Source organism: Oryctolagus cuniculus, chromosome 9, assembly GCF_964237555.1.
Source record: "Oryctolagus cuniculus chromosome 9, mOryCun1.1, whole genome shotgun sequence".
Classification (NCBI taxonomy): Eukaryota; Metazoa; Chordata; class Mammalia; order Lagomorpha; family Leporidae; genus Oryctolagus; species Oryctolagus cuniculus.
The window spans coordinates 68,944,559-69,232,916 of NC_091440.1; the positions used below are offsets into that span (position 1 = coordinate 68,944,559).

Sequence of the window (288,358 nt, forward strand, 5' to 3'; positions counted from 1 at the left end):
ACCCTCCTCTCGCAAAGGCAGCAGCCTGCAAAGGCGCAAAGAGTTCCAGAAGACTGAAGATTGAATCCCGTGCTCGGCTCCTTGATGAAATTCTGCAATCACAGACTTGTTCCTTGGACTTCGGTTTTTAAAATGAAATATATCCTTGAAAAAGACAGAAGGGACAGTCACTCACACTTTAGTGCGAATGAATTCTCAAGCTTGTTTCAGGAGAGGTTTTCATAAGGCAGCCAGGCTAAAGTTGAAAGGAACTGGAAGAAGCACTGGTCATCCCCACGGCCACGATTTCTGGGCGCGAGAGAGCCAGCTTCTCCAGCCTCTTGGGAAGGAGGCTCCTGGTGGGAGCAGCAGAACCAACTGGCTGGCCCCGGAACACCCTTTTAAAAACTGCAGAGCAGGTAGAGGATTTCTAACCTGGCTTCTCCTTCCTCCTGGCCTCTGACTCAGCCAAGTCTCTCCATTGGAGTTGGGCCTCCCAGGAAACAGAGTAAGGCAGAAAAGCTTGGAGAATGGATCCGTGGCGGGGCGGGGAGTGGCGGAGAGTGGCAGAGCAGAAATCAGCAGCTGGACCTCCCTGTTCCAGTCCAACAGAGTGCGGATGGCCAAGGGGCAGCCGGCCAGAAGGCAGCTCAGCCTTCAATGGGAAAAGCCTCTCCTCTCAGTTGTGTCCTACACCCCCAGGGCCGCTCCTCCAAGCACAGATGGACCGCGTCATACAGGACTCAGGCAGAAGAACCCGAAATCACAAAATTCCAGGGACCACCCTAGCAGGGGAAGGAGTCCATCCTTTCCACCAGTACTCCACACTCTTCAAGCAAGTCATTCACAGATGTGTCCCTCACACCATTTCAATTCATTGGACTAATTTATTTTTCATTTTATTTGAAAGGCAGAGAGACAGAGACCATCAGCTGGCTAACTCCCCATATGCCCACAACATCCAGGGCTGGGCCAGGCCAAAGCCAGGAGCCAACAACTCAATGCTGGTCTCCCACATGGTTGGCAGAGGCCCTGGTATTTGAGGCATCACTGGCTGTCTCCCCCCCCCCCCCCAGGATGTGCATTAGCAGGGAGCTGGATCAGAAGCAGGGTAGACGAGACTCAAACCAAGCATTCTGATATGGGATGGGATGTCTCGTGTGCTGACTTAACCGCAGCACCACCCTTCTACTGTTTGAAAGAGGATCAAGTTGTCTTGGACCATTAGACACTCCCTAGGAAGCTAGAGCTCCTAGTGACAGGGACAGAGGCTTGGGGTTGTTTTGCTCTGAGGCAGCCTGGGTCACAAGGGTCTGACACACGCAGGGGTGACTTGCGGGGGCTGGGGAAGGGACTCGGGGAACTTTCAACAGCAGGTTCATCCTGGGGGCATTTTTCATTTTCCACATGACTGCAGGAGCTGGTTCTATACCTTACTCGAAAGTATGCACACTCACCCCCCAGGCTTTGGCTACAATACCCCAGTAAGCCCAGGCTAGATACAATGAACCCACCACTTACAGGGGTTCTTTAGGAGGAACAAAGCAAGAGAGAGCAGGAGCCAGGAGCCAGGAGCTTCCTCTGGGTCTCCTCTGCAGGTGCAGGGGCCCAATAATTTGTATCATCTTCCACTGCTTCCCCAGGCCATAGCAGAGCTGGATTGGGAAGTGGAGCAGCCAGGTCTCGAACCGGCACCTATATGGGATGCCGGCACTGCAGGTGGTGGCTTTAGCCACTAAGCCACCACGCCAGCCTTACTGCAGGCATTTGAAGAGTGAACCAGTGGATGGAATATCTCTGTCTCTCTACTTTTCAAATAAAAGTGAAAAAAAATTCAAAATTTAAGAATTATCTAGAAAAAGATAAGTTTATTTCGGTGCAAAAATTTTGAAATTCATAGTTTCTTCATAATATGCATTTTCCATGAACATTTTGAAGACTTTTCCTACATTTTGTACTATCTCCCGAAACCTCACCAGAGACAGTAAAAGGGTTTAAAAAAAAAAAAAAAAGCCACAACTCACAATGACAAAGAAAGCAGAAGTGAGAGCAGGAAAATGAGAGATGGAAAGTGACCTCACAGAGCAGAAAATCTGAGTCTGCTGGGGGTTGGGGTGCAGACGCATGTGTGTGCACATGTGCGTGTGTGTACAGATGCACGTGTGCACGCGTGCATGAATGTGTAGATGCATGTATGTACATGTGTGCATGTGTGTGCAGATGCATGTGTGAGTGCATGTGTGTGTGTGCATGTGCACATTCACAGCGCAGGTGCTGCTCAAGGGACTTACTCCCTGCCAGGCACTAGTCCAAGGTTGAAGACGCTTTAACTTGTGCAGCCCTGAGGAGCTTGTACCCTGATTTTGGAGATAGGGCACAGAGAGGTTCAACAATTTGTCCCAGATCACACATGAGAATCCGGACTCCTGCAGAGATATGACTCCGGCAGCCACGCTTCCTGCACAGCCCTTGGGCACCAAACCCCAGGAGATCTCATGACTTGAAATAACACGGAACCCCAAAGTAGGGCTAAAAAACAGAATTGGTGGAAAGTCTAAATCAAAAGAGACCCTCGGACACCTCCCCCCAAGGCACTCAGGCAGGCACCAGCCCTCTACCCGGCGTGGGGAGGGGAAACACTGATGGCTTCTTCCCTGGAGGATGCGGTGCGACAGCAGTGCCAACAGCCAGGGCGGTTTGAACTGACCGGCGCGGCTGGGAGCTGCTCTTGAGGAATCCTGACCGGCCTGAGAGAAGACTCCGACTCCGACAGTGGAGGTTCCCTGATGAAATGACTGCTCGCCCTCTGATGAGCCCTGGACATAAGAGCGTTTCAGTTCATGGAAAAATGTGCATTATAAAAACACTACGCATGGATTTCAAAAATATTTGCACCAAAATAAACATCTTTTTAAACTTAAAAAAAATTCTTATTTATCTGAGTGAGACACACCAGGGTAGCGGGGAGAGACAGTAAACTCCCACCTGCTGGCTCACGCCCCAAGTGCTCACAACAGCCAGGGCTGAGCTGAGGCCAAAGCCAGCAGCTAGGAACTCAGTCCAGGTCTCCCATGCAGGTTGCTGGGACGCAGTTGCCTGAGCCATCACTGCTACCTCACAGGGTCTACATTAGCAGGAAGCTGGAGTCAGGAGTCAGAGGCAGGCATCAAACCCACATACTCCTTGATACAGGACACAGGTGTCTTAACAGCCAGGCCAAATGCCCGCCCCTACCCATGTCTTTTAATTCTATTTCCCATGACCTTTTCAAGTCCCTCCTACATGACCTCTGTGATACTTTGCAAGAATCCATAACTCAGTCGAATCACGTGGAAGACAAATGAGAAGCCCCTTCACATGGAGGAGCATCCTACAAAAGCACTGACCAGTGTCCTTCAACTGTCAAGGTCACAAAAGACAAACAAGGACTGAGGAACTGTCCCAAAATTGAGTTCAAGACAACTCAACAACTAACTACAATGTGGGATCCTAGAAAGATAAAATGGAAACACTGGTGAGACCCAAAGTCTGTAGTTTAGTAGCTAGTAGTGCACCACAGTTAATCTTCCAGCTTTGATCATGCTCCTGTGGCTATGTGAGATGTTACCATGAGGAGGAAGCTGGGTGGGGGCTTTACAGAATTCTTGACTGCTTTTGCCACTTTTCTATAAGCCTAAAATTATTTCAAAGTAAAAAATAAAAAAAAATCTGAGGGAAAATAATTTCCAACCTAGAATTTTATAGCCAAACTATGAATCAACTGTGAAGATAGAAAAATGATACTTTTTCACATATGCAAGGGAGCATGCATCCTTTCTTGGGCAGAAGCTATTGGTAGGGGCTGGTGCTATGGCACAACAGGTGAGGCCGCCGCCTACAGTGCTGGCATCCCACATGGACGCTGGTTCGAGTCCCTGCTGCTCCACTTCCGATCCAGCTCTCTGTTATGGCCTGGGAAAGCAGTAGAAGATGGCCCACATCCTTGGGCCCCGGCACCCATGTGGGAGACCCAGAAGAAGCTCCTGGCTCCTGGCTTCAGATGGGTGCAGCTCCGGCTGTTGCAGCCAGTTGAGGAGTGAACCATGGGATGGAAGACCTCTCTCTCTCTCTCTCTGCCTCTCCTTCTCTCTCTGTGTAACTCTGACTTTCAAATAAATAAATTAATCTTTTTTTTTTTTTTAAAAAAAGAAGTTATTGGTAGTCATGCTCCCTTAAAAAATAAACCAGAGGGACATGTCATCCAGGCAACATGAAATTCAACTCTGTGGAGAAGCAAAGGAATTTCCAGAATAATGGCTATGTAGAAGCCTCCAGAGCAACCAGTACATACGGGAGCAAGAGACTGAATGGTTCCCGGAAGAAGGATGTCACAAGCCAACTAACCAACCAACTAACCAAAACCAGCCAGGGTGGTTTGCTTATCTATTTGCTATCAGTGACATTTTAGTTTAACAGAGTTTGGTATTGAATCTTTGATACGTATATGAAAAACCAAGCAACAATTTAAAAAGAAGGCAATTATCAGCTCCTGGGAAAACAAAAAGTTGCAATGAAAGGAGATGTATCATGGTATCCTTAAATAGCTCAGTTGTGAACAATATTTACATAGAATAATGTAACTTCTAAATACACATTCAACCAAAATATCTGCAATGGCAGGAGGGGAGGAGAAATATGCATGTGAGTGGAACATGGCAGATGAGAGTTAAATTCTCGTCTTCCAAGGTAAGAAAAGGAGACTGCAGTCCAAGGGGCTCTGAGCTATCAATCTGCTGGGTGTGGCAGACATGAGAACACAGGGGAACCCTCTCCCTGCTGCCCTCCGTGAGCCAGCGGGAATGGAAGGAAGCTGCCGGGGAGCTGGGCCCGCTGGGCCAGCTCGGGGTGAGATGAGCTCAGGTTCCATTCCAGCTGGGGTCAGTGACCACGCAGATGCCATCTGGGCTGGAGTGCGGCCGCTTGTCAGCTGACGGCTATCACAGGTGGCTGTGGCCTGGTTTGAGCCTTGTTTTCTAAGGTGGGTTCTGTGCAACACTAGTTCAGAGGGACGTGAGGAGCTGATGACTTGAAAAGAGGGTTCCATGGGCCAAGAGGCCTGGGAATGCAGAGCTCGACGGCACGAGACAGAAAGGTTTCTCCACTGCAGGACACCTCAGAGCCCTCAGTGCAACAGTGGGAAAAGCCAATCTCTGAAGCTTGGCAGGTGGGGATCTGGGACAGAGTGTTTGACCATGACCATGAGACCTGGTCTACACAGAACACAATACTGCACTTGCAAACTTCCCAGAGCCGGAGTATCAGTCGGGGGCTGGAACTAACTAGAAAAGGACCTGGTTCCTTGTGCCTTGACACCCCCATCACCATCACCCTGTGTGCTAGGTGTTTAGATCGCAGTGATTGAATGGGGAGGCTGAGCATCAGGGAACCCCCACAGCTTGGGCAGGAGTGGTTCTCACTCAGCCCTGCTCAGTGCCTGGCCCATCCTGCCCCTCTTGGGCAGCCAGGCCTCCAGTCCTCCACCTGTGCCCTGTGCCATTGGGCAGATGGCTCACCTCTCGTTGTAAGGTTTAGCCTCGATAGGAGGTAGATGATAATCCCTGTCCATGGGCTCACGGTGAGGATCAGACAATACAAGGAAAACAGACATCCTCACGGCATGCTACCCAGATGCTGTTCTTTTCCTGGATGCCCGAAAACTTGCCATCCAGAGTGGTCACTTCTCTAGCTCCTCTACACACTGACCAGGCAAAAGGATGGAAGAAGGCAGGTGCATAGTTATAAAAGGGGGCATCCCTGTACCAGGGGCTGGAAAATCCAAAATGGAGGTGGAGGACAAGACCCACAGACTTGGAGACTTTGAACTCAGGCCTCACTGTTGTCCCCACCCCCACCCAACCTTCCCCTAAAGGCCCCAGGCACTAAAAATACCAGAGCCATCTGCTGCCCAGGGAGGCAATAAATCACTGGCCTCCCAGCACCAGAGCCTGGGCCAGGCCTGGGCTAACACAGCTGGTGGTGGCAGACACGGATCCATCCAGTTCCTGTCTTCCCACCTAGGCAGCCGTCAACTGATCTGGGGCCGTGGGGCTGGGAGGAGAGCACCCTAAGGAGGCAGAAGCGATGAGGAAGGTCCTGGGGCCAGAGGCACTGATGGGGGTACAGGGCTCTCCTATAGCCACACCAGGTAGTGCCTAATATGCAGCATAAGGTCATCTTATCAAAACCCACACAGCAGCCACCCAACTGCTGTCCTATCACCCCGGGGCCACCAGATGTCACTGTTCCAGGGAGTATTTGCAGCCGGGTCTCAGGTCAGGGACTGAACTGACAAGAGAGACTGCAAACTGCAGGCCCTCAGGGGCACCCGAGAAAGCTGCTTCCTGCTCCCAGTTTGTGCTCATCAGACCCCACCCCGGCTCCCCTGAGCAACATCAGAGCCCCGCCCCAGATGCCACCGCGAGACGCCAAAGATCTGTTTACCTCCTGCCTCAACTTAACACCGCATCAGAAATGAGAGCCCAAAGCTCATTTTTATTAAAATGCACCATCAACAAACACGTTTGCAGGGAGCATGAAGCAGTGTGCTATGATGCAGTGCGGCTCCCATTTGAAAAGGTGGCGGGGGGCGGGGCGTTGTGGCGTCCTGCTGCTGCCAGCGATGCCAGCATCCCATACAGGCGCCAGTTTGTATTCCAGCTGCTTCACTTCCAATCCAGCTCCCTTCTCACGGCCTGGGAAAAGCAACAGAGGACGGCCCACGTGTTTGGGCCCCTGACACCCATGTGGGAGACCCAGATGAAGCTCCTGGCTTCAGCCTGGTAAACAGCCCTGGTGGTTGGGGCCATCTGGGAGTAAACCAGTGGAAAAACCAATCAATGATCGATCGCTCCTCCTAACTCTGACCTTTAGATAAATAAATAAATCTTTAAAAAATTGGGAACCCTGAGAGTGTGTGCTTTTGGTCACCTCTCCCCCGGGGAAAATGCAGGCATCACAAGCCACTCACTGCTGTCGCTTGATCACTTGGTCCAACCAGTGAGAAACACAAACAAGAACGCTCACAAACACAAACCACACAGAGCTGCTCAAGCATCAGCAACCTCCAGATGACCAGAAAGGTGCTTCGGTTAAGTTCTCAAAGAATAAAAAATAACCCATAAAATTCAGCAATTTTTTTTTACTTTTAAATATTTATTTACTTGAAAGGCAGAGTTAGAGAGAGAAAGAGCGACAAGAGCCTCCATTGCCAGTTCACTCCCCAGATGGCTGAAATGGCCAGGCCTGGGTCAGGCTGAGGCCAGGAGCCTGGAACTCCATCCAAGTCTCCCACGTGGGTGCCGGGGCCAAAGCACCTGGGCCGTCTTCTGCTGCCCTGCCAGGCACAATAGCAGGGAGCTGGGTCAGAAGTGGAGCAGCTGGGACTGCAGGTGGCAGCTTAACCCACTGTGCCACAACATCGACCCCGAGTAATTTTCCCAACTCATAGGCTCCTGGGACAGGTCAAATGCTGAGTTCAAGGTCGCTGCTAGGGTAAAAGGCGCAGTTCTAAGAGACCAGGGTCCTAACTACAGGTTAGGTCCTAACTACAGATCTAAGCTGTGCGCCTTGGAGTCCTTGCATGTAAACTGGCCCTCTCCAAGCCCCTTCAGAGAGTGTAGGATCCAAAGTTCAGCCTTGAGTAGCTCCTGTGCAGCTGGGAAGGTGAACAAAATGTACGACCGAATGTCACCCAGGGCCACTTCAGCGACAGACAAGGACTTCAAGAGTTCAGAGTCCCTCTCCTGACCCCCAGGGGGCCGAGGGAAGGCTCCTGGTGGCTTCAGCACCATCAGTGTGCCTGATCCTCCCTTTGAGAGTTGGTTGTCTGGGGCCAGAATTAGGCATAGCAGATTCGAGCCCTGGCTGCTCCACTCTGGATCCAGCTCCCTGCTAATGCACCTGGGAGAGCAGTGGAAGATGACCCAAGTGCTTGGGCCCCTGCACCCATGTGGGAGACCCAGAAGAAACTCCTGGCTCCTGGCCTCAGGCTAGCCCAATCCTGGCTCCTTCGGCCATTTTGGGAGTGAACTGATCTCTCTGTCTCCCGTTCTCTCTATAGCTCTGCCTTTCAAATAAATAAATAAAATTTAAAAATAAAAATATGGCTATCTATCCCTCTGCCTCTCTAGCAAATACATTGAAGTAAAAATTAAAAAAAAAAAAATTAGAGGGGCCAGCACAGTGGCATAGCCGGTAAAGCCGCTGCCTGCAGTGCCAGCATCCCATATGGACACCGGATCGAGTCCCGGCTGCTCCACTTCCCATCCAGCTCTCTGCTATGGCCTGGGAAAGCAGTAGAAGATGGCCCAATAGCCCCTGCACCCATGTGGGAGACCCAAAAGAAGCTCCTGGCTCCTGGCTTCAGATCAGCCCAGCTCTGCCGATGCGCCCATCTGGTGAGTGAACCAACGAATGGAAGACCTCTCTCTCTCTCTCTCTCTCTGCCTCTCCTTCTCTCTCTGTGTAACTCTTTCAAGTAAATAAATAAATCTTTAAAAAAATAGAAACAGGGCAGGCATTTGGTCTGGATATTAAAATGTCTGCATCCCATATGAGTGCTTGAATCCAATTCCAGTGTGGCTTCCAACTCCAACTTCCCAATGCCATGCCTTGGGGACAGGGGTGATGGCTCAGGTCATTGGGTTTCTGCCACCTACAGAAACCTGGATTGTGGTCCTGGCTCCTGGTTTGGGTCCCAGCCCAGACTCCTGCTAGTGTGGGAATTTGAGGAGTGAACCAGACAATGGGAGCTCTGGCTGTCCCTCTGTATCTCTGCCTCTTGAATAATTTTGTAAAAAAGATTTATTTACTTATTTACTTGAAAGACAGATATAGAGAGAGGAGGGAGGAGGGAGGAAGAGAGAGAAAGAGAGAGAGAGACATCAATTTTCCATCCACTGGTTCACTCCCCAAATGGCCGGAACAGTCAGGGCTGGGCCAGGCCAAAGCCAGGAGCTTCTTCCAGGTCTCCCACATGGGTATCAGGGGCCCAAGCACTTGGGCCATCTTCCACTGCTTTACCAGGCCATCGCAGGGAGCTGGATCAGAAGCGGAGCAGCCAGGACATGAACCAGCACCCATATGGGATGCAACCTACACCACAGCACTGGCCCTTAAATAATCTCTTTTAAAAAGGATTGGGGGCCCAGTGTTGAGGCACAGTGGGTTAAACTGCAGCCTGTGATGCCAGCATCCCACATGAGTGCCGGTTCCAGTCCCAGCAGCTCCACTTCCATTCCAGCTCCCTGCTAATGCACCTGGGAAAGCAGCAGCAGATGGCCCAAGTACCTGCACCCTTGCTACCCACATGGGAAACCTGGTGTTGCTCCCCCTCTTCGTGGAGGAACGACACTAAACCCTGTGCTGTTCTTTCATCTGCTCGGCCCTCCCCGGGTTTGCTGCTGGTTCTTCCCGGGTTGGCTACTGTCCCTTCCACCTCCATGGAAGGGCGGTTCCCCCTGCCACATTCCCCACTTCCGCGGGGGAGCGGCACACCGCCGGCCGGCTCTCTCGGGGGCTGCACAGGTGTTCCCTCAGATGTTCCCCTTAGATGTTCCTGGTGCATGCCGTCTCTCTCCTCCTTTATAGTCCTCCTCCGCCAATCCTAACTCAGCTGCCCACACGCCGAGTACGCTGCTCTCCTCCAATCAGGAGCAGGTCCTGCTGCCTATTGGTTGAACTGGAGGCAGCTGTGAAGAAGCCGTCTCTCCCTTCTCAGCGCCATATTGTGGGAGAGCAGATGCATAGAATAAGTCTTAATTCCAGTAACTCAGTCCAGTCCGGGTTGCTCCCCACACCTGGACAGAGTTCCAAGGTTCAGCCTGCAGCAGCGCCAGCCATTGTAGCCATTTGGGGAGTGAACAAGTGAATGGAAGACCTCTCTCTCTCTCTCTCTCTCTCTCTCCCCCCAACCCCATCTCTCTCTCTAACTATATGCCTTTAAAATGAATAAATAAATCTTTTTAAAAAATCTGCCTTCAAATGAATGAATAAATCTTTAACAAACATATAAAAATAAAAAAAGATTAGGAGGTAGCCAAATATTTTAAGATAATAACTTGATATGGATCAATGAAAGCATCTAAGGAAACTAATTTCCAAGAACAAATGATGAGCTGCCACCTACCAACCTCCGTAAGTGCATGATCCTCCGGAGAACGGAGGCACCTTGTGTGATGCCACCCAAGGCGGACTTTGTGTGCAGCCTCCTCCTAAGTTTAGGGAAAGAGGGGGGTGAGGGGGACAGAGAGAGAAAGAACGAATGTGAAAGCCTTTCTTCAGGAGTCCCCCCCAAATGTTAACGCAGGCACAGAACACAGCTTGAAAAATAGAGACAAACTTTGTGGCACTGGCCTCTCTCATGAGACTGCTGTCACTGCCTTTTCTTTTTGCTTCTCTGACTTCTCCATTTGCAGCAGTGAGCATGTATCAACTGTGCAATAAACCTTTAAGAGGCAAACACGTCCAGGAAGGTCATGGAGCAGACCGTGAAGGGGGGTGATGGATTTCCTACAGTGCGGGGGTGGTGGGGACTGGATTTCGTTAGGTTTGGGGTCTGCAGGGATATCAAAGTGGTGCTGGAGGCAGTGGAAAGGGGAGACAGTCATGGGCCTACAGAAGGCAAGTGGGTGACGGGGGTTCACTCCTGCCCCTAACTTAGACCTGCCAGGGATTCCCTACCACCTTGAGGGCACCTCATTAAGACTGAAGATTGGCCGGCTCCAGGCTCAATAGGCTAATCCTCTGCTTGCTGCACCGGCACACCGGGTTTTAGTCTCTGTCGGGGCGCCGGATTCTGTCCCAGTTGCCCCTCTTCCAGGCCAGCTCTCTGCTGTGGCCTGGGAGGGCAGTGGAGGATGGCCCAAGTGCTTGGGCCCTGTGCCCGCATGGGAGACCAGGAGAAGCACCTGGCTCCTGGCTTTGGATCGGCGCGGTGCGCTGGCCGCAGCACGCCGGCTGTAGCACGCTGGCCGTAGCAGCCACTGGGGGGGTGAACCAACAGAAAAAGGAAGACCTTTCTCTCTGTCTCTCTCTGTCCACTCTGCCTGTCAAAAAAAAAAAAAAAAAAAGGCTGAAGATCACACAAGTTAAACTGTCTCAAGTCTTTGCTCAATTATTCTCTATATAAATGATTTCTCATTAAAATCACACTTATGCCTTCATAATAAACCAAAAACAAAAAAAAAAGACATGGGTTTTAATAATTTGAAAACAAAGAAAAATTAAGGCTGTTTCTCTGAAGGTCTTGCATTTTGGTTCCCATGTGGCTTTTCTTTGACAATTTTCATATTGCAGTCTGTTTTTTTGCAGTTTTCTTGGATTCCAGTCCTAGTGCCTCCGGTGTGGTGGAGCTCCCCAATACAACACAAGGAAACTTCCTCATGTCCACTCTTTTTAGATAGGCTATGCTGATATGTACCCCAACACCAGCTGGCAGGGAAGGCTTTGCAAAGGGAAGTTGCAGTCTGAACACCCCCGGGGAGGAATGGGCTGCTGGCAGGAGCCTCACTGCCTGGAGCAAAGCCTTTCCTAGCTCACTCCAAGCATCTCTACATCCGGTACACAGGCCTTCCCAGGCAGCCCCAGGCCACAGAGTGCTGGGAAATGAATGCTCCCTAAAGTTCCAAGCTAAATTTAGACTTTCAAATGAGGCAAACTGTCTATCACATTCAAGAAGTTGGAGATACTGAGGCCTGCAGAGGGGAACATGCTGAAGGCAGCGCCTGACTCCAAGACGCCATCAAGCACAAGACAAACTGCATTTCCCAAGAACCACTACCAAGGAAATGTGACACACCAGTGCAAAATGCTTCCTAACTGGGGCCAGTGCTGTGCATAGCGGCAAAAGCCACTGCCTGCAGTGCTGGCATCCCACATGGGTGCCAGTTCGAGTCCCAGCCGCTCCACTTCCGATCCAGCTCTCTGCTATAGCCTGGGAAAGCAGCAGAAGATGGACCAAGTCCTTGGACCCCTGCACATGCACGAGAGACTGGGAGGAAGCTCTTGGCTCCTGGCTCCTGGCTTCAAATTGGTGCAGCTCCAGCTGTTGTGGCCATTTGGGGAGTGAACCAGGAGATGGAAGACCTCTGTGTCTCTCTCTCTGCCTCTCTGTAACTCTTTCAAATAAATAAATCTTAAAAAAAATGAATCATAACATTTTTTATAATACATATTATCCATGAGCTTTTTTTAAAAAAAGATTTATTTATTTGAAAGGCAGAGTTAGAGAGAGAGAGAGAGAGAGAGAGACAATCTTCCACCTGCTGGTTCACTGCTTTCCCAGGCCATAGCAGAGGGCTGGATCTGAAGTGGAGCAGCCAGGACTCAAACCGGCGCCCATATGGGATGCTGGCAGTATAGGCAGTGGCTTTACCCACTATATCACAGCGCTGGCCCACATCTTAACTTTTAAAATGCTAAAATGGGCTGGTGCTATGGCTCACTTGGCTAATCATCCACCTGCGGTGCCGGCACCCCGGATTCTAGTCCCGGTTGGGGCACCGGGTACTAGTCCTGGTTGTTCCTCTTCCAGTCCAGCTCTCTGCTGTGGCCCGGGAGGGCAGCGGAGGATGGCCCAAGTGCTTGGGTTCCTATACCCGCAAGAGAGACCGGGAGGAAGCACTCAGCTCCTGGCTTCGGATCAGCGCAGCGCCGGCCGTAGCGGCCATTAGGGGAGTGAACCAATGGAAGGAAGATATTTCTTTCTGTCTCTCTCTCACTGTCTATAACTCTGCCTGTCAAATAAAAAATAAAATAAAATAAAATGCTAACATGTGTGTGTCTGTGTATGTATGTGTATGCGCAGGGTGGCAATGCGGTAAGGTAAGCTGCTGCTTGATACAAGCATCCTATATTGGAATGCCGGTTCAAGTCCCAGCTGCTCTACTTCTGAGTCAACTTCCTGCTAACGTGCCTGGGAAGGAACCAGGAGATAGCCCAAGTACATGGCCCCTGCCGCTCACGTGGGAGACTAGCATGGAGTCCCTGCCTCCTGGCTTTGGCCTGGCCCACAGACCTAGCTGTTGTGGGCATTTGGGGAGTGAAACAGCAGATGGAAGATCAATCTCTCTCTCCTTCTGCCTTTCAAATAAATAAATAAATATTTTAAATGGGTGGGGAAAATCCATCTTACAATCAATAAAATACAGCATTACCCAGGTCAGCTTGATCCTAGCTCCCTGGTACAGGGCTTCTACTCACACCCTTAACAGCCATACTCTTCCCGAAATCAAATGATTATGAAAACATTTTGATCTGCCTTTACTTCACGGTAGTGAGTGTGTATCTGTACACCAAATTCCTGTCAGTCTCCCGTCCTCATTTCTCTCCCACTCAATCAACATTCAGCAAACACTCACTCACTCAGAGAAATCATGTTTCAGGGCTGCCTGCGGGATGTGCAGCCTGCCCAGTGCTCACCACTCTGTTTACCCTTGGATTGAGCCACAGCTGCAGAGTGCAAAGTCCTGGAAACACAGCGGGTGACCCATTAGAAACAGCCCGAGCTGTTCCGAATCTGATGTCAGGGACACAGCACTGTGGCTTCACATGGGTCCCAGGGAGACAATTTTCAGTTCTTCATCCCAGAATGTGTTTTTAAAATCAACTTTCAAAACTGAAGTATACATAAAAGTCACAACTCACGATGGTACAGCTGAAGGAACTAAGGCAAATGATAATCCACCCGAAGGAAAACCACTCGACAGTGCTGCGATCTCAGAGCCTCCTGCGGGACTTGTTCCCATCACTGCAACCCCCTCCTTCCCCAAAGACCACCCCTTTGTGAACTTCATACAAATACGATCATAGGGCGTGCATTCTGATTTGGCTTCCTTTGTGTATCAGTATGTCTGTGAAATTCACCCATGTTGTCATGAGTAGCAGAAGGTTACTTTCCACTGCTGTGTAGGAGTCCATTCTGTTTACAAAATCTCCATGGAAAGTGGCCTCAAAGGGGCCAGCGTTGTGGTACAGCAGTTAAAGCTGCTGCCTGTGACACCAGCATCCCATATGAGCGCTGGTTTGGGTCCAAGCTGCTCCACTTCCCTACAGCTCCCTGCTAATGTACCTGGAAAAGCATCAGAAGATGGTCCCTGTACTGGGGCCCCTGCACCCACGTCGACACCCGGATGGAGTTCCAGGCTCTTGGCTTCAACCTGGCCCAGTCCTGGCTGTCATGGCCATTTAGGGAGTGAAACAGCAGATGAAAGACCTCTCTCTGTAACTCTGCCTTTCAAATAAATACATCTTAAATATGTAATCCAAACAAGTTTGTTTTGGTGCAAAAAACTTGAAATCTTTGCATAGTTGTTCTGTAATACACATTTTCCAGGAAGTTTCTGAAGATCCTTCACACGTGCAACGTGTTCCCTTGGGTTGTTTGCACCTTGGGGTGCTTGTGAGCAATGCAGCCACGCTGCTGCACACACTGAGCCTTTCTGCAAGGTAAAACTTCAGAGTCAAACTGCTGGGTTACGGGTGCAGGTGCTCACCTAAGCTGCCAGATGGCTCTCCCGAGAGAGGTGCCACCCAGAGGTCCACCCCAGGGACCCTTCATTCCCGCTGCTTCAACCACAGCTGCCTCTCAGTACCCAAGAAGATGAACACTTGGGGTGCTAACGCCAAAGCCCTCACATTTCCTGATCTCATCGGCACAAAACTAGGATATAAAAAAAAAAAAAAAAAAAAGCCATGTTTGAAAATGGTCTCTGTGTTTCAGCCTCCCGATCTCTCAAGTAACTCTGAAAAGTGAAACCAACTCGGCATCCAGGCCCGACCTCTGCAGGGGTAAAATGGGACAGAGGCTGCACTGTCCAAGTCCCAGGATCCACCACCACGTCCCAAGTGCCCGGTGAACATGCCGGACGTGCTTCCGGGCAGGAACGCTTCTGTGAGTTGAGTCTCGCGAGAAAGGCAGGTGTGGGAAAGTTGGCGCGAGGACCTGCTCCCACAGGGTCAGCTGCACCTCCTGACATCTCCCGTCTCCCTCCTGCTACAGGGCCAGTGCCAGCTGTGCTCCACGTCTCCGCGTAGGATGTTAGGACATATGCTTTGTATACAGGCTGAGTAGCCCTTATGTGAAATGCTTGGGACCACAAGTGTCCCGAATATCAGATTTTTTTTTTTTAAATTTTGGAATATAAGATTCTTTATAAACTCATGGAGAACATAACCCAAAGAAAACGTGCATTTTCTATGAAGTAAAGACCCCCTATATTGTGGACACATAATCAGATCTTTTGAGGATGGAATCTACATCTAAATATGAAGTTCATTTATTTGCATTCATGCCTTACCCACTTAGCTGGAAGGCAATTGTATACACTACTTTTACGAATTTTATGCATAAAATAAAGTTTACGTCCATTGAAGCATCAGAGGCCAAGTGTGGAATGTCCCATTTGTGGTGTTAGGTGGTGCTCAAAAAATGCTGGGGTTTGGCTTTCAGCCAAGAGATGCTCAGCCTGAATTACCTCTGTGGTCACTGCTGTGTCTCACTCTTGCTTTCCCTGCACTCCTGCTGCCTGATCCCCTCTGTAAGCAATGCGCTCTGTTTCTGCAGGGTGTCTCAAGTCTTGTTCCCTGAAGAAAAATCAGTCATCTGTCTGGGTTGGGCCCCAAGGTTAACCTAGAAGGAGCTGCCCACTCACAAGTTCCTCCTACTACAGCTTTGTGTTGGTTTCACAAATCTGAAAAAGCAAAATAGGAAAACAGAGGCATTCTTTTTATTTCCGGTTTTACACAAATTGTCCAAAAGGACTCCTGAGTGCGTTAAAGGAGGAAGGAACAACATGTTATTTGGAATAAAAAAATTACTATAACACACTGTGCGGTATTCTAGGATAATAGGTTTCATTAATAGGGAACAATTAAAACCAGCCATAAAAATGTATATTTAAACATGTTATGAGTACAAATTAAAATTCACTCTCTTTTCCCTAGAGTGCAATTTGATTAAAAAGTGAAAACAGAAGCAAACAACAAAAATTTGCCACCTTATAAATAACCTGGAACAGGTCATTCAGGCATAAGAATATTAAAAAAATAAAAGAAAGAAAGTGAAGACTGGAATGTGTCGTGATGCTTCAGCCAAACCAAAAGGTCGGACCCACTCTGGCTCATACAGCAGTGCGACCAGGTTTACGACTGTGAAGTCACCGAACCTTTTTCCTTACGTTGGCTCCTCGGTGATGCATCCTCTTGAGCTCCACCCACGACTGCCACAGTAACAGGCCTGGGATGAGAACCCACACACCATTAAAGAACACCAGATAGACCCAAAAGTAGAGCCAGTGGCTGGTGTTGAGGTTGGGGCTCCCAAGCAGCCAGTCTGGGAAGAAGGTCATCCAGCCGCCGTACAGCTCACACACGCACAGGGCGATCTGCACGAAGTGCCTGCGAGGGAGAAAGACGCAACGTGTGAGAGGCAGGCGCGCCGCCCGAGCAGTCACGCATCCTCCGCAAAGGCCTCGCCGCAGAAAACCTCTCTGAAGCTGGAACTGGGGTAGCAGAAGTCAAGGAAAGCAAGACTAGGGGCCGGCACTGCGGCATAGTGAGAAGAGCCCCCGCCTGCAGTGCCAGCATCCCATGTGGGTGCCGGTTCGAGTCTCAGCTGCTCCACTTCCGATCCAGCTCTCTGCTATGGCCTGGAAAAGCAGTAGAAGATGGTCCAAGTGCTTGGGCCCCTGCACCCACGTGGGAGACCTGGAAGAAGCTCCTGGCTCCTGGCTTTGGATTGGCACAGCTACGGCTGTTGCGGCCAAATGGGGAGTGAACCATCTGATGGAAGACCTCTCTCTCTCCCTCTCTCTCTCTCTCTCTCTCTCTGCCTCTCCTCTCAGTGTGTAACTCTGACTTTGAAATAAATAAATAAATAAATCTTAAAAAAAAAAAAAAAAGTAATAACCTTTCCCTCAAGAGTCTTGTGAAGATTAAATTAGTTCTACAGATAACGGGCTGGACACTGAGCCCAGCACGCCGTGAGCACCCGATGCTGCCAACGCTGCAGATTTGTGAAACCACCAGAACAGGGGCACACAGAGTGAGTCTGCAGCCACACTCGGCGGTAGGGGTGGAGGATGCTGCCACAACCTGCTCTGGAAGCATGCCTTACTGATCTCACATGTCTAACTCAGTGATATAAGACAGTTGATTTTGTACAACGAGATAACAGGTGTTTCCAGAGTGATCTGGGGACGATGGATGGAAACAATACTCTTCCTGGCTTCCAAAATACTGGCGGCCACTCAGTCAACACAGGTGACACTGCTCCTGCCTCTACAGTGACCAGGGCAGGAAGAGTCACATTCATATATGTGTACATATAAAATTAGAGGAGAGGGAGAGAAAGCAAGGGAGAGAGGGAGAAAGCGCTCCTATCTACTGGTTCATTCCCAAATGCCCACAATAGCTAGGGCTGCGCCAGGCTGGAGCCAGCCGCCAGGAACTCAACCCAGGTCTCACACATGGGTGGCAGTAATAAATAAATAATAAGGATGAATAACAATACTCAAGTTATCACCTCGGAGTTCCAGGGTCTGCAATCTGCAGGCAGCTGGGATTCGGAGCTGGAAACGAATATCGAACCCAGGCACTCTGACACAGGACATGGGGATCTTTTTTTTTTTTTTTTTTTTTTTTTTACAGGCAGAGTTAGACAGTGAAAGAGAGAGAGAAAGGTCTTCCTTTTGTTGGTTCACCCCTCTAATGGTCACTGCGGCCGGCATGCCACACTGATCTGAAGCCAGGAGCCAGGTGCTTCCTCCTGGTCTCCCATGCAGGTGCAGGGCCCAAGGACTTGGGATATCCTCCACTTGCACTCCCAGGCCACAGGAGAGAGCTGGACTGGAAGAGGAGCAACCAGGACAGAACCAGCGCTCCAACCGGGACTAGAACCCGGGGTGCCCGCGCTCCAGGGGGAGGATTAGCCAAGTGAGCCATGCCGCCAGCCTAGACATGGGAATCTCAACTGGCAATTTTACTGCTAGACCAAATGTTTACTTTGTATTTTTCTTTGGTTTTGAGTGGTCCAAAATTACCCTGGTGGGTGGGCCAGCATTGTGGAGTGGCACATTTGCTCTGCTTCCAATCCAGCTCCCTGACAATGTGCCTGGAAAAGCAGTGGAAGATGACCCAAGTGTTTGGTCCCCTGCCACCCATGTGGGAGACCTGGATGGCGTTCCTGGCTCCTGGCTTCAGCCTGGCCCAGCCCTAGGCATTGCAGCCGTCTGGGGAGTGAACCAGCAGAAGGAAGAGCTCCTGTCTCTACCCCTCTCTAACTCTGCCTTTCAAAACACAACAACAAACAAAACAGCATTATCCTGGATGACCCTTCTTTAATATCAAACAATTTTAATTTCTCCTCTACTTCGTATCTAACAAATGGGGCACAACCTACTCCACATGTCACTTAGGCACCGGGCCAGCTCCTGTTTCCCCTCTCTTCGGCAGGATAGAGGGTACTTACCGATAATACTTCTCCCGGACTATGGCATAGATGAGGAGCAATGCCAGACCCCCATCCAGCACAACCGTCAGAATTTCCAAAGACACAATGGTTGGGTCAAAATAAAGCCATCTCTTATCAGCTTTGCCATATTCTTTCCCTACAGACGAGATAAATGTGTTACTCAAGGGCAATCGTTTTTAAGACAGTTAATGGAAATGATCTTTTCTCCTTTAAGGAGGAGACAGAATAATTGCCACTCTCTCTCCATTTTTCATCACCTTGGTGGAAGGTGACAGAGCCCTGGTAGACACACATTTCCCACCTGACACAAGTAAGAAGCAGTATCGGTACTATGGAATGTTTGCAAACTCATTCACAGTTTCCAAAGTCTTTCACACATGTGCCCCAGCCCTGCCCTTTTCAATAGCAGAATTCTAAGTGAATACAACACAGTCAGACTTGGCAAAGACAATCTAGAAACATCATCTTGATAACTATATCACAATTCCTCCAAATTTCAATAGGCAGTCTGTAAGTAAAGCTGTGATTTGGGGAAACTGTGATTAAGGAAATGTTTATTTAAAAACATGTTGATTAACAATTGAAGAGACAATCATTAAGACACCCACAGCCCATGTCCAGCACCTCTTTGTTCAATTTGACTCCAGTCTCTTGCTAATGCAGGCCCTGGGCGGTAGAGATACCGGCTCAAGTGTTCCTGGCACTCATGTGGGAGACCGGGATTGAGTTCTAGGTTCCTGGCTCTGGCCCTGGCCCTGGCCCAGCCCCAGCTGCTGTGGGCATTTGGGGAGTGAGCCAGCAGATCGGACTGCACTCCTTAGAGCTTGCTCTGAGTCTCAAATAAATAAATCAACAAAAAGATGTAAAAGAGTAGGTGAAGAGACAGTGAGAAGAGAGAGGGAGATAAAGCCTGGAGTTTAGAATGAACCTAACATGGACCGAGGGGGGCATTTCCACCTGCTGCAGGGACAGAGGGCTCAGCAACGGCCACCACACAAAGCCTCACTGGTGCTGAATGGGGAGCAAGCATGCCCCACACATTCTTTCCAGACCCATGATCAGAATGGCTCTTCTAGGGACCGGCGCTGTGGCATAGCGAGTAAAGCCACCGCCTGCAGTGCTGGCATCCCTTATGGACGTTGGTTCAAGACCCGACTGCTCTACTTCTGATCCAGCTCTCTGCTATGGCCTGGGAAAGCAGCAGAAGATGGCCCAAATCCTTGGGCCCCTGCACCTGTGTGGGAGACCTGGAAGAAGCTCCTGTCTCCTGGCTTTGGATTGGCCCAACTTTGGCCGTTGCGTCCAACTGGGAGTGAACCAGTGGATGGAAGAGCTCTCTCTCCTCTCTCTCCTGCCTTTCCTCCTCTCTCTGTGTGACTCTTTCAAATAAATAAAATAAATCTTAAAAAAAAAAAGGTTCTTCTAGAAAGTTCTATACATCAGAAAGTTGTTTTTAGAGATGGACAGGTGGTCTTGTACTGCAAAAGCCATTCTTTGATCTTCTGTACATAATGATCTTTTTAGCTTATGAAAGCGATACACACTGGCCCTAAGATCTCACGCTGAAAGTGGAAGTTGGGGTCGGGGGAGACCATCCTCAGGTGATTCTGAGGCAGTACTGGTCGGAAAGGAGCTCTGGTCAGAGCAGACAGAGTGTGGACAGCTCTGTCCTCCTAATGGCCAGAGAGAGGTACCCTCGGACCGGCAACAAGAATTCACTGCTCAGTGAGGTGACGTCCAGGCTGCAGGCAGGCAAGGTTCAGAGAGAGGTCAGACGCACATGGCTGGCCACTTGGGGCCATCCTGCCTGTCCTTAGCTGTCTGCCGCGCGCCCAAATCCCTGTACTAACTGCAAAACAGCGAAACACTGAGAGGAGTTTTCCCCACTTTTTTTTTTTTTTAAGATTTATTTATTTTACTTGAAAGAGTTAGAGAGAGGCAGAGGCAGAGAGGGAGAGAGGTCTTCCATCTGGAGCTGTGCCGATCTGAAGCTGGGAGCCAGGAGCTTCCTCTGGGTCTCCCACGTGGGTGCAGGGCTCAAGCACTTGGGCCATCTTCTACTGCTTTCCCAGGCCATAGCAGAGAGCTGGATTGGAAGTGGAGCAACTGGGACTTGAACTGATGCCCATATGGGATGCTGGCACTGCAGGCAGCGGCTTTACCTGCTACACCACAGAGCTGCACCCCTGCACACACACACACACACACACACATTTAATTAGACACACACCAGGTGCCAGCCACAGCACTAGCACTTAAGTAAAATGCCAGAGGGATTAGTGAGTGTTTAGACAGTTCTCAAAAATGCCACCATTCCTTCCTTCATTCATTAATTCAACAAATCCTTCTGCACCATACAGAAGGCTCTATGGCTCACACTCTGATGAGGTCAAATCCAGTAAGAGATGGCTGGAGAACATGGGGATATGGAGGAAGTTCCACTGGACTCCAACCAGGCAGATCAGGGAAGACTTCCTGGAGGAAGAGTTTTGGTTACTTCTACTTTACCCTGTTGGTGAGGGATGAATTCCAGCCTGGGGGTTACAGAGATGGTCAAATGCATACTTGACCCTGCACAGATGACATGCACAGCCAGGGGAGGAGGACCCTGTACCAGGCAGGGCCACACAGGGGTTGCACCTGGGGATGGAGGAACAACCAGGGGCCCTGGAGGCAAGTGTGGGAGTTAACAGCAAGAGAGGTGAGCCCTGTTCCTGCAAGAGGGGGGTACTGGCCTGTGTGATACCTCGGGCTACCAGCAAGCTGACACCCACTTCCCAGGGGTATGCAGGCACTACCGGGCCCCTGGGATCATCACAGGGGGCTGTGGCTCAGGGGCACTGTCCAATAAACAGAGTGGTCAGGGGGACTTGCACTTGGCGACTGGAGACCCCCCCCCCCCCAGATTGTACCAGATGTCAAGGCACAAAGCAATAGTGAATCTCAGTTTCAGGCCTCACACTCAGGAGGTGATTGTGAAGTGGGTGAAGGATCAGGGCGTTTGCAAAGGCCCGGGCTGCCGACTCAGTGCTTCTGACACTGCAGACGGCTCAGCCAAGCTACAGGACGGCACGGCAGCAGGGGCGCCAGGATGGTGCTGGCCAGAGAGGCGGGATGGCCGGGAAAGGCGCCTGCTCTCGGAGTCCCGGCAGCTCCTCCCCTCCACTGCTGAACCTTGGTCGTGTCTTCATTTGAACAGAGAGAGACAGAGAGAGACAGAGAGAGAGAGAGAGAGAGAACCTTCCACCCACAAGTTCACTCTCCAAATATCCCCAACAGCCAGGGTTGGGCCAGGCCAAAGCCAGGTGCCAGGAAGTCCAGGCAGGTCTCACGGGTGGGTGGCAAGAACCTTAGCACTTGGGCCATCACTCACAGCTTTCCCAGCTGCATCAGCAGGAAGCTGGATTAGAAGCGGAGCAGCCAGGACTCAGACTAACACTCCCATCTGGGATGTGGGCATCAGGCAGTGGCTTAACCCGCTGCACCATGAGGCCTGCCCCGCACCACGAGGCCTGCCCCGCCCCACGTCTTTGCTTGCTGAACATCTAGACAAGCAGGGGCTGGGTGGGAGGCTTACAAAGCTGGGTGCTGTGACGGTGTCCCTGGGTTTGTGCAGGTTGAGGTGGACAGGGAAACAATGCAAAACACGGGCCGGAGGAGCCCCTGCTGTGGAGAGTGCAGCCTGCGAGAGGATGAGGGTCTTCAGCTGGCTTCCAGCCGCCTTCCATCCCAGGGAAGCCAAGCGCAGGCCCTGCCCTGCCCTGCCCCGGGTCGTCGGGGTCTCCCAGGTGGTTTTGTGCACCCTGAGTCTGAGAAGCACTACTAACATGGCGGCAGTTACCAGACTGTTCCTGTCATGAAAACACAGTCAGCCCTGCCTATCATGGGGCCCACGTCCAGGGGCTGTGCGTCTGCAGATGAAACCAACAGCAGACGGAAAACACCTGGTGGAAAAACCCCACACCTCTACTGAACAGACTCTTCCTCCTGGTCATTATCCCCTAAACACTGTGCACTACAGCCTAAGGAGTATCTAGACAGAATTTGCATTGCACGGGGTATCATAAATAATCCAGAGATGATTCCACACCTCCGGGAGGCTGTGTGTAGGGTCTATGCAACACTGACATTTTTCACATTTTTCACTGGAGCTTCCTGGATCTGGGCAGCCACAGGGACTAGAACAATCCTGGTGGACACCCAGGCATGAAAAGGTGGTGAGTGTGAAGACGACGATAAAGACCTGTCCGACCTTCACGTTTCGGAGCCAGATCCAGGTTCTCCACTTGCTCTGAAGCCAGCCAGGGTGGGAGCAGGGGCACGGGTGCTGACAGGGGAGCAGCGGGACACTCAACGTGGGGCGTGAAGTCTCGGGCTGGGCGCTCCCTCCCCAGCCACACAGATGCTACCCTGCACGCTGCCTGCCTGAGCGCCACCCAGGCCCAGGCACTGACACAGCTGGCCACGGCAGCTCCGACCTTCCGAGGGACCACTGTCTGGGGCTCAGGTATCAAAGAGGACCCATGTTTTGCTTTGAGAAGCTCTTGCTGGGGCCAACTAAACTGTCCAGAAGCTTCCCAGTGCCAGTGATGAACAGAGTCCCCACACTGATGGCAGCGAGGGCACAGGATTTCAGGGTCACAGGAGAAATGAGATAAACCACGCAGAGGTCTGGATGCAAACCCTGAAAGCAGTTATGCTGAGCAAGGCGCTTTTCCTATGGCAGCAGGGCACGCTGCTCCCAGCTCATTTAGCACGCAGTTGGCAGTCCACCCCGACTGAGTGTTGACTGACAGCACGGAGACAGGGAGAGACTAGTTAATAGCTCTGCAGGGCAGTAACAGCTCCGGAAATTACCAAAAAGACTGCAGACAGATGAGCACAATGCGAGAAGGTTGATGAAGAAAACACCCTCTCTCCCTCCCCAGTTTAAATGCTTCATCTGCACTCAGTACAACCATTTTAAAAAACATTTTATTCATTCATTCATTCATTCATTCATTCATTCATTATTTGAAAGGCAGAGAGAGAGAGAGAGAGAGGAGGAGGAAGGGAGGGAGAGAGACACAGAGAGATATTCTATCTGCTGCTTCAGTCTCCAAGAATCCTTAATAGCCAGAGCTGGGCCAGGCCAAAACCAGGAGCCATGAACTCCATCTGGGCCTCCCATGTCAGCAGCAGGAACCCAAGTTCTTGGGCCATCACCTGCTACCTCCCAGGCGCATTATCACAGAAAGGTGGATCGGAAGTGGAGGTGTGGGACTCAATCCCAGGCACCCTGAGTAGGGGTGTGGGGGTCCCAAGTGGCAGCTTAACTCCCTGTGCCACTAGGCCTGTCCCTATTTTTTTTTTTTTTTTTACATTTTAAAAATATACCACTCTATTGAGATGTCATTTACACACCATGCAAACTCACCAGTTTGAAGGATGGGTTTCACTACATCCACAGGTCTGAATCAGCACAATCTAATTTTAGAACATTTCATTGCCCTCCCAACTTCAGAAGCCTGGACCCATCAGCAGCTGCTCCTCATTCCCCCCCCAACACTCCCACCCCAGCCCTAGGCAACCACTAATCTATTTACCTGTGTCTGCAGATTCACATAAATGCAACCCTCCAGTATGTGATACAGGCATTCTTCTTCTTCTTTTTTTTTTTGGTCAGGCATTCATTTAACTGACAGTCATACTTGCAATCAATCTCTTTCAACACTTCAAATGCAAACATTCTTCTTTACTTACATAAAGATGCAATCAAGCCATCAGAATCTGCAACATTTCCTACCAAAGAGAAGTAGACAAAAGGGCCTTCCTAGAGAGAAGAAGACATGCTCTGGGTTAGCATCACAACCACAGGATGGCACTGCAGACACGCAGACACTCCGCACGGCACGGCAGCACCCCAGGGCCTGCTCCCGGCAGGACCACCCCGCCCCACCCGCAGGGTGTGGTCCCCAGCCTGGCTACATGGACCTTGGAAATGGATATGCTCTAAGCCAGTGTACATAACCATCATATTTTCAATAATTGGCATCCTAAAATCAGAGATGTATTCTTTTTCTCCCTATTGTCGAAAGATACTTATCAGGCACCTAGCTGAGCCCAATACTGTGTGTTTTTAAATTACTCCTGACTGTACATATTTATGGGGTATATGTGATACATGGGTGGGGAACCCTTTTTCTGCCAAGGCCATCTGGATATTTACAACATCGTTTGTGGGCCTCACAATACTAGCAACTTAAAAATTAGCCTGCTGTCAACTTCGGAATTTAGAGTCCTTCCTGCGGTTGCCTTGGCGGGGACAAATGATTTTGCTGGCCCCATACAGCCTGCGGGCTGGCCATTCCCCACCCCTTCTGCGTACACAATGATCAATCAGGGCAGTCAGCATTTCTCCTCTCCTTAAACATGCAAAAGATGTTTTGCTTAATCTGTAATAATTCTACACATTTGAAAAATATTTATTTTAGGGGCCGGTGCTGCAGCGCAGTGGGTTAACGCCCTGGTCTGAAGTGCCGGCATCCCATATGGGTGCTGGTTCGAGACCCAGCTGCTCCACTTACCATCTGGCTCTCTGCTATGGGCTGGGAAAGCAGTAAAGATGGCCCAAGTCCTTGGTGCCCTGCATCCATGTGGGAGACCTGGAAGAAGCTCCTGGCTCCTGGCTTTGGATTGGCGCAACTCTGGCCAATGCGGCCAAATGGGGAGTGAACCATCAGATGGAAGACCTCTCTCTCTCTCTGCCTCTCCTCTCTCTGTGTAACTCTGACTTTCAAATAAAATAAATAAATCTTTTTTTTTTTTTAAAGGTAGAGTGACAGGGAGAGAAGAGGAGGCTGAGATCTTCCATCTGGTAGTATTCCCATTTGTGAGGTACAATGTGGTAATTCTTTTCTTGTTTGTTCATTTAATTTGTCATGCAGGAAAAGACAGAGACAAATAGACAGACATATATATAGAAAGAGCTCTCATCCACTATTCCCTCCTCAAATACCCACAACAGCCAGAGCTGGGCCAGGAAGAAGCCAGCAGCCAGAAACTCAGAAACTCAATCTGGGCCTCCTACATTGGTGGCAAGGGCTCAAGCTGAGACACCACCTGCTGCCTCCCAGGGGATACATGAGCAGGCAGCTGGAACAGGCAGTGGAGCTGGAACCCGGACCTGGATATGGGATGCAGGCACCTTGAGCACCAAGCCTAATGCCCACCCGCCTCTCCAGCTCTGGATCGCTGTTACCCTTCCGGCAGCACACTGCTCCCTTCACCAGGCTGCCTCTTGGTGCCCTCCCAAACTCAAAGTCTTCCTACTCTCATGCTTCTAAAGTTCCTGTTTTCATAGGAGGGCTGCTTAAGACTTAGTCATGCAGGTGCAGACAGAACACAGTGGAAAACTGCAAGGCACGCAACCTGGGCATGCGCACAGGGAAAACCCAACCTACAGACTCAAAAACACCAGCATGACTGGAGTCTGAAGGCAGGAGCCCCCTGAGAAGCCAGGGCTCCGCTGCCCAGGAGACCCGGTGCTGGAGCCCATCCTACTAAACCTGGCTCCGAAGGGGCTGCATCGAGCCCCTCCAATCAGAACCTGCCTCGCCGGCGTCCCACCTGCAAGCGTTTCCTGCCTAACACACACAACTTGCCCAGACACCTGACCCCACCTCCTGCCTCCCTTCCTGGTCAGCCACACAAAGCTTTCCTATCCCCAAAGAGCGATGTCCAAGATTGATCGTTGAGGACTGGGCCGAGAACCGCCTCATTCACTAAATCTTTGCTATACGTTCCTTAAATGTGTACCTGCAGGAAACTGAAAATCTCAGCGCACTCCCTCATCAGTGCTGTGCAGTGCGCAGACTTCTAGGGAACCAGGAGAGATGAGAGCCCCTCGGGCCCCCTCCCTCTCCTGTCCAGGTGCGGCTCTCAGCCTCTGTCCACTTAGCCCGTGGTTGAGATGGATCACACTTGCACGCTTGTTCTGTAAACACATCCGTCTTCCCCATTCTGTCTCTAAGTGGATTCTAAAGCTGACACACCAATCAACAGCACTGGCAACACTGATTATGGAAACACAGCTCACTGCCCAGGGCCACAATTCCCTTCTCTACGGAGCCAGTATTTCAACTCCTAACACTTAAGGGAGAAGGTTTCAAATAGAATATTATTTCTTCCATGAATTTCTCAAAACCAAGCTGTATTTTAGTTTGTTTCATATTTGAGCCATTTTTTTTATCAGAATTTTTGTTTATCCTAGAGTTTACAAATGTCTATTTTTTCCTGACAGAAGAGATCTGACTCACGAATATCTCTTAGTTTCTTTCCATTTTCTCTCTAAACAGAGTTTCAAGGGCCAGTGCTGTAACACATTGGGTAAAGCCGCTGCCTGAGATGTCAGCATCCCGTAGCAGCTCCGATTCATGTCTTTGCTGCTCCACTTCTGATCTAGCACCCCGCTAATGGCCGGGGAAAGCAGTGGAAGGTGGCCTAGGTGTTTGGGCCCCTGCTACCCAAGGGGGAGACCTGGATGAAGCTCCTGGCTCCTGGCTTTGGCTTAGCCTAATCTTGGTTGGCCATTGGGGAGTGAACCAGTGGATGGAAAATCTTTCTCTTTTTTCAAATAAATAAATAAATCTTAAAAAAAAAGTTTTCAAGCTGGATTTTTAAAAATTTTCGCTAGCGCCGCGGCTCAATAGCTAATCCTCTGCCTGTGGCACCGGCACCCTGGGTTCTAGTCCCAGTCGGGGCACCGGATTCTGTCCTGGTTGCTCCTCTTCCAGTCCAGCTCTCTGCTGTGGCCTGGGAGTGCAGTGGAGGAAGGCCCAGGTCCTTTGGCCCTGCACCCGCATGGGAAACCAGGAGAAGCACCTGGCTCCAGGCTTCGAATCAACGTGTTGCGCCGGCTGCAGTGGCCATTGCGGGGTGAACCAAAGGAAAAGGAAGACCTTTCTCTGTCTCTCTCTCACTGTCCATTCTGCCTGTCAAAAAAATTTTTTTTCTTGACATTCTTGGAAAATGTGGTTTATCTAAGCATATATAAAAATTATATCCCGAGGTTGGTGTTGTGGCGTAATGAGTTAAGTCACGCCTGCAATGCCAGCATCGCATAAGGGTCTTTAGGTCCCTATACCCACCTGGAAGACCTGGATGAAGCTCCTGGCTCCTGGCTTTGGACTGGCCCAGCCCCAACCATTGCGGCTATTTGGGGAGTGAACCAGCGGATGGAAGACCTCTCTTATCTCTCCCTTTCTCTCTGTAACTCTGCCTTTCAAATAAACAAAATAAAAAATATTTTAAAAACATTATATCCTTTAAGAGTTTTTAAAAAATTATGAGACAGATAGCTATGTTTTTACACAAATAGGAACTCCCAGTCCACTTACTGTGCAACACTTTAGTCTCACCAGCCAATTTTTTATTTTTAGCATATCCATAGTGGAAAATCTATACCACTTCCTTGGCTTGGTCTGGGAACTTTCTGGACAAAGCGCATCCACTGGGCTGCCAGTTAAGGCAATGGGACAGGGTTGAGTCTGATCCTTCCGAGGCCTCAGGACATCTGCGTACAGAAGAAAGAGTCCCTGAGATTAGATGGTAGATCTCATCCTAAAACTAGATCCAACTTCCGCTAGCAACCTCTCCAACATGACCAAATAGCAAAACATGTGTTGTGACATGGGGCTGAGGACTTTCCCTCAGAAGCAACTCCAAGGGTAAGAACAAGATGGGGACCTGGAAACTGGGGACACGCAGGGACCTACACGTCTGTTACAAAGTCGTCTCCTATCTCCACCTGCTGAAGCTCTGCTTAGTTCTCAAATCCCAGATCACATCTATCCTCCCTCCTTCTTTAAGATTTATTTTATGTGAAAGGGAGAGTGACAGAAAGGGAGGGAGAAGGGGATAAGAGAGGTAGGACACAGATTTTCCATCCACTGGTTCACTCCCCAGAGGGCTGTAATGGCCAGGGCTGGACTAGGCCAAGGCCAGGAGCCAGAACTCCACCCAGGTCTTCCACATGGGTGACAGGGGCCAAAGCCTTTGGACCATCTTCTGCTGCTTTCCCAGGTGCATCAGCAGAGGGTTGGATGAGACCAGCGCTCAGATACAGGATGCCAACATCGCTAAGCTGCTATGCTACAACACCAGCTCCAAATCCCCCTTCTTCCAAGGAAACTTCCCAGAGCTGGTAGTGAGGAACAATTTCTCACTCTCATGTAACTCCCACATTGTAAAGCTGTGTTTCTGCAATCACCGGTTGTCTGCTGGTGATGGTTTTCCAGCTCCCACTGGGGCGTGCGTCTCTGGGACCTGGAATATTGCCATCTCTACCTTGGGATCCTCTGAGTCTGTTGACCCTGAACTGACAACTGAACATAATGCATTGGTTTAAAAGACGGCTGCCCTGATGAAGTATTTAGAATGCACTATGAGTTTATTACATTAATGTCCTAAATGTAAAGGCAGAGTGTGTGTGTGTGTGCGCGCGCGCAGTGTAATGACTATATCTATGCCTTCAAACGCTGACAGATCAGATGACATCGCCTCCAAAAAGAATGATTTCACTTCCTCCTCCCTGCCCCCAACAGCCCATTCCCACAGGCACAGTCTGTCTTTTCTGTTTTCCAAATGGCTGATGACTACATGTTTACTAAAAGATTAAGAGATAAAAAACAGGAAACAAGAGGGGCATGTAAAATAAGAGAGTTAAGGGAAAAAAAAATCTCAGACCATCCAATTAGAAAATGGATAAGTGAAATGACAAGACATTTCATCAAACAGGATATACAGATGGCAAATAAACACACGAAAATATGCTCGATGCCATTAACCACCAGGGAAATGCAAACTGAAACCACAGTGAGATACTACCACGGGACTATCAAAGTAGCTAAAATAAAAAGTACTGGCAACACCAAATGCTGGCGAGGATTTGGAGAAACTGGACCACTCACGCTGCTGGTGGTCAAAGTGGCACGGCCACCCTGGAAACTAAAATTCAGCAGTTTCTTCTAAAGCTAACTCTGCAGGGACCATATGATTCAGAAACCGGCCACTGGAGTGCTTATATTTTGAAAACATCAAAACTCAGGTTCACATGAAAACATGTCCACAAATGACCATGGCAACTTGACTGGTCACAGCCAAACACTGGAATGTCCTTTGTGGAAACAAAAGTAAAGATGGCTGCACTTCGGCCAAGAGGGTTACAGCTGCTCTGAGCCTCAGAGGTCACATCTGACAGGGACTGCACCTGCCTCACAGATACAACTCCCTCAATCTGTAATGTCCGGATTGTAAATTAGACAGACTGCAAGTCCTAACCATGGGACTTCTGATGACCAGCTGCTCACCGACACCCCGTCCCACCCCACCCCCAGCAACCGGTCCTGTATGGCAGAGCGCACACCAACCCGAACTCAGAACAGCCCATGTCACTGAAAGGGCCAATCAAAAATGCCTCAGAACAAGATGCTTCATTTCACCCCACTGCCCCCCTCCTTTTTTTTGACAGGCAGAGTTAGTAAGAGAGAGAGAGAGAGACAGAGAGAAAGGTCTTCCTTTTTCCATTGGTTCACCCCTCAATGGCCGCTACGGCTGGTGCACTGCGGCTGGCACGCCGCACTGATCCAAAGCCAGGAGCCAGGTGCTTCTCCTGGTTCCCATGAGGGTGCAGAGCCCAAATACTTGGGCCATCCTTCACTGTCCTCCCGGGCCACAGCAGAGAGCTGGACTGGAAGAGGGGCAACTGGGACAGAATCCGGCACCCCAACTGGGACTAGAACCCTGTGTGCCAGCACCGCAGGTGGAAGATTAGCCAAGTGAGCCGGCAGCGCCAGTCCCCCTTTCTTCTTTAAAAACAAAAACCGGGCTGGCGCCGCGGCTCACTAGGCTAATCCTCCGCCTTGCGGCACTGGCACACCGGGTTCTAGTCCCGGTCAGGGTGCCGGATTCTGTCCCGGTTGCCCTTCTTCCAGGCCAGCTTTCTGCTGTGGCCAGGGAGTGCAGTGGAGGATGGCCCAAGTGCTTGGGTCCTGCACCCCATGGGAGACCAGGAGAAGTACCTGGCTCCTGCCATCGGATCAGTGTGGTGCACCGGCCACAGCGCGCCAGTCGCGGCGGCCTTTGGAGGGTGAACCAACGGCAAAAGGAAGACCTTTCTCTCTGTCTCTCTCTCTCACTGTCCACTCTGCCTGTCAAAAAAAAAAAAAAAAAAAAAAGAGAGAGAGAGAAAACAAAAACCAAGTCCTTCTTCCCTTCAACAGAACACTTGTTTGGTTTCTAACTGAATCTGTGTTTCTTGAGTGGCAAATTTATTTTGTATCTGAATAGAAACTGTTTTTAAATTTAATTTTGTTTATACTTTTTTCTTTAAAGGCAGAGTTAGAGAGAGGGAGAGAAAAGAGACCTTCCATCTACTGGTCTACTCCCCCAAATGGCCGCAATGGGCCAAGCTGAGCCCAGGCTGAAGCCAGGAGCTTCTCCAGGTCTCCCACATGCGTGCAGGGGCCCAAGAACTTGGCCATCTTCCACTGACTTCCCAGGTGCATTAGCAGGGAGCTGGATTGGAAGTGGAGCAGACGGGACTCCACTGGGATGTGGGCAACACATGTGGAGGCTGCAGCGCCATCCCCTTGGTTTACACCTTCAATGGGTGAATGAATGGTTAAAAAACAAGCCTATGTATACCCTGGACTACTCAGCCATGACAAAGAACCAGCTATGGATACACTGGACAACTCAGATGCATCTCCATGGAACTGAGCTGGGAGACAAAGCTAACCCCCAAGGAGACCGTGATACATATTGGCTTGAAATGATACATTTTAGAAACGAAGGACATATGCCAGGGTCAGTAGCAAGGAGTGTGTGTTGGGGGAGCCTGAGTGTAGTTAACAGAAGGAGAAGCACCAGGGATCCTTGTGGTACTTGAATGGTGTGGTATCCTTTTACAAACCTAAACAAAAGCTCACAGAAGGCACTTCTGCATTTGTGCAGGTGCACGTAGGCGTACACACAGGTAAAACCGGAAAGCCTGAATCCAGAGATCAGTGGCGGTCTCAGTGTCCACATTCCAGCTGTGCCTACTGCAGTGCTGTATAGTGCTCCTGAAACCACCTACAATAAAGACATCTGCTCCCCGACCCCGGAATCGTTGTCTTTGCTGTCTGTTGAAGGTCCCTGATACAACCAGATAGCCGTGGCTGCAGCCAGCTCTGTAACCCGAGCTGCACAGATAGATCAGTGGAACCCGGAAGTTCCCTGGGGTTCATGTTGGAGGTCCAGAGGCAATCCTAGAACATGCGCACTACGCAGAGGGGCAGGATCTGTTAACCGCGTGCTCTTGGGGATCTTTTCTGCCCCTTCCCTCCACACCCTCTTGTTCTGTCTCCTAGTTGCCTTCAAGGCACGCCAACTAACTGCAGTAAACTCCCAAACCCGCCCTCAATGGGGACGCTGATTCTGGTTTTGATGTTATTTGCCCCTTGTGATCAGAGTAAACATTTCCTTTTCAGCAGAGGAACTCTGCTTTTATTACAACAGCGGTGTGTGCGTGAGTGGGCCAGCCGTCGGGGAACCTGGGCAAAGCCTACAGGAAACTATTACTTCTGGGGCCGGCACCGTGGCTCACTAGGCTAATCCTCCACCTGTGGCGCCGGATTCTGTCCCGGTTGCCCCTCTTCCAGTCCAGCTCTCTGCTGTGGCCCGGGAAGGCAGTGGAGGATGGCCCATGTGCTTGGGCGCCTGCACCCGCATGGGAGACCAGGAGGAACTACCTGGCTTCTGGCTTTGGATCGGCGCAACTCCAAATGTAGCGGCCATTTGGGGGGTGAACCAATGGAAGGAAGACCTTTCTCTCTCTCTCTCTCAAAAAAAAAAAAAAAAAAAAAAAAAAAAGAAAAAAGAAACTGTATTACTTCTGACAACTGCATGCAAGCTTATTATTATCTCAAAACACAAAATTAAAAAACCAAAAACCAGGTAGAGAAAGACATGGGCGAAAGAACGAAAGAATAATAACATTACTAATTAAATGACACTTTCTTTTTTTAATAGCAATTTCCAGGACTTTTCTTCTTTGTTTAGAGTAGGCAGGCCTCTGGCCTCGGAAAGCTCATTATCTAGGTGGACAATTTCACAAAGGTTGGAGGAGGATGAGCGAGTTGGGGCAGTGAGGGGAGGCTTCCGAGGGAGGCAGGCGGTGAGCTGGGCCTCGGTGGGCAGTGGAGAGGGAGGACGGGCAGGGAGGCAGGGCGGTGGGCGACCTGGCAGTCGGGGCTCCGCGCTGCCCAGCACTGGCCGGGACTCAACAGCATTAAGCATCATGCAACCACCACCACGTCTACCTCGGGAAGCGCCCATCCTGCCAAACCAAAATCCTGTACCCACTAAACAGTAATTCCCCACCCCTCACCCGGCCCCTGGCAACCACTGTTTCACTTTCTCTGAATTTCACTACTCTAGTACCCCCCATAGCTGGAAGTCACACAGTGTCTTTCTGCCTCTAGCTTGTTTCACTTAGCACGGCGTCCTCAATGTCCACCCAAATGGGAACGTGTGTCAGAGCATCTCTCCTTTTTAAAGGCTAATATTCCACTGCATGCATATAAACGTATCCCTCTACATGCGTGGGCAACTGGTCCCAGGATCCTCCCATGGACCCTCCAGGACCCTCAAGTCTGCACAAAGCATTTGCATATAATCTATGCATATCGTCTCCTGTATTTTAATCATTTCTAGATTACTTATCATACTTAATACAATCTAAATTTTATGTAAATAGTTGCTGAGCTATATTTTTGTTTGAATGTTTTATTTATTTGAAATGCAGAGTTAGAGAGAGGGAGGGACGTATACAGAGGTATCTTCCATCCCCTGACTCACTCTCCAAAAGACTGCAACTGCTGGAGCTGGCCAGGCTGACGCCAGAAGCTTCATCTAGGTCTCCCACTTGGGTACCAAGGGCCCAAACATTTGGGTCACCTTCCACTGCTTTTCCCAGGCCATTAGCGGGGAGCTAGATTAGAAGTGGAGCAGCCGGGACATGAATCAGCGCCCATATGAGATGCTGGAGTCGCATGCAGTGGCTTTACCCACTATGCCACAACACCAACCCCAGCTAAGCTCTATTTTTTAAGGAATAACAAACAAACAAAAAAAGTCGGTACATGTTCAACAGATACAGGTTTTTTTATATATATACTTTCAACCCACGGTTGGCTGAATCCTCGGATTTGTAATTCACAGATATTTCATATTCACAGATGACAACTGTATCACATTTTGTTTATTCTTCTGTCAATGGACATTTTGGTTGTCCCCATCTTTTTTGTGACTAACACTGCCATGAATACTGGTGTGCAAGTATCTCAGGTTTCAATTCTTTTGTGTGTCCATGCAAAAGTAGGATTTCTGGCTCACAGGGTAATTCTATGATCAGTGTTCTGAGGACCAGCCATACGGTCTTTCACAGCAGCTGTCATCATTCTGCATTCCCACCAGCAATGCACCAGGGTTCCAATTTCCATATCCTCGTTCAGCACTTACTATTTTCCTTTGTTGTTGCTGTTTTTTATAATCGTCATCTTAGTGGTTGTGAATTGGATCTCATTATGGTTGTCATTTGCATTTCTCTAATGACTAGTGATGTTGAGCCTCTTTCATGTACTTATTAACCATCTGTTTATCTTTTTTTTTTTTTTTTTGGAGAAACATCTATTCAAATCTTCTGCTCATCTTTGAAGTTCTTGGTTATTTATTTTTTAGATTTACTTATTTATTTGAAAGGCAGTTTTAGACAGAGAGAGAGAGATATCTTTAGTTTGTTGGTTCACGCCCCAAATGGCTGCAACAGCCAGAGCTGGACCAAGCTGAAGCCAGGAGACTGGAGCTCCATCTGGGTCTCCCACATGGGTGCAGGGGCCCAAAGACTTGGGCCATCTTCTACTGCTTTCCCAGGTACAGCAACAGGGAGTTGGATAGGAAGTGGGGCAGCCAGGATTGACACTGGCACTCATATGGGATGCTGGCGTGGCAGGCACTCACTGCACCACAACTCCCATCTTTGTGGTTTTGTTGTTGTTAAAATGCAAACGTTTTTAAACAGGGCTCTCAGTCCTTGGTACTTGAAGGAGGCGGGCCAGACTGGCCCAAGGGCAAGATCAACTGCTCATTCTGGTGAAGTCCAAGCACTTACTGAAGCACAGCAGGGGTCACTGTCACAAGAACCCATGGACAGGATCTGTGACGCCATCACGGCAGACAGGGGTCTGCAGTGAATCTTCAACGCCTACTCTGTTGTCACTGGAAAACCTATTTGAACTTTAAAAGCCCAGGGAAGCCTTCCCTCTTGGCAGGGGTGGGAGGTGGAGGGTGCCTCTAAACCTGGACAGCAGACTCGCTCACCCACTGAGCAGACTGTGTGACAGCAGCCTCTCTCTGGCTACTTCTGACCAGCGGTACAGCTCCTTGCAGGCAGGTGCACATGCTGATCACACACAACGAACACCAGCTCCGTGGATGGCGAGCGCTCACAGGCAGCCCAGGCTGATTCTGGTGCCTTGCAAAGGCCCTTGTCTGCAGCATGCACCACATGGAACAAATGCCCTCCCGTGGCAGGAGCGACAGGGCTGTCGCAGACACGGGGCAGGTCTGCTGGGGCAGTGCACACCAGCATCACTGAGCAGCAGGCCATGGTTCTCTTGGGTGCTGCTGTGGCTCCTCCCCTTTCTAAATGGGAAAATGGATTTGGGTAGTTTTTCTTCCGTCTCCTCACAGGGCCTGATAATAAAGCTCTGCTTCTCAGAAGACCCTCAGGCTGGTCACTGTTTCTCTTCTGGTCACAGCAAGCAGGTGGGCCTGTTGCTTGACAACAAAACCAGGGTTCTAGGTGCCATCTCCAGGGCATTCTGGGATTCTGAGTCTGGCCTGTTCTACCTTAAAGGAACTCACCAGGAGAAATGTCAATCTACAGCCGACACAGGCCTACTACTACATGCCACACTGTCCACAGCTCCCAGGCAGTATCGGCTCAATGCAGGGCTCAACCAAGGCCGTGCAGGGTGCAGAGGCCCAGTCAGAATGAGGCCAACTACCAGCCTCCTGCAGCTGCTTTGGGCGCTTCTGAACCAAGTGTATTCCAACCACACAGAGACCTGGGCTCCAGACCACAGGAAATCCTGATCTGTTTGATCAGGAGAACTGGAGAGGATGGAGACAAACATAGCGTCCTCCATCAGCTCATTCTTCTAGTAAACGAACTGCAGAGTGCTTTTCTCTCTTGAAATTACTCTGGCTGTGGAGCATAATGCTTATATTAACTTGCAGAATCAACAGGGGAGTTACCAGTGCTACACGTCTTTAACCAATAATGCATGATGGTCAAGATGCAGCCATCTGTGACTAAAATTCAAGTCTGAGCTCAACAAGCACCCTGAGGTGCCAAGGATCAGATGAGTGGGGCTTGGTAGGCAGCAGAGGGTGGTAAGTAGGATGCTGCCATCACCGCAGAGCTTGAAGCGAGTTAGGCTCCAGGTGTGGTGCTGGACAGCAAAACAGCTCCCCTCGAGGTCATATCCCTGGAGTCAACCAACCTCAGACTGAAAATACCGTTAGGCCTACGAAGGTTGTGTCTGTGCTCAGCACATTCAGACTCTTCCCCCTTCTTATCAACAATAACAGCACGACAATTTACATAGCACTTACATTGTATTAGGTGCTACAAGGAAATCCAAGATGATTGAAAGTGCACAGAAGGACAGGAGGCTCTGTGCGAACATTTTGCCACTTTACATTGACTTGGGCATCATGGAGTTTGGTGTCAGCAGGGGCTGCCGGAACCAAGCCCCTGCGGATTCAGAGGGATGACTGCAACAGTGTTTTTTACAGTCATGGCCACTTTCACCTCTCTGGCACTTCGCTACCAAACAACCTGGTGTTTCAGTTGTCAGCACTGCTCTCTCTACCACCCGGTGACGTGAGCCTCAGTAAACCAGAGGGCAAACCTGCCCATCTTCTGTAGCCTCGCCTGCCAGGGAGAACATACTGGAATAGCAATGGTACCCAGCTTCCAGGGGCTGAGTGCCTGGCCCTAGACAGACAGACAGACAGACAGACAGACACTCTCTCTCTCTCTCTTTCTGCTATAAACCAGGGCTGGAGGATTTCAACCTGCTGGGAGGTGGCGACACCCTTCAATTGTCAAAGCATTTCCTGATGGGAGCCAACGGGAATTTTCATGTTGGAATCTGGCAGCTGAATACTGAGGGTGCAGATGCACAATTGCACACAAGGGGTGAACAGGAAGGAGAGCCAACGGTCATGACTGACAAAGAAAGAGCTCTCCTGAGTCATACTCCCTCTCCAGATTACATGTGCCCTTTCGGTAAATGACTGGGCACCAAAATACCAGCCCTGGCATCCTCCTGGGTCTGGGATTGTCATCTCCAGACAACAGACCATTTCTCCTCCCCTGGCCCAGATCTGTGGTCCCCACAACGCCCAGCACATTGGCATTCCAGCATGCTTTTTGTTACTCTCCTGCTATTCCTTCCAGTGTTAACTTTATCTCACTGTACAAAAAGGTACAACACTGGGGCTGGGGCTGTGGCATACCAGGTTAAGCTTCCGCTTGTGGTGCCAGCATCCCGTACGGGTGCCAGTTCAAGTCCTGGCTGTTCCACTTCCAATCCAGCTCCCTGATGATGCCCTGGAAAACAGTGGAAGATGGTCCAAGTGCTTGGGCCCCTGCAACCGTGTGGGAGACCTGGAAGAAGCTCCTGGCTTCAGATCGGCTCAGCTCTGGCTGTTGTGGCCATTTGGGGAGTGAACCAGCAGATGGAAGACCTCCCTCTCTCTCCCTCTCTCTCTCTCTCTAACTCTTCCTCTTAAATAAATAAATACTTTTTAAAAAAAAAAAAGTCAGAAAAAGAAAAGGTACAAAGTTAGGGATAAAAGCTCCTGACTCCCAACCTCACTCCCTAGAAACAATCATCATTCCGTTCCGTGGGAGACTAAGAAACTTCACGTCTGTGCTATTAGTTAGAGTTAAAATACTTGCTCTCTGCTGTTAGTCTTTCTACTGTTAACCCAGAGGGTGATGAAGAAAATTCCCTAATATTTATTTAGTTAAAAAATGTTGAAGTTGCATACCAGGAAATTTGATTTTAAAAATACAGGAATGTTCCTTTTAGATGCTCTAAGACATGACTGGACTAAACCCATATAATTGAGGCGCTAACAAAATCAGCTTAATAATGAAAATATCACGGTAAATTAACAAAAGCCAGTCTCATGTCCACTCTGGACACCCTGATATGGGTCACAGATGTCTTAACAGGGGGTCTTAACTGCTTGGCTGAACACCCACGCCAAGATGTGATTTCAACAACATACTTGATACACTGCAAGAAACCTACAAGTCAGAACTCAGATCAAAGAAACGTTCAAGCGTTCCAGATACTGCTATTCATAAGTAAATGACTGATTTATAAAGCACGATCCATTTACTCATGGCAATCCCAAAAACGTCGCAGAAAAAAGGCTTTACATATAAATAAAGAACAGGAGTTGAGGCTGAGTTTGTATCTGAGTGTGTTTGTGAGGTGTTTAGGTGTGTTTGAATGAAGACTCAGAGAAAACACGGCAACGTGCGTGACTGAGAGAAGGAAGCGGGGCAGGTCGTGCGTCCTGTGAATGCTGATTACCATTTTCAGCTCTGACTCACAATCTCAGCCTAATGAGGCCAGACTTTTCCACGTCATAGCAACAGCACACGTCATTGCTTCCGGAAAGATCCACAGCAGCAGCCTCCCACGGCCGTGGATGACGAGGCCTCAGAGACTTCAGAAATGTACACTGCCAGCCGCTGGTCCGTTCAGGAGATGACGACTGTCATGTGGCGGAACTTGTCCCAACAGATGGATGTCAGTAACTGTCACTGTGGACCGTGCTGGCTCCTTCAGAACTGCAGTCTGTCATTCCCACGACATGGCGGCTTAGAGACGAGTTTAGTAGTCGAAAACATCTCTCTCAGGGGCTGGCACTGTGACACACACGGTTAAGCTGCTGCCTGCAATGCTGGCATCCCATAGGTGCTGGTTTGTGTCCCAGCTGCTCCACTCCAGGTCCAGCTCCCTGGGAAAAGCAGCAGGAGATGGCCCAAGTGCTTGAGCCTCTGCCATCCACTTGGGAGACTGGAAGAAGCTCCTGGCTTCAGCCTGGCCCAGCTCTGGTCATTGTGGCCATCTGGGGAGTGAACCAGTGGATGGAAGGCCTCTCTCTCTGTAACTCTGGCTTTCAAATAAACAAATAAATCTTAAAAAAAAAGAAAGAAAGAAAGAAAGAAAGAAAGAAAGAAAGAAAGAAAGAAAGAAAGAAAGAAAGAAAGAAAAGCAAAACATCTCTCTCCTCTTAAGAATACATTCTTTGGGGGGCAGGTGTTCAGCATAGAGGTTAAACCACCAGTCAGGACACCCACATTGCAGTCCATAGGTTTAATTCCCAGTCCCAGCTCCTGATTCCAGCTTCCCATAATGTGATCTCTTGGAGGCCACAGGGATAAATAACGTAGGTAACGGGAGTCCTGCTACCCACTGGTTGAGTTCTCGGCTCCGGACTTCAACCTGGCCTAGCCCCACCATTGTGGGCATTTGGGGGAGTGAACCAGTGAATGGCAGGTCTTTCTCTCTCTTAAGAAAAAAAAAAGGAAAGAAAAGAAAAGAAAGAGAAAACAAAACAGAACAGGGCCAGTGTTGCGGGCCAAGTGAATGCATGAGATGCCGGCATCCCATACTGGAGCAGCAGTTCGAGTCCTGGCAGCTCCCCTTCTGATCCAGCTCCCTCTTAGTATAACTGGGAAGGCAGCAGAAGATGGTCCAAGTAACTGGACCCCTGCCACCCATGCAGGAGACCTGGATGGAGTTCACGCTTCCTAGCTTTGACCTGGCCCAGCCCCAGCCATTACAGCCATTTCAGGGAGTGAATCAGTGGATCAAAGTTCTCTCTCTCTCTCTCTCTCTCTCTCTCTCTGCATTTTCAACAAATCTTTGCTTTGTTTTCAGAAAGCATACCCCTTCTGCTGAGAGAGTTGTTGCTTTTCAGATCAAAGATTAGAAGGCAAAGTTCCAAGGATCATTTTAACTGGACGTGTGCATTATCACTTTAATAAACAAGGATATAATGAAAATGGAAAACTCATCCAGGGCAGGCATTCGGCCCAGAGGTTAAGTTCCCAGTTAGGACACTGCAGCCCATGTTGGAGTGCCTGGGGTTGAGTCCCTGCTCTGCCCTTGAGCACAGCGTCCTGTTGAGGAGCATCCCGGGGGGCAGCAGTGTTGGCTCAAGTACTTGGGCCCCTACCACCCACAGGGGAGACGCAGGAGTCCCAGCTCCTGGCTTCAGTCTGGCCCAGCCCTGGGTAAAAAACAGCATTTGGAGAGGGAGGCAGTGGATGAGGGTTCTCTGAAATAGGTAGAAATAAATATAGAGTATGGCGAGAAGGAGGCATGAAGGGGACAGAGGCAGAGGGAATCACGTTTACTGAACTCTGCCACATGCCTTCATCCTTGCCACTCAACACGGTCCACAAGCCTGGGCATCACCTAGGAGCTGGCTGTCGAGGCAGAACCTTGGCCAACCCATGGGTGATTCAGTTTAACTTTGAGGTGCACTGCCCTTAGTGTCAAAGCTTCATGTAGGGGTCGGCACTGTGATGTAGTGGGTAAAGACACCACCTGCAGTGCCGGCATCCCATACGGCCGCCAGAACAAGTCCTGACTGCTCCACTTCCAATCCAGCTCTGCTGTGGCCTGGGAAAGCAGTGGAAGATGGCCCAAGTGCTTGGGTCCCTGCCCCCATACGGGAGACCTGAAAGAAGCACCTGGCTCCTCATTTCAGATTGGCCCAGCTCTGGTTGTTGCAGCCATTTGGGGAGTGAACCGGCAGATGGAAGACTCTCTCTTGCCCTCTGCCTCTGCCTCTCTATAACTCTGCCTTTGAAATAAATACATCAATCCATAAATCAATCACTCAATCAAGCTGCAGGAATCCTGAAAACAGTGATAAGTTCAAAGTCAGTGATAATGTGCAAGGGGCGTGAGGAAATGTTTTAAAACATGATGCGGGGGGTGGCACTGTGGCATAGCAGGTAAAGCCACCACTTGCGGTGCTGGCACCACATATGGCCGCAGATCGAGTCCCGGCTGCTCCACTTCCCATCCAATTCTCTGCTGTGGCCTGGGAAAGCAGTGGAGGATGGACCAAGTGCTTGGGTTCCTGTCCCCTTGTGGGAGACCAGGAAGAAACTTCCGGCTCTTCATTTCAGATCGGCCCAGCTCTGGCTGTTGCAGCCACCTGGGAAGTAAAGCAGTGGATGGAAGACCTCTCTCTGCCTCTGCTTCTCTGTAACTCTGCCTTTCAAATAAATAAATAAATCTGAAAGAAAGGAAGGAAGAAAAAAAAAAAACAAAACCGGATGGGAAGGTTGTATGGCCAGACTGTGGTGGTTGCTGCACAACTAGGTATCATGCAAATTCACGCACCTGAACACAAAACGGGCGCATGCTAATGGACAGAGCTGTCAGCTCAACAACACTGGTGGAGGTGGGGAAGAGAATTTAGAAAGTGGTTGCTTTCCCTACAGATGCAGATCTACATCTCGTAGTTTTCACTTGTAATGATGATCTGTCCAAACACAAAGGAGAAATAGAGCAACCATAAAATGTTTAGAAAAAAACTCTGAGAGACTGTGTAACAAGCTTTACACAAACTGGGATCCACTCAGTTCTTACATGGGGGGACACCACATTAAAAGATATCATTTAACCTCAAACTCATCTAGAAATTTCAGAAAATCACAAATCAAAATACCGAGTATTATAACATGGTGAATTAAATCTAAAGTTCATCTGGAATGATATCAATACATTTTTGAAGTGTTTGTAAATGATGATGGGGAGAAATATACTTTATCAAACATTGAGACATTATAATGCTAAGGGGCCGGTGCTGTGGCACAGTGGGTTAAGCCTCCGCCTAAAGCACTGGCATCCCATATGGGTGCCGCTTCCAATCCAGCTCCCTGCTAATGCGCTTAGGACAGCACTGGAAGATGGCCCAAGTGTTCAGGCCCATGCAACCACGTGGGAGACTCAGAAGAAGCTCCTGGATCCTAGCTTTGGATCAGCTCAGCTGTGGCCATTACAGCCATTTAGAAATGAACCAGAGGATGGAAGACCTCTTTCTCTGTCTCTCCCTCTATCTGCAACTCTGCCTCTCAAATAAAATAAATCTTTAAAAAAAATGACAAAAATATAATGCTAAAATAACAAAAACAGTGTGCACAGAACCAGAACCAAAAGAATCATCAAAGAGAACTAAATTTAAAAATCCCTGAATATATCAATGCATATAAAACATTTAAGTACAAGGGTATTTCAAAAAATACATCAAAAATAGAATTAAAAGTTTATTTTGGTACAAAAATTTCTGAAACCCATGTATATTGGGGTCTTTCAAAAGTTCCTGGGAAATGCAGATTATGGAAAGAATTATGCGTTGATTTCAAAAATTGTCTGGCCCAAAAGAAACTTATCTTTTAATTCCATTTTCCACAAACTTTTGAATTATCCATGTATACGACAAAGGGAATTCCCAGCAAGTAGAATGAGAATGGATTAGTTAACAATTGGGATTGAGATAACATTTCCTCATCCCTTCCCCAGAAAAGCAGCAAAATTGTATCTACTAATATATGAACACTCCTTGCAGATCTAGGAGGAAAAGACAAACAGCCTCATAAAAACAGGCTACGGGAGGAGCACCCTGGGATCCAGCCCCAGCTTCCTCTCCCAACTCCTGACACAGGAACAGCGCAGCAGGCCTTAGCGAGGGTATCAGCCATCATCAGGAAGGAACGCAGGTCCCTCCCCCTGCTTCTGGGAAACACGTGAGCCTCCTGGGCTCCCAAGAGACCCTGGACGACGGAAGTGAATTTCCTAACAGGACAGCCGCTTGCCAACTCAGTGCATTTCAATTTAAGTAAAAGAAAGAAACGGGCGATTCCACATACAACTCATTTTGTGCTGTAAAACACCTGTCTCCTCGGATATGCTTTTTGACTCTGGATCTCAAAACTTATAAAGATAAATCTGCTCCATGGGCACTTATTCACGTTGTTGTTTGTAAATATCCTGGTACAGTGGTTTCAGTGATACCCACAACTTTTTTTTTAATATTTTATTTATTTAAAAGACAGAGATACAGAGAGGAGAGAGAGGGAGACATCTTCCATCCAAATGGCCGCAACAATTGGGGCTGGGCCAGGTCGAAGCCAGGAGCTTCTTTGGGGTCTCCCACGTGGATGCAGGGGCCATGGATTTGGGCCATCTTCTACTGCTTTCCCAAGCACATTAGCAGGGAACTGGATCGGAAGTGGAGCAGTAGCAGGGACTTGAACAGATACCCATATGGGATGCCGGCACTGTAGGCAGGGGCTTCACCTTCTATGCCACAGCTGGCTCCCGTAGAAAGCAGAGGCCATAAGCTCCCGTGTCCATGGGGATTGCTGTCCCAGGGAGGCAGGCGTGAGGGAAATGGGAAATGAGACCAGCAGGATGACAGGAACACAAGGCAGCACCTCTGAGCTGGGTAACATTGTAAGGCTGCTTGGTCACAAGCCAGCTAATGTCTCCTGAAGTTTTCAAGACCTTGCATCAACTACTGCATCCCCAGGGAGTCTACCTCGGGAGATGAAGAAGGAAGGCTTCTGTGCTCCCAAATTCCACCTGTCAAAGGTTCGCCCCGTGGGCCCGAGGGTCTCGAGACTCAACAGCCTCCGGGAGGCCTTGGAAAGGAGGTGAGAGCTGGTGCCATCTGGTTGGGTCCAAATGAAGTCAGAGTTAGTCTCTCACAGTGGCTGGACATGCCATCAAGAGCCATCCAGGCCAAGAAGACAGAAGGTGCACAAAGGACGCCCGTAGCACTACCATGAAAGAGAAAACACAGCCGACGGGGACTGAAGTGGGTCCCATTATTTAAAGTTTGGAAAGGGGACTTCAGGGGTGTACAGCACAGTGGCTATGCTGCTTGCACCTCACATCAGAGTGCATGATTTGAGCCTCAGGTACTCCCACTTCTGATCCAGCTTCCTGCTACTGTGCACCTTGGGAGGCAACAAGTGTTGGCCCAAGTAGTTGGGCTCTTGCCACCCATGTGGGAGACTGCGTGGAGTTCCAGGCTCCTGGCCCAGCCCTGGATGTTTGTGACATGTGAGGAGTGAACCACTTCTATGTTTGCCTTCATTTCTCTGCCTTTCAAATAAAATGAAGTAAATAAAAGTTAAACACACACACACACACACACATACACAATGGCTTTCTTTAGCCTCAGCAATTCTTGCCAGGAATCATCCTGAGCAAACCATGGAACAAGTGCATGGTAAGGCAGAGAGCCTTCTCTATACGTGGCCAACCACAGAAAGAAATCTGGGAAGTCCAACACACAGAGATTAGATACACAAGTTTTACAGGAACTGTAGTGGGATCTTCTGCAGTTACTTAAAGTTAGAGGGTTAGTCAAAGGACGGTGACAGGGAAGTCATAAAGCACACTTCAATGTAAAATAAAGAATGACAAGGCCAGTATTGTGGGTTAGCAGGTAAAGTTGCCGCCTGCAAAGCCAGCAACACACATGGCCACTGGTTTGAGTCCAGGCTGCTCCACTTCTGATCTGCCTCCCTACTAATGGCCTGGGGAAGCAGCAGAAGATGGTCCAATCATTTGGGTCACTTCCACCCATATAGGAGATCTGAATGAAACTCCTGACTCCCAGCTTCAGCCTGGCCCAGCCCTGGCCATTGAGGCCAACTGGGGAGTGAACCAGCAGATAGTATCTCTCTCTCTCTCTCCCTTTCTCTCCCCCCATCCCCATATCCTCCTTTCCTCCCATCCCCTCTATAACTCTGACTTTCAAATAAATAAATAAACAAACAAAAAAAAAAAGATTTACTTATTTATTTGAAAGTCTGAGTTACAGAGAGGGGCAGAGATACAGAGAGATCTTCCATCTCCTGGTTCACTCCCCAAACAGCAGCAGCAGCCAGGGCTGGGCCATGCCAAAGCAGGAGCTTCTTCTGGGTTTTCCACATGGGTGCAAGAGCCCAAGGACTCAGGTCATCCTCCACTGCTTTCCCAGGTGCATTAGCAGGGAGCTGGATGGGAAGTAGAGCAGCAGAGACTATAACTATAACTATAACTATAACTATAACTATAACTATAACTATAACTATAACTAACTATAACTAGTGTCCCTATAGGATGTTGGTGTTGCGGGCAGTGGCTTAACACACCATGCCACAACACACCAGCCCCATAAATATTTTTTTAAGGATGAACAGTATGACCTGGGTCTATAGTGCAGCAGGTTAAGTTACAGCCTGCAACACCAGCATCTCATACTGGAGTGCCTACTTGAGTTCTGGCTGCTCTACTTCAGATCCAGTTCCCTGCTGATGTGCTTGCAAAGGCAGCGGAAGGCAGTCTAAGTTCCTAGGGCCCCTGCCACATACATGGGAGACCTGGATGGAGCTTCTAGCTCTTGGCTTCAGCCTGGCCAGCCCCAGTTCTTGTGACCATCTGGAGAATAAACCAGCAGATGGAACATCTCTGTCACACTGTGTTTTAAATAAATAAAACAACTAAAACTTTTTTTTAAAAAAAGGAATGAATAGTGTTTTTTTAAAGATTTTTAAATTTATTTCTTTAAAAGATAGAGTTACAAAGAGAAAGGTCTTTTATCTGCTGGTTCATGCCCTAGATGGCTGCAATGACTGGAGCTAGGCTGATCTGAAGCCAGGAGCCAGGAGTTTCTTCTGGGTCTCCCATGCGGGTACAGGGGCCCAAGCACTTGGGCCATCTTCCACTGCTTTCCCAGGCTATAGCAGAGAGCTGGATCAGAAGAGGAGCAGCCAGGACACGAACTGGCGTCCACATGGGATGCCAGTACCACAGGCAGAAGCTTAGCCTACTATGCCCCAGGGCTGGCCTCACGAATAGTATAATTCTTTTCTGGGAAAAAGTGTCATGAAAAATATGTATCTAGGCATATATTTTTATATAAATTCCAGAATTGACCCTATTCCCCAAAATACTAACAATAATCTTCTCTGAGTAATTTTATCTTTTTCTTTCTTTTAGATATGTAAATATAATAAATTTTTAAAATAGTCAAGAAGAGAGACAATTTAAACTTTGTTTTTTTAAAGACTATGATTGTCTAACAAGGAAATGACATTTCAGCTATCTGAAAAATTCTAAGCTTAAATGTAAGCCACTAATAACTACTATAAACTAAAAGGACAGGATAAGCCTTTCATTTAGTATTAGTAATTATATAAACAGATCCTACCAACCAGCACCACGCCAAGTACTAGAGACAAGACAAATAAAATAGTTACAAATTGTGTTTAGAACTATGAAGAAAAAACAGGGGCTGAAATACTGTCCCTGGGAATCTTTTTCACTTAAAAAGAAAATATATTTTGGTGCTGGATATGGGCAAGATGGTCATTTTTCAATAATGTTTATAGCCGTTGTCTATATGCCCACTAAACTAGGGTTTTTTGGCTTTTTACTTGTTAAACTTCTTACTCAGTGAAGCATTAAGCCTTTTTACTGTAAATTTAAAATATGTTATTTCAAAAACTAAAAACAAAGAAAAGGAGAAGGAAGGAGGAGGAGGGGAAGGAAGTATCATTACGCTCTTAGGACTGTATTCACAAATCACATAAAATCTGTTAAAAACTAACTAAAAATTTAAATTTTTTAAGAAACTCTTTGCAGTATTTACACACTGTCTCATGCAGTAGAGTTTAGGTTGGGGCGGGCTTTGTGACACAGGGGGTTAAGCTGCTGCTTGGGGCACTCACGTTCCGTATTATGGTGTCAGTTCTAGTCCAAATTACTCTGCTTTTTTTTTTTTTTTTTTTTTTTTTTTTTACAGGCAGAGTGGACAGTGAGAGACAGAGAGAAAGGTCTTCCTTTTCCATTGATTCACCCCGCAATGGCCGTGCGCTGATCCGAAGCCAGGAGCCAGGTCTCCTGGTATCCCATGGGGTGCAGGGCCCAAGCACCTGGGCCATCCTCCACTGCACTTCCGGGCCACAGCAGAGAGCTGGCCTGGAAGAGGGGCAACCAGGACAGAATCCAGCGCCCCGACCGGGACTAGAACCCGGTGTGCCGGCGCTGCAGGCGGAGGATTAGCCTAGTGAGCCATGGCACTGGCCCTAAATTACTCTGCTTTCAATCCAGCTTCCTGCTAATGCACCTCGGAAAGCAGCACATGATGGCCCAAGTACTCGGGTCCCTGTCATTCATGTGGGAGACCCAGATGGAATTCCTGGCTCCTGGTTTCAGCCTGGCCCAGACCTGGCTGTTGTGGACATTTGGGTAGTGAACCAATGTCCATCTGTCTCTCTCTTTTCTTCTCCTCCTCCTTTGTCATTCTTTCAAATACATAAACATTTTTAAATGAAAATTTTAGGTCAATGACAACAAAAAACATTCAACAAAATGGCAGAACTTCAAAATACTAGTTATGAAAAAATATAATGAGTAAGAATCCAGACCAAGAGTCAATAACAGCATATGCAATGGTACTTCAAAAAGTTCATGGAGGGGCAGGCATTTGGCACAGCAGGGAAGATGCTACTTGGGATGTCTGAATCCAGTACCAGAATCCTGGGTTCAAGTCCCGGCTCCACGTCCAACTCCAGCTTCCTGCTAATGTGCACCTTCCGAGACAGCAGAAATACCTCAAGCAGTTGGATCCCTGCCACCCATGTGGCAGACTCGGATTAAGTCCCCGCTCCTGGCTTTGGCCTGGCCCGGCCCTGGCTGCTGGGGGTACTTGGTGGAGGTGTGTGAATCAGCAGATGAGAGATCTCTGTCTCTCTTGTTTTCTGCCATTCAAATAAGAAAAGTTCACAGAAGATGGAATTAAATAAATTTATTTTGATGCAAAAAATCTGAAACCCATGCATAGCTTCTTCATGATGCATATCTCCATGAACTTTTCAAAGACTCCTTATATGCAGATTTGATTCAACATTCAAAATAAACTGATCTCTTAATTCCACTTTCCATGAACTTTCTTTAGTATTCTCGCATATCCAGCCCACTTTTTGTTGTTCTTATACAGCTTCAATGTGGTTCTGAGCTTCCAAGTATCCAGAGTGAAAAAGGAGAAATACTTATATGGTTCCTGCTGTCAGAGAGAAATAAGCACACCAACGTGTTTTCCAAGCAACGAAGCTTCCCAGCCTGCATCTGCAAGAGTTGTCTCCTGTGGATTTCACACTGAGAGGGAAACTGTAACCACTGTTCTCCACAGGAAGGCACCAGAGAGAAACTGTTACCCGCTAAGCTGAGAGGAGCAGAGACATCATTTCTGTCTGCACCCAGCAGAGGACCTGGTACCCAAGCAGCCACTCAGGTATGTGTGGAAATGCGGAACTCTGACACTGGGCTCACAGGTAGCCATCACTACCGCGAGGTCACGCTGTCTTGCCCAGAACAATAGAAAACAGACTGAATTTTGGTCTGCACAAGAACAAGGGCTGCCCACCCTCCCCTCCTGGTGGCGGGTCACTGGGATCACTCTCTGCTGGGCTTTCAATTCAGCATTTCTAAGCTTTGCAACACCAACATGTGGCTACACCGACAGTGGCTCGCCAGCCTGCCAAACAGCATGGGCACTGGAGAGGGTCCTTCTCTTACAGCAAAACTGAGATGACAACACCAGAGAAGCAAGTGGGGAGCGAGGGCCAGTGCCTCACCCCTAAAGATAAAGCAGGTGTGGGGAGGAGGAATGGTAAGCCTCAGGGTCTCAGGCTGCAATTACAGGAGTGAGGGTGAGTGACAGCTAGTTGATGTTAACTGGAAAAGGGCAATGCCCAAAATACACACATTCACAGGCAGCTAATTTGTGTAGGAACCGTGGGCCTCAGGACTTCATAAGGAGCCCCCTAAACACGCACATGCATGCGCACTCGTTAAGGCAGAATGGATGCAGAGATGCTGGAAGCCCAGGTTTCAGTGACAGCTGTCAGTCACCCTGAAGGGCAAGCCTAAGCAGAGCCCCACAGTGACAGTAACACGCTATCAGAGGTCGATCAGGCCAGACTGTGGAGGACTAGGTCAGTTCCCACGGCCAGACCCACACGGGCAGCGCGGGCAGCCTCCCGCGTCTCCAGGTGACCTGCGAGCCCTGGTCTGAGTTTCCGGGGCCTCCATGCAACGATCCCAGCCTCCCCACTGAAGCTGCATCTCCTGCTGTCCAGAAGTTGCCCAAACTCCGAGTTTTATGGAAACCTCATGGCGGAGGCGTGGGCATCCGCGTGGACCATGAGCAGAGAGAAAGCGGGTGAGCCAATGCTGATGGATGGCAAGACCTGTGGGAGCCTTCCTGGCCCCTCTGTGCCACCCTCTCTCCCCAGAAATGGGCTCTGATCACTGACCCAGGCACGGCAGGTCAGAGAAGGGCAGGGGAGACTATATATATATAGCGTCTTTTTTGTTTCTATGACCTGTCTTGGAGAAGAGAAATGCTGGTTCCCAGGACCCGTTCTGGGAGCAAAAGGGAGGCAGGCAAGAAGATCAGAGACCCCCCCCTCCCGGGGACTATGGCGCCCAGCATTCCAGCACAAGACTGTGGCTTTCCCTGCTCAGAAACTGTCCTAATGCTGCTTCAGGGACCCAGGACAAAAGCCAAATGCTTTCACCTTCTTGTTCTAGTCATTTAGGAAATAACAAGGGCCATGGGAGCTGTAAGCAGGAAAATCCTTCAACGGCTTCCTACTGCAGAGTGAAGTTCAAATTCTCACCTGCCACGCAAGCTCCCTTGAAAGCCACTCCTCCTGTTACTGGGCGCTTATTAATAAATTTGGAATACTAATAAGCCTGTGGTTTCTTGCCTAATATTCAGAGAAGAATTCTGAATACAGGCACAAGTGGGAGAGGCAGCATGATGAGTTTTAAGCTTTTTATTCAGTGAGAGAGTGCAGGCCCTACCTAAGAGGGAGGAGATCTGGATTCAAACCGAGCATGGGAGCCAGCCATGTGGAGGAGTATGCAGGCCAGAAAGCCTGGGGCGGGTGGCCCGAAGGCCACGTGCCTCGGAGGCGCAGGGCAGCAAGGGTCTAATGGCAAAAGGGAAAAAGGGCCGGATCCACCAATTCCGGGCCTATAATCCACTTCCAAAGGGGAGTGGTTAATTAGCCTGATTGGCAGGTGGGCACACAGGTGTGGCCAGGTAGGGGCATGAGGTCACACAGGGGTGTGGTGAAGGCATGGTCTTCCAGCTCACAAACCTGATCAATTTTATCCTAAGTGCCTGCCTACAACACTCCCACTTCCTCCTAGTGTAAACCTTGAGCTGAGGTCAATCTGGATTTCAGGATGTTCCAACACACACACCCGTTTGTAGCCATGCCTACAAAGTTCTACTTGGATTGCAGAAGAGGGTAAAGTCACAAAGCCCGAGCGCCTGGCTGGAATCCTCCGCCTATGGCGCCGGCACCCTGGGTTCTAGTCCCAGTTGGGGAGCCGGATTCTGCCCCGGTTGCTCCTCTTCCAGTCCAGCTCTCTGCTGTGGCCCAGGAGTGCAGTGGAGGATGGCCCAAGTGCTTGGGCCCTGCACCCGCATGGGAGACCAGGAGAAGCACCTGGCTCCTGGGGTGAACCAATGGAAGGAAGACCTTTCTCTCTCTCTCTCTCTCTCTGTCTGTCTGTCTAACCAGCACCCAACATGCCTTCCCCCTACCTCCCTGCCATGACCTCTGACAACCTCAGCCAAACATTTGTCTATATTTCCATTCTCTAGGGCTCCTCCTGGACACGGTGGTGGTTGGTGGGGAGAGGGAGAGAGTCAGCCTGCCGTCCCCCCCGGCCATAACAGCCCCACCTGAAGGGGAGTGCCGGAGCCGCAGGTGAACACACTCTGGCTGGCCTGTGGGAGGCGGACTGCCTGCTGCGCTCGAACCCCCCTCCGACAGGGGAGCTCAGAATGCCAGGGCAGCCAGCTCTCCCCTCCATGTCCTCCCCAGGGGCAAGGAAAGGCAGCTCAGGTTCTGGTGAACAAGTGAGTTGAAGCTCCAGTCCTCCACAAGGCATGGCATCCCAGTCTCACTCATTCCACACTGCCAGTTCTTCTGGCAATAAACTGCCAACAAAGACAATATGGGCACTCAACTTCTCTCGCGGGTCTTAACTGCGTAAGTCAAGTACCCTTCCCACTGTGAGTATAAAGACGCTGGTGAAGCACTGCTTGTGAGAACAAAAATAAAATACGTCCATTGACAAGGGCTGCATAGATGATCAGATTTTTTTTTTTTTTTTTTTTGACAGGCAGAGTGGACAGTGCGAGAGAGAGACAGAGAGAAAGGTCTTCCTTTGCCGTTGGTTCACCCTCCAATGGCCGCCGCGGCCAGAGCGCTGCGGCCAGCGCACCGCGCTGATCCGATGGCAGGAGCCAGGAGCCAGGTGCTTTTCCTGGTCTCCCATGGGGTGCAGGGCCCAAGCACCTGGGCCATCCTCCACTGCACTCCCTGGCCACAGCAGAGGGCTGGCCTGGAAGAGGGGCAACCGGGACAGAATCCGGTGCCCCGACCGGGACTAGAACCCGGTGTGCCGGCGCTGCTAGGCGGAGGATTAGCCTAGTGAGCTGCGGCGCCGGCGAGATGATCAGATTTTAACACCAACTGCAAAACATACTCCATTTTCAGAGACATTCAAATAGCAATCAAACAGCCCACAGAGGCTGTGAAAAAGTGTGTCTTAAGCTGAGAGAATTAAGGGGTAGTAATCGCATAGAACACCCCGCAGCTCACAGGGGCAAATGACACGAGATGAGGCCAAATGGGGGAAGCAGTCCTTGAGAAGTGGAACACCTGGCACCTCAGGGTGCCACAATGCGTGCTGTGTCACCTGTAATGATCTGCGCTTGAAAAGGAGTTCACCTCCTGCTAGGCGGTGGACAGATGGGTATGCTCTCAAATATGCTATATAAATTTTTCTTGGGGCCAGCATGTGGCACAGAGGGTTAAGCCACCGCCCATGAAGCTGGCATCCTGTACAGGTGCAGATGTGAGTCCTGGTTGCTCCACTTGTGATCCAGCTCCCTGCTAATGTGCCTGGGAAAGCAGCAGAAGATGGCCCAAGTGCTTGGGCCCCTGCCACTCACGCAAGAGACCTAGAAGCAGCTCCGAGACCTGCCTGTTGCAGCCATTTGGAGAGTGAACCAGCAGATGAACGATCTTTCTCTCTCACTCAAATCAATCAATCAATATTTAAAAAAATCAATTCCATACATAAAGGAGTCGAGGGAAACATTCACTGTCTATGTGGTAGAAAAGACAGGAGCTCAGATGCCAGCAACATCTGCTATGGGCACATACACAGCTGATAAACATCTACCACCCACGGGATTGTCAGGAACACGGCTTTCCCTTTCTCAATACTATAAACTTTGGCATCCATCAGCCACAGGCTTGTCTAGACTGAAGCTAGGTCAAATTTACAAAAAAGATATTTTGTCATAGGTTTTACAAGTGTATGTGTGTTGGAGGTGGGAGAGGCGTTTCAACAGAATTCCTCTTTAAAAAGTCCTGCCGGCAACTTGGAAAATGGGCTTTTAAAAGCGCTTTTCTAAAGCCTGCAGTGATACAGAGCGCGCGGCTTGGAGTCAGACTAAAGGAACTCAGAATACACCAGCTGCGTGGCCCTGTTAGGTCAACTCACTCTGCAGGCGGCCTGTGTCCGCCTCGGTCAAGCGGGAGCCTTAACTAGTTTGAGCGGTGTTGTGAAGTCAGTACTGTGCCTGGTACCCAGCAGACACCTGATACATGATGCTCACTATTAAGACACGGGTCGGTGTGCGGGTCTTCGTGCGGGCCTTGAACCTCAGGCAACGGCCTTGCCACCCCGCGAGCTCCCCCTGGGATGTTCACAACTTCTCTCAGCATTTGCGTCCAGGTTACAAAGACCAGGTGGTGGCCTCGAGTAGTTTACAATCAAAGTAACCTGAGCCTCAGAGAAATCCCTCCCACAGCCTCCGGGGTGTCCGTTTTTAAGCACTAGAATGGCGGCGCTCTCCGTTCAGACTCAGGAATCCCAAATTGGAGGCCCAGGGAGCTTTCGGAGCGGCCGGGAGCCCGGTGGCCACAAGGTGCGTCCCGGGCCTCCTGCGCACTCGCGCCACAGGAGGCGGGCGGGCGCGCGTGCGCCGCACAAGGCCGCTGGGCTCCTCTCCCCGGCCGCGGTCAGGAAGCTCCCCGGGTCCCCGGGTGAGCCAGCAGGGTCCGGAGGCGATGGCACTTACCAGCACGAAGTGCACCAGGGCGTCGTAGCACAGCCAGGCCAGCGCCCCGCGGTCCGCCGGCCCCCTCCCGCGACCCAGGCGCAGGCCCAGCGTGCAGCCCGCCGCCAGCAGCGCGGCGCACAGCAGCAGCGAGTGGCTGGCCGCGGCTCCCAGCTCCCAGCCGGCGCCCATGCTTCCCGATCCTGATGCGGGCGCGGGGGCAAGCGCGAGCCCGGAGAGCCGGCCGGGGCGGGGACAAGCGGCCGGGGCGGGGCCAGGCGGCCGGGGCGGGGCCAAGCGGACGGGGCGGGGCCTCCCCTCCCGCCAGCCTCGGGGCCCATTTGCACAGTGCAAAGGCTTTGCACAGTCCCACGGATGGAGGGAGGTTCCTAGGGTCGCGATCTTGCTGACAAACCGCTGGGCCGCCTCCACCAGATACCATCTACGCCTTTTGATACAGTTCGATTTTTTTTTCTTTCAACAAGGTTCAATACTTGAGGCTACGAAGTCCAGGTGGTGGAAATTGTGTCAATAAACTGGGGAGAGATTTAGGGACAACAGGTTCAAATTTGAGCTTGTATGTCTTGCCAGAGGGATGCGAGCCAAGAGCATTTTTAGCCACCAGCAGACTTTTTAAAGCCTTGTGGTCGACTCTGACCATAGTTCCATTTTTCAAAAATCCAGTAGTGGGCAGGTAGCCCAGCAATGGACGCGGGAGCCCCAGATCACAGGGCCCGACCCGCTGGGGCTGCCATCCAGCTTCCAGCTAATGCACTCCTGAGCTGAGTCCCTGCCACCCACGTGGGAGACCCGGAAGCAGTGTTTGGCTCCTGCGGCCTGGCCCAGCCCTGGCTGTTGTGGTCACCTTGGGAGTGAATAAGCAGATGGAGGCTCTCTCTGTGAAACTTTCAAAATAAATTAAATTTATTATATTTTTTGAAAGGCAGAGTTAGAGAGAGGGAGAGAGAAAGAGAGGCCTTGTGGCTCCGCCACTCGCGGAGGAGCGACACCGGACGCTGTTTTCTTTCCTCCGCAGAGGAGCGGCACCAACGAGCTGAGCTCTCCGACCAACTCTCTCAGGGGGGGCCCCGCATGTTGTCTCTCTCCCTCTTTTATAGTCCTCTCCCACCAATCCGTGCTCCGCTGCCCACGTGCTGAGCACGCTGCTTTCCTCCAATCAGAGGTTGGATCGGGAATCAGCTAATTAAGGAAGCAGCTGTGTAAGATTTGTTTACTCCCTCTCAGCGCCATATGGTGGGAGATCAGGCGCATAGAGTTAGTCTTAGTCCACAGTCTCAGTACTTATTTGTCTCCCGGGCGCCCCGCCATGTTGCCGGAGACAGACCCTGCTCCCCACAGGCCTTCCATTCGCTGGTCACACCCCACAGGGCCACAACGACCAGGGACTGGGCCAGGCCAAAGCCAGGAGTCAGGTGCTTCTTCTGGGTCTCTCAGGTGGGTGGCAGGGACCCAAGCATCTGGGTCATTGCCAACTGCTTTTCAAGGCGCATTAGCAGGGAGCTAGATCAGAAGTAGAGCAGCCGAACTCCATCTGTCATGGGAAGTGGCTTAACCAGTTACGCCAAACCACCTCCCCAGTAAATAAATTTTTAAAAAAGAATGGTTAACAATGGTAAATTTTATGTGTATCTTACAATTGGGAAAAAAAATTGCTGGTACCTGTCCTTCCTCCTAGGCACTACCTGTACTATTCTTATATAGCCATTCGCAGCAATGAAATTGTCTACATATTTATTTAAGTCTTGCCACTAGCAAGTAAGCTCCACAAGCCAGGGGTTGACACTGGATGTCACTGGCTTGTTTCCTGCTGCATCCCTGGCACCTATTAGAGTGTGGTTTATACTAATTACCCCATTACATAACTGCATAATGGAGGAGTATGGCCAGTCCTGCCACCCGTGCTTTGTTCTCTCCCAGAGCTTGCAATTCTCTTGTCTTAGCGATACTTAACATAACTCATTTCTCAGCTGGGTGGTCCCCGTATCCTCCCTTAGCAACTACTCTGTTCTCCTGCCCTTCAGGGCAAAAAGCAACCTAATGAAAACAAACACAACTGATTAAATCCACTGTCTTCATATTCTGCCCCTGCTCCTTGAACCTTCCCAGCTTCTGTCTTCATTTTCACATGGGTTCAGTTCTCAGTATCTGTGACTTAGCCATCAGAAGCCCAGGGGTCATTTCCTGTCCTCTGACTGACCACTGGGTACTGAAACCTGCCTTCTGAGAACACACAGGGTTGGTTCTCTTCTACTTTCCTAGCCATCCCGTTTCCTTCGCAAGCTGCCGACTGAATGCTGGAGCTCCCTAAGTCTGGCGCCCAGCTCTCACTGCTTTGTGACCACCAAACATGCAGACCACCTAAGCTGCTATTCTGGTCCTCTCCTCCGCAATGCAAACCAGTATTCCCAACTGCCCCATTTGTGCTCTGGATGCCTCCAGGCAACCCCGCTGAGCTCAGTCCCTCCTACCCCACTCTGATTCTTGGCTTCCCTCTCTCAGTACTCCCACTCATGGCAGTCCAGAAAGGTGAAAATCATCCCACTTCCCTCCCCACCAAGCTGCGGTCTAAGGCTTCACCAGCTGCTATTTTAGTGGCTAAGCATCTCCTGCTCCCATGGGCTTTGTGGACCAGAGTCTGCCTGTGGGGATCACACCAAGGTGACTAGGGCCCTTTACTTGCTAAGCCTTCCTGTCCTTGCCTTCCCAGCTAGTGATCCTAACATTCTGCCATCTTTCTAGCTTAATGATGGTTTTCCTTTGGTCTTAAAACATCAGAATCCTTTATATGATCTACTCAGCCTCTCTGGCCCTCCTCTGCCCCTAGCTAATCGCCTGCATTGTATCTTCAATCTAGATATACTTGATTCCTTTCACTTCCTTGAAGGCCCATGGTGCTTCCACAGGGCCCTTGCACATAAATCTTCCTGCTACCAGATTTTGCAGTCTGTCTACTGAATTCCTGATTTTCACCAGTTGGCTGTGTGACTTCGGGGAAAACTTCCGCCTGATGACAGAACCTTCTACACGGAATTGTCAAGAGGATTGAGTTGACGCTCTCAAAAGTGCCTGGCACTTAGTGAGGGTTCACCATCAGCCTGATTGTTCCTTTCCTAACTAGGCCAATTCCATTCAATACTTGGTATGACTGTATACTTCATTTTTTAAAAAAATATTTATTTTGGAAGTCAAAATTACAGAGAGGGAGAGAGAGAAAGAGAGGAACAGACAGATCTTCCATCTGCTAGTTCACTCCCCAGATGACCAGTGCTGGGCTAGGTGGAAGCCAGAGTCAGGAGCTTCAGTGGGGTGTCCCACGTGGGTGGCAGGGGTCCAAACACTTGGGTCATCTTCTGCTGCTTTTCCCAGGCCATTAACAGAGAGCTGGATCATCAGTGGAACAGTTAGGACACAAACTCATGCCCACCTGGGATGCCAATGTTGCAGATGGTGGCTTTACCTGCTACACAACATTGGCCCCTACCTCTTGTTTTCTAACACTTGTTATTCCTGTGATCCTTTTGAAATATACTATCCCCTCACACAATACTCGGCATGGAATACAGTGCTCAGTAACTGAATGTTTCTCAAAACTGAGTCAAAGTTTTTATTTAGTAAGACTGAGACATAGAAAGGCTACAGACAACAGAGTCTAATCTTATTAAGAGGAAAACTGTTGAAACCAGTAACATGAGATCTCTTAAGAATTTGTATTTAGATTTGAAAAAGGGTAGATGCCTAAGCACTGGGTCAAAGAGGGCTGATGACAAAGTCAAGGCTGTAAGACCACAAATTTAATTATGATGAAGGTGGAAGTACTCACTCCCACATTAATAGAATTGTTTGGGGCCGGGCACCGTGGCGCTCTAGGTTAATCCTCCACCTGCAGTGCCGGCCTCCCATATGGGCGACGGTTCTAGTCCCGGTTGCTCCTCTTCCAGTCCAGCTCTCTGCTGTGGCCCGGGAGTGCAGTGGAGGATGGCCCAAGTGCTTGGGCCCTGTACCTGCATGGGAGACTAGGAGGAAGCACCTGGCTCCTGGTTTCAGATTGGAGTAGCTCTGGCCGTTGCGGCCATTTGGGGAGTGAACCAACGGAAGGAAGACCTTTCTCTGTCTCCCTCTCTCACTGTCTATAACTGATGTCAAATAAAAAAAAAAAAATTAAGTGTTCAGATAATGGGATGTTCCCATTCAATTGGACCTGGAAACTAGCCACATCACACTCAATTGCTGGGTTCCTCGGAATACATCAAGCCGACAGGGGCAACCAGGTCCAGCAACTTTGCAATCAAGATGGTTCTTCTGCCATATGGGATACTTTTTTTTTTTTAATATCTATTTATTTATTTGAAAGGCAGTTACAGAGGCAGAGGCAGAGAAAGAGAGATCTTCCATCAGCTGGTTCACTCCCCAAGTGGCCGCAATGGCCAGAGCTGGGCCAATCTGAAGACAGGAGCCAGGAGCTTCTTCCAGGTCTCCCACCTAGAGTGGGAGTGCAGGGGTGCAGGGGCCCAAGAGTTTGGGCCATCTTCCACTGCTTTCCCAGGCTACAGCAGAGCTGGATTGGAAGTGAAGCACCTGGGACTTGAACCGGTACCCAAATGGGATGCTGGAACTACAGGTGGCGGCTTTACGTGCTACACCACAGCACCGGTTCCCCTATCTGGGAACTTTTTCAACCAAAAATACTTAATTTATAATGATAGCCATTTAAGGGAGGGGACTTCTGTTCACACTGAGAACTCTGCAGCAACTGAAACCAGCTACAAAGTAGAGCTAACTCCCTTGCAGTGAGCACCTCATATGCTTAACTTTCTTTCCTATTCCATGACTGAAAAAAATCTGATTTTATCTTTAAAACATTTTGAAAGCATGCATTTACTCTGTAACCCTTAGGCTTATATTGTTATATTGGCATAAAGCTGTTTACTTACCACCTAGTACAACTGCTGCCGCATGAAGACGTTCACATACCCAAGGCCACGTGTGTCTCTGGATTCGACAGCTGACTCAAGGAGTTAGATGACAATGTTAGGGTGAGGAAGGGGGATGAGGAAGCAGAAATTCCCTGCGGGGAACACTTCCTTTATAGCATGTCTCAGCCATATTTCCTCTGCTTTGAATCACTTCGTAAACCTGTACATCTTCTGATGGGGCCAATCTCACAATGCTTCAAAAAGTGATTTTCAAACTATGCTATGATTCTCTAGTCCAGTGTTCCCCAGCAAATGTAACGATCTTCAATTAAAAGTGTTTAAAAAGCCCTGCTATGGACCACTCAACACATCTGGGCAATGTTTCAAACAACCCTGTTTTTGTGCCATAGAACAAATTTTAAAAAGTAACGAGCTACTCCTTATTTCCATTTCTATCAGAAGTCCTCTGCAACAGACGACGCTCAGTACTACCTAGAGTCCCCGTGACTGAGGCCATGAGCTTAGGTCTGCCTGTAATTTTTCCTAAGCTCAGAATGAAAAGAACGCACATTTTTGTCTCTCTTCATCTTATGCATCTGAGGAAATTCTAGGACTGTTCACACAACAACAAAAAGTCACGACTGGAGTGGGTACAGCAGGTGAAACTGTTGCTTGGAATCCTAGGTCCTGTATCTACTTGCCTTTGAGTCCTGGCTCCTCTGCTTCCAAACCAGCTTCCTGCTTATGTGCCTGGGAAGGCAGAGAATTATGGCCAAAGTACTTGAGTCCCTCATGGGAGACCCAGATGAAGTTCTGGCTCCTGGCTTCAGCCTGGCCCAGCCCCAGCTGTTGTGGCCATCTGGGGAGTGAACCAGCAGTTGGAAGCTCTGTCTGTCAATTCTGCCTTTGAAATACATAATTTTTGTTTTATTTTATTTTATTATTTTTTTTGACAGGCTGAGTGGAAAGTGTGTGTGTGTGAGAGAGAGAGAGAGAGAGAGAGAGAGAGAGAAAGTACTTCCTTTTCCGTTGGTTTACCCCCCAATGGCCGCTGTGGCCAGCGCACTGCGGCCGGTGCACTGCACTGATCTGAAGCCAGGAGCCAGGTGCTTCCTCCTAGTCTCCCATGTGGGTGCAGGGCCCAAGCACTTGGGCCATCCTCCACTCCCTGGCCACAGCAGAGAGCTGGCCTGGAAGAGGAGCAACCGGGACAGAATCCAGTGCCCTGACCAGGACTAGAACCCGGTGTGCCGGTGCCGCAAGGCGGAGGATTAGCCCTCTGAGCCGCAGCGCCGGCCTTTTTTTGTTCTTAAAGAGGATCAAATGACTCATTTGAGTGGCATTTTCTACAGGAATTGATTTAGGCTGGTAGTTCACAACAGGTGAAGTTTTGGGCCTACCAAACACTTGGCAATGCCTGGAGACATTTGACTGTCTTGACTGAGGGAGGGAGAGGTACTACTAACACCTAGGGAGTGCAGGCCCAGGGTGCTGCTAAATCTCCCGTCCTCAAAGGCATAGGACGAAACAAGAACTTTTATTTATCCTAAAATGTCAGTAATGCGGGGTTTGAGAAACCCTGATTTAGACCAAAGTTAGCTATCACGGGGATTTCATGGGCAAATGAACAGCAGGAATAGGTTTCCTTCCCACATCCCTCTTCCCAAACACCTTCTCTGGATATTCTATATATAGTATTTCTGGAGAATCATTCTACCATTGCTTTTCAGCTTTCTAATCAACTACACTCATATAAAAGTTCCTTTTAAACATCAAACAAATGTGGTGGGTTACACAGAACACTCGTTGGGTTATATGCCTTAGGATCATAGCTTAATATATATAAGTTAGACTCCTTTTCCACAAATAGATTTAATTAAAACTCCCCAGCTCAACTAGGGTTAAAAAAATTAACCATCAGAGTAAGGCAACTGATGTTCATGAGTGTCAGTTGTTTACCTACAATAATTAAGTAATTAATCTCTTTAAAAGGATGACCTTTTGGAAGAAAATGAAGGCAAGATTATGTGAGCACTATCACACAGATGTCTTTGACATGACATTACAAAAAAGTCAAAATATTTCTATACTGAAAAGTTTGTCTACTCCTGTTTTTCTAATTAATCTATTTCATTGACAGCCAAAATTTCTAACAGGTTAAAAATTTCAGTCTTATCACCATTGATAATTTCCATAGTTACATGTTTTCAAGGGTTTGGAAGATCTTAAATAAGGTTTGATTTTTTTTCTTTATTTCATGAAAAGTCACAATCATAACATCTTCTCAAACCAATGGCCTTTCCTAAGCTGCAGTGTTTAACTCTGACATAACCAGGGAGAATGACATGTGATGACGGAGGCAGAAATTCAGAGTGATGCTGCTGCAAGCCAAGGAATGCCAAGGACTGCCTGCACCCAACACACAGGGAAGGTCGGATCTGCTCCACAAAAGCCTTCTGAGGTAGAACCTGGCCTAGCCATCACCTTGACTGTGGACTTCTAGACTCTAGCACTGTATGACAATCAACTTCATTGAAGCCACAATGTCTGTGGTACTTTGTTGCAGCAGCTTAAGATATTAATGTAGATTTTCGTACTTATTTGTCACCAAATACTCTCACATCTAGCATCACAGTGGTCACCCCAGTTTGTTATAGCGGGAAAGAAATATTAAGATACAATGAAAGAGAAATTCATGATTCACTTCCACTATGGCTGATATTTGAAAAACAGTTCCAAATTTAAATATAACCATACAGAAAACAAAGCTAAACAATTAAGTTATTTTCAGAAATAAGTTTTTCACATTCAGTATTTTATCATATTTGATAGCAGCTTTTTTTTTTATTGGTTACAAAACCTAAGCCCATATACAAAATTAGGAACACATTTAGATGCCTCTTTTGAAAGAACATTTTAGTCTTTTTAACTGAGTTTAAAAAAAATAAAAACAATGCAATTTTTTAAACACTGTTTTGAAAACTTAAAAGTGCAGCAATATACTTAGTTTCCTTTATCTACGAAATGGTGCAATTCCAATTCAAAACTGGTAAGGTCACAACAAATTGAATCAAGCAAATGCATACTCACGTCTGCACTACTTGATGCTAATGTTCACTAATAAATGTTAGTTTGCACTTAAACACAAGAAGAATAGGAATTGTCGCAGTAGAGGCCCAATTTTAATCTCAGTGTGTGCAAAATTTAAAAGGTAACTGTCAGGTAAGTATGGAGAATCCAGAGGAAACTAAACTAGAAGGGGTACAATTCACAATATCAAGAAGATTTGGACTTTAAGGGTTTCACCGAAGTTTGTGACCTTAATTTGTGTTGACTTTGTTATTCCTACTTTTAGTGAACACCACGCAGTTTCAAAAATTTAGACGAGCGTGTCTGAACAGGATGCAGTTACCATATGAAGCTTTAACTCAAAATTTGGATAAAGAAAAAAAGGCACAATGAACTTCAACTCAATTTTATGTGCACAAGAGTTGAAAAATCTGAGCCACCTTAAAGAGAAATTGATTCTAAAATTTATAAAACCTATAAATAATCAGAGGCCAAACCACTATATTAAAACAGATTCTCTAGCAAGTAAAAATCTTGCAGTTTAAACATACGCTTGTATCGACTTTAGATACAAGACAAAACTCACTCTTTAAAGTGGCTCCACCTTGGCAGATACATATATTTGTAATGAATGCACACCCGCTATGTGTTGTTTATCAGTGAAAACACCCCAGCTGATTCACAAAGCTCTGATGGCATCTGTCTCATCTTCATCACAGTAAATACACCCCCATGGGATAACTGAATTAGGTTAGATTTTTCTATCCTTTCACATCAATGCAATGGGAAATTATACCCAGTAAACAAGAGCAACAAAACCATTTCTGTGACAGCACAAATTATTTAGTTAAAAAAATTTCAAATCCATAGTCTTTCATTAATAACTGGGTCAGACAATTCACCAAAAGCAATGACTTTACACAGTAATACCAGATTTTGCAGAATTACTTAAAGATCTCTGCAAATCAGGCTTGTGTTAAAGAACTGCAGATTATTCCTCTACTTAGATCCCCATCTGAATCTTTTAATATGTGTAGATGCTTTTACAGAAGGATCTGAATTCCAAATACTCAAAGAATGAAGTTTTAGGACACTTCTAAATAGTTGCTGGTTTGTTGCCAACCACATTATCAAAAGCACTGGTTACTAAGTAAAAAATATTTTAAGACTAAATTACAGTAAACATGAAAGCTCCACAGTTTAAACCCAATATAAATCAACCATATCCAATTATCAAATTAAAACAAAAATATTAACTCCTGAAAGCTGAAAGCAAGTTTTGTTAAGCATCACCAATGGGTATTTTAGAACTTTGCAGTTTTGTTTTTTGCTTTCTGTTTTCCTTTATAGTCAGGGACTCTTGCTTTCAACTTAAACAGAAGTTCAAGTCCGTAACAGGTTGCAGCTCAGGTAAAATACCATGCACAGCATTTGATTACTTCAAAACAGCAGGAACACACAGGCTGAAGTGAGTGGTCAAATAGGGTTTGCTGTTCTCAAAAATTAGGTATAATGGCGAAAGCATTATCATCCATATCTAGAGTTCTTCCTCCAACCCTGGCTTCTGAGGCAGATAATAAAGACATCAATTACTGGTAGATGAAGTACAGTTTTTTAAAACTTATCTGCTGTTTAATCAATAACCAAGTTTCTTGTTTTTAAGTTACTTTTTTTGTGTCAGTTCCACCAATGAAAATCATTTGGCTTGTACTTTAAAATCTATTCTTCCACATAAAGAATATGAAAATATGTTTGTGGAGGACAATGATGGAGGCTCAGAATGTACTGCACCTCTTTAGTCTTCCAACGTGTATTATGCATCATACCAAAGTGTCTTGATCCACAGCGCACCATTTTCCAAAGGAGTATCAGTGGGCAGCTGACATGCCACCACTATGGAATATTCTAAACTGGAGACTGCAGTTGTCAGCATGTGGCACCAGGGAACAAGGAAAAATAGGGTAGTTGAGATTGTTAAGGAGAATTCTAAAACAGTTTAGGAAATCATGCATATGCATTTACAGTCCATGTGAGAGTGACTTTTGGCAACTGCAAAGTGACTGAGACATGGCTTGCTTTAGAAGCATCAAAAGAAGAGGCATGTTGTGTTTTTGGAGCCTTTTGCTGCTGTTGTTCTTATCGTTTGGTAGCCATCTGGTGGTGCTTCGTATTGGATGTGGGAAAGATGCTGCACTCAAACGAACTTAAAAATTAAATTCTTTTGTTTGAAGGTTGGCTGTTGGGTCAAAATTGTAAGTACCTCCTTGTGTTGCTTCAGGAATGAGGCTAGGATCTTCATCAATCTATAAAAAGCAAGAACAAATGCCCTTATTATGTTATGATACCAAACCATTATTGTATAAACCGAACTGAGTTTTTACCCCCTAGGAATGAATTTTCTAAGAATGCTTTAACCACATGAACATACTTGGGTAAACCAGTAATAATTCTGTTAAGAAACATAACAACTCAAAAGTGAACACACATTTAAAAACTGCCTCTTTCTTCAGTTCTTGTATCTCTGTAGATTTATTTAACCAATTTATACATTATTTGTATAATCTCTATTTATTCCCAGTTAATAGACTCTAAATGCAACAAGAATTGCTTCTTTTTAAAATTTATTTATAAAGGGAACAGATTTCATATATGCGGCTTAAGAATGTAATGATACTTCCCACTCTCCTTCCTTTCTTATTTTCCTTTTAATTTTTGTGAGATATACTTTCAATTTACTTTATAATCACAAGCTTAATCCTCCACTAAATAAAGAATTCAAAAAGTAGTAAGTAGAAAAACCCCTGAAGAACTTTCTATAATTTTATCTTTTTTTTTTTGACAGGCAGAGTGGGCAGTGAGACAGAGAGAAAGGTCTTCCTTTACCGTTGGTTCACCCTCCAATGGCCGCTGCGGCTGGTGCACCGCACTGATCCGGAGCCAGGAGCCAGGTGCCAGGTGCTTCTCCTGGTCTCCCATGCAGGTGCAGGGCCCAAGGACTTGAGCCATCCTCCACTGCCCTCCCCAGCCACAGCAGAGAGCTGGACTGGAAGAGGGGCAGCCGAGACAGAATCCAGCGCCCCGACCGGGACTAGAACCTGGTGTGCCGGTGGCGCCAGCCTATAATTTTATCTTAAAATGAACTTTCAAAGTACTTAAAAGAAGTTACTGGTTGGAGTATTTAATAGTATATAGTATAAATGTAAGTCATAAGTATATATACATAGAATATAAATTTAAGAAAACTTACGTTTCCTTAAATAAAAAGAAAACTAAATTCACAGAGGTTCAAATTTATATGCAGACATATTTTAATATATACTTACATCATCACCAGAGAAATACTGATCTATGATTTCAAATGCTAATTTATAAATGTCTTCATTTTCATGTTGCTGCAAAACTTCAATTTTCTCCAAACCTTATAAAAATAATTAAAGAGACAATGATCAAAACTGTGCTCATTTTAATCATGGAAAATACTAAGGAATTCTGGACACCCCTATACCCCACAAAAGATGACAGTTTGTCATTAGAAAAACAAAACAGGTAAAAACCTGAGCTTCTCTGGTTGGGGACCAGTACGCCACTAATTCCTTCTTCCTTAGAAGCTCTTGAGTTACCCTGGTCCCTGAGGCAGGCAGTCTGAAAAACTCAAACCCTCCATTTGACAGATGAAAGTGTGGCACACAGATGTCAACAGACTTAGGTTATAGGGAAGATTAGTGACAGTAAGATCTGAAGTCTTTCCAGACTGCTATAATGTCATCATACTATGTCATAAAGTAATTTGGGTCTTCCTCTTTACTTTCTGAATGCTATTACTTAAAAAAAAAAAAATAAAAGCATTTTAGAAACTCAAAAACTGGTACAAAAAGAAGAAAAGAGTTTTAAATTTTAAAAACTTCTTTTTAAAAAAAGTAAATAGGGTTCTTATGACCTAGTTACAATAAAACTTGGGAAATAATTTTTAGACCAATAATGACAGAATGGTTTCATATATATTTCCAATACACTTAACTCCATGCATCAGAAGCTGAAGTTTATACATTTAAAACTTTAGCAGTATTCTTCCTTGAACTGTCTTTTTTACTAGGTTATAGCTGTATTTTCCCCATTTACATAGTATTATACAAACCAGAAAAAAGGGAAAATATTTGTCAAAGATAATGGATGTAAAGTATATCATAAAATCCTAAATAAATGTATCCTAATTATTATTCTCACAGAAAGAAGCAACATCATAAAACAGTAACAAACAGTGAATTAATATGTAAGAAGAAATGGATTTCAACTTTGCTTCTATTAACTATACATTTCTGTCACCTTGGACAAGACTTAACATTCTTGGAATAATTTCTTCCTGCTCTAAAGAGCACTATCTGTACTAAATATTCCAGGATGCAATTGTTTTCTGTTCAAAAATGGATAGAATATTCCTACAAAGCAGTCAGTAAAATGTAAAATACAGAACATGACATTATTGAATAGGTACCTTTAAGAATAGGATTTTTAAAAATGTTTTGTATTTCATCACCAGAGAATAATACAGTATTTCAAAATCACAGTTCTTTCTCATTAAAACTTCTTGCTAATCTTCTCTACATCGTTCCAATTTTAGTATATGTGCTGCCGAAGCGAGCACTCTCACTAAAATTTCAACATAATTTTTGTAGTACTAACTCAATCAGGCAGTTGTGGCAAACCTAAAAACCATTAAACTGAGAAGATGGAAACAAACTATCTAGATGACTCAGAAACCATTAACCTCTTCCAACAGTATGAAACCGTATTTCCCAAAGTGGGGCCTATTAAACTACATGATAGAACAAACAAAAAATTGTTTCATTATCAAAGAATTTGAGAAATGCTGGGTTAAACAAAGCTTTATCTACTGCAGTGGTTAGCAAAGCTTTTTTTTTTTTTTTTTAGAAATATTACTATCACATTTATTTTTGTTTTATTGTTTTCATTTTCTTTTTTTTTTTTTAAAGATTTATTTATTTGAAAGAGTTACACAGAGAGAGGAGAGGGAGAGGGAAAGGGAGAGGGAAAGGGAGGGGGAGAGAGAGAGAGAGAGAGGTCTTCTATCCTCTGGTTCTTTCCCCAAATGGCCACAATGGCTGGAACTGCGCCCATCCAAAGCCAGGAGCCTCTTCTGGGTCTCCCAAGCAGGTGCAGGGGCCCAAGGACTTGGGCCATCTTCTACTGCTTTCCCAGGCCATAGCACAGAGCTGGATTGGAAGTAGAACCGGCATCCATATGGGATGCCAACACTGCAGGCTGTGGCTTCACAGCTACGCCACAGCACTGCCCCCAGCAAACCTTTTAATTTGTTACCATACACTGACTTCAAAAGGAATATTAGTGACGGGGCTGGTGCTGTGGCATAGTGGATTAAGTGAGGGACTGTGGTGTTGGCATCCCATATGGGCACCAGTTCAAGTCCTGGCTGCTCCACTTCCAATCCAGCTCCCTGCTCATGCGCCTGGGAAAGCAGTGGAAGATGGCCCACATACTGTGTCCCTGCATCCATGTGGAAGAAGCTCCTGGCTTCAGATTGCCTAGCAGATGGACAATCTCTCTCTCCACTCACCCTCCCACTACCCTGCCCCAAATGCTACCTTTCAAATAAATACATCTTAAAAAAAAAAAAAAAAAGGAGTAATAGTGTCTATTAAAAAGCAATGTCAATCTCTAGAAAAGTGACCTTCACAACCAATGTTTACAAAGTATGGACTAATGTGTTTTGGAAAATCTTCTTAGAATCCTAATAGTAGAGAAGAGAAATATACTTCAGTCATTTAACAACACTGTATGCTAATAATTTTCTTTCTAATCAATTGACCTTAAAGGAACTAATATTTCAGAATTCTAGTGCTTAAGGATTTGTCTTCAATCAATCCACTCTTACCTCCACATTCTTCTATTATTTCAGCTATTGTGCTTGCTTCATCACCAGCCATGATGAGGATGTTTTTGAGACCATCTAGAACCACCTGGACAACTTGAGAATCTTTTACTGACAGTAAGTTGCAGAAAGGTGGTATTACGTTCTGCTGTACAAGGTACTCAACCTAGACAACAGAAGAGAAGCATTTTTATTTACATAATTACCTTGCCCCCAAAAAGGCCACAGGACAGAGCTTAAAAACAATTTGCAACTCCTAAACATCATAATAGTATATTTTCCACTATTAAAATGAGAGTTTTGTCAAACTCACTTGATCTTTTCTGCCACTTATTGTTAAGTTGCTAATTGCCCAAGCAGCTTCTTTTTGTGTTCCAAAGTCCCCCTGAAGGTTGAAAAAAGAAATCATAAAATGAATTCTTTGTCCAAAAAGCCTTGGTTGTAACAGCAAAGCAAACACGAAGGAACTCATGATATAACTGACCTTAGCAAGCTGATGAATAATCATAGGGATTAATCCAGCATCTATTACAGCTTGAACTTGTTGCTGGTTGCCTGCTGTTATGTTGGAAAGGAACCATACTGCTTCCTAATTGAATAAAATACAGGTCACTTTAATGAGAGAAATCATATCTTTAATGCTTTTATATTTTTATTTTAAGATATCTTACATACACAGTAACAAAGCTGCCCATGTTAAAGAGACTGCATCTAAAAAGGATTAGGTTATATAAAGCTTCTCATTTTAAGCGAGTTACAAGCAAACTTCCATCTATAATATTTGGGTCTCGTATATCTGGTCTTAATCATTCAATAATATGTAAGTCCACTAGCCACCAGGCATTTCTCTAGAGAATGATGATATAGGAGAAAACAAAACATAAAAATCTCTATGGAGCTTATATTTCTTTATATTAGCTCCCTCTGAAAGACAGAAATAAACATAAGATTGAATTTCTGAATACTATGTTAAATAAAGCTGCTTTGCTTTACAAACATTTAGTCACAAGAAATACTAATTCAACTATTCTACAGAAACTAAGCATCTAACTAGTCTAAGATGTATTTATAGAATACAAATATTCAAATCGTAAAGGACTTGCAAGCCACAGATAGGTGTATTATAATATTAGTTACCATTAGTCAAGTAGGCATCTCATACATACTTATTCCTTTCCCCCTATGATACTTTCATTTAAGGACATACTGTATCACAGAGCAAAACCTCTCTCTACTTACTTCTATCTGGCTTCCTCATTTCTTAGCTGTTTCCAATTATGGATACACTCAGCTATAACAATCACCTTATATTGTGGAAAATTCTATAGTAAAAAATAATTGGCCTAGAGTCTCAAAGTTTCTGGTTTCATCATCTTCACTGAACAACTGTATCTATAAATGATTTTTGACAACCTTCTTTTCATTAAAAATCTAGCCGTCAAAATATAGTCAAGCAACTATTTTAATTATTAGATAATTAATATTTAATTATGAAACAGAGGAAGAAATGATCAATTCTGCTTTGTTTGGGGAATGGCAGCAATTTAGGCAGATAAAACTACATTGAGGGCCGGCGCCGTGGCTCACTAGGCTAATCCTCCGCCTTGCGGCGCTGGCACACCAGGTTCTAGTCCAGGTCGGCACGCCGGATTCTGACCCGGTTGCCCCTCTTCCAGGCCAGCTCTCTGCTGTGGCCCGGGAGTGCAGTGGAGGATGGCCCAAGTCCTTGGGCCCTGCACCTGCATGGGAGACCAGGAGAAGCACCTGGCTCCTGCTTCGGATCAGCACGATGCACCGGCCGCAGCGCGCTGGCCGCGGCGGCCATTGGAAGGTGAACCGATGGCAAAGGAAGACCTTTCTCTCTGTCTCTCTCTCTCACTGTCCACTCTGCCTGTCAAAAAAAACAACAAAAAAAACAAAAAAACAAAAAAACAAAACTACATTGGGGCCAGCACCATGGATCAGTAGGCTAAGCCTCCGCCTTCAATGCTGGCATCCCATATGGGTGCCAGTTAGTGTCCTGGCTGCTCCTCTTCTGAGCCAATTCTCTGCTAATGGCCTGGGAAAGCAGTAGAGGATGGATGGTCCAAGTGCTTGCACCCCTGCACCCACGTGAGAGACCGGGGCGAAGCTCCTCACTCCGGATTGGCCCATTCCAGCCATTGTGGCCACATGGGGAGTGAAACAGTGGATGGAAGAATTTTCTGTCTCTCCTTCTCTCTATCTCTACCACTCAAATAAATAAATAAATAAAAAGAAAGGAATGAAGTTCTGACACATGCTACAAAATGAATGATTCTGAAAATACGCTATGTGAAGAAAGCCACACATAAAAAGAATTAAGTATTACAAAATTAACAATAGATTTATATATAAAGTTTGAAATCTTAAAAAGTAACAGTTTCTTATGACCTTTGAATTTAGGATCTCCACTTTAGATCTCAATTTTATAGGGAGATTAAATTCTCTCTTTAAGAATGGATACCATTGGGCCGGTGCTGTGGCGCAGCAGGTTAACGCCCTGGCCTGAAGCGCTGGCATCCCATATGGGCGCCGGTTCTGGACTCGGCTGCTCCACTTCCAAACCAGCTCTCTGCGATGGCCTGGAAAAGCAGCAGAAGATGGCCAAAGTCCTTGGGCCCCTGCACCCACATGGGAGACCTGGAAGAAGCTCCTGGCTCCTGGGTGCTGGCTTCGGATCAGCACAGCTCTGGCCATTGAGGCCAACTTGGGGAGCAAACCATCGGATGGAAGACCTCTCTCTCTTTTTCTCTCTGTAAACTCTGACTTTCAAATAAATAAATAAATAAATCTTAAAAAAAAAAAAAAGAATGGATACCATTCATTTCAGTGGCAGATTTTCTATGCTCGCTCACCTAGGGCTACCAATTTAATGCTGTGTCTACTCCTCAATCTATTTAAATATAAAGCCTAGCACTTAACACATCAGTTAAGACACCTGCATCCTATATGAGTCTCAATACGCAGCTCCAGTTTCTGACTCCAGCTTCCTGCTAATGTACATGCTGGGAGGCAAGAGTGGTGGCTCAAGTAAACGAGTTCCTGCCACCCACGGGGGAGCCCTGGGTTGAGTTCCCAGCTCCTGGCTTCAGCTCAGCCCAGCTCAGCCTCAGCCTCAGAAGGCATCTGGGGAGTCAATCAGGGGATGGAAGTGCTCCCTTTATCACTGATTCTCAATAAATATTTTTTTAATTAAAAAAATTGAGAGCCGGCGCCGTGGCTCAATAGGCTAATCCTCCACCTTGCGGCGCCGGCACACCGGGTTCTAGTCCCGGTTGGGGCGCCGGATTCTGTCCCGGTTGCCCCTCTTCCAGGCCAGCTCTCTGCTATGGCCAGGGAGTGCAGTGGAGGATGGCCCAGGTGCTTGGGCCCTGCACCCCATGGGAGACCAGGAAAAAGCACCTGGCTCCTGGCTCCTGCCAGGATCAGCGCGGTGCGCCGGCTGCAGCGGCGGCCATTGGAGGGTGAACCAGCGGCAAAGGAAGACCTTTCTCTCTCTGTCTCTCTCTCTCACTGTCCACTCTGCCTGTCAAAAAAAAAAAAAAAAAAAAAAAAAAAATTGATCTAAAAATACTTTTTATTCTGTGATAATCCGGGAACCTCTTAGAGGAAAAATTTAAAGTTCAAAAAACCATGCCTCTCAAATAAATTTTAAAAAAGTTCAAAGAAACAATTACAGATGGCATTTAAAACAATTCTCATCTTAATTACAGTGGTTTTGAAGAAAATTAGTCAAATGAATATCAAAGAAACAAGGGGACAGTTAAAAACGAGGTGAACAAAAAACAAGAAATATAATGATGAGGACATTACATGTCTTACCTTATTTATTTTCTCTTTCGGATGTGATAAGAGATTTGGGAAGTGTGACAGGACATCACAATTGAGAACAACCTGCGTCTGCTCATCAGTGCCGGTCACTATATTGCCAACTGCTCTGAGTGCTGCCGTCTAGAGTGGGGATAAAATGTTCTCTAAGTTTGTTTGTTTATGATGAAACTGAGTCAATGTGTTTCATAATTCTGAGAAAATGTAAAAACGCAAAGGGTAAACGATGAACACTTTCTTCATTCTCAGACTAGGCATCAAGCAGACTGAGCAGCTGTGAATTTTAAACAGCAATCCCACAAGAAAAAAATGGAACTTTATGGAGAAACTATGTGAAAATTCTTGCAAAAAATTTAAAAAGAGGGGAATTAAAATAAAAACCAAATATTTATTTTTAAACAGCAATTTTTACCTATTACTAAATTGGCACCACAAAAAGATGTTAAAAGAAGAGCTGCAGTCACTTTAGCAGAAGTAGGGCAGTAGCAGCTATCAGAATTATCAGAAGTATAAAAAAATACACAAAACATGAATCTTGCACTAAATAGCAGCTCAATACAGGTAAGGAGAGGCAGATTTGAAAGCTATACCAAAAAATAATAATCATAAAAGACTTGATAATGGAATGTAAAATAAAAAAAGAATTCAGGGTTTTTAACTTAGACCACGCTATTCACTGAAAGGGGATACAGGAAGAGGAACAGGTTCATGGGAGAAGATCATTTCAATTTTGTCTGGTTGGAATACAATGGAAAGCTTGTAGGATTTCTCAGAGGATGTCTAAATGGTCAGAATCAACTAGCTATGAGTCTGAAATCCAGCAAACAATCTGAGGGAGACAAATATTTGGAAATCAACAAAATCATCATAAGGGACTATGGGAAAAATCTGGAAAATAAGTGTTTATAGACAGAATTTAAGCACAGTTGTATAAATTAACTAATTATAGCAGCCATAATTCTATACAAGTAAAAAAGATTTAAAATACTCACTTGAACTTTCACTTCCTGGTGGCTCAGAAGGGGCACAAGAAATGGCACAACCCCAGAATCAATAACCATCTGTATCTGCTCATTACCTCCATCTGTCAAGTATGATAGAGCCCAAACAGTGTCTACAAGAATCTACAGGAAGGAAAGCAGAATATCCAGTTCATGTATTTGTTTCAATGCCTAAACTACAGAACATATCTCAGAAGTGGTGACAGAAAAGGTAACCAAGTTTTATCTTTCGGCATGTAAACAAAAATATCAATCTACTGAAAGTAGTAGGTCCTTACACCCTCTCTCAAAGTCCGTATCAGATCACTCTGCACAAAATTGACACATAGAAGTCTGGGACAACTTTTATCCCATCTTAGCATTTATGTATTAGACAAATCATTTTAAAAATAGGCAGAGGGGCAGGTGTTGTGGTGTAGTAGGTTAAGCCACTGTTTGGGAAACCTGTGTCCCATATAAGAATGCTTGATACCAGTCTTGGCTTCCTATCCAGCTTCCTGCTAATGACCGTGGGAGGTATCAGTGATGGCCCAAATAGTCGGATTTCTGCTTCCCAAGAAGCAGACCAAATGGAATTCTTGGCTTATGGCTTCAACCTATGCTAACCCAGCTGTCCTTGCAGAATGAACCAGCGGATCAAAGATCTCTCTCTCTCTCTCCCTGCTCTGGCACTCTGCCTTTCAAATAAATCTTACAAAACAAAAAAAGAAAAAAGGCAGAACAGAAATTCTTTCCGCTCCCGAAGTCAGAAACCAAATAATGACATGAAAACATATAAAGAATGAGGTCAATGCAACATGCTACTTCAAGTCTAGAAGACACTAAAAAGATTATGTACCTATTCTACTGATTTTCAAATGCTTAGTAATTCAACTTTGCAGACTATTAAAAACTAAACAGATAAATATCTCTGCTTTTTAAATAAATAAATAATTAATTATTTAAAAAAAAAAAAAAAACTAGGCTCAGAGACTTCATGAACTCATTCAACATAAAGGAGTTTGTACATGGCTTTCCTTGGTGTCTTCATAGAGGAATACAACCACCAGCCTCGTCTCATGTAAGATTCGTATTATTGACACTTTGCTGCCCTAGAACAATAGCAGCCACCTGAAATCATGTATCCTTCAAAAAAGCATATAAATAAGAAGAGCAAATAAAACCATATACAACCCAAGCCTTCAGCATTACTGCAAGTCAGAATACTAGAAATTTCAAATTACCTGTAAGGAAAGAAAAAAATGAATTCTAGTTTTTGTTTGAACCTCCTGTCCTAAGCTCTGTGTGAGACTTCAAAGAAGAGTGAGGAGTTTATCTCAGAAGGCCAGAGACTGGGGGCTGATGTTGTGGCCTGCAGTGTCAGCATCCTTTATCGCGCCAGTCGGAGTCCCAGCTGCTCCACTTCCAATTCAGCTCCCTGTTAATGTGCTTGGGAAGGCAGCGGAAGACAGCCCAAGTGCTTGGGCCCCTGAACCCATGTGGGAGATCCGGAAGTTCCTGGATACTGGCTTCAGATCAGCCCAGCTCCGGCCACTGCAGCCATTTGGAGAGTGAACCAGCAGCTGGAAGATCAATCTCTCTAACTCTGCCTTTCAAATAAATAAATAAATCTTAAAAGAGCGGGGTGGGGGGGGCACACAAAACTGTACCCTGCAAAGCCAAAAACATTAGCTCTACCTTTATCCAAAACCTTACTAGAGTATAAGCTTCTTTCATCTAACAAATGACTGAGGAAACGTCAGTGGGAGTCTGATGGTGAGCATTTAATACATCTGATCGTAGATCAAGGGCTGGAAAAATATTTCAACTTAAAAAATGAGAGGGCAAAAGCTATGCCTAAGAGTAGAGTTCATTTACTACTCCATGTGGCAGTGAGAAGGTCTCCCAGCCAGGGGTATACAGGTGCGTAGGTGTGAACAAAGCCTGGCTACCAACCACTCTGGCAGTTACAGGTAACAAGATTTACACAGAAACCACAGTCAGACAACCTAACACCTCAAACATACAGCCACACTGAAAACTACTACCATATCAAGAGTCAGAAAAAATCTCAACACAAAAGAGGAAAGGCAATCAACAGACGCCAACCCAGAAATGACATAGGACACTGGACAAGGACTTTCAAATAACTATCAAACAAATGCTTCAGTGAGCAATTATGAATATATCTAAACCAAAGGTAGGCAGTTTCAGAAAAGAAAAAAATACAGGGGAAAAAAATCAATGAACTCAAACTCAGAGCAATAAAAGCCATCCGATCTTAGTAATAGAAAAAGAAGGAATGAAAAGATGAAAATGAACAGAGCCTCAGGAACTTTTAGCACAATATCATTAGATCTAACAAATGCCATCCGGGCCCCTTCTAATAAGCGGAACTGGAAAAAATATTTGAAGAAACAATGGTGAAAAATGTCCCAAGTGTGGCAAAAAACATAAACCTAAAGATTCAAAAATGAGAGTATGAGCTGAGAAAAAATGGAATAAGCTCCATTGATCATTGTACAGGTAACAGGAATAAAAAAATACCATATAAAATCATTAAAACTGGGTGGGAATTGTGGCACAGCAAATTAAGCCATCACTTGGTATACCCATGTCCCATGTGGGAATGCCTTGGGTAGTTTCCAGCAAATGCACTTGGGAGATCCCGATTAAGTTCCTAGCTCCTGGCTTTGGCCTGGCCCAGCCCTGGCTGTTGTAGGCACTTGGGGAGTAAACCAGAGGATGGAAGATGTCTGTCTCTCTCTTTTTGTTATCCTGCCTTTCAAATAAATAAATAAAAATCAGCGACAGGGACTGGTGCTGTGGCATACTGGGTAGGGCTGCCATATGTAGTGTCGGCATCCCATATGGGCACCGGTTTGAGTCCTGGTTGCTCCACTTCCGATCCAGCTCTGTGCTATGGCCTGGGAAAGCAGTAGAAGATGGCTCAAGTCCTTGGGCCCCTGCACTTGTGTGAGTGACCTGGAAGAAGCTCCTGGCTTCGGGTGGGTGCAGCTCCGGCTGTTGCAGCGATCTAGGGAGTGAACCAGCAAATGGAAGACCTCTGTCTCTCTGCCTCTGTAACTCTGCCTTTCAAGCAAATAAATAAATCTTAAAAAAAAAAAAAAAACTACTTAGCTGGCGCCGCGGCTCACTAGGCTAATCCTCTGCCTGCAGCGCCGGCACCCTGGGTTCTAGTCCCGGTCAGGGCACCGGATTACATCCCGGTTGCTCCTCTTCCAGTCCAGCTCTCTGCTGTGGCCCAGGAAGGCAGTGGAGGATGGCCCAAATGCTTGGGCCCTGCACCTGCATGGGAGACCAGGAGGAAGCACCTGGCTCCTGGCTTCAGATCAGCGCAGCGCACTGGCTGTAGCAGCCATTTGGGGGGTGAACCAACGGAAGGAAGACCTTTCTCTCTGTCTCTGTCTCTGTCTCTCACTGTCTAACTCTGCCTGTCAAAAAAGAAAACAAAACAAAAAACCAACAACAAAAACCCACTACTTAACAATGAAATGAATTAATAAAGTACATGTGATAACTTCTCTAATGTTAGTATTTTTGTTGCCTGTATTACATGCACTATGAGGCTACTTTAACCTTTATCCTATTTTTGAGAATTACTGAGAAACTGTAGAAGTTTGACAAGTTGATAAAATACATACTGAAAATTATTTAAAAACCCTTCCAGTCCCATTAAGAGCAAAATCTGCTTTACTTACATTTATGTCCGTATGGTATATGAGGACACATAAAGCTGGTAAAATCTGAGGAAAGAAGATAAACAATAGGTAACACTAGAAATGATAACTATGTATTTGTCAAACTAAACAACCATGACAGAAAAAGCAGTTAAATACTGTTTGTAGGGCAAGAAAGGCAATGTTAAATTTGTCTATTAGGAAGATAAAAATCTGATAAATTAAGTTTGGAAAAGCCAAAAGCATGTTTTAAATGTTCAATTAGAACATTCAAACAAATCTGGCAAAGATTAATGTACCTTAAAGAAAAAACATTCGTTTTCAATGAACTTCTTTATGACTTATGTTAAGGAGGAAGAATGGAGATGCAAGTACATAGTTACAGCTATTTAGGAAAAACTAATCATCATTGTCTCACTTACCTGATTAAAAGTAAAAATAAGGTTTTATTTAATGAGCTACTTGAGTCACATTAAAGACTCTAACTTCAGCTTTAGTCATGAAATTAAGAAATACAACATAAAGCTTTGGTTGTTGAATTCAAAGCTTACAAATCTCTTTTTAAGATCTGGGAGGGAGAGAGCAGAGGGAATCACATTGCATACCTATGCATAACAACCAAAGATAGCAAACTCTGGCTAAAAGCTATGGCTCATAAAGACATAGAGTCAACAAGTCTCTACATAGTCAAACAAATAAAAGTTAGGTGAGTGTTTTAAAACTCAAAATAGGCAGATCTATTTACCTATTACATGTACACAGGAGTGATTTTACCATTTTAATTAGCAGATTTAATACAAAATGTATCACACTTTAAGAACATTAATTTTGTCAGAAATCAACTGAATTTAAGGCAAATTTACTCAAGAACATTTGTTTATAGTAAGTATACTAGTTTTATATGTAGCAACCCCTTATTTATTTACTTTTTTTTAAGCATTAAACCATCAATGAATGCAATGCAGTCAGAACATTTTAGAATTTTTTTTCTCCTTTTATATTTTTTCTGTTTGGATTTTTTACAAAGTTTCTTTTTGACAAAGATCATTGGAAAGTAAGCATTACGAAGACTGACATTCTTTCAGGTACCACATGACATTCAAATTTATTTCACAGGAGTAATTAAATATGGCATGTCACCTGCAATGAAATCAGTGTATGTGTTATTTCATTTCCTGTGCATGAATACCTACAGCATAAACATAGGGAAAATCTGGCCTTTACAATTCTTCATTTACCTCCTGAACTGTCTCCATAGGCGGTGGGGGATCCTTATTCCTGCAGAGATTGACAATGACCCATGTGACGTTCCGAAGGAAGGTGATGGGAATGGAGGGATTGATGAAGGACAGAAGAGGTTTGACAACTCCCAGTGATATGACATAATCTCTACATTGAGGACCATCACCTACAGAAATGAAAATTGTATTTAAAAAAAATTACATTCAGGATGAGAAAGTCTGAAATGTATGCAATGGCTCATGTTGGGACATTGATGTTCTCTATGTTTCCTCACCATTAGTCAAAGTGTTGTTTCTCCAGATTTTGATTTGGGGAACACAAATTTAACCTACCAATACTGATAGCAAATGTATATATTTTTCAGAGAGGCATCACCTTAAGTTCGTATTTATATGGCAAAAAGATAATCAGCTCACATTAAGTTCAGAGGAAACATAGTGTGTAATGGCTATGCCAATGTAAGGAAAAAGTTAATTAAGATTCTTAATTGTAGTCTTTTCACTCCTGAATGGACTTACCTATGATGTTTCCCAAAGCCCACACTGCTTGTTCACAAACATTTTGATGTGGTGAATGGAGAAGTCTCAGAAAAAGAGGTACTGCATCTGTAATAAAAGAAAAATGAATATTTATATTGAAAAAAAATTCTGATGAGTTTATACAGTTAAGCCTTAATATGCTGATAAAATACACAAAGCCTGACACATTGTATAAGTGGTTGCCCAATTACAGTTCACTGAAAGAATAAATATGGTGAATATCTTTACCCTAAAAATGATCAATTTCAGTATTTTTCCTCTAGTGATAGTTAAGCAACACATGAACTGATAGTATCTAAAGGCTGCTAATTCATAAAAAAAAAAAAAGTAACTTACTGTGTAATACTTTGGTCAATTAATTTCAATTCCTGAGATGGGATTACCCAAAGGACTGATTAATGTCACATCGAGTCTTTTTGCATTTTACAATAGTTTGTCATTATAATCCTTACTCTTCACACAACTTACACATTACACCTATTTCCAAGAACACTTTCTTAATTTCAATTGTATACTACCTCCAGGGTTTTATGCCATACCTGTATTATCTAACTTTCTTATTAAAATTGATGCACAGTTTAAAAAATTGACTTATTTTCATCTACTTGAAAAGCAGAGCGACAGAGGCAAAGACAGATAGAGATTTCCCACCCGCTGGCTTACTTCTCAAATGAGCACAACAGCCAGGTCTGGGCTAGGCCAAAGCCAAGAGCCTGGAACTCCACCGTGGACTCCTATGTGAGCGGCAGGAACACAAGCACTTGAGCTCCCACCTGAACTGCTGCCCTGCAGTGTGCATTAGCAGAGAGTCGAATGGGAAGCTGACCAGCTGGAACCAGAGCCAGCACTACAACATGTGACACAGTGTCCCAACCAGTGGCTTAACCCACTATGCCACAATGCCTACCATGGTTTACACTGTTAACAGCTTTATTTAGACAAAATATGTGCAACAGAAGTTATTTCAATGGATAAGTCAATTATTTTTAGTACTTCCAGAGTTGTGCACTGTCACAAACTTATTTTACAACATTTTATCACCCCCAAAAGCAACTCCATGCCCCTGACAGGTGCCCCCCAACTTACTCTTCTGTTATGCACTCCCCTAGCCCTACACATCTCATATAAATGACATCATAATCTACAAGGGTTTTTGTGTCTGGTTTCTTCCACTTACTATAAAGTTTTCCAGGTTCATCCATGTTGCAGCACATATCAGAAATTCACTATTTTTTTTATTGCTGAAATTGTATCCCACTGTTATCCACATTTTGTTAATCTCAGTTAATGGATATTTGGATTACTATAAATACCAATGTTTTTAATATATGTGGACATGTTTTCCTATCTCTTGGTTTCACCCAGGAGTAGATCTGTGGGTCATATGGTAACTCTGTTTAACCTTTTGAGAAATGACTACACCATTTTACATTCCCATCAACAATGAGGGTTTTAAGTGACTCACATTTTTAACTTATTTTTTTACTTATCACTTCTATAGAAAAGAGACCAGTATCACTTACCACAAAGAGATAACCAAGAAATAAATAATAAAAATAAACCATTGTTATTAAACTCTGCGTAACTAGTTTCTATTCAAAGTCCCAATCTAAAATTTGTTCCCTTTTTGTTAACACCGAACTAGAAACTTTCTTAGACATTTCTTATTGAAATATCTGAAAAAGAGTTTAAAGAGAATAATATTCTTACTACATGATTCAATATAACTTCATTGCTTTATCAAATACTACTTAAAATCACCTTGCTTACTACCTAAAGTCTCACACTGTAAAAACAACATACTTGGTGATATCTAGGGTTTTTTCAAAGAGCATGTGTCAGCTTTGGTCCATACACAAATAATTACCAGTCTATCTTAAGGTAAGAAAAATTATAAAAATATATATGTTATAAGCCTAAAGATATAAACCACTCAGCACTCTGAAGGAACTAGAAATAGAAATTTAAAACAGTATATATTAAATATATATTATATAACATAGAAATTATATATTAGTTAATATAATATATATTATATAATATATAATGTATACATTATATATTAAATATATAAACATATATTAAAATTATATATATGTATATAATTAAAAGATAAAACTCCACTCCCTTTTTAGTAACCATAATTTTTTTTAAAATCTCATTTATTTATTTTGAAAGAGTTACAGAGAAAGGTGGGGGGAGAGAGAGAGAGAGAGAGAGATCTTCTATCCACTGGATTTAAAGATGGCCACAATGGCCAGTGCTGGGCCAAATCAAAGCCAGGACCCAGAAGCCTCATCTGGGTCTCCCACAGGGGTGGCAGGGGCCCTAAGTACTTGGGTCATCTTCCAGTGCTTTCCCAAGCTACTAGCAGGAAATCAAATCAGAAGTGGAGCAGCTGGGACATGAACTTGTACTCACATTTGCCTAATGTTGTAGGCAGTTGTCTTACCCTCTATGCCACAAAGCCGGCACCAGTGACTATAACTGAAATTAGTTAATGATAACTGTTTGGAAAAAAGCAATCATAGAAAAAGACTTGTTAAATTCACCAGTTTAAAAATGTTACATAAAATTCAGTCTTTATTAAAACTCCACTTCCTTACCATCATAAAAGAAAATTCCAAGAATGAAGACTTTAATTTACTTACTAGACTGCACAACAGCTTGAGTCTGTGCAGAAGTTCCTGATGCTATATTAGTTAGTGCCCAAGCAGCTTCAAACTGTAATGATGGGCTGTAAACACATAAACAAAAAACAGTTAAAACATCTCTTCAGCACATAACTATCACTTAAAATTTATAAACCTCAGACCTACATGGCTATCCCTATGGCTTACGCTGTCCTTGGATTGTACCTTGTTATATCCAACTGCCTGCTGGACATCTCTACCTGTGTATCTTACTGGTTCCCAAAGCCAGTCACTGTAAGCTCACTCCTTTAGATCCACTGGTAGTGGCAATTTATAACTAGTCATTATTCTCTTTGACTTCTTTCATTCCCACAGGCACTGTATCTAACAGATGAATCACGTCAATTTTACCTCCTAAACATTTCTTGCACTTATAGAATCACTTCTGGTATCAATGAGACCCTCACCATCTCACTTAAATGATATTGCTAAAAATATTCATAGAATTCAAAATGATTTTTCCAGCAAAATAAACTCGTATTTATAAAATTCTGAAGCACCCTCATAATTCTGGATAGTGATGGAAGACCTCACAAAGACAGTGAAAACTGAATTAAGCTTTCAAAAATAGATTTTACAAGGCAGGCATTGACGGGGTGGTGAACAAAAAAAGATCATGAGTGAAATGATCACTTGTATGGATGACAGGAAATAGATCAAAAGAGCCAAGGAGATAATTCCAAAATGTAACAGGAGTGTGTGCGTGTGTGTTGTGGGTGGTGGGGTGGGGTGGGGGTGGGGAGGAAGAGGGGAGTAAGGAGTGTTTTTCAAGTCTTAGGCTTTAAAATTTGGCATTTGTTCTACTAATTATAGGGTGCTATGAAAATAATAATAAAGAAAATAATATTAGAGTCAACTATATGCAGAATGGACAAAAAAAGTTAAAGAGATCTATTAAAAAGGAAATTACTTGAGGCTGATGCTGTGGCACAGGGAGGTTAAAGCCCTGGTCTGCAGTGCCAGCATATTTTACAGGCACCTGTTTGAGTCCCAGCTGCTCCACTTTCAATCCAGCTGTCTTCTATGGCCTGGGAAAGCAGTAAAAGATGGCCCAAATGCTTGGACCCCTGCACCCACATGGGAGACTGGAAGAAGCTCCAGGCTCCGTCTGGGCCCAGCTCTGGCCACTGGGCCATTTGGGGTGTGACCCAGCAGATGTAAGACCTCTCTCTCTGCCTCTGCCTCTCTGTAACTCTTTCAAATAAATAAGTAAGTCTTTTTTTTTAAAAAAAAAAAAAAGGGGCCGGCGCCGCAGCTCACTTGGCTAATCCTCCACTTGTGGCGCCAGCACCCTGGGTTCTAGTTCCAGTTGCTCTTCTTCAGTCCAGCTCTCTGCTGTGACCAGGGAGTGCAGTGGAGGATGGCCCAAGTGCTTGGGCCCTGCACCCGCATGGGAGACCAGGAGGAAGCACCTGGTTCCTGGCTTCGGATCGGCGCAGCACACCGGCCATAGTGGCCATTTCGGGGGTGAACCAATGGAAAAGGAAGACTTTTCTCTCTGTCTCTCTCTCTAACTCTGCCTGTCAAAAAAAAAAGGGGGGGGGGGAATTACTTACGTTGAGTCAGAATAGTCAGATGAAAGAATATAATTTCCTTAAGCAGAATACCAAGATAGTCAGCAAAAACTCAGAAAGTCAAAGGTTAAGAAATTGGAAGAAAAGTCTGTAAATACTGAAGAAAGAAAGTAAAGCTGCCACTATTAAAAGGTTAAAGAGCTCCAGGGAGGAAAGGTTCTAAGGAGAATAAACACATACTGCAAGGTATGAGGATGGAAAATATATGCTGCAGGTTAAAAAGCAAAGATGAAAAATGGAACAGCAGGTGAGAACTACAGGATGGATTCTGGCTGAAGGCAAGGGACAAGAAAGTATCAGAAGCAGAAGAGAAGTGAAAGGACAACAAGATCAGTGTTGTCTTAGACTAGAAGGAGAGCTATGCAGGCTATTGGTCTGGCATGAAAAGGCAAGAGGAGTTGGAAAATGGAAACAAGAAAGAAACTATAATTAGAACACCAGAGAAAGTCTTCCAATATGCCATGAGAAAACATAGTACAAAAAAGTGATGCAATGTGAATAATAAATAAACCTAAGTGTATTGTAAAGAGTATTTTGTACATAACATTTCCATTCCTTACAACAACTTAATTTTTTTAAAAGATTTATTTATTTATTTGAAAGGCAGAGTTACAGAGAGGCACAGGAAGAGAGAGAGAAAGAGGTCTTTCATCCACGGATTCACTCCCTAAAAGACCGCAATGATCAGAGCTGGGCCCATCCAAAGCCAGGAGCCAGGAGCCTCTTCCCAGTCTCCCACGCAGGTGCAGGGGGCCGAAGGACTTGGACCACTCTCCACTGCTTTCTCAGGCCATGGCAGAGAGCTGGATCAGAAGTGGAGCAGCAGGAGTCGAACCAGCACCAGTATGGGATGCTGGCACTACAGGCTGAGGCTTTACCTGCTAAGCCACAGTGCCAGCCCCACAACTTAATTTTTATACATGAGGTATCTAAGGCTCAAAAGCCACTTGGGTTTTGGTCAATGGCAAACCCTGAATTTAAACCAGAGTCTATTAAGCTTTGAAGTCTACAGTCTTTTACACTATAACACAACTTCCCCTGACAAATTCATAACTCAGATCTAAGTTCCCAACAATTTTCTATTCTTGCTTTCTACAGGTCTGTGCTTTATAATTATTCATTAAGCTGTATTATTTTTCTGTACACATGCTATATATGAAAAATACTCATAAATGAGTCTAGGTGAAAGAGTAGAAAAGGAAGAAAGGAAAAAAAGGAGAAATGACAACCAAGAACAAAAAGGAGGCTCCAAATAAAAGAGGTAGGATAGAATTTCATCTTTTTTTATTTTTTATTTTTGACAGGTAGAGTTACAGACAGAGAGAGAGAAAGGTCTTCCTTCCGTTGGTTCACCCCCCAAATGGCCGCTACGACTGGTGCTGCGCTGATCTGAAGCCAGGAGCCAGGTGCTTCCTCCTGGTCTCCCATGCAGGTGCAGGGGCCCAATCATTTGGGCCATCCTCCACTGCCTTCCTGGGCCACAGCAGAGAGCTGGACTGGAAGAGGAGCAACTGGGATTAGAACCTGGTGCCCATATGGGATGCTGGTGCCGCAGGCGGAGGATTAACCAAGTGAGCACGGCGCCAGCCCCTAGAATTTCATTTGTAAGTAGCTGAAACAAAACTTACCTCTGTTAACTGAGTTACAGAAAATACACACGATAGAACAAAACAGTGCTAAGGGCCTGGGGGGAGGGGGCTGAAAAGGGTTGCTGCACACAATGCAAGCAGCAGGTATTTTTACAGGCTAAAAACCCTTACTGGTGACATTTCTACAGCACTATTACTATCTAGTCACTTGAAAAGTCCTTGAACAACATCTAGCAAACTGTCTCAAGTTTCATTCTAAATGCTCTTAAATGCAAAATACAGCACTTGTTTGAGTATTCTGGATTTCAAACTTACATTCTCCCCAGTTAATTCAAATTGATGAAGTTTAAGAGATGATACCAGCTATCTCTAAATACAGATGGAAATGAGGCCAGTACCTCAAAGTTCCTAAGATATTAAGTGGTGTTTTTACTCTTTTCTTCAGCATAATTATAAACATCCCCTTTATTCTTAATTTAACTCAAACAAAAAGCATGAGATTGGATAAGTAATCATGGCTGGAGTTATGTTAAAGACTACATAAAAGATGAGCAGTAGGCTGGAATATTCCCAGGATAAGAAAGGGCCACTTAGTTCTGGAAACAATTTATGTTGACTCAGCCATGAGGTTAATCTATATATAGACTCATAAGCAAAGAGTGACTCAAATGCTATTTGAGTTGTTATAAAATATTACTGATAAAAAACCCTAACAAGTAAATATTATAAATATTTTATATAAACTAGAATAGACAATAAACAGAAGCTAAATATTTCCTAAAAATATATTAAATTAAAACACATACATATATATATATATGTGTGTATATATAGACATATACACACACTTTAGAAACTAAAAAGAAAAGCATTTTAGGTCTGCTGACTATGATCACAAAGTAAGAAAATAACAGTGAAATGCATGAGAACTGAAAAACAAAAAACGCAACACCAAATTGAATCCACAGGTTACATAACAATTCTAAATTTTAAGTTAACTGGAAAAAAGGGAAGGGAGTCAAATCCATACTTACTTATCATCCCTTTCTAGACATTTGACCAGAATTGGTAAAATCCCAGATTTTATTAGGTCATCAATTGGTGGGTTTCTGTCACTGGATAATAGTTTTCTAAAAAAAGAATAAGAAAATAATGGCCATAATTTTCAAATGACAGAAATAACAACGTACTCCTTCCTTCAAGCTTATCAGCCAGGTCATCTGGGGCATGACATAATTCTCTGGACAAATTTGTATTTACCTTGCTGCCTGGACAGCACTCAACTGGACCACTGGGTTATCACTTGTGGCATTCTGTAATACCAAATGTGTATTTCAGAAAAAAAATTTTTTTTTAAATTTAAAAACATTTAAGAATGAGAATACTAAATGAATATACCATACCTGCAATATAGCTTCTAGTGTTACATTTTGCTTAAAAAGAAAAAAAGTAGTTCAGATTTTATTAGCAAAATTATATTTATTAAATACAGTATCTATAAAGTTAGAGTTATCATACCCTAATTATTATCATGAAATCGATCTTAAGTTAAAAGCTAATTTCTCCTGGTTACTATAAAAATTATTTTAAACCTACTGTAAAAGCAAGGTAACTTACTGCTTTAAAATCAGCATCAACATCTGAATCTTCTAAACTTTCTTCTTGGGGAACATTTCTCTTTTTCAATAAGTGTTCATCTCTTTTGTTCTGAAAGGCATTAAGAAGTAACAAAGACTGCTGTTAGTGAAAAACCCAATAAAATCATTTCACCTTTAGGGAACATTTAGTCTAGAGGTTAAGACATCAGCAGCCCTTGGCCGGTGCTGTGGCTCTCTTGGCTAATCCTCCACCTGTGGCACTGGCATCCCATATGGGCGCCAGGTTCTAGTTTCAGCTGTTCCTCTTCCAGTCCAGCTCTCTGCTGTGGCCCGGGAGGGCAGTGAAGGATGGCCCAGGTGCTTGGGCTCCTGCACCCACATGGGAGACCAGGAGGAACTACCTGGCTCCTGGCTTCAGATTGGTGCAGCGCCAGCCGTAGCGGCCATTTGGGGGGTGAACCAATGGAAGGAAGACCTTTCTCTCTCTCTCTCTCACTGTCAAATAATAATAATAATAATAAAAAAAGATATCAGCAGCCCCCATCAGAGTGTTTGGATTCCATTCGTGGCACCAGCCTGACTCCAGCTTCCCCTTAATGCAGATACTGCAGGCAGCAGTGATGGCTCAAGTAATTGGGCTCCTGCCACCCACATGGGAGACCTGGACTGTGTGTCTGGCTACCTGCTTTGGCCACAGCCCAGCACCAGTCATTTGCAGGCATCTGGGAAGTGAACCAACTGATAGGAGCTCTTTAACTAAATTCTTAAAATAATATAATAAGTTTAAAATAATTTCAACTTTATTAGGTGATTGAGAAATAAATACTGAATTTCTAATAAGAGCATGATTAAATGTGAATACTTCAAGTAAATGACAAACGTACATTTTGATCTTGGTAACCAAATTAACTGGTTTTCAGCCCAGCTTTTACATATACATGCACTTTATTAAGCATCAACTATTTGACCAACACTGTACCTCTTGATCTTCAGAGAAGACAAATTTGGGGGTGCATATTACTATAAAATACTTCGACTAGTATGTCAGTTTTCTTGTATTTACTACTAATGGTAGTCTGAAGCAATTTAAAGAACCAGCTTAATGGGAAAAGCTCAAGGATCAAATGTTAAGGCTTATTACGCTTATTAAGGGTGGGGAGTGGGATTTCACTAACATAAATACTACCTGTTGGCCACCCTCTCCAGATTTAAACTCTTGTTATCTGGTTGTATCAAACAAGAATCTCTACTAGCAAATGTATTTTTTTTAATTTTTAAAAAATATTTATTTATTTATTTAAAAGGCAGCGTTACAGAGAGGCACAGACAGAGAAAGAGAACCTTCCAACCGCTGGTTCACTCCCCAAATAGCTGCAACCAGGAGCCAGGAGCTTCTTCCAGGTCCCCACACAGGTGCAGGGGCCCAAGCACATGTTATTAGTAAAATGGTGCCATCTTATCTGGGGCACCATCTCAAGCCCCAGACGCCAACTTGTACAATAAGCTTTGATCCTAAGCGCAACCTAGCTTACTATAAGTCAGGTGACCAAATGGCACACTCCAAGAGTAAGCTCCACCTCCACCCTAATGGGATTCGCTGCTCCTACTTCTGTCCCTCTGCAAAGCTATGTAAGACTTGTTCTCCTAGTACAGGCTGCTCTTCTCTCATGCATGGGGAGGCAGCCTATTGGGTCCCCACCTCTACCCCCACCCTAATAATATACCTCCCTTACTCCGGTGTTTGGTGTGTTTTATGGTGGCCTTTCACTTGGGCCACCTTCCACTGCTTTCCCAGGTGCACTGGCAGAGAGCTGGATGGGAAGTGGAGCAGCCAGGACTTGAACCGATGCCCATATGGGATGCTGGCACTGCAGGCAGCAACTTCACCAGCTCTGCCACATCACAGTCCCCTCTTCCACTTCCAATTCAGCTTCTAGCTAATTCACCTGGAAGATAGAAGATGCTGGGCCAGGTACCTGAGTTCCTGTTACTACATGGTAAATGCAGCTGGAGTTCCTAGCTACTGGCTTCAACCTGGCCAAGCCCTGAATGTTGTGGGTATTTGGGGGGTAAACCAGCAAATGGAAGATCTCTCTCTTTCCTGCCTTTCACATAAATAAATATTTAAAAAATAAAGGCGCCGGCGTGGTGGCATAGTAGGCTAAGCTTCTATCTGCAGTGTCGGCATCCTATATGGACTCTGGTTTGTGTCCTGGCGGCTCCTCTTCCAATCCAGCTCCCTGCTAAAATGACCTGGGAAAGCAGTGAAAGATGCCCAAATGCTTGGGCCCCTGCAGCCGAGTGGCAGATCTGGAGGAAGGTCCTGGCCCCTGGCTTTGGATCAGCCCAGCTCCAGTTGTTGTAGCCATTTGGGAGAGTGAACCAGACGATGAGAAGACCTGTCTGTCTCTCCTTTTATGTAACTCTACCTCTCAAATAAGTAAAACCTTTTAGAAAAATCTATTATATAAAAGTAGTAATTTCAAACATATTTTGAACTTAATCCATTTAAAAGATTTTAATAAAGTTTACCTACCAACAGATTAACCAATACCTCCTTTCCAATTACTCTAACCTTGGTCACATTATATTCACAATCTCCTATATGCACAGATCCCCAATCTGAAGATAGCAGGACGGCCCAGCGGCTCACTAGGCTAATCCTCCGCCTGAGACGCCGGCACACCAGGTTCTAGTCCCGGTTGGGGCACCGGATTCTGTCCCGGTTGCTCCTCTTCCAGTCCAGCTCTCTGTTGTGGCCCAGGAAGGCAGTGGAGGATGGCCCAAGTGCTTGGGCCCTGCACCTGCATGGGAGACCAGGAGGAAGCTCCTGGCTCCTGGCTTTGGATTGGCACAGTGCCGGCCATGGCAGCCATTTGGGGAGTGAACTAACGGAAGGAAGACCTTTCTCTCTGTCTCTCTCTCACTAACTCTGCCTGCCCAAAACAAACAAACAAAAAGTATGAATGGTATATATTCTTTATCTGGTAAGGAATCTGGTTTTCATTCCTACTTTGCTTGATTCTTTTTTCTTTTTGAGCCATGAATGAATGCTTAATTTTATCAAGTTGAGCTTCTTTTAGATTTACTGAGAGTTTATACTTTTCTCCTTTCATCTGTAAATATAGCAAGTTAATTGATTTTCTCATGTTAAACTTGCAAGTCCTAGGATAAGCCTTTCTTGATTTTTTTTTCAAGCATTAATTACTGGACTCAATTTGTTAATAGAAAAATAGGGAAAGAAAAGTCCTTAATAAACTAAGTAAAACTGGCTTTAAGCACTGCTAACTGACTTTAAGCATTGCTGAAGATTATGGTTTTGTTAGTTTCATAAAATAGGTTAAGAAGTGTTCCCTCTTTACCAGTTCTGAAATCATTTAACAAAGCTCAGTTACTTGTGCTTTGAATGTCTCTTGGAGTTCTACCTGTAAGACTATCTTTTGCAGCAGAGGTACGAGAGATTAAATTTCAGCTAATATTAATTTATTCATTTTTTTCCTACATTTTTGAATTGGTTGGGTAATTTTTCCCAGCTAGGAAACTGTCCACCTAAGTTTTCAAATTTGTCAGCAAAAAGTTACTCATAATCAAATCGTGGTAGATTGCTTGCAAAATGCCAATGTCCTTTCCATATCCAGGCCTCTAGTCCAGTCCTGCAGTGATTGTAGGCCCAGCTATGTGACTTGCTTTGGCAATGGGCATTAAGCAAGCAGACTTGAGCACTGCTTACACATCAGCACATGACCTCTCTTGCTGCTTTTTGTTTTCGTCATGTGATCAACCCCAAGCCTGTGGAGGACAGAATATGTGGAGGACAAATCAAGGGCCTAGCCAACAGCCAGATGTTTACCTGAGGTCATCCCAGATCATCTAGTCACCAACCCACTCACCAGCTGACCAGAAAAAGGGAGCCCAGCAGAAAGCAGCTGAACTCATCCAGACAGAAAAAAAATACTCTGCTGGGGCTGGCGCAGTGGCATACCAGGTAAAGCCACTGCCTGCAGTGCTGGCATCCCATATTGGTGCTGGTTCGAGCCCCGGCTGCGACTCTTCCAATCCAGCTCTCTGCAATGGCATGGGAAAGCAGCAGAAGATGGCCCAAGTCCTTGGGCCCCTGCACCCGCATGGGAAGACCCGGAGGAAGCTCCTGACTCCTGATCGGCGCAGCTCCGGCCATTACAGCCAATTGGGGAGTGAACCAGCGGATGGAAGACTCACTCTCTCTCTGCCTCTCCTTCTCCCTCTGTCTCTTTCAAATAAATAAATAAATCTTTAAAAAAAATTACTCTGCTACCACACAGACAGATGAACCAAATAAAGTGGCTACTGTTTTAATCTATTTGTTTTGGAGTGGTTTATTCTGCATCAAAAACTAATGTACTAATGGTTTTCAATTTATGATATATTTCCATTAATACGCTTTTAAAAATTCTTAGCATTGCCCATTCTGTTTCTTCTCTCCTCTGGCTAAAAATTTCCCTCAGGAAGTATCAATTTAATTGCATCCTACAGGTTCTGACATGTGATTTTTTTCCCCTCATGTTCATATTTAAGTATTCATGAGTTCCTAATTACTAGGGCTTCGTTGATGTCCAATGTATATAAAAGTACCTAAAACTTTCCTATGAGGTTTTTGTAATTGTCATAACCACTGATTTGAAACGTAATTACATGAAGTCTGAGAACTTGTCCATAAAACACACTGATTTTAGCTGACATCTGCTTTCTACTAGAAATTCTAAAACTTTCTCAGTCCACGGGGTAAGCTAAAGAAAATCCCCAACAATTTCTTCTGTCATACATGTAAGGCCAAACAACTTGTCATTTGGATAAAAGACAAGGGAAACACATAAATTAAAATGAATTATTTCATTCTTTTATGATAAAATATATAATTGAAAAGAATGCACTAGGCGCTGGCACTGCGGCATAGCAGGTAAAGCCAACACCTGCCGTGCCGGCATCCCATATGGGTGCCAGTTTAAATCCCAGCTGCTCCACTTCTGATCCAGCTCCCTGTACCAGTTCTAGTCCAGGCTGCTCCTCTTCCCATCCAGCTCTTGGCTATGGCCTAGGAAAGCAGTAGAAGACGGCCCAAGTCCTTGAGCCCCTGCACCTGTGTGGGAGACCTGGAAGAAGCTCCTGGCTCCTGGCTTTGGATCGGCCAGGTTCTGTAAGCTCTTGCAGCCATTTGGGGAGTGAACCAGTGGATGGAGGAACCCCTTATCTTTGTTTCTGCCTCTCTAATAACAAATAAATAAATCTTAAAAAAGATAAACTATTTTGCGTGTGTTAAACCTAATAGTTAAGTAGTATCTGAAAGATGTCACTGTATTTCTCTTAAAGCTTAGGTTTCAACATCCTAAGGTTTGTCTGAGTTTGGTGTTAAGCCCATGGGTACCTCAGTGCACAGTTTAGAAACTAAGGCAGAATCAGCCACCAATTATTTATGGGATTTCACATGTGTTTATTAGATAAAATTTATTCATTAAGGCATTTAAATTTTGTATCTACCATTAATTGGTGTGTTCAATCTATTCATTATTAAAAACAGAATCTCCTCAATGATTGTATCTGATAAATTTCTCCTAATTTTGCCAATTTATACTTTATATGCTTATTATATTTGGACACATATTATTAGGCATACACTAATAATTTAGAGCTATTATGGATTCTTAGTACTTAGAAATAATTTTTAATGAAGGAAAATAGGTAAGAAATCCTGCATTTAAGTTGAAAACATCCTAACATAGCCAAAAAATATGTAGGACACAAGAACCATACTTGACTCTTTTTTTTTTTTTAAAGATTTATTTTATTTATTTGAAAGGCAGAGTTACAGAGAGAGGTAAAGACAGAAAGAGGGATCTTTCACCCGCTGTTCCACGCCTAAATAGCTGATCCAAAGCCAGGAGCCAGGAGCTTAATTTGGTTCTCCCATGTGGGTAGGAGGGGCCCAAGCACTTGAGCCATCCTCCGCTGCTTTCTCAGGTGCATTAGCAGAGAGCTGGATGAGGAAAGAAGCAGCCAGGACTAGAAACAACGCCCATGTGGGATGCTGGCGCTGCAGGCTGAGGCTTTAACCCACTGTACCACAGCACCGGCTTCAATACTTAACTCTTTATAAAAATATATATGAGCCAAGGAAACATAATCTTTGAGCAAGCTGCTGTGATCAATCACTAAAGGAGGCATTATCAAAATCAATAACCGAAATTATCCCTTCACTTGATGCCCTAGGAGATTTTTACCTGCACTACAATAAATTCTGTACCACACAGAATGGGTGATTTATGACTCAACCTAATATTTTTTTGAATGAGCATGTTCTGTGTGTTATTAACCATTATATAAAGTACTTTTATTCACTCTATTTCCATCTTGAAAAGTTGTCTTGCAATCCCATCCTTAAGTCTATGAGATCAACAATCACATCGTACAAATCTTAAGCGAATGTAAATAAGTTACATTATTTATCAGCTCCATTCCAAGACTGTAATAAATAACCAAAGCTGATTTTGATCCAGCAATACTTTACCTATTTTTAGTTCCTAATAAAATTAAAATCTTTATTTTACAGATGAGTAAATGGAGACACAAAGAACCTGGCTAAATTAAATTATATAACAGGACGTAGAAATATAGTTCAAGATTTTAGCCCAATTAGTAGCTTCAGAGACTGTTTCACTATTAAATCTATGTTATTGCTTGCTTTTTATTTTTGTTTTTGTTTTTTTTTTTCAAAAACAGCCTGACTTTGGTTGCATCTAAATGCTTCTAAGTAGGTAGGAAAAAAATGCAAGCTAGGCTTTTTTTCAATGTTAATCTTTTTTTTTTTTTTTTTAAAGATTTATTCACTCATTTTGAAGTCAGAGTTATACAGAGAGAGGAGAGGCGGCGGGGAGGGGGGAGGTCTTCCATCCACTGGTTCACTCCCCAGTTGGCAATAACAGCTGAAGCTGCGCCAATCCAAAGCAAGGAGCCAGGAGCTTCTTCCAGGTCTCCCACGCGGGTGCAGGGGCCCAAGGATCTGGGCCATCTTCTACTGCTTTCCCAGGTCATAGCAGGGAGCTGGATTGGAAGAGGAGCAGCTGGGTCTTGAACTGGCGCCCATATGGGATTCTGGCACTTCAGGCCAGGACGTTAACCTACTATGCCACAGCGCTGGCCCCTCAATGTTAATACTTACACAATGATATTACTACTGGGTGGTTACATGAGTAGTCACTGATGAACTTTATGTTCTGTATTTATGTTTTGGACACTCTGTTCAGGCTGTTACTTTTTTTAAGTAACTAACTACTAAATTCATCAATTATGTAAAAAATTTTACAACCAAACACGATTTTTTTTTTCAGAATCATTTAATTGGTTTTATCAAATAGCTGCTCTTTTAGATTCTAATTTGGGCATTTTTGTGTTTGTTAACTGAAAATTTTTATTGATATAATTATAGATTCACATGTACTTGTTAAGAAATAATACAAAGAGATCCCCAGCTCTCCTAAGGGTAACATTTTGCAAAACCATGGTATAATATCACAACTAGGACATTAACACTGATACAATCCACTGAACTTACTCAGATTCCCCTTATAACGTGTACTCCTGTTGTTCTTAGTTCCGTAAAATTTTATTGCCTGTGCAAGTGCATATATCTCCCATCGTGTTCAACATGGTGAACAGTTCACAAATCAGAGGATGTCCTCCTGTTGTTCCTATTGTCTAACCCTTGACAACTACAAGTCTGTCTTCCATTTCTAAAGTTTTATCACCTAAAAATTTTATGTAAATGGAATCATATAGTATATAATCTTTTTGTGATAAGCTTTTTTGGCTCAGCATAATCTCCTGGACATTCATATAAATTCTGTTACTAGCAGTATTTTGTTCCCTTTTATTGCACTGCTGAGTAGTATTTCATGGTATAGACACATTACAGATAAAGGACATCTAGGTTGCTTCAGGGTTTGACTACTCCAAAGTTGTAATGAATATTCATTCACAAATTTTATATGAACACAAGTTTTCATTTTGCTGGATAAATGCCCAGGTGTATGAGAGTTGTGTGACACAGAGGTTGTACTATTAGGTAAGAAACTGTGAAACAGTTTTCCAGTGTTTTTCCATTTTATATTTCCACCAGCAACAAGTGAGTGATCCAGTTTCTCCACATCCTAACCAGTGTTTGGTGTTGTCACTGACTTTTTATTTTTAAAAATTTATTTATTTATTTGAAAGGCAGAGTTAAAGAAAAGCAAAGGCAGAGAGAGGGTCTTCCATCCCCTGGTTCACAGCCCAGATGGCCAAATGGACGAGCTGAGCCAATCCGAAGCCAAGAGCTTCCTCCTGGTCTCCCATGCGGGTGCAGGGGCCCAAGCACTTGGGCCATCCTCCACTGCTTTCCTAGGCCATAGCAGAGAGCTGGATCTGAAGTGGAGCAGCCAGGACTCAAACCAGTGCCCAAATGGGATGCTGGCACAGCAGGCCATGGCTTTACCCAATACACCACAACGCCGGCTGACTTTTATTTCAGCTGTTCTGAAAGATGTCTAGTTGTGGTTTTAAGGTAGACTTTCCTGATGGCTAACACTGTTGCAGATCTTTTCATGTGAGCATCTGCCATCTGGATGTCACTTTCAATGAAGTATCTCACTTCTTTTGTCCATTTTCTTTTAAATATTTATTTATTTACCTGAAAGAGTTACACAGATAGAGAAGGAAGAGGCAGAAAGAAAGAAAGAGAGAGAGAGGTCTTTCATCCACTGGTTCACTCCCCAGTTGGCCACAACAGCTCAAGCTGTGCCGATCCAAAGCCAGGAGCCAGGAGCTTCCTCCAGGTCTCCCACGTGGGGGCAGGGGCCCAAGGACTTGGGCCATCTTCTACTACTTTCCCAGGCCACAGCAGAAAGCTGAATAGGAAGTGGAGCAGCCGAGACTTGAACCAGTGCCCATATGGGATGCCGGCACTGCAGGCGGCGGCTTTACCCACTATGCCACAGAGCCAGCCCCTCTTTTGTCCATTTTCTAATCAGATTTTTGTTGTTGTCATTGTTTTTATTATTGAGTTTTAGAGCTGTTAACGTTCTAGATACTAGTGTTTACATTAGATACATGGCTTACAAATATTTTTTAGCTTGTCTTTTTATCCTTTTACATGAGCAAATTTTCACAGAGCAGATGTATAACTTGAGAAGGTCCAATTTACAGATTTTTCCTTTCTTTTAAAAAAAGTTTTATTTATTTATTTGAAAGGCAGAGCAACACATTCCCCAAATAGTTCTAACAGCCAGGGCTGGGCCGGGCTGAAGCAAGGAGCCAGGAACTCTACTTTGGTCTCCCAAATGGAGAATAGAGGCCCAAGCACTTAGATCATTCTCCACCGATTATCAAGCACATTAACCAGGACTTGAACCAGCACTCTCATACTGAATGTTGGTGTCACATGTGGCAGAAAACCCACTGCACCATAAGACAAAAGCCCCTGTCAATTTTTCCTTTATTAGACTATGGTTTTATATTCAAGTCTCTTTGCCAGACCCTATATCCTAAGAATTTCTCCTAAATATTTTTCTAAAGATTTCTTTATTTAAAAGTCAGAATTACAGAGAGAGAGAGGAGAGGGACAGATGGTACAATATCAGAAGATGATAATAAATAAATTACCTCTTATTCCAACTTTACTCCTATTGCCTTCATTAAGAAAAATGACCTTTACTTGATGAATCAAAAAAGACCAAAAAAAAAAAAAAAAAGAGAGAGAGAGAGAGACACACACACACACACACACACACAACACTGTTCTACCTATACAAAGTTCAAAATATGCAAAATAATCTCTGATATTAGAAATCAGAGTAATGGTTACTTTGGGAGGTATGCAAGAACCTAGGGGAGGTTCAGAGGGTCCAGGTAACATTCGCTTTCTTGATCCAGGAGGTGGTTACGTAGACGCTCACTTTATAAAAGTTCATCATGTTGCACACTTAAGATGTGTGGACTTTTTTCTATGTATACCATATGTAAATAAAGTGTTAAAAAGAAACTAAGTCCAAAGTGTTTATTGGCAAGAAGCTTAACCTACTTTATTAGGCTAAGGTTAGTTGGTTTCTCTGGTCCAAAGAATCCAATGATCCAACAAAATTTGCAAATATGATTGTTAAAACATTGCTATGTCCACAAAGGAAATAAAGAGTTGATGACAATGGAATTAGCAAGCATTTCTCTAATAAAAAATGTGGTAAAGGCATATGGAAGACTGGATTTGAAGAATTATAAATGAATACTTAAAAAATCTGTGGGAAATGGAATTGAAGAAGTTTATTTTGGTACAAAAAGTTTTTTGAAAGCCAGGCATAGTTTTTCACAGTATGCATCTTCCAAAAACTTTTTGAATACCTCTCTATGCATGGATTTTTTAAAAAAGCTTATTTTAAGACAAAGAGAAAGATCTAAGGAGCTTCTATCTGCTGGTTCACTTCCCAAATGCCTGCAACAGCCAAGACTGGACTGGGCCAAAGCCAAGATCCTGGTATTCAATTCAGATCTTCCATATGGGTAGCAGGTTCTCAATCACTTAAGCCATCACCATTGCTTCCCAAGGTTTGCATTAGCAGAAAGCTACAGTCAAGAGCCTGAGCCGGTATCAAACACAGGTAACTCTGACATGGGACATGGGCATATTAACTGGCATCTTAAATAGTAAATGCCCAGCCTAGATTTAAAAATGTTCTTGGCACCAAAATAAATTTACCTTTTAATTCCAATCTCCACAAAATTTTCAGTTTCATTTATATACTATAATGAGCATCACACTAACATCAGGTAAAAATCCAAAACTTAATGATATAAAGATTTAGAGGGGCCGGTGCTGTGGCGTAGTGGGGAAAGCAGCTGCCTGCGGTGCCAGCATCCCATAATGGCACCGGTTCTAGTCCCAGCTGCTCCACTTCCAATCCAACTCTCTGCTATGGCCTGGGAAAGCAGAAGATGGCCCAAGTGTTTGGGGCCCCTGAACCCACGTGGGGGACCCAGAAGAAACTCCTGGCTCAGCTCCAGCTGTTTCTGGCATTTGGAGAGTGAACCAGCAGTTGGAAGATTTCCCTTTCTGCCTCTTTCTCTCTGTAACTCTGCCTTTAAAATAAATCAATCTTCAGAAAAAAAAAAGGGGAGGGGGGGAGGCAGTGGCAGCATCCCATATGGGTGCTCTTCTTCCAATCCAGCTCTCTGCTAGTAGCCTGGGAAAGCAGTGGAGGATGGCCCAAGTGCTTGGGCCCTGCACCCATGTGGGAGACCTGGAAGAAGCTCCTGGAACCTGGATTCGGATCTGCCAAGCTCCAGCCATTGCAGCCATTTGGGGAGTGAACTAGCAGATGGAAGAGAGGTAGGTATGTGTGTGTGTGTCATCTTTTTGAATAAAATGAAAATAAAAACTTAAGTAATTATTAAATAAGTGAATAAATGCGTAGGTCCATTTAATTCTTTCTAGTCTCTCTAAGAATTTGTACTTTCAGAATCTAGACCTTCCTTTTCTCTAAAACCAAAAATTTTTAAGATGGTAATTTAATATAGGAAAGAGTTTTGGGAGTGAAATCAATCAGGAAAAGTATCTAATCTAATTCAAACTCCAAGATTTGAATAAGTTTCAAATCTATTTTTTACATCGTACATGTAACAAGTATAATGAAAGAACTTATTATCTGCATTTTCTTGATTAGCAACTGAAATACTTGCTTTAAGTAAAAGGTGTTTATGTGAAAACACAATCTGATAAAGGTAAACATAAAGTCCTCTAAAAATCATAGAAGAAAATACAATAAATTTTTTATTTTTTTTTTATTTTTTGACAGGTAGAGTGGACAGTGAGAGAGAGACAGAGAGAAAGGTCTTCCTTTGCCGTTGGTTCACCCTCCAATGGCCGCTGTGGCCGGCGTGCTGCGGCCGGCACATCGTGCTGATCTGAAGCAGGAGCCAGGTACTTATCCTTGTCTCCCATGCAAGTGCAGGGCCCAAGTACTTGGGCCATCCTCCACTGCACTCCCTGGCCACAGCAGAGAGCTGGCCTGGAAGAGGGGCAACCGGGACAGAATCCGGCTCCCCGACCGGGACTAGAACCTGGTGTGCCAGCGCTGCAAGGCGGAGGATTAGCCTAGTGAGCTGCAGCGCGGGCCGTTTCTAAATATTTTTAATATGTACAAACGTTTACATGAGGAATGCGGTTGGAATTCTGTCAAACACAATCCACAGGAAAGAGGATATCAAGGAAAAAGTATCTAACTTCACCAGGTGTTATAGAAATTTCAATAATGGTAAAATATTTCGTATAGTACCTAGTACTCTCAATAAATGGAAGCTATTGTATAATTATCAGTATGTCATTATAAACTATTGATATATTTTTACATTACTTGGTTTTAGGGATGAATGCTAACAACAGTACTTTCACTATATAAGTTACAAATGTAAACATCAAAAATTTTTCAAATTCTTTTACTTTGAATCCAAATCATCCTTACCTTCCGCAGTTCAACTGTCACTTCATTTCTGTGTCTTCGCATTGTCTAAAAAGAATAAAGATTATATAAGAATCCAAATACTGACATTGTGAATACATAAATCAAGGTCCAGGCATTTGAGACTTAAAACTTCTTTTAGAAATAGTTTAATCTAAGGACCAGGATTGATCAGTTTTACATTTCACAGAATGAACGGTAATTAGTTAAAAATCAAAAAATGTCTCTTTTACTGGACATCTGAAAGCTAATTTTGTGGGAAGTAAACGATGATAGTGCTTGGCTGCCTAGAATTCATTCCTCTGTCCTAATTGCACCCAGTTTTCTCTGGTGTTTGATGCTTGCAACCAATGAAATATACCTCTGACAATTCATATTTTAAAAAAGTAACTCCTTGTCATGGCCTTAACAAACTCACATGAAAATAAAATTAAGTCTGAGAAAGATATTCTGTATCCAAATGCATAATATCCTTCTAGGTTTTTCAAGCTCTGTCAGGCATGTCTTATAAGGAACCACTGAAATGATTATATGCATACACTCAACCCACAACGTACTGGTATGATGAATTTTATTAACCTTCTAAATATGGTTCGATCCTCGTATTTCTGGAATAAAGGCTATATGGTTATGTCATATTATTCCTTTAATATACTGCCAGATTCAGCATACTATTATTTTATTTAACAATTCTTTTGTAGTACCTCTTTCTTAAACCACAGTGATAATCTTTTTTTTTTCCAAAGATTTATCTATTTATTTGAAAGTCAGAGTTAGAGAGAGAGAGAGACAGACAGACAGACAGACATCTTCCATCTGTGGTTCACTTTCCAAATGGCTGCAATAGCCAGGCTGAGCCAGGCCGAAGGCAAGAGTCAGGAGCTTCTTCCAGCTCTCCCACATGGGTGCCGGGGCCCAAGGACTTGGGCCATCTACTGCTGCTTTCCCAGGCACACTAGATGGAGCTGGATTGGAAGTAGAACAGTCGGGTCTCGAATTGGCATTCCTATATTGCGGCTTTACCTGCTATGCCACAACATCAGCCCAGATAATCTCTTTTTAAGGAAAAAAATTCCATGAGTTCAAATTATAAAATTTCTAAACACACTGAAATAATAATCTAGATGCCTGCACTAAAATATAGACAAAGGGATGGGCGTTTGACCTAGTGATTAAGATGCCTGCATCCCCTAAGGGGGTACTTGGGTTCAAGACCCAGCACTCAAGCTTCCTGCTAATGCAGACCCTTGGAGGTGAGTTCTTTCCACACAAATGGGAAATCTGGGTTGAGTTCCCAGCTCCTGGCTTTGATTCTGTCTCTCTCAAATAAATTAATTTAAAAAAATAAATTTAAAAAATAAAAAAAATATCAAATCACATGGCTACCTTTAAAATATACCTACAGGGGCCAGCATTGTTACACAGCCACCTGTGATGTGGCATCCCACATGGGTGCCGGTTCATGTCTCAGCTGCTCCACTTCTGATCCAGCTTCCTGATAATGGCCTGGGAAAGCAGCAGAAGACGGCTCAAGTACTTGGGCCGTTGCCAACCCTGTGGAAAACCCAGATGAATCTCCCTACTCCTGGCTAGGGCCTGGCCCAGCCCCCGCTGTTAGAATCATCTGGGGAGTGAACCAGCAGATAGACATCTCTCTCTCTCTCATTCTATCTTTCAATCAATCAATAAATCTTTTAAACACACACATATACCCCTATAGATGTAAACAAATCTCAAGTCAGCTGCATTCATATAAAGTGATGGAACTGGGAACATAATTCAGGTCTCTCCTGGGGAAAGCAAAAACCCAGTTACTTGAGCCATCACCACTGCCTCCCAGGGTCTGCATTAGAAAACTAGAGTCAAGAGTCAGGAGCAGGTACTAAACCCAGGTATTCTAATGTGGGATGCTGACACCTTAACTGCTAGGCTAAATAAATGTCCACCCTACTCCTCCACCTGCCCACCCCAACCTTTTAACAAAGTTCAAAGCAAGCAAATGGAAGACTTCAATTGAGTTTTAAAATAGTATTAGATCAGGTAGACATTCATATAAACCTTGACTTAAGATTCATACCCTGATAAATTTAAAAGAAAGCTAATCGACTAATGTAAAATTATAAAATTCTTAGATCTTTGGGATAAGGGATAAGCAAAGAATTTTTAGACTTGACCTTGAAAATTCAATCCATAACAGCAATAGTTGGGAAACCAGACCTTATCAAAAGCAAATTAAATAAAAATTCTTCTTTGTTAAATTCCATGTGAAGCAGATGAAAACAGAAATTAGAAAATATCTGCAAACTATGTATCCAATAAAGGATTAGTATCTAGAATATATAGAGAATTCGCAGGGCTCAAAAGTTAGCCAACCAATGAACTAAAATCGGAAAATGGGCAAAATAAATGAAGAGACATTTCATCAAAAAAGATATATACAGATGGCAGGGCCGACACTGTGGCACAGTGGGTGAAGCATCTGTCTGTGGCACTGGCATCCCATATGGGTGCCGGTTTGTGTCCCGGCTGCTCCTCTTCCAACCCAGCTCTGGCCTGGGAAAGCAGTGGAAGATGGCCCAACTGCTTGGGTCCCTGTACCCACGTGGGACTCGGAAGATCCTGGCTCCCGGCCTCGGATCGGCCCAACCCTGGCCGTTGTAGCCAGGTGTAGGTGTAGGAGGTGAACCAGTGGATGAATGATCTTTCTGTCTCTCTCTCTCTCTCTCTAACTCTACCTCTCAAATAAATAAATAAATAAAATATTTTTAAAAAAAGATATTTACAGATGGCAAATGAATACATGAACACATATTTAATACCAATGGCCATTAGGAAAATGCAAATTAAAACCAATATGAGATCTTATTTTACACTTAAAAAATTGTGACACCACTAAACACTGGTGAGGATGTAATTTTCCACATTGCTGGTAGGACTGTAGAACAGTATGAACATCTGAAAAACAGATGTGTGCTGTGGTGCAGTGCTTTAAAGCCCCAGCCTGAAGTGGCAGAATCCCATATGGGCACGAGTACAAGTCCCAGCTGCTCCACTTCCCATACAGCTCTCTACTAACTCTTTCAAATAAATAAATAAAATTATTCTTGAAAGAAAAGAAAAACTTTTTGGCAGTTTTAAAAACTAAGCATGGTAAAAAAGAAAAAAAGAAAAAAAACTAAGTATTTAACTACCATAGGACCCAGCAACTGCACTTCTGGACATTTATGCCAGAAAAATAAAAACTTATATTCACCAAAAACCTGTATACCAGGCTGGGGAACCTTTTCTGCCAAAGGCCATCTGGATATTTATAACATCATTCATGGGCCATACAAAATTATCAGCTTAAAAATTTGTCTGTTGTAGATGTACTGAATTTTGAGTTCTGCCTTCAGTTTCCTTGGCAGGCCAAGACTACATGAGTTCGCAGGCCTCGTGCAGCCCAGAGGCAATACATTCCAGACCCCTGCTCTATACAAATGCGTATAACAGTTTTATTCCTAAGAGTCAAAATCTGGAAACAACTGAAGTATCCTTCACACTTAAATAAGCAGTATATCCATACAACAGAAACTGTTCAGTAATAAATAACAAGTAAATTGCAGGGGATGGTGCTGTGGCTCAGCAGGTTAAAGCTGCAACCTGCAGCTCTGGCATCCCATATGGGCACCAGTTTGAGTCTCGGCTGCTCCACTTCTGATTTAGCTCCCCTGCTAAAGTGTCTGGAGAAACAGCAGAGGATAGATGGTCCAAGTGCTTGGGTCCCTGCACCCATGTGGGAAACCTGGAAACAGCTCCTGGCTTCAGCCTGGCCCAGTCCTGGCTGATGTGGCTATTTGGAGGTCAATCAGTGGATGGAAGATCTCTATTTCTCTCTGTAACTCTGCTTTTCAAGATTTATGTATTTATTTATTTATTTGAGAAGCTAAATTTACAAAGAGAGGCAGAGACAGAGAGAAAGGTCTTCCATTCGTTGGTTTACTCCCAAGATGGTCCCAACAGCCAGAGATGGGCCAATCTGAAGCCAGGAGCCAGAAGCTTCTTCCAGGTATCCCATGCAGGTGCAGGGGCCCAAGCACTTGAGCCACCTTCTGCTTTCCCAAGCCATAGCAGAGAACTGGACTGGAAAAGGAGAAGCCGGGACACAAACCGGCTCCTGTATGGGGTGACAGCGCTGCAGGCAAAGGCTTATTAAATCACAGCACCAACCTCATAAATAAATCTTAAAAATAATAATAAAGTGTGAAGAAAAAGATATAGAAGGGGAGACCATGGATTTTCAAAAGAAAGTAAACTTCAAACTCATATCTTCAATTTCAAATGAATAGAACTTGGCGATACCAACTAGACTGGGGGCAGCTAGACAGCTAGTAAAGTATACGTTATTCTCAGTGTTTTCAATGGGCACTGAGCCTATCCCTGTTCTGCTTAAAGGGAAACCCAGATGGCTTGGCATTTGATTAGAAAGGTGTGTCTGGAAAAACGTTGGTAGAAGAGATTGAAGTTGGAGTTGGTGGACTAAATGGGAGGTCACCATCCCATCAGCTTGAGGCCTAAATTGAACAAAAAAGTGGCCCAAGGGTGATTTCTTGCTCTCTCTTCTAGAACCCAGGATACCCTTCTTCTGTAATTGGACTTTAGAAATGCACCACATCCCACCACCCCCAACACCCTCACTGCCCGCTGGACTCGGAGACATACCAGTTCATCTGCACCAATCATCCTCTACCTTCTTGAGAATCTGGCCTTGCATGGAGCCACACTGCTGGCTTCAGTGGTTCTCCAGCCTATAGCCAGCCTATTGTGGAACTTCTTAGCCTCCATAATGCAGTGAACCAATTCCCTCAGTCAATCTTTTCTCATACATCTAAGTATACTATCAGTTTTGTCTCTCTGGAGAACTCTAAAACAGACCTTATGTGGATACCAATCCAAATAAATGTTAAAAAACAAAAACAAAAACAAAAACAAAACACTAGAGACTTAAAAAAAAAAAGTCTGGAAAACCGATAAAATTATAATCAGGGTTGGGTTGTGCACATTTGTTTAAGGTGATAATGGTATTGTGCTGACTATATTTACAGGAATCTTGTTTTAATAAAATTTATCTTAATAACAGAAACAGTACATGCCACTTCTGAAAGACTTCAAACTTCTGTTACAATTACATCCTTACTATAACAGAAAAAAATGCATTTTTAATACACTGCTGAACTCTTGTAAGTAGTAAAGAAGCAGGGGAGTCACTAACATTAAACCTAAGGAGGAAGCGATAAAAGGAAATTAGGTAAAAAGAAGTGAAGGAAACTGCATATTTTACACTGGGAACAGAAATTAAGTCCTGAACCTTTGAGAGCTAAAACTTAAGACTTCTTCTCATTAGCTAGAATCTCAAGATGAGCTGTTTCTCAACAGAGTCAAAGTAAATTTTTACAACAGAAAATCAGTTGCATTAGTCACTTAGAATTACGTAAAAGTCAACATATGCAAGAATAGAATAATATAGGTCTACTGACCTTGGAGTTAGAATACTAGAATTAAATTGTAAACTATAAAGCAACTAAGCAAATATTTAAGGAACAGAAAAACAGAACTAAAAATATCAGCAATCCATGGGGTGGGCATTTGAAAATGCACAATATACAGAACTCAGCTGGGAAGTCCACATTCTGTATCAGAGTGCCTCGATCTGAATTCCAGTTCTGCTCCAGACTTCAGCATCCTGCTAGAGCACAGCCCCTGGGAGGCAGCAGCTAATGACTCAAGTAGTTGGGTCGCTGCAACTCACGTGGGAGACCTAGATTGAATTTCTGGGCTCTAGCTTCAGCCTGGCCCAGCCCCATTCATTGCAGGCATTTGAAGAGTGAACCAGTGAACAGCAGTGCTTTCTAATAAATGAAATAATAAAATAATAATAAAATAAATAATTTTTTTTAAAAATCAGCGATCCAGAAGAGGTTATCAGAAATAGTCGGCAACTTTGAAAAATAAAACAAGAACCAAACAGAACACTGCAGTATGAAAATAATTATAGTAATATAACCACAATAAGGAACTCAACAGATATGTTTTATATCAGATTTGATATAATTTAAGAGAAATCGAGCCGGCGCCGCAGCTCACTAGGCTAATCCTCCGCCTTGCAGCGCCGGCACACCGGGTTCTAGTCCCCGTCGGGGAGCCAGATTCTGTCCCGGTTGCCCCTCTTCCAGGTCAGCTCTCTGCTGTGGCCCGGGAGTGCATTGGAGGATGGCCCAAGTGCTTGGGCCCTGTACCCCATGGGAGACCAGGAGAAGTACCTGGCTCCTGCCATTGGATTGGCACAGTGCGCCGGCCACAGCGGCCATTGGAGGGTGAACCAACGGCAAAGGAAGACCTTTCTCTCTGTCTCTCTCTCTCTCACTGTCCACTCTGCCTGACCAAAAAAAAAGAGAGAGAGAGAAATCGTGTGAACTTTAAGATAGGTGTCAGAAGAAATTATCAATTGTGAAGGCATAATGATGATAAATGGGTAAGAGACATAGAGGACACATAGGAAGTTACTAAACACAGCTGGAGTTCCTGAAAGACACAGGCATTAGGCAGAAGAAACATTTGGCAAGATAATGGCTAAGAATTTTTCAGAACTGATGGAAAACAATCAACTACAGATGTAAGAAGCCCAACAAACTTCAAGAGGGAAAATAAAAAGAAATGTACACCTGAATACATCATGGTAAAACTATGTAGCACCAAAGAGAAAGAAATCCTAAAGGAGCAGAGAAAAATAGGTCATCTTCAAAAAGTAACAGATGGAAAACTTACCTTTAAATTCTCTATGATATTTTATTTGTTTATAAATGGGTCTTGGGGCTGGTGCTGTGGCACAGCGGTTTAAAGCCCCAGTCTGCAGCACCAATACCCAAGATGGGCGCCAATTTGAGTCCTGGCCACTTCCCATCTAGCTCTCTGCTAATGTACCTGGGAAAGCAGCAGAAGATGGTCCAAGTTCTTGGGCTCCTGAACCCATGGAAGATTGGGAAGAAGCACCAGGCTTCAGCTCAGCTCAGCTGCTGCCATTGTGGCCATCTGGGGTGTGAACCAGCAGATGAAGACCTCTCTCCCTCCCTCTCTGTCTCTATCTCTCTCTGTAAGTCTTTCAAATAAATAAAATAAATCTTAAAAGTAAAATTAAAAAATTAACGGGTCATAAATAGTTATATTGTAGGTCTATTAATTTTATTAGCAATTATAAAGTACAAAGTTTATCTTTTTTTTTTTTTTTTTTTTTTGACAGGCAGAGTGGACCGTGAGAGAGACAGAGAGAAAGGTCTTCCTTTTCCGTTGGTTCACCACCCAATGCCAGCGCACTGCAGCCGGTGCACCGCGCTGATCTGAAGCCTGGAGCCAGATGCTTCTCCTGGTCTCCCATGCAGATGCAGGGCCCAAGGACCTGGGCCATTCTCCACTGCACTCCCGGGCCACAGCAGAGAGCTGGCCTGGAAGAGGAGCAACCAGGACAGAATGCAGCGCCCCAACGGGACTAGAACCCAGGTGCTGGTGCTGCAGGCAGAGGATTAGCTTAGTGAGCAGCAGTGCCAGCCAAAGTTTATCATTTTAAAAATATATATCCCCATATTTTTCCTTCTTATAACTTTTTAGTCATAGAGATGGTTTCAAAATCACTTCAGTAAGATGAACTCAATGATTTTGGTTTTACTGTATTTGAGTAATTGATACTTAATCAAAACAGAACCCTACAAGAATCTGATGAAAATCACTTTAAAAATAGAACAGAGGACATATGTAGGTGAACACCCACATCCCATTTAGCAGTGCTCAAGTTTAATACCTGGCTCTGGCTCCTGACTTCAGCTTCCTGCAAGTGCAGACCTGGGAAATAGTGGTGATGACTCAGGTAGTTGGGTTTCTGCCTCCCATTTGGGAGACTTTTTTTGTTTTTGACTCCTGGGTCTCAGCTCAGCACCATCCTGGCTACTGTAGGCATTTGGGGAGTGAAACAGTTCTGTCTCTCAAGTTAATTAAATTTTTTAAAAAAAGAATCTCTTTGGGACCAGCACTGTGACAGAGTGGATTAAGCCGTCATCTGCAGTGTCCACATCCCATATGAGTGCAGGTCCTGGCTGTTCTGCTTCCCATCCAGTTCTCTGCTGATGCACCTGGGAAAGCAGTGGAGGACAGCCCAAATGCTTGGGCCCCTGCACCCTTGTGGGAGACTCAGATGAAGCTCCTGGCTTTGGCCTGGCCTAGCCTTGGCTATTACAGCCATTTGGGGAGTGGACCAGCAGATGGAGGATCTCTCTCTGTGTCTCTCCCTTTCTCTCTGTAATTCTTTCAAATAAAATAAATAATCTTTTTTAAAAAAACTCTTTAATAAAAATAGTTTCAGAAAAGGACAGGAAGGAACATTTTCAGGTAATAATTTATTATAAGATTGGACTGCAATGATGGTTATACAACCATAAATCTACTAAAAACAGAATTGTAAGCTAACAATGGGTAAGTTGTACGGTATATAAACTGTAACTCGATAAACCTGTAGAAAACAACTCTGCAAAACAGGTATTTATACTATACTCATTCTTTGGGTTACTGAGTTTGTTTTCCTGAGTATACTAACTGAAGCATGTGTACAAATTTTCTTTGGAGACAGGAGGTAGGAGAGAATACAATTTCTGGGATGCATTTGGCTTCTCAGACTGTATAAGAACACAAGACTGCCCTCTCAATTAGTGATACAGCTAGAAAACCACAGCTCTGGAACAAAATGCCTAAAGGTTACTATGCTGATACCCTTCAGATTGCCACCAACTGGTATCCATGTTTCAGGGTATTTATGACAAAGCTAATTTCTGAAAAGCAATGAAAGCCTGAAGGCAAAAAAATGTTTATCTCCAGTGCACTGAAAGAACAATTATTTTCAAACTCTAATAAGGAAAGAATGATAGCACTTGAACACCACCATTTCACAGCCGTTAGTAACTGAACTGATCCAGGCAATGATGATTAATTGCTGTTAACATCACAAGAAGAAGTAAACTAACACCGTGTGCACCATGATTGAAGTACACAATACTCAAGAAACTACAAAAGATGGGTAAGTATTATGAGGCTGTGAAGAAACTGAAACTCTCATATACTCCTGGTAGACCGTTAACATGTTGTGTAGTCACTCATGCAGTCCCTCAAAATTTAAACAGAGTAATCACATTATCCAACAATTTTACAAGCAGGCATATATCCAAAAGATATGAAAACACATGTCTACACAAAAACTTACAAATGGTTACCATAACATCATTTCCAAAAGCTCATGTCAAAACCACACAATCGCAATACCATTCAGCAACAAAAAGGAACTGTACTAATGTATACTAGTAACATACAAGAAACTGGAAACATGCTAAGTGAAAGAAATCAGTCATAAAAGAGCACATATTATGTTATTTTATCTCTATGGATCTTCAGAATCAGCAAATCTATACACAGAAAGTAAATTAGCAGTTGCTTAGGTATAGGGGAGGAGGAAGATATGGGAGCTTAGACAAATAGATGACTGCTAACGTGTATAAGATTTCTTTTTGTAGTGATGAAAATATTCCAAATTCATCATGGTGATGGTTGTACAACTCTAGAATATACTAAAAACCACTGCTCTGTGCATTTTGAGTATATTTTACACAGGTTATATGAAATTATATCTCACTAAAGCTTTTCTTTAAAAGAAGTATATGGGGCTGGCGCTGTGGTGCAGTGGGTTAACGCCCTGGCCTGAAGTGCTGGCATCCCATATGGGCGCCGGTTCAAGACCCAGCTGCTCCACTTCCTGTCCAGCTCTCTGCTGTGGCCTGGGAAAACAGCAGAAGATGGCCCAAGTCCTTGAGCCCCTGCACCCGCGTGGAGACCCGGAAGAAGCTCCTGGCTCCTGGCTTCAGATCGGCACAGCTCCAGCCATTGCAGCCAACTGGGGAATGAAACATCAGATGGAAGACCTCCCTTTCTCTCTCTCTCTGCCTCTCCTCTCTCTGTGTAACTCTGACTTTCAAGTAAATTAAAAATAAATCTTAAAAAAAATTTTAAAAAGAAGTATATAATACAACCTACAAACCAGTCTTGGCATACGAATGAATGAATAAATCAGATCAATCCTTCTATTTCTGACAACCAATTTTATAGAAATACAGAGAACAGAGAGACACATGAAATAATATCAGGTGTTGCAACGTGCAAAATCCAGGATTTTTTTTTTTTCTAACAGAAACAAAGTAGGCCGTTTGAGAAATAGGGAAGGAGCTTATAGATTAAAGAATATTTAAGGGACATATTAATCATAATAAATGGATCTTATTAAACTACTGATCCAAACCTATTATAATGTGCTTTACACACACACACACACACACACAGGGTATAAAATACGTGAGACAAGTGGGGAAATGTGAACACTCATCAAAGTAACACTTAAATCAACCCAAACTTATGGAAACTTGATATGAAGAGATGGCACTACAAACCACTGTGGGAGAAAACAGCCCATTCAGTAAGGGGTGCCGGACCAACAAGTTACCCATGAAAGGGAAAACATGACACTGAATCATGCATAAACATCAATTTCAGACGGAGAGAAAACCTATGAAAGGGGTCAGCACTGTGGGATAGTGGGCTAAGCCTCCACCTGCGGCGTTGGCATCCCATATGGGTGTCGATTTTAGTCCCCGCTGCTCTTCTTCTGATCCAGCTTCCTGCTAAGGCCTGGGAAAGCAGCAGAAGATGGTGCAGGTGCTTGGGCCCCTGCACCCACATGGGAGACCCAGAAGAAGCTCCTGGATCCTTACTTTGGATCAGCTCAGCTTGGCTGTTGTGGCCATTTGGGGAGGGAAACAGTGGATGGAAGACCTCTCTGTCCCTCTATCTGTAACTCTGTCTCTCAAATAAACAAATAAAATCTTAAAAAAAAAAAAAAACCCCTATGAAAGCAACACTTTGAATTTCTAAAGGAATCTTTTTGATTTCTGAGTGGAGAAAGATTTCTTAAGCAGGACATAAACAGTACTAAAAACAAAACAACAACTCCATTAAAATTAAGGACTTCTATTCTTTAACTGATTCCACATGGAAAGCAAAAAGACAAGCCAAACTGGAAGGATACTCGAAGCATGAATGAATATCCAAATTACAAAAAGCACTCCTACACATCAGTTAAAAAAGGTAACAGAATATGTGGGAAGACAAGAAAAGGTATTTCATACAAGATTAAAAAAAAAGCGAACATAAAAAGAGGTCAACCTCATTAGTCAGGAAAATGTAAATTAAGATAATAAGATATCATTTTGTATTTACTAAACTCAAAAATATGTATATATAACATCCCCAAATATTCATGAACTGTCTGTTAATGCAATCATTTTTCAGCAGCAATTTGGCTAAGTCTGGCAAAGTCAAAAAAATACAGAAGACACTGAAGTTCTAATCCAGAGTATAAACCGTAAAGAAACTCTTGCATATATGCACCACATAACACATAAGCAATTTCTTGGTAACACTGGTTTGCAGTAGCAAAAGATAAAACCAAAAATGCTGAAAGCTACCCAAACATTCATTGAAAGGAAGATAAATCAAGTTATGGGATACAGTAAGTGTTTTAAGGATGAAAGAACTACAGCTAAATGAACAAATCCAGGAACACAATGTTAGGTGAACAAAGCAAGTTTCATATTATTTTCATAAAACAATCAAGCGAGGAGAAAGTGGCACAGTGGTCAAGTCACCACTTAGAACACCTGCATCTCATGTCAGAGAGCCTCGTTCAAGTCCTGGCAACTCTAATTCCAATCCAGCTTCCTGATAATGTATATCCTGGGAAGCAGCACTGATGGCTCAAGTACTTGGGTCTGATACCGCCTAAGAGACCTGAATGGAATTCCTGGCTCCTGGATTCCTCCTGGCCCAGCCCTGTCTGTTGACAGCACTTGGGGACAGAACCAGCAGATGAAAGATCTCTGTCTTTCAAATAAAATTAAAATAATTTTTTTAAAGCAAGCAAAATCAACCAATACTATATGCTATTCCAAAATATAAACATGTATGAAATCTAGAAAAGCAAAGTAACAATTTACACAAATTTGTGGCAATGAGTTACTTCTAGAAAGGAAGTTAGGAATATTATGAGAAAAACAGAACAGCTTTTCAGGGCACTGCTGATGTTTTAGCTCTTAAATTGGATATTGTATTCATAAATATTTGTTTTATTATAGCTTCAAAACTTGTATCTACATTTCTTATTTTTCTGTATCAAGTAATAAACATTTTAAAAATATACAAATAGAAGTACATGTATGCTGAATGGGCAACAGCTGTAATCCACAACATTTTGGCTCCCATCTCACTTGTGTCCAGTAGCATTAACGTACCAAACTGTAACCATGCAAAATATAAACTAATGCTAATAATTCCCTGTCACACTTCAATTCACAGAATGCAATCCAATAAATACTGAAAATCTCAATGTGACTGCAGTGTCTAATTCAATCTCATTCATGTTCCAATACCACCCTTAACTCTGGGTGAGTGGTTCTCTACCTGAGAATAGCCTACTTAGTTAAAAAAGACTGCTGGGTTCCACTCCTGTTTCTTTCGCAAGCAGCAAAATCTTGTGTTTCTAACAAGATCTTAGGAGATGATGTTGATGCTCCTAGTCTAACCACTGTTAATCACTGTTCTAGGTTAACACTTAAATAAAATATATAACACAACCACCACCAAATGAAAAAGCATCAAAATCCTAAAGAATAGTTTTCCTCTAACGTAATTACAAACAATGTAAATTATTAAACATGAACTGAATATTTATATACAAGACAAACTGTTTTAGTGTACTATCCCATGATGACACAACAAAGTAGTTAGTGACACTTGCTCTGGGTTCAACCTGGGATTGAATCCTGGCTTCCTCAAGTGCAAACTGGGAATAGAATGTTACTGGTCTCTCTACTGTAGTTTCTTTATCTGTAAAATGAAGATAATTCCTCATCTGATTATTGAGAGAAGTAAATCAAAGTCATGCTAAGAATTTATAACACAGCAGTACATCACACACAGAAAGCCCTCAACAAGAGTTAGCTCTCTTAATCTTCATTGTGAATGAACATTGCTCACATCTCACGTGTGTCAGGATCAATGTCTTATCTATTACTGTACTACTTCTACCCAACCGTGGAAATGCCTTACACCATCTAATCAGATACCTTGTGCCCATTCTCAATTCTGTTATCATATCCGTAATATATTCACTGAAGACTCTGGCAGGTGACTCCAGTTTCCTGTCCAAACCAAGTCCCGACAACATCCCTCACGTCTTTAACAGTTCATCAAACAACACAGTTCAAGAGGCTCACCAGACAAAGAACCATATGTGGCTTCATTTCATCTTTAAGATTCTATTTCACAACAGCTCGTGAGTCTGTGGCAATCCTTTCATCAAGAACCAGCTCAGTCTCCATCATTCCAACAAGGATGAATTTTGGATGTTTACATTTCATTCAAAAAGCATAAAATGTTCAATATATGGAATGTACTTTCTATTAAATACTATTCTACACTATTCTCTAATGTAGGGTACCCCTGTCCCTAGCAGCAGAACTCTAAGATTTCTCCCTTAATACTGTTTACGGCATTCAACAATTATCTAGCCAATCAACAAATTGACCTAGATACACAAAGATTACTTGAATCCTGTAACTCTGTGGGTCTTCTCCCAATTTATCAATCCTTCCCTGTTTTTGCTTCCTTCTTACATAGTTCTCATACTTCAATACCTCTGTCACCTGTTGCCCTAGCAAAGAACCCTGGGTTGCTCTAATTCTCACTCCAAAAGGTAGGTTGCTAAGTGCTGCAAGAGAAAAACAAAGTTACTCAATGTCCATGATGGGTGTTATAATTGCTAGGTCTCTAATGTCAATGCTTGCTGTTTGGAAATTATTCCAGGCTTTTTATATATTTATATGTTACAGAATAACAGTGAGAGAGAGACCTTCCATCTGCTGGTTCACTCCCCCAATGGCTGCAACACCAGGGCTGCCTCAATCCAATGCTAGGAGCCAGAAGCCTCTTCTAGGTCTCCCATGTGGGTGCAGGGGCCCCAGTTCTTTGGATATCTTGTAATGCTTTCGAAGGCACATCAGCAGAGAGCTGGATCAGAACTGAAGTAGCTGGGTCTCGAACCGGCACCCATGTGGGATGCCGGCCACAGGGAGTGGCTTCAGCTGCTACGCCACAGAACTGGCCCCTCTATATCTTTCTATATTATATCTTACACAAAAAGCTAATATTCTCAAGCCTCCCTTCTCCATATCCCTCTGCCTCTCACCAGACCAGAAATCTCTGAGAAAACAGTTATCGTCACATGGGAGCCATGATCTGAATTTTCTATCATGAACATCCAATCTCCACTTCAACAACCTGCATCCTCAAACATAAAATTTTTTTAAAGATTTATTTATTTATTTGAAAGACAAAGTTACAGAGAGGCAGAGGCAGAGAGAGAGAAAGAGAGAGAGAGAGAGAGGTCTTTCATCCACTGGTTCACTCCCCAAATGGCCACCAGTGGCCAGAACTGCCTCAATCCAAAGCCAGGAGCCAGAAGCTTCTTCCAGGTCTCCCACATGGGCATAGCAGAGAACCGGATCAAAAGTGGAGCAGTTGGGACTCGAACCAACACCCATATAGGATGCCAGCACGGCAGGCAGCGGCTTTATCGGCTAGGCCACAGCGCCGGCCTCCCATACAATTTTTTAAATTCTCTATTTCCCCTTATCATGGCCAGTTTTTCATTTAAAAGAAAGAAAAAGTCCTTCCTCAACCTATGTTTTCTGTGATGAAAGTCCTCATGAGTCAAAATTCTTGAAAAAGTGCTCTATAATCTTTTCACTTCTTCACTCCCATTTAGTCCATTCCATCCAAAATATCACTGACACAGCTCTTGCCAAGATTACTATAAACCTCTCATGGAATACAACCTTCATTTATGTGGCAATTCTGAAGAGAACTCTGTTTAAATTAGGGTTGGGGAGCATCTAGCCCAGACCACAGAGTCATTTGGTCTGGTCCTGCCAAGGCAACCGCAGGTGGGACTCAAAATTCAGTAAACCTGCAGCAAGATAATTTTTAAGTTGATAATTTTGTATGGCCCATAAATGATGTCATCAATATCCAATGACTCTTGGTAGAAAAAAGGCTCTCTACCCCGATATTCATTTATTCTCATCTACCTGATTTCATAATATTATACTCCTGCTTTTCTTTCCCTCTGGTCTTCCTACTTCAATCATCCATGTTATTCTTCCATAGGTTCTGTCTACAACTCATAGACCCATAACCTCCTTACTGTACAAACCCTCTGTAGGTTATCATGCATACTTCCATGGCTTCAACTATCAACTACATACCAATAACTCTGCAACATCTGGATGTTCCCTGATGAATTCTAAATTGTGCAGTGAGGTAAACTTTTCAGTAAGGTTATAAACAGGATATATGTATTAGGAAACATCCAGTTAATCTTGAAATACATAGAAATATTTGTATCTGGAATTTAGAATAATTTTGCTAATGTGAATAGTCTAGAAGACAATCGATTTCAAAATAAAATCATCACTTTTTATATTAGCTTTAGATCTAATTCACTTTTCATACAATGCTCCCACTTAGAGCATACAATAATGGTTTTTAGTTTATTCATCTGAGTTGTAAACTATCACCATGATCAATTTTAGAATATTTTGATCATTGCATAAAGATAGGTTATGTCATTTAGCAGTCATTCTCTATTCTCATTGCTCTGCCTCAATCTCACACAAATTGTTTGTCAATTTGTCAATGTGGAAAGAAAAGTTCAGATTCTAAGCTTGAATCAGCCCTTCAGAGATAGCTCTCTTTATATTAACCACTGTTATTTGTGAGTAAACAGATTTTTGGTGTATTCTGCAAGTTCAACAACCTTGGAAATTTAAGCAGCTTAAAACTTTAAGCCCAGATTCTCTCCCAAACTGTAGTGCCTCCTGGATCACTCCCCAGAAATCCCTTCAAGTTCTTTAAGACATTCAAAATTGAGCCACTTTTCATTGATCTTGCTTCATCTATTGTTCTTACTATAACCATGGATAACACTCTAAAAGTGTGGGATTAAACTTTCAAAAAATTGGCAAAATAAGACAAAGAGTAAAGGCATTTGGCACAGTTTGTGTCACAGAATAGGTAGTAAGCAACATTTGCTTCTTTTGTCTATCTGTATTTCCAACTGTTTTTGCTGCTGTTGTTATTTATTTATTTATTTATTTGAGAGTCAGAGTTACAGACAGAGAGAGAGGCCTTCCATCCACTAGTTCACTTCCCAAATGGCCATAACAGCTGGAGTTGGGCCAATCCAAAGCAAGGAGCCAGGAGCCTCCTCTGGGTCTTCCACATTGATGCAGGGACCCAAGCAACTGGAACATCTTCCACTGTCTTCCCAGGCCATAAGCAGAGAGCTGGATTGGAAGAGGCGCAGCCGGGACACATACCAGCGCCCATATGGGATGACAGTGCCACAGGCAAAGGTTCAGCCTACTATGCCACAGCACCAGCCCCTTTTCTGTTTCTGTGTGTGTATGTGTGTGTGTGGTTTTTTTTTTTTTTTTTTTTTTTCAAGAGGATGAGCCAGAGCTATTCCACCTGCTGGTTCACTTGCCAAATGCCTGCAACAACTGGGGCTGGGACAGGCTAAACTAGGAATCAGGCATTCAATCTGAGTTCCACAAGAAGAGAGGCAGGAACCCAAGTACACTCAAGATGTGCATTAGCAGGAAGCTGGAATCGAGAGCAGAGACAAAACTAAAACCCAGAGACCCCAACATGGGTCCCACCAGGCCAAATGGCCATCCCTATTATATTACACTTACTAATTTTTTTTTTTTTTTTTTTTTGGACAGGCAGAGTGGACAGTGAGAGAGAGAGAGACAGAGAGAAAGGTCTCCCTTTGCCGTTGGTTCACCCTCCAATGGCCCCCACGGCTGGCGCGCTGCAGCCGGCGCACCGCGCTGATCCGATGGCAGGAGCCAGGTACTTCTCCTGGTCTCCCATGGGGTGCAGGGCCCGAGCACTTGGGCCATCCTCCACTGCACTCCCGGGCCACAGCAGAGAGCTGGCCTGGAAGAGGGGCAACCAGGACAGAATCCGGCACCCCGACCAGGACTAGAACCCGGTGTGCCGGCACCGCAAGGCGGAGGATTAGCCTAGTGAGCCACGGCACCGGGAACTAATGTTATTATACTCATTGTGCCTTAAAAAAATAAAAATATAGAACAGCAGCAGCATTATACATCTCATTTTTACTCCATCCACTGATTGTATCAAGAAGTCATGTGGGAGCAGCCATTTGGTTCACTGACTAAAGTACACCCTGGGAAGCAGTAGATGATGGCTCAAGTAATTGGATTCCTGTCACCTACTAGGCCAGTTTTAGCTTGGCCCAGCCCAGGCATTGGGAGTTTCCCATGTGGGTGCAGGGGCCTAAGGACCTGGGCCATCCTCTACTGATTTCAAACCAGGTGCATCAGCAGGAAGATAGATTTGAAGTAGAACAGCCAGGACTTGAATTGACGTCTGTATGGGGTGCTGGCTTTGCAGGCAGTGGCTTATCCTGCTATGCCCTGATGCCAGCCGCCATGGCTTTTTTTTTTTTTTTAAAGACACACACACACACAGTGGACATAGCAATATCTTCTACCTACTGGTATCTCTCAATGTTTTATTAACATAATTATCATTATATTAAATTTGCTATTTGAATGGCAACATCTCTGAAACAAACCAATATAGAAAGTCTTATCTCATATGGGAAATTAAGAATGAATAAGGGGCCGGCGCTGTGGAACAGCAGGTGAGGCTGCTGTCTGCAGTACTGGCATCCCTTATGGGCGCCCGTTTGAGTCCTGGCTACTCCAATTCTCATCTAGCTCTCTGCTGTGGTCTGGGAAAGCAGCTGAAGATGTCCCAAGTACTGGTCCCCTGCTACCCACATGGGACAGAGTCAGATGAAGTTCAGGGCTCCTGGGTTTGGCTTAGACCAACCTCAGCCATTGTGGCCATTTGGGGACTGAACCAACAGATGGAAGATTCTGTTTCTGTCTGCCACTCTACCTTTCAAATAAAAATGGACAAAGATAAACAAATTACAATTCCATTGCAGAAAGAACAGTATATCACATCATAATCCCATCTATCACGGAAAATATTTAAAAATTAAGAGGGTACAGGGCCAGCGCTGTGGCGCAGCGGGTTAACACCCTGGCCTGAAGCACCGGCATCTTCGGTTCAAGACCCGGCTGCTCCACTTCTGATCCAGCTCTCTGCTATGGCCTGGGAAAGTAGTGGAAAATGGCCCACGTTCTTGGGCCCCTGCACCCGCATGGGAGACCCAGAAGAAGCTCCTGGCTCCTGGCTCCTGACTCCTGGCTTCGGATCGGCACAGCTCCGGCCATTGTGGCCATTTGGGGAGTGAACCAGTGGATGGAAGACCTCTCTCTCTCTCTGCCTCTCCTTCTCTCTTTGTGTAACTCTGCCTTTCAAATAAATAAATCAATCTTAAAAAAAAAAAAAAAAAAAAAAGAGGGGCCGGTGCCATAGCTCACTTGGTTAATCTTCCGCCTGTGGCACCAGCATCCCACATGGGTGCCGGGTTCTAGTCCCAGTTGCTCCTCTCCAGTCCAGCTCTCTGCTGTGGCCTGGGAGTGCAGTGGAGGATGGCCCAAGTGCTTGGGCCCCTGCACCCTCATAGGAGACCAGGAGGAAGCACCTGGTTCCTGGCTTCGGATGGGCACAGCTCCGGCTGTGGCGGCCATTTGGGGGGTGAAACAACGGAAGGAAGACCTTTCTCTCTGTCTCTCTCTCTCTCTCACTGTCTAACTCTGCCTGTCAAATAAATAAATTAAAAAAAAAGAAAAAAAAAAGAGGGTAGTGAGGTTTTTTACTTTCCAAATAACTTTGAATTGAGATTCTTATTAAAAGTTCTGACTGGCACAAGAGGGCTAGAAGGGTAAGACTAAAACAGTTTAAAATTTCAGAGCAATACCATGAAATAATTTAAGTCAAGAATACAAATCATATTAAAGAAAACTGTCACAGAATAAACGTATTTCCATTACCATGATCTTGACTGAGCAGGTTTTATGAGTGTACACTGTCAAAATCTATCAGATTACATACTTTGTTACTTATATTTCGATAAAGCTGCTTTTTAAAAAAATAAGTCTGTGAATAAAATGTGATTTAAATAGCAAAGAATTATACTTCTAACTACGTTCTTAAGTATTAAAGCTATAAAATGCAGTTGAAAGAGTGTATGATTGGCTTTGCCACTAACCAGCTATGTGATCCTGAACATATTATTATTTTTTTTGACAGGCAGAGTTATAGACAGTGAGAGAGAGACAGAGAGAAAAGTCTTCCTTTTTCCATTGGTTCAGCCCCAAATGGCTGCTACAGCTGGCTGCGCCAGTCCGAAGCCAGGAGCCAGGTGCTTCCTCCCTGTCTCCCATGCAGGTACAGGGCCCAAGCACTTGGGCCATCCTCCACTGCTCTCCCGGGCCACAGCAGAGAGCTGGACTGGAAAAGGAGCAACCAGGACAGAATCCGGTACCCCAACTGGGACTAGGACCCAGGGTGCCGGCGCTGCAGGCGGAGGATTAGCCTAGTGAGCTGTGGCGCCGGCCCTGAACATATTACTAACCTTTCTAAATCTCAAAGTCCTCACTTAAGAAATGAAAAGACAGATGCTGGTGCTGTGGCTTAGTAGGCTAAGCCTCCACTTGCAGCGTTGACATACCATACAGACACTGCATCGTGTCCTGGCTTCTCCTCTTCTGAACTAGTGCTCTGCTTATGGCTGGGGAAAGCAGTGGAAGGTGGCCCCTGCATCCACGTGGGAGACCTGAGAAAAACTGATGCCTGGCTTTGGATTGGCTTAGCTCCCGCAGTTGCAGTCCTTTGGGAAGTGAACCATCATATGAAAGATCTTTTTCTCTCTCTCTTTTTTTAAAGTTTATTTATTTATTTGAAAGTCAGAGTTACACAGAGAGAGGAGAAGCAGAGAGAGAGAGAGGTCTTCCATCCGTTGGTTCACTCCCTAATTGGCTGCAACGGCCGATGCTGCACCAATCTGAAGCCAGGATCCAGGAGCTTCTTCTGGGTCTCCCATGTGAGTGCAACGGCCCAAGGACTTCGGCAATCTTCCACTGCTTTCCCAGACCACAGCAGAGAGCTGGATCAGAAGCAGAGCAGCCGGATCTCAAACTGGCACCCATATGGGATGCCGGTACTTCAGGTCAGGGCGTCAACCTGCTGCGCCACAGCACCAGTCCCAGACCTTTCTCTGTTTCTCCAATGCTCTGTAACTCTACCTCTCAAATAAACAAATAACATCTTTAAAGAAAAAAAAAATGAAAAGACTACAATCCTCTCTGAAACAGTATAATAAAAGTAACTTACACAAAACATGACTTGTTATTTACTGGAAAAAGTGATGAAGTATACATAAATATCATTCATGCAAGCTTGTGCCCGTTTAAGTCACTAAATTACAATGTATCAACAGCAAACATATCTACTTTATAATCATATATACCTTATAAACCTTATACGTACATTATATATATGCCAAATAAATACTTTATATATATCTTTTTTTTAAGGTTTTTTTTTTTGGACAGGCAGAGTAGACAGTGAGAGAGACAGAGAGAAAGGTCTTTCCTTGCCGTTGGTTCACCCTCCAATGGCCACCGCGCTGCGGCCGGTGCATCGCGATGATCCGATGGCAGGAGCCAGGTGCTTCTCCTGGTCTCCCATGTGGGTGCAGGGCCCAAGGACTTGGGCCATCCTCCACTGCACTCCTGGCCACAGCAGAGAGCTGGCCTGGAAAAGGGGCAACCGGGACAGAACCCGGTGTGCTGGCACCACAAGGCGGAGGATTAGCCTACTGAGCCATGGCGCCGGCCACTTTATATATATCTTATGTATGCCTTATAAAATATATTGACCTTATAATTATATATTATATCAAGGTATATACATATATATCAAGGTTCAAAACAGATATAACACTATTAACTTTTTTCATTTTTCTACTAGCAAACTGCATATTTGTATTCTAAATGTTGCTCTCACTGACAACATATATTTGGGTCCTGCTTCTTAATCCAGCCTGACAATTTCTGTCTTTTAATCAGGACAGTCTATTTAGATTAGTAATGTCATTATTGATATGGTTCAATCAGGTATTTTGTTGCTTTTGTTTTCTATCATCTCATTTGTACTCTGCTTCGCTGTTCCTGTCTTCTTTCTTTTAGGTTAATCAAATTTTTTTATAACCCATTTGATTCCTCTACTGTCTTTTAAGGTTTGCCTATTAATTTTTTAACATTCTCACTAATGATTAAAATTTGCAAATTTAGGAGCAGGCATTTGGCATAGCAGTTAAGATACCTGCAATCCATATCAGAGTGCCTAGGTATTGGCCCTGCTCCCAATTCCAGCTTCCTGCTAATGCACATCTTGGAAGGCAGCAGGTAATAACTCAAGTAGTTGGGTGTGTGTCACTCACAAGGGAGACCAGGATTGAGTTTCAGGTTCCTGTCTTGTCTTCAATCTGGCCTGACATATAAGGAGTGAACCAGCAAGAGGGAGATATTTCTGTCTCTATCAACTAAATAAAATAAATAAAAACTTAATTTCCAACTTCAACTTAAAAAATATTCAGAATTAATGTTCTACCATTAAATATAAATTAAAGGACCCAGCATGCACAAACACAACTGCAAGCATAGTACCTTGCAGATGACCAAGGATTTAGGCAGATACTATATGCACATTTTTGGGACTCATTCTTCTTATAGTTCTCTGTATTCCAAGATTTCCCCTCTAAGTTTCTTGCTGCTCAGTCAAGCTGGAACTATGTATGTATTTCAAGACAAAAGAACTATGGTATTCCACCCCAAAAAGCAAGAATTCATTAGAGTGCCCTCAGGCAAAAATCCGTAAGCTGTGAATCTCACCAGATAGTTATAATTCAGTAAGTTCTCTTTTTTCTTCAGTGCTTTTAAATTTTAAGTTAATGTATATTTTTAAAGGTTTTTTTTTTTTTCTTTGAAAGCAGAGTTACAGAGAGGCAGAGGTAGAGAGGTCTTCCATCCACTGGTTCACTTCCCAAAAGGTCGAAATGGCCAGAGCTGGGCTGATCTGAAGCCAGGAGCCAGGAGCTTCTTCTGGGTCTCCCATGCAGGTGCAGGGCCCAAGGACTTCGGTCATCCTCTACTGCTTTCCCAGACCATAGCAGAGAGCTTGATCAAAAATGGAGCAGCCGGGACTCGAACAAGCACCCATTTGGGATGATGGCACTGCAGGCAGCAGCTTTACCTGCTATTTCACAGCGCTGGTCCCAAGTTAATGCATTTTTGTCTGTATCTTGTCATTGTTATCTGTGTGTGAATGTATCATGCCATTACTGGAAGCTAGAACTCTGTGTGCTATCTTACACAAACTTTCCATTCTGAAAATGCCTTCATTAGCTAATTTGTGCTACTACAAGGCATAATTTATCTTTTCTTCTCTAAATTTTATTTATTTATTTGAGAAGAGCAAGAAGAGAGGGAGAGAGAGACAGTTCTCAACTGTTAGTTCACTCTCTAAATGGCTACAATAGTGGGGGTAAAGCAGGGCTGGGGCGTAGCTGGGAGCCCTGGGGCTCAATCTAGGCTTCCCATGTGGAAAACAGGAACTCAATACCTGAATTATCACTGCTGCCTCCTAAGGTCTGCATTAATGGGATACCACAAAATTTGCTCTTTTAAATTCAATAGCTTTAAGTACATCCACAGTTGTGCAACCATCGCCAGTATCTAATTTAGAACATTTTCATCATCACAAAAAGAAACCTTTAGCAAGCATTCCCCATACCCTATCCCACAACCCTGGCAACACTAACTTACTTTCTGTGTCCATAGATTTGGCTGCCTGGATATTTCATATAAACGGAATCATACAGTATGTAGCTTTTGGGGTCTAGTTTCTCCACTTAATACAATGTTTTTGAGATTCATCAATGCTGTAGCATGTATCAATACTTTAATCCTTTGGATTGCTGAATCTATTGTAGGGATATAATACATTTTATTATTCTTCAGTTGATGGACATTTAGTTTTTTTCTAGTTTTTGGACATTATTAGGATGCTACTAGGAATATTTGGGTATATATGCTTGCATATCTCTTAGGTATATTCCTAGGAGTAACTGCTGAGTCCTACAGTCACTCTATCATTAACACCTTAAAGAACTGGTAGAGTGTTGTAAACTGTACATTCAACCAGTATTTAGGAGGGTTCTAATTTCTACCATCTTCCACAATGCTTATTATTATCTGCTTGATTGATTATAACATCTTAGTGTGTGTAATAAATGACTGTGCTTTTGACAGGCATTTCACTGATGACTAACTAGTACAATTGAACATCTTTTCATGTGTTTCTTTGCCATTTGTATGCCTTCTTTAACAAACTATTTAAATTGCCCATTTTAAAATTCGATTGTTTACAACTGTACTGTTGACCTGTAGTTCTTTATATATTCTGGACACAAGTCCCTTATGAGATCTATGCTTTGCAAATATTTTCTCTGATCTATGGGTTGCTTTTCCACTCTCTTCAAAACTGCAGAAGCACAGATTTTAATTTTGAAAAGTTTAATTTATCTTGTTAGTCACTTCTAATTTTAATATTGCCCTAAAAAGCAACTCTGATGATTTTACGTTTTCTTCTGATAGTTTTATAGCTTTAACTCTTTTTTTTTAATTTATTTTTAAGGAATACAAATTTCATTTTTAATTTATTTTTAAGGAATACAAATTTCATAAGTACAACTTTAGGAATACAGTTATTATTCCCACCATACCTGCCCTCCCACCCACATTTCCACCCCTCTTCCTTCTCCTTCTCCCCTTCCCAGTCCCATTCTCCATTAAGATTCATTTTCGGCTGGTGCGCGGCTCACTTGGCTAATCCTCTGCCTGCAGCGCTGACACCCTGGGTTCTAGTCCCGGTCGGGGCGCCGGATTCTGTCCCGGTTGCCCCTCTTCCAGGCCAGCTCTCTGCTGTGGCCCGGGATGCAGTGGAGGATGGCCCAAGTGCTCGGGTCCTGCACCCGAATAGGAGACCAGGAGGAAACACCTGGCTCCTGGCTTACGATTGGTGCAGCACGCCAGCCGTAGCAGCCATTTGGGAAGTGAACCAACGGAAGGAAGACTTTTTTCTCTGTCTCTCTCTAACACTGCCTATCAAAAAAAAAAAAAAAAAAAAAAGATTCATTTACAATTAACTTTGTACACAGAAACCAACTCCATACTAAGTAAAGATTTTAACAATTTACACATATATGCACACACACAGAGAGAGAGAACTAGTTTTTAGAATTAACTCTCATAACACAATTCACTGAGGACAAGGTCCCGCATGGGGAGTTATACAGTGACTCCTGTTAATTTAACAATTAACACTCTTATATATGATGTCAGTGATCACCTGAGGCTCTTGACATGCGCTGTATAGCTTTAGTTCTTCCATATAGGTCTTTGATCAACTTTTGAGTTAGTTTCTACATTATGGTATAAGGCATATATTACTCTTTTGCATATGGATATCCAGTTGTCCCATCTACTGAAAAGGCTATTTTTTGCCTGTTCCATTGTTTTGACATCCTTGATGAAAATCATCTTACCTACCAAAATAAATCAACTATAAATGTGAGAGCTTATTTCTCAACTCTCTATTCTATTCTGTGTTTGTCCTTATACTACTACAACAAAATAGATTTGTAATATTTTGAAATAGATAAATATGAGTTCTTTAATATCATTCTTTTTCAAGACTGTTTTGGTTATTCAATTCCAAATGAATTTTAAGGTCAACTTATCAGCATCTATAAAAAAGGGGAAAAGGCAAGCCAGCATGGATTTTATGGGAACTGCTTCAAATCTACAGGTCATTTAAGAAATATTGTAATTGCTTAACTATTAATTCTTCCGATTACATGACCATGCCTTCCCACCGATTTAGATAATTAATTTATTTCAATGAAGTTGTAGTTTGTAGAATACAAGTCACTACTGGATTCCAAGATGGCAGTTTAAGGAATGACACACTGTGCTAGGCAAGCAGTAAGTAGTGTTTAAAAAAAAAAAAAAGTATAGGAAGTGTATTCCCAGGGGAGAACTGGAGCGAAAACCACACTGAGAATGCTACAAGAGGAAGAGAAAAGGCTGGCGTTGTGGCGCAGCGGGTTAATGCCCTGCCCTGAAGCAACGGCATCCCATATGGGCGCCAGTTCTAGTCCCAGCTGCTCCTCTTCCGATCCAGCTCTTGGCTATGGCCTGGGATAGTAGTAGAAGAATGTCCAAGTCCTTGGGCCCCTGCACCCGTGTGGGAGACCCAGAAGAAGCTCCTGGCTTCTGGCTTTGGATCGACGCAGCTCTGGCTGTTGCAGCCAATTGGGGAGTGACCTCTCTCTCTCTCTCTCTCTCTCTGCCTCTCCCCTCTCTTTGTACAACTCTGACTTTCAAATAAATAAATACATCTTTGGAAAAAAAAAAAAAGAGGAAACGCAGTGGACCTGTGTGGAGGGTGGGGACCCACAGCATGAACATGAACAGAACACATGACTACAGCAACTGAGAGCTGGAGCAGGAGATGGCTTGGAGGCAGCTTGCAGATGGAGGTGAGACCAGAATGCAGCAAACCATGCTGGTATAGCCAGAGAGAGAGCGTGAAATGAGTCCAGACCGGAGCCCTGGGGCTAGTGGTTGCTAGAAGTTGTCCACGGACACAGTGGAAGTAGAGGAGGCATGTTAATCTCATCCCAACTTCCTGACAACAGCTCCTGACACCCAGCTGAGAAAAGGCGGGTACCATTTTGGGTTTAGGCAGCAGCTGCGGAAGCCTTTGTGAGTATGCACAGCAACTGGCTAAGAGGATGCTTTCTTGGAAGTACTGGCAGGGAGAGGGCAAACTTCAGCCAGTGGCTCTTGTGTACGCCTGTGATGCATAGACTGTAGCAGAGGGAAAAATCTATAGTCCGTACAGGCTGGGAGATGGCTGGGCACCCACGTAGAACTGTATGTCTCCCCCAGCCTCCCAGGATCAAGACGCATAGGCAGAGCTGGCTAGGGGAACATCTGCATCTCTGCTGACTGGACAGACTAGCAGGGCAGAGCCAAACCTCTGCACCTAGCAACTGTGTGAGCCCTGTGTGCTGAGACTGTGGGGTCTCAATGGTTATATAAGAAGGTGCACAGTGCAGTTGGGTCTCTGGGCAATCACACTCACAGCACCTTGGTTGCTTGGGGCAGGTCACTGCAGCAGGAACTGTGCTCACAGTGAGAACAGTGTAGATCATTTGTAGAGTTCATACAGTGGTGTGGATGACTGTTGAACACATCGGGGAATAACACGAAGGCATTGCTCATTTTGAAGGAGAGAAGGTGAGGGGTGATCACAACAACAGAGGTAACCATGCCCCCAGTTCTGTAAACAAAAGGAGACCTACCCAACCTGGGTGTTACCCTGGATGCATGCCCCACCCTGGAACATGGACCACAGCTTCCTGGCCACACCCACGATACACCTCTTTGAATTCACTGAAAGTGTAGACATTTCACTAAGCAACAGAGGCATAGCTCAAAGAAAAATGACATCAGAGAAAAAAAAAATAACTCCACAAATACCTAAAAATAAAGGCAGAAATTCAAGAAACAATAAGGAAGATGCCATGCCCCCCCCCCCAAGGAACACAACATTTCAATATTAGAATGCGAAGATAAGAGATTGAGGAAATGCCAGAAATGGAATTCAAAAAATTAATCATAGGATTACTCAAAAACAATTAGAAGCAAATCTATGAACTAAAGAAAACTATACATATCATGAATGAACATTTTTGCCATGAAATTGAGATTTTTAAAAAAATCAAAATGAAATATTAGAAATGAATAGATCAGGCCGGCGCTGCGGCTCACTAGGCTAATCCTCCGCCTTGCGGCGCCGGCACACCGGGTTCTAGTCCCGGTTGGGGCGCCGGATTCTGTCCCGGTTGCCCCTCTTCCAGGCCAGCTCTCTGCTGTGGCCAGGGAGTGCAGTGGAGGATGGCCCAAGTGCTTGGGCCCTGCACCCCATGGGAGACCAGGATAAGTACCTGGCTCCTGCCATCGGATTAGCGCGGTGTGGCCGGCCGCAGTGCGCCGGCCGCGGTGGCCATTGGAGGGTGAACCAACGGCAAAGGAAGACCTTTCTCTCTGTCTCTCTCTCTGTCTACTCTGCCTATCAAATAAATAAATAAAAATTAAAAAAAGAAATGAATAGATCAAATAAAAAATGCAGTGAAAACACTTAATAGCAGACTTAGTAAGGCAAGAAAGAATATTCAAGCTAGAAAACAGAACTTTGGAAATCTTTCAGAGACCAAAAAAAAAAAAAAAAAAAAAAAAAAAGAAGAAGAAGAAATTAGAAAACTTAAAAACACTGTTGGAGATTTAAGAGATACCAACCCAACCAACCCAACATACAAGTTTTAGGAGTGCCTGAAGGCATGGAAAAAAGAGAATGGATTAGAAGTCCTTTCTAGTGAAATAATTACAGAAAACTTCCCCAGTTGAGAAAGAAAGGGACATCCAGGTAGAAGAAGCACAAAGAACTCTCAACAAACATGACCAGAAAAGATCTTCACCATGACTCATTGTAGTTAAACTTTCCAAAGTAAAACATAAAGAAAAGATTCTAAAATGCGCATGAGAGAAATGCCAGATTACTTTTAGAGGATCTCCAATTAGACTCATAGCTGATTTCTCATCAGAAACCCTACAGGCTAGAAGGGAACGCCAAGATATAGCCCAAGTCTTAATGGAAAAAAAATGTCAACCCAGAACTGTACCTTGTAAAGCTCTCACTTATGAATGAAGATGAAATAAACACCTTCCATAACAAACAGAAATTGAAAGAATTTGTCACCACTTGTCCAGCTTTACAAAAGATGCTTAAGAAGTGCCACACACAAAAGATAACCATGACTGCAAAAGAATGTGAAGGCAGAAAATCCCCCAGTAAAAGTACAAAAGAAATCCAAAGTAAACAATAGGAATATTTATGGAAAAATGACAGGGCCAAGTTGTTACTTATCAATAGTTTCCTTGAATGTAAATGGCCTCAACTCTCCAGTTAAAAGATACAGGGAAGCAGTAGTGAAGGCTCAAGCAAATGGATGCCTGTCATTTGAGAGAGACTTCAATTGCATTCCCATCTCCTAGCTTTGGGAAGTAAACCAGAAGGTAGGAGTTCTCCCTCTGTTTATCTGCTTCTCTCTCAAATAAATTAAATAAAAACAAACCATAAACTTAAATGTAAAAGCAGAAAGTAACAAATTCTAGAATACAGTAGAAAAATTTTTGCATAGGAGAAACATTTGGGTAGTTAATTTTCTTTTTTAATAAAATACAGAAAGAATGAGGCTGGCATTTAAGTGCAGTAGGCTGAGCAGGCCCCTAAGATGCCGGCATCCCAGATGAATGCTGGTTCAAGTCCTGGCTGTTCTGCTTCCAATTCAGCTCCCTGTTAATGCTCCTGGGAAAGGAGGAGAAGATGAATGAAATGTTTGGGCTGCTGCCACCCATAAGGGAGACCCAGACAGAGTACTAGACTCCTGGCTTTGGCCTGGCTCAGGCCCTGCTATTGTGGCAATTTAGGGAGTGAACCAGCAGATGGAAGATCTCTGTCTCCCTCTAACTCTGCCTTTCAAATAAATAAATAACTCTTTTTAAAAAATACAGAAATGCACAAAAAAGCCCAAAATTTTAAGTTGGACTTGAAAAGTAAAAAATCTTTTGCTCTTCCAAAAATACTATTAAGAAAATGAAACTGCCGGCGCCGTGGCTCAATAGGCTAATCCTCCACCTTGCGGCGCCGGCACACCGGGTTCTAGTCCCGGTTGGGGCGCCGGATTCTGTCCCGGTTGCCCCTCTTCCAGGCCAGCTCTCTGCTATGGCCAGGGAGTGCAGTGGAGGATGGCCCAGGTGCTTGGGCCCTGCACCCCATGGGAGACCAGGAAAAGCACCTGGCTCCTGGCTCCTGCCAGGATCAGCGCGGTGCGCCGGCTGCAGCGGCGGCCATTGGAGGGTGAACCAGCGGCAAAAAAGGAAGACCTTTCTCTCTGTCTCTCTCTCACTGTCCACTCTGCCTGTCAAAAAAAAAAAAAAAAAAAAAAAAGAAAAAAAGAAAATGAAACTATAAGCAATAGACTAAGAGAAAATATTCACAATACATATATGCACCAAAGAACTTGTATCTAAATGAGGAGCAGGCATAATGGCATAACAGGTTAAGCTGTTGCTTTGGACACCTACATCTCACATCAGAATACCTGGCTACTCTGCACTTCTGATCCAGCTTCCTGCTCATATGCCTAGGAGGTGGCAGATGACAGCTCAGTACTTGAGTCCCTGCCACCCTCACAGGAGATCGAGATGGAGCCCCTGGCTTCCACCTGGCCTAACCTGAGCTGTTGTGGGGCTTGGGGAATGAACCAGTAATCAGATGATCTCTCACCCTCCCTCTGTCTCTTCATCTCTGTCACTCTGCCTTTCAAATAAATAATGAAATCTTTCTTTAAAAAAGTATCACCACACACTCAACTGACAATTAAAAAGACTGCAAACACAAAGTATTGATGAAGATGTGAAACAACTGAATGCTCACATTGTTGGTGGTATAACCACTTCAGAAACAAATTCCAGAGATTTTTACAAAGTTAAATACATACCATATGAGGTAGCCATTCTACCCCAAAGCATTTATCCAATAAACAAAACAAAAATATACATACAAAGACTTATAAATAGATATTCAGAGTAAAAAAAAAAAAGACTTGTAAATAGATATTCATAGTAATTTTATTCGTAACTGCTAAAACCTGGAAACAATCCAAATGGGTGAACAGAATAAATAACAGATGATGGATACATAAAACAGATAAATACAATGAAACAGGAGCCAGCAATTAGTAAGAATAAACTCCAGGTACATAAAACAATATTATTATACCAAAAAGGCAGACACCAAAGAGTATGTATTATTACTGTATTAAATCACATTTTTATGAATTTCTACAATGACAGAAAGCAGATTAACATCTGCCTGGGGCTAGGAGAAGAAAAAAGAGTTACAGCAAAGGGATACAGAGGAATTTTCTGGGGAGACAAAAACATTCCACATCTTAATTGATTGGTGGTCAAAGGGAGTAATCAGGGGCTGGTGCTATGGCCTAATGGGTAAAGTACTAGCATCCCATATGGACGCTGGTTCAAGTCCCAGTTGCTTCACTTCTAATCCAGCTCTCTGCTATGGCCTGGGAAAGCAGCAGCAGATGGCCCAAGTCCTCGGGCCCCTGAACCTGCGTGGGAAACCCGGAAGAAGCTCCTGACTCCTGGCTTCAGATCAGCCCAGCTCCGGCTGTTGTTGCAGTCATTTGAGGAGTGAACCAGCAGATGGAAGACCTCTCTGTGTCTGCCTCTGCCTCTCTGTAACTCTGACTTTCAAATAAAAAAAAAATAAAACTTAAAAAAAAGGTGTGTGTGGGGGGGAGTAATCATTTGTCAAAACTCACCAAGCTAAACACTATGTTTAAATATGTTTATACCTCTATGGAGAAATACTCAAATTACTTAAAACTCTGAACTGCCTCAAAGGTTAATTTTACTATGCTTATAATTTACCAATATAGCTCTAATGTTTTATTTATTTATTTATTTATTTATATTTTATTTATTTTATTTGAGAGGTAGAGTTACAGACAGTGAGAGGGAGAGACAGAAAGGTCATCCTTCCATTAGTTCACTCTCCAAATGGCTGCAAAGGCCAGGACTGCGCCGATTTCCCGGTCTCCCAAGTGGGTGCAGGGGCCCGAGGACTTGGGACATCCTCCACTGCTCTCCCAGGCCATAGCATAGAGCTGGATTGGAAATGGAGCAACTGGGACCAGAACCAGCGCCCATATGGGATGCTGATGCCTCAGGTGGAGGATTAACCTACTGTGCCATGGTGCCGGCCCCTCTAATGTTTTATATTAATACCATATTGTATACTTGGATCTTTGTTGCCAATCAACACTGGCATTTGATAAGCATTTTCTGTAATTTTTAAAATTTGTTAAGAGTCAATAACTAACATGAACTGGCAACACCACACAATGAGCAAAACTGCCAACTCTAACACCAGCATCTCATATCCAAGTGCTGGTTCCAGCTGCTTTGCTTTGCTTCTGATTCAGTTCCCTGCTAATGTGTCTGACAAAGAAGCAGAGGATGGTCCATTTATTTGGGACCCTACCACCCAAGTGGGAGACCATGAGAGAGTTCTTGGCTCCAGGCCCTGGTAGCCATTGACAATGAACCAGCTGGTGAAGATTAATCTCTGTGTCTCTCCTCCTCTCCCCTTGTCACTGCTTTTCAAATAAATAAACCTGAAAGCAAAACAAAAACTAACAAATCTTCGAGAGTATTATAAGTAAATCAACCTCCTAATAATGTTTACATGATATCCATTTTAATGCTGTACTTGTTAATTTTATCTATCAAGAATAAATGTAAATAAGCAGGGGCTGGCACCGTGGCTCACTCAGTTAATCCTCTGCCTGCAGCGCCAGCATCCCATATGGGTGCCGGGTTCTAGTCCTGGTTCCTCCTCTTCCAGTCTAGCTCTCTGCTGTGGCCCAGGAAGGCAGTGGAGGATGGCCCAAGTGCTTGGGCCCCTGCACTCACGTGGGAGACCGGGAGGAGGCACCTGGCTGCTGGCTTTGGACCAGCGTAGCTCCAGCCATAGTGGCCATTTTGGGGGGTGAACCAACGGAAGGAAGACCATTCTCTGTCTTTCTCTAACTCTGTCAAATTAAATAAATAAATAAATAAATGTAAAGAAGCAGACTGTCATGTAAAAGTGACTTTACAGTGCTTTCATAAAGCCAAATTTACACTACTAAAGTCATTACTATACAGAGGAACTGAACAAGGAGAGCAGAAAAGTACTAAATCTTTGCGAAAGACTCCTAAAACATTCCTAATCACCAGGTAACTTCTACCTCACCAAACGAAAAAAACTGTCTTCTGATAAAGCATTGTAATTCCTCAGTCCCTGAGTTATAGCATCACACAGTTACATCAGCTACCTAACACACAGTAACTGATACTCCAATTCCTTCTCTTTGATACAAAAATAAAATAAAAATAAAAATAAAAAAATAAAAAGATTACTTCAAGCCAAATGAGCCCCAATCCCAAGAATCTACAGTTATATTCTGAATTCAATACTTGGCAGCAACCGTAACTAGGGCACTCCTAGAATACTTACCGTGGGTGCCCAGCTACCTGGGTTTACCTCATGGTTGTACATTCAGAACTTTAAAACTGAGTTTCTCTTCTGCTTGTCCTCTCTCTTCTGTTCCTTGGAGGAAGGGAGCTCTCAACCTCTTCCAAGCTGTCTGTCCTTACCCCTGGCACTGAGATTTGCCCAGCCTCCCTTCTTCCTCCCTGCCTGCACTGCAGTTTCCTCAGAAACAGGTCCAGTACTTTCATGTTTACCAAAGGAAGAACATATGGAGGGATATTTTGGTCAATATTTAAAGAGCAGCCATGACCACAAACATATCATGTCCTCACTTAATGTCATCACATTCACAAATAAAGAACGCAGAATGAAAGTGACAAATCTGGCTGTGGTCTCTAATCATTGCATGAAGCTAATGTTGATTTACCATATATAGGACTCTGAACTGCTAACTCATACAACTAACTCACATATGTTTATTATAAAAACACTCTACTTTTTACAAAAGCTAAATAATATACTACAGAATATATTACCAGGAAAAAAATACTAAGTAACCTAAAATAGTGTTTCCCAGTCTCTTTTTCTAATTTTTAAAAAAGTTTTTAGAAGATTTTATTTATTTGAAAGGCAAAGTGATACAAAGAGAGAAAGATCTTCCATTCACTGGCTCACTTCCCAAATGGGGTTAGGTCAGGCCAAAGTCAGGAGCCTGGAACTCGATCCATGTCTCCCACACAGGTGGCAGGGGCCCAAGGACTTGAGCCATCTTCTGTTGCTTTCCCAAGCACATCAGCATGGAGCTGAGTCAGAAGCAGAGCAGCTAGGACTCAAACCAGTGCTCTGAAATGAGATGGTGGTGTCATACACAGCAGCTTAACCTGCTGTGTGTCACAATGCCAGACCTCCAAACTCTTTGACATTATGACACACGCAAAAAATATTTATACAGCATACTGACATAAGGGAACAAGGCTTACATGGGCTCTACTATCCAACTCCACAGATGGCTACCCCTAGCGTAGCACACCAGGTGGGAAACACTTTCATGCTAGTATCTTGGGTTACCAAGACAAACTAAAGGAAGTTCACTTTTATAGTGAATTATCACCAATAAACTAGCTTAAGAAAAATATTTATTTCTGCTAATCTATACATCTTAGCCAAACACTAAAATTAAAAGCATAGTTCTTGTCATCTCCACAATAAAACCTGTATAAACATTGAAGGCTACACTTCACATCAAAAACCTTCTATGTTCCCAAACAACATTAACTTTCATTAAACTAGCATGTGCTATCTTCAAGTTACCTGCACCTGTGCTATTTACCTTGAAGGTCCCTTGAATGCAGGGATCTTATTTCAATCATTTTTATCTCCCTCTGCTCCATTTTACAGAAAAACAAAAAGTCTACACAACCAAATTTATTCGATCTAAACTTGGGGTATACTGCATTCAGAGAATACCGTCAGTAGCAGAATCACCAGCTATAGCACATATATTTTCTCCCTCTGTATTCCAAAACTGGATTAATTTAGCTCCCAGGTCTCTCAAATACCCCACTTTTCCAGTTTTTCAAAACCTCATCAGATTACACAAAAATGATTACCTGCATTGGCCCCACATTTACAACATTTAGAAAACAAAAGCAAATGTCCAGCTGTTATAGAATTTTTTTAAGATTTATTTTATTTATTTGAAAGAGTTACAGAGAGAGAGAGAGATGTCTTCTATCTGCTGGTTCATTCCCCAGATGACCACAATGGTCAGAGCTGCGCTGATTCGAAGCCAGGAGCTTCATCCAGGTCTACCATGGTGGTGCAGGGGCCCAAAGACTTGTGTCGTCTTCCACTGCTTTCTCAGGCCATAGATGAGAGCTGGATGGGAAGTGGAGCAGCCGGGACTCAAACTGGCGCCCATATGGCATGATAGCACTGCAAGCTGGGGCTTTAACTGGCCATGCCACAGCACCAGCCCCAAGCTGTTATAGGCATTTAATGTCCAAATACTCAACGTTTTTGCTTTTTTCCAAGCAAAGACTATGTTCCCAGAACTCAACACATAACTGAAAACCACACTGCTGATAACCAGTCATATTCCCTGACAATAACTTTAAATTGCCCAAGAAGAATGAGAAAGCATTTTAAGTTATTTTCACTTCTGCTAAAGGATCCAGCCAATGAAAACTTATTGTAATTAAACAGGAAGAAATTCTTTTATATTAAATAGTATGTTAACCCTAATTGAAAACTGTCAGTTTATAAGCCTTCTCAGATTTTTTAACATATATGAATGCTGAGTTTGCATTTAGAATCGACATATTTTCATTACCTCTGCCCTTTAAAAAATAACTTTTAAGTACTACTAAGTAAAAATTAGAAGTATAATAAGAAAGTAAATACTTAACTGCTGATAGAAATTAGTATACAAATTAACGTTACATAAACACCATTCTCAGAAGATTCAACAAAGGGGAGGTGTTGGGCACAGTACTTAATTTGCCGCTTAGGATGTCTGATTCAAGTCCTGGGTATTCCACTTCTGATCCAGCTTCCTGCTAATGCCCACCCTAGGATACAGCAGATGATGGCTCAAGTAAATGGGTTCTTGCCACCCATAAGAGCACTGGACAAAGTTTCAGCCTCCTGGCTTCAGTCTTGTGTAGCCCTAGTTATTGTGAATTTCTGGGAAGTGATCCAGTAGATGGAAGATCTCAACCTCTGCCTTTCAAGTAAAGTGAAAATAAGTAATTTTTTAAAAGACTGCATTAAAAAAAAAAAAAAAAAAAACAGCCATTGTTCAGGACACATTAGAGATTTTTAGAGTGGCTGTGTTTGAGTCCCAGCTCTACTTCCACTTCCAGCTTCCTGCTCTTGTGCACCCTGTACCGGCTCCCCTACTACCCATGTGAAAAGTCCAGCTTGAGGGGTCAGCACTGTGGCACAACCATATACGCGCAGCACTGGCATCCCATATGGGCGCCGGTTCTAGTTCTGGCTGCTCCACTTCCAATCCAGCTCCCTGCTAGTGTGTGTGGGAAAGCACCCTGCACCCATGTGGGAGACCTGAAGAAGCTCCTGGCTCCTGGCTTCAGCTCAGCCCAGCTCCAGCTGTTGAGGACATTTGGGGAGTGAACCAGCGAATGGAAGACCTATCTCTCTCTCTCTCTCCCTAACTCTTTCAAATAAATAAAATTAATCTTTAAAAAAAAAAAAAAAGGTCCAGATTGAATTCTGGACCAGTCCTGGCTAATGTAGGCATTTGGAGAATGAACTAGCAAATGTCTCTCTGCCTTTCAAGTAAAACAAAATTTAAAATATATTCAATAAAAATATTTCTATTAATTTTCTGTTTTCCTGACCCTGGTTTTGCAGCATGTTAAGCTGCCACTTGGGAAAGGCACATCCTCTATCAGAGTGCTCATTTGAGTCCAGCTACTCTAGTTCCAAAGCAGCTTCCTGCTATTGCATCCTGGGAGGCAGCAAATGATGGCTCAAACATTTGGGCCCTTGCTGTCTACTCAGCAGACTCAGATGGAGTTTTACTCTCCTAGCTTCAGGCTGGCCCAGTCCTCACTGTCACAAGTATTTAGGGAGTAAATCAGCAGATAGAGGGTCAGCGTGGTGGTGTAGCAAGTAAAGCTACCACTTGCAGTGCTGGCATCCCATATGGGGGCAATTTGAGTCCCAGCAGCTCCATTTCCAATCCAGCTCTCTGCTATGGCCTGGGAAAGCATTGGAGGATGGCCCAAGTCATTGAGCCCCTGCACCTGCGTGGGAGACCCGAAAAAAGCTCCAGGCTCTAGCTTTGGATCGACACAGCTCTAGCCATTGCAACCATTTGGGGAGTGAATCAGCAGATGGAAGACTTCTTTCTCTCTGCCTCTCTGTAATTCTGCCTTTCAAATAAAATAAATAAATCTTGGTTTTTCTCTCTATCATCTATGCATGCATCTCTATAATCTATAGCCCAGTACTTAGCTAACATGATCATCCTTCTCAGGCTACCTAATTCCTTTTTCTTGCTGATTCAAGTGTTCAGAGGAACATGAATGTACTATCCAATCCTTGTATTTCAATGTAGTGGTTCCAGCTACCTTCTTCCATAGTCTATTCTGCTTTCTACCTTTCAGTCTACCAAGCTTAAGAAGCAAATAAAGATTTAACAATGTCTGTCTTAACATCCTCTGTAAACAGCACAATCAACCAAAAGAGCTGGACCTCTACTGCTTGTCATTCTAAATAAGGGTCAGGTGCACAAATTCACTAACACCCTACTCTATCCCTCTACTGATCCCATATTCAATAAGAAAACTTCTTCGTGTAAGCTAACAGTCAATGGGAATACATAGGGCTACTTCAATATTTTTCTAATAGTATATAACATTCATTACTTATTTTCATTTTAAAAATTAAAGAAAATCACTATCCAAAGTACTGCAAATATGAAGAATACTTCATTTCATAAAGTCTACTCATTCTGTCTTAACTTCTGACCCATCTTTGAAAGTTAATATTTAACTACACATTAGCATCAACCTTTTAGGGAGAAGATAAGATTATTCCTTTACTTATCTTTTATAGAGCTAAGGAGAAAAATATTATAAATATTATTTATCAACTTCTCATGTCGGACTGGCACATTGTGGCACAGAAAGTTAAGCCGCAGCCTGTGGGTTCCAAGTCAGCACCCCCACTAATGTGTTTGAGATAGCACTGGAGGATGGCCCAAGTGGCTGAGCCTCTGCCATGCACATGGGAGACCCAGCTGGAGTTCCAGGTACCTGGCTTTAGCCTGGCCAGCCCTGGCCATTGCAGCCATTTGGGAAGTGAACCAGGGAATGGAAGATCTCTCTCTCTCTCTCTCTCTCCTTTTCTCCCTATAACTCTGCCTTTCAAGTAAGTAAAATAAATCTTTAAAAGAAGAAAATAAGTGACATTTCACAGAAGACCAAGTATGAAAGCATCCAAGAAGGCACACAGGTTTTCTTCATAAGAAAAAAAAAATTCCCATGTCACACCCCAACTATAAACTGACCAATAAGATTCTTCTTCGTCTAGAAGCATGTGATAGAAGAGCAGGTATTTTTATCTTGAAATGTCATAGCAAAAGTTTTTAACTTAGTATTTAATGACCCAACAATTACTATTTCAGATTTTTCAAGGTGGAATAATGGCATTACGTGTTATGTTTTAAAACAAAAAGACACCAAAAATACTATGTCTTACCTCTTTCGCATACATGATAAAATACTGATAGATGAAACATAATACTGATAGATCAAACCTCAATAAAAGGGCATGTTAAAACTAAACTAAAAACTTTTAAACAAGAAAGAACACAACAAAAATCCTTCTTTCAATCCTTCCTCAGGTTAACCTGTGGTCCTTCCTTCTCATGACTAACAAGAATTTAAATGGAGAGTGTACTAGTCCAACTACCTCCATGGCAAACTCACTTTTTACCCCATTATTATCTAGCTTCCAGCCCCCACCACTCTCCCAGTTTTCCATTTTACACTGGCGCCCAACTGCCAAGTATAATGAATGGCCTGTTTTAGGTCCTTATCATACATCTCCTCTCTGCAGCATCTGATAGTGCCACTATTGCCCCTCCATCAATAAACACTCCTTCCCTAAAGTTCTGATTCACTAGTTTCATCTAGTCCCCTAAAATGATGTGGTTCCACAAGATTCTTTCTTTCTCTGGTCTTTCCTTCTTATTCCTATAAGCTCTCATCTACATTATGATCTTAATCACCTGAATCATACTGTCTGAACTGTGTTCCAATCTTCACAACTGGTCACATTAGCCTAGAAGGGCTAGTGAACCAAAACTAGCTTGTCACTGATTTTGTAAATAAACTTTACTGGAATGTAGCCACACCCATTTGTTTGTCTAGTGTCTGGCTGCTTTTGTGCTCAAGGCAGAGTCCAGAAGTTGGCAACAAATAAAGTATGGGGGTGGATATTTACCTGGGTTAAAACAGTGTCCAGCATCAAAGTACCTAGATTCAACAACGCAGCTCCAGCTCCTGATTCCAGCTTTCTAATAGCACAGACTCTGGAAGGCGATAGTAATGGCGCAAATAACTGTGTTCCGGCCCCTCACATGGGAGACCTGGATTGAGTTCCAGACTCCCAGCTTCAGCCTGGCCCATCGCCAACCATTGCAAGCATTTAGGGAATGAACAGCAGACGGGTGGGGGAGCTAGCACACATACTCCCCCCCAACCCCGCTGTTGCTTTCTGCCTATCCCTATCTCTTTGTCTCTCTGCCTCTTAAATAAATACATAAATAATATATTACGGCAGAGCAGGCAGTTAGCCTATCAGTTAAGACACCAGATCCCACAGAGTGCCTAGGTTCCATTCCCAGCTTTGGCTCCTGACAACAGCTTTCTGCCAATGCGAAGAGCCTGGGAGACAGCAGTGATGGCTCCAGTAATTGGTCTCCTGCCACTGATTTGGGAGACCTAAATTATGTTGCCAGCTCCTGAGTCCAGCCCTGGTCCAGACCTGGCCACTGCAGTCTTTTGGGGAGTAAGCCAGCACATGTCTCTCTTTGTATCTCTATCTGTGTATTTCAAAATTAAAAAAAAAAAAATCTATTATGGCTCTTTACAGAAGTTTGCCAATCTCTGTTTTTTGAGGTAAAATATACAAAACAAAGCTATATATAACTTTGTTTTTTAAAAAAAAGATTTATTTATTTCTTGAAAGAGTTACACAGAGAAAGGAGAGGCAGAAAGAGAGAGAGAGAGGTCTTCCATCCACTGGTTCACTCCCAGTTGTCCACAACAGCCAGAGCTGCGCCAATCCGAAGCCGGGAGCCAGGAGTTTCTTCTGGGTCCCCCATGCAGGTGCAGAGGCCCAAGACTTGGGCCATCTTTTACTGCTTTCCCAGGCCACAGCAGAGAGCTGGATGGGGAGTGGAGCATCTGGGACTTGAACCGGTGCCCATATGGGATGCCAGCGCTGTAGGTGATGGCTTTACCCACCACGCCACAGCACCAGCCCCAATAATAACTTTTCAACTCCAATGTCAGTGCTATTCATCAGACTATCCATCTGAGATACCTGATAGTTTTCTAATTTTTACTCTCAAACTCTCTTCTCAACCTCACCAATTCATAGCATATGGTGCAACCAAAGAATAGTTCTGAATGTACAAATCCATTTCCCTATTTGAAGTTTTTCCCAGAGGAATTTTTTTACAATCTGGCCCCTGCCTATCCTATCCAACTTTCAAATCACTCCACGATAAAAAATAACAGGGCCAGCACCGTGGCTCACTTGGTTAATCCTCCGCCTGCGGCGCCAGCATCCCATATGGGCACTGGTTCTAGTCCCGGTCGCTTCTCTTTCAGTCCAGCTCTCTGCTGTGGCCCAGGAGGGCAGGGGAGGATGGCCCATGTGCTTGGACCCCTGCACCTGCATGGCAGACCAGGAAGAAGCCCCTGGCTCCTGGTTTCAGATAGGCACAGCACCGGCCGTAGTGGCCATTTGGGGAATGAACCAATGGAAGGAAGACCTTTCTGTCTGTCTCTCTCTCATTGTCTATAACTCTACCTGTCAAATAAATTAAAAAAAAAAAAAAAAAAAGAAAGAAAGAACAAATTAATTTAGCACCCCAGAACATATCATGCCATCTCTCACTTCCAGGCCCATACAAAGAAATTACTACCAAAGAAATGCCTACACATCCTGTTTTCAACTTAAATACAATCATTTCCATGAAACCTTCCCTGGCTCCCACCAGCTCAATACAGGTGATTCTTTCCCTAGGTGCCCACCACACTCAGTACACAGTTCCATCACACCAAGCGTTTGCTTTCACATTGTCTCCATACTAAAGTATGTGTTCCTTGAGCAGAAACCCTGAGGCAGGGTAGAATAAATAGTTAGTAACATCATGTGGTTTTTTTTGTTTGTTTGTTTGTTTGTTTGTTTGTTTTTGACAGGCAGAGTGGACAGTGAGAGAGAGAGAGAGAGAGAGAGAGAGAAAGGTCTTCCTTTCCCATTGGTTCACCCTCCAACAGCCACTGCAGCCAGCGCACCACGCTGATCCGAAGCCAGGAGCCAGGTGCTTCTTCCTGGTCTCCCACACGGGTGCAGGCGCCCAAGCATTTGGGCCATCGTCCACTGCCCTCCCGGGCCACAGCAGAGAGCTGGACTGGAAGAGGAGCAACTGGGACTAGAACCCGGTGCCCATATGGGATGCTGGCACCGCAGGCAGAGGATTAACCAAGTGAGCCACGGTGCCGATCCCAGATTATTCTTATAAGCAGAATGTCCTGCATGTAATTAACATGCTCAAAAATTACTGGTTACCATTATTTTCCTTGTTTTATACCTCACAATTCAGAACTTGAATGGCTACTCTATGATTTCACTGAAAGCAAGCTAGTTCTGTTCTATAAACTTGTTTTCAGCTGCATACTGAATAGTTCCATTTAAGCATTTTGATTCCAGAACTCATTATCTTTATGCTCAAACTGTTTCAACCAGTGATCAAATTGTTAACATTTGCCTAGGACTTTTCCAGGCTTGAACACTGAAAGGTGTGTGTCCTTTAGTTCCAAGCAAATCAGGAAAAATTGATCACTGGAGAGTTACTCTGCAAGCCACAGAAACTAATTTATGTTAGTATTAAGAAATAGGGTGCAAGGGAAGGTGTTGTGATGCAGCAGGTTAAGTGCCACCTGGTATGCCTGCATCCCTATCTACTTCCAATCCAGTTTCCTGCTGATGCATCCTGGGAAGCAGCAGACGATGGCTTTAGTGCCTGGGTCCCTGCCACCCACATGGGAGATCTGGGCTCTGAGCTCCAGACTGGTTCCACCCCAGGACTTTTGGACATTTGAGGCATAAAATAAAGAACAGATGATCTCTCTCTCTCTCTCTCTCTCTCTCTGACTTTCAAGTAGATAAACATTTTTTTAAAGGGAGCAAGATAATTCATTGGAAGGATACAGCAGTTTACAGAACCAAAGGAAAACCTTAAGAATCAGGCCTATGAAAACTTAGGGATGAAAGCAATTCCCACAGATCTATTTAGGTGGCGGGAATTAATGAATGGTTTCCTTCACAGTAGTTCTATCAGCATGAATCAATTATGTCTCAGTATTGGATCACTCAATATTTAAATGCCAGGGAGAGAATCTGACCTAAATTGTGTTAGCCAGAAAAGGATGAGGTACCCTAATTAACAAAAGGAAGCAGAAGCACCTAGATTAAAAATTCCACCAAGAGATAGCCAATGGCAGAAAAGTAGCTGCCAAGGTCAAATCAGTACACTGTTTCCAAAAGGGGAAATGGATATAATGCCACCATATCAACTGCTGCTGATACCTTCCAGGCCTTAAAGAGTGCAGGACACAATCTCCTTTATTCATGCTATCTTTCCTTCTGACCTGGCAAGCTCATCCTTCAAGACCTAGTCCAATATGACCTTCTGAACAACCTTACTCAGTTTCTTCAAGGATACTCACTGCATTTCTCTATACTCCTATATCAGTTTAGAAATTATATACCAGTATCACAGAACTCATCATGTTGTACAGTAAGCATATGTTTAAATTATAAGCCTTTCTTACTAAAAATAATTCTCCTAGATCAGCAACAATACTTTTATTTTCATATTAAAAATCTTTGGCACCTAATAATGTCTGCCACACATGTAGAAAACACTAAATAAATGTTTAATAAACATATTTTCCAAATCACTAAGATATATGAATCATCAAATCAAAAAAGGAGAGAATGGGCATTTGGCAGTTAACATACCACTTGGGATGCTCATGTTTCCTATCAGAGTATCTGGGTTCAAGGTCCAGCTCCACTTTCTATTCTGGCTTCCTGTTAATGCACAGCACACTCAGCGAGGTAGCAGGTGATGGGTCAAGTACCTGAGTGCCTATCACGCACATAGGAAACCTAGATTAAATTCCAGGCTCCTTGCTTCAGCCTGGCCAAACCTCATCTATGGGAAGCATTTTTGGGGGATGAACTAGCAGATGTAAGATCTCTCTGCCTATGTCTCCCAAAAACTAAAAAATAAATAAAAATTAAGAATAAATATATAGAGATCAGCGCTGGGGCACAGTGAGTTAACGCCCTGGCCTGAAGTGCCCGCATCCCATTTGGGCGCTGGTTCTAGTCCTGGCTGCTCCTCTTCCGATCCAGCTCTCTGCTCTGGCCTGGGAAAGCAGAAGATGGTCCAAGTCCTTGGGACCCTGCACTCACATGGGAGACCCGAGGAAGCTCCTGGCTCCTGGTTTCAGATTGGCGCAGCTCGGCTGTTGCGGCCATCTGGGTAGTGAACCAGCAGATGGAAGACCTTTCTATCTCTACCTCTCTCTGTAACTCTTTCAAATAAATAAAACAAATCTTTTTAAAAAAAGAATAAATATATAAGGAAGATAAGGGCTACTAAAGGTTAATAAACATGCTACCAGTATCAAAGACAAAGCTGATAGACAATAAGGGAAGCCTAGGTTAAAAAAAAAAAAACAACTACAAAGAACAAAAATGTCACACATAAAAATCAAAGGTAGAATTCTGGCTAATTTAAGAATCTGAAGGTATCATTTATATAAAAGCATAATTCAGGAATAGGCATTTAGCCTAATGATTAAGATACTGGTTAAGCACCCAAGGCCCATATCAGAGTGCCTCAGTTTGAGTCCCAGTTCTGTTCCTGATTTCAGCTTCTTGTTAATGTACATCCTGGGAGACAGTAATGATAATTCAAATAACTGGGTTCCTGCCACCCACATGAGAGAACTGCTTTTTATCCCTCAGTTTAACCCTGACCCAGCCCTGCCATTGGAGGAATTCAGGGAGTGAAACAGCAGATGAAATCTCTCTCTCTTTCAAATAAACAAACAAACACTGGAAAAGAAAAACTCAAATCCACATGCATAATGGTGATCCTCAAGAACAACAAAAAAATTATATTCTATTTAAGAATACAGGCTGGCACCACAACTCACTAGGCTAATCCTCCACCTGCGGCGCCGGCACCCTGGGTTCTAGTCCCGGTTGGGGCGCCAGATTCTTTCTCTGTTGCTCCTCTTCCAGGCCAGCTCTCTGCTGTGGCCCGGGAAAGCAGTGGAGGATGGCCCAAGTGCTTAGGCCCTGCACCTGCATGGGAGACCAGGAGGAAGCCCCTGGCTCCTGGCTTCGGATCGGGGCAGCGCGCTGGCCATAGCAGCCATTTGGGGGGTGAACCAACGGCAAAGGAAGACCTTTCTCTCTGTCCCTTTCTCTCTCTCTGTCTAACTCTGCCTGTCAAAAAAAAAAAAAAAAGACGAGTACAGTCATGATTTAGTTGATCATTTTAACTGTTAATGCTGGCTAGGTTGTGATAAAAAAAATTTTATAGCAAACCTGCAAGAAAGGATGGCTACATTCTCTTCACACTTTTATTATTCTTTTACCTCCAAAATAAAAGAACATAGACTTAGAAATGAGAACAGAGCCAAATCTTATGCTAACAAAACAGTCAATTTAGGAGTGGGATCAGTCTTAGACACCATCAGCTTAGAAGTTAGATTTTTCTAGAGGCCAGAGTTGTGGCATAGTGGATAGAGCTGTCAGTTTGTGTCTCAGTTGCTCCATTCCCAATTCAGCTCCCTGCTGATGTGCCTGGGAAAGCAGCAGAAAATGGCCCACGTGCTTGGGCCCCTGCCACCTAAATGGCAGACCCGGCTGAAGCTCCTGGCTTTTTGGCTTTGGCCTGGCCCAGCACTGGCTATTGTGGCCATCTGGGGAGTGAACCAGAGGATGAAAGATCTCTTTCTCTTTCTCTGTAACTCTGACTTTAAATAAATAAATAAATATTTTTTTAAAAAGTTAGATTTTTTTTTTAAATTTTTTGATAGGCAGAGTGGACAGTGAGAGAGAGAGAGACAGAGAGAAACGTCTTCCTTTGCCGTTGGTTCACCCTCCAATGGCTGCCGCAACCGACGCGAAGAAGCCGGCGCACCACGCTGATCCGCTGGCAGGAGCCAGGTGCTTATCCTGGTCTCCCATGGGGTGCAGGGCCCAAGCACCTGGGCCATCCTCCACTGCACTCCTTGGCCATAGCAGAGAGCTGGCCTGGAAGAAGGGCAACCGGGACAGAATCCGGTGCCCCGACCAGGACCAGAACCCGGGGTGCCGGCGCCGCAGAGGATTAGACTATTGAGCCACAGGGCCGGCAAAAGTTAGATTTTCTAGAAACACCTTTTGTAACTCCTTCAAATGTTATCCAGTTTATCTCACATTTCACCCAAATAACTAAATTCATTTTACCAAATGTATAAATGGTAGAATGTTTAATGTCACATTCATGACATTAAACAGTTTACTCTTTATCATACAAACCCTCTGATCAATCTTAATATTACTACTGGGATATATTCTTAAGTGTACACCATCATCAATTAATTTTTTAAATAAAAAATTCTTAATATGAAGATAACCAAGGATTTAAATCTCGCTTCCAATTTACAGAAAATCCCAAGAGTGATGAGAAATAGGAGGAACAAATTAAACAACACAACAAGAAAAAAAAGACAGATCTATTAGGACATTTTATTAGGTTGAGCCATACAAATGACATTGCCAACACTTGACCGTTTTGAACCTCAAAAACAGCAAATTCATATGGTACAATTTAATACATGCAAATTGACCTGATTTCCTCAATAAATTAGTGTATTTTTAAAATGGTAGAGGGATGGGTCGGCGCTGTGGCTCAACAGGCTAATCCTCCACCTAGCAGCGCCGACACACCGGGTTCTAGTCCCGGTCGGGGAGCCGGATTCTGTCCCGGTTGCCCCTCTTCCAGGCCAGCTCTCTGCTGTGGCCAGGGAGTGCAGTGGAGGATGGCCCAGGTGCTTGGGCCCTGCACCCCATGGGAGACCAGGAAAAGCACCTGGCTCCTGCCTTCGGATCAGCACGGTGCGCCGGCCGCAGTACGCCGGCCACGGCGGCCATTGGAGGGTGAACCAACGGCAAAGGAAGACCTTCCTCTCTGTCTCTCTCACTGTCCACTCTGCCTGTCAAAAAAAAAAAAAAAAAAAAGAAGGTAGAGGGACAACAGCCAAAAGCTGGAAGCAACTCAAGTGTTAATCAATGGATAACTGAATCAACAAAATGAAGTACATACATCCAATGAGATGGTACTCATCCATGAAAAGGAAGGAAATTTTAACATATGCTCCAACATCGATGAACCTTGGAAACATGCAAAATGAGATACGCCAGTCTCAAAAGTCTTGTGTCTTAATCTTCCAATACTTTATCGGCCATATAAAGAATTGGGGCTTGATCTGGCAAGCAATAGGAAAAATCATAAAAGACCAAACATTTCAGCTTAAAAATATACTTTAGGTAAATTACTCAGACAGTGGTTCTAGTATGGTTGTATTTATTTGAGGAATATTTTAGAGCTTACTTGGTTCCAGCCACCGTACTGAGTAGTAGACAACAACTGAGTAGTAGATAGTACTCTCAAAAAGCTCACAATCTGGGGCTGGCATTGTGGTGTAGCATGTAGAGCCATGGTCTGTGATGCCGGCATCCAGATTGGTGCCGGTTCAAGTCCTGGCTGCTTCACTCAGATCCAGCTCCCTCCTAACAGTATGAAAAAAGCAGTAGAGGATGGACCAAGTGCTTGGGTCCCTGCCATCCATATGGGAGAACTGGATGAAGCTCCTAGCTCCTCATTTTGGCATTGCCCAGCCCTGGTCATTGCAGCCATTTGGGGAGTAAACTAGCGGATGAAATATTTCTCTCTGCCTCTCCCTCCCTCTCTGTTACTCTGCCTTTCAAATAAGTAAATAAATCTTAAAAAAAAAAAAAAAAACTCACAAACTAGGAAAAACAGAAAAAAATAATAATCAAAATACATTATTGTAATTATAATGAGAAAGGAAGAGTTCTTCTGGAAGCAAAAAAAGGTATCCAACTTAGAGTTAAGTATTTGAAAGGGGAAGGAATTAGGCAACAGGAGGCAGGGAAGGATATTCCAGTCAGCAGGACAGCCCTGAGAATAGAAATAGCACTGGCAAAGAGGGGAGGGCAGGATTCCAGATTATGTATAAGCATATAAGAAGTTCAGTGTTGCTAGGGCTTAAAGGAGTGGGGGTAGGTGAGTGGGAGGGGTGGGGTGAAGGTTGAATCTGGAGAACTAAGCAGGCATCAGGCTCTCTGAAAAACCTCATCAACTACAGGAAGAACACATTTTGGAGGCAATTTTTAGACTGCTAAGACCTAAAGTAGGCTGGAGGTAGCAGAATAGAGGCAGGGCCAAATTCAAGAGGCAGCACAGAGATTCAAGCTACATGACTGGCACCTGACTGAATGTGGAAGATGAGGAAGGAGTCCAAGAAGCCTATCAAATTTCAATTCAGGTCACAGTGAGGGTGTTGATGCCATAAACAGAAAAAACAAAGGTAGAACATGGCTTTAAACATGTTGAACTTACAAAGCTGAAGAGATACTCATGTGAATAATTTCCAGCAGATGATTAAAAGAGACTTAAGTCCCCTCACACTAAAATGATGGTCAAACCTAAGGGAGCTACTTGGGGGAGCAAGAAGCACAAGTCTATAGAGAATCACACACAGAATTCCAAGACATGCCTACACTCAATGGGAAAAGCCAACTAAAAAAGAGAAATCCAAGTGAAAGGACCAGGAGCAAATATATGCCCAGTTAGTGTATATAATGTGCCTGTTATATAACAGATTCCTGGAAAACTCTGCAAATTTAAGAACTAAGAGGGAAATGAACCAGGATGGCTGGGGAAATAAGCACCTCTAGGACACAGCATATAGTTAAATGGAGTCAAGATAGAATATAGGTGCATGGGCAAAGTGCTTATTCTGTGCTTGCTCTGCTCAACTGTGTTTCTATGCTTTGTGTTCCACTGCTCTTACTCGGGAGTACTAAACATTAATGTGTCACTAAAAATCAAGTATGAACCTACACAAATTAACTAGTATCTTTCCTCTATTTATCATTCAAGTATAGGTTAACTCATGTTACAGAAATACATTACAGGGCCAGCGCTGTGACACAGCAGTAAAGCCTCCGTCTGCAGTCCCTAAATCCCACATGGGCACCAGTTCAAGTCCCAGCTGCTCCACTTCCGATCCAGCTTTCTGCTACAGTCTGGGAAAGCAGAAGATGGTCCAAGTCCTTGGGCCCCTGCACGGGAGACCAGGAAGAAGCTCCTGGCTCCTGGCTTTGGATCGGCACAGCTTCAGCCATTACGGCCATCTGGGGAGTGAACCAGCGGATGGAAGATTTCTCTCTCTGCCTCTGTAACTTTGCCTTTCAAATAAATAAATCTTAAAAAAAAAAAAAAAAGATACATTACAGCAGAACAGACTAAAAGGAAGGTTACACAACAGTATCAACGTCATAAAGCCAACATCAAAAGAAATGAGTATCTTAGGATAACATGGTACCTTTCATTCTCAAAGGCAGTTTTCCCAAGTATATTATCTAATCTCTCTTCTCAAAGATTATTTATTAAATTTCATGTACTGTTCACAAAATGACCAGTTGTAGTGCAAGATCTCTATCCTCAACGGGCTTCCTGACAAAGCCTGCATACTTTACTAGCTATGCAGAATTTGCTGTACATCACAGCAACTTACCCCAAACAGGTGAAAAGAAATTTACTTAGGAAAGCATTAGGAGGAAAGGAATAGCCTTACAGGGAACTTCCAAATGTTTTTGAACTAAAATGACTAGATTACAGAATTGTTGTCTTGGTATTCCAGTGATATTGAAGCCAAAAGTCTATTAGAGCAAACCCCATTCAGCAGATGATAAGGAAGGCATAGAGAGTAGCATGTAAAAGGAATAGAGAGTAAACTGTACTAGCTATCCCAACCATCTTAAGTACTTCATCCTAAGTGGCACAGAGGAAATATACTCACATATAGGTGAGGCAGAAGAGGCAGGGCCTTAAGTAGAATTACATGTGGCTTGCTAAGGACTTTTATCTTGAAAGCAATGTGAAGGACTGTAAACAGGAAAGTACAAGGATTTCAAGAGATCAATCCACAAGATACACTGGGGAGAGAAGATAATGAAGACAGGAAAACTTGGTACACTTACACAGGAAGGAATAATAAGAGTCTAAACTAGAAGCAGGGGCCAGCACTGTGGCGTAGCAGGTAAGGCCGCCACCTGAGGTGCCAGCATCCGATATAGGTGCTGCTTTGAGTCCTGGTTGCTCCACTTCCAATCCAGCTCTCTGCTATGGCCTGGGAAAACAGTAGAAGATAGCCCAAGTCCTTGGGCTCCTGCACCCACATGGGAGACCCAGAAAAAACTCCTGGCTCCTGGCTTTGGATTGGCCCACCTCTGGCCATTGCAGCTATTTGGGGAGTGAATCAGTGGATGGAAGACTTTCTCTCTTTCTCTCTCTCTCTCTCTCTCTGCCATAACTGCCTTTCACACAAATAAATAAATCTTAAAAAAAAAAAAAAGCTTATTAGCATCACTATAAACAAAAGAAAGAAAGAAAAAACTAGAGGTGGTGGTAACAAGGTTGTCACAAAGGTACAAATCTGAGGGCTCTTGAGATGGCTAACCCAGAGAAGGATGAGTGGAGGGAAGAGAAGGGAGTTCAGGATAAAGTTTTATACTTGCACAATTATATAGCAACATCAAAAAAAGAAGTTTCAGAGAGAGAGAGAGAGGAAAGCAAGTTTTCGAGAGCTAGTTAAATATGAAGACAATAAAATATGTATTGCCCTTAGAAATTAAAGCATCAAGTTTAAGTGTTAACTCCAGGAATATAGGTTACCATTTTTTTGGTAAAAATGAATGAACTGGCTCCTTGCTAATAAGAAGGAAACCCTGTAAAAGTAAAAAGATAAAAAGGCAAATAAATTAAGCAATAAATACCATGTCAAAAAATTCTGACCAGCAAAGTTTTAAAGAACTGAAATGGCAATTTCTGTGACATAGTCAAGATTTCTTCATTCTTCCTATGAACTTGCAGACATGCTTCCTACATGTCAAGTCTTAGACTCCCCTCAGTGGAGTATAGCACAATAAGCAAGAGTTCTGGCTTCAGAATCGTAAAGTTTCAACATCAGTCTTTGCTCTGTCACCATGCCATGACATACAGCTCATTACTTAAAAGTTGTCAGTCTCAGGTTTCCTCAACAATAAATGGGGATAATAAAAATATACCTGCATCACAGGACTATGGTTAAGACTAAATAATCCATATAAAGTATTCACTACTGTTGCATTGTAACTAACAAATGCCCACGTTTTTAAGTATTAGTTACTGTTACTGATGAAAACATCACATGCTTGAGATAAACAGGAGCAAGAAACAGAACCACTGACTTGGATGAATGGCAGTTACCTCAGTGTTTTATTGGTGTTTAATAAACAGAATTATCTTGTACACTTTTCTGTAAGTGTATCTGAAAAGTTCTAAATGCATGTTGTTTTTTTTTTTTTAAAGGGAAAATAAAACAGTTTAATAATCAGTGACTTGGGGGCCGGTGCTGTGGCGTGGTAGGTAGGGCTGCTACCTGCAGTGCCAGCATCCCATATGGATGCCAGTTCAAGTCTCGGCTGCTCCATTTCCAATCCAGCTCTCTGTAATGGCCTGGGAAAGCAGTGGAAGATGGCCCATGTGGGAGACCCGGAAGAAGTTCCTGGCTCTTGGCTTTAGATCTGCCCAGCTCCAGCCTTTGTGGCCATCTGGGGCATGAACCATCAGATAGAAGACCTCTCTTTCTCTCTCTCTCTGTAACTCTGCTTTCAAATAAATTAATAAATCTTAAAAAAAAAAAAAAAATCAATGGCTTGGGGCCGATGCTGTGACAGAGCGGGTAAAGCTGCCACCTGCAATATGGGTGCCAGTTTGAGTCCTGGCACTTCCAATCTAGCTCTATTCTATGGCCTGGAAAAGTAGTTTTAGATAGCCCAAGCCCTTGGGCCCTTGGACCCACATGGGAGACCAGGAAGAAGCTCCTGGCTCCTGGCTTTGGATCGGCTCAGCTCCAGCCATTGTGGCCATTTGGGGAGTGAACCAACAAATGGAGGACACCTCTCTCTCTCTGCCTCTGCTTCTGTAACTCTGCCTTTCAAATAAATAAATAAAGCTTTAAAAAAAAATTTCAACAGCTTACATGCAAAATGTCTAGTACTGAAATGCACATTCTAGACTAAATAAAAGAAATTAAGGGTTGGGGTCAGCACGGTGGCACAGCAGGTAAAGCTGCCACCTGGCAATGCCAGCATCACCAGTTCAAATCCCAGCTGGTCCATTTCCAATCTAGCTCCCTGATAATGGCCTGGGAAAAGCCTCGGATGATGGCCCAAGTGTTTGGGCCACCCATGTGGGAGACCTGGATGAAGCTCCTGGCTTTGGTCTAGCCCAGTGTTGGCCACTGTGGTCATCCGGGGAGTGAACCAGCATGTAGAGAATCTTTTTTTTAGACAGACACAGAGGGACAGAGAGGAATGTTCCATCTGCTGGTTCACTCTCCAAATGGCTGCAACGGCCAGAGCTGGGTCAGGCTTAAGCCAGGAGCTAGGAGTTTCATCCAGATCTCCCACATAGGTACAGGCACCCAAGCACTTGGGCCATCCTCCACTGCTTTCCCAGGTGTATTGGCAGGGAGCTGGATAGGAAACGGAACAGCCAGGACTCAAACTGGAGCCCATATGGGATGCAGGCACTGCAGGTGGCAGCTTAATCTGTTGTGCCACAATGCAGGCAACAGCCACAGCAGATCTCTATCCCCACTCTGTAACTCTGAATTTTAAATAAATAAACCTTTTTTAAAAACAAAAGAAATTAAGAGTGTCATTTTCACTATGTACTTCCTAGTTTTAGCTACAAAATCCATTCTCCTTTCCAAATTCCAAATTGCTATCAGTGATAACTACTCCCTTCCCTACTTTCATCCATAAACCTCAGCATAACCTTTATCTCTTTCTCTTCTGGGGAGCAGGAGAAAGATCATCATCAAATTCTCTTTCCAGGTTGTAGCCACCTCCAGTCTCAAGTTTTTGGAAATTCCTTCTTGCAGATCAAATAACAGTACTATTCCTTCACAACTAACTCTAGCTATTACTGCCCTGTCACCCTTTTCCATCTACTAACTCCATTCTGCAATGAATTCCTTCAGATCTTCCTATCAAGAAAAACTTCCAAGCATCTCTTTGCCACAAGGCATTCTCATCCTCTGAACAAACAGGCCATCAGGAAGCCTCAGCTCTTCACACCCTAACCTAATCTTCTTTTCTACCTGGGTCTTTAGCCACTAATTTCTCATGTGCCCCTTTTAAGCTGGGCACATATTTCCTATAAGAATCATCGACTTCATTTGTTCTCTCCAATTTTCCTTCTAAGAAGCCATTCTTGACTAAATGACTATGAAATTATTTTCTTCCACAACTCTCTTTATCCAATCTCCTTGGCATAATGCTACCCTTTCATTCTCTTTAGAAAATAACATATTTATTCCTACATCTAGCATCTTGTGTATCAGATGTTGGCTTGTTTCACCTTTATCTACCCTGTGAAAAGAATAATCAAGGTTCACCTGTTTTTTAACAGCTTGATAATCACAACTACTCAGAGCTGAGGTGTAGTATGTTTCTAATATAATACAGTTTCTAACAGATAGACTCAATTAGACATGCCACATAGTATCAGTTATCCCTCAATCCACAATGAAGGCCCTTGGTCAGATCCGACCCTTAGTCACATCTCTACCACTCCCTCTCCCCCTCTCTCACAGCCTCGCAGTCTACTACATTCTCCATGCTCTTCCATTACTGCTCCCTCAAGTCTGGAATGCCCCTTCTTTTCCCTCCCCCTTCTCCTGAGTCCTCCCCTTCAGGATCAGCTCACTCCCATTCATCTGTAAGGAATTAACCAGAACATCTCTGATGGCTCAGCTCCAAGTTAGGGTCTTCCAATGCATTTTCCAAACACCTGTATCGTAACACACACTGATACAGTGTATTGTAAATATCATTCCCTTTGGACTGCAAACTTCTTGAATCATGTAAGCTAAATCCAAGTCCTCTGAGTACCCAAGACCTAACACTGTTAAATACCCAAGACAGTGAGTGCTCATATCCTGCATGACCTGCACATACAACATAAGCACTAAGCTTCTGCATCTGAAGTACTTTACTCAGTTAAAGTGGGGATAAGACCACATCTAGCTCACAATTTGTGATAGGATTATGAGGTATCATGAAGCTCTCAGTGCAGCATAGTGATTGCCACACTGAATCACTACTTTTTTAAACATGTGGCTGTTTTAGTAAGATGTATTTATTTGAAATGCAGTTACAGAGAGAGGGAGAAACAGAGACAGAGAGACCTTCCACCCACTGGTTCACTCCCTAAATGACCACAAAGGAACTATTTTGGGAGCCAGGAGCCAGGAGCTTCTCCTGGTCTTCCATGTGGGTGCAGGGGCCCAAGCACTTGGGCCATCCTCCACTGCTTTCCCAGATCAATCAGCAGGGAGAGGGAGCTGGATCGGAAGTGGAGCAGTCGGGTCTCAAACTGCACCCATATGGGATGCCGGTGTCCCAGGTGGCAGCTTTACCTGCTATACCACAGTGCTGGCCCCTGAACTACTATTTAAATGTCAGCTATTTCATGTGTCAGTTATCTAATGTTTCTTGAGAAATGTAATGCTGTGACCAGTGTCAGGCTGAATGGCTTGGCAACCATGCTGTCTTTCTCACATCTAGAAGTCACTAGTTACCTTTTGATCATCAGCAAGTACCTGTTGTGTATCTATTATGTGCAGGAGTCTTTAATAGGTATCACTAAGACACCAGAACACAATAATAAGGCAAACAAGAACAGAAATCTGTACCAATGCCGAAGAAAGAATGTTACTAGTTCTTTTGTACGAACAATATGACCATTTTAAACTATATAAATTGTGTTTTGCAATGGAGTAGACTTCAAAGAAATTACTGATGAAAAAAGTTCAGAATTAACTCTTCTCATCAAGTAGACTGATAAGAAAAGGCTGCTCCAAAATTTCTAGTTCCCATTTCTCAAGTTTCATCTTTGCTTAGAAGTATTTCCCACAAGCGAAACGTAACCACGACCAAGACAGAGATAGATGACCTTTACTTGTCTCACTCGAATGGGAATTCCACAGATATTTCCCCAGGTTTTTTCCAATTAGTACTTAATTTATAGCTCCAGATCATGGCCAGAGTTTGTCTCTAAAAAACATAAAGCTGAATGGTTTATTCTCCCCACCACCTTCTCTCTTTGAGACAGAATAAAATATATTCTTCTTAGTCACAATAAAATATATTCTTCTTAGTCACACTGGCCCCTGAGTCAAAATTACAGAACTGCAAATCCTATCCCCTAGTATTAGCAAAGGAGGTAAAATCATCCCCCCCTAACAAATCCAGAGGTCAGGATCCCTGTGAAGTTTGTGCAGAATGCTTCATTGCTTTTAGTAGCTGCAGAGAGACCTCTAGCGCTGCCTCAATACGCCGAGTTTGCAAATACTACCTGCTAATGTCACCGTAATGAGACAATGGCAACATACTGAGTAGCAACGAACTGAATGACCACGATGAAGGTTTAGTTTTGCAGCCACCTGGAAATTCTACCTGCCTGGAACACGAGGTATGCACAAGGACGTACGAACCCACGTATCCAATTTATTTCAGCGAAACATGCCAAACAAATGATCATCCTGTGCATACCCCCATTCCAAGAAAGGCTAAGAAAACAGGTCCTAGGAGCGGAGGTCGGAACCACCTCTTTCCCCAAGCCTCAACACAATAGATGTAAACTATTGTCCACCTTCAGCTCGCTCCAAATGCCAGCAGTAACAGGAGTTATGAGCTGGAAAAGCACAGCACGACCGGTCCAAAGACCAGCAGTGGAATATAAGAAAATGGTCCTGGTGCATCCCTACCCTCCCCCATCCACCACCCTCAAACAAGTCGGTTACCCGGCTGGTCCCCACCCCCCTCTGCGGGCCGCCACCGCCCGCCTGGGCCCGGCTTGCAGGAGGTAGGCGCGGGGACCGGCACTGCCGAGGCTCCATGTGCGGCAGCGCGGGAGGCACCGAGGGGGCTGCGCCGGGCGGGAGAGAGCGAGGGCAGCGGGCGCGAGGCGCGGCCGCCCCCTCGGCGGAGCGGACGGCGGCCCGGGGCGGCAGCATCCCCGTGCGCCCGCGCGGCCCCGGCCCGCGGACCCCGCCTCAGCCCCACATCCCTTCCTCGCCGACACCAGGCCGCGCCCGCGTGACGGGGCCGAAAGCCCTGGCGTTCCCCTGGTCCCTGTGCCGGCAGCTCCCGAGGGCGCTTGCAGCCCGGCCCCGCGTCCCGCGTCCCGCTTCGCCCAGCCCCGGGCCGCGGGGACGGGAGACAGCGGCCAACTCCGACCGACCGCAAGCCGGCGAGAACCAGCGCGGCGCCAGCCCCCCGCCCCTCCCCGCCGCCGGGCCGGCGCGGCCGGGCGGGCAAGCCGGGCGGGCCCGGACCGCGGAAGCACACTCACTTCCACATCGCGGCCCTTGTTCTTGAAGCTCTTGATGCGGTGGTTCTCCAAGCCGGGGTTCTCGGCCATGGCTGCGCGCGGCTCCGGCGGCGGCTACTCCTGCGGCTGCGGCGGCGGCGAGTCTCGGCGCGGGAGGGGGAGTGGGGGAGGGCGGGAGGGGAAGGGAGGGGGAGGGGGAGAAGCGAGCACGTTCCGTGACGCCTCCGAGCGCGAGGTGGCAGCAGCGCCGGGGGAGGCGCGGGCCGTCGGCCGGGCCGGGAGGGGCGGGGCGGGCACGGCGGTAGGGAGCTGCGCGCGCCCGGGGAGGCTGAGGACACGTGACCGGGGGCGGCGGCCGGCCGGGACGCTGGCCGGGTTGGTTCTCGGGATGACCCTGCCCGCCCCAGCAGGGCCTCCCCTCGGGGCAGCAAGTCATGTGCTAGAAATGGAGCCGGACTCAGTGGCTTTTACCCATTCCCGGACTCGGGGCAGCAGGTGGCAACTACAGTTCCCAGCATGCCAGGCTCCAGGCGTAGTAGTTGTACCCGCCCAGAGAGCGAGGTGAATGCCGGGACCCCTGCGCGCGCGGCTCTGAGCGCGGCGCGGCTCCGAGCGCTGGGCGCGAAGCTCCGCCTTCAAGGCCGCCTCTGGGCGGGGCAAAGGGAGGGGCTTCCAGCGAGATGGCACCTTGCGCCCTATCGGGGAAGAGAGGCGGAGCTTCCTGGGAGGTGAGCCGCGCTCCCTGCAGCCTCCGCGTAGAAGAGGGAGAGAAACCGTGCCGGCCTTGCTCCTTTGCTTCTTTGGGGTTTCCCCGAATAGCATCCTCCCTCGTGCGCTCTTCCTTTGCTCTGTTAGATGTTATAAATAGCACCTCTGTTCACCTGATACGTCCACGTTTATGCGTGTAGTGTGTGTGTGTAGGGGTGTGTGCCCCGGACTCCCGCACCGAGGGACCGCGGTTGGCTTTCTCCAGGCAAACAGCGCCTGGCGCTTCGTAGGTACTCCAATTAGCTCTGCGACGCCCGCTTTCTTCAGCATCCTCCAGCGCCCCCTCGGACAGTTCCTGTACTCGGGTGGCCCCGAATCCTCTTGTTCTCGTACCCTCATAATCTCAGCCTTCACAGCGGTCCAGCCCTGGTCCTCAGATGACCCTAGGGTCATCGAAGGAAGTTTTCGAGGAACATATTTTGGGTGGATAACACCATTAGCTGCTTTCTGCAGCAAGTGGGCTTCCTTTTATTATATGGGACATACTTTGGGAATACAAGTATGCAAGTATAATTCAAGTGGATTATAGAAAGTATGTAACGGTTGGTAGAAATACGAGGGTACTTCTGAAACATTGGACAAGGGCAGGAGTTGGGGCTCAGCGGGCTAAGCCTCTGACTAGGAGGCTGGCAACCGAGTCCTGGCTGCTCTGCTTCCTGCTAATATGCCTTGAAGACAGCAGATGATGGTCCAAGTGCTTGGATCCCTACCACCCACATGGGAGACTCTCGTGGAGTTCCTGAAAGGTGGACTTACAGAGGTGGAGAGGCAGAGACAGGGAGAAGAAGCTCTCCCATCCGCTGGTTCACTCCCCAAAATGGCCACAGTGGCCAGGGCTGGGCCAGACTGAAGCCAGGAGTCAGGAGCTTCTTCTAGATTTCTCACGTGGGTGCAGGGGCCCAAGGACTTGGGTCATCTTCTGCTGCTTTCCCAGGTGCATCAGAGCACCAGAGAAAGAGGGAGAGACAGAGATCTTCCATCCGCCGGTTCATTTCCTAGATCGCTGCAATGGCCAGGGTTGGGCCAGGCCAAAGCTAGGAGCTGGGATCTTCAACCAGGTCTCCCACATGGGTGGCAGAGGCCCAAACACTGGGGTCATCTTCCACTGCTTTTCCCAGACCATTAGCAGGAAGCTGCATCAGAAGTGGAGCAGCTGGGACACAAACCACCTCTGATTTTTTTATTTTTCTATTTGCTTGTTTGTTTAAGCTATCACATGCTACCTCCCAGGGTGCATATTACCAGGAAGAATCAGAAGCAGAGCCAGGACTTGAACCTAGGCACTCCAATAATGGATATAGGCTTCCTGTCAGCTTCCACACTCAGCCTCTCCATAGGACAAAAGCCCACCACTCAACTCTGATTCTTTTTTTTTTTTTTTTTTTTTTTTTTTTTTTGACAGGCAGAGTGGACAGTGAGAGAGAGAGAGAGAGAGAAAGGTCTTCCTTTGCCGTTGGTTCACCCTCCAATGACTGCTGGGGCTGGCGCGCTGTGGCCAGCGCACCGTGCTGATCCGAAGCCAGGAGCCAGGTGCTTCTCCTGGTCTCCCATGCAAGTGCAGGGCCCAGGCACTTGGGCCATCCTCCACTGCACTCCCGGGCCACAGCAGAGAGCTGGACTGGAAGAGGGGCAACCAGGACGAATCTGGCGCCCCGACCGGGACTAGATTCCGGGGTGCCGGCGCCGCAGGCGGAGGATTAGCCTAGTGAGCCGCGGCGCCAGCCTAGTCTCAGTGTCTTTTTAAAGAATCTGTTTCTACCTCACAGTCTAAAATAAGTTTTTTATTTTTCACTAATAACTTTAAAGTTATTCTTAAGGAAACAGAGTTTTACGTTTGTTCCTAGATTGAGCTGAAGAGAAATTTCCAGACTGTTGCTCAGTCCCTATTCTGATTTAGCATCTGTCTTCAGTTTATTCTCTTCTACTAGACCTTTCTTCACTCTGGCTGCTGTCCTTTAACGTGTGTCTTTCAAAGCTCAGTTTGGAGTTTTAGACATATGTAATGACCACTTACTGTATCTGAGCACTAGGACGCATTTGTAAGCAAGACAGCCCGGTTCCTGCCTCCATGTGGATTCCTATCTACCAGAAGCAAGTAATCACACACACACACACACAACCCAATGTGATGAGTATTAAGAAAGGAGAAAGAATCTCAAAGCTCACAAAGTCCTTTATAAGCCGCCCATTCCTAAAACAGCTGCTGTTTGGGGGATGCCGGGCAAGATTTTCAGTGGACATCTCTGTGTTACCGGAGAAGCAAGAGTTCTTGTCTTCATGCAAGAAAGAATTCAGGCATGAGACAGAGAGCAGAGGAAAGCAACACAGCAAGGTTTATTAGGGTAGGGACATCCATAAGAACGGATGGGCACCTCTCCAGACAGAACCTGAGAGAGAGTGCCCAGTCGCTCAGACTGGGGGAGAGCGAGGTTACACGGTTGAGTGGAGAGAATACACCTGGGCAGGCCAGGCGGGTGGCTCAGCAGAAAGGCAGAGGGCTGAGTGTGCAGTCTGGTTGAGGCTGGGGTTCTTAAGGGGGTGGGTCTTGCCTTCCCACCTCTTCTCCTCCTGGAATAAAGGACTTTATGAAAAATTCCTTTCTGAGTTTCCCCCTGAAGTTATCAGACAGGGGGAAGGACGGAAGGGGCAGGAGTTTTGAAGTGCAGATACTGGGCTGCACCTGGAAAGTGACTTTGAGATGCAGATGCTGGACCTGGATGTCAGTGCCTTAGGCCTTTGTCACACACACATAAGCTCATTTTTTACTTCCTACCTAACATCTGTATCACATGTCTAAATATTTAACAGTCATAAATATTAACAGTTATAAATGAAGCTCACAAATAGCCACAACAGCCAGAGCTGAGCTGATCCGAAGCCAGGAGCTTCTTGTGGGTCTCCCACAAACTTGGGCTATCTTCTACTGCTTTCCCAAGCCATAGCAGAGAGCTGGATCAGTTTATTTATTTATTTATTTATTTGGACAGGCAGAGTTAGACAGTGAGAGAGAGAGAGAGACAGAGAGAAAGGTCTTCCTTTTCTGTTGGTTCACCCCCCAAGTGGCTGCTAGGGCCAGCACATTGCAGGCAGCGCGCTGCACTGATCTGAAAGCCAGGAGCCAGGTGCTTTCTCCTGGTCTCCCATGCGGGTGCAGGGCCCAAGGACCTGGGCCATCCTCCACTGCACTTCTGGGCCACAGCAGAGAGCTGGCCTGGAAGAGGGGCAACCGGGACAGAATCTGGTGCCCCAACCGGGATTAGAACCTGGTGTGCCGGTGCCGCAGGCGGAGGATTAGCCTAATGAGCCGCGGTGCTGGCTGAGAGCTGGATCAGAAGTGAAGCAGCTGGGACATGAACCGGAGCCCATATGGTATGCCGGTGCAGTTGGCCAGGGTTTTAACCCTCTGCGCTACAGCATCGACCCCTATAAAATCATTTCTAAACTCCTCAGTCTAGTGGTTAAAGTTGTGTGTGACACAGCCATAGTGCTGATATGATGGAACTATTTAAAGTTTCAGCAAGCTGGGAATCTTGGTTCCTGAAAAGTGATCCTATCTCTAACTATAGGTTTGCTATGCCCACCTTCCCAGGATGTACCCATTGCTTCCAGGACCAGGGAGCATGCTCAGAACCCACTCTGGTTGTAAAATTGAGGTACTACCCCCTTCCTTATGAAAAGAGGTGGGAGGCAGGAAAGAACTCTCTTTCCACCTGGACCAGTTTCCAGCTGACGTCTCACACCAAGAGGTACCATTTTCAGGTTTTGTTCTTTCTTTCTCATTTATTGGCAACTCTTTGGCCCACTTGTTGGGTATTTCTCTATGTGGGGCGGCTACACATGTGTGTGAATGTGTGTTTATCCCCTCACTGTTAAATAAATGCTGCTCCTATTTGCACTCAATACGAGTATCTAGGGTTTCTACCTCTGCAGGAGTCAAGAACCTGGATTGAAAATTAATGTATTCTAGGCCAGCGCCTTGGCTCAGTAGGCTAATCCTCTGCCTTGCGGCGCCGACACACCAGGTTCTAGTCCCGGTAGGGGTGCTGGATTCTGTCCCAGTTGCCTCTCTTCCAGGCCAGCTCTCTGCTGTGGCCAGGGAGTGCAGTGGAGGATGGCCCAAGTCCTTGGGTCCTGCACCCCATGGGAGACCAGGATAAGTACCTGGCTCCTGCCATCGGATCTGTCTCTCTCTCTCTCACTGTCCACTCTGCCTGTCAAAAAAAAAAAAAAAAAAAGAAAGAAAGAAAAAGAAAATTAATGTATTCATTGTCTACATCAGTGCAATGTACTTTTCCTATTTCTGGTTCCCGTGTACATGGCTTATGCCGCAGCTGATGTATCCTGGTCACCTTTTTCCAGAATCTCTCAACATTTCCAGCTTTAACATCTTTGCTGTTCCATTTTCCTTGAAGGCTTTGCCCCATCTCTGCTGGTTAAAAGCAATCCTTTCAATACCCAGCCCAAGTGGTTGCCTTCTCCATGAAAGGTTTGTCATTTAGAGTTCTGTTAAGTTGGCACTTAGTTATTATTTGCTATGTTGCTGTTTGTTTATAGGAGACCTACTCTGCTTTTTAACATGGAACAGTAAACAATCCACTTTGTAAATATTCAACTCTGAACTCATTCCTGGAAAACAAGGTAATTGGAGGCAGGAGACACCTGAGAGGGCTTGTAAGCACACCCCTGCTGTTAGAGGAATTTATGACTCCCTGGATTGTAAAATGCCTGGAGAAAACGTCGTGCAACAACAACACGGTTCTGAGCACCGTCCTCCTTCTTCAAATTCCCGTGTCCCTTATAATCAGCATTGCCAATATAGCAATAATTCCTCAGTAAAATGGACAATAGAAGTTTTCCCTGCCTAAATTTTATGAGTCTTTTAACTTTGAAGTCTCTCTTTATTCTCTCTCTCTCTCTCTCTCTTTCTCTCTCTCTCTCTCTTGCTCTTTCTCCTCTCCCCTCCTTGGTGTGGTTTTTTATTTATTTGAAAACAAGACAGATGGAAAAAGAGCACTCCCATCAACTGGTTCACTCCCCAAATGCCCACAATAGGCTGAAGCTGAGAGCTGGGAACTCAGTCCAGATCTCCCATGTGTGTGGCAGGAGCCCAATCAGATCACTCGCCACCACCACTGCCTCCAAGGGTCTGCCTTGCCAGAGAGCTGGAGATGGGCACTGAACCCAGGTGCTCCCATACAGGCTGCAGGCATCTTAATCAGTAGACCAAAGGCCTGCCTCTTACTTCTCCCTAATTTCTACCGTTTAAATGACTTTTATTTGAGCAAAATGGTTTTTTTTTCTCCATCTCTTTTTTTACTTTTTAAATATTTTATTGCAAAGGCAGAGTGAAAGTGATCTCCCATCTCCTGACTCACTCCCCAAATGCTTCACCACAGCCAAGGCTGGGCCAGATTGACCCAGGAGCTCAGAACTCAATCTGGGTCTCTCACATGGGTGGTAGAACCGGAATGGAGAGCAGAACCTGTTGACTCCAACCCAGCCACTCTGTTATGAGATGCCAGAGTCCAGCTTAACCACTGTGCCAAACTCTTGCTCCACCCCAACTTCTCTTTCACATTTCGGTCTGCGATCCAGATTATCTATGCATGAGATCACAGGACACTGAACATGTACAAATCAGAGAGTATCATGCCCTACAGCTGTGCTGTCCAATAGGGTAGCCACTAGCGCCACATGTGGCTATTCAACTTTAAATTAGCTAAAATAAAATGAAAGATTGAGTTTTAAAAGTGCCCAATATCTAGCATATTGTGGCTGCTGTGTTGGGTAGCAGAGATATAGAACACTATCACTGGCCAGTGCCGTGGCTCACTTGGCTAATCCTCCGCCTGTGGCGCCAGCACACCAGGTTCTAGTCCCAGTTGGGGTACCAGTTCTGTCCCAGTTGCTCCTCTTCCAGTCCAGCTCTCTGCTGTGGCCCAGGAAAGCAGTGGAGGATGGCCCAAGTGCTTGGGCCCCTGCATCCGCATGGGAGACCAGGAGGAAGCACCTGGCTCCTGGCTTCGGATCGGTGCAGCACCCCGGCCATAGCAGCCATTTTGAGGGGTGAACCAACAGAAAAGGAAGACCTTTCTCTCTCTCTCTCTCTCTCTCACTGTCTAACTCTGCCTGTCAAAAAAAAAAAAAAAAAAAAAAAAAAAAAAAAAAAAAACCAACAACTATCACCAAAAATTCCAGGGCTGCCTTGAAAAGAACATAGATTAGCAACAGATCATCATTTTGAGTCCCACCTTCATCACTGAGAGGCAGAGAGAGAGATTGCACACTCACTGGTTCACTCCCCCAAATGCTCACAACGACTGGAAGATGGGCATGCAATTCCCGGCTCCCACGGATGGCAGGAGTCTAATTACTTAAGCCTTTACTGCTGCCTCCCGGGATCCGCATTGGCAGGAAGCTGGAGTGAGGAGCTGGAGTGGAGATCAAAGCCAAGTACTCTGGAGTGGGAATTGGGTTTCTAAATAACATCTTGACTGCTAGGCCAAACACCAGCCCCACCCGCTTCATCTTTTACTAGACTTGTAACCATGGGAAGTTTCTTAAAATCAAAGCTTCAGTTATTTAAATTATAAAATAGAAATACAAATGCCTATACCAGTACAGTAGTATAATGCCCAATATAATTTTTTAGCTTATTTATGTGAAAGGCTGAGTTACACAGAGAGAGAGGCAGAGAGAGGGGCAGAGGTCTTCCAGCTGCTGGATTACTCCCCAGCTGGCTGCAATGGCCAGAGCTGAGCTGATCTGAAGCCAGGAGCCAGGAGCTTCTTCTGGGTCTCCCACACTGGTGCAGGGGTCCAAGGACTTTGGCCGTCGTCTACTGCTTTCCCAGGCCGTAGCAGAGAGCTGGATCAGAAGTGGAGCAGCCGGGACTTGAACTGGCGCCCACATGGGATGCCAGCACTGCAGGTGGAGGCCATACCCAGCCCTATGCCCAGCACATTGTAATGGCTTAAGAAAACTGGTATTACTGCTGAGGAATTGAAAATTCAAGCTTCTGAGATCCAAATTAGATACCAGTATTTTCTTCAAATCCTGAATACTCAACAAACCTTGCTGGTTATCTGAAAAAGTAAATTTAATTAAAAATTTAAAGCATCATAGAATAGTTACATATTCATGTTCCTTTGTTTCTGACAGCAAACTTTAATAGGAGAAAAGCAACTTGAATTGTTCTGGAGAAGCCCCTAGACTCAGCTCTTGAAACCCATAGATTGAGCCAGAAGATGTCTGACTCCCAAACCGCCCTTATATCTAATTCGGGAATATACTGGACAAACGTCTGTTTTTGTACACACGGTCTCTCAGCTATCTCAGTGCCACAGGAGGAGCAATGAGGCAAAGTCAGTGCAACCCCTTTCTCTTGGAGGCAAAAACCCATGTAAGTTACACATTTCCAAAGTACTGCAGCTCACCACTGCCTCCGCCCCTCCCCCCTCCCCATCTCAGATCGATATGGAGCCTGTGTGACAGCTTCCAAAGCCGAGACTCAGAGCCGCGGATCATGTGCTCAGAGCTTAATCCCTCGCAGCAGAGGACCCGTTCCAGTGAGGAATGCTGGCAGCCAGGGCCAAGATAAGCCCAGAGTCATTTAACAATAGTTTTACCAGCTGCAATGACACAAAACTACCCAAACGAGAACAACCAGGAGGAGCGTTGAGGAGTCCACAACTCCTCGAGAAAGCAAGTTCAGATCATTGCTGATGTCACACTAACTTGGACGGTACAGTTTTTCCAAGCTTCCTTTAAAAAAAGCAACAAGATTATGCAATAAGCTGATTAAAAAGATAGAGGATGATACTCTGTCCTTGCTACTCCAAGCCAGATTGCAAAATATACTCATTAAAGAAACCTTTAGTTTGTCCCCTCGCTAGACCTTAAGTTGAGTTTAAAATAGGTTTTCGGGGCCAGCGCTGTGGCGTAGCAGGTAAAGCTGCTGCCTACAGCGCCAGCATCTCACAAGGGCTTCAGTTTGAGTTCTGGCTGCTCCACTTTTGATCCAGCTCTCTCCTCTGGCCTAGGAAAGCAGTGGAAGATGGCCAAGTGCTTGGGCCCCTGCACCCATGTGGGAGACCCAGAAGAAGCTGCCGGCTATCAGCTTCGGATTGGCATGGCTGCGGCTATTGTGGCCATCTTGGGAGTGAACCAGTGGATGGAAGACCCCTCTCTCTCTCTGCCTGTCCTCTCTCTGTGTAATTCTGTCTTTCAAATAAATAAATAAATCTTTAAAAATAAATAAAATAGGTTTTCTTTCATACAAAAAAGTAACACATAAAGGGAATTACCGCTCTTGGAAGTGTTCAACCCAGTAACTGATGGGAAGTACTGGACAGGCGAAGACATGAGGTTGAATGATGGAGGCTCTTCTCTTATCCTCAGTGTGAACAAATACAGTTCTAGTCCCTCTGTTACTGCCAAATAAAATGCTGGATCAAGCCAACCCTTACCATCTAAACTGATTGTAGCTGAAAAAAAAAAGTAACTTTGTAATGTGGAAATGAGAATAAAAACTACCACTAACTGAGCACTTAATATATTTTAAATGACTCACATGTGTTAACAACTGTACATGATCAGCAGAGAATTTCACCTCCCACTTTACAGATGAGTAAACTAAAATACAGAGAGCTGTGACAATTTGCTCGAAGTCACACAGCTAGTAATTTCCAATAACAAGAGCCAGAGCCTAAGCTTGGGCAGTCGGGCTCCACTTTACACTCTCGCCTCTGTTGGCTGCTGGATAAAGATGTACTTATGGGCGCCAATTCCTTCCTATGCACAGACCTAAGACCACATGCCTTAGAACCCATGATTGGTTCTAGAACTCAGTTAACATGAGGCGCCTCAAACATTTGACTGAAGCCTATCACTATCATCAGACTTACTTCTTGGTGTTCAAAACTCCTACTTGGGAGAGCATGTTAGCTGTCCATTTTGAAGTTAAGAGGTATAGCGTAACGGCATTATTTTAGTTCTAAATCAACCCGCACCTGAAGTCAGAACAGTTCATAAATCTCTCTCTCTCTCTCTCTCTCTCTCTCTCTCTCTCTCTGTGTGTGTGTGTGTGTGTGTATGTGTTGTATGAATGAATAAATTTCCCTTAAAAAAGAAGTCAGAACAGTTCATAAATCTCTCTCTCTCTCTCTCTCTCTCTCTCTCTCTCTCTGTGTGTGTGTTGTATGAATGAATAAATTTCCCTTAAAAAAAAAAAAAAACAACTCTGGGGTTAGCACGCAGCACAGCCCGTTAAGCTGCTGCTTGCAATGCCTGCATCCCTATCAGAGAACTGGCTGGAGGCCCCCGGCTGCTCTGCTGCTGATCCAGCTCCTTGCTAATGCACCTGGGATAGCAGCAGAAGATGGCCCAAGTGCTTGGGCCCCTGCTACCCATGTGGGAGACCAGGTAGAATTCCTAGCTTCTGACTTCAACCTGGTTCAACCCTGGCTGTTGCAACCATTTGGAGAGTGAACCAACAGATGGACCATCTCTCTCTCTCTGTCTCTCTCTCTCTCTCTGATGCTCTGCCTTTCTAACAAATAAATAAATCTTTAAAGGAAAGAAAAAAGAACAAAAACCTGTCTGTATTTCAACAGAAGGATCCATAACCACTCTCCTCCAGCCACTGCTGTCGGCACCCAGCCAGGGAGACTGTTGTGGGGGTGGGGCCAGGACCTCAGCCAGTCTCCGCAGAGGGAATCCCAGGGCTTTTTTAGATATTACCACAGAGGAGAAGCACTCTCCCTACTGGACTTGAACCTGGGGAAATAAGAGCCTGGAGATACTGCACCAAAGCAGCTGGAATTCACCACAAGGAGCCAGCATAACAGCCCCATCAGAAGGAAGGTGGCACCAGAGCAAGGAGGGAGGCTGAGCCCTGGGGACATCATTTGAGTCCTTTTCAGTGCCTCAAACCAGTGAATTCAACTTTGTAAGTCTTATCACTGGCGATTGCAAAGCTGTAAGACACCTGCTTACTATTTCTCAAGTTCATCGGCTTCTCTCTTCTCTCCCTGCTGCGTTTTGGTTCAAGCTGACATCACTTCTGTAGGATGCTCCAGTTGTGTATTCTTGCCTTACAAAGAACTGAAATGCAGTGGCTTAAAACAATAGTGATTTACCGTTGTCCTAGATTAGCAACCTGGGTCATTGCCCGGAAACAACAAATGGCTCCCTAAATCCCAGCCGTTCATACCAACCGGCCTTCCTCCCTCGCTGCTACTACGTGAGAGGAGGCTCTGTTCCGCTCCAAGTGCACTCCGATTTGGAGGCCCAGGGTGCAGGAGGATCCCCTATTCCCTGGGGAAGGTAAGAGCAGTGGCCCTGGAAAGCCTCAGTTCACAGGGACTCTGTTCTAATCTCTCACATCCCCCTGACCCAAGCCAACCCCTGGCTTTGAGGGCTCCCCAGAGCTGTCAGGGTAAATCACGTTGGCACCCAAGGCCCTCTATGAGTGCTTAAGATAAGGAGCTGTGCACAGCTGTGATTTGGATGTGTGTGTCCCTCAGAAGTGGAGATGTTGGGAAACTTAATCCCCAGGCGGGGTTGAAGGTTTTGGAGGTGGGGCCATTGGGAGGCAATTCGAATCAGATGAGGTCACAAGGATAGAGTCCCAGGAAGGCCTTAGTAGCTTTTCACCCTCCATGTTTAGTCTCCTTGACTTTATGCTGAGTGTATAATAAAGAAGACGGCAATGGACTATGTAGCCAAATATGGCTTAAGCAGTAAGGCTCACTTTCTCTGGCGGTATCATTGTCGGGCTTGGTTCATTCAGGAGCACAACAATGTCATCAAGTACCCAGCCCAGGTACTTTCTACCTTTCCTCTTTGCCATCCCCAGCCTGCTGGTCTTCATCCTCAGAATGTTCCCTCATGGTCACAAGAAGGCTGCCATAGCTCCCGGAATTGTGTTATATCTAATTCTCTTCCCCACTTTCTCCCACCCACCATCCAAAAAAAAAAAAAACTTTCCTAGAAACATCTCAGACTCTCCTTCAAATTCATCCACTGGGATTGGGTTACATGCTTATGCTTTAATAATAAAAGCTAGTATTTGCATTTTTAGCCTCTAGAGTTGGTAAGTGGGTTCTGGCAGCAGGGAATAAAAGGTGAGGAGAGACAGGCTGTTGGGAAGGAACCACAAGTCTCAGCCGTGTGGAGCCGGCGTATGCCTGACAGTTCATGGGCCATGCCATTGGAATGCCACTCATTTAATATTAATCAGGAAAGCCCTCACCATCTACTCCCTGGCTACAACCCTAGTGGGATTATCAAAGCAGGGGCTATCAAAACTCCCCAGTAGGGTGAGTGTGGGAGTAGTGGGGAAGACGCCCCTCGGGATGTCTACATCCCATATTGAACAGCCCAGATTCACATCCTGGCTCCACTCCCAATTCCAGCTTCCTGCTGGTGTGCAGCCCGGGAGGCAGCAGGGTCCCTGCCACCCACGTAGGAGACCCCGATGGAGCTCCTGGCTCCTGGCCATGGCCTGGCCCAGCCCCAGCTATTGTGGGCACTTGGAGAATGAACAAGTGGGTGATGAGCTCGCTCGCTCTCTCTCTCTCTGACTTTCAATTTTTTTATACATTTAAAGCTCCTCCCTAAGCGGACTTGTGAAAATACCTTTACTGCCACTGCCACACACACAGCCATTCTGAGAGTCACCTCGTTTTCCAGATATGGAAACCAAGCAGCACAGAATTGGAGTGAGGCGGAGCCCACCAGCTACTAAACTGTAGGCTGCTGTTTGAACCGGGCCTGTCTGGTTCCGAGGTCCTTGCTGTCCATAAAAACAGAACAGCAGCCAAAAAGAAAGAGTTAAAGAGACAAGAACAAGCCAGTGCCGCGGCTCACTAATCCTCTGCCTTGTGGCAGGTTCTAGTCCCGGTCGGGGCACCGAACCGGATTCTGTCCCGGTTGCCCCTCTTCCAGGCCAGCTCTCTGCTGTGGCCAGGGAGTGCAGTGGAGGATGGCCCAAGTGCTTGGGCCCTGCACCCCATGGGAGACCCGGAAAAGCACCTGGCTCCTGCCTTTGGATCAGCGTGGTGCGGCAGCTGCAGCAGCCACTGGAGGGTGAACCAACGGCAAAGGAAGACCTTTCTCTCTGTCTCTCTCTCTCACTGTCCACTCTGCCTGTAAAAAAAAAAAAAGAGAGAGAGAGAGAGAGACAAGAACAGGCCTCAGATGCCCCGGAAGGGCAGACAGCTTCATGGCCTGGCAGCCTTGTCTAAGCAGGACAAGCTTCCCAGGAGGCGTGCAATGTCTGTCCTCAGCTATCTTGGGAAGATAACACAGAGCGGTGCTTTCGAAATGTCTGAATGAATGAACTGCAAGCTGCTACATTCCGGCCACCTAGCCCTGTAAGACGGGCTCAAGCAGAAGACCCGAGGAAGGAGGTCCCAGGCCAAGGAGCTGGATAAACAGGTTGTTTTTGCCTCTGTGTGGCGAGTGCTATTAGGAACTTATGAGTAGAGGGCAGGGAGTTAGAAACCCCTACCCCCACCGCTGAGGTCATCCCCATGTCCCAGGACAGTGCAATCACTCATGTTCAAAACAAGGACCCTGAGTCACGAGGAAGAGCTGGACCCGTTCACCAGGACAGGGGTTGGCAGTGTTGGGGAAACATTTCCTTCCAGAATGGCCCACAGGAAAACCCCATGGCCCTTTGAAAATATAAACTTCAGGGGCTGGTTGGCTTGTGACTTGGTTCAAGGAGGAGTGCACACAGCTTTTTTTCTTCAGGCAATCTAGTAAGTAATTTGCATAATTAAACTTTCCAATAATCCTTTGAGGTAGATAGTTTTTATTTCCTCACTTTTAAAGTTTATTTATTTCAGAGGTAGAGTTACAGATAGCGAGAGGGAGAGACAGAGAGAAAGGTCTTCCATCTGATGGTTCAAACCCAAATGGCCGCAATGGCTGGAGCTGCGCCGATCCGAAGCCAGGAGCCAGGAGTCAGGTGCTTCTTTCAGTCTCCCACGTGGGTGTAGGGGCCCAAGGACTTGGGCCATCTTCCACTGCTTTCCTGGGCCATAGCAGAGAGCTGGATCGGAAATGGAGCAGCCGGGTCTCGAACTGGCACCCATATGGGATGCCAGCGCTTCAAGCCAGGACATTAACCCACTGTGCCACAGCACTGGCCCCTTAAAAATTTTTTAAATAACAGTGTATACTGATCAAATCATGGTAATTAGCATTTCTATTTCATTTATTTTTTTAAAGATTTATTTTATTTATTTGAAAGGCAGAGTTACAGAGAGGCAGAGGCAGAGGCAGAGAGAGAGAGAGAGAGAGAATCTTCCATCTACTGGTTCACTCCCCAACTGGCTGCAACAGCTGGAGCTGCGCCAGCCTGAAGTCAGGAGCCAGGAGCTTCTTCCAGGTCTCCCATGTGAGTGCAGGGGCCCAAGGACTTGGGCCATCTTCTACTGCTTTCCCAGGCCATAGCGGAGAGCTGGATCAGAAACAGAGCAGCCGGGACTCAAACTGATGCCCATGCGGGATGCAGGCACTGCAGGTGGCAGCATTCCTGCTCCCTCTACATTTCTTTATATTTGGAGCCTTTGAATGTCTCTCTTCTAGTTCTTCATAAAATATATAAATAGGTTATTATGAGCTAGAAAAAACCTTTATTATCTATTGTAAAACAAACAACCCCAAAGTTTGGTGGTGTAAAATAAATACTTCTCCCACACAGTTGGGTCAGGGGAAACAATCTTTTCTCTTTCTTTCTTTTTTTTTTTTTTTTTTTTTTTTTTTATTAGACAGAGAGGGAGAGAGACAGAGATGTTTCTTTTTTTCTTTTTTCTTTCTTTCTTTCTTTCTTTTCTTTTCTTTTTTTTTTTTTTTGAGAGGCAGAGTTAGTGAGAGAGAGACAGAGAGAAAGGTCTTCCTTCTGTTGGTTCACTCCCCAAATGGCTGCTACAGGCAGCACTACGTTGATCCGAAGCCAGGAGCCAGGCGCTTCCTCCTGGTCTCCCATGCAGGTGCAGGGCCCAAGTACTTGGGCCATCCTCCACTGCACTCCCAGGCCACAGCAGAGAGTTGGCCTGGAAGAGGGGCAACCGGGAAAGAATCCGGCGCCCCAATTGGGACTAGAACCTGGGTTGCCGGCGCCACAGGCGGAGGATTAGCCAAGTGAGCCGCGGCGCCGGCCGATCTTTTTATATTTTTAAATTCATATATTTTTTTCAGGTGCCGAGAGTAAGGGTCAGAGAAGTTGGACAACTTGGCAGGAGCTCTCAGCTCCGGATTGTTCTAAGCCAGAATCAGATCCTTCTGCCAGGAGGCTGAGGTGCATTCTGGGATGTTCACTCCCCAGAAACATTGCTTCCTGGGAAAGGTGGTGACAGGCTAGCATCCGGGTCTAAGTAGAAAATCCACATCGTGTGCTTACAAACACCAACAAATGTGGGATTGAGGGATTCTATCAATAGAAATGAGAGAACCTTTATTTATTTTTTAAAGTGGGTGCCGTGGGGCCGACGCCGTGGCTCACTTGGTTAATACTCTGCCTGCAGCACCGGCATCCCATATGGGCGCCGAGTTGTAGTCCCAGCTGCTCCTCTTTCAGACCAGCTCTCTGCTGTGGCCCGGAGGGGCAGTGGAGGATGGCCCAAGTGCTTGGGCCTCTGCAACCGCATGGGAGACCAGGAGGAAGCACCTGGCTCTTGGCTTCAGATCAGCGCAACGCCAGCTGTTGCAGCCATTTGGGGAGTGAACCAGCGGAGGAAAGTCCTTTCTCTCTGTCTCTCTCTCACTGTCTGTAATTCTACCTGTCACACACACACACAAAAAGTGGGTGCAGTACAATGTTCTATCCATGTTTATGAAAATATTTACTAAAGAATTCAGCTTGGAGGAGAAGTGCTTTGCTGCCCAGATCATCCATTTATCCCTTATTTTCTATAACTTGGGCTGCAAAATAATAACGCGGACTGCTGGGCCCTTCCCTGGGTCTGCTGGATCAGGATCTGCATTTTAACAGCATCCCCAGGTGATTCGAGTGCACCTTCAGTTTGGGGGCCCGCGTTCTGCATGAATACCTTTCCCTGGCATTCTGCCTGCCATGGAGGATTCTGTGCTATGGGTCTCTGAAAATCAGACACCTAAGTAGATCAAGTTGTGGGCTACAGAAGATGAGTTTTATATCAAAGCAACACCTGCTACCTTTGCGACTGGAGTTGCGTTCACTTTAGCTTTGTCTAATAATTCTTGACTCGGGTTTCAGGAAATCTGCAGTCAGACAAGAGGCCAGGGGACACCGTGGGGAGAAAGAAGCCAGCAGGAAGGTAAAGGGCAGTGTGTTCTCCCGTGGCACAGAGCAGGCCCGTGCTGCCCTTCCCAGCCTATCGGGTTCCCGCAGGGGTCAGGTGTGAAGCCCATTAGCTGATGTGCCCACTGGGTGGTCTGGACGTTGAACAAAGGCCCCTCCCACCTGGAACCCTCTGCTATCTCACAAATGTTTCAATGGCTCCGCTGAAAGCCAGGAAACAACAGCTGGTGAATAATCTCATTATATATTAATAGAGTGGCACTGACCCATCCAGGTCCCCCAGTACTCAACAAACAGAGCATCCTTTCTTTCTGGGGCGAAGGGGCAGTTGGGCCAGCCTGCATCACACTCCCAGGGAGGCCCTGCGGAAGAATGCACAGACAGGACTCAGCGGACTCTTTGAAATGAAAATCAAGCTGGGCTGAGGGAGGCTGGGAGCCAGTATCCGCCTTGAGTCCCCAGACTTGACCAGAAAGTAGGAAGCTTCCCGCCCCTACCCTGCCTCTGACTTCCAATTGTGCAGCTCATCCTGTGAAAGCAACACAGAGCGGTCAGAGGGAGGTGACAATCCTGAAAGATAGGTGCGGGCCATGTTTCATACCAGGACTGGCTGGTGGTTTGATGTTAGTGGAGGCAAACAAAACCAAAAGTGACAACCCCTCCGGTTAATGAGTGCTGGTGTCTGGGCCAGCAGCACGTCCAACACTGCAGAGAATTGCAAAGGAAGAAGCCACCATCTGTGACTTCAAGGATCTTCATTTTGCTGGAGGATTTCTTATGGACGAATGACTAGAAGCAAGGTTGTAGGATACGGGCGTGAAAGATGTGTATGTTCGCAATGATCACCAACGTATACGGAGAAGGAAAGTTAAAATGCTTTGATTAAACAACTATTTCTGGAGATTTTGTCAATCCCTCCTCCTTTTTTTTTTTTTAACTTCCTGGAGAAATGAAATGCTTTCTTTAACATTATTTAACATTTACTAAAACCGCACTGGGAATTCCTGCCCCAATTCTTTCAGTGTGCAATAGACAGAAGCTGCCAGGAGGGAGTCCTTGGATTGATTTTCCATGTGTTCCAGGGGTGAACAGTCTAGGGCCAGCGAGAATGCTGGGAATTTCTTGGAACCACAGTTCCTGCTCTGTACCCTTTGGGTCAAGGACTCTGTTCATTTTATGTGTCAACTTGGTTGGGGCCCAGCGCCCCGCTGTGTGGTCAAACACTCTGGATGTTTCTGTGAGGGTGTGTTTGGACGAGACCCAGATGGAGTAGACGGAGTCAGTTAAGCAAATTGTGGTGAGCATGGGTGAGCCGGATCCAGTGTGAGGGGTGCTGTCCGAAGAGAACAAACGGCCGACTTTCCCCGTGCCGGAGGGGATTCTCCAGCCTGGAGCCGCGGCCTTGCTGCTCTCAGAGTCTCCAGTCTGTCAGGCCACCCTGCAAATTTTGTGCTTGCCAATCTTCCTAACTGTGTGAGCCAACTGCCCACAACAAATCTTTCTATGTTATTTTTTTTTAAAGATATTTCTTTGCGAGAGAGGCAGAGAGAACTCCCACCTGCTGGTTCATTCCCCAGATGCCTGCAACAGCCAGGACTGGGCAGGGGTAGAAGCCAGGGTTCAAGAACTCCAGCCAGGTCTCCCATGTGGGTGGCAGGGACCCAACTGTTTGAGCCACTGCGTCCCAGGGTCTGCGTTAGTGGGAAGCTGGCATCAGGAGCTGGAGCCAGGAGTTGAAGCCAGAGACACTTTGCTATGGGACTTGGGCTTCCATCCGAATGGCCAGGCCAACACCTGAGCCAATTTTATCTTTGAATTCCATTTTCCGTGACCTCTCCTGTTCTCCGAGGGGCCATCGGTTCCTGCTGTGGCCAGCATCAGCACTCCGAAGCAGAGGCTGGCTAATGCAAGTGGAATGAGGTGTTGTCCAGCGCGCGGCGGAGACCGGCTGCTCATCCATACCTGGCAGCCTTGCCTCTAGTGCCGCTCCTTGTTCTCACTGATGGGCGTGCACTGCTGGTCAGAGGCCATCACCTGGCCTTTCCCACCCCTTTTCCTGCCCCTTGTCCCTTTGCAGCAGGCCCAGTGAGGGACTCCTCGGAGGTGATGGCAGACCCCAAGATGGAGGGAACCTGAAAGACCAAAGGGTCAGGTCCCCTTTTTGCCCCACCCCCAAACTGGGCTGCTCTGGAAGCAAGAGATAAACCTCTAGTTTGTTAAATTACTGAGATCTGGGAGTTGTTTGTCAGCCTATCCAAACTAATGCATATGAGAGTTTTACCATTAGGAGAAAGACAATAGAAAGACTAGAAAAAATAGACATATAATTTGAATCATTATTACCCATTCAGCTTTGCAGGGCCTAAAGGCAGAGTCCTGGCTAGGACTGGTTAGGACTCAGAGACAGCATGAGGAGATGGGGCTCCTGCTGCTGGCTGCCCTGGAGTGCAAGTCCAGGAAGTGCCATTCACACAGATTGTGTTGTTCCCTGGAGTTGTGCAGTGCACAGCCTGCCCATCTGTACAAAGCAGCCCTGCTCCTGGGAGTGGCAAAGCAAAGCAAAAGAGGGAGGAAGAGTAGAGGAAGGGAGGAGGAGGACAGCACAAAAGCACTCTGGACCTGTCCCTAGTACTGTCCTTCTAACTGTCGAGACCACGGAAAAGTCTGCCCGCACCTCCACTAATCAGGTTCCAGGCCAAATCTTGACTTTCAAGCCCATTTGTCCATGAAAAGAAGCACATATTCCCTGAAATAGTGTTTATAGGATTCACCTTAAGTTCTTGGCGGATGAAGGAAAAACAGACCTAAAGGAGGACGTATCTGTTATCCTGCAGTTAAAAAAATAAGGATTATTATTCCCATTTGTCACAGGAAACCTTTAAGACTCACATGTGTGATCAGCATCCCCCCGGCCCCGCCCTGTCCCCACACTTCTGGAAACTGGAACGTGTAGCAAGCAGAGAAAACAACGTTATCAGCCCCCAATTCAGCGATCACCAACATGTGGGAATCCTATTTCATCTGCATCCTTTGACCTTTATCCCTCCCGCCCACTTGCTACCTCTTCACTGGATCATTTTTAGAGAAATCCAAGACTTCCTGTCACTTCATTCATTGATGGTTTCCTATGGAGCCCTAAAAAATTAGATATTTTTGTAAAAAAAAACTACAATGTTGTCATCACACTTAAAGATGCCTTAATGTTAGCAAATGTTTGCTCAATATTCAAATTTCCACAAAAACCTTTTTAAAATGTGTATTCATTTTTATGTGAAAGACAGAACAACAGTGACAGAGAGAGAAAGAGATCGTCTGTCTTCTGGTTCATTCCCCAAATGACCATAACAGCTGGGGCTGGGCCAGGTGAAAACCAGAAGCCAGGAGATCCATCTGGGTCACCCAAGTCAGTGACGGGAACCCAAGTACTTGAGCCATCATCTGGTGCCTCCCAGGTTCATTTCCAGGAAGCTGGAGACGTGGCTTGAACCAAGGCTTGGACGCACAATGCCTACCCACCCCCTGTATTTTATTTCGCAATTTATTTAAATTAACATCCAAACACAGCCCATATGCTGCAGTAGACTAAGATGTCTCTCTTAATTTATTAATTTTTAAAAATTTTATTTGTTATACAAGTTTCATGTATTTCATATATACAGATTTAGGAACATAGTGACACTCCCCCTCACCCACCCACCCAAGCTCCAACCCTTCCTCCTCTTCCTCTTCCCTTTCCCATTCTCATTATTTTTTTTTTTTTTGACAGGCAGAGTTAGACAGTGAGAGAGAGAGACAGAGAGACAGAGAGAAAGGTCTTCCTTCCGTTGGTTCACCCCCAAATGGCCACTACGGTTGCCGCACTGCGCTGATCGAAGCCAGGAGCCAGGTGCTTCCTCCTGGTCTCCCATGCAGGTGCAGGGCCCAAGCACTTGGGCCATCCTCCACTGCACTCCCAGGCCACAGCAGAGAGCTGGACTGGAAGAGGAGCAGCTGGGACAGAACTGGCGCCCCAACCGGGACTAGAACCCGGGGTGCAGGCGCCGCAGGCCGAGGATTGGCCAAGTGAGCCATGGCACCGGCTCCCCATTCTTACTCTTAATTTTTACAAAGATCTGTTTTCAGTTTACTTAATGATCGTATAATTAACCCTACACTAAGTAAAAGAGTTCAACAAATAGTATGAAGAGGAAAAAAAAAAAAAAACTGTTCCTCCATGGAAGAGACAAGGGTTGTAAACACTCATAGAATCTCAACAAGTCTGCTTCACTCCAACACACTACATTTCAGGCACTCGATTAGTTACCTGGATCAGGGAACACATAGGATATCTCTTTTTTTGGGACTGGCTTATTTCACTAGGTATAGTGGTTTCCAGTTGCATCCATCTTAATTGCAAAAGACAGGATTTCTTTTTTTTTTTTTTACAACTGAGTAGTACTCTGTAGTCTATATACACCATACTTTCTTTATCTTTTGCCTTTTTTTTTTTTTTTTGCTTCTGATCCATTTGTTGCAAAAACTGTCATTTGTCCTGTTCTCCACATTCTGAATTTTTTTTTGACCGATTCCCTGTAGTGTCTTGGAACATGTTTCCCCAAGCCCTGGGTTTCCTTCCAAGCATCCTCTAGATCTTGAGCCTTGACCAACTCAGGTTGGATGTTTTGGACAAAGTTCCTTCCCAAGTGAAGTTGTGACCTTCCTAGTGCATCACACCATGAGCTCTTGATGTTTGAATGTCTCTCCTGCTTTTGATACTCAGACTAATTAGTGGCTTCAGGTCTTGCTAGCTGGATCCATCTATTATACAGTTCCCCACCAGCCTCTCCCCTGACAGTTTTAACAGCATTGATGAGCATTACTCAGATCTATTACTTCTCACGATTGCATAATTATGGTGTCCTGATTCCACCACCCCTCCTTCATCCATTAGCTAGAATGCTGCTAAAAGAAGACTTTTCCCTCAACAACAATTTAGCTACCCTGAAATACCATTCATATAGAAAAGACAAATGCTCAATTCTTTCCCTTTTTAAACCAGTTTTTAGTGTAATGAGTTGGTTCCCTAGCAACCTGTAAAGGTGACCCATGAGGGTTTTTTTTTTTCTGGTATAATTAGAAACTCATGGATTTGAACATATTTGATGTATTTCAATCCATTGCAGATGCTCAGATTATTCCGTCTTTGAGCAGGGGGACTCGCGTTGCCTTGGCTCCTAATGTAAGTCTTTTGGATACAACCCAGTCATCTTTGAAAGCCTTCTTGCATTCCTAGCATGACAAAGTGTCCATTTTGTGCCTAGACTCCGGAGTCAGGATCCACGGGAGCTCTGGCTCCCTGTAGCAACAAATGGAATGTAGAGACCACAGGCTGGTGCTGGGGTACCTATGGCTCCAGGGATAACCAAGGTTTCTAGGCCTTTTCAGTGCTCTGGAACAGACTGGCCCCTCTCTGATCTCATCTCCCACTCCCTTTATTCGCACAGCTCCCGGCACACACTCTCCCTTGCTTACTCTGCCTGTGAAAGGAACAGAGCGGGCCACTCCTGTCTGAGGATGTCATTGTCCTTGCTGTTCTCCAGCCACTGGCTCACTCCCTCGGGTCCTTCTGCTCTTTATCCACATGTCTGTTGCCCTTTAAGGCTGTCCTTGGACCCTAGCAACACTGAAAATGTGACCCCTGTCCCCTTCCCAATACTCTCTATTCACCATGCCTGCCTAATTTTTCTCTGTGGCGCCAATGCTCCAACACTGTGTATCTTCCTTGTGAAAAGAGTCAGCCCTCCAAATGTGCAGGTTCTGTATCCAGCCAGCTACAGTGGGGGGAAAGTACATTTGCACTGAACATCTGCAAGCTTTCTTGCCATTATTCCTTTTTTTTCTTTCTTTTTTTTTAAGATTTATTTTATTTGAAAGAGTTACAAAGAGAGAAGGAGAGGCAGAGAGAGAGAGAAAGGTCTTCCATCCACTGGTTCACTCCCTAATTGGCTGCAATGGCTGGAGCTGTGCCAATCTGAAGCCAGAAGCCAGGAGCTTCCTCTAGGTGTTCCCACGTGGGTGCAGGGGCCTAAGGACTTGGGCCATCTTCCACTGCTTTCCCAGGCCATAGCAGAGAGCTGGATCAGAAGTGGAGCAGCCGGCACACCATTATTCCCTATGAAGTGCAACAATGGTTTCCGTTGCATCAGGTATTGTAGGTACTCTGGAGATGACAACGCGGGAGGATGTGTGGGGGTTGTTAATATGCTAAGTAGGCCATTTCTACAAGGGGCTTTAGCATCCATAATCCCTCACAGGAATAATCCTAGCTAGCTTCCCATCCATTTATCCTTCTGGGATACCACGCTAGGAGGGCAGAAGTGTTTGTCTATTTGGTTCAAATCTGTATCTCAGGCATCTAGAACAGATCTGGCACCAAGTGACTGCTCAGTAACTTTTGTTGAAGGAATAAAGCAAGAGGGAATGAGACTATTGTGACGGACCTAGGTCCATCCAGTCTTTCTATTGTTGTGTTCCTTCGAGAGTCAGCCACATCCTCCAAATATCAGAAGCTGGTGGAGAATATAAAGCCCCTATCCCCCAACACACATATACCTTCTCTACTAAGTTGGGAAATAGGACTCAGGTCAGCCACACACACCTCTGTTGGCCTCATAGCTCATTGTGATGTTCTGAGTGTCAGGCTGAGCTGGGAAGTGAGCCAGTCTTGGGTGGCTCTCAATGGCCAAACGCTGTTGCTGCTGGAGCTGTTGTGTTCTCTCTCTCCCTCCCTCTTTCTCAGTATCTCTGGGTTTCAAGGGAAACAGATTTTGAGGAATAAATCAGAACCCTAGCTTTGAGAGAGCAATGACATACTGGAGCTGCTTTGTGGGCAATCAGAGAGAAGGGTTTCCAACGCAGCGGTATCCCACCCGGGTAGATGCATCTGGGAGCTCTCAGTATAGAAATCATTTCAAGCCGTGAAACCAAATGAGAAGAGACAGAAAGGAGTTGCAGGCTCAGGATGGATCTTTGGGACATTCAGATGCTTGAAGTTCAGGGAGTAGAGGAACCAGTGAAGGAGGCTGAGAAAGGCACCTTAGAAGGGAACGGGAAGCCATGAAGAATGTGCTGGATTGAAAGCCACGCAAGGAGTAGGGGATGGGCAACTGCCTTTAGTGCTGCGAGTGGGTCCAGTCATCAGGCTGTTGGATTAAAGATAGCAACCTTTGATCTGTGTGTATAGACCAAAACCAACTCACATACACACCGCCAGTTTATCTTAAAGCAGTCACAGGCAGTAAGACCAAGACCCGAGACAAAGCTTGTCTGGGGCGCATCTTCCTGGCCTGGGTGGTGGGCAGCCTCACGGCCCTGCTCTGACTGGACTGGAGTAAGGAGCAGACGGCCTGGCCTCTCCTCTCTGTGGGGTAACACTCAGGCCATCGCAGGAGTTAGATAACCAGAGCATTCTCTCCCACGGGAGTCCGAGAAATGCCTTTCCTTCCCGGAAACCTCTCCAGGGTCCTCTTCGCCTGTGAGCTAAGGGGAGGCGGTGGCTCCAGAGAAGGGGCGGATTTAGAGGACCTGCCGCAGGCTCAGTGTGCCCACCATCTGGACTCTGCCTGGCTTCATGTCCTGCCAGTTCCTCCCCACTTCCCCAGCTCCCTTCATCCCCAGATGAAGGCTGGGAGGCTTCTCCTTCACGCGTTCATTTGATCCCACTTTTCCTCAACCCCTGACTGCCCCAGCCTCTCCACAAGGGAACAGAAGGTTAATAGCTTGGGGGAAATTCACAATCATTGAAAACCATGAAGATTGAGACAAATCTCTCCTTTAGCCTGCCTATTTTCCCTTGGGCAGAAGGGCTGCAAAATATAGGCTCCACAGCTGAAGAGGTGGAGGTAGAGGTGACACTTAGCCCAACGAAGTTCCATATAAAATGCAAGTGGTGTGTTCTTCTGCCAGAGCTGTCTCTTTGAGCTCTTGTCATCAAACAATCCTTTGATCATATGTTCTATGATTAAGACTTTTGGCCTTTTTGCCTTTACCCATACATCTAGTGCAAGAGAGTGGGAATATATTATCTGAGGTCATGGTTTGGGAAGATCCCCTGGCCTTGCTCCATGGTGGTCCATCACAGTGTTCTATAGCCAAGAAAACCTTTAGATTTACAAGAACAGACATTTTCCACACATTAAGTGAGAAACGGTATGTATAATGTTACCATTTGTGTCAACAGAAGAAAGCTTGAGCATACACAGAACACTTCTGAATTTGTAGTGCACTGGGAAAGAAGGGGTCCTCAAAAAGTTGTGGAAACCATGTATTGTGAGAAAGATTATGTTTGGATTTAAAAACTTTTGTACCAAAATAAATTCATCTTTTAATTCCATTTTTTTCCCCAAGGCCATCTTGAAGTCCCCCGGTAGAAACAGAGGGTTGAATCACATTTCTCTGCATATTGTTTTGTTGTTGTTTGGCATTTTTGAAAGTACATAAAATCATCTATTCAAAAAATTAATTGCAAAAAAGGTAAAGAGTGCACTTAGTAGAGAATCAATACTGTCAGATTGATTGATTGATCTCGGCTTTCCAGGAAGGAATTGTTGATGGGAATTGAAGGAGCTGCTGTTAGGACGTATCTCTGGGGGGAGGGGGGGTCGGGATAAGGAGAGTGGAGGAGGTGTTGGCAGGCACCCAGAGACAGCTGCCCTTGGGAGAAGCAGGAAGCGCGTGAGACCTGTAACACCTGGAGACTCACACCCTGGCTGTGACGCCAGTAGGAGACATGCGAATGGCTTGTTGAGAAGCCCAGGGCAGGTGACTGCGGCTCCTGTCCTTCCTGGAAGAGAGACCGACGCCATGCACTTCTACAGCAACTGTCTTGCTAGCAGGGGATACAGAGAAGCGGCAAGGACCCAGAGCTCAGCACAGGCGAGGGTGGGATTGGAAGGCTCCTGGATTCTGACCCTGTGTGTGTCTCTCTGGTATTAACCATCTTGGTAGGGAGTGGGGAACTGAGAGGAGCTTGCTTTACTCCCAGGGAAGCGTCCCGCAGCTAACCCACGGCCTTAGGTCAGCCCGGATGGGAAGTAACCTCCCTCTGGGTGTTTGTTACAGCTTCTGGTTGTGCAGTCTAGAATTGTTTTAATGGTGTCAAAACTAAGCTTGTCATTGGTTTCTGATAAAAAGAGCTTTGAAGGAAGGAAGAGGGATAAAAAGGAGAGGAGGGTGCTCTGTTTGTTCTTCGTTACTGCACGTCCCCAATCACCATGGCCTGCCCGCACAGCGTCCCTCACGGTGTACCTCACGGCTGCGCCTCCCCATCGGCAGCATTGTCAGAGAGCTGGCCTTTTGGAATGGGAAAGACCTGGGTTTGCAGCCCAGCTCTGCCATCTCAGTGGGATGATTTGGGGCAAAGCACATGAATTCTCGGAACTGGAGGCCTCCTTGGTACCATGGGATGCTAATGACTTCTTAGGATCAGGAGAGAGTATTTGTGAAATCCAGTGAGCATTTCTTGAGCACCTACCACGTGATAGGAAGAAGGATAAAGCAGTCCTTGTGGTAAGGGGTGCGGAAGTCTGAGAGGTAAGCGCTGGGGACTTACAGTGAAGGGAGGAGGAGAGGGCGTCCGTTCTCTGGGAAGCTCAAGTGTGATCATTTTGCTGGCCCAAGCACAGGACAATGGCAAAAGCTCATTCTAGGGGTTCCTGGGCGTGCAAAAATATAGCGGCTTTAAGGAAAAATTATTCTGGTGCTTGTTAAAATGGTCAGGGAGACTTGATTGAGGACCGTTGCAATGGAGGAGGCAGATCAGGCTCCACTCTGAACACAGCAGGGATAAAGAGGGCCCTGGGGCCACGGGGCAGAGTGGGGTCAGCAGAGGGAGAATTGCTAGGAAGAGACATCAGCGGTCGGGGGCATCTTGCAGGGGCTCAGGAACCTGTTCAGACATCAGTGGTGGGCAGACATCAAACGGGAGAGCATTTTTGCTAAACTGACTGCGGGATTCTTGTTAAACCTGGGCTAGGCGGGTCCAAGACAGGACAGGCGCCAAGGTGGAGAGGCCTGGGAGAGAAGAAGATGCAGAGCGGGGTGACTGAGGAGTCTTTGTCAGAGGGTGAAGCCAGGTGATTTGGGAGGAGAGTTTGGGGTGGCTCAGTGAGGAGACGGAGCAGCCACAGGGGAGAAGCAAGGGCACGAGTGCGTGGGCCGCCCCTCGTGGGCCCCAGCCTCCCTGTCCTCCCACCAGAGCAGTTGGCTGGCCACCTCACTGCCCACACATCCGGTGGAGCTCGGGTCTTGGGAAAAGGAAGGACTCTGAGAAGAAGAGAGGCTTCTAGAGTGAATGAAGCGAAGTTACGGAAGCCAAGGTACGTGGTACACAGTAGGTGCCCAATGTCTGGGGGCCTCTTCTCCTTCTCCCACTTCTCCCTTTTCAATGACTAGATCAGAAAGCTACAAATCTCTACCCTGTGCATACACTCACTTCCCAGTTCAAGGAAAAACATTTCCATAAAACCCTACAAAAATTAGTATCTGGCAGTAATTTAACAAGTGAAAATAAACTAGAATCGTTTTGAACAGCCTGTTGGGAATGACCACCTTTCCTCCCAAAATAGGCAGCCTCTCTTGACTTTTATAGCTTTTGAATTTTGTACCAAGTACATGTATTAACTACTAAAAAATTTATATCTACTAAAAAAATAGTGTTTGTACACCAGGAAAAGTGGATTCTCCCCATCCCTGTGGCTTTCCTGTTTCATCTGCTTCACACCACTCATCAGTCTTTGGTTTTTATGCTATGGCCACTCTCCTGTACCAGACCTTTTTTTTTTTTTTAAGATTTATTTATTTATCTGAAAGTACACAGAGAGAGGAGAGGCAGAGAGAGAGAGAGAGAGAGAGAGAGAGAGAGAGAAAGGTCTTCCATCTGATGGTTCACTCCCCAATTGGCCACATCAGCCAGACCTATGCTGATCTGAAGCTGGGAGCCAGGAGCTTCTTCCGGGTCTCCCAAGCAGGTGCAGGGGCCCAGGGACTTGGGCCATCTTCTATTGCTTTCCAGGCCATAGCAGAGAGCTGGAACGGAAGTAGAGCAGCCAGGTCTTGAACCGGTGCCCATATGGGATGCCGGCACTTCAGGCCAGGTGTTAACCCACTGCACCACTATACCAGTGCCAGCCTCATCTATACCAGACCTTAATCTCTCTCACAGTCAGTACTCCGCCTGGTTCCCTGTGAAATCTTCAATATCTCGAGTTCTTCTCTTCCATCCTTTTCTCTTCTTCCTTATTCCTTTTAGAAAATTTATTTATGTATTTGAAAAAGTTACAGAGAGGGAAGGAGAGAGGTCTTCCATCCACTGGTTCACTCCCCAGATGGCTGCAACTGCTGGGCCTTGGGCAGATTAAAGCCAGGAGCCAGGAGCCTATTCCAGGTCTCCCAGCAGGGGCCCAAGCACTTGGGCCATCTTCCACTGCTTTCCCAGGCCATTAGCAGGGAGCTGGATTAGAAGTGGAGCAGCTGGGACTTGAACCTGTGCCCATATGGGATGCCGGCACCACAGGTGAAGGCTTAACTTACTATGCCACAATGCTGTCCCCCAGCTAACTTTTCTCTTACAATTTTTAAAATAATTTATCTATTTATGAGGCAGAGAGACAGAGCTCCCACAGGCTGGCTCACTCCACAATGTCTGTGAGCCTGAAACTCAATTCAGATTTCCCACGTGGCTGGCAGGAACTCAGTTTTTTGAGTCATCTCTGCTGACTTCCAGGGTTTGTACTGGCAGGAAGCTGGAGTCAGGAGCCAGATTGGGCTTTAAAACCAGGTACTCTGCAATGTGGGACACAGGTGGCTTACCTCTAGGCTAACTGGTCCCCCACACCTCCGAATTGAATTGTTTTAATCAAGACTTTCTTGATGAAGGAAGGAGTATGCTGATTCATATTCTAGCACAAGTTTCTAACCTCTGCAGGCCAGAAGCACACAGCTCTATATTAGCTACTTGGAGTAGCAGTGCTCTAAAGGGAAGACAGGACAAGGTACAGACCCACCTGGGAACAGTGCTTTTTCAAGTGTTAGATTTAAGTTACCTTTCTGTTCTCTTCTATGGATATAGATCCACTGAGATTTTCTTCTTTGTCTTGAATTAGTTTTGGTAGGTTGTATTTTACTAAGAAGCCATCAATTTCTCCTGTAGTTTCAGACACTGCTAAAAGTGTTGCCAATTTTTAAAATAATTCTATCTCTTCAATATATGTTTTAATTACTATTGAGCAAATGGAGGAATAGGCAGTAAAAGAGATTGAGGGGGAAAAAGGGTCGAGAAGGTTATAGTTGTGCCAGCAGAGTTGGGTATACACCATTACTCAGGTATCACAGATGCAAAGATATACAAGCCTTCAAGGGACGTCTGATTTTTCTGCTTTTACTTGTCCTGAATTAGGTTCATTACTGATTGCTTCCTAGTCAAAGTAGATAGTGCTTATAGAAGAGTGTAGATAGAGGCTGGTCAAAGAATTTCACATGTCCCTTTTTGTTGTGGTTGTTGTTTAAAAGATTTTTTTTTTATTTGAAAGGTAGAGTTAGGAGGAGAAAGAGAGAGAGCGCGTTCATCTGTCAGCTGGTTCACTCCCCAAATGGCCACAATAACAGGGACAGGGCCAGGCCAAAGCTAGGAGCCTGGAGCTTCTTCCAGGTCTCCCAGATGCGTGCAGGGACCAAGCACTTGGGCCATCATCTGCTGCTTGCTCAGGTACCTTAGCAGGGAGCTGGATCAGAAATGAAGCAGCCGAGTCTTGAACTGATACCAATATGGAATGCTGGCATCTCAAGCAGAGGCTTAACCTGCTATGCCACAACCTGGCCTCTATTTTCTTTTCTTTTCTTTTCTTTTCTTTTCTTTTCTTTTCTTTTCTTTTCTTTTCTTTTCTTTTCTTTTCTTTTCTTTTCTTTCTTTCTTTCTTTCTTTCTTTCTTTCTTTCTTTCTTTCTTTCTTCTTTTTCTTTTTTTTTTTTTTTTTTGACAGGCAGAGTGGATAGTGAGAGAGAGAGACAGAGAGAAAGGTCTTCCTTTTGCCATTGGTTCACCCTCCAATGGCCGCCACGGCTGGCGCGCTGCAGCCGCCGCACCACGCTGATCTGAAGGCAGGAGCCAGGTGCTTCTCCTGGTCTCCCATGGGGTGCAGGGCCCAAGCACTTGGGCCATCCTCCACTGCACTCCCTGGCCACAGCAGAGAGCTGGCCTGGAAGAGGGGCAACCGGGACAGAATCCGGCGCCCCGACCAGGACTAGAACCTGGTGTGCCGGCGCTGCTAGGGGGAGGATTAGCCTAGTGAGCCGCTGCGCCAGCCCAGTTTTTTTCTTAAAGATAATTTATTTGTTTACTTGAAAAGCAGAGAGAGAGACAGAGACAGAAAAAGAGATATTTTCATCTGCCGATTCACTCCCAAATACTGGCAAAAGCCAGGGCTGGGCCAGGATGAAGCCAGGAGCCAGGTACTTCATCCAGATCTCCCATGTGGATGGCAGGAATCTTAGTACTTGGGCCAGCATCTGCTGCCTCCCAGGCATGTCAGCAGGAGGCTAAATCAGAAGTGAAGGCTGGGGGGCCGATGCTGTGGTTTAGCTGGTAAAGCCACTGCCTGCAGTGCCAGCAACCTATGTGGGCATTGGTTCGAGTCTTGGCTGCTCCACTTCGGATCCAGCTCTCTGCTGTGGCCTGGGAAAGCAGTAGAAAATGGCCCAAGTCCTTGGGCCCCTGCACCCATGTGGGAGACTCAGAAGAAGCTTCTGCCTCCTGGCTTTGAATCAGCTCAGCTCTGGCCATTGTGGCCAACTGGGGAGTGAACCAGCAGATAGAAGACATCTCTCTCTCTCTCTCTCTCTCTCTTTACCTCTCCTTCTCTCTCTTTATAACTCTGACTTTCAAATAAATAAATAAATAAATCTTTAAAAAAATAAATAAAGGCTGAGCTTGACCCCCAACACCGCAGTATGGGATGTGGATGTCCCAAGCCAGGGTTCAACCTACTGCACCAGAATGCCTGCCCCATTTTGTTTCAAATTTTAAAATATTAAGACCTTATTTTGTTTAAAAATATTTTTAGAAAGACCACAAACAAGTTCCATTTGAATTCAAAGATTAACAGACTTATGTCATAAAGTCAGTACTTACATATTACTAACCAGTGTTAATAATATTTAGTTTACTTTTGAACTTACAGAACTATATATTGATTAATTAATCAAGACCCTACAAGTACTCGGTGAGTGCCTTATCAGACTATAAGAATCATTTCAAATCCCACTTTATCCATAATACTTGTACATTTTTTGGGCATTTTTAGCTTGAAGTTATCTCTCTCCCTCCCTTGAACTTTCAGAACAATTGCTATCTCTTGAATTAATTTGTCAATTAATTGTATTTTGCCTTGGGATATCTCTTCTATTATAATTATATATATTAATATTTATTTATTGTATTTTAAAGGCAGAGTTACAGAGAAGCAGAGGCACAGAGAAAGAGAGGTCTTCCATTCACTGGTTCACTCCCTAGATGGCCACAACAGCTGGAGATGCACTGATTTGAAGCCAGGAGCCAGGAGCTTCTTCTGGGTCTCCCATGAAGGTGCAGGGACCTGAGGACTTTGGCCATCTTCTACTGCTTTCCCAGGCCACAGCAGAGAGCTGTATCAAAAGTGGAGCAGCTGGTATTTGAACCACCACCCATATGGGATGCCGGCACTTCAGGTGGTGGCTCTACCTGCTACGCCACAGTGCTGGCCCCTATTATATTTTTGAAATATTTATTTATTTGTTTGTTTGAAAGGCAGAGTTACAGAGAAGCAGAGGTAGAGGTAGAAGTAGAGGCAGAGAGAGAGAGAGAGAGAGAAAAGAGAGAGAGAGATCTTGTATCTATTCGTTCATTCCCGAATGGCCACGATGGCCAGAGTTGGGCCAATCTGAAGCCAGGAGCCAGGAGCTTCTTCCAGGTCTCCCACATGGGTGCCGGGGCCAAAGGACTTGGGCCATCTTCCACTGCTCTCGCAGGTGCATTAGCAGAGAGCTGGATTGGAAGTAGAGCAGCCAGGACTCCAACTGGTGCCCATATGGGATGCTAGCATTGCAGTGGCTTTACCTGCTGTACCACAGAGTTGGCCCTTTCTATTATTATTTTAAAATTTGTTTTCCTTTTTGGTAAACTTTTTTTAAAAAGTCTTATTTTTAAGGAAGTTTTAGATTTACAGAAAAAATGCAGAGTACAGAGTTCCCATATACTCCTCATTTAGTTTTCCCTGTGACTAACATTTCATATGACTACACTGTAATTGTCATATTTAATGAACCAAAATTGATATATTAGTATTTTGAAAGTCCATATGTTATTCAAATTTCCTTAGTTTTAAAGTAATAGCCATCTCTGTTACAGAACACCACACTGCACGTAGTCATCATGTTTCCTGCACTCCTCTTGGGTGGACAGTTTCTTAGACTTTCCTTGTTGTCAGTGACCTTGACAGTTTTGAAAAATACTGGCCAGGTATTTTGTAGAATGGCTCTCTATTGATTTGTGTGTGTGTGTGTGTGTGTGTGTGTGGATATTTTCTCACAATTAGACTGGGGTTGTGGGTATTTGAGATAAGAGGCAAAAGACTATTTTTATCATGTCTGTCAACATGATTTGACTATTGATGTTGACCTTGGTCATCTGATTCAGGTGTATTTGTCAAGTTTCTTGAAGAGAAGTTTCTCCCCTTGTCCATTTCTGTTTTTTGTTTTTTTCTCTTTCTTTCTTTCTTTCTTTCTTTCTTTCTTTCTTTCTTTCTATCTATCTTTCTTTCTTTTTTGACAGGCAGAGTGGACAGTGAGAGAGAAAGAGACAGAGAGAAAGGTTTTCCTTTTCCATTGGTTCACCCCGCAATGGCCACTGCGGCTGGCACACTGCACTGATCCGAAGCCTGGAGCCAGGTGCTTCTCCTGGTCTCCCATGCGAGTACAGGGGCCCAAGGACTTGGGCCATCTTCCAACTGCTTTCCCAGGCCATTAGCAGGGAGCTCAATTAGTAGGGAGGCCATTAGGACTCGACCCGGCACCCATGTGGAATGGCGGTGCTGTAGGCAGCTGCTTAAACTGCTGCACCACGGTGCAGTCCCCACCCTTTCCATATTCTTTGGAAGGAAGTTGCTATGTACGGTCCACACCTAAGGAGTGGGGAGTTATTTCCATATCCTCAGTGGTGGGTCATCTACATACATTATTTAGAATTCTGTGTAGGAGATTGGTCTCTTCTCCCCCATTTATTCACACAGTTTATGCCCTTTAATCTTTTTCAAATAACATGGAGAGAATATACAAAAATTAGCCACACGCTTCTAGTCCTCTGTTGGAGGGTGAGCACCTTCAGTGGTGTGCGTGGTCCTGGCCCCCAGAGACAGCCCTGCCATCGGCAGACTAAGAACAGAGAGGTCTTCCTTACATAAATTTAACTCTGCAGCAAATTCCAGCAAAGGGCTCTCCCTCAAAACAGGACACTTTCCAAAGGCCAATGAGTTTCCAGTGTCTGAATCGGGAGCTAACAATCATAGAAATTGGAATGGAGATGTGAATTCACACAACACGGTAAGGTAAGGAGTCCTGTTATTGTGATGACCATCACCCCTCTTCTGAGCTGACGGTCAGGAAAACAAGACCTGCGACCCTCTGACTCCTGATCTGGGCTCCTGGCCCCAGATCCAGTGCTCCTTCGCACTCTGTCCCAGATGACGCCTCTAGGAATCCAAGACTCCTCTTCCTTGGCAGCAGGCAGCACTACCAAGATTGTGGTTGGCTCTGCTTCTGTTTGTCACTGCCTCTCAGTGCCACCTCCTGCTCCCTTGTGTACTCCGCGAGCTTTCTCACAGGCGATGACTCTAGACATGGAACTCGTTGTTCCTGGGAGTCTGCGTCATCTGCAGAATCTGGTGACGATAGGCTATTTTTGCTATTGTCACTGGGGAAAGCATCGAAGAGTAGCATTACATTTCAGAGCCTCGGCTTGCCCTCTGTTCACCTTCTTCCTAGTAACGCTGGCATCTCCCACCTCTTCCTCAAACCCTGTCTCTTCCAGGGCTTCTTCCTCTCTCCTGAGCCCCCCACGTGGGACCTCAGCATATGGCATGTTCACCAAAGTGTCAACCATGTACCCCTGCCAGTCTGTGTTTATTCCATAGGGGTTTCTAAATGTATACACAGTTGTGCTAGATAACAACTTGAGAGCATGGTTCTTCCCCGGAGGACGTGCCTCAACAGGAGACAAAGCCTTTTAGAAAAAACAAAAACAAAAGCTGCAGGTCAAGTTTTTGTTTTGTTTTGTTTTGCAGAGTTAGTGAGAGAGAGAGAGAGAGAGAGAGAGAGAGAAAGGTCTTCCTTTTTCCGTTGGTTGGTTCACCCCCCAAATGGCCGCTACAGCCAGCGTGCTGCGCCGATCTGAAGCCAGGAGTCAGGTGCGTCTCCTGGTCTCCCATGCAGGTGCAGGGCCCAAGCACTTGGGCCATCCTCCACTGCCCTCCCGGGCCACAGCAGAGAGCTGGACTGGAAGAGGGGCAACCAGGACAGAATCCAGTGCCCCGACCGGGACTAGAACCCGGTGTGCCGGCGCCACAGGCGGAGGATTAGCTTAGTGAGCCGCGGCGCGGGGCCTACAGGTCAAGTTTTAAGCAGCAAGTAGTGGATGAGAAAAGACTGCAGAAGGGATTGAGATAAGGACCTTGTCAGTGTGCCTGGAATGATACTGCTCTCCCACTGAGCGTGCCTGGCTATGACATGTCCATGTATCTATTGGGTGCCACAGTGGGATGGAAGCCCAAGGTCAAGACTTGCCCATTAATATCACATCCATTGTTTTGTTGATGGACATTAGCAGTCATAATGTACTGTGTTCATTGTTCCGTGTTCATCATGCTGTTCATAGCAATGTTCATTATGTGCGATGTTCATAAGCATTATACCCTTGAATTCCCTCGAGAGCCTCGCTTTGGGTTCTCATCCTATTTCTGCCATTGACCACCAAGTAATTCTTGGCAAATTACTCAGTCTCTCTGAACCTCATAAGCCACAGTTGTGAAACCAAGGGACTATTCTAGATCACAACAGTTAACATCTAAAGTGCTTACCGTGTACCAAATACTGACGTAGGTGTTTTACGTCAATGATTACATTTAATCCCTGTGAGGTATGTATGATTATTTCTTCCATTTTACAGATGAGGTAGCTGATGCTCAGAGAGAGAACAATTTGCTCAAGTTTCCTTTAAAAAAAAAAAAAAGAATGTAAGTCAAGGTCAAGATCTAATGCTCTTGAGGGGCTGCAATTCTAGGGCATCAGAGCAAGGGGGAGAAAGGAAAGAGAGGCAGGAAGATTGCAAAGCAAATGGGAAGTGATGTGTCCCACGCTGGCTACCCCAGCACTGTGGGTCATAAGGCTGGCTACACAACTGGTCGCACAGCAGGAGGGCTTTGTTCTAAAGGAGAAGTGGAGTTGCTGCCTTCTCTCCACTGAGTGCTGTTTCCTACCTGCTCAAGCCAAGCTGCCTCCTCCTGTGTCCTGTCACCTGGCCTCTTGGGCAGGCAGCAAGGGAACTAGGCGCCATGCTCTGTAGATTGGCTCTTCATCTGACTGTGCACATTGTGGGAGAAGCCATTACCCAGGGATGTGGCAGGCGGTGTGGGCCACAGCCCGGAGCTGAGACGGAACAGGCAGCTGGGGAGGTAGGTGAGGCTGACACACAGGGTGCGGGGGAGTGGTGACGCAGCCGCCTGGACTCCAGGACCTGACTGTTAGGACTCGCTAGGCCGTTGGGACACAAATGGTTAACTCCATACCTAGCCAACTGAGCCCCAATTAAGAATGACCCTGAGAATGTCAGGATGGAATTTTATGGCCTAAGATTGCTGGCCCTGGCTCTCGTAGCAGCCCACTTGCCTGGGACACCCCAAGCTGATAAGAGCATATGTTGTAAACTGTTGGCTTGAATAAACATCTGTCAAGGGGTCTTTGGCTGTCGAATCCCCTCTTATCTCTGTGGACGTGGGTCTCTGCATTCTGCAAGGCTCCCCCTCCCCCAACAAACAGCATAAATAGGTGGTGCCCTCTTAACTTTCAACCTTTGCCCTCCACCATTCCTTTTTAAAGCCTTTTTTGCTTTTAAAAGGCCACCACCTCCTTGCTTTCTTAAAACCCTAAAAATGATTCTTAACCTAACACAGCTAGGCCTTCAGTGTACAAATTTTCTGGCCAGGTTTATATGAGGGTACTTTGAAAAGTTCATGGAAAATGAGTATTATGAAAAAACTGCATGGATGTGAATATTTTTGTACTGGAACAAATATCTTTTACTTCCATTTTCCATAAACTTTCTGAAGTACCCTCATGTAGGCCCCATCTTATTCTCTTGGGGTCAAAGTCTTAGATGATATACCCTCTGTTACCTTCCTGCTAAAATTCTGTTTGTTTCTCAACTCCTATTTGGGGAATAATTTATCCCCAAGCCTATTGAAGCTTCATCTGACCTAAACACTTCTTCCTTTCTTTTTTCTTTTTTATATATTTGAAAGGCAGAATTATAGAGAGAAGAGGAGTGAAAGAGCAAGAGAGCGCTTCCATCCATTGGTTCACTCCCCAAACGGCCACATTGGCTGGGGCTGGGCCAGGCTGAAGTCAGGAGCCTGGAGCTTCTTCTGGGTGTCTGACGTGGGTACAAGGGCCCAAGGATATGGGCCATCTTCTGTTGTTTCCCAGGTGCATTAGCAGGGAGCTGGAATAGAAGAGGAGTAGCCAGGACTCAAACAGGCACCTATATAGGATGCCAGCATTTCAGGTGGAGGCTTAATCTGCCATGCCACAATGCTGCCCCCTCCCTTTTTAAAGATTTATTTTATTTATTTGAAAGAATAACAGAGAGAGGGAAACAACAAAAATAGAGAGAGAGAGAGAGAGATATCTTCCATCAGCTAGTTCATTCCCCACATGGCTGCAATGGCCAGAGTTGGGGCAGACCAAAGGCTTCTTCTGGGTCTCCCATGTAGGTGCAGGGGCCCAAGCACTTGGGCCATCCCCCGCTGCTTTCCCAGGCACATTAGCAGGGTGCTGGATTGGAAGTGGAGCAGCGGGGACTTGAATCAGCTCCCATAAGGGATGCCAGTGTTATAGGCAGCAGCTTTACCTGCTACACCATAGTGCCAGCCCCGCACATCTTCCTTTAATTTGTCACTGTGCCCTACATATGTTTCTATTACAGCATATATGACATTCATTGTCAACTGTGTTGTAGCTATGTGTTTAGTGAGGGCAGTGACTATATGGAGTTCTCAGCCCATGTCTGCCAGGAGAGAGCATCCCATGGAGATAAGGAGAGCTGAATGATACACATTTTTACACTTGTGTAGGTTCCACTTTTTATTTTTAAACTGTAGAACAGTTTTAGATTTACAGAAAAACCGCAAAGACTTTTTATATGCTCCACACCCAGTTTCCCCACTGCTAATATGTAATACCAATATGGCACAATGAAAGAGCCAATATTTGTACATTATTATTACCTGAAGTCCACATCGATTCAGAGTCTTGGTTTTTGCCCCATATCTTCTTTCCGTTCCAGGATCCCACATTACGCTGAGTGGTCATGCCACCTCAGGTTCCTCTTGGCTGTGATGGTTTCCCAGATGTTCCTTGTGTTTGGTGATCACGGCAGTTTTGAGAAGTGTTGGTCAGGTGTTTTGTAGGTCATTCCTCAATTGTGATTTGCCTGATGCTTTCCTGCTCTTTAGACTGGGGTTTGGTTTGGGGAGGAAGCCCCCAGACGTAGCACGTCATTGTGAGCACTTTATATTTAGGGTGCTAACGGGAGGCTGGCGCTGTGGCGTAGCGGTTAAAGCCGCCGCCTGCAGTGCCAGCATCCTATATGGGTGCCGGTTCAAGTTCCGGCTGCTCCACTTGTGATCCAGCTCTCTGCTATGGCCTGGGAAAGCAGTAGAAGATGGGTCAAGTTCTTGGGGCCCTGCACTTGCGTGGGAGACCCGAAGAAGCTCCTGGCTTCAGATTGGCACAGCTCTGACTGTTGCAGCCAACTGGGGAGTAAACCAGCGGATGGAAGCCCTCTCTCTCTCTCTCTCTCTCCCTCTCTCTCTCTCTCTCTGCCTCTCCTTCTCTCTGTGTGTAGAACTCTGACTTTCAAATAAATAAATAAATCTTTGAAAAAAAAAAAAGGGGGGGTGCTAACTGTCAATACGACTCACGGCCATTGGTGTTGACCTCCCTCAGCTGGCTGAGGTCACATTGTCAGGGTTCCGCACAGTTACCCTTTTCCCCCGCCCCATCCTGCGGCCTTTGGGAGGAAGTCACTCAGTGCAGCCACATGGGAGCCCTGGGGAGCTCTGCCTCGCCCCCTACCCGATGGAGCCTCCACATAAAGAGTTAGCAGTTCTACTCTGGGATTTGTCTGTCCTCTTCCATTTATTTATTTATTCAGTCATTTATTTATATCCGTATGGACTTAAGGATGTTTATTTTATAATTCGGGTAATAACTCAGTACTGCTTTATTTATTTTGTTTGCTCAAAATCTTCCAGCTTTGGCCACTGGGAGCTCTTTCAGTTGGCTCCTGTATGCCTTTGGCATCAATAAATGATAGCTCATCAATCACTGTGGATTTTGGGGGGAAGCAGTTCCTTACTTCCTGACACCACAAAATGAGCTGCAGGCTCGTCTTGTACATTCCCAGCCCCAGTCCCAGTCCCAGTCAACCCTTTCTCCAAGAAGTACTGGTTCTCTTCGTGAACTGCAGGTCTGGGCAGTAGACATGCTCAGTACTCGCAGGGTGTTACTGATCCCAGACTGTCGCTCCCCCCCTTCGAGGAGGAAAGACACAGGATCCTGCGCTGTTCTTTTGTCTGCTCGGCCCTCCCCGGGTTTGCTGCTGGTTCTTCCCGGGTTGGCTACCGTCCCTTCCACCTCCGTGGAAGGGCGGTTCCCCCTGCCACATTCCCCACTTCCACGGGGGAGCGGCACACCGCCAGCCGGCTCTCTCGGGGGCTGCACAGGTGTTCCTTCAGATAGATGTTCCTCTTAGATGTTCCTGGTGCATGTTGTCTCTCTCCTCCTTTATAGTCCTCTTCCACCAATCCCAACTCTGCTACCCACACGCCGAGCGCGCCGCTCTCCTCCAATCAGGAGCGGCTCTTACAGCTTGTCAAGTTGGTGAGAGGCAGCTGGGTAGAAGCTGTACGCTCCTCTCCCAGCGCCACATTGTGGGAGAGCAGATGCATAGAATAAGTCTTAATTCCAGTAACAGTATAGTCCGAGTTGCTCCCCACACCAGACCTTCTCAGCTGACGGAGCAAGAAAACATATGATATTTAATGATCGGGAGAATTCTTTTTTTTTAAACTTTATTTATTTATTTGACAGGTAGAGTTAGTGAGAGAGACAGAGAGAAAGGTCTTCCTTCTGTTGGTTCACCCCCCAAATGGCCTCCACAGCTGGCACGCTTGCACCGATCCGAAGCCAGGAGCCAGGTGCTTCCTCCTGGTCTCCCATGCAGGTGCAGGGCACAAGCACTTGGGCCATCCTCCACTGCCCTCCTGGGCCATAGCAGAGAGCTGGCCTGGAAGAGGAGTAACCGGGACAGAATCCGGTGCCCCAATCGGGACTAGAACCCGGTGTGCCGGCGCCACAGGCGGAGGATTAGCCAAGTGAGCCACGGCACCGGGAGAATTCTTTTCATCCTACAAAGCACAAGAGAAACGAGTTCTCTGGCCATTGAATATTATTAGTGTCTCGGTTCTTTTCTCCCTTGTCTGTTCCTTTCTGTTGGACTGGACCAATTTGTCCTCCCCTCCTTGCCCTTCCTCTGGGCCCTTCTGCAGATCCCCGAAGGCTCCCCAGTCAGCTGGCTCAGGCCTCTGGGAAGCACCAGCGGGGGGGGTGAAAGGGCAGCACTTCCGGCTGCAGGGTGGTCTCTTGCACAGCCCTGGGTGCTGCTGAGCAGGCCCCTTGGGATTCCACGTAACTCATCTTCCAGGCTCTGTCCTTTGTCCCTCTTGCCTACGGGAGTCCATGGCTTCTTTGATCTCCCTCGCCTTCCCAGCTCCTTCCATCCCAGATGTCACCAGTTCTCAAAATAAATTCCCCCTGTTCAAGATATTCAGTGCTACCTCCTTCTGCGGTGGGGCCCTGAGACAGAGCTGTGGGCGGGTGGTTTATTTAGGAAGTGATTCCAGGAAAGGGAGCGAGGGTTGGGTGAAAGCAAGAAGGAGGGAGGCTGAATCTGAGTCTGATCATCAAGCTGGACCCTGCTGTGGGCACCTGGAAGGCTGTCCTGCTGGGGGGAGCTGTGTGACAGCGCCCGCTGCTCAGGGCTCGCCCCAGGGTGGCTGGATCCCCAGGGCTCGAGGCTTTCTTCCAGGCCCAGTGGCTCTGTGTGTCCCCCAGGCATCTTGCCACCCTCACTAGAGCTAGTGGTGGGTCAGGCATTAACGGAGGGGTGGAGAGAGCGTCCATCTTAGCGGTTGCCACAGCAAAGACTGGAGTTTTTAAAGGTCTCAACGGGCAAGCAGCGTCTGGTGCAGCAGCTGGGGTGCCATTGGGACACCCACGTCCCATATCAGGATGCTTGGGTTCGAGTCCCGATTCTGCTTCTGATGCAGTTTCCTGCTGGTGTGTACCCTGGGAGGCAGCAGATGATAGCTGAAATACTTGGGCCTCTGCCACCCATGGGAGAGCCCTGGACTGAGTTCCAGGCTCCTGGCTTCAGCCTGACCCGGCCCTGGCTATTGGGGCCATTTGGGGAATGAATCAGCAGATAGGAGATCTTTGTCTCTGTCCCTCTGTCTTTCAAATAAAAATGAAAAAAAAAAAAAAGGAGTATAACAGTTTTTTAAAAATATGGGCTGGCAGGAGGTGAGGCAGGCACAGAGGTGCTTGTTACACACACGCTCTATTCTTAGCCTTTTTTTCCTCTCATTTTCCAGTCTTTCTGAGCAATCTCTACCTACACTGATATGGAACGATCAGAGTTTGCTTGGTACTTAAAAAATAATCTATTGGGACCACTGATTTACTTTACTGGCAAAGGTTCCCTTTTCAGGGAAAAACAAGTGTTGGGTATTTGGCTAAGCAAATGAAAGGACAGTTTGCACACTGGTCAAATGATTTGTAACTCACCCAGTGATGTTGAACTCAGCAAGTATTCATGACAAGGCTGGTGAGCTGATTCAACCTTCTAGAAAAACCACAGTGGTGGTAATTTTAAGTGAACAACACATTCCTTCTAACAAAGCCATTTTAACAAATGCAATTTTTCTCTAACAAATGTGCATAGTTTTGAGGTGACAAAGTCCACAGTCCTTGAAAGGGAACTATTGAAATTAAACTCTGGCTATGACAAGAAAGTGCGTACTCTTGTAAGTAATCAGAAGCTGAACCACATGGTGTCCAACTATGGAATATACATATTTGCATGTTGAATATTATTGTAATTAGTAGCTAGTGTTCCCTAACCTTGTCCCTCATTGTTCTACCAGTCATTGTTTCACACTCTCCAAACAATTGTGTTCACTTTTTTCCTCCCTCAGTTTCTTATTAATTGTCACTGAAATTTGCAGCCTAAGATTAAACAATAGTTTTAGTAACTCAAATTTAATCAAAGCTTTCTTTTTTTTTTTAATTTAAAAAACACAGCCAGAGGGAGAGAGAGAGACATACTGACAGACAGAGACAGAGAGAAGAGATCTTCCATCTGCTAATTCACTCCTCAAATGCCCATTAGAGCCAGGCTCAGCCAGGCTGAAGCCAGGAGTCAGGGACACCATCAGGCTCTCCTTCGCGGGTGGCAGGGACCCAGGTGCTTGAGCCATGGTTGCTGTCTCCCAGGTGTGCATTAATGGGATGCTGGAATCAGAAGTGGAGCGGGGACTTGAACCCTGGCACTCTGGTATCGTATGTGGGTGTCCTAAGCAGGGTCTTAACTGCTGTGCCTGGCCCAAATCAAACATTTGAAGATGACTGTTTCAGTCTTTAAAGATTCCCAATCTGGCTTTGTCCCCCGGTCCAGAATGGAGGCTGCTGATTCTGGAGACGGAGGGAGGGACAGTGCCCGGCAGAGGTCTGTGATGGTTCAAGCAAGGGTGTCAGCTTGAAGCCCAGTGGCAGGGCAGGGCATGCACTGTGCTTTTTTAATTTTAAGTTCAATTAATGGACTCCACTAAAAAGTCAGGAGTTCCACAGATAGAATCGAATTTCTAGCCTCTCTAGAAAAATGGGTAGCTCTTTCAACCATGGGCTTGCAAAGTCCTATGACGTGGTGGCGCCTTAGATATAGCACCTGCTGTCCTCGGGCCATGTGGCACTGTGGCCTACGATGTGGCCCTCTCACTCTTTCCTCCTTCCTCTTCCGGGCTGGCTCTGGGAGGCAATGGAGTTTGAGAGATTGGAGGGTATGGCTGACCCCCAGGGGTGGCCTCAAGAACCCATCAAGGGGGATACACACACACACACACACACACACACACACGGCCTGGCCTGCTAAGCCTCAGCCTTTGCTCACACTCTGACCACTCTGCCCCATCCACCTGGCCAACTCCTGCTCATCCCAGGTGATGTTGCTTCTGCAGGAGACTGCCAGTTGCTGGCTCCAATGACTGTTAGAGACACTCAGAAAATAGTGGTTTTAAAAAAGGCAGTTGAGGGGACGGCGCTGTGGCACAGTGGGTTAACGCCTTGGCCTAAAGTGCTGGCATCTCATGTGGGCATGGTCCTAGTCCCAGCTGCTCCTCTTCCAATCCAGCTCTCTGCTATGGCCTGGGAAAGCAGTAGAGGATGGCCCAAGTCCTTGGGCCCCTGCACTGCATGAGAGACCCAGAAGGGGCTCCTGAGTGCTGGCTTCAGATCGGCGCAGCTCCAGCTGTTGCAGCCATCTGGGGAGTGAACCATTGGATGGAAGACTTCTCTCTCTCTCTCCCTCTCTCTCTCTCTGCCTCTTCTCTCTCTGTGTAACTCTGACTTTCAAATAAATAAGTAAATCTTTAAAAAAAAAAAAAAGCAGTCGATAGGGCTGATGTTGTGGCAAAGTGGGCACGCTGCCTGTGATGCTGGCATCCCATATGGGCTCCATTCTGTGCCTCTCTGCTCCACTTCCAATCCAGCTCCCTGCTAATTGCCTGGGAAAAGCAGCGTGAAGATGGCTCCAGTGTTTGGGTCCCCACCCCTGACCTGGGAGATCAGATGAAGCCTCTGGCTCCTAGCGTTGGCCTGCCCCAGCCCTGACTTTTGGGGCCATTTGGGGAGTGAACCAGCAGATGGAAGCGCGCTCTCTCTCTCCCTTTCAAATAAATAAATTTTTAAAAAAGTAGAATTAAAAAGGCAATAGTTCATTCTTCCCTTCCCAGCACCCGGCTGCTGCCTGTAACCACTGCTGACCTATCCATTTCACACAGCAGGATGGATGCACAGGGCCTGTGAGACTGTTAGGGGCCCATGAAGACTTTCTAATATCATTTAGAATTATAAAGAAAAAATTAATAATATAATACTAATATACAATAATGCATCCAGCCTGGATTATATTTACCATTATACCAAGACAGCAGTAAGATCATCTTTCCTACATTTTTATGGAGGAAAGATGCCTGGGACTCTCCTAAGCCATGATGAGGTCCTGTGCCCAGCCTGGGCTGTTCCTGTCACCTGTGAGGGCCGCAATGGCTTAGAAGAAGAGAAAGAAGGAAGCAGGCACATGGCCCTTCTCTTCAAGGGGGCAACGTGAGAGTTGCAGTTAATATTCTTCCTCACAATGCATTGTGCAGACCTGAATCCCATGACTGCACCCACTTATTAGGAGGCTGAAAAAGCTGTCTTTGTTTTGAATAGCCCTGTGCCTGTCACATGGAGAAAAAGGCAGAGTGGCTATGGGAGAACTACTACCCTGTAGGGGCTTCCCTGGACCTGTTAGCTGTCTACAGTGCATCATTCCTAATATGTAATTTTTTAAAAATTCCATTTTGAAGGGAAAGTGACAGAAGTGGGGGAGGAGAGGTCTTCCATTCACTGATTCACTCCCCAAATGGCTGCAATGTCAGGGGCTGGACCAGGCCAAACCCAGGAGCCTGGAACTCCATCCAGGTCTCCCACATGGATACAGAGGGCCCAAGTCCTTGGGCCATCTTCCATTGCTTTCCCAGGAGCATTAGCAGGGAGCTGTATTGGAAGAGAAGCAGCTGGGACTCAAACTGGCACCCAGGTGGTATGGTGGCCTAACCTGCTGTACCATAGTGCCAGTCCCCTAACTTGATTTCTTTGGCCCTATTCTAATTTTTTTGTGGGACCAGGTAGGAAGATTTACAATATTCAACACTGCAAGTTAAATTAGATGGTGTTATAAAGGTAATTTTCCACTGGTTCTGCAATACTGACTTGTTTTCTCCATTTCTTTTTATTATGGGAAAATATACAACATATAGAACTTAGCACCTTCACCATTTCAAAGTGTACAGTCGAGTGGAATTAGGTATGTTCCTCTCCAGAGCTTTTTTCTTTTCTTTTAAGGTTTATTTTATTTATTTGAAAGAGTTACAGGGAGAGGTAGAGCCAGAGAGAGAGAGAGAGAGGTCTTCCAACAACTGGTTCACTCCCCAAATGACCGCAAAGGCCAAAGCTGAGCTAATCCGGAGCCAGGAGCTTCTTCTGGGTCTCCCACATGGGTGCAGGGGCCCAAGGACTTGGGCCATCTTGTACTGCTTTCCCAAGGCCATGGCAGAGAGCTGGATGGGAAGTGGAGAAGCTGGGACTAGAACCGGAGCCCATATTGGATGCCGGTGCAGTAGGCTGGGGCTTTAACCCACTGCGCCATAGCACTGGCCTCAGAACTCTTTTCTTGTTGCAGAATTGAAACTCCATACCCAGTGAAGAGTAATTCCCTATGCCTCCTCCCTCCAGCCTCTGGCCATCAACCCTTCCACTTTCTGACTACTGACAAATAGTGACAATTTGTGCATGTATGTGTGCATGCTTGTACATTTGTGTGGCAAGCGAGGTAGCAAAGTTTAATGAAGACAAATAATGAAGAGAGCACACCTGGTAGGCTGAGGAGCATCTCAGGAAAGGGCTGACTGCGCAGTCTGCACTCAGACTGGAGTTTTTATGATGAGTATGGGTCCTTCGCTTCTCCCCTCCTCCCCCTGCTGGGAAATTGTAGGTAGGGGTGAATACTAACACATGTTTAAAAACCCTTTCAGAAAAGTTGGAAACATTTCCACTGAGATCTGGTACCAGACAGGGATGCCGACTCTCACCACTGCTATTCAATATAGTTCTGGAAGTTCTAGCCAGAGCTATTAGGTGTCGCTCCCCCTCTTCGTGGAGGAACGACACAGGACCCTGCGCTGTTCTTTTGTCTACTCGGCCCTCCCCGGGTTTGCTGCTGGTTCTTCCCGGGTTGGCTACTGTCCCTTCCACCTCCGTGGAGGGGCGGTTCCCCCTGCCACATTCCCCACTTCCACGGGGGAGCGGCACACCGCCGGCCGGCTCTCTCGGGGGCTGCACAGGTGTTCCCCTTAGATGTTCCCCTTAGATGTTCCTCATGCATGTTGTCTCTCTCCTCCTTTATAGTCCTCTTCCACCAATCCCAACTCTGCTACCCACACGCCGAGTACGCTGCTCTCCTCCAATCAGGAGCAGCTCCTGCAGCTTGTCAAGTTGGTGAAAGGCAGCTGGGTAGAAGCTGTTTGCTCCTCTCCCAGCGCCATATTGTGGGAGAGCAGATGCATAGAATAAGTCTTAATTCCAGTAACTTAGTCTAGTCCGAGTTGCTCCCCACAGGTCCCCCTTTCTTTTTATTTTTTGGCATTGATACGCGCCTGTCTTCGGTGCCCCGTGGCACACACTCTGCTCTGCTTGCTAGAGTTGCCCACAGGTGCTTACAAGTCCTATCAGTCAGGCAAACCGAATCCGGGTCCTCTCTTCGCCATGTTGTGAGGAGGTTTTTAGGCGCTGATGCGTGCCTGTGTTTGGTGCCCTGCAGCGCATGCTCTGCTCTGCTAGAACTGCCTGCAGGTGCTTACAAGCCCTATCAGGCAAACCGAATCCAAGCCCTCTCATTGCCGTCTTGTGGGGAGACTTATTGGTGTTGGTTCGTGCCTATCTTCGGTGACCTGCAGCTCATACTCTGGTCGAGCCGCCTGCTGGTGCTTATCGCCTAATCAGGCAGACCGAATCCAAGCCTTCTCATTGCGGTATTGTGGGGAGACTTATTGATGTTAATTCGTGCCTGTCTTCGGTGACCTGCGGCGCATAAGCTGCTAGCCGCCCGCAGGTGCTCACCACCTCCCTAATCAGGCAGACCGAATCCAAGCTCTCTCATTGCCATGTTGAGGGGAGGCCTTATTTTTCTCTATTTCTCTATCTCCGGGCATTCCTATTTCTCCTATTTTACTTCTATCTACCAGCATTCCTATTTCTCTCATTTTACTTCTAAATTTCTATTTCTCTTATCCCTGCGGCATCCCGGCGCCCGCCCCGAGGCTGCTTCTCGGCGGCTTCCCGGCTCTGAGCCGCTTCAGCCCGCGCTTCTCTCATCTGCGCGGCTTCCTGGCGCCCGCCCTGCGGCGGGTTCCCGGCTCTGCGCTGTGGGGAGCAAGCTGGACTGGACTAAGTTACTGGAATTAAGACTTATTCTATGCATCTGCTCTCCCACAATATGGCGCTGGGAGAGAAGTAAACAGCTTCTGCACAGCTGCCTCCAGTTCAACTAATAAATTGTAGGACTTGCTCCTGATTGGAGAGCAGCGTACTCGGCGTGTGGGCAGCCGAGTTAGGATTGGCGGAGGAGGACTATAAAGGAGGAGAGAGACGGCATGCACCGGGAACATCTAAGGGGAACATCTAGCTGAAGGAACACCCGTGCAGCCCCCGAGAAAGCCGGCCGGCGGTGTGCCGCTCCCCTGCGGAAGTGGGGAATGCGGCCAGGGGGAACTGCCCTTCCACGGAGGTGGAAGGGATAGTAGCCAACCCGGGAAGAACCAGCAGCAAACCCGGGGAGGGCCGAGCAGACGAAAGAACAGCGCAGGGTCCTGTGTCGTTCCTCCACGAAGAGGGGGAGCGACACTGCGCGGCTCGGCTTCGCGCGCACACTCTGCGGTCTCCACGCCCTTCGCGGCCGCACCACGGCCTCACGCCAGCCCCGCGTTCCCTATCTATTCACGCCCCGTGCTCTCTCTGCACGCGGCGGCTTCCACGAGTCACACAGCACAGCTCACGTTTCCGCCACTGGTATTCAATCTAAGTTCCCCGGGCTAACCTGGCGAATTCAACCTAGCTTACGCGTCTCCGCCTTATGGTTTGGCTTCCCGTCTTTTGCTCCCCGGGCTAATCTGACGGATTCCAACCTGGCCCACGTTTCCGCCTCTGGTTTAACTTTTCGCCTTTTGCTCCCCGGGCTGACTTAAAGAATTCCAAGCTGGCTTACGTCTCCGCCTCGGCCTGCACTCGCGGCTTCATCCTCCCTAACATTTTTCTCTACCCGGTATGTTTCCCTAAGTTTTCTTCCAACAATATTCCTCCCTCATTTCTCCTGGCCTCTCCCCACAGTCCGTATCCAAGTCTAAGTTTCTTATAGGTTTCACTTTCACTTTCAACCTGCAGTCCGTATCTGAGTCTAAGTTTCTTCTTGCTTTCACTTTAAATCCTAACTTCTTTCCCACAGTCCGTATCCAAGTCTATGCCTAGGCTTTCGATAGCTTCTTCCGGCACCTTTTCTGTCCGGCTTTTCCCTAGGCTCTTTGCTAGTCTCTCTCTCCGGTATTTTCCACTTCTTCCCGTTTCTTCCCTCCTAAGTTTCCTATCCGAGTCACGGCACCATTATGTCGTTCCCCCTCTTCGTGGAGGAACGACACTAAACCCTGCCTAGGCTTCATATCCGAGTCACGGCACCATTATGTCGCTCCCCCCTTCATGGAGGAACGACACAGGACCCTGCGCTGTTCTTTTGTCTACTCGGCCCTCCCCGGGTTTGCTGCTGGTTCTTCCCTGGTTGGCTACCGTCCCTTCCACCTCCGTGGAGGGGTGGTTCCCCCTGCCACATTCCCCACTTCCACGGGGGAGCGGCACACCGCCGGCCGGCTCTCTCGGGGGCTGCACAGGTGTTCCCCTTAGATGTTCCCCTTAGATGTTCCTCATGCATGTTGTCTCTCTCCTCCTTTATAGTGCTCTTCCACCAATCCCAACTCTGCTACCCACACGCCGAGTATGCTGCTCTCCTCCAATCAGGAGCAGCTCCTGCAGCTTGTCAAGTTGGTGAAAGGCAGCTGGGTAGAAGCTGTTTGCTCCTCTCCCAGCGCCATATTGTGGGAGAGCAGATGCATAGAATAAGTCTTAATTCCAGTAACTTAGTCTAGTCCGAGTTGCTCCCCACAATTAGGCAAGAAAAAGAAATTAAAGGAATACAAATTGGGAGGGAAGAAGTCAAACTATCCCTCTTTACAGATGATATGCTTCTTTATTTAGGGGATCCAAAGAACTCTACTGAGAGACTATTGGAACTCATAGAAGAGTTTGGCAAAGTAGCGGGATATAAAATCAATGCACAAAAATCAACAGCCTTTGTATACACAGGCAATGCCATGGCTGAGAAAGAGCTTCTAAGATCAATCCCATTCACAATAGCCACAAAAACAATCAAATATCTTGGCATAAACTTAACAAAGGACGTTAAAGATCTCTACGATGAGAATTACAAAATCTTAAAGAAAGAAATAGAAGAGGATACCAAAAAATGGAAAAATCTTGCTCATGGATTGGAAGAATCAATATCATCAAAATGTCCATTCTCCCAAAAGCAATTTATAGATTCAATGCGATACCAATCAAAATACCAAAGACCTTCTTCTCAGATCTGGAAAAAATGATGCTGAAATTCATATGGAGACACAGGAGACCTCGAATAGCTAAAGCAATCTTGTACAACAAAAACAAAGCTGGAGGATCGCAGTACCAGATTTCAGGACATACTACAGGGCAGTTGTAATCAAAACAGCATGGTACTGGTACAGAAACAGATGGATAGACCAATGGAACAGAATAGAAACACCAGAAATAAATCCAAACATCTACAGCCAACTTATATTTGATCAAGGATCTAAAACCAATTCCTGGAGCAAGGACAGTCTATTCAATAAATGGTGCTGGGAAAACTGGATTTCTATGTGCAGAATCATGAAGCAAGACCCCTACCTTTCACCTTACACAAAAATCCACTCAACATGGATTAAAGATCTAAATCTATGACCCGACACCATCAAATTATTAGAGAACATTGGAGAAACCCTGCAAGATATAGGCACAGGTAAAGACTTCTTGGAAAAGACCCTGGAGGCACAGGCAGTCAAAGTCAAAATTAACATTTGGGATTGCATCAAATTGAGAAGTTTCTGTACTGCAAAAGGAACAGGAAAGTGAAGAGGCAACCAACAGAATGTAGAAACTATGCAACAGATAAAGTATTCATAACTATAATCCACAAAGAGATCAAGAAACTCCACAACAACAAAACAAACAACCCACTTAAGAGATGGGCCAAGGACCTCAATAGCTATTTTTCAAAAGAGGAAATCCAAATGACCAATAGACACATGAAAAAATGTTCAGGATCACTAGACATCAGGGAAATGCAAGTCAAAACCACAATGAGGTTTCACCTCACCCCGGTTAGAATGGCTCACATACAGAAATCTACCAACAACAGAGGCTGGCGAGAATGTGGGGGAAAAGGGACACTAACCCACTGTTGGTGGGAATGCAAACTGGTAAAGCCACTATGGAAGTCAGTCTGGAGATTCCTCAGAAACCTGAATATAACCCTACCATACAACCCAGCCATCTGACTCCTTGAAATTTACCCAAATGAAATTAAATTGGCAAACAAAAAAGCTGTCTGCACCTTAATGTTTATTGCAGCTCAATTCACAATAGCTAAGACTTGGAATCAACCTAAATGCCCATCAACAGTAGACTGGATAAAGAAATTATGGGATATGTACTCTATAGAATACTATACAGCAGTAAAAAAACAATGAAATATGGTCATTTGCAACAAAATGGAGGAATCTGGAAAACATCATGCTGAGTGAAATAAGCCAGTCCCAAAGGGACAAATATCATATGTTATCCCTGATCGGTGACAACTAACTGAGCACTTAAAAGGAAACCTGTTGAAGTGAAACAGACACTATGAGAAACAATGACTCCATCAGCCCTTGTCCTGACTGTTGATGAACAACTTAATACTTTATCTCTTTTAGTATTTTTTTGTCCTACTTAATACTATTGGTTGAACTCTGTAATTAACACACAATTTTCTTAGGTGTTTAAATTTAACTGAAAAGCGATCTCTGTTAAATATGAGTGGGACTAAGAGAGGGAGGAGATGTACAATTTGAGACATGCTCAATCTGACTTGCCCCAAATGGTAGAGTTAGAAATGTACCAGGGGATTCCAATTCAATCCCATCAAGGTGGCATGTACCAGTGCCATCTCACTAGTCCAAGTGATCAATTTCAGTTCACAATTGATCATAATGATAGGTATAAGAGTCAAAGGGATCACATAAACAAGACTAGTGTCTGCTAATACTAACTGATAGAATTAAGAAGGAGAGAACCATCCAATATGGGAAGCAGGATACACAGCAGACTCATAGAATGGCAGATGTCCTAAACAGCACTCTGGCCTCAGAATCAGCCCTTAAGGCATTCGGGCATTTGGATCTGGCTGAAGAGCCCATGAGAGTATTTTAGGCATGGAAAACCAAGACACTGTGGCAAAAAAAAAAAAAAAAAAAAAAAAAAACAACAACAACAACAACAACAACAACAACTACATGAAAGATCTGAAGGGAGGAGAGAACTTCCACTTTGACTATGACCTTGTCTAAATAACATCAGAGTTGGTGAGCTCAAAAGTCTTCCATAGCCTTGGCAACTCATGACAAGAGCCTAGGGTGATTACTGATGCCACAAACAAGAGTGTCAATTTGTTAACAGGAGTCACTGTGCACTTACTCCTCATGTAGGATTCTGTCCTTAATGTGTTGTACAATGTGAATTAATGCTATAACTAGTACTCAAACAGTATTTTACACTTTGTATTTTGGCGTGGGTGCAAACTGGTGAAATCTTTACTTAATACATACTAAATTGATCTTCTGTATATAAAGATAATTGAAAATGAATCTTGATGCAAATGGAGTGGGAGAGGGAGTGGGAGATAGGAGGGTTGCGGGTGGGAGGGAAGTTGTGGGGGGAAGCCATTATAATCCATAAACTGTACTTTGGAAATTTATATTTATTAAATAAAAATTTAAAAAATTCTTAAAACTGCATATATGAAAAACATGAAATTTGTTCCCTTTGTATAAATAAATGATAAAAATAAAATGCAACTATTTCTAAAAAAAAACCAAAAAAATAAAAATCCTTTCATTCAGGAGAATTTCAAAAATATTAAAAATTTGGCGACTGGTGTTGTGACCAGTGGGTTGAAACTGCTGCTTGCAACACTGGCATTTCATATCAGTGCTGGTTCAAGTCCCAGATGCTCCAATTCCAATCCAGCTCCTTGCTAATGCAGTGGGGAAGGCAGCAGATGGCCAATGTCGGAGAGCTAGAAGAAGCTCCTGGCTTTTGCCTGGCCCAGCCATTTGGGAAGTGAACCAGCAGATGAAAGATCTCTCACTCTCTCTTTGCCTCCCCCTCCCTCTGTGATTCTGCCTTTCAAATAAATAAATTAAATAAATGTTGATAAGAAATTTTAAGTGTAGAAGAGAGAAACTAGAATAGTGAATCCCCACAACCCATCACTGAGCTCAAACGTTTTGTAATTGACGACCCATTTCATGTCATTGTACTCCACCAACTTCTCCCTGCCGCCAGATACCAGTCATCCTTAATCATCCGCTTCCAGTCCATCCTCCTAAGCAGAGAATGGCCCAAGTGCTTGGGCCCCTGCCACCCCCATGGGAGACTTGAATGGCCTCCTGGTTCCTGGCTCCAGCCTGGCCCAGCCCCAGCTCTTGTGGCCTTTTGTGGAGTGAACCAGCAGGTGGAGGATCGATCCCCTTCTCTGTTACTCTGCCTTTCAAATAAATAAAAAATCTTTTCGTTTAAAAAAGACATTTATTTATTTGAAAGGCAGAATTAGAGAGGCAGAGGGAGCGGGAAAGACCTCCACCTGCTGCTTCACGCCCCAAATGGCCACAAGGGCTGGAGCTAGGCTGATCCGAAGCCAGGAGACTGGAGCCTCTTCTGGATCTCCCACAAGTGTGCAGGGGTCCAAGGATCTGAGCCATCCTCTGCTGCCCTCCAAGGCACATCAGAAGGGAGCCGGATCAAAAGTGGAGCAGCCAAGGGGCCAGCGCTGGGGTGTAGTGGGTAGGGGTGCCACCAGCAGTGCCGGTATCTCATATGGGTTCTGGTACAAGTCCCAGCTGCTCTACCTCTGGTCCAGCTCTCTGCTATGGCCTGGGAAAGCAGTAGAAGATGACCCAGGTCCTTGAGCCACTGCACCCACATGGGAGACCTGGAAGAAGCTCCTGGCTTCGGATCGGCACAGCTCCAGTCGTTGAGGCCATCTGGGGAGTGAACCAGTGGATGGAAGATCTCTTTCTCTCTGCCTTTCCTTCTCTTTCTGTGTAACTCTGACTTTCAAATAAATAAATAAATCTTTAAGAAGAAGAAGAAGAGGAAGAGGAGGAGGAGGAAGAGCTAGGACTTGAACCGGTGCCCATATGGGATGCTGCCACTGCAGGCAGCAGCTTTACCCACTATGCCACAGCACTGGCCTCAATAAATGTCTTTTAAATATATATATATATATATATATATATAATGTCTACATACACATATACAATGTCTACATATATACATTTAAAGCAAATATGGTATTGATATAAATAGAATAGTATTCTATGATACTTTTTTTTCCTTTTGTAGATATAGATATTATTCCCAGGGATTTGAACCTGAATAGAAGCATAGTGATAGCTAACATTTAAGTTCCTTTTTTTTTTTTTTTTTTTTTTTGACAGGCAGAGTGGATAGTGAGAGAGAGAGAGACAAAGAGAAAGGTCTTCCTTTACCGTTGGTTCCCCCTTCAATGGCTGCCGCGGTCGGCACACCACGCTGATCCAAAGGCAGGAGCCAGGTGCTTCTCCTGGTCTCCCATGGGGTGCAGGGCCCAAGTACTTGGGCCATCCTCCACTGCACTCCCTGGTCACAGCAGAGAGCTGGCCTGGAAGAGGGGCAACTGGGACAGAATCCGGCGCCCCAACCGGGACTAGAACCTGGTGTGCCAGCCCCGCTAGGTGGAGGATTAGCCTGTTGAGCTGCGGTGCCGGCCAACATTTAAGTTCTAATGTATCTAACTGGCTCCTTAGAAGAACAACTTAGGGGTGGGTGTTTGGTGTTGCTCTAAAAAGGCTACTTGGTTCTTGGGCCGGCGCTGCGGCTCAATAGGCTAATCCTCCGCCTGCGGCACCAGCACACCGGGTTCTAGTCCCGATTGTGGCACTGGATTCTGTCCCGGTTGCTTCTCTTCCAGTCCAGCTCTGTGCTGTGGCCCGGGAGTGCAGTGGAGGATGGTCCAAGTGCTTGGGCCCTGCACCCACATGGGAGACCAGGAGAAACACCTGGCTCCTGGCTTCAGATCATTGCGGTGAGCCAGCCGCATCGGCCTTGGAGGGTGAACCAATGGTAAAAGGAAGACCTTTCTCTCTGTCTCTCTCTCTCTCACTGTCCACTCTGTCAAAAAAAATAATAAATAAAATAAAAAAAGGAAAACTATAGGGTACACCCGGTGATGCCTAGTGTTAGAAAGATAATTAAGACTAAATAAATCTGTGCTGAGGGGCGGCCTCTCTACAGAGGGCACATTGGAGCCAAGATCCAACTGAAGAGAGGGAGTGAACCATGAGGCTGTGGGGAAAACGTGTTGTGGGAGGTCAGCTGCAAAGTCAAGAAGTGGGCAGAGGAGCCAAGTGTGGAGCCAACGAGGAGTCCTTCGAGACGGGACCAGACATGTCCAGGGTCAAGGAGGGACCAGTGATCAGAGACGCAGGGGACAGCAGGGAGGGATGCAGAGGCTGGTGGAGGCCCACAGCCTCCCACCAGAGCTGGAGCCCTTCTCCCAGTGAAACAGGAGAGAAGGCAGGATGCGGATGTGCGTGGGAGAGGCTGTGACAGGAAGACAGAGGAGCTGGCTGGGACTGCTTCTCTATCCTCAAGGAGTATGAGACTCCGTGGTGGCCACAGGGGTTTGGAAGGAAAGGCTTCGTATGTACGAATGAGTGACTACTCTGGTGATCCAGAGAGCAACCTGTGGGGGCAGTGTGTCTGAATTTTTACATGGAGAGGAATCATCAGGGCACCTGGGACCTTGTGGGTGCAGAAGGCCTGGGCACCTGCATTTTGTAAGAAACTCCCCAGTGGTGGCTGCACGGTTGGTCCAGCAGCACCTTCAGGGCAAGCAGGGGAGTGCTATTGCTTGAATGTTTGTGCCCCTCCCAAATGCCTGTTGAAAGCTAATCTCGATGCAACAGGCTCGGGGGTGGGCCCTGGAGGGGTCATTAGCCCAGGAGCACTCTGTCCTCACAGATGGAGCCAGCTGGACACCTTTGCCCTCTGTCCCTTTTCTTCTTGTGGGGGCCCAGTGTGGGTCCCTTTCAGAAGCCATAGCAACCAGACCCCATCTCAGAAGCAGCGAGAGCAGCCACACCCGACACCGAAGCTGGCGGCATCTTGATCTTGGACTTCCCAGCCTTCAGAACTGCGAAATGACTGCTCTGATTCACCCATGGCCCGCTCTGTGCCACTTTGTTAGATCCGCACAAAAGGAGGAAGACAGGAGGTGTGTAGGATTTGTGGGCACGGCCAGCAATTGAAAGGTAGATCATTTATCCCAGCTGGTGTTTTCCTCTTGCTGTATGGATCCAGGGATGGAGGAAGAGGATAATTGGGTTTAACCAAGGCTGAAGAGAGCCATGGAATTGATTTTTGGGAGGGAACATATTGAATGATGTGCCATTTAATCCAAGCTGGGTCAGGATGGAAGTGAGAAACCAAGAGATAATGGATGATTAAAAAAAAAAGAAAAAAAAAAAGCCAGAGGGCCAAGGACGTGCGAGTCTTGATGTGGTGAAGGAATGGGTGGTGTAGGAGCTCTGGGGGCTCTAAGCTGGAAAGAGAGGAAGGGGTGGGAAGCAGTGAGGAGCTTGACACTGAGATGCAGAGGAGCTGCGGTTGCTGGCGATGGCGAGGTCAAGTGTATGATCTCCAGAGTGGGAGGCTAACGATCATTTGAGGTGAGGAGGTCAAGAAATAGGGAGGCCGGTGCCGCAGCTCACTAGGCTAATCCTCCACCTGCGGTGCTGGCACCCTGGGTTCTAGTCCTGGTTGGGGTGCCGGATTCTGTCCCGGCTGCTCCTCTTCCAGTCCAGCTCTATGCTGTGGCCCAGGAGGGCAGTGGAGGATGGCCAGTGCTTGGGCCCTGCACCCACATGGGAGACCAGGAGGAAGCACCTGGCTCCTGGCTTCGGATCAGCGCAGCGCGCCGGCTGTAGCGGCCACTTGGGGGGTGAACCAGTGGAAAAGGAAGACCTTTCTCTCTGTCTCTCTCTCACTGTCTAACTCTGCCTGTCAAAAAAAAAAAAAAAAAAGAAAAAAGAAAAGAAGTGGGGAAGCCTAGGTGTCAGAGGGGTCATTCCCCAAATAGCAATCCCAGTGGGCTGTGACAGGGAAGCTCATGCACCCAACACAGGTCCTTAAGAACAAGGAGGGCCGGCGCCGTGGCTCACGAGGCTAATCCTCTACCTGCGGCGCCGGCACACCGGGTTCTAGTCCCGGTTGGGGTGCCGGTTCTGTCCTGGTTGCTCCTCTTCCAGTCCAGCTCTCTGCTGTGGCCCGGGAAGGCAGTGGAGGATGGCCCAGGTGCTTGGGCCCTGCACCCCATGGGAGACCAGGAGGAAGCACCTGGCTCCTGGCTTCGGACTGGTGCAGCCGGCCATAGCGGTCATTTGGGGGGTGAACCAACGGAAGGAAGACCTTTCTCTCTGTCTCTCTCTCTCACTGTCTAACTCTGCCTGTCAAAACAAAACAAAACAAAACAACCAAGGGGGACCAGCAAGTGACAGCAGCCAGGAGAAGCGGCAGGTTGGTAGTCTGATGGCATGGATGGGAAGCTGGGAATAGAAGGCAGACCCAGTCTCTCTCCTATGTGCGGTGGGCAGTCCGGGAGGGTTTTAGGCAAGGACATGACCGGGTCCAGCTGAGATTTTGCAAAGGTCTCTTGCATTGACAAGAGATTCAGTAGCACGGAGAAGCTCCGCACAGGTATTTAGACCAGAGGCTGCCACAGTGTGGACTCCTGGCTGGTAGAAGCAGCATGACTGAGAGTTTGTTGGAGACGCACGTTCTGGAGCCCTCACCCAGATCTACTGATCGAAAATTCTAGGGATAGGCCCTGTAATTCTGATGTCCACTGAAATTGAATGAAAGAAAACAGCCACTGGATTAGGCATTAGAGAGAAGGGAGTAGACACGGGGTATAGCACAGGGGCAGGAATGAACGTAGGGGGCTGGGGTATGGGAGCGCAGGAGGGATGAGCCAGGCTGCAGGGAGGATGAAGTTGACAGGGACGTGAGTGTCCTGTACCAAAGCGGGGAGGGGAGGCTGGAGGAGCAGCCCAGGGCAGGGCAAGGTCAAGGGTTCAGTCCTGTGCATGATGCAGGGAGAAGACATTCAGAGGAGTGGCTGGTCTGTTAGTGTTTTGTTGTATGATGAAAGAGAAAAGGTTTATTTAGCTCACAGTTTTGGAGGTTCAAGTCCAAGATTGGTCAGCCCCATTGGTTTAGCCTCTGATGAAAGCTGTGGATGGCCATGGTAGAACAGAGGCAGGACGGGTTACGTGGTGAGCCAGCAGGTGGGGCCATCTTGGGCTCTCAGAGCAACTCTCCCACAAGAGCTGCCTTCTGGTGGCACCCCACCCCAATTCCCTAGGGACTTCCAATTCCCTAGGGACTTCCTAGGGTCGTTGGATCGCTGGAATGTTGGATCATTCTCCACCCTCTTAGGACTACTAACTCATGACTTTGGGGTTTAACATCCTGCGAAGTCTGAGAGTCAAATCTTGTTCAAGCCATAGCAGCTGGAAAGAAGGGACCATGCTCTGCCCCAGAGCCCAGCAGCAAATCCCAGCTGTGCTCCCGTGGGACAGGCAGTGACAATGGCACATGGTGGCTCTATGTCAACCTTTCTCGCTTATAGCTGGGGGCGTGCTGAGAAGAGCACCGAGCTTGGATTCCGGAGATTCAGGGCCTGGGTGTAAGTCTCTCCGGAGCAAGTCACTGCACATCTGTAAGCTCAGCTCCTGCGTCTCGGATGGGGGTTACAGCTTCTGCATTGACTGCCTGAAGACGTCACTCTTCCAGGCAAACAACCTGGTGCAAATCAGAATTCATGAGCATTCCAAATCTTTTTCACAAACATAAGTTAGACAGTCTTCTAAATAGTCTAATAATTTTTCTAGGGGAAAAAATGGCTTTTCTTGTTGGTAGCTGCCCACTTGCTGTGATACGGTGGTAGGTGAAAGGTAACCAATCCCTCCAAATGCATCCCCACCTCCCCGCCCTGTGAGGGCTTGCCATCAGTCTGTGAGGTCATTCCTTGGACTGGACCCCATGCCTGTACACATGCAAGAATCCCACTCTTTACAAAAAGCGTTACCATTTATTTGCTGCGCACCATGTGCGACTGTTTGACACCTGTCGTCTCATCTGCCCCAAAGGAATCCTGCACGTCAGATATCGCTCTCCTCACTTTATAGAGGATACCGGGCTCAGAGTGCAGGAGTTTTGCCCAACTTCACAAAGCTTGGAGCTCGTGCGGGACAGAGCCAGCAGCTTTGGGTGGACGGGGCAAGGACCTGTGGAAAGGAACTCAGCAGGGAATGAGGACGAGGGAAGAGCGACACAGCCTGAGCCAGAGAGCTGGATTCCATTGGCTCCACACAGGGCGCGGGAATCCTCGTGTGCACTTTCTGCTTTTCAGTTATAACTTTCTTTGGCCAGCCCCTTTCTAGTACCTCAGCCTTCCATGGCATCCGATGGTGAATTTCCTTAGGTATGATGATGACGTCTCGCAGCAAAGATGGCAGAACAGGGAAGAGATGGGGGTGGGGGGCTCAGGCCTTGTGTCTTCCCAGCTACAAAGCAAATGCACCGAGACCATGGGACTCACTACTCTTCCTTGTGCCCGTGGACAGCATTTGGCCTGGGAACTATTTTTTTTTTTTTTTTAAGATTTATTTTATGGGCCGGCACCGTGGCTCACTTGGTTAATCCTCTACCTGTGGCAACGGCATCCCATATGGGCGCCGGGTTCTAGTCCTGGTTGGTCCTCTTCCAGTCCAGCTCTCTGCTGTGGCCCAGGAGGGCAGTGGAGGATGGCCCAAGTGCTTGGGCCCCTGCACCCGCATGGGAGACCAGGAAGAAGCACCTGGCTCCTGGCTTCGGATTGGCACAGCGCCGGCTGTAGCAGCCATTTGGGGGGTGAACCAACGGCAAAAGGAAGACCTTTCTCTCTGTCTCTCTCTTTCTCACTGTCTAACTCTATCTGTCAAATAAAAAAATTAAAAATAAAAAAGATTTATTTTATTTATTTGAAAGAGTGACAGAGATATCTTTCATTCACTGGGTTTACTCCACAAATGGCCTCAATGGCTGGGGCTGGACCAGGCTGAAGCCAGGAGCCAGGAACTCATCTGGTTCCCCCACAAGGGGCCCAAGCACTTGGGCCATCTGCTGCTGCTTTCCCAGGCACACCAGCAGGGGGCCGGATAGGAAGTAAACTAGCCGGAACTCAAGCCGGTGCCCTTATGGGATGCCGGCATCACAAGTGGCGGCTAAAACTGCTGCACCATGACTCCGGCCTTATGCTTTGTGAAGTTTTGTGCAGGCAAGAGAGAGATTACAAGATTTTTTAGAGGTGAGCATTTGGTGCGGTGGTTAAGAGACCGCTTGGGAAATCTGCACCCCATGTTGGAGCACCCGCATCCATGTCGCAACTCCACTTCCAGGTCTGCCAAGTGCACCCCGGGAGGCAGTGAATGAGGTCCCCACCATCCACAGGAGAGACCGGATCAAATATGGGCTCCTCGCTTCATCTGGCCCCGTCTTGGCTGCTGTGGGGCTTTGAGGAGTGAACTGGAGGATGGAAGATCTCTCAGCCTGTCTCTGTTTTCAAATAAAAACACACACATTCATAATTGGAAAAACTAGTTCAAAGCTGTGGTAGTTGATGACACCACCTGTGACATGCGAGACCGGCAGAGCCTGAAAGGACTCTGTCACAGCCTTGGGATCGGCTAGTGCGACAGAGAGGACCAGAATCCCAGCCTCCCGGCATGCTCCACTCCTCGTTCTAATCTCCTCCAAAAAGGGCTGCTGCAAAACCAACAACACAAACCCTAGAAAGAATCACATCCTCCGTACGAGCATGGCCTTCAGGAAACAGTGTTTTCTGAGTATGCTTTGGCACCAGTTCTGTGACTGCTGATTCACAACTGCCCTGTGGGTAGCAAAGGCCAAGGCCATCTTCTCCCTGCCACAGCCACAGCCACAGCCACAGCATGAGGCCTTCTGGACTGTGGGCTTTGAAGGTTGGCAAGATGGGTATCACCCCCGGCTCTGAGGCTGGACACTTGGGACTTCCTCTGGCCACAGAAGTGTTACTGGTTTTGGAGTCAGGGATAGATGGACTCCATGGCCAGAGCTGTGTGGCTCTCACCCAGTTACTTCATTTAACTCATTTGCGAGGAAGAGCAGGACGGTCCAGCGCTGCTGGGCGGGGGGGGAGGAAGGGGTAGTCCTTGCCAATACAGGGTAACGGCCTGGGAGCAGCCGCGAGGAGGATGGAGGCCAGCGCTGGCCGTGGCCACAGAGTGGCTCTCGGCTTTCCCTGGGCGAGGGCTACCGGGTTCCGCTGCGGATTTGGAGGCCGCGCGCCCCCTAGAGGCCAACCCTGAAAGCCACGGTTGCTTTCAAAGCAGCTGAATTAAAAAGCGTTGGGGCTGCCCGGGCCAATGCAGGCAGAGCATGGCCAGGCCTTTTCCTTCGTGCTTTGGAGGCCTAGAGGAGACCTGGATGCTAGTCGCCTGCGTCTCTGGGCTGCCGAGATGACTGCCTTTGGTGAAGCGCAAAAAAGCAGGAGGGACTCGGATTCAGAGAACATTTCCTGAGCACTTACTTTGAAGCCATCTCTGCTGGGTGCTTTTGTTACATTATCTCATTTCAGTGTCTCAGGGGAGAGTTTGCAGTTGTTTTTCTGACGAGGCCATTGGAGGAGCACTCTGGGGAAGTGGCTCATGGTTGAAACATGGCTACCTCAGGGTTTGTGTTGGTTTGTAGGAGCGGCCATAACCAGATGCCAACAACGGACGCCTTTCAGCTCTGAGAGCTGGAGGTGGGAAGTGGAGGTTGGGCTGGGGACCATCTCTCTGGTGGGGACAGTACCTCATGTGAGGGTAGTGCCTGGCCCCAGCCTCTCTGTGTGGTTTGTAGACGGTGCCTTGGGTGCTGGTGTGCACTTCTAGCTCCAAATCCCTTTTTTGTAAGGTCTTGTTACCTTGGAGCCCACCCTCGTGACCTCGACCTCTGGTAAGTAAGGTCACATTTGGAGGCAATGGCAGTTAGAGCCTTCACATATACATTTAAAAAATATTTAATTTATTTGAAAGGCAGAGTTATAGAGAGGCAGAGGCAGAGGAGAGAGAGAGAGAGAGAGAGAGAGGTCTTCCATCTGCTGGTTCACTCCCCAGATGGCGCAACGGCCAGAGCTGCTCTGATCCAAAGCCAAGAGCCAGAAGCTTCTTCCAGGTCTCCCACGTAGGTGCAGGGGCCCAAGCACTTGAGCCATCCTCCACTGCTTTCCCAGGCCATAACAGAGAGCTGGATTGGAAATGGAGCAGCCAGGACTCGAACCAGCATCCATATGGGGTGCCGGCGCTGCAGGTGGAGGCTTCACCAACTAAGTCACAGCGCCAGCCCCGAGCTTTCACATATACATTTTAGGGGGCTATGATTCAACCTATACCAGAATTTAATGCCAGGGGCTGATGCCATGGCACCAGTATCCCATATGGGCACCGGGTTCTAGTCCCTGTTGCTCCTCTTCCGGTCCAGCTCTCTGCTGTGGCCCAGGAGTGGAGTGGAGCATGGCCCAAGTGCTTGGGTCCTGTACCCGCATGGGAGACCAGGGAGAAGCACCTGGCTCCTGGCTTCGGATCGGCACAGCACCGGCTGTGGTGGCCATTTGAGGAGTGAACCAATGGAAGAAAGACCTTTCTCTCTGTCTCTCTCTCTCACTGTCTATAACTCTACCTGTCACATAAATAAAAAATAAAAAAAAAAAGAAAAAAGAAAAAAAAAAGAATTTAATGCCGAACAACTCCCAGTTCTAAGCCTGCCGCTTGCCTGTTTATTCAAAGAGAGGCTCTCAATCTTGGATAGCTACTGGATTTGCCTGGGTATTTAAAATATACATATATGAATGGTTGAGTTCATCCCCCAAGGTCATGGAGTAGGCAGCACAGGGCGTTCGGGACATGGGATTGCTGAACGTGCCCTGGGTGGTTCTGGCCGGAAGGCAATGCTAGAACTCCCAGCTTTTCCGCCACCATCCCGGGGCTCTGGCCCAAAGGCCACCTGAGCACTCACCTCACTTTGTTGCCAGGGCAAGGAAGTCCGTTTTGTCCTGGCTCCATTTCTGTCCCCCTTTTTCCTATTCCTTAATCACATTTGCTCCTCACTCCTATCAGAGCCGGGACCTAGCACAGCGCCTGCCGCACACTCAGCCTTGATTAAATGTCTGAAGAAGAGGAGGGAAAAGAACCACAGGGAGGAAATGCAAGGGGTGGGGTCTGACAGGGGAAGCCCTAAAACACAGCTGTTTCTGGGGGAGTTTCCTGGCACCCACCGGGGGAGAATCTCAGCACAAATGGTGCCCGATGACGGAGCGTCTACCCAGCGCTGGCCTGCCAGGGACACTGCACGTGGGCCTCACGTCAGGTCCACAACGTCACATACAGCACTTGCACTTGAGCTAAGGACTGATACCTGGGCTTGTCACTCCCCCTTCTCCTGCAAACCCCCAGGGCTGGCAAAAGACAAGACAGTCTCCCCCTTATACTAACACCTGGAAAGACAAAAGGTGAAACTCTGGCTCCATTGTTCTGTGAGGTGGCAAGTAACTGTGTTTTCTAGGCTCCTGGCATCTTTCTCCAAGCCCTGATGTGCTGCATTGACTGGGAGTGACCTATTTATTTAGTTGTGGCCCACCTCTATTTTCATTCTCCAACAGAACAGCTCGGAGAAGATGAATACTCGGTCAACGTATCAACCACACTGCTGGAAATGAAAAAACAATTGCAGGAGCCAAGTATACATGTGAGAACTGTTGAGTCAATATTTACTTATTTATTTATTTGACAGATAGAGTTAGACAGTGAGAGAGGGAGAGAGGGAGAGAGGGAGAGAGGGAGAGAGGGAGAGAGAGAGAGAGAGAGAGAGAGAGAGAGAAAGGTCTTCCTTCCGTTGGTTCACCCCCCAAATGGCTGCCACGGCCGAAGCTACGCCAATCTGAAGCCAGGAGCCAGGTGCTTCTCCCTGGTCTCCTACGCGGGTGTAGGCGCCCAAGCACTTGGGCCATCCTCCACTGCCTTCCTGGGCCACAGCAGAGAGCTGGACTGTAAGAGGAGCAACAGGGACTAGAACCCGGTGCCCATATGGGATGCTGGCGCCGCAGGTGGAGGATTAACCAAGTGAGACATGGTTCCGGCCCTGAGTCAATAATTTAATATTGGCCTAATCAATATACAAATATAAAAGAAGATGATGACAATGTAGACAAGAACAAAAAAGATGAAATATCCAGTGTGAAAAATATTTGAACACATCAGATGAATTATAAACAAATAGGCCAGCGCCGTGGCTCACTAGGCTAATCCTCCGCCTTGCGGCGCCGGCACAACAGGTTCTAGTCCCGGTCGGGGCACTGGATTCTGTCCCGGTTGCCCCTCTTCCAGGCCAGCTAGAGAGCTGCTGTGGCCCGGGAGTGCAGTGGAGGATGGCCCAAGTCCTTGGGCCCTGCACCCCATGGGAGACCAGAATAAGTACCCGGCTCCTGCCATCAGATCAGCGCGGTGTGCCGGCCGCAGCACACCGGCCGTGGTGGCCATTGGAGGGTGAACCAACGGCAAAGGAAGACCTTTCTCTCTGTCTCTCTCTCACTGTCCACTCTGCCTGTCAAAAACAAACAAACAAACAAAAAACAAATAAAGCTGAAGAACAAGTTAGTAACTTGGAAATCCAGGTGGAGGAAACTCTCAGAAGGAAAAAGGAAAGAACAGAGACACAATTTATAAAGAAAAAGTCTATATTATGTGGAAGATAGAAGTAAAAGTATTAACATCCAGGTGATGAGAGTGTTAGAATGAAAAGAAAAATAAAAACAAAGAGGAAGAAATGTTTGAGGAAAAATTGGGATAATTTTCTTTTTTTAAAATATTTATTTATTTATTTGAAAGGCAGAATTAGAGACAGAGATCTTCCACCTGCTGGCTCACTCCCTAAATGGCTGCAATAATCGGAGCTGGGCCAGGCAGAAGCCAGAACCAGGAGCTTCTTCTGGGTCTGCCATGTGGGTGCAGGGGCCCAAGCACTTGGGCCATCTTCTGCTCTGCTTTCCCAGGTACATTAGCAGGGAGCTGGATGGGAAGTAGAGCAGCCAGGACTTGAACCAGTGCCCATATGGGATGCTGGTTCCACAGCGGGTGGCTTTACCTACTACATCACAGTGCTGGCCCTGTGATGATTTTTTATAATTAAGAAAGATGAAAAATCAAGAGGATTATAGAGGAAAGATAAGAGAAAATCCACACTTGTAGTAAAACTTTGTAGTAAAATTAAGAATCAGAAATAAGTACAAAAAATTTTAAAAGATTCTAAAAAGGAAAGAGATCACAAAAAAAGCATAGAATTCAGATTGACAGCATATTTTTCAATAGTAACAACTCCTGAAAGAGAATAGTGGAGTTATATTTTCAAAATATTAAAGGAGAAAAAGTCGAACTCTCTATCCTTAGATCTAGCATGCCATTCAAAAACAAGGGCATGATTAAAAAATTATTTTTCTCAGGGCTGGTGCTGTGGCATAGTGGGTAAAGCCGCTGCCTGCAGTGCCAGCATCACATATGGGCAGTGGTTTGAGTCCCATTGGAAGTGGCTGCTCCATTTCCAATCCAACTCTCTGCTATGGCCTGGGAAAGCAGTAAAAGATGGCCCAAGCACCCTGCACCTACGTGGGAGACTCGGAGAAAGCTCCTCACTCCTGCCTTCGGATCAGCGCAGCTCCAGTCATTGCAGCCAACTGGGGAGTGAACCAGCAGATGGAAGACCTCTCTCTCTCTCTGCCTCTCCTTCTCTCTGTGTGTAACTCTTTCAAATAAATATAATAGATCTTTTAAAAAATTATTTTTCTCAGGTACAGAAATCCCCATATGATTTATCACTCATAGGTTGGAAATTGTTTTTGGATAAAAGGCTTAGGGAAGGGGAGAGTAAATTTAACAGATACCACCAGAGATATGTGAAGTAAAAATGATCAAGTATACTAGTAAAATTTGTTTTACCTGAAAGGATGGCTAAGACTAAAGAAAAAGAGGGCACATATCCACAATACATAGGTTAAAGTGTAGGTAACACCACATGGCATTAGACTATAGATAATAATGGGGGTAGGTTGGGGAGTGGAGATATAAATGCATAATACAACTTTCTGCTTATCAGGAAGAAGACACAGCTATCAATTTAAAGAAAGGATCCACTGAGGTAGCCACATCAACAGCTATTAACAAGAGATGAAACTAAAGCGTAAGGAAATACAAAGTGTGTAAGTAAATGTCAAGAAAATGAGATAGAAGTAAAATGCTAACTAAAATAAGGCCGATTTATCTACATAACATGAGATAAAATAAACAGCAAAAAGTTACATAAGCAGGAATATTCTCTCTCTCTCTCTCTCTTTTTTTTTTTTTTTTTTTTTTTTTTTGGACAGGCAGAGTAGACAGTGAGAGAGAGAGAGAGAGAGAGGAAGGTCTTCCTTTGCCGTTGGTTCACCCTCCAATGGCCGCCGCAGCCGGCGCGCAGCAACCAGCCCACCACGCTGATCCGATGGCAGGAGCCAGGTGCTTCTCCTGGTCTCCCATGGGGTGCAGGGCCCAAGTACTTGAGCCATCCTCCACTGCACTCCCTGGCCACAGCAGAGAGCTGGCCTGGAAGAGGGGCAACCGGGACAGAATCCGGCGCCCCGACTGGGACTAGAACCTGGTGTGCCGGCGCCGCTAGGCAGAGGATTAGCCTGTTGAGCCGCGGCACCGGCCCAGGAATATTCTTTGTAAAGCAAAAAGGCTGCATAATTTTGAAACAAACTTGACAGTGTAATAGAAATGAATCGACCTATCACAATGGGGGTGTTTCCTCATTCCTCTCCATTACTGATAGATTAAGCAGACTCTCACGGGGCTGGCGCCATGGCTCACTTGGTTAATCCTCTGCCTGCGGCACTGGCATCCCATATGGGTGCCGGGTTCTAGTCCCAGTTGCTCCTCTTCCAGTCTAGCTCTTTGCTGTGGCCCAGGAGGGCAGTGGAGGATGGCCCAAGTGCTTGGGCCCTGCACCCGCATGGAGACCAGGAGGAGGCACCTGGCTCCTGACTTCGGATTGGCACGATGTGCCGGCCATAGCGCCATTTGGGGAGTGAACCAACGGAAGGAAGACCTTTCTCTCTGTCTATCTCTCGCTGTCTATAACTCTATCTGTCAAATAAATAAAGATTAAGCAGACTCTCTCCCCACCAAATATATCTAAAGATCATTTTTGGAAAGCAGAGGTAGACACAGTTTGGACTTTGGGTTAGGAAGGATATTTTAAATAAGACAGAAAAGTGTTGATTATAAAAAAAAAGATCAATAAATAATGTTCTATGATATTAAGAACTTTTGCTCACCAAAAGGTACGTTAGAGAAAGTGAAAAGAAGATATCCAAAATACATAAAAATGACAAAGGACTAGTTTCATAAAGAACTCCTACAAGCTAGTGAAAGAAAACAAACAAACAAAAACCCCTAAGTAGCCCAAAAGGAAAATGGGCAAAAGAATAAAAAAAAAAAAAGCAATGTTTTCACAGAAGAGGAAACACATGGCCATAAGCATATGAAGAGATGTTTAACATAATTAGTTATTGGGAAATACAAATCAAGACTATAATGACATAATTTTACACTCATTCAGTTGGTAAAACATTTCAATAGTCCAATAACACCAACTTTTATGCTATGCTGGTGAGAGTATTAGTTTTGTAAATATTTTGGAAAACAGTTTTCTCCTATATTTGGGTATTTACATACTGTCATGGGTTGAAGTTTGTCCACCCAAAAGAAATGTTAAATTCTTAACTCTCAGAAACTGTGGATTCTTTGTATTTTGCAAACGACATAAAAATGATGTCATCCTGGATCCTAAACAAGAAGAGAAGAGACACACAAAGGAGAAGCTATGTGAAGGCAGAGACAGAGGGTAGAATGGTACATCCACAAAGATTGCCAGCAACTGTCAGAAGCTGAGAAAGGCACGGGACAGAGTGTCCTACACAGAATCCAGTAGGAAAACAAACATGATGATACCTTGATTTTGGATTTATAGCCTCAAGAAGAGTGAGAGAATAAATTTCTGTTGTTTAAGGCACCCAGGTTGTGGCATTTCTAAAAGCCCTATCTAATGATCCAACAATTCTACTCCTGGGTATAAACCCAACATAGATGATTTCCTATATACAACTGAGTATTATAAGAAAGTTCACAGTATGTCTGTTTACAATAGTAAAAATCCACAAAGAACTCAAAAACTTAGCTACAGAAGAGAGAATAAGTAAATTATAGTAAATCCACACAATGGAATACTATTCAGCAGTCAAAATGAATGAACTATGGCAACACGAAAAATATAAAGAATCTTACCAATACAATCTTAAATAAGAAGTTAATCTAAAAGGTTATATGCATGGTGATCCATTTAAAAGAGAGAGAGGAAGGAAGAGAAAGAGAGTAAGAGAGAGAGAGAAGGAAACAGAGAGGGCTCCTATCTGCCAGCTTATTCCCCAAATGCCCACAATGGTCAGGGATGGGCTGGTGCTGGGCCAGGGCCAAAGCTAGGAGCCAGGAATGCAATCCAGTTCTCCCACGTGGATGACAGGAATCAAATTACTTGAGCTATCACCTGCTGTCTCCCAGTGTCTGCATTGGCAGGAAGCTGAAGTCAAGAGTCAGAGTTGGGAATTGAATCCAGGTACTCCGATATGGAAGGGAAGCATCTTAATGTGTAGGCCACCTGCCCACTCCCTGATACCTTTTTAAATAAAATTAAAAATGACAGGGGTCGGCACTGTGGCGCAGTGGGTTAACACCCTGGCCTGAAGCGCTGGCATCCCATATGGGCACTGGTTCTAGTCCCGGATGCTCCACTTCCGATCCAGCTCTCTGCTGTGGCCTGAGAAAGCAGTAGAGGATGGCCCAAGTCCTTGGGCCCCTGCACCCACGTGGGAGACATGGAAGAAGCTCCTGGCTCCTAGCTTTGGATCAGTGCAGTTCCGGCCATTGTGGCCAATTGGGGAGTGAATCAGCAGATGGAAGATCTCTCTCTCTCTCTCTCTCTCTCTCTGCCTCTCCTCTCTCTGTGTAACTCTGACTTTCAAATAAATAAATAAATAAATAAATCTTTAAAAATATTAAAATGACAAAGATAAAAATATTTGCTTTTAATGAATATAAGTAGATTCACTTAAGCTACATAAAATGGAAAGGGAGGGAATGACTAATGTGGAATTCCATGTGATGCCTACCTTGAGTGGGGCAGGGCAGGGAATAAGACCTGGGAGGTAGCCACGTGGTTAGGTGTGGATATTATTGAGATTTTAGTTTTTGTATTAGATAGTAATGCATGAGTGCTATCTGTATTCACATCTATATTCATATAATATTTATGTATTTATTTTGGAGGCAGCAGGAGACAGAGCTCCCATCTATTGGTTCACTCCCACAATAGCCACAGTTGGACAAGGCCAAAGCCAGGAGCTGGGAACTCCACCCAGGCCTTCCACTTGGATAGCCGGGACCCAACTATATGGGCCATCACCGTTGTCTCCCAGGGTCCGCATCAGCAGGAAGCAGGAGGTAGCAGCTGGAGCCAGGTATTGAACCCAAGTACCTTGATGTGCGACCTGGGTCCCAACTGACCTCTTAGCCGTTAGGTGGAACACTTTTCCCAATATGATCATAGTTTGTGGAAGAGTCCACTCAAGGACCACTAAGGAAAGTATTTCCCAAGTAGCATTAGGCCTAACCCTAACCCAAACCTGTGCACCTGAGGCTATGAACTCCTCCAAAGAGTAGGGCTTGTTCATATTTTTCATGATTCTATTAACTGGCATTTCTGGCACACTTCGATTTTCACATGAGTCTGGAAATGGGAGCCATTATTTTCCAAACTAACTCCGTGACTAACAGTATGGTTAACCAATCTAGGCCAAACATGCAGGTCTGGCCTGTTCATTTAGCATGCCAATTTAGTTGGAAAGCTCAATTGATTAAAATAAAGGAAACAGAGAATGAACATTCATCGAATTCAAGTGGAATCAACTCACTATGTGGGAAAAAGAAAATAAAAATCAGTTCCTATAAAAAAGAGCAGAAATTGCTGGTACCCTCTTAGGAATGTACAGATGGCACATAGTTTTGGCATGAAGTGGTGGCCAAAAGCCATGAAGTGACAACCCTGAAAATGTAAGGTTAATCAGGGATTATAGCAGGGATAGAAAAGGAAGAAGAACTCTGAAAACCAAAATAAAACAAAAAACCTGCAATAACAACAATAAAAACAAATGGAAAAGAACAGGAATAGCTAGTCTTCATTGCCTATGGGTCAGAATATAACATTTTAGCTATGTTTTTCTTGGCAAATATTCCTTCTCTTTGATTTTTGAAATGGTGGGCTGCTTTTTCAGTTTTAAAAATAATGCACTGTAGGTCTTCAAAAAGTTCATGGAAATGTGTATCATTAAAAAGACTATGTGGGGCCAGCACTGTGGTGTAGTGGGTAACTCCACCGCCTGCAGTGCCGGCATCCCATATGGGCCCGGTTCAAGTCCTGGCTGCTCCACTTCCAATCCAGCTCTGCTATGGCCTGGGAAAGTAGTAGAAGATAATTCAAGTCCTCAGGCCCCTGGACCCACATGGGAGACCCAGAAGAAGCTCCTGGTTTTGGATCGGCACAGCTCGGGCCGTTGTGGCCAACTGGGGAGTGAACCAGCGGATGGAAGATCTCTCTCTCTCTCTCTGCCTCTCCCACTCTCTCTGTGTAACTCTGACTTTCAAGTAAATAAATAAATCTTAAAAAAATACTATGCATGAATTTCAAAACATTTTGCACCAAAGCAAACTTATCTATTTGTTTATTTGAGAGGTAGAGAGACCCAGAGTTCCCATCTGCCAGTTTGCTCTCCAAATGTGACACTTGGAGTCAACAATGCAGTTCCCATGTGGGTGTGGCAGGGATCCGGTTATTTGAGCCATCACTGCCTCTTCCCGGGGTCTGCATTAGGAGCTGGAGCAAGGAATTGAACTCAGGTACTCTGAGAGGAGACAGAGGCATGTTAACTGCTAGACTAAATGCCCGCTGCAAACATTTAATTCCAGGTTTCTATGCACTTTCTGAAGTACCCTTGTATTTCAGGCATCTCAAGTACCCACATTCCGTTGGCATAAGTCAAGACTAAGTTAAGAGGGCACAGATCCATTTCACTTGACATTGATAAAGAGGTTTAAATTCTCTGAAGGCCTGTCTAGTGAGTTGCTTAGAAGCTGTGCTGAGCAAGTCTAGGATTCCAGAGAGATGCTGAAAGCCAGCGGGAATAGGTTTGCCAGGAGCACTGCATCGTCATGGTGTGAACTTGAAAGACCTGACCACAATAGTGATACATCACTGGCCTTGAATTCCAGTGCACAGTACATAGTGTTATGGTAAGACGCAGGATATGAGAAAAGAGAAGACATTCTATTTTTCATATTTCTTCCCCCTTCTAAACTGTAAATAAAAGGGAAAAGATATTACTGAGCAAATATTCTTCAGAAAACATTTGATTTCTTCTCATGCTTAGAAATTTTGCTATAGGAATAATCATTGCTACTGTTTACAGTGGGCATTCCTCACTTGAAAACTAAACTCTGAAGTGTGAAGTGTTTACCATGCTTAGATAAATCACATATTTTCCCTTGTGAGTACAGCCTGTTCAGGTTTATGTATGCCACTGGATAATTCCCCAGTTTAAAAGCATGACGTTGGATGCATTTGTGGAAGTTTGCTCTTTAAGATACTTCCCAAACAGGCCAGTTAAAGGAGTGCTTTGTTATTGAGTTTGGTTTTGATCAGTAGAGGCTCCAAGAATATTGATAAAAAGGAGAAAAAGAAATGACTATTTTTCTCGAATTTGAATAGAGACAAGGCTAAGAGTGAGAAGTTTGTCATGATGATGCAGAATTTTCAAAGGAAGAAACAAGTAAATGCAGCTAAGGGACCTGAAGACTCCTCTAATTTCTGCACCTCCTCTCCTATGGCTTCCCTTCACAAAACACCCAATGAATTCCTGTAATCTTCAATCATACTCTAAAATATTCCCACTCCCTATATTGTTAGGTAAAGTAACTCAACTATGAACAGACCAAAAGCTGGTGTACAACATCACCTCATTGTTCTCATCATGTTCGGTTCTACCCTCCCACCCCAACTATTGATGTGAGAGGGGCCAGATGATGTCTCCCTCACCAAGATCCTGAGAGATGCGTTAGTGAGCTCTGTGAGTGCTCTCGCCCGATGGCCAGCTAGAAGAGCATGCCATGAACACATGATGTCCCTGATTTCCATGGGGATGATGGGATCTCAGTGGGGAAGAGGCAGAGGCAGCACTGAGTGCCTTGGAGTCGGGATGCATTGGCCTGCAGTTCTTTGATGGTGGCTAAGTTAGCGTGGTGTACTTAGGAGTGAAATAGGTGGGCAGTCTCCTGGAATATGACTTGATCTGCATGAGAGGAAAACAGGCTAGGTCTATAGCCAAACACCTGACTGTAGTCCCTACGTGGACAGTCCTGGACTCTTGTCCAGTTTTGAGATCTAAGTTGTGCTGTGTTCCTGCAGCATATGGCCATCACTGGCACATGGCACATTCCTGGGACAGACTCATTTGGCCTCACCTTGGGCAGCTTCACAGTATAATGATGTCATCATGGTACTTCCTATGAACAGGTTTTCCATGGAGCAGCTTTGACAAGTTGCAAGGCATGGCACTTTCCTGCGAATAGATTGTTCTAGAAACTCAGGTGGTCTATTTCCAGTTCCTGCCAGCAGTACAGCACCATAGCAAACTTCTCTGCCGTTCAGTTTCCCATGTCACACCTGCCTGGCCTGGATCTCAGCCCTTGAGGAAGAGTCTCTTCTCTGGTGCTGTGTCTAAACCCTAGAGTTGACAGCTGGAACCTACTATTTCCACAGATTTGAGGTTCTTTTTCCTTCTTTTTTTTTTTTAGAGGTTTATTTATTTATTTATTTGAGATATAGAGTTAGAGAAAGAGAGAGGGAGAGACAGAGAAAAAGGTCTTCCATCTGCTGGTTCACTCCCCAAATGGCCACAAAGGCCAGAGTTGAGCTGATCCAAAGCCAGGAGCCAGGAACCAGGAACTTCTTCCAGGTCTCCCAGGCAGGTACAAAGGCCCAAGCACTTGGGCCGTCTTCTATTGCTTACCCAGCCCATAGCGGAGAGCTGGATTGGAAGAGGAGCAGTCAGGACTTGAATTGGCGCCCACATGGGATGCCAGCACTGCAGATGTTGGCTTTGTCTGCTACACCACAGCACTAGCCCTGGCTCTTTTTACTTTGAACAAGTCTAAATTCTATTCCATAAGTCCCTTATTACAGTTAAAAATTATTTATATTAAGATTTCTCGGCTGGCGCCATGGCTCACTAGGCTAATTCTCTGCCTTGCGGTGCCAGCACACGGGGTTCTAGTCCCAGTCGGGGTGCCGGATTCTGTCCCGGTTGCCCATCTTCCAGGTCAGCTCTCTGCTGTGGCCAGGGAAGTGCAGTGGAGGATGGCCCAAGTGCTTGGGCCCTGCACCCCATGGGAGACCAGGAGAAGTACCTGGCTCCTGCCAGCGGATCAGCGTGGTGCGCCGGCCACCGCGGTGGCCATTGGAGGGTGAACCAACGGCAAAGGAAGACCTTTCTCTCTGTCTCTCTCTCTCACTGTCCACTCTGCCTGTCAAAAAAAAAAAAAAAAAAGATTTCTCAGTGTCTCAGTGTGGTTTCTACTTACTGATTGGACCCTGCATGATACATATAAAAATTAAAAAAAGAACATTGACCCTATTATGGATTGGATTTTGTCCCCTAAAAGTGACATGCTGAAGTCTGTACCCCTGGTAATCTCAGATAACTTATTTAGATCTTATTTAGAAATAAGATCTTTGTAGATGTGATTAGTTAAGATGAGGTCATTCTGTGAGTCATAATAGACAGCTGGTTTATTAATAGTTTTAATCATTGTTGCATAGCATTTGTGTACAATTAACAATTTTTAGCACCACAGGTCTTGAAGATTCTGGAGAGAAAAAGCATTCCTTTGATTTAGAACCCTCACAAGCTTGTGGATCTTGATTAATGTGTTTTTTATTATATGGGTTGAACTAAATTTGCTATATAAATTTGTTATATACCCTATTTGGGTTTTTTTCCCCAAGCTTTTAATCTTGGAGTTTTCATGAATAAATCTACTTTCTTCAAATATTGAATGCTTTTTTAAAAAATTCTTCAGATTTTTTTCAATAGAAAAAAACCACATCAGTGTTTTATGCATGGATATTACATGTAAAGCTGTTAAAATAGATAATTTTAAATGCAAAAAAAAAAAAAAAGATGAAGTCTTTCTGGAATAGGGTGGCTCCAGATCCATTATGAGTGATGCCCTTCTGAGAGGATAGCTGTGTGAAGGCACAGGGAGAGTGCCTGTGACTTTGGAGGCCAACATTGGAGTGATGCATCTTCGGGCCAAGAGACGCCAGTGATTGCTGGGAACCAGCAGAAGCTGGAAGAGGCAAGGAAGACGTCTCCCTTACAGCCTTTGGAGAGAGCACGACCCTGTTAATGCTTAGATCTGAGACTTCCTGCTTCCAGAACTATGAAACTGCACGTTCTGTGGTTTTAAGTGCCACAGCTTGTGGTACCGTGGCAGCCCTAGGAAACTAATGCTGACCCTTAGCTCAGACCATAGCAAAAATTAATCTAAAATTAATCGTGATCTGATGTAAAAAATGAAAATTATGGGGCTGACATTATGGCACAGCAGGTTAAGGCATGCCTGCAGTGCTGGCATCCCATATGGGCACCTATTCGAGTCCCAGCTGCTCCACTTCCAATCCAGCTCCCTGCTAATGTACCTGGGAAAATGGTGAAAGATGGTCCAAGTCCCTTGGCCTCTCCTACCCACCTGGGGGTCTTAGAAGAAGCTCTAGACTTCTAGCTTTAGCCTGGCCCAGCTCTCATCTGCTGGTTCATTCCACAAATGCCCAGAACAGGACAGCTGGGGCTGGGCCAGGGCTGAAACTGGGAGTTGGGAACTCAATCCTGATCTCCCATGTGGGTGTAGAAGAAGCCTAATTTCTTGAATCATCATCATAGCTTGGGAAAAGTGTTAGAACAGAGACTTTTGTTTTTAGATTCATTTTATTTATTTGAAAGAGTTATGGGGCCAGCATATGCAGTGCCGGCATCCCATATGGGCACCGGTTCAAGTCCTGGCTGCCGCACTTCTGATCCAGCTCTCTGCTATGACCTGGGAGAGCAGTAGGAGATGGCCCAGTCCTTGACCCCTAAACCCAAACAGCTGCAGTGGTGGAGCTCAGCTGATCTGAAGCCAGGAGCCAGAAGCTTCCTCCAGCCCCGCCCCCCAACATGGGTGCATGAGCCAAAGGACTTGGGCCATCCTCTGCCACTTTCTCAGGTGCATCAGCAGGGAGCTGGATTGGAAGCCGGGACTCAAACCGGTGCCCATATGGAATGCCGGTGCTGCAGGCTGGGGCTTTAACCCACTGTGCCATGGTACAGGCCCCTGAAACAGATACTTTACATTAAAAAAAAAACAAAAAACACATGAGAGGATGTTCAATATCATTAGTAATCAGGGAAGAGCAAATTAAAATCACACTAAATGTCACTATGAACCAATTAGAGTGGCTAACTTTAAAAGACTAATGATAACAAATATTGCTGGGGATATAAAGCAGTTGAAACTCTCAGACGCTGTCAGTGGCAATGCAAAATGGCACAGTCAATTTAGAAAACAGCTTGGTAGCTTCTTGAAAATTTATAGTGTCTTTGTCCACACCAATCTTGTATGCAAATGTTTGTGGCAGCTGTATTGTAGTGGCTTCAAACTGGAAATTACCCAAATATCCATCCACAGGCAAATAGAGAGACAAATTGTGGTTATCCATGCCATGGAAGAGTATGGAGGGGAAAAACTGAATGAATCACTGACTGACACAGAAAACATGGATACATCTCAAAATAGTAGTGTGAGCAGACAGAAACCAAACCAAGAATATATACTGTACTGCTCCATTCCCATAAAATTCTTGAAAAACCAGTTGATGTAGATAGAATGGAGAGCAGTGGTTGCCTGGGTACAGGTTTGAAGGAGGGATGGATTGCAAACAGGCCTGTGAAAACCTTTTTTTAAGACTTATTTATTTATTTATTTAATTGACAGATAGAGTTAGACAGTGAGAGAGAGAGAGAGAGAGAGAGAGAGGTCTTCCTTCCGTTGGTTCACCCCCCAAATGGCCGCTACGGTCAGAGCTGCACCGATCCGAAGCCAGGAGCCAGGTGCTTCCTCCTGGTCTCCCATGGGGTGCAGGGCTCAAGCACTTCGGCCATCCTCCACTGCACTCCCGGGCCACAGCAGAGAGCTGGACTGGAAGAGGAGCAACCAGGACAGAATCTGGCGCCCATATGGGATGCCAGCACCGCAGGCGGAGGATTAACCAAGTGAGCCACGGCGCTGGCCTCAAGACTTATTTATTTATTTGAAAGAGAGAGAGAGAGAGAGAGAGAGAGAGAGAGAGAGAGAGAAGGGAGGAGGGAGGAAGAGGAAGATCTTCTATTTGTGGGTTTATTCCCCAGATGGTCGCAATGGCCATGGCTGGGTCAAGCTGAATCCAGGAGCTTCTTCCAGGTCTCCCACGTGGGTGCAGGGGCCCAAATGCTTGGCCATCCTCCACTGCTTTTCCCAAGCCATTAGCAGGGAGCTGGATTGGAAGAGGAGCAACTGGGGCTCAAACCAGTGCCCATATGGGACGCTGGCATAACAGGCAGTAGCTTTTCTTGCTATGCCACCATGCCGGCCCCCCGTGGAAACTTTTGAAGGTGATAGAAATATCCAGCATCTTGTTTGTGGAGATGATTTCAGAGTTGTATTTGCGTCATAAAATTTATCAGCTGGTACAATTTAAGTATATGCATTTTATTATACAAAATTATGTTTCAATAAAGTTGTGAAGATGGAGAGGGAAAGAAAACAAAGGTTGGTGGGTCAACACTCTATGCCACGTCAGCTCTTCTCGTTGTCCAGAGGCACACTGAGTCCCCCGGAGGGTCTTCTTTGCCCACTGTCCTCTATGGAACCCCTACAGGGCCACGCGCAAGTTGTGTCCTCTTCGCCTTGGCAGCTCGTGTCCTGTGGGCGGCCAGGCCCTGGGTTTTCTGCCAACAGAGCTCTCTTTAAATCCTGCTGGACTACCTTTGAGGGGATTTCACTCGCGAATCACATGAGAAATCTTACAAAACTGGGGCCATGGAATTAGGACCTAACCTTTGAGTTTCCTCACTCTGGCTTCAGCTATGTCATTTGCAGTAGATGCCACCTTAGGATGGTGTGCTATCGCTTCTCAACCTTTTGGCTAAGATCAAACGTAGGATGGTGTGGATGCTGAAGGGCTAACGCGCCAGGAATTTGACTCCTGTTTCCAGGCCACAGCTAAGGTAACGGGGTCCCAGTGGGAGCCCTCTGGCTTTCACTGGACATAGGGTCCAACACCCAGGGAAGGGCTGGCACCCAGCTTCCTCCTCCTGGGCTCCTCCTGGGTGTCTCATCCCTCGTCAGTGCATTACTTAGAATAAGGGGCAGAGTGACAGTGATTGTGAACTAAGTATGTGTCAGATGCTCACAGAGAAAAATAAAAGTATAATAGATATTAAGAAGGAATGAGAGGTTATAGAAGCAGGCAGAAATTGAACAAATGGGTAAGACAGACGGTGAAGGGAAGATTAAGAATGGAGGCAGCGTCTGTGGACATCTTCTGGGAGCGGTTTTACTGTGCAGGGAAGCATAAATGGGGAAGTAGCTGGAGGGAAATGCATCTTAAAAGACAAGATGTGCCAGAATCTTCTGAGAAATGCACATACTGTGATTCAGCATTTCTATTCTGAGTGATAAAATCAACAAAAGGTTGCACATGCGCACAGAAAGGCCTGATCAAGAATGTCCAGAGCTTGGGATGGGAGTTGTGGTGCAGTGGGTTAAACTATTACTTGGGCTGCCTGCAACCCATACTGGAGTGAGCGGGACTGAGTCCTGCCTAGTGCCCAGCTCCGATCTAATGTGCCTGAGAGGTAGCAAGTGATGGTTCAAGTACTGGGGTTCCTGTCACCCATGTGGGAGACCCAAATGGAATTCACGGCTCCTGCTTTCAGACTAGCCTTTGAGGGCATCCGGGGAGTGAACCAGTGGATGGAAGATCTCTCCCTGTGTGTCACTCTGCCTCTCAAACAAATATATCCATTCTTTATTTAAAAAATAGAACGTCCACGGCAGAATTGTTTGTAACATCAGTAACTGGAAACAAACCAAATGTCCATCAACAGTAGAATGATTAAATAAAGTGTGAGATAGTTTAAAAAAAAAGGAAAATACAGAACAGTGTAAATGATTTTGCTATGGTTATATGTATAACATTGACAAACTTCATAAATGAAATATTGGGCAAAAGAAGGTAGACACAAATTAATGGTTGCCATTGGGTAGGGCAGAGGGTTAGGAATAGAAGAGGCCATGGAGGGCATTTCTGGGTGCTGGGAATGTCCCATTTTCTGTGGTTGTTCAATATGTGCATTCACCTTGTGGTAATTGGTTGAGCTGTTTACTTTTTAAAAAGAAAGTAAAGTAAAATTCATGTAACATATAACTGGGGTGGGCCTACATCTCACTTTGAAGTACTTGGGTTTGACTCCCAGCTTCAGCACTGGACTCCAGCTTCCTACTAATGCAGATCCCAGAAGGCAGCAGTGACGGCTCAAGTAGGTGAGTTTCTGCCATCCATGTGGGAAATCTGAGCTGAGTTTGCAGCTCCAGGTTTTGCCTCTGCCCAGCCCTGACTGCTGCAGGCATTTGGGGAGTGAACCAGGTCAGAGGGCTCTCTTTCTGCCTATCTGTCCCTCTCTTTATGTCTCTCTGCCATTCTGCCTCTTAAAAAAAATGAAAAACATGACACATAATTGACCATTATTTAACATGGATAATTCAGTGCATTTAGCACAATGTTGTTCAAGCATCACTTCTATCTAGTTCCAGAATAGTTTCATTGTCCTCAGAGGGAAGCCCATACCTATTAGGCAACTGCTGCCCATGTCCTGAGCTATTTATTTTTCTTTACTTTTTCACATGCATATTATACTTCAACTAAAAAAAAAATTTAGGGGCTGGCTCTGTGATGTAGTGGGTAAAGCCACCACCTTGTGGTGCCGGCATCCCATATGGCCACCAATTTGAGTCCCAGTTGTGCCACTTCCGATCCAGCTCTCTGCTGTGGCCTAGGAAAGCAGTAGAAGACAGTCCAAGACCTTGGGCCCCTTCACCCGCATGGGAGAAGTTCCTGGCTTCCGGCTTTGGAATAGCACAGCTCTAGCCACTGTGGCCAATTGGGGAGTGAACCAGCGGATGGAGGACCTCTCTCTTTGCCTCTCCTTCTCTCTGTGTAACTCTGATTTTCAAGTAAATAAATAAATCATTAAAAAAATTTTAATTGCAACCAAGCAGATTGAAATTTGATTTTTCCCTAGCAATATTCATCTGCTTAGATAAATGAGGCATGAAAGAGCCACTCCAAGGCTGGGGATCTGTCAGGGAAGAAAGACTCAGGCCAGAGGAGAGAGGGGGATTCGGAAAGGAGCAGCTCTGATGGCAGTCCAGGAAGTCTAGGCTGGACAAGGAGGAGAATAAATTCAAGGAGCTGATGAGTGTCAAGCCATGGTAGGGACTATGGGGCAGAGGTTTTGATGAGGTTGAAGAAATGTGTTGCACTTGAGCAAGTAACCCAGGGGTGGTCAGAAGGTAGGAGGCTTAAAGAAAGATTTCAGAGGTGGGCCATTTCTGGGGAGAGTCAGGTGTGAGTGGTTGGACACAGAGGTCTGTAGAGATGTGCTGGTTAAAGATCTAACAGGCCAGAATATCCAAGTGGTTCAGTTATGTGGTGTTGGAGGGTTCCAGCCAATTACTGATGAGTCACCAAGAATGGATGAGAAGGACTTGACAGGCATTGGGTAAGATGTGGGACAGAGGATTAGCAAGGCCAGGAGGAAACGTTTGAAGATGATGAGTATGCTCATGATCTTGGGCATCGTGATGGTTTCGGGATGTGTATGTATGGTAAAATTTGTCAGGTTGTGCACTTTAAATATGTGCAGTTTTTTTGCATGTCAGCCATAGCTCAATAAAGCTGGAAAATAAATAAATTCAATGCATGGCTGCTAGGGACCAGGCACTGTGTATGCCTCTTTTAATTCTTATCCTCTCCCTCTCCTTGAGGCAGGCATTATCATCTTCCACTTCAGAGAGGAGGAAACCAAGGGCTCCTCTCTGAATTTTCCTTTCACCCTCTTGTTTTAACTGAACCCGCCAGCCTCTGAAGACCTTGGCGCCCTGCCTGGCAGGTGGAGGTTGAATTCCTTCCCTCTCACACTAAAATGCCTCCGCATCTAGGAGTGAGGGCTGTGCCCTTCTCATCCCCTCGTTGGCTTTCAGACCATTATTCTTCACCCCTCTGTCCAACATCCTAAAACCGGTTTATTCAGGTCAGCTTTTGAACTCAGGACCATCAGACAGTCAAGGATGAGCTCTTTTCTGATGCTGTTCCTCGGAGATGGGCCAGCAGCAGGGGGAGCTGGGCTTCTACCTCCCAACCAAATGTCCTGGACGAGGTCTGAGTTCTTTAGGCTAGTTTTCCCATCTGAAAAATGGGGCTAACACCACTAGTTCTGTGGGTGCAAATGGGGAAACGGATGTGAGTGGAACAGTTGCTAACGATGCTTAGTAAACATCTGAATGGGGCTCAGCCTGGGTGGCTGGAAAGGTCAGAACACACAGCCTGGATGTTGTAATTATTAGTTTGCTGACCTTGGGCAAATATTTTACCTCACTAGATTTTCCTGGAAGGATTTGTGTATCTCTCTTGTCCCAACATATTATTTTGAAAAGTTTCAAATATATAAAGTTGAAATAATTGTACAGTAAGCACCCATGTATCCACCATCAGGATTCTAGAGTTAACTTTTTGCTGCTGTCTGCTTTATCACACACCTATCCATTCCTTTGTCCATCTGTTTTAGACTAAATGTTTGTGTCCGCCCCCGACCCCCACAATTCAAATGCTGAAGCTCTTACACTTACAGTGTGCTATATTAGGGGATGGTGGCCTCTAGGGAAGTTATTGAAGTTAAATGCAGTCACAGGAGCAGGGGAGCTTTGATCTGATAGGATCAGTGTTCCTGCAAGAAAAGTAGCCGACAGGTAGACTATGCGTTGTGTCTACACCCGCCCAAAGAAGTCATGTGAGTACACAGTAAGGTGGAAGCTGCCCACAAGCCCTGAGAGGAGACCTGAGAAGCAAATCTGCCATGCTGGCACCTTGATCTTGGGCTGCTAGCCCCAGTCCATGAGAGAGAAATTTCTGCCATTTAAGCCACCCAGTTTATGTATTTTGTCATGACAACCCTGATAGACCATCCATCAGTCCAGCTGTTCTGATGGATGTCAGAGTAAGTTGCAGACATGAGTACACTTTACCTCCAAACATATCAGTATGCAGTTCGGTGTTTATTCAGATCTCACTTTTTAGTCCTATTAAAAGTAAATATATTAGGATGGGCATTTAGCTTTGCGCTTAGGGTACTCATTCAGTTGTCCACATTCCAAGCTGGAGTACCTGGGTTTGATACCTGACTCCAGTTTCCCACAATGCAGACCTTGGGAAGGCAGCAGTCATGGCCCAAGTAATTGGGTTCCTGCCACCCATGCGAGGGGCCTGGATTGAGTTCCCAGCTCCTGGCTTCAGCCTGGTCCAGCTTTGGCGACTGCAGGCATCTGGATGAGTGGATGGGAACATGATCTCTTGTTCTTTTTCTCTGTCATTGTGTCTTTCCAATAAGTAAATGAAAACTTAGAAAATGATAGTTATTTAAAAATTATAAAAATGTTTATTATATTTTATTTAAATTTAAAATAAACAAAAATTTAATAGAAACTATTTAAACTAAGTTTATGTATATATAATATGTAAGATGCTTCTCTTGTATATTTAACTTACATATATTTTATATAATTGTATGTAGGTGTATGTGTGTACATAGAAGACATTTAAATTATTAGCCTCTGAAGAGAGGAGTGAATAACACGTAGGCAGATAATACTTTTACCCTTTATTATTTTATAAGTAGAAAACAATGAGTTTTCAAACGTGATGGTTATTAAATGTACTATTTCCCACTTGATATTTTACTTTTTCCCCAGTACATATATATTAAAAGGTAAGGGCTCGAAGCACAAACACATTCATCATGCCTTAGGAAAATTGCCACAAGCATCCAGAGAGTGTTCAAATTCCAATAGTCTCGTGTATATCAACAAATTTTTTTTCCAGTATTTAAAAACATTAGGATTCAAATAAAGCCCACGCGTGGTAAGTTTTCTAAGACTTAATCCACATTTCCCTCTCCAGCGCCCTCTTTTGGCTTCTTTGCAGTGTGTTGAGGTTGGATGCTATGCGTCGTGCTGGACTTCCCAGAGCTGCCTTTTGCAAGCTGTCTCCCTAGCCTCTGTGGTGCTGGGCAATATGTTCTTCTGTCCTCAAAATTCCCTGTCCATTAGTGGTTAGGACTAGAAGCTTCGTCGGGTTCAGGTTCAGTATTTTTGGCAAAATAACTTCGTAGATGGTGGTGTGTTTATTTGACAATCTTAAATTAAGAACTTCCGGAACCAACTGCCTGTGTACATACAGATGTGGTGCATTTTTTTTCTCAACTTCCAAATGTTACCAAAGGAATTATATTTACTAATTTCCACACTTCCTAAGCATCCTCTTAGCGGAAGTATGAGTATGATTCTAGGGAAAAGTGAAGTTGGGAGTCTGGAGACTGGAATGTTATACTGTCTCGGTTAGAAAATTCTAATTCCAAGGTGCTCCCTCACGCTTTCCATTATTGAACTCCTTTATTAACTCACTGTCTAGCTCTTTCAATACACAGTTCTGAAGCTTCTGGCTCTTCATTTGCACAGGTCCTTCCAAGAAAGAGCTTAGCAATGTATTCACAGGGTCATGTGCCTTTGTAAAATTTGCAAAAATAAGATACTGAAACCACAACCAGTAACGGCTGTGTCTTTTTTCACTACAACTTCCCCTCTGTTGCACTTCCCCTGGGCTGTGCAGTGTTGGGGCCCCCACAGGCACTTTAGGGATCTGACCAGGGAGGAGGTGATTTGGGGGGGTCTACTTGGTGAGAGTCGTGTGGGGTGTCTCTATATGGGTGATCGTCACTTCACATCCAGTTAAGTCATTGCCGGTGACTGGAGGTATGGATGGCTTTGGGAGTTCCCCAGCGCCCCTGTGCTGACTTATCTGATATTGTGGCTTGCAGAGGTGGGGCTAAAGGTCTGGGACATCATAAATGTGTCCATCCTGCCCAGCACTGGGGGAATGTGGGTATTGGGAGATAAGCCAGGCTTGCAATACAAAGCCAGAAGCTCATCTGTGGAAGTCTTCTGATCACAGGAGGTCAAAACTGCCATGGAGAATTTGATTCTGTTGGGGAGGTTCTCTTCTATCAGGAATAGGCTTGATTTTGCCCTGAAATCTTACAGGTCCCATAGGAAGAAGTCTGATGTAGGTTCTCCCCAGTGATACCACACTCCTAACCTTTTCCAAGGCACTGCCAGTTATGAGTTGTGAAGCTGATTTGGGGGTACAGGCAGCCCAAGGGGGAGTCTTAATCACTGCCCCAAACTCTCACCCCATTTTTAAATTTTGAGAAGCCACCAAAGTTTTCCAAAATGGCTGCACTCTCTTCCCTTCCGCAATGCATGAGGCTTAGTTTCTCCACATCCTGGCTGCCGCTTGTTGTTTTCCAGTTTTTTTGACACTAGCCATTCTAATGGGTGTGAGGTAGAAAAAATAATTTAAAAAAAATTTGTTATAATTTTGTTTCCAGCCTGGGGCACATGGACAATGTGCAGGATGCTGGGAAGTGGACAGGGCTGCCCTGGGAGCAGGAGGCGGGAGTTCTGGGCAGCGTCCACCCCCATGACCTCCCCTCCTCCCAGCCCCCTGGCTCACAGGACCATCTATGCCTGTGTATATCTCCCTTACCTCATCATTTATGGGGTCTCTCTGCCCCTGTGGGCGTTGGAGTTTGAGACACCCCTGTTCAAGAATGAGCCACTGACAATGTTTGTCAACCACACTGTCACCAGCAAAGGTAGAGGCCACACAGACCCCTCCCTCACTTCCCTGGCACCTATCGTCCCCTCCCACGACCACCTGCCCTGTGTGGATGAGACATTGCACTTGCGGCAGCCCTGCTTGGTCCGGTTGGTTTTCTTCCTAAAACCTGTGCCGTGAACATTAAGTGTAGCCTGCTGAGGACAGCTGTGTTGTTTTCTTTTTAAAGAAGCAATGATTTTAAAAATGGGCTGGCTGCCTGGTGCTCTCCAGGTCTGGCTAGTGGGAGCCTTTACCGGGAGAAGGGGAGGCAACACATGTGCATGAGCACACACATACACATACTCAAGCAAACATGCATGTGCACACACACACATTCACACACAAATATGCTAATGTAATCGTGTGCACACACATGCACACAAACTGATACCATCATGCATGTCACACTCAGACACACACATTCATACACACACACACACACGCTCATGCACTCACGTGTATACATACACATACCCACACACTCACATACATACTCATGCAGCCATGCACACACATACATGCACACACACAAACCCACTCACAGACACATACATATGCACACATGCATGCACGCTTGCACACACACACAGGGACCCAGCAGCCAGGACCTGGGTGGCACAGCTCTGTGTTTCTGCCCACTCTGAAGCTTCATGTGTCCTGTCACTTTCCCTGCTGAACTCTGAGTTCCTCCCTGGTGGTCAGGCGCAGAAGTTTCCCCCTCATGTCAACTTCCCTGCTGCTTGGCCACTTCCTCCTTCTCTGGGAGGCCCCTCTTCTGCCCCTCCTGTGTTTCCTGGTCTCTGCAGTTCAGCCTGTTGTGGGCCAGAGGAAGCCCGTGGTGTTGGTCGGGAGAGCAGGGGAATCAAAAACGTGGGAGCAGCTGGCACATGGCCCAGCTGGGCCATGAGGGCCTCTGACCCTGTCTTGGATGATGCCCTACAATGCACAGGTGGCAGCCAGGGGAGGGGTCTCCAGCCCCCACTGGGGGACCACACAGGTTGATATTATTAACGAATCTCCTCTAAGAATTTGTTCCCTCTTATTGTCTGCCCAATCTTCATTTCATCCACTGAACATTTTTTTTAAAGATTTATCTGAAGGTTAGAGTGAGAATGATGAGTTGGGGTGAGGGAAAGATCGACCTCCCATCTGCCTGTTCACTCTCCAAATGGCCTCAACAGCCTGGCTGGGCCAGATTGAAGCCAAGAGCCTGGAATGCCACCCAGTCTCCCACATCAGTGGAAGGGACCTAAGCACTTGGACCATCATCCACTGCTTTCCCTGGCACATTAACAGGGAGCTAAATTAGAAGTGGAGCAGCTGGGACTGGAACCCGCACTCTGATATGGGATGCCAGTGTTCCAAGCAGAGGTTTAACCCACTGTGCTGCAACACAAAGCCAGTAAACATGTATTAAGTACCTACTATGTGCCAGGCGTTAGGCCAGGTCTTGGGGCTATGATGATGGAGCTCCTGGAACCGAGATGAGCTGGGTGACCACTAGTCATTAAGAAACAAACGGGGGTTGGCACTGTGGCGTAGCAGGTAAAGCTGCCACCTGTAGTGCCAGTATCCCATATGGGTGCTGGTTCAAGTCCCGGCTGCTCCACTTCTGATCTGGCTCCCCACTATTGCATCTGGGAAAGAAGTGGAAGATGGCCCAAGTCGTTGGGCCCCTGCACCCACATGGGAGACCCTGATGAAGCTCCTGGCTTCTACCTTCAGACTGGCCCAGCTCTGGCTGATGGGGCCATTTGGGGAGTGAACCAATGGATGGAAGATCTCTCTCTGCCTCTCCCTCTCCCTCTCTATAACTCTGTCTCTCAAACAAATAAATAAATCTTAGAGAGAGAGAGAGAGAGAGAGAGAGAGAGAGAGAGAGAGACACCACAAGGAGAACAGGGAAACTTCGGAGGCCACTGGCAGTCTCTGGCACAGGATCTAAGAGTAACTATTCCTTTCTTGATACCCTGAGCACTACAAGAGCAAGCTCCAAGTTCAGCTTTCACTTTGACAGATAGGAGAGAAGGTGAAGACACTTTATAGACCAGAAAGATGAGATTTCATCATGGATCTCAGGGGCTTGTTGTCTTTTTTTTTTTTTTAAGACATTTATTTACGGCAGAATTACAGACAGAGGGAGAGAGAGATTGATCTTCCATCTGCTGGTTCACTCTCCAAACGGCCACAACCACTGGGGCTGGACCAGGCCAAAGCCAGGAACTGAGAGCTTCCTCCAGATCTCTCATGTGTGTGCAGGGGCCCAGGCACTTGGGCCATCTTCTGCTGCTTTCCCAGGAGCATGAGCAGGGAGCTGGATCAGAATTGGAGCAGGTGGGACTCAACTCAGCAGCCACATGGGATGCCGGCATCGCAGGTGGTGGCTTTACCCTCTGTGCCACAACACCAGCCCCTGCCATGATCTCTTATCCCAATGACTCTGTAAGGTCTTCAGGGTCATTGAACATCATGTCTTATCAGGCTACATACCCAGGGCCTGCACAGTGCCTAACACCAACACAAGGGAGTCTGGGCAAAGCTTGTGGTTGGGCTGACGGAGACACATTTGGGATGATATTTCTTCCTGGTCATGACCCTATTGAACTGAGTACCTATTATAGTCAACAAATTGAGCTCCGGACTTAAGACACACATCACACATCACTTCTTCGCTCACAGGGCCCAAATGGGTGCTGCACGTCCATGCAGGAGGCCGCCGCAGGAGTCTGGGAGAGACATGAGGGTGTCTCAGCCACCAGAACCAGCTAACAAGAGCACAGGGTTTGAGAGCTGCCTCCTGCTGGCACAGCTGCAGTCTGCCTACCGGTAAAAAGGCCACATTCATCTTCAGTCTAGGCCAGTGCCTTCTGAGCCACCGGCATCAACAGTTTTCTCTTCCTGAAGAAGATGAAGCCAAAGATTTCTTCCTTCTTAGGGGGCAGGGACTTGAGCGCGACGCATGACAGCTGTCACCGCCCTGAGAGAGGTTCATTTCCATGGCTGTGGTTATAGAAATGCTGAAGCCCCCAGCCCTCTTCCCTGGGGATGAGACCCTCTGACGGACCCCCTTTCTTCCCTGACTGTCCCAGCTCCCGAGTTCTCCACACAGATGGGAAAGTGATTGCTACGGTGTGCGTGTGGTTTGTCCCCCGAGGGTTCAGGTTTGGTCTCGGTGCAGTGGTGTTGAAGTGGTGGGGACTTTAAAAGGTGAAGCCTGCTGAGAGGCCATCGGGTTCCCGGCCTGAAAGGACTGAGTCGTATTCATGGGACTCTGCTCATATCTCACGAGAGGAAGTGGTTACAAAAGGAGTGAAACTGCCTCCCTGTCCTGACGCAGGATCGCTGTCTTGCACACTCCCTCCATGATACCATCCGCCACAATGTGCTGTGGTCATGGGGGGTGGGCAGCTTACACGAGCTGGCGCTGTGCTGTGTGGACTTTCAGCCACTAAGCCTGTGAGCTAAATAAATCTGTTTTCTTTATACATTACTAAGCACAGCTATTTTTAAGATTTATTTATTTGAAAGTCAGAGTTACACAGAGAGAAGGAGAGCAGAGAGAGAGAGAGAGAGAGAGAGAGAGAGAGAGAGAGAGAAAGAGTCTTCCATCCAGTAGTTCACTACCCAGTTGGCCGCAATGGCTGGAGCTGCACTGATCCGAAGCCAGGAGCCAGGAGCCTCCTCTGGGTCTCCCTCCTGGGTGCAGGGGCCCAAGCACTTGGGCCATCTTCTACTGCTTTCCCAGGCCATAGCAGAGAGCTGGATCGGAAGTGGAGCAGCCGGGTCTCAAACTGATGCCCATATGGGATGCTGCCGCAGCCGGTGGTGGCTTTACCCGCCTACGCCACAGCACTGGCCCCACGGCTATTTTTTTTTTTTATCTATCAATGAAAACTGGACTAGTACAGTGATCATCTTGTTTGTATCCACCAAATCTTACATTCAGTGGGGGAAATGAAAGCAGTACTGATAAAGGGAAATTTTCTTAAGGATTTCTGTTTCCTTGTGAAAAGCCTGAAGACATACTTCCTTTATTAAATTATTTATTTTATTTATTTGAAAGGCAGAGTTGGAGAGGGAGGAGGAGGAGGAAGGAGAAGGGGAGGAGGAGGGGGAGGGGGAGAGGGAGGGAGGGGAAAAGTAGTAGTCCTTGGGCCCCTGCACCTGCTTGGGAGACCCAGAAGAAGCCCCTGGTTCCTGGCCTTGGAACAGCCGAGCTCTAGCCACTGTGGCCTTTGGGGAGTGAACCAGTGGATGATCTCTTTCTCTCTCTTTCCCTCTGTCTCTCTGCCTCTGCCTTTCTCTAACTCTGCCTTTCAAATAAATAAATCTTAAAATAAAAACAAACAAACAAAAAAACACCTTACACTAATTATGGAATGGGGAGATGAGCTAGCCCAATAGGGTAAACTAGAGTTCTCACACAGAAGGAGGGGAGGGGAGTGGAGGAGAGATTTCTGCCTACAGAGCAGGTGTAGGAAGACATGTTTTGAAAGTTAATGGGGCCGGCGCCGTGGCTCACTAGGCTAATCCTCCGCCTTGTGGCGCCGGCACACCAGGTTCTAGTCCCGGTCGGGGCTCCGGATTCTGTCCCGGTTGCCCCTCTTCCAGGCCAGCTCTCTGCTGTGGCCAGGGAGTGCAGTGGAGGATGGCCCAAGTACTTGGGCCCTGCACCCCATGGGAGACCAGGATAAGTACCTGGCTCCTGCCATCGGATCAGCGTGGTGCGCCGGCCGCAGTGGCCATTGGAGGGTGAACCAGCGGCAAAGGAAGACCTTTCTCTCTGTCTCTCTCTCACTGTCCACTCTGCCTGTCAAAAAAAAAAAAAAAAAAAAAAAGAAAGTTACTTGTAGGGCCAGTGCTGTGGCGCAATGGATTAAAGCCCCAGCCTGAAGTGCTGGTATCCCATATGGGCGCCGGTTCTAGTCCCGGCTGCTCCTCTTCCGATCCAGTTCTCTTCTATGGCTTGGGAAATTCGTAGAGAATGACCCAAGTGCTTGGACCCTTGTACCTGCATGGGAGATCCACAAGCTCCTGGCTCCTGGCTTCAGATCAGCTCAGCTCTGGCCATTGTGGCCATTGGGGATGGACCAGTAAATGAAAGGCCTTTCTCTTTGTCTCCCCCTCTCTCTATCTGTAACTCTACCTCTCAAACAAAATCTTTTTTTTTTTTTTTTTTGACAGGCAGAGTGGACAGTGAGAGAGAGAGAGACAGAGAGAAAGGTCTTCCTTTGCCATTGGTTCACCCTCCAATGGCCGCCGCGGCCGGCGCGCTGCGGCCGGTGCACGGCGCTGATCCGATGGCAGGAGCCAGGAGCCAGGTGCTTTTCCTGGTCTCCCATGGGGTGCAAGGCCCAAGCACCTGGGCCATCCTCCACTGCACTCCCTGGCCACAGCAGAGAGCTGGCCTGGAAGAGGGGCAACCGGGACAGAATCCGGCGCCCCGACCGGGACTAGAACCCGGTGTGCCGGCGCCGCTAGGCGGAGGATTAGTCTAGTGAGCCGCGGCGCCGGCGGCTTTTTTTTTTTTTTTTTAAGATTTTTTTTATTTATTTGAAAGTCAAGAGTTACACAGAGAGAGAGAGAGAGGTCTTCCATCCGCTGGTTCACTCCCCAGTTGTTTGCAAAAGCTGGAGCTGCACCAATCTGAAGCCAGGAGCTTCTTCCAGGTCTCCCATGCAGGTGCGGGGACCCAAGCACTTGGGCCATCATCTACTGCTTCCCCAGGCCACAGCACAGAGCTGGATTGGAAGTGGAGCAGCCGGGTCTTGAACTGGCACCCATATAGGATGCCAGCGCTTCAGGCCAAGGTGTTAAGCACCTGTGCGACAGTGCCAGCCCCATTATCCCAGTTATTTTAAAAGAGCAAGTTGAAGGGGAATCTCAAGTCTTACTCAGTAAAGGAAAGAACAGCAGTTACCTGACTCTACTATTATGATTCATGTGAACAGCCCTGCCAGCTCCCAACGGTATTTCCCTGCCAGGCTGCATAAACAATGCCAATGGAGGTGAGTGCTGGTTGACTGTATTCCACCTATGAGTAGAGTACTATGCTTGGTTCTATCTATGTAGAAGAAAATTCCACAGTTTGGATTATAGATGCTTTCCCCCTAGTCTCATCATTTTTACACTATTGGGGCCGGTGCTGTGGTGTAGTGGGTAAAGCTGCCTCCTGCAGTACCAGCATCCCATATGGGCATTGGTTTGAGTCCCTGCTGCTCCACTTTTGATCCAGCTCTCTGCTATGGTCTGGGAAAGCAGTAGAAGAGGGCCCAAGTCCTTGGGCCCCTGCATCCTGTGAGGGAGACCAGGAAGAAGCTCCTGGCTCCTGGTTTCAGACTGGTCCAGCTCCAGCCTTTGCAGCTATTTGGGGAGTGGATGGAAGACATTTCACTCTGTCTCTCCCTCTCTGTCTGTAACTTTAATAAATAAAATTTTTTTAAAAAATACAGAAAGTTCATCTTTACATTATCTAAAACCAATTACTGATTTAATGTATTTTACCACATCCAAGATTTCACTACCATTTCCAACTATGCTTCTGGCCTATACATAGGCTTAACCCTCACAAGTAAGCATAAAGTGAATGGAGATGTGAGCAAAAGTATCATGCATATTGTTTTTATTGATGACTTAGAAAAGCCTTAATTCAAATTATAATTGATATCATTATCAAATTAACTCATAATATAGTTTGAAAACATATTCCAATTGTAACTGATAGGCAAAGGCAGTTAAAAGCCAAATTTTCTTTCTCTGATTTTTAAATATGTAACATGATTATTCATAATATTTGGTTTTACATATCTAGCACTGCATAGTCCTCACAACATTTAAATCACTGAATTAATAACAGAAAATAAATCACTAGTTAATTTTCAGTCTGAGTGTAAAAAGCTGTACTGGTGGGGACAAATAGATTTTTGCAACATACAGAATCAAAACAGTTGGCAGTGACTCTTCAGGCACTAACAAATGCAGGTTTTTGTATGTTAAAATGCAAGAAAGTTTTTTATCCTGTCCACAAATATATTTAGCTGTCATTAAATATTGAAAGTATGGGTATATACTATACTAACACCATCCTATCACCCTAGGGAAAGGTTTTATTTTAAAATTTCTCCTAGATCAGTACATTAAAAAAAATAGACTTTATTGCTTATAACAGTTTGGATTTACAGAAAAATTAAGCCAGTACAGTATTCTCATAATCTCTGTTTCTCCTGTTATTAACATCTTACACTAGTATGGTATATCTGTTACCATGAATGAATGAATATATTAATAAATTCTTAAATAAATAAAATACATGGTTTATTCAGGTGTCCTTACTTCTCCCTAAGGTCTTTTTGCTGTTCCAGGTTCCTTCCAGGATACCTTCCTCGGGGGTGCGGCAGTTTCTCAGGCTTTCCTCGGTCCTGGGGACCTTGACGGTTTTGAGGAGCATGGTCAAGGATCTCGTAGGATGCCTCTCTGCTGGAATTTGGTGCTTCTCTCATCAGACCGAAGTTACCAGTTTTAGAAGAAAGATCAGTGCAATGTAACCTTCTAAAGAGGAATTCGACAGACACAGATTACAAACACATCTAGACTTCACCAAACTGTTGCCATGGAACACAAGCTCATATCATCTTTGTAACATGCCTCTTTGTAGGATTAGAAGCAGAGAAGAATACGGTGAATTTTAAAAAGGTTGCCTTTTGAAAAAATGACTAAGAGGTAGGTAACATAAAAACAGCAGTGGTCACTTTAATTTGCTTCCCAAGCAAGCATGTTTTTTATGAATTAAAGTGACTATGACAGATGAAAATGCATAAATAATATATAGCTAATTGAGTTCTATGTATCTTGAGGTAAAATTTGCTATTTATAAGATAAATGTTATCCTAGTACATCTCTGTTTTTTAAAGCACTTGGTTACATTTTTGTCTACCAAATAAACAACAAATAAGCACTGTGCAGGATCTAGCCCATGAGTCAAAAATAGCCCATCTTACATCCTTAGAACATTTATGGTAGGTGATATTTCTCCAAGAAGTCTCCTGTGCAGAGCTTCTCGGCCTGCAGCGTGCACCACATCCAGCTGAAGGGTCTCTTCAGAGACTCCTGCCTCTCCCTGGCCGTCTCTGATGCCGTGGGGCTGGCATAGGGCCTGACAGTGTCCCTTTCTAACCAGCCCCCAGGTGATGGCAGCAATGCTGAACTGAGGCACACTATGAAAACCACTCCTTCAGAGCAGAGGAAAACAACATTTATTCAGTGTCTGTGAGGATTAAGGTGTTTTACATACATTATTGAACACATAGAGAATCAAGGCCATACCTAGGATCATCCCTGTGTATAAGTGGGGAACAAGGGGCTCAGAAAGGCTGCAGAATTCACCTGAGGATTAGGCACAAGACCACAATTCAGATCTCCTCCCAACTGCACCACCCATGGTTTGCTAGCACAACATACAGTACTGCTTCGTGTGCATAAAAGCAGCAAGAAGAACGCTCCTTGGCATGCTCTTTTGAAGAGAAACTGTACCTAAAGACGTGCACAGTGAAAGTTCGGGTCAGCAGGGTATTGACTAAAGGACTGGGATTCTACCTGGACACAGGCAAAGGCTCCGAGTCCTGGAGAGGAACCACTTATCTCTGAATTCTGATACAGTCAAGGGTGGAGTAAACTGACCGTATGTTCACAAAACAAGAACGTGTTTAATATATTACTGATAGTCTTTGACTGTTATTTTCATTATTACTTACAGAAAATATGCATTTAAATAAAAGTCCTTAAAAGGCTAATCTCATTTAAGTTTAAAGCATCATACTATTTTGAATGTCTGCCAGTGTACATTACATTGATAATCAACCACTAACTCTGGCATGGAAGCAATACAGCGGGACAGTCTTCATCAAAATGTTCTGACAATACTAGTTTATCTTCTCTTACAAAGCCAACCAGAAGCAATGGCATTACACAGCAACATAAGGAGTTGAAGTCTTAGGGAAAGTTGTACTGTGTGCAGTAAACAGATTGACAAAACCGAAGTTGCCAATAATATAAATTTCACTGTTATACTTTTGTATGTAAAAAAAAATACTGAGACACAAAATTATTAGACTGCTGACTCAAAATAGTTAATGGAGTTCTAAACTTTAGAATGACAAAAAATCCCACCCAATTTTATACCTCTATCAAAACATATTTTCTGTAAGAAAAAGTCCCTTTTAAATATCTATATACATATTACCATGTAATACTGTTAATCAAACCCATAGTTATATTTATTTAAATAAGAATTAAATAAACTATCCCAAATGCTGATTTTCACATCACAAAACATAAGTATTTTAAATCACAACTTCTGGGTGGAATACTGAATACATTGGTTCCTTTGACAACACTAACAAGCATATTTTTAAGAATATATTTTTATCTATAGGTACGATAAAGCTTTATTAAATGGTAAACACTTTTAACAGTGCAGAAATATGAGTTTCAAAGACAAATACATTCAGAAGATTTGCTGTTCAAATAGTATTTTTTCAAAACCAGGTGGTGGAGTATGATAAAATTCACTGAACTGGCAATCCAAAATTGCACTGTCATCAACTAGATGATAGAAAAAGAAAGAAAACAAATTAGCAACATATACCTTTATTTAAATGAACACATAATTATAAAATAAACTATTTTCATAGTATCATAATATTCATAGGAAAAAAGGATAAACACATCTGGCTGTCCAGGTTACCTAAAATAGCCATAGCAAAAACCAAAATCTATCCAAAACATTGAAGAGGGATCTATATATCAAAATATTAATAATTATCTCTAGGTCAGGGGTAGGGAACCCTTTTTCTGACAGGAGCCATTTGGATATTTTTAACATCATTCATGGGCCATACAACATGATCAATTTATTATTAGCCTAGGGGCTGGTGCTGTGGCCCCATAGGTTAAGCCTCCACCTGCAGCACCAGCATCTCATAAGGGCACCCATTCTGATCTCTGTCATGGCCTGGGAAAGCAGTAGAAGATGGCCCAAGTGCTTGGGCCTCTGCACCAGTATGGGAGACCTGGAAGAAGCTCCTGGCTCCTGATCAGCTCAGCTCCAGCTATTGTGGCCATTTGGGGAGTGAACCAGCAAATGGAAGACCTCTCTTTTTGTCTCCCTCTCTCTGTAACTCTGCCTCTCAAATAAATAACAAATAAACATTTTTTAAAAAATTAGCTTGTTGTAGATGTACTGAATTCTGAGTCCTGCCTACAGGGGCAGACCAAATGATTTCGCGGACCTCAAACAGTCCATGGGCGAGACGTTCCTCATCCCTGTGAATATGGGTATTTTAGTTTATTCTGATTTGCCTATCTATATTTTCTCAATTTTATAAAATGTATATGTATTACTTTAAAAATATTTTATTTTGAAAAATTATTGACACAGGAAATTGCAAAAATTCTGCCAGGAGTCCAAGGTACACTTTGTCCTGCTTGCCCAGGGTTAACATCACATACAAGAACAGTACAGGGTGCAAACCAGGCAACTGACATTGGTACGCTATTGTGAACTAAACTGCAGCCCTGATTCATGTTTTTCACCAGTATTTACTCAGGAGAAATGAAGGTATAAGCCCATATGAGGACTTGTACATAAATGTTCCTAGCACCTTATTTATAATGGCCCAAACTGGAAACAACCCCTACAATCCACCAACTGGTAAAAGGACAAATTGTAATATAACCACATAATGAACAATACTCAGCAGGAATAAAAATGAGTGAATTATTGACACATGTTATAACACAGATAAGTCTTAAATAATAATACTAAGTGAAAGAAGCCACACCCCAGGGGCCGGTGCTGTGGCATAGTGGGTTAACACCATGGCCTGAAGCGCCGGGATCCCATGGAGGCGCCAGTTTGAGACCCAGCTGCTCCACTTCCAATCCAGTTCTCTCCTATGGCCTGGGGAAGCAGCGGACGATGACCCAAGTGCTTGGGTCCCTGAACCAGTGTCAGAAACCCAGAAGAAGCTCCTGGCTCCTGATGGGAGCAGCTCCGGCTGTTGCGGCCAATTGGGGAGTCAACCAGTGGATGGAAGACCTCTCTCTGCCTCTCCTCTCTCTGTGTAACTCTTTCAAATAAATAAATAAATCTTTTTTTTTTTTTTTTTCTGACAGGCAGAGTGGACAGTGAGAGAGAGAGAGACAGAGAGAAAGGTCTTCCTTTTGCCGTTGGTTCACCCTCCAATGGCCGCTGAGGCCGGTGCACCGCGCTGATCTGAAGCCAGGAGCCAGGTGCTTCTCCTGGTCTCCCATGCGGGTGCAGGGCCCAAGCACTTGGGCCATCCTCCACTGCACTCCCAGGCACAGCAGAGAGCTGGACTGGAAGAGGAGCAACCGGGACAGAATCTGGCGCCCCGACCGGGACTAGAATAAATCTTAAAAAAAAAAGAAGCCACACCCCCCAAAATGTTTTTAAGTATGCACTTTTGAGTCTATTTATATAACACTATAGAAAATGCAAGCTCAAGCTATGAAGTGACAGAAAGCAGATCAGTGGTTGCCTGGCTGGAGTTGGGTTAGAGGGGTAAGCACCAAAGATTATAAGGGGCAAAAGGAAATTTTATGGGGATGAGTATATTTTTTATCTTCACCACAGTGATGGCAAAACAAAGCAAATACCACCATAAGGCAAAGCAAGCCACTAACAGGCAAACAGTGAACATGTCCTGCTGAGGACTGCGGTCTAGGCTACTGAACACGTTGTCTCCTGACTTAAGAGGTAATGACGTGCCTGTTCTCTTCACAGCTATCTGTCAAGATGCCCACATATGTTTAATGCACAGTACTATTTATTTTATATTGCTAACAAATGCAGGAAAAACCATTCTGCAGTGGATCTGAGATTTATGGAGTCACCAGTGATTTTAACAGGGTAGTTTCTTTTTTTTTAATATTTATTTTATTTACTTGAAAGACAGAGTTATGGAGAGAAGTAGAGACAGAGAGAGAGGTCTTCCATCCACTGGTGTACTCCCCAGATGGCCGCAATGGCTGAAGCTGCGCCAATCCGAAGCCAGGAGCTTCTTCCGGGTCTCCCACATGGATGCAGGGGCCCAAGCACTTGGGCCATCTTGTACTGCTTTCCCAGGCCATAGCAGAGAGCTGGATCAGAAGAGGAGCAGCCGAGACTAGAACCGTGCCCATATGGGATGCCGGCACTTCAGGCCAGGGCTTTAACCCGCTGCACCACAGCGCTGGCCCCAACAAGGGTAGTTTCAATGCAGTGGTGGTAATGGCAACCAGACTGGGTTTGCGAACACACAGTGATAATAAAGGCAGTGTGCATAGGTTATTCTACAAGACATGGCCATACAGAGAAGGGTAAATACAGGGCTACCAGTTCAAGGGAGGGCTTCTGGGATGGGAGAGATTCAGAATGTTTATAAGTGTTGAAGACAAAACTGATGACATGACATACAGATGGAATAACTGGCACAGTGAGCCCGTAGAGCTGGGAGGTTTGAAATCTAGATCACAGTGCTGCAGTCAAACAGGTAAAGCCACTGCCCGCGATGCCAGCGTCCCACATGGGTACCGGTTCATGTCCCTGCTGATGGCCTGGGAAAAGCAGCACAAGATGCTCCAAGTATCTGAGCTCCTGCTACCCATCTCGGAGACCTGGATGAAGCTCCAGGCTCCTGGCTTTGGCCTGGCCCAGCAGATGGAAGATCTCTTTCTCTCTGTAACTGTGACTTTCAATATAAATAAATCTTTAAAAATTTAATTAAAAAAATAAAAATGAGTTCTACACTGCAGAGTGCTTTGAATGGGTGGAAAGAAGGCAAGACTGCAGTCAATCCGAAAATGCCTCAGGAGGGAAGGGAGAGAGGAAGTGGAATTCACTATTGATAGTCTGTTTTTTTTTTTTTTTTTTTTTTTTTTAATAAATTCAAGAAGCACAGTGAAGGTCTGGAATGCACAGAGATGTAGAAGAATTTCCAAAAACTATTGAGAGCTTAGATTAAGACTGGAAGTCAGGTTATTGTGATACTTCTTCAGTGTTGTGCAGGTTTTTTCTCTCCACTGGTTGAGTTTAAGAGCAGACAAAAATGAATGACCAGACTGATCTAGAATTATGGATAGGATGGAGAACAAAGGGTAAGGCATCTATTTTTATTTTTGATAGTATCAGTCTATGAAAATATTTGGTTTAATTGGACTGATTTATGAATTTCAATTTATGAAATATATTATACTAATCTATAATTTATTACCCATCCTTTCCTACATTAAAAATAATGTCCAAGAAAAGAAGCAATTTAGATTAATGTTATTTGTCATACTCATATAATTCAGTCATTCTACAGATATTTCATTTGACAGAAGCCATCTCAGATACCAAGCTACATTTATATTCATTTAAGTAAACTAAAAAATAGTTTTAGGCTTATCTAATATGCAAGAATATTAATCTAAACTGGGTTTTAAAATATACTTTACATTCAAAGGTATAAAAAGTAAAAAAAATAACTGAAAGGTAAAGTTTGGAAGAAAGGAAGCCTAGTGAAAACCTCAAATGAAGCTGGCGCCGCGGCTCACTAGGTTAATCCTCCGCCTTGCGGCACCGGCACACCGGGTTCTAGTCCCGGTTGCCCCTCTTCCAGGCCAGCTCTCTGCTATGGCCAGGGAGTGCAGTGGAGGATGGCCCAAGTGCTTGGGCCCTGCACCCCATGGGAGACTAGGAGAAGCACCTGGCTCCTGGCTTCGGATCAGCGTGGTACACCGGCCGCAGCGGCCATTGGAGGGTGAACCAACGGCAAAGGAAGACCTTTCTCTCTGTCTCTCTCTCTCACTGTCCACTCTGCCTGTCAAGAAACCAAACAGCCGGCGCCGTGGCTCAATAGGCTAATCCTCCACCTTGCGGCGCCGGCACACCGGGTTCTAGTCCCGGTCGGGGCGCCGGATTCTGTCCCGGTTGCCCCTCTTCCAGGCCAGCTCTCTGCTATGGCCAGGGAGTGCAGTGGAGGATGGCCCAGGTGCTTGGGCCCTGCACCCCATGGGAGACCAGGAAAAGCACCTGGATCCTGGCTCCTGCCATCGGATCAGCGCGGTGCGCCGGCTGCAGCGGCGGCCATTGGAGGGTGAACCAACAGCAAAGGAAGACCTTTCTCTCTCTGTCTCTCTCTCTCACTGTCCACTCTGCCTGTCAAAAATTAAAATAAAAAAAAAAAAAAAAAAAAAAAAAGAAACCAAACAAACAAACAAACAACCCTCAAATGAAAAGTAAATCACAAGTTTTGTGGTTATGGTCATTTTGTTGAATATTTATACTTATTGTTGTATCCTTTACTGACATCCCAATCTGTCATCACTAATGGGTACGTTTATAGTCATGACAAAAAAGTTAAAAACTAGTTTTTACTAGGACACAATTCTATGTTTTTATAAAGTAACTAAATGAGGAAACGAAGACTCATTAAAACCATATACAGAAGCATGACTCGTCCATTGATTTAAAGTTGGTAACATAAAAACTGAAGCAGGAGAGAGTGATAAAGGCATTGGGTTTGTTTATCTATTTTTTTAATGAGAAGGACTTTGTTTTTTTGAGATATGCATAAAAATTTCAGAAATAAAATGATAGAGTAGGTGGCATCTTCCTAACAGTAATACAGGGAGGGAGGTGAAGATCAGGAGGAACACTGGGAGAGGAAACCCGAATGGCTTTCTCTTCAGTACATCTTTGAAATTCTCTATAATACAAATTAATTAAGTGGCATAGAATCATCTCTTTAGAAATACAACTTTTGGAGGGACACACACAGAAACGTGAGTACTTATACAGCTATCATAAGCAGGGCAATTAATATGAACCACTGTAAATCATAATTTCTCTCACAAGAGCACTAACATTCATGTTAGTTTATAAAGGTAACTAATGTTCAATCTACATATAATATTCCCATCCCTAGTTTCCAAATAGTCTTTGCAAACAAATTTCTTGCTCTTTAATCTTTCCTAATAACTGAACAAAAAAAGATTTGTAAATTCATTTTATTTTATTTTTTTATTTTATTTATTTTTTTGACAGGCAGATTTAGACAGTGAGAGAAAGAGAGAGAAAGGTCTTCTTTCTGTTGGTTCACCCCCCAAATGGCCACTATGGCCAGTACGCTGCGCTGTGCTGCGCTGATCCGAAGCCAGGAGCCAGGTGCTTCTCCTGGTCTCCCATGTGGGTGCAGGGCCCAAGGACTTGGGCCATCTTCCACTGCCCTCCCAGGCCACAGCAGAGCTGGACTGGAAGAGGGGCAACCGGGAAAGAATCTGGTGCCCCAACCGGGACTAGAACTCGGTGTACCGGCGCAGTAGGCAGAGGATTAGCCAAGTGAGCCTTGGCGCCGGCCAAGATTTGTAAATTCAATAAAGCTTTTTGTAATTTTCTAGAATAAAAGACTACAGGATGAAAAAGGGGATAGGGCTATTTCATGTTTAAGTATAATCACTGTATTTAGCAACCTTTATTTTTAAAGTACAAATACCTTTATTACAGCATAAAGCAGTATTTTAAGCATTAATTCATTTTACAGTAAAAACATTTTATGTACAACTATAGAGAATTCGCTAAACATATAACTTCAACTTAAAAATGGATTATGATTTAAAAGTGAGCTGAATTGTTTGATACACAAATTGAAAATATTTCTGCTATAGAAAATAACTGTCCAGGCTAGCTCAATAAGCCCATTTAAACTAAATAGTAGCTGAATTATACATTTATAAATATGGTTTGAATTCTGGGATGAAGAAAAAAATGTTGGCTTAATTTATCAAAATAGTTGTTCTTCTTAAAATTAAGTTAGCAACCTTTTTTTAATATGTGGGGAATAAAAACCATTCCGAATCCTGCAAAGGAGGATTGTAATACACTACTGAGTAATGCCATATAAAAAGGACCTTATTAACAACTTTTCCAGACTTGTATTAGTTATAAAATTGATACAAATGTGAAACAAAAGTTAACATATAGCTAATAATATAACAAATATTTTAGCTTACCATAAACAACTGGATACACTGTTCCTCGTATACCTGATGCTGGACAATGCATGTTTTTTCCATTCAAATATACATTCAACTCTACATGGTCATATGTAATACCCTATGAAGGAAAGAAAAAAATTGAACAAGACAAAAATATAAATGTTCAATAAAAACCTGAGCAGTCAGAAGACACTGATTGGGAAGTATGCAACTGAAAAAAGGTGAGCCTAGTGTCCTAATAGATTTCTTTATTTAATTCATTCATTTATTTGAAAGACATAGTTACAGAAAGGCAGAGGCAGAGAGACAGTGATCTTCCATCCATTGGTTCATTCCCCAATTGGCCACAATGGGCAGAGCTGGGCCAACCCAAAGCCAGGAGCCAGGAGCTTCTTCCAGGTCTCAGGGGTGGGGTGGGGGTGGGGGTGTGATGGTGGTGGTAGTGCAGGGGTCCAAGCACTCGGACCATCCTCTGCTGCTTCTCCAGGCCATAGTAGAGAGCTGGATCAGAAGTGGAGCAGCCAGGACTCGAACCAACGCCCATATGGGATGCCGGCACTGCAGGCAGTGGCTTTTACCTGCTACATCACAGTGCTGGCCCCCTAACAGATTTTATTAAGGGTTTAAAATTTGGTGAAGTCTACCTGAACTGCCTTAAAAAAATTAGTAGTGATTATGTAGGAGGAAAAAGTCAGATAAAATTTTAAGAGTCCACATTAAAACAAAGACAATGGTTTAAATTGTAATCCTATGTTTGGATAATCTGGATTTTATATTTTGAATATTAAGATGTTATAGGCACCACATATCATAAACAGCTCTTTTAAACTCATACAGACAGCACTGCTTTCCTCTATAAACAGTTGATCTTAAGAGGAGAAAACAAAGTTTTCACTGCTAAAGCTTGCTACTTCTCACTGTTTCACATTGTGAAGAACATCTTTATAAAACAAATTTCCCACAAGAAATCACATATTTTTTGTATCTCTTTATAACCAAGGTAAATGCTGTACTTAGAATTGAATATAATTGGTCACCTGTGTCAATATAAAGAAACAGAAAAACAATAGCTCAAAGATTAAAAAAATACAATGGAATAAAAAATGCTACTTTTTAAATGTATGATTAAAAGATCACAATTAATAACAATTAGAGGGGCTGACACTGTGGTGTAGTGGATAAAGCCCCCGCCTGCAGTCCTGGCATCCCATATGGGTGTCAGTTTGAGTTCCTGCTGCTCCATTTCTGATCTAGCTCTCTGCTATGGCCTGGGAAAGCAATAGAAGATGGCCCAAGTCCTTGGCCCCTGCACCTGCACACGAGACCTGAAAGAAGCTCCTGGCTCCTGGCTTCAGACTGACCCAGCTCTGGCCTTTGCAGCCATCTAGGGAGTGAAACTGTGGATGGAAGACCTCTCTCTCTGTCTCTCTCTCTTTCTGCCTTTCTGTAACTCTTTCAAATAAATAAATAAATCTTTAAAAAAATAATAATTAGAATGCAGAAAAACACTTAGCCTGTATTATGTAGCAAGCACTACTATAGGCACTTCATATGTATTTCCTCATTTTATCTTCCCAAGATAGGTATTATTATTCCCATTTTACTGATGAGGCAGCTGAGGTACGGAGAGGCTAATGATTTAACTAAGGTTTCACAGCTAGAAATGGCAAAGCTGAGATTTAAACCCATGCAGGATGGCTCTGGAATACTTGCTCTTAATTGCTGTGACATACTACTTCTCTTTAAAACTTCATACAGTAGTTACTGATGATAAAATGAGTTCTTTGTGTTGAAGCATTCAGAGTATACGGCAGAAGCTCCCTTTGTGTGGCACACCTCCTGAGAGGCCAGCATCCATGTAGCTGCTCCACTTCTGACCCAGCTCCCTGCTCATGCGCCGGGGAAAGTATTTGGGCCCTTGCCACATATACTGGCGCTCCGGGTAGAGTTCCAGCCTCCTGGCTTCAGCATGGCCCAGCCCCAGCTGTTGTGCCCATGTGGGGAGTGAACCAGTGGATGGAAGATCTCTCTCTCTCTAACTCTACCTTTCAAAAAAAAATAAATAAATCTTAAAAAAAAAATAAAAAGGTTAAGGATAGATAGTAGAGATCTTTCAATAAGTGCAATTATCACTGACCAGGATGTAAATGACTATAATGACCTCAGAGGTTCTGATTGTGGATAAATTACATCAACTTAAAAGCTTTCTGGGGGCAGAAAGATCTCCTAGATCATCTGGACTCCACTCCCTCCTTCTGCAGGACAGCGAAGGCCCAGAGAAGTCAGTCTGGTGAGTGCTACACACACAGTCTCCTCAGACCTTAGCCAAGCCATGGTTAGAGCGCAAAGTGCTTTGTTAATAGTAATAACCAATATTATTTATTACTATTGAGGAATATTGAGAAAGATAAGTAGTACACAGATTGCTTTTGCTTCATTTTAGCTTATGTATTTAAATATAATAAAGCTATCTAATGCATGGGATTAGCTTTTTTCATGAAGAGACGTTTCTATTTAAAAAACAAAATGTAATTATATAAAAAGAAAGTGCGAGACCCTATGGGACTGCAGGAACTCTGGCAGGCCAGATCAGCAGGTCTCACCACCTGGGGGCAGCAGAACCCGCTGCAAGCGAGCTTTAGGCCCTGACTGCAAAATCCCAACACCAGAGAGAAGTGAGGGAGGGTGTGAGAACCTCCTCCGTCCCTGTCAGCACTGACAGCAAGTGTTTTCTAACCTAATCTGTACTTTCCTGTGCCCTGGAACATGGGCTGGATTCTGCCACATGACACCAAACAACAAGTGAGAACGGTTCTCCTGTCTTCTAACCCAGTCTGCTTTTCCCCTGCCACTGTCAGCAGTGTGGCAAAATTTGTGCTCAAGTGTTTGAACTAGGACAATAAAGTTAATATGGTAATGTCTTACTTTTTTTCACCTCTGCATATATTTCATACTTTTTAGTTCTCCTCTTATCAGAATGGGCATGAAAACTCCAAGACTAGTTTAATAACGCTGACAGATGAAAAATGGCATTCTTAAATCTGCCAGTTTGTAATGAGGCATCTCAATGAATGAGATGATAGGAAGGCAAGAATAATACATGGAAACTCAGTATATCCACAAAGAAAACCATTTGCTACTATTATCTTTTCCTATGTTTGAATTTCATTTTTCAGTGTAAATAGGTTGACAGCATCAACTTGACTTCAAGATTCTCTTTCCAAAAGATGTTCCATATTATGGACAGCTGGGGATGACCTGCAAACACAGAATGAACCACTACAAAAGAACAGGCAAAAGCAGATTTTACAGATGGCTTATGCCCTTAGTCTCCTTTTTTTCTCTTTAGTCAGTTTAGGGGGGACATGCTTTCAATGATTAGAAACTAACTATTCTTAATATTTTTTAAACTGCAGGAAAGACTGACCATAATTAAGGATCCTAATTTCTACACCTTTCCTCATCTTTTTCCTAAAACACTGTGCCCTTCTTTAACTTAGTAACCTGGATTCCCCTTGCCTCTGCCATTTCATTATTAGAAGCTCCCCCTCTTTACTTACAGACTCATTTCCATTTGCTGCCAGAGCCACAGTTCTGTGCACAAGGGCACTTAGGCTAACAGAGACTTTGGGACCCTGTTCTCAATCCATAGCTAACAGCATCATCTGTGGTTAGGGTTTCCCTGGATAACACAGTATGTGAGAAAGAGTTTGGAAAGACACAAAGAGATCTTTGGGTTACATTTTCAACAGGGTGGCTTTGGTACAGAGTTAAATCTATTCCATCAGGAATAACGATAAAGAAATCATTTTTTTTTAAAGATTTATATATCTATTTGAAAGAGTTACAGAGAGAGGTAGAGACAGGGAGAGGGAGAGACAGGGAGGAGGGCAGAGAGAGGGAGAAAGAGAAAGAGAGAGAGAGAGTATCTTCCAACTGCTGGTTCACTCTCCAGATGGCTGCAATGACCAGGCCTGCGCCAGGCTGAAGGCAGGAGCCAGGAGCTTCCTCCAGGTCTCCCACAAAGGTAGCAGGGGTCCAAGCACTTGAGCCATCCTCCATTGCTCTTCCCAGGCCATTAGCAGGGAGCTGGATCAGAAGTGGAGCAGCAAGGACTCAAACTAGCACCCATATGGAATGTCAGTGTTGCAGGCAGCAGCTTTACCTGCTACGCCACAACGCCAGCCCTGAGAACTTTTAAATAACATATAACTCTTACTCTGGTTTCCTAAAAAAAACAACAGCAAGCTTTCCTACAATCAAGCCTTAGGATTTTGAGTCTAGCTGTTTCAAGAGTTCTAAAAGTAGAGGAAGTTTAGTTAGATTAAGTTTCGGACCAAAACTTCTGATAAATACTGTAATTTTGTGACAGAACTTTGATAACAATTCAGTAAAAAATGTGGATGTTTTCTCTAAGAGACTGCTAGCCTCAGAAACCTCCAACGCTTTTTGATACAAGGGTCAGTGAACTTGTAACACTCAGGGTCACAGCTTCTGTGAAAGCCAGCCCAGAATTCTGCTGCGGCTCACACTGGTTTTCCCGACTGGCAGTTCTAAAACGGAGGGCAACTGGGCAAGGCAGCAGCCTCTACTTCTGGTACTGTCTGCTACCTCATTAGATACACATGAGACTGGATAGAAACAGGACTCATAAAATCAAGCTCGTCCCACTAGACATATATCCACCTCCAATTGCAGGTCACTCCACGCAACTCCAAACCCACCAGAGCAAGAGGTATATACACTCTTAACACTCAAACCACTAAAGAACCCCCTCCTCCCCCAGTCCCCACAACTGCCCGTGTGCATGCTTGCAGTAGCCCAATGCCACCAATATGTGACATTCCTGGGGTGAGCCATACATGCATGAGGTATGCACAAGACAAACAGACAGCTGCTGCGCAGAACACCAGGCCAGGTGCAAATCGAGGTGCCACGTATGGAAGGGATGAGCCAGAACACAGGGCTGGGAGCAGACGGAAGTGCCCCGTGCTGAGTACCATGCCTTCCCACTCAAGAAAATGCCCTGCCCAACTCTCAGCATTGAGTCAGGCGGGGGAACGAACCTCTTCCCGCCATGCTGTCTCCCTGGTGCTCAGGCATAAGCCCCCGGTAAACCTTATCTGGGTTGCACATTGGCCTCCTTTCAATTTTCATTGTAAGGGAACCAAAGGACCTGGAGTCAGTATCACAATGCCAGTGCCTTGGAATTCAAACCAGACAGTCCCGGGCAAAAGTGCACACACCGCAAGCAGCTAATTTAATAACTGATGGGGAAAGCAGTTCCTCCAGGACACTCACCACCACGTCCCCCTCCTGCGGGAGGCTGTTTGCCGGTAGCCTGTTCTTCTCTTCATTGTTGTGGTACAGGGCTCCATCGTTTCTCATCACCAGGCTGTGCACGTCCCGGCCCAGAGGGATCTGATTCAAGTTAACTTTCTGAGTTGCAACACCAATACCCCAGATTCCTAAAAACATCATAGTTTAAATGCTCCTAAAATCTAAAGAGTGTAAATATAAATGGAGTTATTTTTAAAGGGAGTGCAAACTGTTTTTCACAGACATGACATGCTATCACTAAACTGTTTTCTGTTATGTTTAAAAAAAAAATCTGAAAGTAATTTGCAAACCGTACCCAACTGTTTTCAGCATAGAAGACAGATAAGAGAGCTGCGTCATCCCGGAGCTGTACTGCCCAGAGTTAAATCCTGACTTAGCTGCATTATCTTGGGCAAGTTACTTAACCTGTTTCCTCACCGGAGAGCCTCACGGAGTTATGAAGATACAATGAGATAATCCAAGCAAAGCATTTGGAACACTGTGAGCACTTGCCTAAATATGCAAAAAGGCGGGTGGGGTAGAGTGGTGAGCAAAGCACACAGTAAACATTAAAAAAAAAAATCCAGCTATTATCATCATTATTCATTAAAGAATATTTTTAAAGAGCTATATATTCCATGTCAATGACCTAAAGTTCTTTCAAGCTCTACCTCTGGCAAATGGCAAACTGTCAGTTTTTCTGTCTACAACTAGTGATAGATAATGTAGGCCATGAGCAATGTCATGGAGGGGAGATGATTAACAAAGTGTAAGATCATCTTCTCTCTCGCTCTCTTTTTTCAAAGATTTATTTATTTGAAAGGCAAAGTTACAGAAAGAAGGAGTGATCGTCTATCTGCTGTTCATTCCCCAAATGGGCACAAAGCTGGGCCAGTCAGAAACCAGGAGCCAGGAGCCAGGAGCCAGGAGCCAGGAGCCAGGAGCCAGGAGCTTCTTCCTGGTCTCTCACATGGGTGGCAGGGGCCCTAGCACTTGGGCCATCATCCGCTGTTTTCCCAGGCGCATTAGCAGGGACCTTGATTGGAAATGGAGCAGCCGGGACTTGAAATGGTGACCATATGGAACGCAGGCGGTGGTTTTACCCACATTGCCACGATGCTGACCCTAAGATGGTTTTCTTACTCAGTATCTTAAATTGCTCAGCTTAAAAAACCATTTGGTCTAGGCTGATTTTGAAGCAGGCTAAACAGAATACACAGAGTTCTTGATGTTACCTCAAATTGCTTCCTTCTCAGTTTTTTATCAAAATGAGGAGAAATTCTATAAACAGAAGAAAGTTTGAAGACTATGTTGTCAATGTATTCATTTTTCTGGATTGAGTGAGATCATTAAAGCTATGTGCTTAGACTCCACTGCTGTAGCCTCCTACACAGCTTGACCACACAGCAGGAGAGCGGTGAGAGTGACAGGAGGGGAGGAGACTACTTTCTTTTTTTTTTTTTTTTGTCAGGCAGAGTGGACAGTGAGAGAGAGACAGAGAGAAAGGTCTTCCTTTGCCGTTGGTTCACCCTCCAATGGCCGCCACGGCTGGCGTGCTGCGGCCGGCGCACCGCGCTGATCCGATGGCAGGAGCCAGGTACTTCTCCTGGTCTCCCATGGGGTGCAGGGCCCAAGCACCTGGGCCATCCTCCACTGCACTCCCGGGCCACAGCAGAGAGCTGGCCTGGAAGAGGGGCAACCGGGACAGAATCCGGTGCCCCGACCGGGACTAGAACCCGGTGTGCCGGTGCTACAAGGCAGAGGATTAGCCTAGTGAGCCGCGGCGCCGGCCCAAAATTATACATTTTTAAAAATTTTTTTCAAGATTTATTTATTTATTTGAAAGCCAGAGTTACAGAGAGGCAGAGACAGAGAGAGAGAAGCCTTCCATCTGCTGGCTCACTCCCCAGATGGCCGCAGTGGCCGGAGCTGGGCAGATCTGAAGCCAGGAGCCAGGAGCTTCTTCCGGGTCTCCCACGAGGGATCAGGGGCCCGAGGACATGGGCCATCCTCCACTGCTTTCCCAGCCCATAGCACAGCAGGGGGCGGCTTTACCTGCTACACCACAGCGATGGCCCCTTGAAATTGTACTCTAAAAACCCTGGTGCTACAAGGTTCTTTGGATTTTTTTTTCCTCTCTTGGAAGCCCCCCTCCATGTCACTCTGGCTGGAGTTCTTTGACTCTATTTTTAGATCTCAAAAAAAAATAAGTAAATAAAAGTCAGTTCACTAGCTGCAAAATGTGCCTGGTTACTGTAATCTTCTCACATACATCATACTTATTTTTCAAGAGAAGCAGATCTTTTCTTGAGCCTTAAATCAAATACAAATTTTTATGTGGATTTTCTATGAAGGATACTATCCTCAATGGTATCCCTAAAATAAATGAATTGCTGGAGTTTGTAGCACTCGTCCTGCAGTGAAACTTGAGGTAATTGTGCCCAGTTCCATAAGAGTAAGGAGGCTGTAGAACCCTGTCTACAAATTGCTGTTGTGAAAGTAGTCTCACTGGCGCCACGGCTGTGGCGATTGCCCCTCTTCCAGGCCAGCTCTCTGCTGTGGCCAGGGAGTGCAGTGGAGGATGGCCCAAGTGCTTGGGCCCTGCACCCCATGGGAGACCAGGAGAAGCACCTGGCTCCTGCCATCGGATCAGCGCGGCGCGCCGGCCGTGGCGGCCCTTGGAGGGTGAACCAACGGCAAAGGAAGACCTTTCTCTCTGTCTCTCTCACTGTCCACTCTGCCTGTCAAAATAAATAAATAAATAAATAAATAAATAAATAAATAAGTATAATTTTGAAGGGGAAAAAAATTGACAACCAGTTAGGCATTCAGTTACCAGGCGGGGACAAAACCCAACAAAATCCAGCTAAAGACCTGATTTACAGTTCTCCATCCTGTCTGGCCTGCTCATGATGAAAAACCACCCAGAAGGCTGGGATAGGTAACCTGTTTTCACAATAAGCATGAACTGACTTTTAATGGAAAGGAGAGGATGGATTCACATTTGTTTCATATGTTTTTTTTTTTTTTTTTTTTTGACAGGCAGAGTGGACAGTGAGAGAGAGAGACAGAGAGAAAGGTCTTCCTTTTGCCGTTGGTTCACCCTCCAATGGCCGCCGCGGCCAGCACGCTGCGGCCGGCGCACCGCGCTGATCCGATGGCAGGAGCCAGGAGCCAGGTGCTTTTCCTGGTCTCCCATGGGGTGCAGGGCCCAAGCACTTGGGCCATCCTCCACTGCACTCCCGGGCCACAGCAGAGAGCTGGCCTGGAAGAGGGGCAACCGGGACAGAATCCGGCGCCCCGACCGGGACTAGAACCCGGTGTGCCGGCGCCGCTAGGTGGAGGATTAGCCTAGTGAGCCGCGGCGCCGGCCTGTTTCATATGTTTAAGAAATCCAGTATCTAAAACTAATTTAGAAAAGAAGCTCTAGAGATATATTAAAAGGGTCAAAAATAATAAGATAAAACAGCAAGAGTCTACATTTTAAATGCCAAATACAATGGTTCATCTACATCCATTAACAGTGCCTGTTTTTCACACACTTTCATACTCAGAGCTCCAACAAAGAGGAAAGGGCAGCTCCTGTAATTCTCACTTATAGATGAGAAAACTGTTTAACCAGGATCATACAAAAGTAAATGGAACATCCAGGTCTTCTAAGTATGAAGTTGGTGCTTTTATATTATCTCCTGAATCTTGTTTATATATTGAAAATTACCTTAATATTTAGAATGATTAGGACTTTTAATAGCAAAATACCATAATACTAACCTGTGGACTGGATTTTGAACTCAAAGTAGCTTTTGTTTTGATGTAAAGGAGCACTGGCTAAACAGCCTCCTGTCCCACAAATTCTTCTTCCATTTTTTACAATGACAACATCTGTTCCTAAACAAAAACACAGATATTACATCAAGTTTTATGTCTTCATATCCAACAGGGTTAGTTTGTTCACTTCTAACTCTTTGTCTACCAAAGATAGGGATGCTTATATGTACTTCAAAATACAGAAATACTGATGTTATTTTAACATATAATTTATCTTTTTCCTGGCATTGTAGCTGTAAGTCTTATTTAAGTAGCTTAAAATAAACTATAGTACCTCTGAAACATGCTGAAAAATTTTTTTTAACATTTTACTTATTTAGTTGAAAGGAAAAGTTATGCAGAGAGAGGGAGAGCCAGAGAGGGAGAGAGAGATCATTCATCTGCTGGTTCACTCCCCAAACAGCTGCAATGGCTGGGGCGGGCCAGGTGGAATCCAGGAGCCCAGAGCCTCCTCCGGGTCTCCCACATGGGTGCAGAGGCCCAAGGACGTGGGTCATCCTCTGCTGCTCTCCTAGGTACACTCGCAGGGAGCTGGATTGGAAGTTGAGCAGCCAGGACATGAATTGGCGCCCATCTGGGATGTCAGCTGCAGTCTTGCCCACTATGTTACAATGCTGGCCTCTATACCGAATATTTAAAACACTTTTATATGCTTTAACCATGTAGGGAGCTGTTACAGGTCATTATGGAAGCTAATCCTCAGGAATAAGCAACAGAAGCAGGAGAAATAAATGCAAAGAAACTGAGTTCTTGACAGCACAGTCTTTCCTGATGCCAGTGCTGCTTTTGTACATTTTGGTGACATGAATCAGTAACTATTGCTAATAAATGAATGTGATGATTTCATAAATCCCTTAATTTAAACAAAACATAAATATTTAAAAGAAACTTCAGCAAACTGAACTGATATAATCTACTGAAGATCAGTTGAGTGTCTCTAATGTACAAGGAACTATACCAGAGCTTAGTCAAGGAGGAACTGGAGCACTCACAGGATATGCAGAGGAACACAGATCTGTGCTGAAATAGGTGACAATGAGAAATGCAAATTTTAGGTTACTAAAATGTTTACCAAGATAACTACAGCCAATCACACTGTGAATATGTGAACAGGGTTTTAACTTCATCACCTGCAACTTTCATGGAAAATTTTAGTTTTAACTCAAATGACATTTATAGATGAAAGTGAGAGAGATACTCGTCTTTTGATTTATGACTCCAACACCGATCATTTACATGTTGTGATTCAGGAAAGCATGTGTATCAGAGAACATAAACAGATGTAACATAATTCTAATATGAAGGAAATATCCCGTATCAAGGCTGCAGCTAATTATTACCACTTTGCTGGGAATTAAATGTACAAGTTGAACAGATTTGGATATTAGAACTGTACTGGACTCTTCTTGAGGGGGTTAAATTAGGGTATAGTAACAGCAGGTTGAATTCATACTACACAAAAAATTTTCTGGGACAAATACAAAGGAGAAATGCTTTTCATATCCCACCACAATTCTAAACTGGGTGATTTAAGAAAGATATACTCTCTTAAGACAAAACTAAGATTCCTACTGTGTGGTTATTAAAAAATCATCAGCATTCTTTTGTTTTTCTAGTTAAAAATGTTAAGCCCTAAATTCTAAACGAGAACCTTATAAATAGTTTGCATCTAGCTACCCCTCATACCTCCAGTGGGCTCATAATGCAGAGCTTCCTACTTGATGACAAAGACGACAGAGGAGATGGCTCACCAAGCAAATGATTCAGGAATGAATGAATGGATGTGCTATACCAAGCACTTGGTGGTGGACATGTCACACCTATCTTCCCTTTCCTAACGGACTTCCCTCTTGTATCAAAACAGTTCCAGGGATGTTGATTCACACTCTGGCTTCAGGGGTGAAGCATTTGACCTGGTTGTCAATCACTGCATTCCACATTTCTTGGCCACAGTGATTGGGTCAAGAATGGTTACATGACCTAACCAGCCACAGTTAGAGAGTCTCAGGAATTTCTTCAGAGAACAATGGGATAAATACACTCTTTCTTGCTGGACCTGAATGAGGAAGCATACAGTGCAGGGAGCTGCTGCAGATCATCATGGAAGCCAATCCTCAAGAAAAAGCAACAGAAGCAGGAGAAATAAATGCAAAGAAACCGAGTTCTTGGCAGCACAGTCTTTCCTGATGCCAGTGCTGCTTTTGTACATTTTGGTTACATGAATCAATAAATTATGTAAACAATTCTGATTTGTAGTTTTTACTACTTACAACTGAAAGCAACCTAAGTGAAACACATTTTCAAGAACTACACGAATAAATGACAATTTCCCCCTTAACTAGCAATGCTCTGTGGTCCACACACATACTAGAACCTTCTAATAACAAGCCTATACAGTAGATAATTTACTCTCTTGGACGTCACTGCAAGGTGATAATGGAAGTATCAGAAGGCGCTTAATACAGGAGAATCTGCTCAGTTGGAACCACAGAAACAACCTTTATTCTTTTACTTCAATATCAGCCCAATCTTTCTCTCCAGAGCATTCTTTTTGAAAAGATTTATTTATTTATTTGAAAGGCAGAGTGACACAGAGAGAGAGACAGAGACAGAGAGATAGAGATCTTTCATTCATGGGCTCACTTCCCAAATGGCTGCAACAGCCAGGGTTGGGCCTGGCTGAGGCCAGGAGCCAACCAAGGACTCCCACGTGGGTAGCAGGGTCGGGTCCCAAGTACTTCGGCCATCTTCTGCTGCCTTTCCAAGTCCATTAGCAGGAAGCTGGATCAGAAGCAGAGTGCCCAAGACTTGAACCAGCACTCCGCTATTGGATGCTGGTATTGTAAGCTGTGGTTTAATGTCCTGCGCCACTATGATGGTCCCTCCAAAATATTCTCTGAGGTACTGTGATTTTTTTATAAAGATGACTATATTTAGGGAACATTCTAGATGTTTGTGAATCATTAGGTAATCATTTAAGCTTATTCCATTTCTCTTTATTTCAAAGCTACCTTATTGGATCCCTGTAGTTTGCGGTTTTATTAATCACGGATATTGTTTAGAAAGTCAAGGCTAATTTAAGTATAGCCAGAGCAGCATATGAACACAGCTAAAGAGTAAGTACAGTCCTGCCCAATGTGGGCCTTTGAGGAGTAAGCCAGTAGATGGAGCTCACTCTCCTTGTCCCTCAAATAAATAAAAACAAAATAAAGATTTACTCATTTATTTGAAAGGAAGAGTGTCAAAGAGAGAAACAGAGTGAGAAAGAAATATTCCATCTGCCAGTTCACTCCCCAAATGGCTGCAACAGCCAGGACTGGGACAAGCCAAAGCCGGGGTTCAGGAACTCCATCCAGGTCTCCCATATGGGTGGCAGGGGCTCCACCACTTGAGCCATCTTCTGTTGCCTTCCCAAGGCATCAACAGGAAGCTGGGTCAGAAGCAGAGCAGCTGTGGCTGGAACCGGTACTCTGATATGAGATGTTGGCACTGTGGTTTAACCTGATGCACCACAACACTGGCCCCAATAAATAAATTTTAAAAAGCATTCACATTCTTTAGGTTACCTAATATATTCTTTCACATATTCATATACCAGCTTACTTCAGAAAGTTCATGGAAAATGGAATTAAAAGAAGTTTGGAGGAAAAATTTTGAAATACATGCTAGTTTTTTCATAATACACATTTTCATGCACTTTTTAGAAAAAGCTTTATTTATAAGTCAGAATTATAGAGAGGGAGAGACAGAGAAGGAGAGAGGAAGAGAGAGATCCACTGGCTCACTTCCTAAATGGCTGCAATGGCCAGTGCTGGGCCAGGCCAAAGCCAGGAGCCAGGAGCTTCTTCCAGGTCTCTCCCGTGGGTGCAGGGGCCCAAGCACTTGGGCTATCCTCTGCTGCTTTCCCAGGCACATTAACAGGGAGCTAGATCAGAAGTGGAGCAGCTGGGACTCGAACCAGTACCCTATGGGATGCCAGGGCTGCAGACAGTGGCTTAACATGCTGTGCCACAACGCCAGCCTGTTCATGAACTTTGTGAAGACCACTCATATACGTGGTTTCTAAATTCTTTTGCATGAAAGTAAGCTATGTTTTAATTCCATTTTTCATGAATTTTTGAAGTACCTTCATACATGCTGCTCTATGTGCTTCTCATATTGTCTACTTAACATGAATTCATGCTTGAAGTGTACTCTTCTCCTAATGCAACAACTCTTTCCTCTCTTTTTATTTAGGTTCTCAAATCAAGTCTCTCTGTGACTGGAGGATCTGAATTTACTAGGAAAGGTTAATAAAAAACATGTAGATGAAAAACAACGGGGAGGGTGCCATTACTCTATCCAATTTACAGGTGAGAGTCGCTGGGCAGCTTTGGGAAGAGGTAAGCAGGTGGAATGAGTGCAGGTGACAAGTTTTTCCTAGAGAAGACGGAGGCCAGAGAAGTGAGATGCTCTAAGGAGCAGACTGCAGTAATTCAAGAGTCTGGCAGTAGTGATGGGGAGAGGAGCTACAGCTGATCACAAGCGCGAGGAACTTGTCATTGACTGTTTTCTCAGCACTTCAAACGACGCCTGCCACCCTGCAGACGCTCAGTAGCTCATTTTCAATTCCGTGAAAGGATAAATGAAATGGAAATATTTTCTGAGGGACACTGTAGAATATGAACACCAGCTATCTCTAAATGATGACAGATAAGAAATAAAGATTACTTATGTACTACATTTGGAAAATCTGGAAAATACTGTAAATACCCACAGGCAAGATGGTCTAAGGATCACATTTAATATGCGCTATAAAAATATAAAAATGAAATAGGCAGAATATTTCCAGAATTTTAAAGAATGTGGATAGAAGCGGGCACTGCTATAAACATTAAGACCTGTGTGTCCTTTCAATGCACTTTCAGACAATGTGGGAAAAATCAAAAGTGGAGAAGAGTATTTCAAATAAAGCATTCCACAAAAAGGATAGGACTCTAAGTTTAATAATCAGATTGGAAAATCTCTCCTAGAATCATATTCCAAGAACATGGAAGGATGTGGTTAAAGTCTAAGAATAGATACAGTACCGTGGAGAACAGGCTCAGGAGGGGATTGGAAGAACTTTAGAGAAGTTACGCGGCCATTTGGAAATGAAAGGGAAAAAAAGCCACAGATACAAAGGAGTAAAGCGCTGTTTTATTTTGCAATAGCCTGACCTGCTGGGATGAGGCCATGGCGATGAAATTACAGCACCTCTGACCGTGACTAAGGAGAAGCCGGGCAATGGGAGGCTTGAGTTGAAACGACAGGTTCTGAACCGAGGAGCGACTTTGCGTGTCCGCAACCAGCCTTATTTTGGCTTTAGGAGGGAAAAAGGAAATTATTTCCAATAAAACAAACTGCAGCCTATAAACGATGGGGCTAAAGTGAAACCAGCGAGCGTCAGCGCAGAAGGAGCAAGCTTTCTGAAAAAGTGCAGCTTCCGATGGGAGCGCGACAGGAGAGGCCGGGGGCACCTGACGCCGTCGGGGGAGGCAGCTCCGAAGAGACTCCCGGGCAGTGAGGAGGTCAACACACCCACTCCGATGACAGGCGCAGCTCTGAGCGCAGAGCCGCGCCCGCGGCAGGCGCGGCGTCGGAGGGACCCTCGAGACGCAGAGGTGTCGAGGGCTGAGCGGCCAGGAAGGCGGTTCGGGTCGCCGGGCGGGCCGCGGGGAGGACAGCAGGTGCGACCGCGGACCCTGCACTGCCCCCGGCCCGCCGCGCCCTGCCCCCGCGGGCCGTTGGGTCTGCGGAGGGGAGGCCCTTACCCATGTGCTGCGTGTCCAGCTGCACGGCCGGCATCTCCTTCAGAGGGATGTGGCCGGTCCCGCCATCTCTGCAGCACCGCAGGCAACACCACACCGAGGAAGCCATCGCGCAGAGCCCGCCGCCGCCGCCGCCCCTACACCGCGGCGACACCGCCCCCCTGCGCTCCGCTCCGCCTGCCACCTACGGCCGAGCGCCCCAGGTGTCGGAGTGGAACTCAGGGCCGCGTACAGCGACGCCTCAGGCCGGGAGGACGCAGCGCAGGCTGAGCGGAGACGGGCCTGGGAGGAAGATGCGGAGGATCGGCGGGAGCGCCGGGGTCGTGGGGGTGGGCGGGGCTTTTGTCGTGAGGGGGCGTGGCGGGGCGTGGCGGGGCGTGGCGGGCGGGCCGGGAACGAAGTGCGCCTGCGCGCTGGATCGTTTCCCTCCTGGTCCGCCTCGCGCCCGCCCATGACGCTGACAGGTGAGTGTCCTGGGGTTCTGCGATGTTGTGTTTCTTAAACTGTGTTTCGCCGCCTTGACGTTATTTTAAGGGACGGGTTGACAGAAGCAGATAAGTCTGAGGGAGCGGGGGAAACTCATAAAAATGACCTCCGCTTTGCTGGTGTTGAGAACCTACGTGGCTTTTTTTTTTTTTTTTTCCCCTCGGAAGGATTTCCTTACATCCGCCCCGAGAGCAGCGTTAATGCCTATTCGCGATTGCACTGTGTCTGTACTCCCGGAACCCTGGCCTTCGGGGCCGCGTGGCCCGGAGCTAGCAGGAGGCCACCTGGGAGGGGACCTGCAGCTTCCAGGCTCCCTGTGTGTGGTGCGCTGAGAGTTCCAGGAGAGAGACAGAGCCCGGAAGGCTGCCGGGTCCCCCTGGGGAAGCCTTCGGTTCCTACGTGGGTGGCCCAGGCACCTGTTACCTCCTTCCCCACTGCGGCCATACTTCGTGGTCGGATCGCACCCTCTCTGCGTCTGGAGATCGTCAGGGGCTGACCTGGCTCTGACCCCTGTTTTCCTGTCAGGTTTCCATCCTGAGGCTTCCCCGGGGTTCATCAAGTTCTGGGAAATCCGACATAAAATGTCATTACTTAAGTAATGGGTCCCCAGGCATGATTTCTTAGTGGAGTACTAATATCCTTTATAGGTGAATTTTGTCCGTAGAATGGCGGGAATTTTTTAGGTTCCTGGGTTTCTTTGCTGCCTATTCCAATGATGTTTTAAATAGAATATTAAGGAAAACCTGCACGTTTTGTAACTTTGAGATTTGATAACCATAGAATTAATAACGTGAGTGATAGACTGATTGCGAGTCTCCCTCCCTCCTGCCCCCATAAGGCATTTTACAACTGAAATTATCCTTTAACTGAAAACCTTGGCCGTTGTTGTGGGAATTTAGTTGGTGTTCTGGTCTTATGCCATGGGGGAATTGAATAGAATGTTGGAGAGGCAACATTTTCCTGCCCACCCACTAGGAGACCAGCCCTTTTTTCCACAAATACATCTTATTGAATTCCTGCAAGGTTTCAAGGTTGATTTTTTTTTTTTTAAGATTTATTTATTTGAAAGGCGAAGTTACAGAGAGGCAGAGAGAGCTAGTGGTCTTCATCCACTGGTTCACTCCCCAGATAGCCAGAGTGGCCAGAGTTGCGCCGATCTGAAGCCAGGAGCCAGGAGCTTCTTCCAGGTCTCCCATGAGGGAGCAGGGGCCCAAGGACTTGGGCCATCTTCTACTGCTTTCACAGGCCACAGCAGAGAGCTGGATCAGAAGTGGAGCAGCCTGGACTGGAACACTGCCCATATGGATGCCAGCAGTGTAGGTGGCGGCTTTACCCGCTGCGCCACAGTGCCCCAGCCCCTCAAGTTTGATCTTTGTCCTCATTTATAGATGAAGAAATAGGCCTAGAGGGACTGAATAATTTGCGCAGCTTCAAAAGAGTAGGCAATGAAGATAGGAGTCAAGGCTTGCCAGCCTGACTCCTTGCCTGATTTGCTCCACCAGATCATGTGCTGATTTTGTAATTCTAACTCTTTAAATACTATTTTTTTTTTTCAAGAGAGAAAGAGGGAGAAAAAACAAGAACTCTTCGCCCACTGGTTCATTGCCCAAATATTGGCAATGGCTGGGGATGAGCCAAGCTAAAACCACAGCTGTGAACTCAGTCCAGGTTTCCCATGTAGATGCAAGAACTCAGTTACTTGCCCCATCACCGTGGCCTCCCAGGGCTCATTAGTAGAAAGCAGGGGGTCAGGAGCTGGAGGCAAACATTGAACCTAGGCACTGTGACAGCTGGCATCCCAACCACCAGGCTAAATGTTCATTGTCTATATTTTTTTTTTTAAAGATTTATTTATTTGAGAGAGTTACAGTCAGAGGGAGAGACAGAGAAAGGTCTTCCATCTGCTGGTTTACTCTCCAAATGGCCAAAACTGCTGGAGCTGGGCTGATCTGAAGCCAGGAGCTTCTTCCGGGTCTCCCATGTGAGTGCGGTAGCCCAAGCACTTGGGCCATCTTCCATTGCTTTCCCAGGCCATTAGCAGGGAGCTGGATTGGAAGAGGAGCAGCCAAGACATGAACTGGTGCCCACATGGGTGCCAGCATGTCAGGGGAGGCTTAACCTACTATGCCACAGTGCCGGCTCCTGTCTGTAGTTCTAACTCTCGTAATTAACACTGTTCTCTTAAGTGTGCTGTCAGTTCAACGTGCAGATTTGCACTTTATTTTTGTAGGTTCCATTAATCTCCATACTGGATGTGAGCTGGCATAACTCATGTATAGATAATAAAATTACTTGTTATAAGACAAAATTTTCATTCAGATTTTTTAAAAAGATTTATTTATTTTATTTGAAAGGCAGAATTACAGAGAGGCAGAGGCAGAGAGAGAGAGAGAGGGAGAGGTCTTGCATCTGCTGGTTCACTCTCCAGATGGCTGCAACAGCTGGAGCTTTGCAGAACCAAAGCCAGGAGCTTTTTCTGGGTCTCCCACATTGGTGCAGGGGTGCAAGGACTTGGGCCATTTTCCACTGCTTTCCTAGGCCTTAACAGAGAGCTGGATTGGAAATAAAACAGCCGGGACTCGAACCGCCGTCCATATGGGTTGCTGGCACTGCAGGCAACAGCCTTAACCATTACTCCACAGTGCCAGCCCCTCAGATATATTATTAAAAGTAGTGTAGTATATGTACTAAATATGTGATGAACATTATAGTGAGAATTTAAGCCATTCAAGTTAGTCGCATCTTCAATAAAAACTATCACATGGCTGTGAATTAGCCATTACGGTGTAGACAGGCAGAATACCATAGTCTTTCCTGGCTGGATAAGTGGTTTGCTGGGTACTGCCAAGTGCACTTTGCTTCTGCTGTAGCAGCTCCAGGGTGCTCAGCAGAAGGAAGCAAGCAAACCCCGTCAGCTCCTGAAACAGACCTTGCTGTCTTGGCAGATGCCTGCTAGCCATAAGCTCAGAGAGTTGTTTTTCCTTACAGCTGGGATCCTGTTCTCATTATTACTTTCAAAGGAATTATTCTTTCTGTTTGAAAAGCACAATGTTAGAGATATTTTGACAGCGTTTCAAGGCTATTGCTTTAAATAACAATCACAAATAAAGCCTACAAAAAGTATCTCAGTAGTTAGAAGGTCGTTTATCTAAGTCAAGAGCAATAACAAAGAATGACTACTTGAAAAAAAAAATGAGTGTGCTTGCTTCAGTGACATATGCCAGGAACTCCAGAACTGATAGGACAGTAATGTAAAGCATGTGTTTCAGAGTTGAGTTTAACATCGTGCTCAGGATTTTCTTTAATGGTTTCTGTGCCAGCCAGACATCTACTGGTGAACTTCACACCATGTACTGTGTCATGCAAAATGGTTTCTTTCTTAAAAACTCATAAATCAGTTATTAAGCCAAACATTGTTTTCTTGGAATAATCTAAACCACATTAATGATCTTTAAAATGCATAAATATTACAAAAAAGCCCTCATACTTCTAAAAATGAACATGTTTCTGGGGCCTTGACTTACTTGTTATTTTAAGTTTGAGTAATAGTAGCATTTATGTAATGCTTACTATTGCCAGGCAGTATTCTAAGTGCACTGTATAAACTAATATAATCCTTATTTTTTAAAACATTTATTTATTTATTTGAAAGTCAGAGTTACACACAGAGAGAAGGAGAGGCAGAGAAAGAGAGAGATCTTCCATCCACTGGTTTACTCCCCAGTTGGCCGCAATGGCTGGAGCTGTGCTGATCCGGAGCCAGGAGCCAGGAGCTTCTTCCGGGTCTCCCACGTGGGTGCAGGGGCCCAAGGACTTGGGCCATCTTCTACTGCTTTCACAGGCCATAGCAGAGAGCTGGATCAGAAGTGGAACAACCGGGACCTGAACTGGCACCCATATGGGATGCCGGCACTGCAGGTGGTGGCTTCACTGCTATGCCACAGTGCTGGCCCCTGCATATACTTTTTTTTAAAAATATTTATTTATTTATCTGAAAGAGTTACACACAGAGAGAAGGAGAGGCAGAGAGATAGAGGTCTTCCATCTGTTGGTTCACTCCCCAGTTGATCACAACAGCCGGAACTGCACCCATTTGAAGCCAGGAGCCAGGAGCTTCCTCCAGATCTCCCACTCGGGTGCAGGGGCCCAGTGACTTGGGCCATCTTCCACTGATTTCCCAGGCCATAGCAGAGAGCTGGATTGGAAGTGGAGCAGCTGGGGCTTGAACCGGCGCCCATATGGAATGCTGGCCCTGCAGGTGGCGGTTTTACCTGCTACGTCACAGCGCCAGCCCCTGCACGTACTTCTAAAGACTTCCTTACTGATGTAGATTGTAATTACTGCCTTTGCAATAATAAGGGAAAAAGGATGTTGATACAAAAGTGAAGCAAAGCAGAGATCAATACCAGAGTTGATTTTGTATTCTCAGAAGAAATACAGGGAGATTAGGATAAGTCAAGTTAGTGCTTGGATCTACCCTCCTTGTTTTTTCCTTTTTTGGATTGATTTATTTGAAAGCTAGAGTTGCAAAGAGAGGGAAAGGCAAACAGAATTCTTCTATCTGCTGGTTCGCTCCCCAAATGGCTACAATTTCCTTCAGGGCCCCCACATGGGTGGCAGGGGCCCAAGCACTTGGGCCATCTTGTACTGCTTTCTCAGGCACATTAGCTGGGAGCTGGATGGGAAGTGGAGCATGCAGGAATCAAGCCAGTGCCCATGTAGGACACCAGCGACACAGGCAGCAGGCAGGTTAACCTATCATGCTACAATGCCGACCCCTCTCTGGGTCTAATAATAGGAAAGACACTTAGACCTGTGACTTACCTGTGAAGCATGAATAAAAGTGATTTGTACAGGCTGGAGCTACGGCTCACTTGGCTAATCCTCCGCCTGTGGCGCTGGCATCCAGGTTCTAGTCCCAACTGGGGCTCCGGATTCTGTCCCAGTTGCTCCTCTTCCAGTCCAGCTCTCTGCTGTGGCCTGGGAGTGCAGTGGAGGATGGCCCAAGTGCTTGGGCCCTGCACCCGCATGGGAGACTAGGAGGAAGCACCTGGCTCCTGGCTTTGGATCAGCACGGTACGCCGGCCCTGGCGGCCATTTGTGGGGTGAACCAATAGAAAAGGAAGACCTTTCTCTCTGTCTCTCTGTCTCTCTGTCTCTCACTGTCTAACTCTGCCTGTCAAAAAAAAAAAAAAAAAAGTGGTTTGTACAAAGTTTTCATGGCTAAAGATAAGGCTACATAATCTAGTTAATGGGATGAAGGTTGGAAAACACTTAGCTGGGCCCAATTTTTCAAATAAAAGATTCCAAGCCATCTCAGACATAGGAGTGATTCTGTGTCTTTGGTCCACATCAGGGTCAAGGAACAAGAAGTCATAATCTGCAGGTTATACAATCAAAAAGCACTCAACATTTGCAGGAAGGACAAGACAGAAGAAAAAGTTGGCACATACAGTGCTTGCCACAGACAAAGTTTAGTATCTTATTGAAATTGTGAAAAAAATCCTAAGGTGTTTCTAGTAACAAGGAAGGCACATGGATGATTTGTTAAAATGTAACCAATATTTCTAATATCTGTACATGTTATTCATAGGTTCTATGAAAAATATTTGGAAAGATTTCACCAGTAGTCCCAATCCCTGGAAACCTGTTATCTCAGTAATAGTCCTATATTGAATGTCCCAAATGCAGGGGCTGTCAGAAACTTGATTTTCTGTTGAGTTCTGCCATACTTCTGTCAAGACACACATGTCTGTGGCTATAGACTGGCTGCTGGGTAGGCCCCTACAGCTCTGGAGAGAAACACTGAGCCATTATACTTTGCAGATTGCATGACTTCAGTCATAGGAAATGCAAGATGACTTAAAATCGCTGGTGACAGTTTATGGAACTGTATAATATTATAAGCCTGCTAAAAATAAAAAATGGACACCCAAACCTGTGAAGTAACTGAAATGCTGACAGTGCGAAGAAGCTCCAGGGATGCTGTGGCCAAGGAGAATGGCCCTACAAGGAATTGAACATGATTAAATGCCTTTTTTCCTTATGTTTAGCAATTCCAAAACTTTAACCAAATGTGGTAAGAATATTTTATATCCCTTCTTAAGAATGTAAACTTCCTGTTCATTGGTTATAATGTCTAACATCCAATGCAGATATAAGTCTACATAAAACACTTAATACACTCTTTAAGAAGAGATGTGAGACTTTGGTAAAGAAAGGAAGAAGAGAGTTAAGATATATGAATTTTCCAAATCATTCAGAAAAAGAAATCAGTTGTATATCTTCTTAGTTCATTGGTGCTTGTTATATAATGAACTCTCAGTAAACATTTATTAAAACAACAAATGAAGCCCCATAAACAAGTAAGTAAACAATATTAAACCCCATTTTACCCAAAACATAGAAAGTAAAGTAGCAGGTAAGCTGAATTCTCAGGCAAAAGAATTCTACATTAAATACACTAAGGCAGGTTGCTATGAAGGAATCTTATATTTGAAAATTTAAAAATGGCAGATATAATTCACATACCGTAGCATTCAACCTAAAATGTACACTTAAGTTATTTTTAATATAGTCATAGAAATGTGGGATTTTGTCACTCCCCAGGAAATTCGCATACACTTAAGCAACTACCCTCATTTCTCCTTAATACAGCACCTGGCAACCACTATTCTACTTTCTGACTGTAGGTTTGCTTATTCTGGACATTTCTTGAAAATGGGATCATACAATATTTGGCCTTTTTCAATATCGGGCTTCTTTCATGGAGTGTGATGTTGTTTGGGTTCATTCATGTTGTAGCATGGATCAGCACTTCATTTTTTTTTAATGTTTATTTATTATGAAAGACAGAGTTATAGAGAGAGACAGAGACAGAAAGATCTTCCGTGCACTGGATCACTCCCCAGATTATCACCATGGCCAGTGCTGAGCCAGGCTGAAGCCAGGAGCTTTGTCTAGGTCTCCCACATGGATGGCAGGGGTCCAGACACTTGGGCCATCTTCCACTGCCCTTCCCAGTCCATTAGCTAGATAGAGAATGGTACAGCTTGGACATGAACTGGTGCACATATGGGATGCCAGCATCAAAGGCAGTGGCTTTATCTGCTATGCTACCTTGCCAGTCCCATACTTATTCCTTTTTATGGTGAAACAATATTCCACTGTGTGGGTGTACCACATTTTGTTTATCTCTGTATTAGTTGATGGGCATTTGAGTTGTTTGCACTTGTTAGCAATTAAGAATAATGCTGCTTTGAATATCAAATATAGATTTTGGAGTGAATATTATGTTTTAAATTATCTTGGTTGTATCTAGGGGTGGTATTGTTGGATCATCTGGTAACTTTAAATGTTTGAAGAACTGCTAAACTGTTTGCCAAAGTGGCTATAACATTTTACAGTTTCATCAGCAATGTACACAGATTTAAATTTTTCTGCATCTTCACCAATACTTGTTACTGTCTATCTTTTCTGTTTTAGCCATCTTGATAGGTGTGTTATCTCATGGTGGTTTTGATTTGCACCTTCCTGTTGATCAATAATGCTGAACATCTTTTGATGTGCTTTTTGGCTATTTGTAAATCTTCTTTGGAGTAACATCTATTTGGATCCTTTGCTGACAACATTTTTAAAAATTTGTTATTATTTGGCTGGTGCCGCTTAGCTCAATAGGCTAATCCTCTGCCTGCGCGCCGGCACCCCGGGTTCTAGTCCCAGTCGGGGCGCCAGATTCTGTCCCGGTCGCTCTTCTTCCTGTCCAGCTCTCTGCTGTGGCCAGGGAGTGCAGTGGAGGATGGCCCAAGTGCTTGGGCCCTGCACCCGCATGGGAGACCAGGAGAAGCACCTGGCTCCTGCCATTGGATCAGCACGGTGCGCTGGCTGTAGCACGCTGGCCGCGGAGGCCATTGGAGGGTGAACCAACGGCAAAAGGAAGACCTTTCTCTCTGTCTCTCTCTCTCACTGTCCACTCTGCCTGTCAAAAAAAAAAAAAAATTGGTATTATTTGTAAAGGCAAAGAGATCTTCCAACCACTGATTCACTCCCTAAATGCCTGCATCTGCCAGGGCTGGGCCAGGCTGAAACCAAGAGTGGGGATCTCAATCTGGGTCTCCCTTATGGTTGGCAGGGGCCTAAGTACTTGATCCATCATGTGTTGCCTACCAGGGTATGTGTTAGCAAGAAGCTGGAATGGAGAGAATAATGCAAGCTCAAGCACATCACTCTGATATGGTCTGCAGGTGTCCCAAACAGTGGCTTACCTGCTGTGCTGAAGAGCTGCCTCTCTGCCCATTTTTAAATTGAGCTATTTGCTCTTGAGTTCTGAATTCTTTAAAAAAATTATTTACTTTATTTTTATTTGAAAGACAGATATCTTCTCTCTCCTGGCTCACTCCCCGTATGCCTGCAACAACTAGGGCTGGGCCAGGCCACAGCCAGGAGCCTGGAATTCAATATGGGTCTCCCATGTGAGTGGCAGGAACTTAAGGGTTGTAAAAGTTCTTGAGCTATGTCCCTTATCAGATATACACTTGGAAAATATTTTCTTTTTGGTTGTTTTCTCACTTTCTTTATTTTAAAGATATATTTTAATTTGAAATACAAAGTGACAGAGAAAGAGGGAGACACCTAAAGATCTTTCTTCCGTCCATTAGTTTTACTCCTCAAGTAGCTGCAGTGTCCAGAACTGGGCCAGGCTGAAGCCAGTAACTGAGAACTCCAGCCAGGTCTCCTATGTGGGTAGCAGGGCCCTAAGTACTTGGGCCATCTTTTGCTATCTTCCCAGGCACATTAGCCAGGAGTTGGATTGAAAGTGGAGCAGCCAGGACTGAAACTGGTGCTCTAATATGTGATGCCAGTGTTATAAGCAGCAACTTAGCCTGCTGACGCACAATGCCAGCTCCCTTCTCATTTTACTTTTCTTTCTTTAAAGATTTATTTATTTATTTGAAAGGCAGAGTTACAAAGAGTGCCAAACAGAGAGAGATATCTTCCATCCACTGGTTCACTCCCCAGATTGCTGCATGGGCTGGAACTGGGCCAATCTGAAGCCAGGAGCCAGGAGCTGCTTCTGGATCTCCTGTGTGGGTGCAGGGTCCCAAGGACTTGGGCCATCTACTGCTGCTTTGACATTGCAGAGTGATGGTCTTAAAGGACCTCAAGAGAAATAGGCTCTGCCACTTGTGGAGGACTGCCTAACATGTGATAGAGTGGAGTGGGGAGAGGTAGCTGTGTTGGGTGCTGTAATACACATAAGCCACAAACATGGCTCAAGCCCGAAGGTTAGCAGTGGAATATAGGTATCTCAGAGCCATGAGTTATCAAGACATAATCAACACGTCAACACCGTCTGACAACCCAATCTTGCATAATTTCTGGAAAGAATACTGTGCCAATAGGAACAATTCACTTGCTATTCCACCTTTGTGGCCCCATGACTCTGATTTCTGTATCTTCTCAGGGCATCTGATTCACCCCAAGTATCGAGTAGGGGGTTAAAGGGAAGAAACAAAAACTGAGACACAGAGATCCGAGTCTGGACTTGGGGTGCCCCACCTGAATGGCCCTGATAGCCCTGGTTAGTTCCAGGCACCAAAGGGAGACTCAGCACATTTTAAGGAAGGCACTCCCAAAATGCAGGACCGCCTGAAACAGAGCCCAGGGAGGAGGCCCTCCTTCCTGGTTTGGAGGGCTGAAGTGATTTCTGGGCAGCCAAGTAGTTAATGAGAGTTCTCCTTCCTGAAGGATTTTTGTATATAAATACACTAATGAAATAATGAATCATTAATGCATGCTAAAACAAAAACCCGAATAAGCTTGGTATCTTATATTGCATATCTTAATTTGATGCAATAGGAACATGGCACCTCTTGCAAAGTATTCCTGCCTTAAAACTGAACCAGAATGTGTTGAAATTTCTAGATTTGGCTTCTACTTTATAGAAAATATTAGAATAAAGAACAAGTTAAATGACTGCATTCCAGTGCAGTAAATCAAATCTAGAATGTGGAACTATCAAGATATATACTTTCCTTACAAGCCAACAAGGAAGCCTGATTCTGTTTCATGGATCCTGGCAGGAGACACAAAGCTCGTGAGTCAGAGACAAAGGAGTTTATTGCTTATAATAGATACTATATGAATAGTATTCATAGGATCATTTTTGTTTTTGTCAGTTTCCCATGCCCCTGAAGTCCCATGGAGGTGACACAAAAGACCCTTGATGTATTCCTGGGTGTAAAGTAGTAGGCTTCATGAGATAAACACTGAACGTGGGGGATTCACTGTTGACTTAGTAAGTGGAGTCCAATTTATTTCCAGTTGGATGCTCTCTCTAGAGGAGATGTTACCCCATCCTTCAAGGTTGCTTGCTGCAAGCACAACCCTGAGAAATGGCTCTGCTACAGAATGATCAGAACACTGCATTCTTGACATAGCCAGCAAGAACACACAGGAACAGGCAAAGCACATGGCAGATTCCAACAATCTACCATTAGTTCAATGTATTTTTGACCAAACTTTAGTTCTTTACATGAATATACTACTATAAATTCTGATTACGTTGACCACAGAGGCTTGAAGCAAATTCATTTAATTTTTCTCTCCTAAGAGTTTTATAGTTTCAGGTCCTATGTTTAGGACATTAAGAAATTTGAGTTAATGTATGTATATGGTTTAATGTAATGGTCCAACTTCATTCTTTTGCAAATGGATATCTAATTTTCCTGACACTATTTGTTGAAGATTATTCTTTTCCCATTGGTTGAACCAAGATACCTTTGTGAGAGATCATTTGACCATATACATGAGGGATTGCTGGACTCTCTGTTCTATTTATGCTACTATTATACTATTTTAATTACTGAAGCTTGGTGATTTATTTCAAAATAGGAAGTGTGAGACAATTTTCTTTCAAAAAATTGTTTGAGCTATATGGGGTCCTTTGAGATTCTGTATGAATTTTAGGATTTTTTTCCCTACAGCAAAAAATGGCAATGGGATTTTTTTTAATAGAAAGCTTTTATTTAATAAATATAAATTTCAAAAGTACAACTTTTGGATTATAGTGGTTCTTCCCCCCATAACCAGTCTCCCACCTGCTAGAGGAATCTCCTATTTCCTTTCCCATCCCATTCTTCATTAAGATTCATTTTTTTAAATTTTTTATTTTTTGACAGGCAGAGTGGACAGTGAGAGAGAGAGACAGAGAAAGGTCTTCCTTTGCCGTTGGTTCACCCTCCAATGGCCGCCGTGGCCAGCGCGCTGCGGCCAGTGCACCGCGCTGATCTGATGGCAGGAGCCAGGTACTTCTCCTGGTCTCCCATGGGGTGCAGGACCCAAGTACTTGGGCCATCCTCCACTGCACTCCCTGGCCACAGCAGAGAGCTGGCCTGGAAGAGGGACAACCGGGACAGAATCTGGCGCCCCGACTGGGACTAGAACCCGGTGTGCCGGTGCCGCAAGGCGGAGGATTAGCCTAGTGAACCGCAGCGCCAGCCAAGATTCATTTTTAATTAGCTTTATATACAGAAGATCAACTCTATACTGAGTAAAGATTTCAACAGTTTGCACCCACACAGATACATAAAGTATAAAGTACTGTTTGAAGATTGGTTTTACCGTTAATTCTCATAGTACAACACATTAAGGACAGAGGTCCTACATGGGGAACAAGTGCACAGTGACTCCTGTTGTTGATTTAGCAACTGACATTTATTTATGATGTCAGTAATCACCCGAGGCTCTTGTCATGAGCTGCCAAGGCTATGGAAGCCTCTTGAGTTCACCAACTCTGATCTTATTTAGACAAGGCCATAATCAAAGTGGAAGCTCTCTCCTCCCTTTAGAGAAAGGTACCTCCTTCTTTGATGGCTGGCATTGGAATTTTGATAGGGTTTACACTGGCTCTGCAGATTGCTTAGGCGGTATGGGTACTTTAACAATACAAATTCTTCTGAATCATGAACATGGATGTCTTTCCATTTATTTTCCTTTAAATTTTTAAGCAGTGTTTTGTAATTTTTATGATACAAGCCTTCTGCCTCCTTAGTTATGTTTATTCCTAAATATTTTATTCTTTTTGATGCTATTGTAAATGAGATTAGTTTTAATTTCCTTTACAAATTCGTTGTTAGTGAGTAGAAACAACTCATATTTGCATGTTGATTTTGTATCCTGTAACTGTACTGAATTTATTTATTGGTTCTAAAGTATGTGTGTGTGTGTATAATCAGTAGGATTTCCTACATAGAAGATTATGTTCACTAGTGAATATAGATAATTTTATTTTTTCCTTTCCAACTGGAATGACTTCTATTTATTTTTCTTGCCTAGTTGCTCTAGGTAGGTTCTTCAGTGATATGTCAAATAGAAATGGCAGGAGAGAACATCTTTACCTTGTTCCTGATCTTAAAGGGGAAACCTTTCAGTTTATTTTCATTAAGTATGATACTAGTTACAAACTTTACATACATGGACTTTATTATGTTGAGGCAATTTCCTTCTATTTTGCTGAGTGTTTTCATGATGAAAAAGCTTGAATTTTATCAAATGCTTATTCTGTATCAATTGAGATGATTATGTTTTTTGGTCTTCATTCTGTTAATGTAGCCTATGATATTGATTTTTTAAAGAGATTTACTTATTTATTTGTAAATCAGAGTTATATATAGAGAGGGGCAGATATCTGCCATCTGCTGGTTCACTCCCCACATGGCTGCAACTGCCAGAGCTACACCAATCTGAAGCCAGAAGCCAGGAAGTTCCTCTGGGTTTCCCATGTGGGTACAGGGGCCCAAGGACGTGAGCCATCTTTTACTGCTATCCCAGGCCATAGCAGAGAGCTGGATTGGAAGAGGAGCAGCCAGGACTAGAACCAGTGCCCCTGTGGGATGCTGGCGCTTCAGGCCAGCACTTTAACCCACTGTGCCACAACATTGGCCCCAATAGCATTGAATCTGTAAATTGTTCTCAGAATTGTGAACATTTTGATGATACTGATTCTTCCAATCCATGAATATGAAAATTTTTTTATTTTTTTGTATCTTCTTTTTCTTTCTTTAATGTTTTGTAATCTTATCATAGAGATCTTTGACATCCTTAATTAAATTTATTCCAAGAAGTTTGATTTTTTTGATAGCTATTAAGAGTGGGATTGATTTTACTAGAAATTCTTTCTTAGCCATGGCATTGTCTGTGTATACAAAGGCTGTTGATTTTTGTGTATTGATTTTATTTTCTGCTACTTTACCAAACTCTTCTGAGTTCCAGTAGTCTCTTAGTGGAGTGTTATGGATCCTCTGTATATAGAATCATGTCATCTACAAATAGGGATAGTTTGACTTTCTCCTTCCCAATTTGCATCCCTTTGATTTCTTTCTCTTGCCTGATGGCTCTGGCTAAAACTTCCAGGACTATTTTGAATAGCAATGGTGAGAGTGGACATCCTTGTCTGGTACCAGATTTCAGTGGGAATGCTTTCAACTTTTCCCCATTCAATAGGATGCTGGCTGTGGATTTGTCATAAATTGCCTTGATTGTGTTGAAGGATGTTCCTTCTCTACCCAATTTGCTTAGATTTCTCATCGTGACAGGATGTTGTATTTTATCAAATGCTTTCTCTATATCTGTTGAGATAATCATATGGTTTTTGTTCTTCAGTTTGTTAATGTGATTTATTGATCTGTGAATGTTGAACAATTCCTGCTTACCAGGGATAAATCTTACTTGGTCCTCGTGAGTGATCTTTCTGATGTGTTGTTGGGTTGATTGACTAGTATTTTTTGAGGATTTTTGCATCTGTGTTCATCAAGGAAATTGGTCTAGTTTTCCTTCTCTGTTGAATCTTTCTCAGGTTTAGGAATTAAGGTGATGCTGGCTTCATAGAAAGAATTTGGGAGGATTCCCTCCCTGTTAATGGTTTTGAATAGCTCTAGAGGAATTGGAGTTAGTTCTTTAAATGTCTGGTAGAATTCAGCAGTGAAGCCATCTGGTCCTTGGCTTTTCTTTGTTGGGAGAGTCTTTAGTATTGATTGAATTTCTGTCTTGGCTATGGGTCTGTTTAGGTTTTCTGTGTCTTCATGGCTCAGTTTAGGTAGATTGTACGTGTCCAGGATTCTATCTATTTTTTCTAGGTTTCCGAATTTGTTGGCATACAGCTCTTTGTAGTCATTTCTGATGATTCTTTTTATTTCTGTGGTGTCTGTTGTTACATTTCCTTTTTCATCTCTAATTTTATTAATTTGGGTCTTCTCTTCTTTTTTTGGTTAGTTGCGCCAGTGGTGTGTCTATTTTGTTTATTTTTTCAAAGAACCAGCTCTTTGTTTTGTTGACCTTTTGTGTTTTTTTTTTTGGTTCCAATTTTGTTGATTTCTTCTCTGATTTTAATTTTTCTTTCCTCCTGCTAGTTTTGGGTTTGGTTTGCTGTTGTTTTTCTAGATCCTTGAGATGCATTTATAGCTCATTTATTTGGTGCCTCTCCAATCTTGATGTAGGCACCAATTGCTATAAACTTTCCTCTTGACACTGCTTTTGCTATATCCTGTAAGTTTTGATATATTGTATTGTCATCTTCATTTATTTTGTTTGTTTGTTTGTTTTGTTTTGTTTTGACAGGCAGAGTGGACTGTTTCCAGAAATATTTTTTATTTCTCTTTTGATTTCTTCTATGACCTACTGTTCATTCAAGAGCATGTTTTTCAGTCTCCATGTGTTTGCATATGTTCTAGAGATTCCTGAGTTGCTGATTATTAGCCTCATTCCATTGTGGTCGAAGAAGATGCATGGTATGATTTTGATTTTTTTTTAATTTATAAGATGTGCTTTATGGCCTTGTATGTGGTCAATACTAGAGAAAGTTCCATGCAGTGGTGAGAAGGATGTGTATTCTGAGGATGTAGGATGGAAAGCACTGTAGATATGTTAGGTCCATTTTGCCTATAGTATCGATTAACTCTGATGTTTCCTTGCTGATTTTCAGCTTGATTGATTTCTCCATTGCTGTAAGTGCAGTATTGAAGTTCCTATTACTATTGTATTTGAGACTATGTCTCCCTTTAGATTCCTTAACATTTCTTTTAAATAGCCATGCATCCTGTAATTAGGTGCATATACGTTTATGATAGTTGCATCTTCCTGTTGAATTGATCCCTTGTTACATAGTGTCCTTCTTTGTCTCTTTTAACAGTTTTTGTGTTAAATCTATTTTGTCTGATATTAGGATGGCTACACCAGCTTTTTTTTTTTTTTTTTTTTTTTTTTTTTGGTTTCTGTTAGCATAGAATATCTTTTTCCATCATTTCACTTTCGGTCTGTGCACATCTTTGTTGGTGAGAAGTGTTTCTTGTAGGCAGCAAATAGATGGGTTTTGTTTTTTAATTCATTCAGCCAGCCTGTGTCTTAACTGGAGAGTTGAGGCCATTTACATTCAAGGTGATTATTGATAAGTAATGACTTCACCCTGCCATTTTTCCCATAAATATTCCAATTTTTTACTTTGAATTTCTTTTGTACTTTTACTGGGAGGTTTTCTGCCTTTATTTTCTTTCATAGTGATGGCCATGTTTCTGTGTTTCTGTCTGCAGCACTTCCTTAAGCATCTTTTGCAAGGCTGGACGAATGGTGACAAATTATTTCAATTTCTGTTTGTTATGGAAGGTCTTTATTTAACCTTCATTCATAAATGAGAGCTTTGCAGGGTACAGTATTCTGGGTTGACAGTTTTTCTCTCTTAAGACTTGGATTGTATCTCACCATTCTCTCCTAACTGTAGGGTTTCTGATGAGAAGTCCACTGTGAGTCTAATTGGAGATCCTCTGAATGTAATCTGGTGTTTTTCTCTGTATATTTTAGAATATTTTCTTTATTTTTTAGTGTTGAAAGTTTGACTATAATGTGTCATGGTGAAGATCTTCTGTGGTCATGTGTATTATGAGTTCTATGCTTCCTGTCTTTGGATGTCCCTTTCTTTCTCCAAATTAGGGAAGTTTTCTGATGTTATTTCACTAAAAAGGCCTTCTAGTCCTTTCTTTTCTTCTACGCCTTCAGGAACTCCTAGAACCCCTATGTTTGGTCATTTGATAGTATCCTGTAGATTCCCAATAAGTGTTTTTTAGTTTTCTAATTTCCTCTTCTTGTTTTTGGTCCTACTGTATAATTTCCTGCAATTTGTCTTCTAAGTTGGATATTCTTTCTTCTACTTCACCATTTCTATTTGTTAAGGCTTCCCACGGCATATTTTATTTGTTCTGTTGAATTCTTCATTTCCAAGATTTCATTCTAAGATCTCGGTTTTGTGGATGAAATTTTCTTTCATGTCATGTACAGATTTCATTAGTTCGTGTATTTGCTTCTGATTACTTCTAAGTAATCCTACGATCAATTTTTTGAATTCCATTTCTGGCATTTCTTCACTCTCTTCATCTTCACAATCCAGTATTAAAGTGTTGTGTTCTTTTGGGGGCGTCATGTTTTCCTTATTCTTGCTTCTTGAATTGGTGCATTTATTATTTGTTGGTTTCATTGTTTTTTCACTGTGGTGGCTTTTATCTTTGGACTATGCCTCTGGGTTAGTGGAGTGTCTACTTTTTCAGTGAACACCTAGAGGTGTGTGCTGGTTGTGGCCAGGGAGCTCTATTCAGTGCTCCAGGGTGAAGGGAGTGTTCAAGATGACACTCAGGTTGGGCATGGTAAATCTCCCTCTTATTTATTTATTTATTTATTTTTTTAATCAGAAGGGAGGTTTGTTCTGCTCTGTTGGTGTACATTCAACTCACATCCTCTCCTCAAAGGAGACTGGTACCTGGGTGCTAGCCCCAGTGGGTATAGTATTTGTCTGTGCTGCCCCAAGAACCACCCAAATGATCTGTGCAGTCCTCGGTGTAAGCACAGATTCCACAGCAATGTCCCTCACCAGCGAACCAGGGAACCCTGAGCTTGTGGAGCCTCCCACAGTGACTTCCCAAAGTCCCAGCCACACCCTGAACTTTCCCACACTGCTTCAGTATTTTCACAGTCCTGGCACACAAGCCTCCCACAATTGTGACAGTTTTTGACTTAAAGTCTGTTACCTATGACTTAAGGATGGCTATCCTTGCTCTCTTTTGGGTGCAATTTACACAGAGTATCTTTTTCTACCCTTTCAATTTCAGGCTATATATGTATTTTTATCTTTTTATCTTAAGTGGAGTCTCTTTTATAGACAGAATCTTGTTGGATCTCTTTTTCTTTTTTAAAAACTCAATTCAACTACTACTGTATGTCTTTTGATGAAAGAGCTTAATCCATTTTCATTTGAAGTAATTACTGATAGAGAAGTACTTACGATTGTCATTCTGCTAAATGTATTTTGTGTATCATTATATCATTATTTTGTCCCTCATTCCCTCTTTTGTGGACTTCCTTTGTGTTTTTTTTTTTTTTTTTTTTTGACAGGCAGAGTAGACAGTGAGAGAGACAGAGAGAAAGGTCTTCCTTTTTCTGTTGGTTCACCCCCAAAATGGCCGCTACGGCTGGCGCACTGCGCTGATCTGAAGCCAGGAGCCAGGTACTTCTCCTGGTCTCCCATGCAGGTGCAGGGCCCAAGCACTTGGGCCATCCTCCACTGCACTCCTGGGCCACAGCAGAGAGCTGGCCTGGAAGAGGAGCGACTGGGACAGAATCCAGCACCCCGACCGGGACTAGAACCCCGTGTGCCGGTGCCACAGGCGGAGGATTAGCCTATTGAGCCGCGGCGCCGGCCTCCTTTGTGTTTTATTGATTTTTTAAAAGAGTGATGTGTTTTGATTCACTTCTCATTTTCTGTATCCTATAGACATTTTCTTTGTGGTCACCCATAGGATTACATAAAACATAACACTGTAAACTGAAAACAACTTGAATTGCATACAAAAACTCTATTCCTTTACATCTTCTTCCTATTTTATCGATGTCACAAGTTACATCTTTCAGTATTTTTCTACTCATTGGAATAATTTTATAGTTATTTTATGCTTTTTTCTTTTAAATTATGTAACAGAGCTAAAAGTGATTTATACACCCCCATTGCAGTATCACAGGTTCTGTATTTTTCTGTATATTTACCTTTACCAGAGAGCTCTATGTTTTCATATGATTTTATATTCCTATCTAATATCCTTTTGTTTCAATGTGAATGAATTCCCTTCAGCAATTCTTGTAAGGCAGGTCTACTGGTGATGAACTCCCACAGTTTTTGTTTATCTAGGAATGTCTTAATTTATCCTTCACTTTTTAAAATTTAGGTTTATTTACTTATTTATTTACTTGAAAGGCAGAGTTACAGAGAGAGAGAGAGGGAGAGAGAGAGAGGGAAGGAGAAAGAGAGGGAGGGAGAAAGAGAGAGGTGGGGGAGAGAGAGAGAGGTGGGGGGAGAGAGAGAGAGAGAGAGGTGGGGAGAGAGAGAGAGAGGTGGGGGAGAGAGAGAGAGAGAGAGAGAGAGAGAGGGGAGAGGTCTTCCATCTGCTGGTTCACTCCCCAAATGGCTTCAAAAGCTACAATGGGCCAGGCTGAATCCAGGAGCCAGGAGCTTCACCTGGGTCTCCCATGTGGTTACAGGGGTCCAATAACTTGAGCCATCCTCCCCTGCTTTCCCAGGTGTATTAGCACAGAGCTGGATTAGAAGTGGAACAGCTAGGACTCAAATTGGCATCCATATGGGATGCTGGCATTACAGGCAGCAGCTTAACCCATTTCAATATTATGGCCCCTTAAATGCATTTTTAACTAAGATCATTGTAAGGGATAGGTGATAAGTACATCACTGTTATCCTATTTTTATGATTGGAAATTTCCATAACTAGATTTTAAAAATGGCATTTTAGTGACATCACAGTGCCAAGGTAGTGCACAGACATGACTGTAGTTCCGTGTTCTAAAGCCAGCAGCTGCATCCGCCATCTTACACATCAAACTGCTGGTTATTTGAAGATCAAATCTGGTAATGTAAATCAGCTTATTATCTTTTTTGTAATTATTATTATTTTGAAAGAAAGAGAGGAGAGAAAGAGAAGGAGGGAGGGGGAGAGAGACACACACACTTTTCATCCACTGGTTCACTCCTCAGATGGCTGTCGTGGCCAGCACTGGGCCAGGCTGAAGCCAGAAGCTTCTGGACCTCCTGTGTGGATAGCAGGGCCATCATCTGCTGCGTTCCCCGTTGTGCCGCAACACTGGCCCCAGGGATTTTATTATCTTGAGATGTATGATTATAAAGCATTTTGAATGGTTCCTCACAAACAGTTTAAGGAGAAAAAGGGTTTACCAGCTTAAACAATCTCATTTGCCTGAGTACTAGAAAAAGTACAGAAAGCTGTCAAGAGTAGTGTGGACCCAGGAGGCTGAGTTGTAGAACAGAAGTCAGGGTGTGACTGAGCACATTTCTTCCAATGTCTGTATTTGTGAAAGAGGAGAGAGGTTTGCTAAGCTGTATGTTTATATTTATTTTACTTTGAGACTGTCTGAAATCTGATGACAGCCGGTGTTTCATTCTAGATGTAATTACTTGAGATCATTTCTTAGGATGATGTGGACAGAGTTCAAGTTACCCCCACTCTAAAAAGGCCTGTTTTCTCTGTTTTAAGCTGTGATAAGAACACATAGAAGTTTCAACATTTCTTTTATTCATATTCCTCTTTAAAAAGTGATTCTTAAAAATTATGGGGAGAGGGTGGCATCGTGGCACAGTCAGTTAAACTGCTGTTTGGGACACCCACATCCCTTATTGGAGTGCCGGGGATGGAGTTCTGCCTCTGCTTCTGATCCAGCTTCCTGCTAATGTGCCTGGTAGGCAGCAAATTATCGTCTGAACACCTGTTCCTGCCACCCACATGGGAGAGCTCATGGAATTCTTGGTCCTAGCTTCTGCCTGACCCAACCCCTACTCATGTGAGCATTTGAGGTGTGAACCAACAGATGGCAGATCTCTCTCTCTCTCCTTCTCTAGCTTTCAAATCAATCAATCAATCTTTTAAAAAAATTTTTCTCTAGATTCCATCCTTTTTTTTAAAATAAGATTTATTTATTTGAAAGAGTTACACAGAGAGAGAAGAGGAAAAGAGAGAGAGAGAGAGAGAGGTCTTCCATCCACTGGCTCACTTGCCAGATAGCCACAATGGCCGGAGCTGAGCTGATCTGGAGCCAGGAGCTTCTTCTGGGTCTCCCACACGCGTGCAGGGGCCCAAGCACTTGGGCCATCCTCCAGTGCCTTCCCAGGCATTAGCAGAGAGCTGGATTGGAAGTGGAGCAGCTGGGACTCGAACCAGTGCCCATATGGGATGTCGGCACTACAGGCAGCGACTTCACTTGCTACACCACAGTGCCGGCCCTACAGTCTTTAAAGATATATGGGGGGGGGGGGGTTGTTGCTGTGGCTTAGCAGGTAAAGCTGCCGCCTGCAGTGCCAACATCCCAATATGGGCACTGGTTCAAGGCCTGCTGCTCAACTTCTGATAGAGCTCTCTGCTGTGGCCTGGGAAAGCAGTGGAAGATGGCCCAAGTCCTTGGGCCCCTGCACCCACATGGGAGACCCGGAGGAAACTCCTGGCTCCTGGCTCTGGATAGGTGCAGCTCCAGCTATTGCAGCCAATTGGGGAGTGAACCAGCAGATGGAAGATCTTTCTCTCTCTCTCTCTGTCTCTCCTCTCTGTGTAACTCTGACTTTCAAATAAATAAATAAATCTTAAAAAAAAAAGATATATAGGAAGCTTCTGAAATGCTGGTAATGTTCTCTATCTTTTTAAAATTTTATTTAATTATGTTATGTATCTTGATAGTTATTGGGGATACACAGGTGTTAGCATATCTTTTTTTTAATATTTTAATTTATTTGAAAGGCAGAGTTACAGAAATAGAGACAGAGAGTCAGAGAGAGGGAGAGTTTTCATCTGCTGTTTCACTTCGCAGATGGCCACACAGCTAGGGTTGTGCCAGGCTGAAGCCAGGAACCAAGAGACTCTGCCAGGTCTCCCACATGGGTACAGGGGCTCAAGCACTTGGGCCATCCTTCTCTGCCTTCCCAGGCCATTAGCAGGGAGCTGGATTGGAACTGGAGCAGCCAGGGCTCTACCTGGTGCCTGTATGGGATGCCAGTGTCACAGGTGGTTGCTTAACCTGCTGTGCCACAGTGCCAGCCCCAAGCATTTCTTACAACTTGGGAATTTATAAGATTTTTAGATTGTATTATAAATAAATTTAACAAAAATTTTCAAAGTCAATAGATACTTAGTTTTAGTTAATGATATGCAAACAGTTATTTAGGGGGAAGTCTGGTGATGTCTTTAATTTTTTTTGAAAAAGATTTATTTATTTATTTGAAAGGCAGAATGCCAGAGAAGGGAGGAGAGACAGAAAGAGATTTTCAGTCTACTGTTTCACTCCTCGAATGGCTACAACGGCAAGGTCTAGGTTGGGCTGAAGCCAGGCACTCCCTCTAAGTCTCCCACAAAGGTGTCAGGGGCCCAAGTACTCAGATCATCTTTCCCAAGTGTATTAGCAGGGAGCTGGATTGGATGCAGAATAGCCAGGACTCAAACTGGCGCTCATATGGGATGCTGACATCTCAAGTGGCAGCTTAACTGGCTGTGCCACACCTCCAGCTTCCTTTAATTTACCTTTAAATGCATCAAAGATAACAGATTAATAGAGAAATGAATAGACAATAAACCAAGTTCAGTGAAATGTTAATCTTATGGTCCAGGTAGGTGGGTATAAAGTGTTCACTATAAAATTATTTCATTCTTGCTAAATGTTTGTAAATTTTCACTATAAAATGTTGGACAAAATATCTAGAAATATATTGACCCTAGGTCCGCAGGAAATATAGCAGAGGCCACTGTTATGATTAAGCCTGTCCACTCTTATTCAAGTGTCAGAACCTTTTATACTTAATTTCCTGAATTCTGATCTCTTGGGGTTTATTTACTTAAATCTAGCTTCTTCATCCTCCTCCTACTTTGGCTTTCTGGTTTATCTATGAATTTGTTCATTCATGTTCAAATATTTATTTTTGCCTTCTGTAACCACGCCCTGTGTGGGTGCTAGGGATACATTTTTCTTCCTGCTCCCATGGAGCTTCCATCCATGACTTACTCCAGCACCATACCTGTCACTCCCTTAATCCTATCAGGAGTGCTGGTTCCTGTGCCTTTGGCTGCAGCTACGACAGACAGGACCATTTTATCCACTGAATACAAGAGAACCTACACCAAGGGCCAAGGAACTGGTGGGCCTTTATGAAAAATGATTTATGCTTAAAAAAAGATCTCCAGTCCACAAAAACAGCAAAATTCTAAATGTTCCCTAGGACAGAGCAATTCCTAGTCTGTTTTAATTCTCTCCTTTTTTCAATTCTGAGCCTCATACACTCCAGCATCCATGGGCCCAGTGGCCGTATGGTCCCATGTGATGCTGTAAGAGTCAGATATTCCAACAGTTGGATGGATGCGCAGCTATCGGAGCCCAGGACCATTATATAACTTCATTCTTTGAACTTCCTTGTGCTGATTCCTTGTTCATCAGGCTACCCTCAGATTCCCATGTAGACCCACCCAGAGAATGCTCCGTTTCTGGGTATTTCTGATCTCTGTGACAGTGGTTTCTCAGGCAAACCAATAAAGTAGTTTGTGATTAAGAATTGTACATGCCTAGAATTGGGGCAGAAAATAGTCTTATCATGTCACATTCTTATTATTTTAGTCCTTGTGACCACAAGTTTACCTGTGTAAATTAAATGACTAAGGGAGAGGAAAAGTATTCTGGCACAGCTTTTCACCCATAGCCTTCGTCCTAAACTTAGTTCTAGTTGATTG

The 288,358-nt window shown here is 45.1% G+C and overlaps 3 protein-coding genes and 1 non-coding gene across 6 annotated transcripts; all 4 read right to left on the minus strand.

Annotated features, from left to right (window-relative positions):
* Positions 1 to 15,726: 15,726 nt before the first annotated feature.
* EBPL (EBP like) lies at positions 15,727 to 53,643 on the minus strand. Of its 2 annotated transcripts, XM_070048893.1 has the most exons (5): positions 52,856 to 53,643; positions 27,865 to 28,040; positions 24,230 to 24,299; positions 18,485 to 18,623; positions 15,727 to 16,413 (listed from the first exon to the last, which is right to left on the minus strand). In XM_070048893.1, exons 1-5 carry the CDS (start codon positions 53,274 to 53,276, stop codon positions 16,173 to 16,175), a joined length of 1,047 nt encoding a protein of 348 aa, XP_069904994.1. In that variant the 5' UTR covers positions 53,277 to 53,643; the 3' UTR covers positions 15,727 to 16,172. The 2 variants fall into 2 exon arrangements, with proteins under 2 accessions (XP_069904994.1, XP_008272077.1); XM_008273855.3 differs by lacking the exon at positions 27,865 to 28,040 and having other exon boundaries at positions 52,856 to 53,093.
* A 6,939-nt stretch (positions 53,644 to 60,582) lies between these two features.
* Positions 60,583 to 152,269, minus strand: KPNA3 (karyopherin subunit alpha 3). Its single transcript, XM_051832277.2, has 17 exons — positions 152,014 to 152,269; positions 97,029 to 97,073; positions 84,530 to 84,619; positions 84,316 to 84,345; positions 84,173 to 84,225; positions 83,947 to 84,042; positions 79,708 to 79,793; positions 77,036 to 77,122; positions 76,514 to 76,683; positions 75,297 to 75,341; positions 71,587 to 71,718; positions 70,589 to 70,717; positions 67,230 to 67,334; positions 67,059 to 67,130; positions 66,749 to 66,911; positions 64,161 to 64,255; positions 60,583 to 63,140 (listed from the first exon to the last, which is right to left on the minus strand). Exons 1-17 carry the CDS (start codon positions 152,080 to 152,082, stop codon positions 63,042 to 63,044), a joined length of 1,566 nt encoding a protein of 521 aa, XP_051688237.1. The 5' UTR covers positions 152,083 to 152,269; the 3' UTR covers positions 60,583 to 63,041.
* On the minus strand, positions 65,373 to 65,479 carry LOC127487265 (U6 spliceosomal RNA). The gene has a single exon (XR_007913940.1). It is a non-coding gene; the product is annotated as a U6 spliceosomal RNA (small nuclear RNA).
* An 88,411-nt stretch (positions 152,270 to 240,680) lies between the features above and the next one.
* Positions 240,681 to 265,367, minus strand: SPRYD7 (SPRY domain containing 7). Of its 2 annotated transcripts, XM_051832278.2 has the most exons (6): positions 265,053 to 265,366; positions 259,204 to 259,320; positions 255,871 to 255,945; positions 255,415 to 255,581; positions 250,129 to 250,231; positions 240,681 to 243,675 (listed from the first exon to the last, which is right to left on the minus strand). In XM_051832278.2, the coding sequence occupies exons 1-6, from the start codon at positions 265,156 to 265,158 to the stop codon at positions 243,578 to 243,580; spliced, it is 666 nt and encodes a 221-aa protein (XP_051688238.1). In that variant the 5' UTR covers positions 265,159 to 265,366; the 3' UTR covers positions 240,681 to 243,577. The 2 variants fall into 2 exon arrangements, with proteins under 2 accessions (XP_051688238.1, XP_002720778.1); XM_002720732.5 differs by lacking the exon at positions 255,871 to 255,945 and having other exon boundaries at positions 265,053 to 265,367.
* Positions 265,368 to 288,358: the final 22,991 nt, after the last annotated feature.

What these genes read in the sequence shown, in the direction of transcription:
- EBPL (XM_070048893.1), bottom strand. Translation starts at nt 53,276, where the DNA reads ATGGTATCTGGTGGAGGCGGCCCAGCGGTTTGTCAGCAAGATCGCGAC. An exon ending in CCCTGGTGCACTTCGTGCTG is followed by an intron (nt 28,041 to 52,855) that starts GTAAGTGCCATC and finishes TTCTGTACGCAG; the next exon opens with ATGTCCTGAGGCCTCGGAAG. An exon ending in TGAGACTAAAGTGTTGCACA is followed by an intron (nt 24,300 to 27,864) that starts GTAAGTGGACTG and finishes TCTTCTCTCTAG; the next exon opens with GAAGGCCCTTTTGTCTACTT.
- KPNA3 (XM_051832277.2), bottom strand. Translation starts at nt 152,082, where the DNA reads ATGGCCGAGAACCCCGGCTTGGAGAACCACCGCATCAAGAGCTTCAAG. An exon ending in ACAAGGGCCGCGATGTGGAA is followed by an intron (nt 97,074 to 152,013) that starts GTGAGTGTGCTT and finishes TATTCTTTTTAG; the next exon opens with ACAATGCGAAGACACAGAAA. An exon ending in TCAAGCTGTTGTGCAGTCTA is followed by an intron (nt 77,123 to 79,707) that starts GTAAGTAAATTA and finishes CTTTTATTACAG; the next exon opens with ATGCAGTACCTCTTTTTCTG.
- SPRYD7 (XM_051832278.2), bottom strand. Translation starts at nt 265,158, where the DNA reads ATGGCTTCCTCGGTGTGGTGTTGCCTGCGGTGCTGCAGAGATGGCGGG. An exon ending in CGCAGGAGGGGGACGTGGTG is followed by an intron (nt 250,232 to 255,414) that starts GTGAGTGTCCTG and finishes TTTCCTTCATAG; the next exon opens with GGTATTACATATGACCATGT. An exon ending in AGTGTATCCAGTTGTTTATG is followed by an intron (nt 243,676 to 250,128) that starts GTAAGCTAAAAT and finishes TCTATCATCTAG; the next exon opens with TTGATGACAGTGCAATTTTG.